This window comes from Colius striatus, chromosome 5 (genome assembly GCF_028858725.1).
Source record: "Colius striatus isolate bColStr4 chromosome 5, bColStr4.1.hap1, whole genome shotgun sequence".
NCBI lineage: Eukaryota > Metazoa > Chordata > Aves > Coliiformes > Coliidae > Colius > Colius striatus.
Window position 1 is genome coordinate 5496205 of NC_084763.1, and position 228208 is coordinate 5724412.

General features: G+C 40.9%; 2 protein-coding genes across 5 annotated transcripts; one reads left to right on the top strand and one right to left on the bottom strand.

The window, feature by feature from the left end:
* The first annotated feature begins 84218 nt into the window (after positions 1–84218).
* CCK (cholecystokinin) lies at positions 84219–90475 on the top strand. The gene is made up of 3 exons (XM_061997193.1): positions 84219–84271; positions 86021–86278; positions 90200–90475. The coding sequence occupies exons 2-3, from the start codon at positions 86023–86025 to the stop codon at positions 90334–90336; spliced, it is 393 nt and encodes a 130-aa protein (XP_061853177.1). The 5' UTR covers positions 84219–84271; positions 86021–86022; the 3' UTR covers positions 90337–90475.
* A 6828-nt stretch (positions 90476–97303) lies between these two features.
* Positions 97304–220493, bottom strand: TRAK1 (trafficking kinesin protein 1). 4 transcript variants are annotated; one of them, XM_061996293.1, is made up of 17 exons: positions 220293–220493; positions 173225–173517; positions 161995–162189; positions 134826–134902; positions 131974–132090; positions 126151–126251; positions 125234–125342; positions 124308–124386; positions 123879–124009; positions 123273–123347; positions 122170–122307; positions 120486–120562; positions 118386–118619; positions 117250–117566; positions 112695–112910; positions 104785–104887; positions 97304–100382 (listed from the first exon to the last, which is right to left on the bottom strand). In XM_061996293.1, the coding sequence occupies exons 4-17, from the start codon at positions 134874–134876 to the stop codon at positions 99584–99586; spliced, it is 2547 nt and encodes an 848-aa protein (XP_061852277.1). In that variant the 5' UTR covers positions 134877–134902; positions 161995–162189; positions 173225–173517; positions 220293–220493; the 3' UTR covers positions 97304–99583. The 4 variants fall into 4 exon arrangements, with proteins under 4 accessions (XP_061852277.1, XP_061852275.1, XP_061852279.1 ...); XM_061996291.1 differs by having other exon boundaries at positions 112581–112910; XM_061996295.1 differs by lacking the exon at positions 97304–100382 and adding an exon at positions 106933–106994 and having other exon boundaries at positions 104807–104887.
* Between the last annotated feature and the right edge of the window lie 7715 nt (positions 220494–228208).

Consider the following 228208-nt stretch of genomic DNA (forward strand, 5'->3'; position numbering starts at 1 on the left):
AGTAAGCTCAGTATAACAATGCCATCTTGTGCACAGTTGCACACCAACATGTGTACAGACACCTTCTAACAAGTCCAATGTTTAGATTCATAGCAAACCTCTTCACCACTATGACAACATACTTAGATACTTGTTCTGCAGAGGAGTCCTTCTCTTCTGGCTTGTCTCTAAACAGCTTGATCAAAGATAGTTAGGACCAAACAGAACACTAGAAAATCCATAGAAAATACAGTCTCCTTTTACACAAGTGGATCTGAAGATATGAAACCTAAAGGCTAATGCCAAACTGAAATTACTTAGTATGCAGACCTTAGCATCTGAAAAGGAAAGATATATATGCCAGTGTTTAAGGCTTAATGGCTTTGGTCAGTTTAGGTCAATCCTCTTCAACTCCCTCAAATGGCACTTTTTAATGAGGTGTTTAAAGCTGAGTTTTTATTTTGACATCAAGAGCCATGATGCTGTGTACTTCTGCATTGGTGTGCTCTTGGAAAATAGGAGGGCTGGCTCCTTTTTTAAAAGACGTCTTGATGAGATGTTTGTAAACACTGAGCACTGCTTCTTGGCCTAATATTCATTGACATTTCACCATTAGCTTTGTTGTCTTGCACAAGATGCCTGTTGACTTTAGGCTGCCATAAACAGTTGACGATAGCTTGTGAAATCAATGGGCCAGGAAGAGAAGGTCATGTAGTAAATTTCTTCCTCATTCTGGATTACAGGTTGATCAATGGAGCTGCATTGTAGCCATCCCTATTGATATGGGAAGTTCAAGATTCAATTACACACTCCTTTCAATATTGTCATTGGAACATTTATTTAAATAGGCTGGCATGGCTTTGTTTTCTCTATTCTCACTGATCAGTTCTATCCACTGCAGGATTAAGATATGACATTTGAAACAATTCAGTGACTGAACTGAAAGGTTTCTATAGAAAAACATGTTTTTCAAAAAGGATATGAAGAGATGATGCATCTTACAATAAACTGTGCTGTATGTAGCAATGCCTTAGAACCTTCCTACAGCCCTTTGTAGCATTACAAAGAACTAATGACCTTTCATTGATTCCATTTAGTTTTTCACTGGTAACAGAGCTCAAGTGACTATAGTATCTGATCCCTGAACCTAGAGGAAAACCTCTCGTAGCTGCTACAGACTAAAGCCCTATTCTCCATAAGGCAGAAGGTGCAGGTTTCAGTCTCTCAAACAATGGTCAATAATATCTGTCCTACACCCATCATGAGCTGTATTACATACTTCCATTTTCTTTGAAGACATTACTAAAAACCAGTGCTCCTAAGGTCTCCTCTGTAGAGCACCTATAGTTGTTTCCTGAGAAACAGATCAATATCAGGAGATTTTAACTGTCAGATATTCCGTGCCTGGGTACATTTTCAGGGGCACAGTAGGGGCGTGAGGGAAAGCACACCAGAGCACAGTAGGCAGAATCATCACTTCTTAGAGGTTTGGAAGCTTTTAGGTGTTTCTGGCAAAAGGCTGCCGGGGGAATAGTGATGTCCTGTATGCATCAGCCTTTAAACAATCTTCCTGGGAAACTACTATGTAGAATTCTCTGTTGATTTCTTTTTTTCAAAGCTTAAAAACAAAGCTATGTGTTTTCAAAAGTGATGTGTGACTTTCAAAGGTGCTGACCTGTTTTAGATAGTTTATTGTGTCTTGCCTTCCAGAAGCTGGCTGTTACATGAAATGCACTGATTGTTCAGGAAGGTACTATCTAAAGATGAAAGTGGCCCAGCCTGCAGTCTATTTTCACCTCAAGATTATAATTCACTGCACACCAGAAGAAAGTATTCTCCTCTATTTTCTCTGGCAGAAGGATTCTCTGGCGTGGTTTGTAATCTGCTTCCACGTTACTGTTGGTGGGAGGAAATGATTTAGCAGTACTGACTTGCAAATATTGATTGTATCCCATAGAAAACTAATCAGTTCTGATTGCATCACACTAGAAAGACAGTTCATTGCATGAAATAGGTGAACTGCTGTCGTGAAAGCTGAATTATTACAAGCATAAAATAGCATTAATGCATAGGGGAAAATGGTTTTTTTACACCTGTGCATGCTGACTTTAAAGCAACATAAAAACTTCAGGCTTAACAATAACAGCCACTTTTTCTTGTCAACATTTTATACAGATTATTTTCTCTCTATCAAGCTTTCTGTGTCAATGTCTGCCCCTTCTGTACTGGCTTTAGTGAAAGCTCTGCCAGCTCACACTGGTGCAAGTGAGTGCAGAGACGAGCCCTCAGCTTTGAACAGGGTGTGTTTGAGAGTGGAGCTGGACATCCCCTCCATCCAGCTACTTCCATTTGTACCTTTTTTAGGTGCTTAGCCACACTCAAGCATCCCCAGCTGAGAACAAAGCTTCATTCCTTCAGATATAAGGGAATCTGGGAAGAAAAGCAACGATTGCAAGATGCCAGCCATTTGAAAGATCACAGTTACACACTGCACCTTGCTTTCAACCTGCAAGTATAAACCTTAAACATGACAAACTCTACCTAACTTCCACATGTTTGTATTAGATTTAGATTGCAGCTGTGTGTTGGCCCAGTGACAGCCTGAATTTTTGCTTTGTGTTCATTTTAGTACTTGGATTTGAGTCTTTGAGACTGGTAATGACTCTCAAATATGTTCATTTTCAAGCTGTTCCTTGGTCTTAACAAGCAAGAGCAGAGAAGACAGCAAAGAGAATACTTACATTCTCAGATGCTACCTGCACTTTTCCATCTCTGGGAATACAGACACAAAAAAAGTATGATCCATTGAAACAGTGGAAGAAGTGAAGGATCAATAAGGAGGCAGGGAAAAAGAAAAGAGCACCAGAGACTTGCTCAAGTTTGCATGAAGGATTCCTAAACAGGCATCTGAGAATAGCGTGTTAAATCTGCCAAAATAATGAAAAACAGATTGCAAAGTAAATTAATAACAAAGGGCAGCATCTGGGCAAAAGTGGCTGAATGCATTTCTGATTTATTCCAAGGGGAAATATGACAAGACTACAGAAATGAACCAGAATGCATTATCATTTTAAATTCCTCCTCTAATGCTAATCAGTCTGCCAAGCTCTTGTTTCCCTACGCACTGCTCAATAGCAGACAAGACAAACTGAAGTGGGGCAATATTACCCACACTCTGTTAACTATGAACCAGTTTAATTAACTGAAAGGGAAGGAGCCATTCATAGATGGACACCTGTCTTGAAAAAGAGCTTGGTGTATGATGTGGGAAACCAATCCATCCAGGAAGTCTGACTTCCACATTAGGCAAGTGGATGGAAATTATAATAAAGACTCAGTTCAGTAGACACAAGGGTGATAAACTGGGGGAAAGTAAACTCTTTAATGGAATATAGCTTTGTATCAGAAATAACTAGAGTTCTGTGAAGGAGTCAGCATGCATCTAAATAAAGATGGTTTGGTTGGTGTGGTTTAGAAGCACTTCTATAATGCCTTGAGAAGATCCTCCACAGAATGCTCTTAAAGACATGTTCTCATGGAATAAGTAAGATAGTTCTCCCTAGTTTAGAAGATTATTAAACAATAATCATAATCTTTGAGAAAGGATAGAAATTTATGATTGATTTTAAAAAGCCTGGGTGGCACCCAGGCTTTGGTCTTTGTTGTACAACATAATATTAAGCAGCCCTGGAATAAATAGTGAGCCAGGGACATTTAGTACTGAGACAAAACTATCTAAGATGGTGAAACTGACTGCAGAAGAGTAGCTCGTGATACCAAGTGGTTGGTGACCCTATGGCAAATTAAAAGAATTTAAAAAGAAACCCCAGTGATCTGCACACCATGATGGACTCTAAATTGCCTGTATGGTCTCAGAAAAATGGTTTGAAGTCGCTGTGGCTCAGTCCACAATTTGAAGGAATAACAGTCACAATTTAGAAGTTGTCCAGAACCCTCTGGAGACCACAGATCACAGGTAGGATGTACTGAAAACTGGCATTAGCAGATTTAATGACCCTACCAAGTTATTTACAGGAAAATAAAATCCTTTGCAGTCAATAGAAGGGAAGCTTGTTCAGAATGAATTCAGACTCTCAAAACGATGGACCTAGACTTATAGCTGTTGAAAAACACCTTCCACTCCATACCCATCCAATAACATCCCTCATCTGCAGAAAAGAATAAATTCCCCACCATTGATAAGGTACTGGTTTAGAAATCAGCCACAGTTACTTATATATAGATAATAAACTTACATATAGAAGCTATTACACAACTCACAAAGCTACCAATGCAGTATGTGTAAGCAATTAGATATTCACTGAATATAGTAGAGAATGATACCAGAGCAGCTGGACGTTACATGGAATGTTTGATGCTCCCTGGATGTCATCCTAAAAAATGAGAGCTGAGTTTTGGAAAAGAAATATTCAATGGAGAAAGATAATGAGCACCTTCTCAACTGGACAGAATCCTTCCATTTACCTTTAAAGTAAAAAACCAAAGTTATTCTCAAGGGAAAGGTAACAAAACAAAATCTACTCGAAAACTGCTGCTGCCTCAAGTTCCTTCTTTACTTCTATTTTTCCCTGCAGAGGACAGAGTTTCTCCATTTCATTCTAGGAAAGTTCCATAGAAAGTTTGTTTTCCAAACAGCACAGTAAGATCATGCATGGCAAAGCACCTTCAGTTTGGAATTCTAATAAGGATCTGGGTTAGATCTCATACAATAGTGCTAAGGTTTGGGGGCAGAGACTCAGCAGGAATAAAGTGGCAGCAAGAGGTTGTGCTAATTTGAAGTGATTCAATCCTTTCTTCCTCATCAGAGGAAGTGGGTACTAACTCATAACAAACACAGCTAAATACAAACACAAATGTCAAAAACTGGAAATGAAGTAAAATTAACTTGCTTATGTTACACAGCTATTCCAGTGCTCACTCCCAAGAGGTGCTGCCAAAGATTAATGGCACAAAAAATAAACTGAACACTGGAGAGCTACTGATTCTAGGTTCACATGAAATAAAGCAGTCACCAAGGCTTGTAAAAAGCTTTCTCCTTTTCTCATCATTTGAAAAAAAATACTTTTAAGGGGGTTAGAATGTTGTAGAAATACCAGATTGGATAGTTAGACTCAAAACAATAACCCTCATTCACAGACACACAGACTGGCTAGTTGCAATGTGAGCACTGCTCACGTGTTTTCTCCTTTGCTTCAGACTCAGAGCTTTGAAGGATGAGATGGAATGTGCCTCTAGGAAGCAGATGCATCTGAATATTTTTCTCAAACTAACCTGTCAAGGTCTACTTTTGTGAAAAGATCTGGGTTGTTGTTTCCTTAAACTGATGTGATGGCACTCTTCATGCCTTGAATCATGTTTTTCCAGGTAATTCTACAGAATGGCCTGTTTATGCCATCACATTTAATGCAATAGCTTAACCCACCTTTGGACTCAAAGCCATGCCATAAAACACTTCATAACTGTTCCCAGCTGGAACACCAACTCATTATGGACACTGAGCTTTTGCATGGTCCACAATGCCCCGTGGCCATAAGAAGCTATCATGACACAAGGGCTGAGCAAAAGCATCTCTTAATCCTGCTGTCCTCATATAAAAGTCAGTCCTGAGTGCTAAACCTCTGCAAAATTCTTCCACTCAATTTCTCACACATACAGAGTCATAATACCTGACTTGACGATCTTACAAATGATCAAAACATCTCACTGGGCTCACAGAGGTTCCTTTTGATCTGCTGATCTCTAGCTTTACATTTATTCATAACTACTTTTTCCTTGCTTACCTATTGAAACTGGAACAAAACATGAAAAGCTTATCTGCTGTCAGAACTGTTTCTCCATGAAGATCCAAAATACCTCTGTCACTGAATAACAGCACACTATACCTTCTCATTATACTGGCATGTAAATTCCCTGAGGATAACCCATAAACCTTATAAAGGTTCTGGCATGCCAATCCTCTGTGAAGAACACACTGGAAAAATAACTGCTCTAACTGGTAAATAGGAAGAGAGTGTGTATTATAAGCTAAATTCATCAAAAAGTGTCTTAGAACTACATCCTTGAAGTGGCTGGGAACATTGATGAAATGTGTTTGCTTCCTCTTTGGAGAGATATGATTTTCAGTGCTTCACCTGACCCTGAGCTCCTCAGTTTCCTAGTGAGTTGTTAACAGTACTGGAAATTCACACTTTTGGTGGACAAGCTGTGTAATAAGGACACAGAGGCAGTGTGCTTAAACACAAAAATGTTTGGGGAAATGCTGTGGTGGTTGGTTGTTGATTCCTTTCTCTTGCCTAGTCTGGAAACACAAGTTTTCCACTTTAATTAGATTTAGGTCAAAATCATTTTCCTCTTGATCTTTCTCCCAGTGTCTGTTTTTCACAATCTGCCTCCCTTGGACATATTCAGGAAGGCTTTTTAGGTGCTCAGAAAAGGTTTGTCAAAAATCAACCTCCTGTCATGGTTCTAGAGATCAATGGATGCCTTCCAAAAGTTGAAAGGTAGAAATCAGCACTCGAGTTACAAATGCATCATGAGCTTGAAAAGAGGCAGTAACAGGATCAGGAGTGGGACAGTGCTTCTGTCAGTTAAAGTTACTCAAGTTTGGATGAAGAAAAGAATTTGCTCCTTTCCATTTACTCTCTGGAACCTGAAAATTACGAAGTAATGAAGAGTGAAACATCAGCAGCTCAACAGTCATCTGGTTTTCAGGACAAGAACTTGGAAATAGAAGCTGTTGAGTACACAGATAATCGCATTCATGAGGCTTGGTGAGGCTGTTATGTTGTTCCTTGCCCCTGAAGCCCCTAATGAAGTCACTGAAGGACAGATGCAAATTCTAGTCTTCATGTTTTCATGGTATGAACTGGTAAAACCTGTTTGGAAAAGCAGGGAGTCTGCAGGCTTAAAAGAGAAAACATCTGTTGATGTGCTGATTTACCTCACCCAACTTTACAGTGCCGAGGTCTAAAATGTATTAGACTGGCTCTGAAACAAGGAAAAGGACATCTGACAGCTTCCTTAACAAACTTTGTGAGCAGAGTGCTCTTTCACTGTGCAACTTTAGAAGCATTAGGGACAGAGCATGTGCACAGTCTTTGAATGCTCTTCAACTTGGTCATCCTTACCTATGTTCTCAGCTACCGACCTAAAATAACTTATAATCTATACAGTAAGGGGATTATAAACTACCATAGTCACACTGCCTCTGAAAAGCAAGGCTCTCCTGCCCCTCTGTCTTCCACAAGGATAACAACAGCACTCCAGCAAACAGAATAGTTTGAGAAAGAGAACACCATTTTAAAGAAATTCCTGCTGCAGTGTATTACTCTGCAACAGATGGATGAGAAATCATTTTACTGAACATAATTCATTTCACAGGCTCAAGGGTATAAGCAATTCTCTTGTGCCTCTTCAGCTATGAGGCTCATCTCTCTCTGGATAATGATATATAGATATATATATATATATTTTGTGGGAGACAGGCTGGATGAGAAATTAGAAACTGCATTCTTACCTGAATGAATGGAGTGAATGGAACAGAGATAGGATTCTGGCCTTTAAGGAGTGGATCAAAATCCAAAATAAAGCTTTTAAGGACTAGCAGCACAGACAAATTATAACAAATATAGGTAAGCATTTGAGGAAAAAAGAAAAGATTTTTGTTGTGGGCTAGAGGAGTATTTCTGTTCTAAACCAAGGCTGAACTTGATAGACTTGAAGCCCTATGTCTCCTTGTATGAACAAAAATAGAGACTTTCACATATTCAGTGTTAATGTTGCAACCTTTAAACTGACTGCCTGGCAAACAGGATAGTCCTGACAGAAAACAAGGATGACAATCACCTTATGTATGACTTCCTCTGTCTCTGTAGAGCTTAACACACCTTAACAAGAGGTCAAGAGGGGAGCTCTATGGTAAACTAAAGAAAAGAGGTCTCCTGGGACAGGAGAGGCGATGTCCTCGGACCTGGGGGAACTGAGTTGTATTATCTGTCTGGAAAGAAGATGAGAATCCTGGTTAAACAGCTATTGTCTCTTTTGAACTAAAATAGTGGTTTGTATAAAAAAACCCAACCAAACAAAGAAAAACCCCCCACAAATGGAAAATGGCTTCTCACTGTAAAAGTAAAAAGCTGTGTGGATAAAAAGTCCTCTTAGCTTGGGCTACTCTTTTAATGCAGAAAAACTCTCCAGTGGTTGGATTCACTAAGGTTTATTCATACTGTTCAAGATATCAAAGTTAGCTCTACATGAGTCCAGGTGATAAAAACAAATGTCTTCTGATTTATGTTCTCAATGAGAAACTCCATTCTGCCTTTCCCATTTCTAACAAACCCCACAGGAATGTGTGTTTCTGTCTTGAGTCATTCTCTGGGGAAAGTTGAATTAAACTATGTATTCCTCTTCTTCCTGAAGCTTTGGAAACAATCCCTGCTCCATTTTCCCATATTTGGTACAGGAATATCAATATTAAGCTAACTTAGAAAGAGGTACAGCAGGAAAATGTGTTAAAGTCTGTGAGGGGTCAGATAATATGCTATGGAGGTAAATACAGAATCAGTTTGGATTGAGTACAGTTCATCTTGGAAGCAATAGTGTTACTGAATTTTACAAGGGAGGCTTTGAAGTGAAACCACTATTTGTTTCCCTATTGCTCTTTTAAATGGATCCTTTTCCTGCTTTGCCCTAGAAGATGTCAGCAGTGACTTGTCTCTGCTGTTACTTCATCCCACACATGAATTAGTTTTCACTTGCAGCATCATTAGCAGTGCAATAGCAGCAGCACAGAGCTTACAGATTGCTAAAGTCATCAGAGAAGATGAGTAAACACTCATGTGGTTAGGCTGTGCAGAGCTTCAGGCTGTCACAACTCCACAGCTGTTTGTATCAAGCCAGCTACTTTTAAGCCATGCTGGGTGTATGCACACTAGCTATAGCCTGTGACAGAAGGTGCAGATTAGTAAAAGCCAAATTCCACATCGATTTGCATCCCATGCAGTGCCACCAACAAAAAGAAATTGCCTTGTATTGTTTAATTTGAGTTCGTGAACATAAGTAGAATGGACATGTTTGGGAATGAAAGGAAATGTGTTTTGTTCCCCCACACTCTTTTAATTGGCAATTTGCGATATAAGTCGCAAGAGTAATGATAGATGTGACTTCTTCCCAACATCCAATTTTCTTAGCCAATAACTAGGGAAATAATAAACCAAATTCTACTCCAAGTTACACTTGGTGCAATCTCATTAGGTTGAATTATATTAAAGAACAAGTCCCCGTAAAGCAGACACTGTGCAAGTTAAGAATTAGGAGCCAAGATTCTAAAGGCTCTATGATTTTAATACTTTTCCTCCAGGTGTTGTATTTTGGAAGTAATTACTGCAGCCCAGGAGTTTCTAGAAGAAATGAACTATTCAACTCTCTTCTTACTATTTCCCCCCTCTTGTCTATTTTCCTAAATATAGCACAAAATCACCTTCCTTTTCCATTTGGTTTTTCTCTCCCCACGCTCCCACTAGGGGTTTTCATTTCTTTTCCCCATTCTCCCTCTCCTTCATCATCCCTGCCTTCGATGTTTCTCCCTTCAGATTCTGCTCCCCAACCTGCTGTGCAATTGTAGATTGTGGCCTTTTGGACTCAGCTTCTAAGAGGTGAGAAGAGAGAAGTTCCCAAGTGTGGGATTCATTTCACCCAACTTCAGCTATTGAAGAGCTGAGCCTGTAGCTGCTGATTTCTCCTATCATTAAAAAGACATCTAATGAATTGCCTTCTGCACAACGAGGCTACTACTGCTACCTAATCTGTGGGTAAATATAGCTGAGATGAATACTCAAGCTGCCCAAGTTTGACACTGAAAAGCTCTTGTTGCTTTGCATAGCTCTAAGGGGGAAAAAAAAGAGAGAGAGAGAGACTGAAGCAGTTGTCTTGCTGACAGCTGATTGATAGCTGAGCACCACACAGTAATAGCAGTAAAGTGGAGGATGACAGATAGGTCAGTTTAAAAATCCCCAAATTAAATACAACTGCAAAATGTGTAAACTGCATTTCATTTCTATCTGAAATAAACAGGGGGGAAATGCCTAAAAGGAAGGAAATTGCAATTTAGGCACATTTTTAGCAACGGCTGCATCTGGGATATTCAATGAACTCACCTAGATAGTAATAACTATGAAAGATATTAGAAAGGTTCTGCATCTTAACCCCTCATACAGAACTGGCATTGGAGAAAAACTTGGGAAAACAAGTAGAGATGAAAGTCAGAGACACTGTATCCTTTAGAAGAGATAGGACTGAAAGGCTGAGGGAGCTGGGGCTCTTGGGCTTGGAGAAGAGGAGACTGAGGGGTGACCTCATTCATGTTTACAAATAGATAAAGTGTGGATGTCAGGAGGATGGAGCCAGGATGTTCTCAGTGACCTGCTCTAGATGTCCCTGCTCTGGCAGGGGGTTTGAACTGGGTGATCTTTTGAGGTCCCTTCCAGCCCTTGAGATTCTGTGATTCTATGATAACTGCAGCAAAGTGTTCTCTTGTAGACAACTGCACCTCAAAAGATCATTTGGCAAAGCAGTTTGAATTAGTGAAACAAAGGCATCAACCCCAGATTGACACTTGGGTAGGGTATAAATGCTATGCATAGCAGAACATTTTAACTGCTACAAGAGCTGAGAGGACATTAAATGCTTACCATCTGGTCCTGATACTGTTGGGTAGCTGGTATCAGGTAGACACTTAGTATGTGGTTGAGAGAAGAATTTTTGAGGGGCATTAAAAAATATTTACAGGAGCAAAGCCTTCAGGAGGTTATTTTTCTCCACCTTCCTTCCAAAACTAAACAGATGGAGAATGTTTCTTAGCTAAATATTCTGCCAAACACTCTGGCAAAGTAGCCTGGCATATCACAACTGATCTTCTCCTTCTCCCCATGCACTCTTCCACCAGATCCTGAAGCACAAAATGCCAAAAGCAGCCTCTCTAGCTAACAGCCAGTTTGAAGATGGAGCTTCCTGCACTACCCACAGTTGGATGTATGTTTTTTATATAGTGAATCAATTCTGTCTTGGGGCAAAGGAACAGATGTACATTAGAAGTTTATACTGCAAAGAGAACATAAACCAAGGATTAACAGTATGCTCTGCATTGAATTTTTTGGTTTTAGCATTCTGTTTTCTTGGCTGGGAGAGTGCACAAATTAGAGTAACCCAGAGCCCAAAGCTACAAACAGAACTACGTGTCACTTAGTCCTGTGAGAGCTTCAAGTCATGTCAGGGTGCCTTTTGCATCATGAACCTGCTGTCACAATGAGGCCTGAGAAGTATCTATTCAAGCACTGGAAGAAACCTCATGAGGTTCAGCAAGGGCAAAGGCTGAGTCCTGTAACCGGGGAGGAACAACCCCATGCACCAGGAGACACTGGGGGTGACCTGCTGGAGAGCAGCTCTGCAGAGAGAGACCTGGGAGTGCTGGTTGGTAATAAACTGACCATGACCCAGCAATGTGCCCTCGTTGGCAAGAAGGCCAATGGCATCCTGGGATGCATCAAGAAGAGCGTGGGCAGCAGGTCAAGGGAGGTTGTCCTTCCTGAGAAGAGACTTCTGTCAGAGAAGGATTTTCCCATCACAAATCATCACAAAATCCTCACCACATCTGTCTGTATGTCTGCAATGCTGATATCACACGCTGTCTCTCACCTCCACGAAGGCAGCAACAGCAGGAATGTGCAAAGAGGATTCTCAGGTAGTAACTTTCCCTGATAATTGGGGCAGAGGTCCCCAGGCAGTTGAATAGCACATTTTTTTGTCCACTTTCTACCCTAAACCTGTGTCCTGCATGGGGTGCTCACCTATGTGCTGAGAATGATCCTGCCTCTTTCTTTTTTAACACAAGACTACACAAACAACAGCAATTGTTTGAACCCAGGGATTCCCTGGTTGACAAGGAAACAAAAGTAGTGTTCCCTATGTTCCTTCTAGCCAGTTCACTAGATGCCACAGTCCTGTCTTTGCTACTTTAATTCATTCAAACAGGTTACAAAGAGGTGCAAGTGAGTGCAATTTTTCACAAAGCAGTTGAGCAAACGCACACTGACTCACCTGCTCTGCATTTTCTATACAATGGCATTGCAGAATACAAATCAATAGTGCTTGAAAGTGGCTTAAAATCTGCTTGCACTCCTATTGCCCACATCTTAGCATCAGTTTTATTACTATCACAATTGTTCTGATGATACTTTTTCCTGTGCGTCATAAGCCATACTACTAAATTCCCATCAATTAGATTTGGAAGTTATTGAGACAGAGAAGAACTTATCCTCCCTGGCAGCCATTGTAACTCTTTTTCCAGCATTCTGAATAAATGGCCAGCCTCTTGTTCTCTCTGAACTGCTACAAGAGTGAAAAAGGGACTTGTGGGCAAAAGCCTGGCAGGAATATGCTGAGCCCTGGGGTTTCAATTTCAGCAGTCTCCAGGTATAGTTTGATTCTCTGATAGTATGATTTTTATAGCACTTCTGACAACTGATACATACCTTGGAGCATTCACATATCAGCTACACCTGGGACAGAAGGACTGGTTGTCATTACTGAGACAGAGGCAGAGTTTCATTCTTCTGTCTTGTCCCTGCTGACTGTGCCACATGCTGAGAACACTCCTTGTGACACAAGGATGCAATTCCCTAGGAGTGTTCCAATTACTATGTAATTAATATATATATCCTGCACCTTAATTTCTTCTATTTCAGTTCCAAAGAGTGTGAGAGAATGTCTTGGAATAAATAGCATACTCACTACTTGCACAGAGCAGTCAAGAAGTACCACAGACTTTGAAGAACATACATACAGCAACCTAATTCCCAGTGAACTCAGGTGAGAGCTCTGTACCTAATCAGGTTACTTAGCTCCATACAGAAGACATCACCTACGGGCAATGCCAGCTGCAGGACAAGAGAATGGTAAACCATGTACGTGCAAGAGGCTGTGCATTAAATGTATCAGTTTTGCCCTTCCTTTAACATGCATCATCAAAGACACTATGTCTCAGGTGAACAGGAATACAACATTGTCTTTTCCACAACATCATATTTGACACACTGCTATAACCAGAAGCCTTCTGATAAGCTATAAAAAGCAGAGCATCCCTTCAGGCATTGTGCCTGAAGCTTGCTGTAAAATAGCCACATCCAGTATGACATTGCCTGTGCATCCCCCTGAACATTTTGCTATTGGCCAGACTCAGTTTCATGTGGGTTCTGCCTCTCTCCCTCATATGCATTGTTCTATACTTTAATTCTTTTTCTCTCGTTTACTGTGCCCCATGGTTTCTAGGACCAGATGATGGACATTTCTGTAAAGTTCTGGTCAAGACAAGCAGCCTCCTCATCTCAGAATGAGTAGATAGCTCCAAAACCTTTAGTTTTTTCAACTAATTTTCTATAGATCTTATAGAGTGATAAATCAGACATGTTAGCAGCCTGGGTGCTTATACTTAAGTATCTTGAGCCAGGCCTTCATGATGGGATAAACACACAGTTCCCATATGAAACTATGCTGGCTGACCAGCCAGCTTCCCTCATTGTCACAGCGTAATGCATTTCTAAATTGCTTACATCTATAAGCAGCTAATGCTAATCTTTGAACTGATATTTTCTAGTTATGATCAACTCCCTATTAATTTGACCCAATTTATCCCTGACTACATGGAAAAATCTATCACAAAGAGAGGAATGATATCCTTCACCCTTGAAAGCAGCTAGAGAAAAGGTAAGTGAAAAATCATGTGAATCGTAGGCATGCAGCTAATCTTCCAACCATCAATTTCTGCCATGTCAGACCACCATTTCTGCCTAGTTCCATACTGTTGCTGTTTTCATTCTTCCCCTCTACGTATCCTGCCCAACACATTCATGCAGTGCACTCCACACCTCCCTCATCTGGGACGGAGTCACCACTGACCTCCTGCAGCCACGAGCCCAACTGCTTTCTATCTTGCTGTGCTTGTGGCAGGTGTGTGATCAGCCTGGGAGAACACTCTAAGGTTCTTCATCTCTGAGCCTCCCATTTCTGCCTCATTCTGTGATCACTGCAGAGCATGCATGTGTGGTTCTGAAGAGTGCTGAACACTGTACACTTAAAACCATATGAAATAAAAGGTTTCTAACTCAGTGCGTTAACTGACTTGACTTGTACTGCAGTACAAATAAGGAGCAGGATATTTTGGATCTATATAGTGAAAGGCTTTGAATCATACCTAAAATTTAGAGGGGAAAAAAACAAGAGGGGTCAGATTACTAATTTATTCCTGGTTCAAATTTACCCTTCTTGTCATTTCCCTGGCTTGTGCAAAATTCACTGTCATCTCTGAAACCCTGAGACAAATAAATCAAATTCCCCTTTCACAGTGGTAAAACACAAGCATAAGGTCAAGGAAAGAAAAAGCAAGATACAAGCAGCAGAATTAGAAGCAGACCCCACAGCATGAAGCATATTTTGTGTAATTTTTAGTAAAGCACCTTCCCATTAATCTTGCTTTTTGTTGAAAGATTTGAGAACAGAACTAGATGTAGTAGTTATTCTTCTTTCTTAATCTTTTTGCAAGTTGCTACCTTAAAGAAAGTTGAAAAGCAGTTAGATAACTAATGTATAGTCTAGGTGGGCTTTATGCACTTGACTTTTCTAATTAAAAAACATGAAATATCATTAATGTTAATATTTCCAAAGGTTTAATATTAATATTAAACCTTTGTATTTGTGTTAATATTTCCAAAGCTGTGCAGGTGGTGGGAAATTAATTGGCAATCAAGAAGCACAGAAAATTAGAGAAAGTTTTAAAATCTCAAATGGAACTTAAAAAGACAACATTACCATGGTTTAATCTACCTACCCATAGAAGAGCCTTTTGAATGTAGATCAGTGTCAGGAAATAAAGATGTAACAAGATCTACTGGTCGCAAATTGATGTCACATCAGAGCAGAAGTGAATTGGTAATTATGAACTATGATGGCAATTATCCATTGGATTCATTTACTTAGGGATCTAGGGATTTCCTTAAGCTGTGCCCAGCTGCCTTTCTAACAGATGTGCTGCAGACTGAAGTGGAGCTGGTGGCTGTGTGCAGAATGTATTGCTGACGTTCTTCATCTCACACAGGTTTCAGATTTGAAGGTTGTTAGTCCTAATGTTTCATGCAACGCTTAAAGCTAGGAAAGGGTGCCAGAGGGTCACTTGCTCTCTGTGTATAGATGTTGATGAACAAAACTTTTAGTCCAACCAGCCAATTACACTCTGCACACTTCCCAAAGCTGCATTGTTTGTCTCTCAGGTGCATCAAGACCATATAAGGTTTTTGCTTACCTAAAAAGTCTTGTTATTACAGATTCAAGAAATCACAGAGAAAAGATACTGGTTTTCTTCACCACTATTAGCTCTCATGATATTCAAACCCATTTCCACCAGGTCCTCATCTCTACTTTCATAGCAGTTTTGGGGAGCTCCAAGAGACAAAACTAAGTACAGATAAGGGAAAAAAAAATTACAATAGAGCTAAAATCCTCCTCCAAACACTTCCCATGGATTGGAAGCCTGAAAGCTGCAATTGGACTGAAGGTCAGTAACAGATTTGATACTCCCTAGCAACTGATTGATACCAGGTAGATGACAGTACAGTTTTTAAGGTTTATCATGTTAAGTCTCTATTTTTAAAAACACATCTAAATATAGAAATTAGATGAGCTAAAAATACCACTAGAAACAAGGGTTCTGAATGAAAGCAAAAGGGCTGACAACAATTTAGTTAGCTCTGCAGCAATAGACCATGGAGGCCAGTTTTTTGTCTGTTGTGGAGGGAAAATTAAGGTTGGCTTAACAAAAATTGGCTTCCCCAGCTGTAGAGAGCCCTGAGAACATCTGCTGTGTGAAGCTGAGTTTTTGCTCTTTGTGTAAAATATGACAAACATTTCACAGAGCTTTTTTACTGCATATTGTTTAGGAAGAGCATATCACTTGACACAGGGTAAGAAACTGATGACTTGCAAGTTCTAAGTAAAAACTGCCCTTCTCTTAATGACTTATCCAAGCCCTGGTACAATAGATGCTTGCTCAGGATGTGTTTTTAGATGCTGCAGTAAGCCAAAGGAAAAATTAAGATAATGAAACCTTGTAACTTGCACTCTGTTCAGGTAATGATGCTTCATACCCATGACAAACCAGGCTGTGAAGTGCCATGTGAAGTGCCACGAAATATGGAATGGAGAACAGGAGTACGGACTGAGTTGATTTAATGGTACTTTTGTATGAGGTGAGCTCACTTCCCTTCCTTCCCCTTGCCCCTCCTTTTATTTTTTAGGTCTGATATATAGGAAAATCCTAAAACCACATCTGTGCATGAGGAGGCAGGGAATGAACAGTTGGGAAGGCTCCCCCACTATCTCTGCACTAACTACCAAAGAGACTTATGATGATTCATTTTACTGTGAAGCTTTTAAAATATTAAATGTACATCTTACTCCTGGCAAGTTGGGTGTAAATCTGTGAAACGAGAGCAAAAGAAAGATCAATTGAAAATAAACACACGCTGAGTGACTTCTCAGTTTAAAATTGAACAGTATTTGTATCAAGGCATCTGATCTTTTTATAGTCAATAAATCTCTTCAAGACAATGCAACTCCTTGGGAAAATGGCCTGTCATTTCATACAAAAGGGTCCTTGAGGCCACAAAAAGGAAAGCATAGCTGCACCTTGGCTGCACCTTCCCCCACGTCACCATCTCTCTGCTTCCATGAGGGAAACTAAACCCTGGTTACGGCATGCAAGCCAACATCCAGGGACAGACCCTGAGCTACAGCAAATGAGACTATATCCACTTCTTTCATGATGTTCTCTTAATTAGACATGCCAATATTTTGGACTTTGAGATTCTTTTAATCACTTTGGTAACCAGCAATGGCTTGGCCTGCACAGCAAACACGTCGCTTTCCTCTGAGGAGTGTGCCAAAAGTTAACAGTTAATGGCTGTTCTTTATTTTCCATGTACTCCTTACATTTTCTGCTACAAAGCTTGGCTTCCCTCTGAGCACATTTTCCTGAAGCACCGTGCTTTCATGTATCCCAGAAATACTAATGAAGTAGTTGGGATTGAATTTGGAACCATTTACAATTGTGCTTTCTCCTCATGTTTGTCCATGTGAGCAGCACTACCAGTACAAGTGGTAATATAGAGGCTATATATTTATTCATTTCTATTTATTTTGTCATCTTTAGTTTACATTATAGCTATTTCCATTATTATCTCATTTATACTACTTGGCTGCTGTCAATTGACACTGTCTAATCAAGCCTTTTGTGTAGGCCCAGCTTTCACTCATTCCTCCTACTACTGAGAAAGATCTTGAGAACTTCATTAACATTTTAGATCACTTGCATATATGTTGCTACTAAGATTGTTTCCAGGAACTTGCATCATTAATTTCCCAGCAATTTTATACAGAAGACAGTTGTCTGGAACAGAAGTTCTCCCTTGTAGGTCAGCTGATAATTATGTTTAACCAGTATGATAGGTGGCCCAAAGAGCAGATGGATAGATGGATTTTGTATTATCATCTGTAGAACTATCACTGGATTTTTCAAAGCAAAGTAAATGAAGTTGGAATTCCAATCTCATTTTTAAAAAAAATCAAATCAAAGCAGAGTGAAAGGTTAGCTTTCAAAGGGAGTTAAGCACAGGTAGGCAGCCAAGTTCACAGCATTGACACCACGAATATTACAAGCCTAATAAATGTTGCCATTCTACAGCTAATGAATTGCTCCAACCCAGCAGCTCTGGCTGAAGTCCCAGAAACCCTGAGGCAAGGTGAACCTTCAGAGCCCTCAAATCAAGATTTTTAACTAGTCAAGAGTGGGAGGGGCAAATGCTCACCTTGCTAAGGGGATCAAATCCCACCAGCCACCTTCTGAGGATACCTCAGGCCTAACACCAGTCAGATCTCACCACAGAAGTGTTGAGTCAGCAGCTGGGCACCACAGCATCCACACAAAAACCAACTGCATCAATGCTGGGGAAGATAGAGAGGTCTGACAGTTAGAAAACAGGGTTCTTCCATAGCTCACTAGCAAAAGTCTGATCATTGCAGAAGCCTAGGGAGAAGTATCATTGCTAAGCATGCAAAACGAGTCATTTAGCACCTCTGCAGCTCACTTTGCGTTGTCAGATAGCTCTAGTGACATCTTGCCTCCAAGTCACCCCTTCTCCACAGCTTACTTCCTACAGGCACTGGGAAGAAAAGACCTTGCCAGATCCAGGTCTGAAAATCCCTGGAGCTAGTAGACTACTTTCCAAAGTCTATGCTTGAGTTTCCAAATCTCATGTCCTCTATAAAATTATTTCATCCTACCACTAAAAGGCAATGACAAATTCCTTAGGCAGAAGCACAATAGAAGCAGGACTCAGAGACAGAGGGAAGAGTAGTGTTCCCTTGAGATGCTAACAGGCTGTCCTCTCATACTGCCACTTGACTTGAATCAGTGGCTAGAGGAGCCATGAAGCAGCCAGCTGACCAGCTGAATAGCTGGATGAAGTTCAAGTTGTTAAAGGAGGAGTCCAAATTCAGGAGAGAACATCTGTACCTTGGGTAGCAAGAAGACAAGAAACTCTCAGTTCTGCAAATGTTGTCACACAATTAAGTGTACTTTCCTAAGAGGTGCTTTCAGTTCAGTTCTGGCAAGCAGAGAGACAGAAAAAACTCTGACAGTCACCCATCTAAAAAGAAGTATCCCTGACTTATTGTCCTGTAATTGAACAGCACAGGAAGAGTCAGCACAGTGACCTTGCACCTTTCACTTGCCTGTATGGTACACAAACATGTACCTCATAACTGAACCTTGACTATCAGGTGTCAAAGACAACTGGGTACAAGAATCAATGCATTCTGCAATACAGCCATGCATCTCTCCTCCTTCACCATGAAAAACAGAATTCTTCTCCTCTTTAAGTAAAAAGTAAGGTAAAGTCTTAGAATGATTGTCCTGTGTCTGATTTTATTACTCCAAAGTCAAGTGCCTGCTACCTGCCTTTCCCCATGTGTTCTAGCCTACAGATGTATGATTCCCAATGAAATTAATTAAATATTAGTTTGGATAAAGTACTGAGACTGCATAGGCTGAACAGAATTTTCTCACTTGTCTTTCAGAGGGAGAGATACAATTCTGCTGCCCTTTTCTAAGCCACGTGCTTTCAGAGCTCACTAACACATAGACCTTTGTGAACAGGAGAATTACCAAGCCTTTTGGATACTTAGGCCAAATGTGGCAGCTATAAGGGGACACTCATGGTCTTTCATCTGTTGACACCAGCAGAGACTGTTGAATTCTGAACAATATAATAGTTTTACTAGATTCCATCTCACATCCATCAGTCCTCAGGACACTTTAATTATGTTTATCTTTAGTTTTTCATTTGGTGTTGTTAGCAACTTCTCCCCCATCCCAAACCAATTTGTGTGGTTACCTTGGTGAATGTGAAGAATGAACAAATCATAAGGTCATTGGTATGTTCTGCTTGAAAACAGACACATAGATCTTTACCTGTGTCTCCCCTTGGTATTTTTTTGCCTACAGTGTCTACTTCATCCCCACATTATGCTACTGTTCCATGCTAGGTAGCAGTTAATTAGGGAGTGGGTAGTTAATGAGCATGAAGACTCCACAGCTGAGCACTGTTCCCTGCTGCAAAAATAGAAACACAGGCTGCCTTTACCTGACCAGTAGTCCCATCAAGAGCTGATCAGCACGGGCAGATAGGTCTACAAGAGGTGAAACCATGGCAAAAGTCCTATTTGTTCTTAATACACTTTTAAAAGTGCATCCAGAGGAAGTTACACCACTTGATGACATTGAAAGTTGAAAATCTTCTTTTTGGGTCAAGTTATATTTAACACAACGATGATTAAGAGCATCAGCAAATCGGTAGGTCATTTTTTGCCGACTTAGAGGTGGTTTTGTAGCCCTTGAGGATGCTAACTGAAACATCCTGGCTGAATTCTTACCTGAAATAGCATTTCCTTTTTTTACTCTCTTCTATGCCTTTTTGCAAATTGAATATCAGCCTAATCATTTGTCAGGTCACACTGTCCTGCCACAAGTGCCACGGAATTTTGATTTGCATTCTGCATTGACAGCAGTGTGACAAAGAGCTCCCTGCCTTGTCTTTCTAAAAATGTCTGCAAAAAATCACAATTCAGTTTGTTGCTATTTTTATTAGGATGTTGTCTGGTTACAGCTAAGTTTTTTCTCCTCTTCTAGAAGCAGAGTGTTTTGCTAATGTCTCTTTACTCTCAGGTTTTGCTAAATTCAGTAGTCTTGCTGCAAGGCCTGATTTAGCCCTTGGTAAAATCAATGGACATGCTCCCACTTCTATTGACTCTCACAGAGACAGACTAAAGCCACCTTTAAAGGCGGTAAAGAGATGTATTTTACTCTTAAACCTTCATAAAACACCAACTTGAAGAATATTAAACCTGCTTGAGCCCCACTGCATTTCAATTAAGTGGTATCAAGAGTTATCAGCTGAAACTCCTCTAAACAATCATTGAGCTACTCTACAGTCAACTGATGTGATACCTGAAGTGGGATTTCAGAGCCCCAGGTACCTGCAGAAGGCAGGTTTTAAGTTCACATGTTCAAAAACTTCCAGAGGGTTTGCAACAATGTTAGTACAGTTATTTTGTTGTAATGCACATTGGTGTGAAATCTGCACAGGAGAAGCTCAGAAATAAACAGAATACAGAAACACTGTAACTATTTTCTTTTTCTATGGTATCTAGCAACAGGACAAGGGGTGATGGGGTGAAGCTGGAACACAAAAAGTTCCACTTAAATATAGGGAAAAACTATTTCAGTGTTTCAGTGAGGGAGCCCTGGCACAGGCTGCCCAGGGAGGGTGTGGAGGCTCCTTCCTTGCAGGGCTTCAAGACCCACCTGGACACGTTCCTGTGTGACCTGATCTAGATGAACCTGCTTCTGCAGGTGGATTGGACTGGATGATCTCTAAAGGTCCCTTCCAACCCCTACCATTCTAAGAATAATAAAATCAATTTGACTTGTTATTATCAAATATGTTCAATATTTTTAAAGCTTTAAAAATGTAGCCCTTTTATCTTATCACTTCAGTGTAACTTACTGTTAAGTATTCTTCCAATATAATGACCAAGTCTACTTGCACTCAAAATGCCTAGACTTTGCAATCCCACAAAACAAGCTGATTTTAGGGTTCTATTCTCTTGACTGAGCTGTAAAGCACCTGCCAATGTTAGGTAGTGCACAAAGCAAGAAGGAAGAAGATTTAAGCTGTGGTGGATTCTTGTTTTACAGGCTGAACAGCTATTTTTAAAATCAGATTATTGTCACTTCTTTGTATCATTTTCCTGCTGTGCTTTTTCTTTTACTTGCCACATGTGGCATCACTTCATGACATTTCATTTAGGAAAGTTTCTCAGCAACCCTTCTAACTGCTAGTTCCAAAGAAATCACAACTCCTTGCTTTCTAGCCTTTCTGTGCCAGTAGCATCAAAATACTGCTGTACTTTCTTATCTCCTTCTCCTCTCTCTTTGGGTTACCATCCAAATGGCTTCCAGTTGAATTACCATACTCTATTGAACTGCAAGGCAAGCTCTGAGTCATTGGTTATAATTGCTACTGGTTACAAAAACATCATGTTTTGAAATCAATTTAATTCAGGCACGAGAAATCCATCTGAATGTTGTGGATTTCTTTTAAGTTTTTCTTGCCACTTTCTTCTGCCTGTTTTGGCCCCTCTTGACTGCCTTAGGGAAAATAAAGGTGTTCCCTATGGTCGTGCAGATGTCTGCACTGCTAATCAAATGGAATAATCACTTACACTATCTATAATGCAATCTTAAAAGGGTCAATTAGATGGTTGCTATCTGAGGCTAACTTTTCCAGGTTGATAGCATCCTTCAGATAAGCAAGTCATAAGATCAAATGAATTATTCACGTTAATGAAACAAGTCAGCTAAGGAGGGAAACAAACTCTCTTCCTAAATGAACAACCTGAGCATCACAGAAGCCAAAATGATCCACTCCCATTCAAAGACATGAATTTAAAACAAATAAAAACAATCGAGGCCACTCTGAAAAATAAGCAGAAAAATGAAAAAGCAAGTCATTTTAAGCAGAAAAGAACCCAAGGCATTATTACTCTAGGTGATAGTGCTGTGATCTCCTAGGGAAGCTGACATTCTGATCAGAGAAAAAGCAGCAAGGGAGATCATGAAGGAAATTTATTATATGGCTGTGATGGTATCTCCTAAAGGGCTTCCCTAAATCAAAGTGTAATGTACTGTTACACAGCTGAGGCATCCTCCCAGCCTCAGGGCTTTTCTTGCTTGTGCTTCCCATCCTTAAAATCAAAGTGGCTCTTACAAAATGATAAAAGTTACTAAGTTTCACATCTGTTAAAAACCCTGTGTGTTTACCACTCATGATAAGATTTGACTCCAGGCAGGCCAAACAAAAGAATTTGTTTAGCTACTGGGCACAGTGGTTATACAAATCAGGAAAAAATTGGCAACAGTGAGTAAGAAAATGTCAGACTCCCAACCTACAGGTGTGTCCCAACTGCCAGACATGGGAACAAGGGATACAAGGATGAGCTAGCCTGACACTCAGGAATGCAGGAACCATACAAAGCACCTTCACTCTGTCATTAGTAGTACCACCACATGGCTGAATCACAGCACCAGTTGGACACCAAAGGGCTGGACTTTGCCAAAGTTTTCTGTTACCCTGATGGATGACTGACAGAGAATGGAAGCTTAGACAACTTTACTGACTTGAAAGTGGAGGGAGCAAAGCCATTGTCAGGCATTAATGTCAGAGTCTAGAAGTTTAAAAGAATCACCACCTTTTCTACCTGCAAATTCTAGGCCTCATTTCTTTCATTACTATTTTTCCACCTGTAAAGCTAACTTCTTCACTATATGACCCTTTGGATCACTTCTATACCTCTTCTTAAACTCTCCTGCATAAGTTTCTTCACAGACACAGAACACTATATTATGTTTTAAAAGAGACATTCATATGCTTTATAAGAGACACCCTCTTTTCTGCCTTTCGCAATTCACAGAACAATTTCGACTTCAAGCAGTTCAGCCTTCGTATGTTCATATTTCTTCATTGTCTCCACCCTGTGGCTGATATTCTACAGTAGGTTACCACCTTCTGCTGCCAAATTTGCAAACTTTACTTAAGTTGTTGGCATCTGCCTTCAGCCTCCTTCCTAAACTCTTCATGAGGTTAAAAACATCATTTACATCTGGTTTATTAATGGACATTTTTATCTGTCTCACAAACAATCTCTCTGCAAACTGCCATTTCTTGCTGATTGTCTCTCTGACGTCTTACTCAGCTACCTTTGGCTCTTGTTCACCTTCTCTATCTACAAGCTCTTATTCATAAACACCCAAACAGTAACATGACAGCTGATGGAACTGCTCTCTTCATTAGTGGTGACATGTGCGTCAGCACTGTAGGACTTAAAGGCCAAAGGGAACTTTATAAGTAACCTGAATGATTGACCACACAGAGAAATAATTGTCCATAAGAGAAGAATGCAGAACAGCCACTTCAGATCTGTTCAAAGCCTGAGCCTAATACACCACCTCCAACACTGGCCAACTTTCAACATCCAGGGAGAAATACAAGAACCAGGCAAGTATATAAGGTGACTCCCAGAAGTTTCTGCATTAGTCTGCCACTGTGATTTTGACTAGCTTGAGAACCTTGCATGGTGTCATGACATCACTTAGCAATTCTGGTTTTGTGATCTTGAATTTAATATCTTTTCTAGGTGCTCTCACAGAACAAGTACTTAATAATATTGTCATTTGTTGCTTTTTCTCTCAAGCTAACCCTCTGTCCATAAGAACGACTGAGACAACAAACACTTCAAGCTCCAGCACCCCAGCCCCAGAAGCTTATAAAAAACACAGTGTTTAAATCAGAAAACTAACTTAAATCAGAAAAGCAAAATACATATCATTAAAGATTTAGTGTCCTTGTAGTAGACTCCTCATTTTGATTCAGCTTCAAAGACTATTACTCCCCACTTAATTAAAACGTGCAGTCTGATGACAATGAAAGGACTCGTTTTTTCATACAGGTGGCAATTCTTCAAAAATCATTCTTACTCCACTGTATGGTCACATACAACAGGACACACAGATAACATAAAGAATGCAGAGGACACTAGTGGCAATGAGCAAAGCTCTGAGCTTCCATAGATCCTACGTTAGAGCTACTAGTTTTGCAAAGATGTAATCATTCAATTTGCCCATTTGATCATTCATGCACAGACCAGAGGACACTGTCAAAGATGAGTGAAAACTCGAATCTTTCTTTCCTGTACTGTGGAGAACAAAATTATTCATATTGTTCTCTAACATTTGCCAACGTAACAAACAAATAAACCCTGGACAACTTTGGGTAGAAGCCAAGATTCAAGCCAGGTACCCACCGTGTAACTGCCAAGGGGAAGATACATGCACTGTGAACAGAGCTGACTAGAAAAAGACAGTTTTTTTCAGTGGAGGTGGAAGGCCATGAAGAGGGAGGAAACTGTCATTCCTTTCAGTCAGTTTTGGCATTTAAAACTATCTTCTCTATAGGGAAATATAAACTACAGCTTGATTCCACAGCTGTCAAGATTAAGCACTGACAAGGTTTTTTGATATGTATTTTTCAAGGAGGTAACTATCAGGTGTCCGAGTTCCTTTATGCAAATCATGTCTAGACCACATCTGAGAATGGCACAGATGCTTTATCCTCCAGTGATTAGAGCTCTTGCACAAGAAATACCTCATTTGCTTGAGGCAAGTCAAAACCTCCTTTCACCCCACAACAAAGTGGCTAACAAAACTGGGCAAAGACACTTCTTATCCCTGCTTTAAAATCAAGCAACATTGTCCTGTTCTCTCTTAGGATGAGATTTTGTCAGTCTTTGAATAAAACATGAAACAATGCTGACAACATGGAAATAAAACAAGGAAACAGCTTTTTCTCCCCACTGTGTATAGTACATTAGACACCAATACTTTCTTTTTAGAAGTAGAGACTGGTTTTTTATAATGTTCTGTCTGCACAAGGGCTGCAGAGAATAAAGTAATACATTTCCCACCACTGCACAGCCTTTTAGCTCAACTGGCAGTAATGAGTGCTTTTAATTACCCCAGTCCAATACCAAGTCTGAGAACAAGTTGGAGCCCATCATTCTACACATTTTTTTAAGAGTTTTTGAATTATCTGTAAGAGATATTTAGAGATTTAAATATAGTTGTTGGCAGTTCTTGAGGCCATTAAAGTGTTTGCTTTGGAGAACACTTTTCTCTTTCCCCCTAGGCCATTCAAAGATTATCATCCGAGACAGAAACATTAGTTGCTGTGTGACCAAATAAACTGAGGGAGAACACTAACAAAAGACTATTCAGGTAATAATCTCTTCAGTAATGGAAATGTAAAAACTTCCTTTTAGTACTTCTGAATGTCCCTTAAGAACGAGCCAACAAGTGCAGCACCATATCATAAAGGTAATGGCTAACTGAGCTAGAGCTGATGCTGCAGATACATCACCTCACCTTATAGCTCTTAGGAATACTCTATTCCAGCAGTGTGGATAGAAAGAAATTGTGTAGTGATGCTTGAGTTGATTAGGGGGAAAGCTTTGGAGGTAATGGCACCCAGCAATCAACCAGATTCCTCATAGTTCCTTGGAATTTTGTGCGCCTCATAAATACTGAGTGAATGGGAGAAGCAAACTCTCAGCACCTGTGTGAGATGAGATTTCCTTTGTGTCAACCTAAGCACAGAAAACTCTTCATTGGGTGCTACAGCAAACTGTAAAAGGCACCTGGAAGAGACAGAAGTTCCCAGCTGGCAAGCTGCATCCTTCCTCTCCGGTAAGCAACATCTTGATACTCTACCAGCATCTGCACTTCTAGTACGGGAAAGGAAACTAGTATCTGAAATCTTTATGATTGGTGACCCTGAGCTAATCTATTTTGACAAAGGTGCAGCACTATTCTCTGCAGCATTTGCCTCCACAATGATTTCTCATGTTCTTATGACAAGCATTCTGTCCTTTTTAAGAGTAAACTGTTCCAGATCTCAGGATTCCACTGTCACTACTATCTCCCTTATTCTTTCCATCCTGAATCTCATCTCAAACCATTTGACACTCCCACAGCTTGGAAGGACAAAGGAAAGGTTAGAGTAAGCAGAAACTGCAAGCAGCAGAGGAGATGGCACAGCAGAGGCAATCCCAAAGGAAGAGACGAAGCCATTGCCAACGGGCAGCGCTGTTCTGGAAAGATGTAGGCATTAGTAATGATTACCCTGCAGCCATCAGCTTCTGGCTGAGATTAGGTTTGCACTGTCAAAACCCAAAAGAAAGGTAAATTTGCAGGCCTCTGTCTCTCATTTTCCCCTTAACATCTGTCACAACTGGTGTGTACTCCCAGTACGTTCCCAGCAGCTATGGCTATGTCTGCCTCATCTTTCACTGCTATGCCTTTGCTGTGCAGCTCTCCAATCCTCAAGTGTTATAACTACAGTTCCTTTGAGAAAACACAGGATCTACAGTATGGATACAAACATAAAGAATGTCTTTGGGAAGAACCCCAGCAGTCACCTCTCTTTTGTAATTTCAACAAAGGCTGCAGAACAGATCTCCCATCTGGACCAAAACCTACTGCCATAATCACTGCCTGGCTCCTCCTGAGCTTCATCAGTGATTCACCCTATAGGGACCTTCACATTCCACAGCAAAAGAGTTTTAGTTCAGACTGTTTACCAAATGCTAATAGTGCAGTAAACATACACAGATAGTATCTGAAATCAAACAAGTGAGTCCAGCATTGGTCCATCTTAAACCCTTCTTCTCCTTCTACTCCTTCTATCCTCACTATCCAGAGGTCTTTCTGTTCTAACATACAACTCTCCCTTTTCAGGTGATCTAAGAGAACGGGGAAGGAGGGGAATAGGGAAGGAACAGGTGAGAAGGCATGCCTGAAAATAGTCCTGTGGAAAGAGAACAGAAATTACAAGGAGAGAAAGATACAAGAAACAAAAGGAATATTAGTTAAAAGGACTCATATCAGGCTTCAGAAGAGGGAAGACTGAGTGCAAATGAGAGGTCAGTTAGAGAGAACAACTCTGGGAGTCCTTGCAAGAAACTATGAGATCAGAGAAGGTAAAAAAATGGGATGAGGAACAAAAGTGGAGAAGCAGACCAGAATGAGCTGGACAACAGGGTAATGGGAACTAACCTCAGAGGTTCTCCAACAGGAAAATGTTAAGCGATTGGACTACAAGAATTGATTTAGCATGTGAAGTTTAACAAACACAGTCTGAACTATGTAAGCAAAGAAGACAAGGCTACAAGGAGGAGACTGGTGTGTGGGACAGATCACACTAAGGAAGAGTAAAGGAGAAGAGAATCAAGGTATGGCCAATAAACAAAAAGGTTTAAGGCCGTGGGGTACACAGCCATCAGGTAGTTGGAAGTGGACACCAGGGTTCCTCAGTTTCAGTAGTCCTGTATACTCATCTCTTGATAGAGATTATGTACTGTTGTCAGGTATCACGTGTAGAGGGATTCACAGCAAAAGATTGCATGGCTATTTCTAATAATATACAGAGAAAATTCTTATTTAGTTCAGGGTGAGGGTATAATGGTTGAATGACAGAGCCAAGAGGGTGGTGATCAACAGTGCTGGATCCAGGTAGCCTGTAGCCAGTGGGCTCCACAAGGGTCAGTTCTGAGGCCAGTCTTATTCAACATCTTCATCAACAACCTGGATGAAGAGATAGAGTGTTCTCTCAGCAAGTTTACTCATGGCACCTAATTGAGAGGACTGGCTGATTAACCAGAAGGCTGTGCTGCTATTCAGTGGGATCTATAATTCTGTGATCTGGACAGGCTGGAGAGTTGGGCAGAGAGGAACTTCATGAGGTTCAACAAGGACAAGTGCAGAGTCCTGCATCTGGTGAGGAATGCCTCCATGCACCAGTACAGTCTGGGGACTGACCTTCTGGAGACCAGCTCTGGAGAGAGAGATCTGGGAGTCCTGGCTGATAGTAAACTGACCATGAGCCAGCAATGTGCCCTCGTGGCCAAGAAGGTCAATGGCAGCCTGGGGTGCATCAAGAAGAGTGTGGGCAGCAGGTCAAGGGAGGTTCTGCTCCCCCTCTACTCTGCCCTGGTGAGGCCTCATCTGCAGTCCTGTGTCCAGTTCTGGGCTCCCCAGCCCAAGACTGATAAAGAACTCCTTGAGAGAGTCCAGCACAGGGCTACCAAGGTGGTCCTGCTCTGGCAGAGGGGTTGGACTAGATGAACTTTCAAGGTCCTTTCCAACCCTTAAGATTCTGTGATTCTGTGACTGGAACATCTGTCTTATGAGGATAGGCTGTGAGACCTGGGGCAGGAGAATACTGAGGGGAGACCTCATCAATGCTCATAAATACCTAAAGGGTGAGCGTTGAGCAGATGAGGACAATCTTTTTTTCTGTAGAAAATTGTGCTTACAAGGTCATGATATGTGACATGAATTCTGTCACATTAAGATCCCTAGCATTAGGAAAGCAGAAGATTAAATTTCTTCATAGACATGAGACAGATGAACACAAACACAGGGCAAACTTTGCAGAATGTCTAAGTTTCTTGATCTGAAACCAACAAAAGTCTCTAATGAATGAGATAAACACATGGAAATTCAGATTTATGATCATTACCAAGTAGCTACTGTCTGTTCTTTCAGTTTTCAAAGATTTTAAGGTGCACAAGCACACTAATGGTGTCCCTGCCATTGAAAGAGACACGATATTAACTTCCTAGATGTGCTTAGTCTTGTGTTTAAATTTGATCTGCCGTGCAGTGTCTTTGCCTTTTAACTCACCACTTGCTCTCTAATCAATAATTTAAATACTGTTCCCTGAAAAAAAAAATGATATTGTAGTTACATTTGCTCATGCTGTTTATTGGCAAACATGTTGTGCAAGTCTTACAAAGTCAGCATGAAGGCTTTATGTAAAACACTTAAGGGAAAGTGGTTGTAATTTTAGCTTTCCATTAACAAACAGAGACATAACAAACAGATATCGTGCTGTGCAAACAGCAAGAGTCTTTATTTGTCTTTATGTTTGATATTACCATGCAATTCATGTGGAGGTTATCCCAATTTACAGTAAGTGGGAGCATTCACCTCAAATCAAACAAGTGACCTTCACTCAGCTGGTTCCTGGAGATCTGGTTTGAAGGCATGTTCATCTAAAGAGCATTACATAGGGACTGTTTTGAACAGCTTTTCTTGGTTACTTCCCTGTTCAGATTCCCAGTTAAAGGAATTATAACAGTACCAATACTTCTGGACAGTTGTGTTCCTTACCAGGAAAAAGGCTGGAAAGGAATTGTGGCTCTTTCTTCTCCTCGTTGTACTAAACACATCAGTGGCATATCTTAGCTTTTGAATGTGTTTCTACCAAAGCCTTTTCTAGACTGATGAAAATGTGTCAGTTCCCCTGCATCATCAACCAACAAATTGGGTCAAAACAGACAAATAGGCCAAAAGTACTCTCGCTTCATGTCAAAGCAAAGCCAAGTTACTCATGCTTTTTAAATTGCAAAGACAAATCTGTTTATGATGTGCCAATTATCCAGGAGTTCCTGCTTCATGCAGCTCACTTAGTATCTTCCAGTCAGTTACTATTGATCACCAGCCAAAAGTATCTACTGTTTCCTTCTTAAGCTCATCATTACATCATTACTAAACAGCCTTTAATCTTCATGTGAAACAAAGCCACTGATACTGTACTAGAAGCTGATAGCAGTCAGCTCTATTTCTTCACTGTTTTTTTTCTTTTCCCAGAAGAACAGAGACAGATCTTTATCAATAGACTGGTGACAGAACTTTGCCTCTGTCTTAGTCTTCAAACTGAATGAGACAAAGATGGCCAATAAGCAATTTTCTATGTATTTATGTTTATCCTAAGCAAATGAAAAATTGGCTGTATTACATTGAAACAAGCCAGACAATTATAGTTTGTACTGTGTTTGAATAAATCCATGTTACAGTCAGAGAGGATCTAGATTAATGAACCACACCACCTCCACCTCATACAGATTTAAGAAACCCTCAATGTTTCTTTGTTATATACGATGGAATGTTACTGGCAAAGTATCATATTAGGCCAGGGAAAGCCCTGCAGGTTGGGACTTTCCAGAAACAAATAGGCTATATAGGTAGGGGATGAGCCATTTGCTTGCTCCATTGATATTCACACCAAGAACAGTATTCAAAGGAGTTTTAGATCTAATGGCTAAAGTGAAATGGAAAGCAGATGAAATAAAACAAGACATACTGAAACTTCTCCTGATCAAAGTTTGAAACTCAGAGCAAATCAGAACTGAAAAGAGTCAGTGTGCTGCCTGTCCTCTGACTCTGTTAAAGTTAATTGCAAACTCCTGCTGATTTCAATAGGATCAAGTTTTCTGATGGCACCGGTAGTGCAAACCATAAAAGATAATAGCCTGGCTCACAGATACAAATTGGCTAAAACTTTAGATTAATGTCTGTTCTCAAATAGTTTAAGTTAAATTTGAAGTCCTGTAGACATTGTTAGCGCTAAGAACCCTTCACATCCATCACAGGCCATATCATAACTTTGCAGGTACCTCTTGTCATTACATCAGATTAGCACTTGTGCTGCTCATTCATAGGAAACAACATTAAAGGAAGGTTAAGTAGTACATACAAATATATGATAAGGTAAAACATCCTCTCTGAGAGAGTGCATAATTTCTGTGGAGAATGTTTCACAAGAAAGATTATTAAGATTAGCAGAGGAATAACCTTACTAAAAAGAAGTTTACACAGCTGGCAACTAAACACCACACAGTCACTTGCTTACTCAGCCTGGTGACACAGGGGAGAGAATCAGAAAAGTAGAAGTGATAGTGAATTGAGATAAAGACAGCTTAATAAGTTAAGCAAAAGCTGTGCACACGAGCAAAGCAAAACAAGGATTTAATTCCCCACTTCCCATGGGCAGGCAGATGTTCAACCATCCCCAGGACAGCAGAGCTCCATCACACATAACCATTACATGGCAAGACACCATCACTCTGAATATCACCCCCTTTCTTCCCCTTGCTTTATATGCTGATCATGGCATCATATGGCACAGAATATCCCTTTGGTCAGTTGGAGTCAGCTGTCTCAGCTGTGTCCCCTCCCAAATTCTTGTGCACCCCCAGCCTACTCACTGGTGGGGTGGGATGCGAAGCAGAAAAGGCCTTTACTCTGTGCAAGCACTGCTCAGCAATAACCAAAACAGCCCTGTGCTCTCACCTCTGTTTTCAATACCAATCTAAAATGTAGCTCCATAGTAGCTACTGTGAACAAAAGTTAATTTTGTTCAAGGTATCTATATCTATTAATTTTATTCCCAGTATCACAGTTTTCTATCCAGAACCAGCACAGAAATGAACATTCTGGTTTTATTTGTATGTGTGTTGTAGGTTTTTTTTAAAGAGATATGTTAGGAAAATGATTGCTCTAGTATTTAAGCTTAACAAAACAAAATATCAGGTCATTTGAAATCTCTAATGAAAATCAGCCAAAAGTTCTTACCCAGTATAAATTTCAATTACTCCGATTTGGCTGGCACAGACATCAATGATCTGTCAAATAACATTCACCTGTGTGAAATAATCACAAGATGGTACACAGGATAGAGATTCCACTCAGTACATTTCCAGATAACAACTCCTGAGGCTACAAGCTGAGCTGAATTCTCCTTTACTACACACAATATCTCTTGCTATGTGTGCTACAGACAAATAACTACACTGTGATGCAGTTGCCTGCTGCTGTAAGCAGTTCCTCAATGCATAAGAGCTTTAGCAAGCATTCTCATAAAGCAATGTGTGAGGTTTGGACAGACACCACCACCACTCATCACTCCCCACAAAAACCTTTAACTTTCTTTAAAGCTGTCCTATTCTGACTCTCATGCAATTTCATGTAAAGTCAATAATGCCACTCTGGTAATACACTGGGAGAGCATAACACTACTTCACATTCCATCAAGGTCTAGATACATATGCAGTGTGGCTTCCTTCCTGTTTCTAAAAGAAACTCATTTCAAATCATTCTAAAACTTATTTACCAAAGCTTAACCCACACATACATTTATCAGGACAGCCATGCATTTCGCTTCTGTTAGCTAAAAGAGTGTCCTTTCACAAGGTTCAACCTCCTGGTGCCATGGCCTCGTTTACTCTATCAGTCAGCTTCATGCTGCTCACTATTATCGTGTTACTCCACTCTCATGCCTTAAAGAGAACTCAAATGTAAATTCAACTTCTTACTTTCTTTGCAATAAATGAGAATCAGGTCCATTCTATCCATTGTTCTCTTTTCTCTCCACGTATACAGAGAGCCAGAGTTTGTTCCTACAATGTCTGGACTTTTTTTGAACAATAAATTAAATTACATAGAATTTAAATGGCAGAGAATTCCCAGAAAACAGTATCCCAGAGAACTTGCTGAAAAAGTAATTCCAGGAAGAAGCTAAAGATAATTTGATTTACTTCAGGGCTGTGAGTTAATGGGGTTTTTTTTCTCCTTTCTTTTCACTGTAACGACTCCAAAGTTCTTTAGGCAGATGCTGTTTAAAAATAAAATCAAATACTGAAGAGCAGATCTCACTTCAGTTTTGGATACATGAAATAAATGGGAGGGACTGTAAGTTCCTCTGTTCCAAAGTGGAGATCTGCAGGTTATTAGTGGATTATCCTCTGGCTCAGATACCATTTGTGAAAGAAGTAGTGCCACCTCTGCCTAAGGCCAACATGGATCTTCTCTCTGTCTAGCACTTGAAGGACTTACTATCTTGCACTGAACAGCAGAGGTATGTAAATCGAGAGACTCCTGATGTTAAATGACACGACATTTCACGTGATAAAATAATAGATGCAAATCTTTCCAGTGTTAAGTTTTCTTTACAACTGTATTCTTTGACTACTTCACCACAAGGCAAAGTCTTTGAATTGAGTTTCATTATTGCTCAGTCCCAAACATTTAGTTTCACTGCTGCTCAATCCCAACAAGTGGAAGGTTCAGCGCAGCACTTTTAAGGCCAAGTTCTTTTCATTTTGATTCATTCTTAAAGTCAAGGAAAAGATAAAGAATACTTTAACTCTTCAACATACAAGCTTTTCAGTATGGATACAACTATTTAAAGTCCAGTACTGAACAGAAAATTATGACTAAGAGGCGGCACTGGTTTAACTACTCTTCTCACCTTTTCAGTCTTAAACAATTGGCTATGTAAGTGGAAATTTTCCCTGGCTGACATGATGCTTTGGTTGTCCTCTGAGCCATAAACATTAATGTTTAATACTTTAACAATCATAACTGGAACACTTAGTAATACAGTTCTTCAGCATTTAAAACCCCTCACTTGCAAGGTATATCACTCCCGTGCAAATGAGTGACACATCTTTGAGGTCACCTGGACTTTGGAAGAATACAGTAGCCCCATAGCTAAAACAGGAAAGCTGCACAACTCACGTGGCCCAGAACAGCAGCATGTAGGTCAGGTAACACGGGATAGCCCTTGGTAGAAACTTGGTTGACACTTTGTAATCACTCCAGTGCATCTGCTTTGTCAGTCTCTCTATTAATGATGCAGAAGATAAATTAGACACTTGGAACCACGCTGGACACATTTGTAGTCTTGCAAAGAAGAGCAAAGGAGAAGTGGTTTGTTGGAATTGTGTTTCATTGAACATTGAAATTATGAAAAAATAAGCAAAGGGGATAGATTCTGACTGCATGCTCATATTAGAATAACTCTGCACTTGCTCTGATTTAATCCCAGATTGAATAGAACCTTGGCAACAAGCCACTATCTATTTACTGTGTTCACACCAGAAGTGACTATAACATTTTTAGTATGTCCTCTAGGACAATTATATTATTTCCACTTTCCTTTTTTTCTTTCTGTAGGTTTTAGGAAAGGACATTCTATGAAAGGACGTGACTCGGGTTATCTCTTTTATTCTATATCCAATCCTATATCCAATTAATTCCTTTAGGAATCATAAACTTTCCCCAGAAATGTCACACTGGAACAACTTTTAAGTATGATCTAGTTTAAGCACCTGCACTGAGGTAAAATTTAAGCAAACATGCTGTTTGATTCTGATGGGTGAAGACTCAATCTTGAGAACGGCTAAGGTCACGACAACTTTTATTGACCTTAATAGACCACAAACCTTGAGTCTGTAAATAATAGTGTCTTCATACTTCTCATTTAGCATTAAAACATCATCCAAGCAGCTGGTTCCATGGATGCTTCACTAGCAATTATCTTTGACACAAATAACCTCAGCAAGCTGGATTAAAATAGACCCTTTTACATGCAACACCACACAGGACAATGGCAGGTTATGAGCAACACTTCATCAGTTCATCTTCACTCAGAATTCAGCATTTTTTCTGTAATTGATCTCTCAATCCCCACTAAGAACATATCAACTTTCTTCATGTCAAGCTATTCTGAACTCTTCTGTTACTAAAAGTAACCCAGACTCAGACATTTCCTCAGCAGTCCATAATCATTGTTTACAACATTTTTCCATAAAGTTGAAAGACAGAAATTTGTCATTCCCCTCATCTTAATTCTTTCCTTCCTGTCTCAGATTGGAATCCACTTTCAAACCCAGGTGATTTCCTGAGCTACAATGCTTTTTTCCCCAGAGCCACCAAAGTAATAGGAGACAGAGATACCATTTTTTTCATCAACAGTAAAAGCATTACTAAGAAAAATCAAGTGAAGGCTGATGATATCAAATGGTATGGTAGCCAAGCTTCTGCTCAACATTTTGGTTTTGTTCTTTTTAAATACTTCCTTGGGCTAGCAAATAACATGAGGATTTCTCAACATTTATTCACATATCTTGCCCCTGTTGAAGCATTTCAAAATATAAGGTGGCTGCTCTAAAGAAGGGCATTTAGACTTACTTTTACTTCTTGTTTTATAGTGTTTTGTCTTTCATCATCCTGACCCAATAGGAATGTAAATGTTAACGATCCACATCCTATGACAGTCAAAAATCAAAATGGACAATTGCTCTTGTAGAGTTTACATATTTCATTTTTAGGCAGGTTATGAGGGTTTTTTATTCATAAGACAACCTGAACCATTTCTGAAACCAATTATGATAAAGTTTTTTTAGTTTAATTTCAATATCTTTAGTACGTTACCACAACATAAAATGCTGCTATTAACCTTGTTCCATGCCAGTTACTAAAGGAAAACCATTTGCTCCAGCAGGACTGTTGAGTATGCAAGTCAATGGCTGCAGAGAGACCTTTTTGCATTTAAGGTCACTGTTGAAAGAGAGACCAAAACTAAGGCCAGGTCTTTGTTTACTGCAAAAGAAGGTACTCTAATCACAGGATAACCAAAGAACACGAGGTAAACACAAAATATCCAAAGCACTTAAGTGCTTTTGAAGTTGGCAACAGCTATGACAGATGAGGGACGGGAGTATGTTACAGCACTAGAATAAACAAAGTGTTTAAAAGAGATGATTATCAGTAACACTCTGGTTTTCCTAACCAGCATTGACCTCATCCTTGCAAAGAAACTTTATAGGTGCATCTGCTCTTAGCCCAATTGGCATTCCAGAGCTGCACAGATCATCTTCTAAACTTTCTCTTTTTAAGCACAGGATGAGACGCAATTGTAACTTCTTCAGCATATGGAAGGGATAGGCAATACAGGCTGCTACTTCCAGTTCCCCTTTTTTTATAATTGAGGACTACTAAGACATATAAGTGAGAGGAAAAATTAAGCTACATAAAGAATACATAATTCTCCTTCAAGTCAAAACCCAAAAATGTCTGTGACGTTTTTCCGTTGAAACAGAACTTCTGAGAGATGTGCTAGTTCCACTGACAGCGTTCTTAGGATTGCTTATCTGGTTCATAGTAGCATTTCTGCTCAACAGCAGCCTTCATCCCACATGCAGGACCTCTGAGCACTGTCCCATATATGGCACACTGCAGGCTTGAGGAATTTGGCTGAGTGACAGCTAAGTAGCCTCAATTTTGACTCTGCCGTGCCAAGAAAGGAGGATAGCCTAGGTAGGCTTGTTTGCAGAGCATGCACTGAAACTGAGAGAACATGAACTGTCCACACATGCATATCTGCCCAAATCACTGCGGGTACTGCATATGTGGAGCCTCAGAAAAACACAGAAGGAGAGAGAAATGTTTTGGAAATTGCTCATTTCATCCAATAATAGGATGAAACCACATATATGGATTTTCTGTTTCCATGGAACTGAACTGCTTTTTCTAGCTATCTTCATTTTCCAAACATTGCAAGTCACATGACTGTAAATTTGGTGCATGAAACAGACAAATCAATTTCAATTAACATCTGAGAAGGCTGACGTTCAGCCAACACAGATTAATATTTTTGCATTTCATTAAAACAGAGACTCTTGGCTTGTGTGATCAATCAATTACTTCAAATTAAAACGGCTGCAATCAAAAGTCTGAAATTTCCCTGTTTATCTTCCCATGTCAGTACTCATGAGAATGATTCCTCTTTCTCTTGGGGTTTGCACTATATTGTATACAGAGAAGCACATTCATCCTTTTTAATTTACTGGGAAGTCCCAGACCTCTTGTAATGACATCTACTTGCTTTACAGGTGATAAATGACTCTGCCTTAGACCCTTTGGGATCTGTTACTTGCTTTTCCATAACGTGGCTAGATTGATGGTGCCAGAGTCTGTTCTTCTCACTAAGTCATTGTGTGGGAAGAGTGTTAGAATCAACAGCCAGCAATATGGTATTGTGTCGGTTTCCTTCTGTCATGTACACTCACATTTTGAATACAGATAGGTTTTATTATGAGTCAGTTACACTTTACACACATATTTACTTGTGTTACTAGTGATTACGTAAGACCAATACAAATTATGTCTTTGAGGATATATTTGTTGGGAAAAGCTAGAGCCAGGTTGTAGAGAGATCCACAAAATAAGAAGCAAGAACAGGTCTTCAACAGTTAGCTCAAGACTCTAAAAAGCATGACATTTTTATGCAATACTTGTTCCAAACTCAGGCATACACACGAGTGATTTTCAAAGCTATGAGCAAGCACCTGCTCCCATTTTCCTCCATGGAAGCTCCTGGATGAAAAAGTTTATTCAGCTACATACTTCTACTTTTGACAATCCTTGACTTAACTATTATAACAGAAATTCATCTGCACTAAACACTTTTCTAAAAGCTCTTAATTTGGAGAAGTTTTAGCTTCAGTATCTCAAAACAACAATGTGCAGAAATTTGTTTAGAGGCAGAAAAAGAAATATCCTCAATGACAGCTAAATATTCTTTCTCTCCTTAGCACCAGATGCCTCCAAATTTTCTCAAACAGCCTCTTTTTAATTTTATTTGTTTCTTTATTTTAAAGAGACTGTGTGGAATAAAGAGTCTCCTTCTCTTCTGAGTCTGTTTCCTACGTGATATTTTGCTCTTACCTGAACTACACTCAAGAAAGCAATTTTTCACCATTCTGGAGTATTTAAGACAAATAGACAGAGAATTCAAGCTGAATTTTCTTGCAGGATAAATATCTTTTCAGGATGGTTTGAAGGCTTAACTTTGTTATTTAGACTCAGAGCTCATTAAGAGGAGTTGTGATTGACACAATTCATCTTCAGCATCACCCAGTTTAGATGCAGGTCGATGCAAATGGTTTCAGCAACTTCAGCCATACAAGCATCGCTTCTTAGCTCAAATCATCTGCCTCAGCAGGTTAAATTAAGCTGGTGAAGCTTGCACTGAAGCAGGCCAGGAAGACTTGGAAACGCCCTTTTGCTCAAAAGAGGTTATAAATTCCAGTAAAGAGACAACTACAAACTAATTTTCATGAGGATCACATCTTTTGCCATCAAAATCATCTTCTGAGTGAATGTATCTATGCCTCAGTAAGATGGCAAGTGGTTTCTCTGGAATAGAGCATCACAGTACTGAGATCACACTTTCAGTGGGTGCTTTCCCATTGCTTCTGTCATATACTTTAACATTCATGCTGTTGAATGACCACAGGGACAGATGAATCTGATTAGAAGACAGTGTAAATGGAAGCCTCTGTAGCAGGGAATGGGAATGGCAGTGACAAATCCCAGGGAAAACTGGCCCTCGATATTTTGAGTGAGATGCTGGCCTTGATCAATAAGAAGCAAAGCCAATTGCAATTCAGTGCATCACAGTGAGACAGCCTGTCAGACACTCAAACTGTGCTTTCCTCAAACACCTACACACAGTTACAGATCTGCTCAGTTCTCTGGGTACTCAAAACAAAGACTCTTCTATGACAGGATTCTATCCAGAGGAACTTTTTCTATATTGATCAGCACAGACAAAGTAGAAAAGATTTATCTGATGTTTCATGATGGTCAACTAATAAGGTTGTCCTGCTCTATTCTCTTTTGGAACAAGTACTCCTTCAATATGCAATTTGTCAAAAGTATGGGGAGGATTAATTCTAGTTGAAAGATGGACTGGTGAGCTACACAGTCTTTCAAGGAGAGATTGGTTCTTAATTCTCTTCATCACGTGTCATGTACCAAAGCGTTGCCTTTGAAGCCAACAGATGCAGATAGATATGAACCCTCAGATCTTTGATGCATTTGAAATGAAATAGGCTGAAAGACAGTGAATACATTCTTATTTTTAGAACATTTCTTCAGAAAGTTGGAAAAATATCTCAATGTCCTTTTTAGTTATTGAACTCTCCAACAGAACCTGCTAATAGGATACTTTAGTTAAACTGGGGCAGGAACAGACTGCCAGCCAGCCTATCCTTTTGTTCAAACTTCAATTAAAGGAAAAAGGCATCACTATTGCATTCTGTAGTTTAAGTTGTAGTAGTTACAGTGCTAGTTATGAGACAGGTGCTCGCTCTTTTGAGAGCCCCAAACATGTTGTCTTCATACTAAAGAGCTGCTTATTGAAGCCTAATAAATCACATCTCATCCTGAATAGTCTGTAGTAAATTCAGATTCAAGGTGCTTTATGTTGTCTTGGGGTCCAGGCAGACTCCAAGTGAGATACAAGCCTGTTTGATTTGCTTAGCACTTCTTCATTTATTGTCTCCTTTTTTTTTTGGTGCAGAGTAAAGCCTCAGGTAAAACTCCATGATTATTGAGAACATCACTGTAACATGCAAGCCAATTATAAAGAAAGGACAGGCAGGTTTGTTTCCTGTAGCCTGATTTTCAGACAAGGTGCTAACCATTGGAACCATTAGCAGTCTGACCATAATGTACATAATAAAGCACTGAACTCTTAAACATGCTACTCAAGCAGATATTCTGATTCACAGTGTGTGGAATATAAATACAAATTAACAGAATACACTGAGTTTTTGGAATGTAATTTTACCATTTCAGTCATAGCTCAGTCTTTTAAGCATCTCTAGCGCTATTTAAGCTTTTAAGCATTTTAAGAATTGTTTTAAGCATTATTTTAAGCATATTTAAGCATTGTAGGCTGTTTTCTGTTATTTGTCAGTCAGGATTGCTGTGTGTCTGGCAGGAAAAGAAAAGAAAGAAGGAAAAGGATGAAGTCTTGGATGGGAGTCTAGAGCATAGATGAGAGAAAAAAAGGGGAGGACTCACAGGATGGTGCCATCTTATCAGGCCAGTATCTTCCTGAAAGAAAAAGAAGAAAGAAAAAAACCATAAACAAATAAACAAAAACTCAACCAAAAAAGGGGACATTTTTCCTTCTGTCTTTTGAAGTAGTGTCATTATTCAGTTGTGCTAGATGAAACAAAAGAGACGGGCTCATTCTCAAGCCAAGGTCTCACTGGGGAGTCTGGAGACTCCCATGAGACCAAGAAGTAAAATTAAAGATGTATTCACAGAACATTAACTATTCTTTTTATGGAATAGGGGAGCAGATATAAGGCAAAGTTTAACAAACCATTAGAAGTCAAAGACAGGGTGTGATAAAGGAAAATGTCCAAAAACTCTACAAATAATAGGTGCTAACACCTCCACTTATACCACTGATGCATGAAAGTTGCAACTGGTTGAAAGGAAGACATTGGCTTGCAAAGTGGGCAGCCCATATTGACAGTCACATCACCCTTCGTCTGAACAAGTTGTCTGTACTGCAATGGCTGCTGCTTAGTAGCTGCTCTAAGTTTAAATACTCAGTTAAGTCTGAAATTAGCTCTCAGGAGATAAAGAAACATCAGACACAACAGAAGCAAGCTCTGCAAGAGCAGTTTCTTGCATGGTTTGTGCCATACTGACATGCCTTTTAAATCACAATTGAAGTCAAGAAGGAGACCATAGAAACAAGTTTCAGTGCAGTTCTGGCAGTTTTGCATATGTATTAAATCTCAGACTGTTCTTGCTAACGCAGTTAAGTTGAAATACAGCTTGGAGAGAGCTATGTGAGGCGCATTTATTTCAGTGTTGCTAGGTGGCATGATCAGATATCCAAGAGGCAGAACAGCTTGCCTAACTGCCATCCATCTACTTCTGCCTGCAAAACACGTGTGCTTTTCTGAAGGGGATGAGACTGAATGGGACTGCCCACAGTTGGCAGACACAAGCAGGACAACACAGAAAAGCTTAGATAGCTGCGTGTTGCTCTGCTGCTAGTCTGGGCATATTTTCCTGAAATTGCATTCTGATTCATTTTTACCAACATCCAAGAAGGCCATTAGTCCTCACAGGGAGGTAAAAAGCCCCATTGAAAAGCTGTTTAAGGTGAAGGCCAGAACAGTGTATTGCTGGAAGAACAGGAGTAGCTTTACAGAAGTCAGTAACATCATAAGAAGCCAAAACAGACCCTATACTGTTATCAGTATAGAAATAAGCCCACATTAAAGTTAAATAAAATGATTTTAACCTATTCAGAAAGCAACTTACAGAATAAACACATTTCTGATGAGTGGCAATGGAAAATGACAGATCTTTTTTCTTGAGTTGTCAGCTAGAAACCCAACTCCAGAGCACTCATGTTATGCAGCTCCTGACTTACAATGATGAGGTAGACACAAAGTGGAAATCAAACACATCATAAGCAATGGCAATATCATCTCAGATATTCTAGAAAGAACATAGATAGGCAAATCCAGCAAAATTTCCCACACCAACACCTTTTTAGAACCTGCTGACAGCCATCACTGCTGACAGTGAAGCCAAGCAAAAAAAAATGGACTTCAGAACCCAGATCAAATCTGTATTTTGTAAAGAACTGTGAAAATAAATAGCACCTGACTTCTCAATGAAATAAATGCAAAAGTTCTTATTATCTTTGATTGCACTTCCACGCTTGTCTATTAACACCACCTGCAAAGAGTCACAAGATTCGAGCCACAGTTCATTTTCTCTTCACAGCTTTCCTAAAGGCATGTAACAAGCCTGGGCAGGCAGAGGACAGTTCATTCCACAAGCCTATGTTCCAGTACCTTTTGTATATATACAAGCTGATCCTTCAAGCGAGTTTCCTGATGTCCTCATGTAGGCACGTAGGATGCATCTTCATCTTTCCATCTTAAGAATTCATTACATAGCCTAAGAGACCACATGCTTTTTTCCCCCACTCATTAATGAAAAGGATCTTAAGATATGCTACTTCATTTTACACTAAACTGACATACATTATCTTATTAACTTTGAACAATGTAAACAATGGATTGTAAGTATTTTTACACTCAAATGATTGTCACTATGTGCTATTGAACTGAAGGGCTTTTGAATGTACTCTATGACTCTTTCCTATAATAAACCTTGAAGGGTAACACACCATTTGCAAGATGAGTTGTCTTCTGTGTCAAGGGTTGGTTTGAGAAAGAAAAATCACACAGAGTCACAGAATCTCGAGGGCTGGAAGGGACCCCAAAAGATCATCCCGTTCAAAACCCTGCCAGAGCAGGATCACCTAGAGTAGGTCACACAGGAACTCATCCAGCTGGGTTTGGAACGTCGCCAGAGAAAATGAATTTATTGATTACTCTTCTGATAGTCATCTTTTAAAACAAGCTGAACCCTATCAATGCTCTGACTGTTCCATCACACAGATCTCTGTTGGTATCATTACTGTGAGAAAAAGGTACGTAGTGTTGATAGAAAGACTGAGGAGGAAACTGTGTTTCAGGTCAGGGAAACGGTGACATAAGGTCACAAAAGAGATTCCTCTAGATATAAGAAGTTGTGAAGTAGATTCAAGACTTCCCGACCAAAATTCCATATTTTGTCATGCTCACATATGCCATAGAGTTGCTGTGTGTCACTCAGAGAAACAAAAGTGAGATCCCATGTGTCTGTTATCTGTCTGATATGCAATTGATGAAGGTTACTGCAATGTCTTTTACAGAAACTGAAGCCAGGCTCAAGCCAGAACTAGCTAAACAAGGATTTTGATGGTTATTTAATTCAAGAAACGTTAGGCATGGAGAAAAGAAAGACATCTAATTCTTGTGATGTTTTATACCTAATAACTGAGACGAAGGAAGCAAAATCCCACACAAACACATCCAATTTAAAACAAAAGTGGTTCTTTTCAGTATCAATGAAAAAGCACATGGTTACCAATGCTTCTCCGTTCCTCAGAAAAAGGTAAAGTTACATGAGGCATTTCAGGCAATAGCAACAGGAGGGGTAACTCCTAATATAAGAATTCCAGCTTCATTAAAGAACTGGTGTGCTCAGTGGCTTAATTTCTGAAAGACTGGAGCACTAAGCAGTGACTTGCATTCTCTCATGGCATTACAACTCTTTAGCCCAATGAGACAAACATTCTCTTAGATCTAAACTAATTTACAGGTAGCTAATGCACACATTGCTTATTTCTGTGAATACTTATCCCTCTGTGTTCATTTATCTCCCTGCCTAAATTTTGTAGACCAGTTCTGATCAAAACTGATAGGACAGTGCAAACCTCAATGTCCATTGCCTCACCAGGACGAGCATCAAAGGGGGAAAAAAATCATTAGAGTCGTCATTGTGAGAGGGAAAGTGGCATAGGTTTCCTTCTTATTACACAGCTGAAATTTTAACTCAGATACCTAGCCTGTACCTATGCACAGAGAACACATTCACAAGAAATTAGGTTTCCTTCATGCACCTGCTCACAAAACTGTTTGTCTGATTAGCTGACTGAATACAGACCGCTATATATATTGTCAATACTGTTACAGCATAAGTTCCAGTAAGAGGGCTATTTTGTTGACCATTTCCAGGTAAATTATAGAAGGACCTGGAGTTAAACAATCAACAGAGACTCAAGAGAGCATGGTCTTACCTCCTGAGTCTCTAGCAGTGAATAAATACACTTTCCAGACCCACAAGAAGGGCTCAGTGGGAAATCATGCAAACTGATGTGAACGCACATGGCAGTAAACAGATCCACATAAATAGATAAAGTGACTTATAACTAGGCTTGAATTGTTCACAGTGCCCTTGCCACCCATAGGTTAGCTGTCAAGCAGTTCTATTAAGTATGGCAGTATTCTCATTGGACTGTTACAAAGATATTAAAGAAATCTGCTTGGGGCCATAAGACAATCTGAACTGGATAGGCAATAATACTCTGTGGTGCTTTTACTAGGCTCAACAACTCAGCATCTTCAAACAAATAACACAAAAAATGAATATTTCTGTTCCCAACAAGGGTAAATTTGAAGGAGTAGCACAGACTTTCTTACTGAATATCAGTACTTGCTGCAGCATGTCACTACTGTGCTTCAGAGCTATACAGAGCAGGTCTGTCCTACCAGTGAAACAGCTTTGTTCTTAGCTCACAAAATACTGTTAATAATGAATGTTTATTACTGCAGCAGCAGCAAATGGCTTCCTGGAGGTTTTTTCTTACCCTTTAATAGGAGAGATTTTAGTCTCTTTTTGTTCAAATTCACACCAAAATAAAACAGGAGTATTAAACATATTCAACAATGTTCATTCGTGTGCAGCTTTATAAAAGCATTCTACAGAATCTCACACAGGGAAGTTGCCTCTTTTGACTAAGAAAAGGCTCTGCAGCATGTTCTGGGTTTCCCTTTAGGTAATGTCACTTGTCAACCTAGTTTACACACAGTAAGACCAATAAAAGAAGGCTGGCCCTGGTAACCTGGCAGGGCAAAGGTTCCTCCTCTCCCCTGCTTCTCTTTTCAGTGCGATGAAGGATGTTTCAATTTGTGAACTCTTACTTTCCTAGGATCAGGAGGGAGCAGTTTATAACACCTACAGCACAAAAATTCCTTAGTTGCATTCTTCTGCCAAGCTCCATTTGGACCAGCTCTTTCATAGGATAGTCTGCTCTACAAAAGCTCAGGACATCAGAACTTTATTGCTGCAGGGACCAAAAATGACAAAAGCATCTCTTAGACATCTCTGTTTTTCTGGTCAAGAAGCCTGCTTGCTGTAGCTGCTTCTTCCACTCTGCTAGGGACAACAATCTTGGAAACACATAACATCCTCTTTCCACTATCAAATTGGTTAGACGGGACAGGAGACCAGTTAAAACAGCAGGGAAGGACAGACTACCACAGTCTAATGATAACGCCTGTCTCTTCCCCATTACAGAGCAATTGCTCTGTGCAGTACAGTACAAAACATCTGCACTACCATTAAATCAACTACAGTCTATGGCTTTTGGCTTGAACTTTTTTCCTACTTTGGTAAATCTATTCAAACAGGGACTCCCTACACTTCAAAATATGGCAAGTCCTCTGCTTTTTAGGATTTGTCTCTGAGTTTGATCTCTTGTCAGTAGGCAGCACTCACACTTAAAATTTCCAATGAGGTGTTTAGGACTCAAATGATAACAGTTATTTGTATTTTAACAGTAGTGATTAAGTTCATTCAACACAAAATTGACCATAATGGGGATACACTGGAGCCTCATTGTCACCAAGCACTACTGATGTTGCATGTATGTCCCCTTTTCCACATATATTGAGATCATTGCCTGTGAATCAAGCAATTTTTCTTCTGGGACAAAAAAGGTCTCTATTAATGAGCCTGAAAACTCATATATAGCTCCAGGAAGATATATACAGAAGAATTGTCCATCCTCTCAACTTCACTGTGGGAAAGAATTGGGCTTGACAGCCAGCACTGCTGCCATGTCAGAACTCAGTTTAGTTCCACCTTTGCTTGCCAAAAGCTTATCTCTGTCTGACACCGGACTTGAACCAGATTTAAAACCAGTCCTGACATATAAAAGTATTTTAGACCAGTGCTTTGCATCAAGATCATTTCCCATTACTATGCTGTCACTTTAAAAACTTCATCAAATCAGGTTCACTGAATGTACTGAAAGAACAAATCATTCATGAAATCAATGTGGTTCTACCATGCCACACAACACTGCAGCATAATAGACAGGAAACTTGGCTTCATATTGATGTCCTAATTATGAATTCTTTAAAAGGATCAAGAAATGTTTAATACACAATTTAATGATTGATCAATTCTTAGACTTTTAAAGTCCAGAAAGTCTATAATTTTGTTATAGGGTTCTTTTTCTGTACCCACAACTGACACAATGTATAGTGCTCAGGTTTGTAACATCTGTTATTTGAGTATTCCTCACAGGTAAAGCATTTAGAAATGAAACATCAATAGAGTATTAAAACTGAGAACCTGTTTTACTCAACACAGGCTCCTTCATCATATCTTTATTATACTGGTACCAAAATTCTACCATTTCGTGCCTCATATTGCCACTTCATTCTCTCTCTCCTTAGGGAAGAGTGTTTGTCAGTGCAGTATTTTGGTTTTCAGTTAGAATTGATTCACTTTCTCTCCTACAAATCTTAAGGACTTTTAAGAGAGAGATTTGTATTGTTTCCTGCTCAGACTATTCCTTATCATTTTTCTGTCTGTGGAAGTCCATAACAAAGTAAAAGCCCTGTCCTTATAACACCATCATCTCTTCACCTACAATGCTACTCTTAAACACGAGATGAATTCTGACAGGACATGAATCCAGAGATTCAGACACAGCTCCCACTGGGAAACTAATGCTCAAGTTCAGCCTAAAACAGTTGGCAACTCTGAATTTTTTATGATAGCCTTAATAAGTTTACCCCAATTAACTTCCCCATCACAGAAAGAAGGTAATACTGACACTTTGGTCAAACTTCACCAGCTGAAATGGCTATTGGGAAGCATTTGTACTATTGTACAACAGTCTCATTAAAAAAAAACACAACAAAAAACCCCTTCAAACACCCCAAATCCAGCAATACAAAGCCCATGTTATATGAAGAGTGAACTGGTTAATGGAGAAACATTAAAAAGAAGAAATCAGTGGGGAGCCAGCCTTCAGTGGAGATATTCTCCAACAGGGTTTTGTGAGGATCAGACTGTCTTTACTGCAGATCTAAAAGGCACATCTGCTAAAACTGTGGAGATGATGAAGACTAACAAAGCTCTATAAAGTTGTAGGCTGTATTGTGAAGAGATTCAGACAAGCAACTGAGCAGAGCTCTTAGCACGGTTGGGGCAAAGAGGGCTCATGTGACCATTAAGGGTCATTCTGGGGTCCAAGCAACTATTCTACCCTTGTGTACAATATCAGTTAGATCATTAGCACCAAAGTGCTGTGTTCTTTTCCCATTTTAAAGACATAAAAGTTAATAAAATCATAGCATAATCCCAGAAATTCATTCATAAATTGAGGGAAACACCTTGCAGTGAAAGACCTAGAGTATACATTTTGTCCACCACACTGTGGCTGGCTCTGACACAAATTAATGACTACAAAATGAAGCCTAAGGTCTGAATTTGTATCTGTGAAGAGTGTTAATACTTGGAATAAATTAAAGAAGGAGCCTATTTGACAAAAACTATATGCTGTTTGAACGATGCACTACTGCTGTCTCTTCAGCTCAGTCCAATTGGTGATGATTTATGAACTCATAAACTCAAGATAATCTAATGGTCCTGTCTCACCTTGAATTCTGCACATTCTCCACATCAAGAAGAATGGTTTCAAAGATTAAATGGATGAGATTGCCATAGCCCTTATCTACTTGAACAGGGATATATAGCCCCATCCCTAACCTCTCATAGCTGCAGCAAGTTTTATTCTGGTAGGGGTACAAGCTGCCTCTCTCTATGAGCAAGAGAACAGAGAAGGAGATAAATGTTCCAGCTTTCTTCCTCTCTTGTGTGAGACTGGATGAGGACAATCATAGGAAGCTGTAAGCTTCTCTTCATTAATGGACATTTGGACTCAAGGCAGGAAAAATGGGCTTCAAAAAGGCAGCCATGCAAAAAGCAGCAGCAGCAGCCTGTGCTTTTTCCCTTCTGAGGATTGTGCCTTAAAAACTGAGTTCTATACAGTTACACAGTGTGCTCCTGCACTGCTAGAGCTCCATGCTCACAACTCAGAGATGCATTACTGAAACCTAAGTACTCAGCCTGGGTATCCAGATTTCAACAGTGGTCTGCAAAGCTTCCAACAGCCACATTTCTTAAATTCTTGAAACTGAGTTGAAGATAAGCCATGGATCCTATTAGAGCCTCTATGGATTGGCATGAGAATTCTTACCATTTAGAACACATTAATGACTGCAAACATCACATTAGATTAAATGTTTTCCTGGAAGTTATAATTACAGAAAACAAACAAATAGGCATTCCCTGTTGTCAAATAAACAAGCTAGTCTATCAAAGACATCTTTTTATACTAATACAAGGACTAAGCAAGCACTTAGCCCAGTCCTTGCCTATTAACCCACAGCTTCATTTGCAAAAAGGTGTCAGGTTTTCCTCTTTAGGCTGTTTTGACAAGTCAGAGGCACTGAAAGTTCAGTAGGTGTGTAATTGCCCACTTGCCCTTTTCAGCAAGGTGTTTAGAACATTAATTTTTACTTAACACGAGTATAATCGTTTTCCTTATAAAAGCAATTTTAAACCTCAACCATATATTAAATGAAAAAGTAACTTCTGGGCTAGTTTGAGGTTCCCTTTTCCCATTGCTAGAATGCTACCTGCGAGGTAAGATACTCAGTTAAAACATTGTAAAGAAATATATGACAGAGTAAAGAAGGCATTGCTTCCTAAGGCTGTGAATGTATACACACCCAAGTAAAACACACATAGATCACATGTGCACTGCCTGGAGGGGCAGAGAACAGCCAAATGGAGTCTATGTCTTATCCACCTGTTCACAGAGGGTTCAAAACACTTGTGACTAAACATAACTGGAGGTCCCAGATTTGCCATTTAAATATAGCATTCTGCACACAAGAACCCCAAAACCAAATTCTGATCTTGAGGTTCTTCTGAGACTCAAAGTTGATTTTTTCCTTTCCTGCTGTAATTTCCCTGAATTCCTCACCTCCTACTTAAAAAAGTTGAGAGGAATAAAGCACTAAACCAGTTCCTAAGACATTTTAATTACAGATTCTCTTCTTTTCCCTGATGTAAAAATAAAACAAAACAAAACAACAACCAAAAAAAGAGGGCAGGGAGGAAACAGCAATATCCAAACATATCAAAATGAAGGATTTCTATTGCAAATCAAATGAAAAATACATTTATGTTCCTGTTTGGTTGCTTTAAAAGTCTGAGGATTATTGTCTTTGACTGTTCTTATGGAACTCCTCTACAGTTTTGATTAAACAGCTGTTGATTTCCAACCCTCACAATCATTCCTTAATGCATGGCTTTGAAAGTATCTAGATCTTTGTGAGATGCTGAGCATTTGCAAGCTGAGATGCAGGTGGATGTCAGCTCCGTGCTCACATCAGTCCTTAAGTGGAACAAAAGTAATTGTTCCAATAGATCGACCACAGAAAGCAGATTAATCTAATTGAGTATCAGGATTTATTGTAAAAAAATAATACCTCAACTTGCACATTTTTTGCATCTCATTCACAAGGCAGCAGAATTAGATTGATACTCAAGTAACAAGATAATGCTTAAAGATTGAGGTTCTATAGGAGCCGATAGATTCGCTCTTACAAAACTCGTAGCTTAACTTAGCCCAAATGCTGTGACCAAAGTTTGCATTACAGTAACACTTTGAACCCCCTACAGGGATTTTGCCATGCTTGTAACTTTGTGTGAAGACATTACCCCTCAAGGTCAGGATGATCAGCTTTTTCTCCTTACCAAGTAGCCTAGGAGCGTTAGGAAAGCCAATGGCCGTTACTGAAGTGGCTTCATCCAGATGGATGTCTGGAAAAACATTGATTCCCCTTGTTCTAAAACTCTGCACTGCCTGCTGTGTTGTGTGCACCATTCCCTCTGCTAAATCTGTCCATCACATATGGTGGGGATCACAGAATCCTGAAAGATCCGCAACTCTCACACAAGCTGTCACTGATACACAAGCTAAACAGAGCTTTTATGGGAAGCTGCACAGCTGGAAAGCACGGAATCATGATTCATAAACTAGTACAACAAAGTAAGGTTGTTTTCAGTAGAGAAACACTAGAGCTTTAACAGAGATCCATCTCTGAAAATATTGGCTGTACTTCATGTCCATCATTCTTATCTTTGGATGATATTCGTATAAATTGGGGATCACAGTAGTAAGAACCCCTTCAGCCAAAACTAGTTCAGTATCTTGTTAGCATCCTAGCAGCATGCCTAAAGAATATAAGAACAGGGCAAGCACCTTGCTATACATCTCTTCAGAACAATTTGCCTAGCTCCCACAGCCTATGGCTTGAATACTTCCCGAGACAGAGGTGGGTTTTAAATACTCAGCTGCTATTAGTGCTGTTTTGCTTAATGAAGTTCTCCAGTCTCCCAGATCTACAGCTTAGCCTCACAATGCACAAAGAATCACCTCCTTTCACTTTGAACCTGGCAACTGCTAGTTTCATTTGATGTTCTTCTAGTTCTTCTACTGAACAACTGATTCCACTTCATCCTCTCCTTTCCATTAGCTATGGAAATCAAAATCACAACTTAGACCAGTAAAAGAGCCAGGAACCAAATAGGCATCATGATCTAAGTCTGCTCATATGATATGCAGGTTGGAGAACATGACATGCAGCTTTTACAGATTGCTTCTTGAACCTAATCTTTCTGAAGAATAGCTGCACTGGAGTCATATACCTGAGTATCTATTCCACCAACTTGTTGTCAGTAGCTACAACAGGATGCTTAGGGACAAGTACAAAAACATAGCAAGATTTCTCTCTTGCATGCTCTTAGCTTCTAGCAATTTTTACTTCCAACTTGATGTGGCAGTAATTGTGATGTCATTCATTACTCTAGATCCAGAATTGTATTTGTATTGTGAATTCAATACAAAGCTGTTTGCTTTTCCTGCACTGTATAGTTAGCTCTGCACAGCTTGACTGAAGCAGAGAGACAATAAACTTTGTTTAAAAGAAACCACTTTGTGCTTATAAATATGGGGTTTTTTTCTTTTATGAAGGGTGAATCGATTCTGAGGCATTTAGAAACATGCAGAATTGGTTGTTTCTAATCCAGTGTACATTTGCAGGAATCAACAATATTTCTCAATTACTGTGTCCAACTTACTCATGTAACCACTTTGTACAGAGTCATAAAAAATACTGGGTTTGAACTCTCATAGGCAGCTGCAAAAAAGGAGCAACTCACCCAAACTGACAGCACTGGAGAAGAGTTTGCTAGCACATTCACACTGAACAAGACACTGGTAAAAAAACTTGGTACAGAATTTATCCCCGAGAGCATCCTCCAACAGGAATGTTATTTACAGTGAACCTCATTAAAAGTTGTTCCCATTCAAAGGATAAATCTTACTTCTCAATTCCAAGCTGTCATATTTCCCATCTGGGGTGCATAGAGTCTCCTTCCTTGGAGGTCTTCAAGACCCGCCTGGCCATGTTCCTATGGGACCTGATCTAGGTTGATCTGCTTCTGCAGGAGGGTTGAACTACACGATCTCTAAAGGTCCCTTCCAACCCCTACCATTCTGTGATTCTATGATTCTACTGGGACTTGATTTGTTTTTTAAGTATCACTAAGCAATATTTTACATGCATTTTCATTCTCAGCATAGCTGCATCCATAGTCAAAGATGTGCTGTGCGCTCTTCTTCTGGAAAAATAAATAACCCAGCTTCAGTAATTCTTGCAGATCCATTTAGTCCAAAATATGTTATTTTAAACTGCAAGTCCTTTTTTATCACTGGACAGAGTAAAAGATAGAGCTGAGAAATTTGACTGCTTTTTCCAATTTTCTGCCTTGACTTTTCAGGAGTTTTAATAAATATTAAGAGGAAGCTTGCAAATGATATCCTGAAAAGAAGTCCCTGGAGTTAATCAGAAACAACTCAGCTGAAATATTTGTTTCTTGAAGAACTTTAATGTTAATATTTTCATATAAAGAAACAAACCTAAAGATCCCTGCTGGAGACAAATTTTAATTGCCACTAATTTTGCTAAAGAATTTCTCTGTCTTGTTAATTAGTTCTTTTTGGCTACAACTATCCAAAACTATGACCTAAAGCTAGCTTGCTACAGCTCATCAGGATTCTTAAGCAACAACAGACATAATGACTTCGTAAATCAGAATAACATCAGAATAACATTCTGCTCTCCACACAAGGACCCTTCCAAAAAAGGCAACAGAGATGGGCTCCATGTTAAATTTCTCCTGCTCCTTCTTTCACATCCTGAATTAACTGTTCCACCAAGGAAAGGGCATGCTAAAGCAGCATAAAGAAGGAAAGTCTTTGGAGTTCACTGCGTTACAGCCAGGGTGATGAAGGTGATAAAGTGCCAACTACACAGAGGAGACTGCTCAAGGGGCTCTGTCAGAAGAGGTGGTCTCCTGACACTTAATAACCTAATAGTGAAAATAGAAGAGGTCTCAGGGAGAGGCTGCCTGAGTTTGGTACCAGAAGAAGGACAACCTGGCCAGAGAGCAAGGTACTAAACGACTGGACAGTGCTCTGTGTCACTGGTTCAATATTGGGCTATGATTCAACATTCTGAGCACACCAGTAGCTTGCAAGGTATACACAGCAAAGTACACTCAACCTATGCTACATATTTCTCAGGGTTCTTGATGACCATTCTCTTTTATCACTTTCATTTCATCCACCTCTTACTGCTCTGGTCAACTCGAAAGAATATTCAGCTGTCTTAATGGCCTCAGAATACAAATATTCTCATGTTTTAATTGCCATTCTATTATTCAGAAGAGAGAAGAAGTGAAAAAGCTCTTCATGCTTCAGTGAAAACTATAATACTACTGGTATCTTAAGCTGGCAAATAAGATTTTTGTTGCATTCATTATTTGCTCAAAGGAGAGCATAGTTCAAGCATGCAATTTATTCAGAGCAGATAGTTTATTTAATCAGTTTACTCTTTCCAAAGAATGCAACACTAAGAAACACACTGACAAATTCAGCTGATCCTTGTCTGACTTCCATATTTAAAAAACATATCCCAGTGATGCAGTTGGGAAGCCACTCACCTGAGCATTGAGAGTATGAGATGCCTCAAGCACAAGGGTAGTGCTAAGGCTGTGTGCTTGGCACTCCGTATGGTCTCAACCTCAGATCATGTAATGCTGACTTTGGTATCAGCAATGTCTGTGATATAGGAACCTCCTTACAGCATTATCAGCCAGAGAAACAGATGCTTTAGTGTCATAAAATGATAGAACAGTTTGCTAGATGACCTTTAAAGGTCATCTAGCCCAACCATGTGCAATGAGTAGGGACATCTTCAACTACAGAAGATTCCTCAGAGCTCCATCTGACCAGATCTTGAATATTTCCCATCTTAGGGCATCTACTACTTCTCTGAGCAATCTGTTCCAGTGTTTCACCACCCTCACTGTAAAAGATTTCTTTCTTATACCTAGTCTGAATCTATAGTCTTTTAGTTCAAAACCATTACTCCTTGTTTTATTGCTATGGGGCTTACTAAAAAATATCTTCCCATCTTTCTTATAAGCCCCCTTCTTGTCCTTCTCAGCCTAAAAATGTAAGGAACTTAGTAACCTCTCCTCTTTTGTTAATTTAGGCAACTTTCTTTAAAAAAAAAACAAACAAAAAAGGGGTTTTTTTTTGGTTTCCTGAAATCACTAAAGGCCAAGCTTGCATTTCTAAGGCAGAGGTTCTATTTTGTGTGAAGTTTGGGCCAGGACGCAATAAACAGATTAATAACTATCTTCCTTTCAATTACACTTAAACTGGAGTATTGGTCAGAAAATCGTGACTGATATGTTACCTTTGCTAAGCCCAAGGCAGGCTTATGAAAGGCTGAGGGAGCTGGGGCTCTTGAGCTTGGAGAAGAGGAGACTGAGGGGTGACCTCATTCATGTTTACAAATCCATAAAGGGTGGGTGTCAGGAGGATGGAGCCAGGCTGTGCTCAGAGATGGCCAATGATAGGACAAGGGGCAACGGGCACAAGCTGGAACACAAGAGGTTCCAAAGAAACACAAGGGAAAAACTTCTTCCCTGTTGAGGTGAGGGAGCCCTGGAAGGGGCTGCCCAGATGGGCTGTGGAGTCTCCTTCTCTAGAGACATCAAACCCATCTGGACGAGTTCCTGTGTGACTTACTCTAGGTGGTCCTGCTCTGGCAGGGGGGTTGCACTGGATGAGCTTTTAAAGTCCCTTCCAGCTCTTGAGATTCTGTGATTTTGTCTACTAAGGTCCAGATTCTGTAGATACTGACTTAACTAAAATTTGCTCATAAGCAACTTACTATGATTAAATCTCACAAAGTCACCTAGTGAATAAAGAATATATAAGAACAAGGTAATATCCATTGCCTGAATCATTTTCCATTCCCAGGAAATGGAAATATCCAACTGATTTGTTTATCTATAACTTAAGTATGATTTTATTAATATAGGAGATGAATGTATTCAGCAGGAAAGCTCCCACTCGCATTAATAAACTCTGAGTTTATCTTCTTGTTCATTGTATTTTAACTAGATACTTCCCAAAAGGCTTTAAAATGTTGAGATGTAGAGAACAGATTTGGAGAACAGACTTGCAGAGTCAAGGGTATGGCTGAGGCTGAAAGATCATCAGGTCTAACCACACTACTCCAGCTACAGCAGCTTGCTCAGGTTTTGAGGATCTCTAAGGACAGAGACTCCACAACCTCTGAGCAACTTAGTCCAGTGTTTGACCATAATTTAAAAGCAAACCCAATTGTTTTTATGTTTAAATGGGATTTTCTGTATTTCAGCTTGCAGCCACTTCCTCTTGTCTTGTTCCCTTCTGGGAATCACTGGGAAGAGTCTGGCTCCATCTTTTCTTCTTTCATCAAATGTTTACATATCCTTATAAATTACCCTGAAGCCTTCCCTTCTGCAGGCTAAGCAGTCTCTACTCTAGGCCTAAATGCTTCTGTGTAATTTGTAGGTGATCCACTTTGTTGTATTTTAATACTCAAATTCCCACAGACGCCAAAGAACTGTCACAACATCATCAGCAGCTCTGCTGCCTATCAGGGTTTATTCCCACTTCATTGGGAACATCTGGAGCTAGGAACCAGTGCAAACAGAAATAAGGCAGCATGAACTTTTCTCCAACAGATGTTTAAATAGAGAACAGAATTAAAAATACGGATGTCTGACAATGAGAATATTTCATTTGGAAAACAAATATTGTGCCTGGGTGCTTGTGTTCCTCTATTTTTTGGCCATTAAATATTGCTGTATCCAGCCACAGCTCCCATTGCTGAATCCTGGGGCAAGTTTAGCTATGAATTCAGAGCCTTAGAAACACTCAGACTTGTGAGCTCTCCAGCCACAACCATTACTAGCAACTCCCTTCCCACAAATATTACAGCTGAGTTTTCAGTATCACAGAATATTTCAGAACCACATAACTTGGTTCCTCAGTGCTCTTGAAAATTCTGCTCACACATATTTCTGTGCCAACCTCACAGTGAATAAATGTGTTTCTAATGGCTCAAAAATACGAGTTTCTCCTATGCACATAAATAAGAAGAGATGGATTATTAGGCTCATAGTTCTGAAACAGCCACTAGGCATGTCTGAAATACAGGTTTATCATTACATTTAATACTAAGACAGAAAACAATGTGAAGACAACTGCTGACAGTTTAAAACAAAGTTTTCTTCCCCAAGTCTTCCTTTTACTTTAAGTGTACTACTGACTATTCTTTCTGCCTCAACAGATCCACGACATTATTTACAGTTGATTTCCACATTTCATACAATCATGGAATGGTAGGGGTTGGAAGGGACCTTTAGAGATCATCTAGTCCAACCCCCCTGCAAAAGCAGGTTCACCTAGATAAGGTCACATAGGAACATGTCCACAATTGCCAGCAACTTTTGCAAATCACATCCACTAAGAACTCCAACATAGCACAGTGGAGACAATCTGACATTGGAGCAATACACAGTTATGCAAATACCAGAATTGCCCTTCTGCTAACACAGTGTGACTGGGAGACTGGCAATCCCAGTCCAACACTGTCAAAACATTTATGTATCCCTGAACATGACCACCTCACAAAGAATAACCTCCTGCACCCCTTGCCTTGTGCTTGTATATGCATGGAGAGGCTATTTTTCCACACCTCTCTACCACACCTTCCTTTTCACTACCCTGTGTTTCAAATTCATTGCCATGTTTGCCCTTACACCAGTGCTCTATCAGTCTCACTTACCTACACTTCAGTTTCAAATTCCAGTTTCCAAAACTAAGAGATTCTGTGCTCACACATTCTGCATCACAGTCATTTTTAGTCCCCCATGCTAGAGAGGAATTTGTTTCCATTAACTGTCCCAGAAAGAGTCTTGTTTATGCTTTAAGAGCCTTGTTTATGCTTTGGGGCTTGCCTATAACAAGCCTCTCTTTTGCCTCTCCCCAGACTATTTCATACTAGGGTTTGCCTTGATCTATGTGCAGGAACTTGCACTTGGCCTTGTTAAACCTCATGAGGTTCACAAGAGCCCACTTCTCAAGCTCTCTCAGGATCAAAGTCCCTCTGGATGGCATCCTGTCATTCAGGTGTGTCCATCCCACCACTCACCTGCAAACTTGCTGACGGTGTGCTCAGTGTCCTTACTGAAGATATTCAACAGTACTGGTCCCAGCATGGACCTCTAAGGGACACCACTCATCACTGATCTCCACCCAGACATTGAGCTATTGATCACCACTCTTTGGATGCCATCATCCAGCCAATTCCTTATCCACCAAACAATCCTCCCATCAAGCCCATCTCTCTCCAATTTAGAGAGAAGGATGTTGTGGAGGACTATGTCAAAGGCCTTACAGAAGTCCAAATGGATGACATCCACAGCTCTTCCCTTGTCCACTGATGTAGTCACTCCATATGCACTGGACAAGAGAGAAAGGAGTGTAAGGAGTTTTCTCATGCTGCATAGAATGGTACTAATCTGGAAAGGGAATACACCTTTCTTGTTTCTCTGGAACATTTGCCTGAGAGAATAAGACAGGAAGCCAGTGGCTGGACTATATTCACATTTAACAAACTCAAACAGCTTCTACTATAAATGAGAGTGTGATGTAATACAAAAGGTCACTGAGCACTGAGTACAATCCCAACAAAGGGCACTACAGTTTCTTTCTTTTGCACTGATTCTCTTAGAAAAATAATGCATTTGTGACTTTCTATACTTGCTTTATTTGAAGCACCTTCATCTTTGTTATCATCTTTGTTATAAGTTTTAACTTTGTTAAACTTCATCAGTTTATTCTTGGGATTAAACACAGTCTTTCAAATTAATTAGGTAACAGAACAAATTCCTGTAGAATCTAAGTGCCTTGAAAGACTTGAAAGGAATGTCAAATAGGTTTGGACAGACTACTAAAATCAAGTCACTTAGGTGCCAACTGGAGAATTAAAAGTCTCCACCATGACTTCTGGAGCATATTAATGCTTTCACGCAACAAGTCTCACTTTATCTCTTTCTCGTTCCTTCCCTTGCCATCAAACTGTGCTCAGTTTCAAATGATTGAAGCTGCTATCTCAGACAGACATGACAAGTGGAAGTTCTCTGATTAGAGTCTTGGAATTTCAGGCCTCATTCTTGCTTGCAGTTGTGGAAGTAAATTAAGCAGAGCCCTGAAACAAACTGCTTCACCAACCCATATGCTCACTTCCACTCATCATCAACTTCCTGGCCAGAGCTGGAGATACTTGCTAGGAAACAAGGATAAGACAATTCCATTCCAAGAAAAAAGCCTCTGTTGTCAGCATTTGACAAAAGGCAATGGCCAGGTAGGGTGAATCATAGCACAGCGAATAGTGGTCCCAACTAAGGCACCTTATTCTACCATAGCAGTGTTTAAGGACCATGGACATATCAATGAGGGACTGGCTTGCACTGAGAGGATCTATAAGCCAGATACAGATCTGCTTTGCAGACTGATGGGAGCTTGATTTTACCTATTCCCACCTAAATCATTGTTTGGCACAGCTCTTACTAGGCACTTGAGAACTCACACTGAAAGAGGGACATACCCACCCAGATTTCTTTGCCAGTTCACTGGATGGGATCCTTTGCTCTGTAACTTGTATGGCAGATGGAGAGACTTCTAGCTTTACAGACTATCATTCTAGTTAGTGCTGATGGGAATAGCAGAAAGGCAGGGGGTATTCTCCCATTCTGCTCCATGACTTGCAATGGAAGAAGCAGACTTTACAGGTTTCATCTATAGTTACATATATTTGCAAAGCTTAATTTTCAGCCTGTGATCCAGATACTCAACCAATTTGTTTTCCTCAAATACTTCCTCTCCTTCAATCAATCAATACCAGAATATTTTTGTTTCAGACAATATTTTGGCATGCTACCTTTGCTGCAAGCAAACATAGCTAACTGGGAACAGAGACCCCTTTAAGAGACAGTTTTCATCTCATCTGTTAAATGATATGGCTGTCTCAGCTAAAGGTAGACATGTTCCTATGAGCAGTCATTGTGTCAGCAAGCACTGCCATACCACTGCTCATTGCCCTGTAGGAGAACGTCAAACAAAGTGAAAAGGAGAACATTCATCAAGTGCCTGAGATGGGACATTTAAGAGATGTCTCAAAATAGGTACAGGAGAAGAAAACAGATGAAAGCTAGGAGGGGATTTTCAGATTGTACATGAGCTCAAATCAGATGCCTGAGCCCATAAGTTTCTGTTATTTTTTCTGTCCATTCAAACACAGAGCACAAGCATAGGAGTGAGAAAGCATCCATTTTCCCTAGACAGATGATTCAATTTCTTGTTAAATACTCAGTTAAGTAAATCCTAAAAAATGATCTGCCCAAACGACCACGAGGGATAATTTTAGGTAAAAGTGGTGGGCTAGCATTGGTTGGCTGCCAGGTACCCACCAAGCCACTCTCTCAGTCTCCCTCCTCAGCATGACAAGAGTAGAAAACTAGATGAAAAAGCTTGTGGGTTGAGATAAGAACAAGGAGATTACTCAGCAGTTTGCATCACAAGCAAAACAGACTTGGCTTGGGAAAGAGTAATTTAATTCATTAGCAACTAGAACCAGTATAGGATAGTGAGAAACAACTCCTCATCCATAAAAAAAAAAGGAAAAAGAAAGGAAACCACCTTCCTCTCACCCCTATCTTCCCAGGCTCAACACTCCTCTCCTACCTCCTCCCCCTGCCCTGAACATCCCTGGGGTATGGGAAGTGGAGGTTGCGGTCAGTTCACAATGCTTCATATCTCCGATGTCCTTTCCACCTCACACAGTTCCCCTGCTCCAGCATGGATCCCTTCTACAGGATACAGGCCTTCACTTAACTGCTCCAGTGTGGTCCTTCTCATGGGCTGCAGTTCCTGAAGAACTGCTACATCATGGGTCCTTTCCATGAAGGAGCCACCCCACCATCAAAACCTTGACACATTAACTCAATACAGTAAGGCAGGTGACAATGGAGGTAAGAAGATATGGCTGAGATAGGGTACATAAGATCATGTGTATATGGTTTGTTATAGCAGAACAATACATGCAAATTGATTTCTTTAAAAATGCTAGAGCTGACTGAATATGAGAGTGGTAAAGTCAAAGAGAAAAGGATGTTGACTAACAAGAACATTGGCATCAACTTGCAGCAGCATGAAATATTCATATGAATTGACAGAGCCAAAGAAGAGAAAGTATTTATCAGTGTATAGGTAACAATTTTATATGCCTGAGGTAGCTGTGAAAGAAAACCTCATTAGCACAGTGGTGGGGCACTGCAAATCAAGCACTCCAAGCAGAGGCTGCAATCACTGTCTAAGCAAACCATTAGGAAAGCTTTTGGTTGCTTGGGAAGATGCCTCGGTAAAACATACATGAATTATTCAGTCATGTCCAAGAAACCAGAATATTCTTCCTACTTGCTTCCAGTCATTTTCAATATACTAACAGTATGAATTAATTCTGTTAAAAATAAACACAGAGTTTAAAAATCCATACTTCATCCTTAAAGAAAACACCTAAAAAACCCAACAGTACAGATGAGCTTTTTCATTTGAAAACCAGGTGATTCAGGTATTGCAAGCAGACTGTAAGTATCAAATTTACTCACTGATCTACAATACATTCTTGGCTGCTCAGATCAGCACATTTCTAATTGCCTTCAACCTTTGTCTAACACATCCATTTACTGCACATCTTCAGAAAACGTGCTATTTCTTTTACAGTGCTGATTTGTAAAGTAATACAGCCCAAGAACCAGGTAGATGCCTTATCACAACAGCTTATTCTGTGATGGACACAATTCATGGATAGTTTTTCATAGCAACAGACATACTTGATAGAAACAAAACCAAATATGTCCAAATATCAGGAGTGCTAGGCATCACAATCTGTTATGTGCCTATCAAAGGCTGGATATAATTCCCTCTGAGATAAATGGAAACAAACAAATATTTAAACACAGCAGGAAGAGACAATTCATCAGGTTTTGAGGAGGAGAGTTAAAAAATGCAGAAGAAAAAGGTCCAACTTTGACTCAAAGGGAGTGAGGTTAGAATGCTCATGTTCTTTTGCAAACCCAGCCAAATACATTCCACTGTGCAATTATTTATGTAATAAAACAAATAAATACCATTTTCTCCAAAGACAATTAAAGGCCAAACTCTCAAAAGTACTCTGTGGCATTTGGAACTCTCTGTCTACATCTAAGCCTCTCTTGCAGCAGGTCTGGAGCATGTTTTTGCATGCCAGGTGACTCTCACATTGCCCTTGGCTAGCGAGTAAAATGGGTCATGGTGTCTACAGCTATACATGTAAGACCAGAGGTGGCATGTTTAGCTCATTCCTTTCAAACTACTTGGACAAAAAGAACCATGCATCACAGGAATTTCACCCCTTTCATACTTTCAGGCCATGATAACATGAGCACCTTTGCAGCTCATGCTGGTGACACAGACTTCCTGCATTTCCACGCTGTTGTCAACATTTACCCAATTAACAAAACTAGGGTAGGGAAACAATTCTTGCCAGTAACTACACTAGAAGGAACCAAATTTCCAAGACAGTCACGAATCTTTTCAAACAAGTATGAACACAAAAAAATAATCCAATTAGGCAACTGAAAATCCTTCAGGAGGAATAATGTCAAAGTATAGGGAAGACATAGTTTAGCCATGCAAAAGCTCTGGTTTAACACTGTTAGCAATGGATTTTAGAGACAGATGGTTAATGAAATAGTCCTTTTCCCCCAACAAAAGCTAAAATACAATGAGTACCACACACTCATTCAGTGCTTTTAAGAGTTACATAAAGAATGGATGCTTTGGGAAGCAGGAAGCTTCAATTATTTTTTCGGCTGCAGCACCACTCAAATAAAGTTCAAATGAACAATAAAGGTAGTGAGAGTGAAGCATCTTATTAAAACACAGCTTCCTAAAGTCTTTGTACTAAAAGTGAGATATACAGTGAGGAAATGTTTGTTCAAAGGACAGAGAATCTCAGTCAGATTGCCTTTCCTACATCTCTCATGACCAAAGGTCACCACTTTGCAGCTCCTATGAGTTTTTTCACCACTGTAACGGTGTTTCAAATGATATGAGTAAGAGATTTTCTGAAGGCACTACTTCTCTATGGATCTTCTAGATTTGACCTATGTGGGCAAAAGGATTGAGCTGATTGTTCCTTGGCCATGTGAGCAGTGAACAAGAGAGAATGAAGAGGATACCACAAACCAGACTGAAAAGCCATCTCCAGATACAGCCTGGATCAGCACTGAGAAAAGAGCTTTTGGACAACACGAGGTGATTGAGAGGTTTGGAATTGTAAGCAAATACATTGCCTTCTTGTTTTCTGCTTTCTTCAGAGAAACAGAACCTTGCACCATCTCCAAAAATGAAGAAAAGAGTACACAGCCTGGGTAAAAACACTGCAGAATTTGTACACTCAGTAAACACAACTGTAATTTTCTCAGTGTCTAGTAAAACATGTTGCCTTGTGCAGAAGCTTCTATCCTATTTCCATGTAACACAAGGTGGAAAAAAAATGTACAGATAAGGCAAAGAAGAGGGAAGTAAAAATACACATCAGTGTGGATGAACTTTAAATATACAGTAAACTAGCAAAAGGTAAGCACTATGCCAATGCTCATTCTCACACAGTCTGGCTACTCAGGGAAAGGAAACAAAAATGAGAGAGAAAAGCAGTGGAATATGACCCAAAACTTTACAGAGAAGGGGCCTTTGCAAATGTGCAAAGCATATGGAGTTTACCAGGAATCGCTGCCAAAATGCATCTGCACCCAATCCAGTGGGTGAGAGGTACCAAACAACTTCTCTGCCCACAGAGCATCAGAGAAGTTGAGAGGGCACTGGGGGAAAAGAAATGCTACAGGCGCCTTCTGCTTCAGCTAGAATGCTGCTGAAAGCTACAAAATGTGTAGTAAGACTGCTGCAAAATACAAATGTGGGGATGTAGCTGTTTACACAGTGCTTAGAGCATGTGTTAGCAGGAAAAAGAATGTAAAGGAAGAATGTAAAGAGTATGTTTTCCTCTTTCTCTTTCTTTTCGGTTTTATTTGTTTATTCCACCACATTCTTCTGTTTTCTTTCTCTGCTCTGCTAGCCTCAGGCTTCGTTCTAGCACTATTTTCTTTCTAGAATATTTTCTTCCTTATGCTGGCATTTATCTTGGTTTTCAATGGTTTCTTTTCATTGCCTTTCTCCTCCTGAATTTCTCCCCTCTTCTCTCCCTGTAGTAGAGTCAGGAGCTAGGAAGCTGTGCCATTGTCCACCCAGGGAGCAGTAGGGACAAGAATGCACCAGGCTGGCCTTGTGCCCTAGTCAGTTCTCCAAGATTATCACTCTACCCAGCACCCTCAGCCTTCCTGTTACCTTGCAAAGCACATAAAACAGATCCTTGGCTTCATGCCTAGAAGCACCACTGAAGAAAACAAGGAACAGCAAGGCCACAAAAGCACCCCATCAAGCCCAGAGAGGACTGGACTCAAGTGCTTTCTGTCATGCATACAGCCACAAATGACTGACAGGAGAGTTAGAGGAAGCCAGAGGAAGCCAGCAGTCCTGTCCCTCACCAGGTAATAGCTGGTGATTGCTGAGCTGACTGTTACTCTGCACTGATGTGCAATTCTGGGCATGTGTATTTGGATTCCTCAGGCTCTTTAATCCATTTAATCTCAGAATGAAACTGATAGCTTTATGAACCATTGTTTTTCCCCAAGTAGAAACCAAGCATCAGGAAGTAAATCTGATTATTTTCCAGACCCCATAACCAAGTTATTTCGTGTGTTTCTTTGCTGGGAATAGAGCCAAGACCCAGCTGATAGAAGTCCAACTTGAAAATGCACTCAGCTGTTTGCTACTTTAAAAGCTTATTTAAGGCAGTTAGTGTAAGGAGCTGTTAATTAATGGAAAACTGCACTACTATGTAGTTCTCTGTCAAAGCAGACATTTTATTCACTGTTCTTTAGTGCTTTTATTATATGAACCTTTATAAACTGTTAGGGGTTATTGTCTTTCCCTGTCTATTCCTCACAGGATATTCATTAAGAATTTTTTCTCCTCCCAGAGCCTGTAGGGGAAAAAAAGGGAAGACAAGACAGTGATAGGGGAGGTTACTTGAGACAGCTTCACCTGTAGAAGACTATCAATGGCATCAAAGAAGAAAACTTCAAAATCCTTTTTCTTAACTCAAACAAAGGGTACAAAAGAAAAAATCTCTTTCAATGAGAGGTAAACCATCTTTGTAAGACTACAGGCCATTAATCAAACTCTTCAACTAGTCAAAGTTCAGAAAACTCATGAGAGGAGAACTCCAGGAGCAGCTTCTCATCAGTACACAACCCTGGTGTCCTTGGAAACCATTTTGCAGTCAGCTGGGCCAGTGGAGCTACGCAGCGAGGACCCAAAGCAACATGATGGCATTGGCTCCTGCAGCCACCTCAACCCATTACCTTCCTAACATGACACTCACACCAGCAGTCCTCACACCAACAACATGCTGATACCATTCAGCAGACACAGATGCACCCAGTTCTAGGATACGACACAGTACTGATATGCTAAGACTGGAAAATAAAGAAGTATATTTCCTAGGAAATTCCAGAATATCAGAGAGAAAAAAAAGAATCATTCAGAATGGGGATGAAAGCCAGAATCTCTGGGACAACAGCTAGGACAAAACATGCTGTTAAGACAACTCTGAAAGCAGATCATACCTATGAAGCACAATGTGTAGAGTACTGAAATACAAAATCCAAAGGGAAATTAATAGTTGAAGCTAAACATTTTGAAGTTTTTGACTCAGATGAAGAAGACAGTAAGTTTTGAGTGACAAAAGGTGAATGATGTCATCTTGCAGGCAGCATAACTAGGAGAACAGAGATCTGGTCTCATGCTCTGGTCTTGCATCTGCAGTCAGAAAGACAAAGCTAGTGACGTAACAATGAGGAAGCAGATCAAGTGCATACACTCCACTGTGGCCTCCAGGCTTTCTCCTTTAAGACCAATTGAATGCAGAACTCAGGCCAAGATTATAACAGAAAAGTCCCAAAATATAACCTTCTCCTCAATCCAATAGGTGTTGGATCAGGTTATAGATACAGAAATCAGCATCTGGTTAGAGTACAGAATTATGTACATCAAACATGCAGTGTAGCTGATGAAGAGAACGAGATAAATAACAGCTTTCTGTTCTCCATTTTATGTATATTTCAAAAGCACTTTTGTATCTTTCTTTGGTGCAGTATGGTAACACAGGAGATAAAGTATATTTAGCACACAAAAGAATTAATTATACTCTTAATGATTTCAAGAACAGAGCCGCTCCAGTGTTCCAGAAATAGTGATAGCAGGATTAGTACTGCAGTGAGCTACACTCTTACTTGGTAAACTGGATGACAGGAATGTCCTGATACAGAACTAAAGCCAGACAAAAGAAAGATTTGGGCTTTGGCTTACAATTAGTAGACAAGTTTCTTATATTCTACCTATTACTTATAGATAGCAGCTTGAGGTAGATGACGTGTCGAGTTTTGGGTACCAGAGAACTGATTGCATGTCACAGCTCTGATGTGTTTGAGAAACACAATTTTTATATTAGAGTTGCACAGCAAGAAAGACACTGACCTATGGGCCCTATTCTGGCAGAAAATCTTTCCAAAATAGACACAGTTTGTCAAATGGAAAAATAGAAAGGAACAGAAAGGAACAGGATACATCTAGAACACTGTATTGAGCAAAGATCCAGGATCAGCCAACATTAGAATCGCTGCATTTGTATATGTATTTGTATTACACCTTTGAACAAAGGTCCACCCAGTCTAATACTTCATATCTAATAACTGTGACACAAGAGAATGTGCTAAATGCTATGTTTCCCAGTCTTAAATAACTGGGGAAACAAGGATTTCCAGAGTCAGACTGAAGTCTATTAAACATTAAGACCTGCACAGATCTGAAAACTTGTCTACTTGCTCTTTATGCTGAGGTACACTCTTAACACCCAAAATATTCTGTGGAAAGAAGTTCCACAATGTAACTCCATGTCAGGATGCTAAAGGGACACTTTGGTTTTTCTGTTTCAAAAAAGCAGTGTGATACTTTCAGCCAGGCCTTGAATTTTTACTGTGGAGAAAACAGCTAATAGTTTGTTCTCTAGTCATTTTGTCCATACCACAAACTGCATCTCTAGCTACAGAATTCCTGGAATTCTGGAAAGAACTATGCTGTGAGACACCTGCTTAAAGAGCTGGCTAGGTATCCTTATAAAAAAACCTGCTGAGGATCAGACAAATTGGTTTCTGTCCCAGCTTACACTTACAATGATGGTAAACTAGCTTTATGTTACTGAACACTGTTTTCTCCCTTATCTCATCATAGTTGCTGACAATTCATCTTCCACTACTTTTGTATAGCTCAATAACATTTCAAAGTGTTGGCAGGCTGTGCTGGCTTAACTCAATGTCTCTGAGAAAAAGCACTCCTACAGAGCAGCCTGATGCAGATACGTGTAATGTAGATCCACATCTCCAAGAAAATATTTGGCTTTCAAAATCACTCACAAGCTGTACCATTGTGATCTGCTACCTACAGCACAGTAGAGTATTAATGTTGAAATGAGGCAAAATAACAATATACACCGAAGGGCATGTGAGGATAATCAGCACTTTAATACATACATTCCTCCCTTTCAATGGTAGCAAATTTGTCCTTTTTGCATTTCTCCAGTCTTTTCTCCAAGGTGAAGAAAAAAAACCAAACAGCAATGAGAACAGGAACTGCCCCAGTGGGAGTTTGGTCAGGAACTCTCTGTTTTTAGCTGGTGCCTTGTCTTAAGAGACTGAAACAATTCTCCATCTTTGTTGCCAAAACCTGGCTTTTAATGGAGGTCTTTAGACTAACATGGTAACCACTATCACAAAGGCATAGAAGTGGTCGTGAAAAGAGAAAGCTCATGTATTTGCAGTTATGGCTAAAGGGAGAGTTTGAGTTAACAAGGTTCTTTACACGGTCTTAAAATATTTGTTTTCACTGTCAATAGATTTGTTTTCACTTTCTGATCAATCTTTTATCTTTTGAAACAACTTTCCTTTGTCTGCTCATTGGTTGATTCTTTGTCGTTTAACCTCATACGAGGTCAGTCATTCAAAATGTGAACCCCACACATTATTCAGGTCTCTCTTCAATTCCTGACCTATGAAGTAACATAGACTGTCTTTGTAGTCTTGCTGTGAGCTGCCTAGACCATTCATTACCTGTCTTCCCTGTGTTTTCACACATCTTAACACAATAGCTTTCTAATCTCGGTAAGGAGTCTCTAAATCTCACTAAGGGGCCTCTAACTACCCCCATAATACCATCCACCATTATATTGGGCAAAGAAACGAAACCTGCAGGATTCAAATGAAAGAAAATTCATTCCCCTCATCAAAAAAGCCCAGCTATGATCCCTTTATCTACCTGACTCCCAACTTCTCCACCGTCATCATCACATTTTTTTATCAAATGAAGTCCCGTGTGTACACGTGTGTGTTTCGGTTCTTGCTAACATTAGTTCCACATTCAACCCTACAAGATGTATCAGCAACATAAGATTCGGAAGCATTTTATTATTAGCTAGGAAAGGGAGGTATCTTCTGCAAGACTTTTCTGCTAAATACCACGACTTCTAATGTCTTTATTAAAACAAAACCAACCAACCAACCAAAACAAAAACCCAACAGAGATGCCTTTCTTTAACTAGATAGGAACCAACTTATAACTTCTCTGGGAACAAAGGCTAAAGTGTGTGGCAATGGATCAGATTTAAAACAACCAGAAACCTATGAAAAGGGCAGGTCTGCATTTTGTCTAGTCCTGACTTTCATCTTGGTAATGAACCAAACAGCAAATGGGAAATGAATACACCAGGCAAAGCCTGATACTTTAGAACAGGAGTGATAAGCTAAGCAGTTTCCTTCTTTCAATAAGACACTGATAAGTAAGTTCCACTTACCTCTCATTAAGGTAAGGAGGAAGCATTCTCATTTCTGCATGGTAGCAGTCTCACGAAGCGCCCACAAATCTAAGCAGCCATTAGAGAACATCAGGTGCCTCCTTCCCATTGTCATTCACTTGTCTGGTACCCAAATGGCATCTTCTCACCTACCAATGAAACGCAACTTATAAATTTTCCACTTACCATTAATTTCACTAGCTAAAAAAAAGAGGGAAGAATATTACTGACTTGAGACAAAGCTACAAAGATTCCTTTTAGGGGAAGATCTACATTCCTATGACAGCAGGAAGGATACAAACCTTGCTTTACGTTTCAACCGCAGACGAAAAGTATTCGGTGCACAAAGATAATCAAACTCGTTAGAATTAATCTTGATATTTAGGTTAAGAGACTGGAATCTAACGAGAGGCTTTGGTGATTTGTGTAAATGACCCTCCCTTGCTTTGGAGAAAAAATATGCTACCACAAAGCAGATTTACATGAGTTTCATCTACTCTTTCACAGAATAATCTATCTAAAGAGTTCTATCTAAAAACGTTTTCCAAGGCATAAGCTGATTTGCCTATGTGCATATTCACACCATATCATTACTTGTTTCTCTGAATCTGTAGCAGAGTAAAGACAACTGATTATGTTTGTTGGAAGAAAGAATTACCTCATGTTCTTGTAAAAAGCACTGAGCTATTGGCAAATTATAGGATGGACAAAGCTCCTCACAGAGATAGAGAGACAAAGATTTTTTTGCCATTTTAATTGTCATAAATCTTTGTTTCACTCCAGTAAGGTTAACCCTGTGTTCTCAAACAACAATTTGTTCATGATCCAACAGCATGACCATTTGAGCAAACTGCTGAAACTTGGGGATACCTCTGATGTCTACAACAGTAGTATATTAATGTCATTATTATGAAACCATTATATAAATATCATTTCATATCAATATATATAAATAGGTTACACATATATGTACATAAAAGAAGCAGCTGAAGAAGACTCATACATTTCCAACCTCATCTTTCAGTTGAACTTAAAGGCAATAGAAACCATACCCCATCAGTCTTGAAAAGTCTGAAATTGCTAAACTACTCGAGCAACAACATCCTGCTAACACAGAGAACTCTGATACCTGACACAAAAGTTAAGAATGTCTTTTTTTAAGTGTATACATGTGCACATAATAACAATTATTTTAAATAGAATTAAACTTCTACTCGTGTTTTTCTTTATGTGCAAAGCCATCCCTTCCTCGCATAGCCTCGAATTCATACTTGGAGAGCACCTCCTCCCTCTCTCCACATCCTTTACATAAATCACACAGTACCAATTTCACATCAATTAATATAAAAAGAATACGGCCATATAGTGACATTGGTTCCGTTTTCAGTATCCCCATGCTCCTGTATTAACCCTGACAAATGTCTTCTCATATTGAGAAGACAGCAGCTCTCCAACTTGAAAGACTGCCACACATCCCCTGTGAGTATTGGAATCAGCAATATCATTGCAGTGCAGCGCAGTGCACTCGTTCCGACTCACAGCAGCAAGGAGCAGATTGCCTTAAATGCTGCTAGCACTTTGTATAGGCATCCATCTGAGTGCAAATCACAGCACTCAGCTTTGGCTGAAGTATCCAGCATGCTTAGAAATCCTAAGTGATGAAACTGCACAAATGATAAAGACAAAAGAGTGGGAAAATTAATGTGAGTGAAGGTAAGAGTCACACAGGAGAAAAATGGTAAAGGATGATCTTTCTTGGCCTCATTTCCACAATAATGTTATATCTTTAGTTTAAAGAAGACCATTCCCTGCTGCATTTCCATAGCATTATTCTGCCTTCAGTTTAAAGAAAATGTCTACAGACCCAAATAGCCATATAAACAATCTGCTGGTAACCGTTTAGTGCTTAGCAATAACAACTGTAATTCAACAGCACCTAGAAGTGGGATTCTACTCTGTACATTTTACCCTGGTTGTGTATTCAGGCTACATGTTAGGTTTATTCTTTTTCTTCCTTTTTCCATGGAATGTGAGTGTATTTTCATTCCATTCTGACAAGCACTTTGAACAATCACAATCAAGCCAGAATGCTCTTCGCAAGAAGACTTTCAAAACTGGTTTGAACAAGTGCTGCAATGCAGTGCAGATGAAATTGCACATGAATTATGTTTTATGAGGTGGTAATATTATTTAGAGACTTCTACGGATTCATCAAGAACTATATGAGCAAACCATAAATGAACTGTACAGGTAGAAAACCCCAGGAGGAGAACATCTCTTTCACGTGACCGTTGCACACTGCTTATACTGTGTTCCAGGGATTCATACTTGCTAAAAATCTTTTGCCTTTCTTCTTCTGAAGTGATACCAAGCTGGCTTGCTCTGAAAAACTGTGTGCAAAAGAAATCATTCTCACAAGAGCTGTGATTTGGATATAATTAGAGCTCACACAAAAAAACAATTACTATACTGTAGAGTTAATTACTTCCCTCTCACAAAGTTACTTTCCACTAAAAATGTTGTTCTGTTAAAAATGAATGGAGAAAAAAATGACATTTCCAGAAACAGTGATGTTAATCAGGAAATATTGGATCCAGGATGGAATAATGTAACTCCACAGGTAGGTAATTCAGTGAGTGCATGGGAAGTAGGTTCCTGTTCCCATTGCACTTGAAGTACAGGCTGAAAAACACAGGTCTCTCAAATCTCAGGTAGATGACCAAACCATGGCATTGTTCACTGTTCTTATCACTTGGAATCCTCACTCTCCTGGACTAATCAGCTTGTTCCCGTTTATATGTGTTGGCTTCATTTTGTGGTAAACATTTTCTTGCTTAGCATTTTCTATGAATGAGTTGCTGTGGTTTTCTGGTCTGTGATGGACACGTTTATTTTTTTAAATGGCTTCTAAATAGTTAATGTCATCATCGATTTGTGAAGGATAAGAGCAAATGTTCAGTCTTGCAAATCAACATTCCTGCATCAGTTTCACTGGAAGTCCGTTGATTCATAGCAGCTGATCTTCTGACAAATGGATTTCAGTCACAGAATGGACAAGACAATGTAGGACCTTAACACAGCAAGAAGCAATAAAGTCAGACCACGATGAAGCCTAGTGAATAAACAGATCTTGGGAAATGATTGGGCAAACACTACAAAGCTCCTCTGCTTATTAAATAGAACACATATGTACGACTGCAAAGTCATGCAATATTTCTTCCTTCCTTTAATAACCATTGATTATAGGCTTGGTGGCATAGCCTCTGTTCATCATCAGGCAATACATGGATGTAGATTTCTCCTTTATAAATGCTTCAGTATTCTTTGGACCCCCACCACCATGGAAAACTGAATGTGTGCTACTGATTGTGACTGGCTAAACTCTTTCCTCATTTACAACTTAGCTGGCAGTATTCAATATGCAATAGTCACAAAATCAAAGAAAGGAAGACATTTTCCAGTAAGAACCCAATACCTTGGTCCTACACAAGAAAGCTCATTTAAAATGCCAGCTGGCTATTCATGTTGGCTAATACAGCAGTAACTTCTGCATCTCTCACTACAGGAACTTCATCTGATCCATAGGGGGAGCAGTGCTAGAAAGCTGGGTTACATGGGTTGCTGCAGTGAGGTATTGACCTGTACAGAGCCAGATCCTGTCTTGTTATTTTAAATCACACTCAGTTTTCTTGCATTGGCAGAGAGACAAGGGGAAGGCAAGAGGAGAAAAAGGCTTTCTGCTCATCTCATTAGTCTAGGTCTTTACGAAATTTTATCAGAAGCAGTACTTGTTCTGGGTATTAAAACTGTGTTACAAATGTCCAACTCTTCTTGTCCTCCAACAGAAGCAGCTCCACACTTAGTTTTATTTCAGTCTTCTGATATGTCCTCTGTTATTCATGAATCGTCAAGACGACTCAAATAGCTTTAGTCAGTTGTTCAACAGGGACAGAAATTGCCATCAATCCTAGATGTACCTGATACTTTAAGTACTGCCTGGCCTGGTCTGTCTCCCTAAAGGCTGAGATTGTCTTCATTTGTCATTAGTATTAACTGTGAAAGACTGCCATTGAGCTTCAAGTGAAGAGTGGCACAAAAGAAACACCTTTTAACTTATTTATCCTCAGAGTCCATAGTGGACAAACTTTTCTTCATCTTTGTCTTACCACTAATGTACTTTTTGAGTGGTTTCCAGTTACTTTTGATGTCCCTCACTATCTGCATCCCATGTTGTATCTTGAGCTTTCTGTCTTTTTCCTTTGCCTACCCACGTTGCACTTTGAGACTTGCCCCAGGTATCTGATCTGCACCTCAACTGTGTTCTTCTTGCTTGTGTTAAAGGTCAATGAAGAACTTAGAATGTAGACAAGTTTCTATACTTGTCTTCCCACTGTACTCTTACTATTATTTCATCAGATTAGTGAGCTATCTTCATTCCTTTTTCCTTCAGATTCGACCCTCACTAAAGTTCTATGAATCCTCAAAGATGACTGAGGTCTACCTTCTCAACACTGTTTTCCTGTTTCTCCTTTGCCATTTCATAGAGGATGACAAATACTGTCAATGCATGATCAAATCCATACATTTAATATATGTGTTAATTTCCAGTTTCTCAAAAAGTAACTCCTGAAAAAAATACTCTTACCCATTTTGGTTTTGAAGCTTACTGAGCTAACTCCTTATGTCTCACTCTCAATGCATGCCTATGCTGAGAAATTCCTTGCCTGTTTCTTGCCAGTTAGCATTCATATTTAGCCTCTGAGAGCTCTTTGACACTTATATTGACAGTTGCAGCCAATCCTTGTGTCTATACTGTACAAGAGAAAAGTAGACTTCCAAAGAGGAAGACAAAACCAATTTAACTTGCTTCCTTCCACTCCCACTGTTGCAGACTTTGCAGTGAAAGAGTGGAGATTCACAGTCTGGTCTGTGGTTTTCCATGCACATCTGCACAGTGAACTTTTGCAAAATGATATGATCTTAGTTATAGACTTGTGTCATCAGTATGAGAGGGATGGGGCAAAAGGAAACAATTAAGCTCTGTTGGATACTTCAGAGCATTGTCTCACATGGGATAAATTCACAGCTCTAAGAATATCAAATATTCATGTTCACACAATTACAAGAGATTCCATTATGCATCACATCCAGTCATTCATAGCCTGAAAAAAAGGAAAAAAAAGAGATTACTCTCTAGTTCAGGGACTATCACAAATTAAGCAAAGGAAAATGCTTGTGTAGGTGGGAGGGCAACAAGTCTTATACTAGTCAAACTCCAAACTTGCCCTGTTGACTCCAGTCTAGCACAGCATGCTTGACTCTGTAACTAAGAATTATGCTTCAGAGTATTGTTTGACTAAAAGGTTAATGGTTCCTGAAGCAGAACCTAAATGCTCAGTGAAACAACTGTTGTCCATAAAGAGCCTGAAAAGAAAGCAGTTTCCAGCAACCAGAAAGGGAAAGAGCCATCTGAAGTCAGCCCTGTGTTGTTTTGAGCATATAAACAATGCAATAGAGAAGGACAAGGATGCCTTTTCAATGTTTTGCCTTCTCAGAGGTGTCTTCTGCAGCTTGGCATCTAGATTCTTTAACACACTCCTATGTATGGACTTTATGTCAAAGCCATGAGGCAAAGTTCACACTTTGAAGCACGTTAAGAGGGGAAAATGGCAATTGCAGAGGTGGTACAAATCTGTAGGTGCAGGGAACGTACCAGGGAATGTACCAGGGATGTGACAGTAGTACCTACTCTGAAGGTACTACTACTCTTACTAGCAAATAATTCCAGACACATTAAGTTACAGATGCAGAGTCAAATATTACATTTTATAGGCCGTCCCAGGGACAAAGCAAACTGCTATCGACAGAAAATATTATGTGAGACTAAAAGAAGACAATTTACTGCCTTTCTGGGACAAAAATAAGTGAGTCTTCAGTGTCTTCATTATCCTTGGGTTAGTAAGCAAAATCAAACCGGTCTGTGAAGATCTTCCATTTCTCTCCCACTTAGTACACATCACTGTTAGGTAACAGTAAACTGTTTGTCATTTTCCCCCCAGGTAGATTGCTTTTAATAGAATTAACTAGCAAGTCAAAGAACCAAGGAAAAGATGGAAATAACCCCATGACATTCCACTTTAGAAAAGGTTCAGGGGTAACACCAGCAGTGTTACAAAAGCAAGGGGAAAACAAGAGCCCTAATGCAAAGAGCTATGAGAAAGTGCACTAAAGCCATTGTGAGCATAGATAATTTAGAGACAGGGACATCTTCTCCTGGGGCTCCTGACCCCCATACTCAGAGGATACTGTAAGTTTGTTTCTAAATAGCATAATGAAGCACTCTGTCGATTTCTTACCTTGTTATTTAGCAGTATATTAGACAAAATGCATGATACTATTTACACCATATCTATCTTCCCAAAGGATTATTACTGTTAGGAGAATGTTTTTCAGTTTCTTGGGTCTATAGGCCTGTCTTTTGAATACTGAATGTTTGTTTTTCGTGTACAGTTTTGTACTTGGAAGAAAACATCCTAAATCCACCTTAACAGTAAGTGTCCTCAGGAGTGTGAAAGAACACACATAGCTAAAAGCCAAAACTTTTACAATAGCAAGCAATGATAAACTGCAATATTATCTCTAGCATCAGTATACAACAAGGTTTTTAATGCCCTACACTTCTTCTGGTATTGTTTTCTGGCTAAAGCAAAAAGCTAAGTCAAGAGTATTTTCAACACTAAACTATTCTTTCACTGAGTAAACCACTTCAGAGACAATGCAGACATGCAGCCAAAATCTTATTCCCTGCTGGCATATCTGTTATTCATACTCAAGGTTTCTGTGCAGTCCTTCATAAAGCATGCTGGAACCTTGTCAGTATTTAAAACACCTCCTAATTTAAGAATGCCTACAGAGGTAGGGTTTTAGATTAGATCTAGTTTAACAGTATAATAAACCAAAGTAAGCAAAAACGTTCAAGAACCTGAAGATTCTGAAGACTTGGATCCATCTTCACTCAACCATCAGCATCAAAGCTCCATCATGTCTACATCACTGCAGTAAACGGCTTCCAGGCCCCTAGTTCACTGGGGTGTTCTTCCAAATTACTCACTCAAGCCACATAGCATGTAGGCTTCAACATGGCAAAATATTAAGAGCCATAAAGTCTGGCTGAGGCTTTTTCCTTCCTTTTTGCTTGGAACAAAATATTTCATACCAAACACAACAAAGTCTATAAAGTTGCAACCTGCTTGCTAAGCTCTCCTTTCTCTAAACCTTTCCAGCACGTTTTCATGTCAAATGTCTTGTATTCTCTGTATAAATAAAAATTCTTTTGGGCATGGAAAAAAAACATATACAGATGTTCTGCTTAGGAATAAAAGAGAAAAGGTTGGGGAGAGAATCAGCCCCATGAGTACTTCTCATGGACTGGAAAGAAAACACGGTGCCAAGGAAATCTCAGTTCCCATTTTCCTTCACAGCCACACATCTGTGCACACCATTCCTCAGCCTTGATGAAAATTTCTATTTGCCAGTGTTCTAAAGGAGCAGGATTTGTCCTTTAATCAAAGTATGGTCAGAGCTTACATGCAAATTATGCTAGAAATATGAAAAATGAAGCCTAGCGTAAAATGGTACATCAAGTGGGCACTTCACAGAGCAGTTTGGAAGGATCTGTAATACTGTGCTTGCTGCTGTCCTGACAAGACAGGCAATACAGATGGCACCAGTCACCCTGCTCAGTCATTAACTCCACCGAGGAACACCACACAGATTATTACCAGTCTGGTTTTCCTCTCTCTCTGTGTAAAGCTGCTTCTGATGTTTCTAAATGCAGACTGCTTCTGTCCTCAGGTGCAAGTCTTGGCTCTCCACACTCAGGCATCGTTGAAGAGGGACTTGGACGTTCCCCACAATGACTGGCATGTTGTCCCACTACCACTAACTGACACAATACAGGGCTTAAAAAACCTACTGAACTGCTGAAACAGGTGAGTCTGGACAAACACACAAACATCTGAAAAACAATTTAGTTCAGTCCAAAGTGCAGAAATAATTGTATTTATGGAGTGTATGATGAGGAAATAATGCTGTCACTGTATGTGTAGTTCAGTCATTTCATACCTACACACTCCCTGTGAGATTCAGAGTCCAAAACACAGCTGGGATAGATGTGACAAACTGCTTTCTCTCTTCAAGGACAGAGGTCATTAAGGGAGTTGACAAAAATGACAGAAAGCAGAAGTATAACTTGCCCAAACTATCAGCTCACTGAAGCATTGTAATATGTTTGATCCATGCTTTGGGGGGCCTGGGCTGAAGCACTGCTCACTGCTGAATAACAGCAACAAATCAGGCGTGTCATAATCAAGAAAAGCAATAGAAAAGTGATGAAAATCAAGATAAAATATAAATAATTAATCTGTACAAAGAAAAAAACCTTAATTTTGTGTTTCTAGCACGACAACACGATTGTAATGAAACACAACCGTTTTCATTTCTGCTGCTCTTATGAAAGGTTCTTTGATTTTTGCTTTACTTAGTAATGAAAATACAGAGAGATGAATATTCACCAGATAAATGAATATTCAGGAGCTATTGTCTCTCACATATAAAAAAATAAACACGTGAAGATCTACATTACAAATTCACCGTGGACTTCAGGTAATTACCCTAATGGCATTATTTAAAAATGAAAGGATTGGCTTTGAATAAATTCAAGATGGGGATTTAGACTCATAAGAGGGAAGAGTTTTTCAGACAAAGCCAAGAAACTAACCTGAATTCATTTCTCTCTTATGATAAAATATGCCTGAAGTACTAGATATTGATTAATCTGAACCCTATGTTCGGCAGCATCCTAGGATTTGGTGACTGATTCCACTTCAAAAGGTTTTTATCAAATATGTTATCACCACATGTTTTTATGGCTGGAGATGATAGGATGCTTTCTGCTCTACTAGTAACAAACTCAAAATCTTTGCCCCTCACCAAGCCTGAAGGGATTTAACACGATTTTAATGGATGTACATAAGGATTTGAGAATATGTTGCTCATGATCTGAACTTTTCTATAAGGAAAATGTCACAGAATGCCAGCCCATCTTTAGCAATCAGTGGTATGTTCAACAAGAGCATCATCAGATCCAACACTACAGGGACACTGATGGATATTTCAGGTATAGATGATCCTGATCAAGTAGCTAACAATCACTCAGCAGAGTCTGTGTACATACAAACAGTGGATGCTCTGTTCTGTTGGCAGAAAAAGAGGACACACAATGTGTACAGCTCTTATTAAGTGGATGGTTATAATGCATCTGCTTTACTGTCCTCCCACGGGCATTATCTCACAAAGAACATGTTCATATAACCATGTCCCCACACAGGGAACCCCAGGATCCCCATGAACAGCTATGCACATCACCGAATCCCCAAAAACAAATGTACATCACCACACAAGCGATCACCACATTCAGTCAGATGGGGACAAAGATAATATGGCTAGGCTACAGAACACCCAATGTGCTTCTCTAAACACAAAGCACAGCAGGTTCCTTACACCCTTAGCTCAGTCCACCTCCAGTAGTCTGCTCACAAAGCACTTACTCTTTCCCTGGAGCCACCTCTCCCATCTCACCAGTCCTTCGCTCCCACGCTCGGCTTGATGTCTAAGCTGGAACTTCTCACTGCCTTGACAAGGCCATGGCAGCCCACAATTTCCTTAAGCCTCCTCCCTGAACCAGGTGATACCGAAAGCATAACCCACTGACTCAATGACAGAGGTATTTTACTGACTGCACACAAATGGCAGACACCCTCTTTCAGTGTGGATGCCCTGTTTCGGACTATGATGAAACAAAGGGAGGGAGGAAACTGTAAGAAAACAAAAAGCATGATACTTTCAGTGCAAATACACAGAGGAAAAGAAAAGGGAGACATTGGAGTTTCCTTCCATTTTACACACTTGCACACTTCATGGTACCTTTCCACTACTCTACCGTGGCCTCAGGTAGACTGCAAATGAACAAGCCACCATGCTACATCAGTGAAGTCATCAGTAATCTGGCTCCTCTGTTTCAAGTGAAAAATTGATCCAGAGAACTCAAAGCCATCTCATTCCAAGTTTCTTTCCTGTTTCCACAAGTAAATGCAGCCCTGTGAGGAGCAGGGAGTTGGACTTGATCTTTATGTGTCCCTTCCAACATGAGCTATTCCACCATCCTATGGAAGTACAGCCAGGACCTTGGGCCAGCTCTTACCCCAAGGAACCTTTGGATAGATCTCATTTATTTGGCCTGAGCATGCTCAAGAAAATACAACATTGGTAAGGTGTTAAATAACACACACAGTCAGACAGTGAGCCTAAGATATCATTGCCATACAGAACAACCCCCACTAATCAGTCTTTGTTAACTTTAGGGAGCTGATCTGCAAACATGCTTATTTCAAATGCTTCATTTGTGTCCTTCACGCCACTCAGTACTGTGTAGAACAGCTGATTCTAAGGAATCCCAGGCTCTACTCTGAATACAGTAAATCTTTTTTATTTAGAAAAACCTAATTTAGAGGCAGACAAACAATAAAAAGTGAGCAGTATAAATCAAAGTTTATCTGCTTCCAAAGAATTATTCCCCTTAGATTTAGTTATTCTGTCTGGGCGATAATTCTTTTTTTACCATGTGTGTTCTTAGTTCCCAGTGCTTTCAAAATGCATTTATACCTAATAATCCAGTAAAATATCTTAATTTAGAAGTCTTCCTTCTGCTTTTTAAGGGAAGGATCAGTCATCACGGAGTGGCTGAGAGGTATTTTAAGTAGAGCTCTCAGTTAACTCTTTTCCCTCAGCCTTTGAATAAGCAGAACAGGTTGCATCAATTTGAGTACCTGGAGGCTGTAAATCAGTCATGGTGGTCACTGAGGCAGGTGTTTCAGAGCATGGAAATACCAGGCCACAAAACCTGGTTTGACTACAGAGCCTCCTGGCTACTGGTTTCTCTCCTGCAGTATATCCAAGTGATATTGCTACACCATCAGTAAAGGTGCAGCCCTGTCAAAAGTGGGGAAAAATTACTTCACCCAGGGGGCAATCCCTAGGACCTCCAACTGTCTTCTTCACAACACTCACACCAAATTCCTTCTATTGGCCCACTGCAATGCAGTCAGAGTTGCTGTCCAAAGACCTCTATTATTTTTCATTCCATTCTAGCCATCCAAAACAGCAAGGCAGCATCTGCACCTTTCATGGACGTTTCTGATATTTCCATTTAAATAGGGATTGTCAGAACAACAATTCACATTTTGTACCTGGGTTAATTCAATTTCCTTCCATATTACACAGTATAATTTAACAGTAGAAATGAAATGACAAGATTCCAGCTGTCCTATCCACTTAGGTCTCAAACAGAAAGCCCCCATCTCTTCCAAAGGACACTAAAGAGCCCTCTTGGCTGTCCAATCTGTCCAGTGTCAAATTACTCTGCTATTCTTAAATTCCAATTCTAATTTTAGCACAAATGAAAACCTGCAAATGTTGGGAAGGCAAGAGGCTAATACATCGTTACTTGTCATTTATAGAACTTCCTTTTGGGGATTTTAAATAGTTTGACAAATGTTGATTAGTCACATACTTCCCTTTCATGGGACAGGACCTTGGAGCAAACCGTATCTCCTGCAGGATTCTGTTACTGCCACACAGTGGAGAAGACACTTTTCATCTGGGTCCGGGGAGGAGGTGGAATGCACATCTGAAAAGGACCAGGTATTTTGAAAGATACAATGTGTTTCCTTTCTGTACAAGGCTATTTTTATAACAAATGAACTAATATATACACTGAGGTGTGTTGGACTGCTTTCTCTCACCAAAAAAATAGGGGAAATACTAATTGTGGAATACAAGACAATTATTTCAAACAGTAAATAATCCCATCAGTGTGAGAGAGATTCCCCTTCACAGGCAAGAGTGCTATCACAGCTGCTTTCTTAAAAAAGCATCAGATGAAGCAGGTACTTCAAGTCTGAACGGCAGACAACACGAGGTCTGTTAAAAACCTCTCCTTGGAGGAAGGGCAGGGCCTCTCCTGAGCTGCATGACATACATCTGAGGTAACAACAGCAAGAGAGGCTGACTGACATTTTGAACTTTAGATATACAATGTGACAAGACCTGGGAGATAACAGCCCTAAAGTCTCAAAACAGCAAACAAGAAGTTCAAAGTTCAAGGGTCAGGACCAAACATCCCCATTTAGGGGATGTTTAAAGGTGTGTCACCCCTCTATGGCTAAGAAACCAGGGGCTTAAGCACATGCTTAAACATCTCACTGGAAGAGGGGTTAAAAGCAATGCTAAGAATAAATTCATAGGCTTTAGGCACAGCTAGCACAAGTTGTCATTTCCTCCTTCCAATCTGATATATAACACCTGTTCTTTATTTAGTGTTTTCATCCATTTTTAGTTGAAACGTACACGGCAAAGTAACGTACGTATGACACAGAGGAACGGGAAGATGAGTCCTAAATGCCAAACCATTCCACCAAGCAAGCATTAAACAGACTTCCCATTCTTCATGAGACATTAGTTACTGTACTTTTATTTTGTGCTTGTCAACAGGGGCCCTTATCTTCCTACCTTTTCAAATTCTATCACACCCCTCAGAGTGTTGCTGACATCACAATTTGCCAGGAACAAACGTTTTACACACCTTTGTCATTTTCTTCCAGTACTTTGACTCCCACTTCCAGTTTTCCACTTGAACAAAAGCCTCTATCCTGGAGGCAGTTTGGAAAATATATAGTTAAATTCCACAGCCTGAATTTCATGGGATACAGGCTGAAATGTGATTTTCTAAACAATCCAACCCTACTCCCAAGAAATGGGATTTCTTTCCTCTTCTTCTTCACATAGGATAACTGCAGGATAATGTGTAATTCTCAGACAAGGAGTGACTGTACATTGGTGCACATTGTTCATACCAGGAGCACACCTTTGAAACAGACCTCTTGATCTTTACCACTGCTGCTCTTCAGTTTCCACTGCAGAGCAGTCTGTGGGTATCCAATCATCCTCAGCAGCAGCTCTGCCAATCTGATTCTGGACCCTTCCTTAGCTCTGATATAGTCTGGTATCTCTTCAGTACTCACACACCAGTTTGAGGTGCTACTCTGTGAAGGGAGGTCAGCTCTTTTTTAGGCAGAAGACTAAGATTCCTTATAATTACAGGCAATACCCAAAATTTCTCCCTCAGTTTCTGAGTTGATTCCAAGTAGAGCTTATCTTCTTGTCAATTGGGATGCAAATCCAAAGAAAAAGAGACTAGAGTGAAAGGACTTAGGTCATTTGATAGGAATTACTGAATTAAAATATTTGAGAAAACCAAGTACCAAATATTTATGTCTAAGTCAACACCCACAGAAACAGCAGCAAAACAACATGCTGTCTGAAAATATATGCCAGGCTCTGTTTCACATCTGCAGTCCACAGTTGGTCCAAATAATACATTCACTAATATATTAGTGTTGGTTCAAATAATATATTCACTAATTTGTCTTCTAGTTCCAGAACACTAGAACTTCTCTTCCCTGTTATCCTCTGCCAGTAATTCTTACTTCATTGTAATCCTCCAGACTGACATTCCATTGGGTTCACAGTTACAAAAAACCTCAAGATTAATTTGCCCCAATACAGCAAATTATGTTACTCTGAAGTCTAAGGATCCAGAAGAAAGTAAAAAAAACCCTGCATAGTGATAATCATAAAAAGCTATAATACTTAGAAACAAAATAAGGTATTTCTTGTTGCTCTCCTGGCCATGAGACACCCTAGTCCCACAGGACAGCTACCCAGCTTTATCCTTTCTTGGTCTAAAATCCCCTTATACTTGGCAGAAATACTTCTCCATATTTAATATCCAGCCTAAAAGTTGTGGAATCCAAAGCCAATGAGTAACATCTTTTAACAGATGTGCCAGAAGAGCAATTTAAAAACAAACCTGCAGCCTCTAAACTATGGTATCATCCAGCTTCTACCTTAGGGATGCATCTGTAATCAGCATCTACTGCATTGCAGGGTTCACTTCAGGCTTAAGTTTGTTTTGCATCTATCCTTGGATCCTTACAACACTGCTCAAGCTCTTGTGCAGACAAAAGTCTTTCCTGCCTGCTGAACTAAGGCTGAGGTCATGCATTAGAGCAGCATCTGCCTCACCCCATCTCTGGGAGCAGCACAAGACTCTCCCGTTGCTTAACACTCTGCTGTCCATGGTGCACACCTAGGCCCAGCAACTGATGAGAACACTGCTCCTGGAACCTAACAGCTCTCTGCAAATCAAGCCCTGATCCTTTCCTCTTTGTGCCACATGGGTCAGTAAGATGCAGCCTGTGTTTCCGCAGGCATCTCGCCTCAGAGCCTTTGAGTCAAACACCTCAAGCTGAACAGGCTCTCTGGTCTTTTCTCTCTGCTCAGAACAATTCTAAAATGCCACTAATTAATGTATATTTACCAAGGACCAGAACTTGCACACAGCTTCAAACTTCCACCAAAGGAAGCATCAGTAAACTAGATAAAGATTTCCAAGGAGTGCACAGACTAGTATTAAAGAGTTCACAATGAGGAAAATCACTGCTTAGAAGCCTAAAACCAAAGAGAGGACAGAAGTCTTGGCTTTCCTAACAAGATCAGGCTGTAGGCTCACTAACTTTCTTCATGCTCTACAGCGTCTAAATGGGAAAAACAAATGGGCATTTCCAGTCAGTGTAGAGATTACACAGGTAGAATGAGGCAGAACAATTCATGCTGTGCTTACACTGTTGAGTTCCCGACCCTCCCACTGCAAGCACGGAGATCTGATCAATTCAGAGGTAGGCTGAAAGAGCTAGTGTGTGATCTTACCAAAGCACAGACAATCCCAGAGGAGTATATGCATGTAACTGTCCAGCAAACATCCCTGTCCTCAACTTTGCATGCAGTTGCCTTCTTGTATGTTCACGAATGCAAACAGTTAAGTTTGGCTGCCACATGTGTGCACACACACGTGCACACAGATGCACACTCATAGTCTCTCTCCATTTGTGTGGTCCTGGATATATTTACAAGTGACCTGACCTTCCAAATCAGCTCAATGTAAACAAACTCCTATAGCGTGCATTTCTTCAGCCAGGCAAATATGTCAGCCTTAAAGGCCTGCATTTATCTTTATACCTCTGTGATATGAATTATGCATACGTGTATATCAGCATGCTCTCTGTCTTTCTCTCCTATTAAGCTTTGGGCTGGTTCCCTTGGGGACTCATTACCTACAGTGAGTTTCACAAGGGCTTAATGTGACTCTACCAGAATTGTTGTTGTATCGTACCTTCCCAGAAAGGCTGTGATACTCTTCCCAGACACCTACAGTGCAATTCAGTGTTGACTGTTTAATGTCTAATAACAGTGAGTGATTTTTCTCACCAAGCCAAAACAGCAAAACTGAATTACAAGGAATATTTACTGGGGGTTTTTTTCAAGTGAGAGAGACATTAAACTAGCACTTGTATGGGTACTGCAGGAACTATTTCAGCGTTGTTCTTCGCCCTGGCAATCCTCTTCAACTTACTTTTCTGTTTCAAAGCAGGTTTTGATTTTGCTCCCTTTTATTAACTGCCTCAGGACAGCAACTTTGTCCGATGTTGGTGACAACGTTGGAGATGAAATGCAGCCCACAGTTCAGTTGGCATGTCCCGTTCTGCAACATCCCAGACAGCACCTGAGAGGGGATGAAAAGGCCCAGGGACTGCCCTCCCCATCAGCTCCGAGGCTCACCTCTCCCCAGCAGCGGGGCACAGCCGGCCTCGACACCCCTCTGATGCCACCAACGCTCCTTTCCCCGGGCGCTCAGCCTGGTGGCTGCCGGGCACCAGGCGCCCATGGGCACACTCGCCCCGCGCTGAAGAGTTGCCGGGAGGTTGCCTTCCCCGTCCCCCCACTCCCACGCCGCGTGGCATCCTCCTGCCGTGGGATTTGGTGGCTTTTCGGTGAATTCCTTCCCCGCTCTGGCTGCGCCAGGGGGAGCGGCGGCGGCGCGCGGGGATGCGCTGAGGCGGTGCGGGGCCCCGGCGCCCTCTGGCGGCCGCGAGGAGCGCTGCGGGAGCCCAACGAGACGCTCGCGGCGGGGCTCGCTTGCCTCCGAGCTGCAAACTTCAATAAAGATTAAGATACAGACTCGGCACGCTCCCGCCGGAGCCCAGCGCTGGGTCCCGACAAACGGCTGTTGCTCGGGGCTGCGCTGCGGGGAAGGGGCGGGCGGGTGTCTGACGGCTGCGGGCAGAGCTACCCCAGCCCAGCCCTCGTCCCGGCAGCTGCCCCGGGGAGACTGTTCCTGCTCTCCCCGACAAGGAAGAAGGGCGGGCGGCTGCGGGGTCCGGGCGGGCAGCGGCAGGGAGCGGCGGGGGAGGCTTGTGACTGGGGGTCACTGAGGGAGAAACTCAAGGAAGGCGCCCCCGTCCCCATCCCCGGCTTTCGGCGTGGGGATCGTCCCTTCTTTTTCAATAAAATGACCGCCCCGTCCTCCTGAGCAGAGGCGGAGGGGAGGCATCTGTGTCCCGAAGCCCCCGGACCCCACACCTCCCGCGGCCGAGCATCGCGGTGCGAGCAGCCCGCCCCGCCGGCCGGTGCAGCGGGCGGGAGCCGCCCCAGCAGCCCCTCGCTGCGGTGTTCGTCCCGCCCCGGCAGCCCCTCGCTGCGGTGTTCGTCCCGCCCCGGCAGCCCCTCGCTGCGGTGTTCGTCCCGCACCAGCAGCCCCTCGCTGCGGTGTTCGTCCCGCACCAGCAGCCCCTCGCTGCGGTGTTCGTCCCGCACCAGCAGCCCCTCGCTGCGGTATTCGTCCCGCTCAGGACCACTGGTTTGCTTAACCCTCAGCTGCAAGCCCAGCTCCCGGCAGCGCTCCCCTCCGCAGCGCGCCCGGCGGAGTCCGTGCGGGGCGAGCCCCGCGCCGCGCCCCCGCATCCCCCACGGCGCCGCGGCCGGAGGGTGGGAAGGACCCGCGCACCCCCCGCGCTCCCCCATCCCGGTCCCGGCGGCGGCGCGGAGGGGGGGCGGCGGGCGCGGGGGGCTGACGGGCGGCGGCCCCGGCTGCGTCAGCGCTGTGCAAACACCGCCGCGGCCCCGCCGCTATTTAAGGGGCCGGGGCTGAGGCGCCTCGAACTTCCCTCCCTGCCTGGGCACGCACGGCCGCGCTCCCGTCTCGGGTCCCGCCTCGGGAAACCGCAACGGAACGGTAGGAAGCAGCCGGCATCCTTCGGCGATGCTGTTGCTGCTGCCGGGAGGAACGGGGATAAGGGAGGGCGGGAGCGCCCGGCGCTTACCTGCGGGGCGGCTCGGACGGCGTCCGTCCCGCCGCTGCCAGGGTGTGCAAGGAGGCGAGCGGTCCTGCTCCCCGAAAGGGCACGTTCTGGAGGAAACAGCCACCGCGGGCGAGGTTTTGTGTTAGTATAGATAGATATATGTGTCTCTATATATGCACAAAAAGCACAGGTCGGTTAAAACGAACGTCTCCGTGAAAAGGATGCAACGCACCTTCGGTTTGAGCATGCCAAAACCCACGCGGGTCCACCACTAATGACTGTGCAGGAGGGACAGTGGGGACGTTTTTCATTCATCTCTTAACAAGGCTAAAAAGAATATATATATATATCAAAATAAACAATATTTTGTGTGAGGCAAGTTTTGATACAGTGTATGTGGTGAGCAAAGGAACTTCATTCTTCTCCTCTTTTAAAATGAAAAGGTTGCATTCGGTATACTGTCCAAAAACTCAAATGAGTCAAAAATCCTTATATAACTGGTAATTTATATATATGTATATGTATATTTATGTGGATATATATACATACAAGGGGAAACTTGCCCCTACAGCATGAAGTACTACATGGCTTGTTTCTCCTAATAACTGAGTGACTTCTATTTTCTGAAAAACACTATTTAGGCTTATGTGATCAAACCATCTAGGAAAAGCAACATCATTTTTTTTCTAGTACTTGTTTAAGGAAGCAGTAAAAATGTTGTTATATTTAAATTCTTTCTTTTATATGAAGATTATTGCCAAGCTGCACATCAATTCTTACCACTTTTAACTAGCCAGCTTTTACCACTTCAGCTATTAGATCAAATGCTTGGGAGAGATTTTGAGGTTTGTTTCCTTAGGACAAGTTTTTGGGTTATTTTTCTTTCTGTGTATAATGAGCTGAAGCCTCTTGAACACTAATTCAAACCAATGAAGGTTGGTAGAATAAAGGCTCTTCTTAGAACTTGTCAAAGCTGAGTGTTTGTACTAACAGTAGTTTTTAGTCTAACGGTAAAATACTGAAATGTTTGAATCCAGAGGTATTTTTTACAGAGCTGGATTCATCTCCCTTAACTTTTAAGGAAATATAGCTTCTGGAAAAGAAAAGGAAATAGGAATTGAGTTGATAAGGGAGACATAGTACATACTACAGTGAATGAATTTTGTTCCTTTATAGAGTCAAAGAATGGTAGGGGTTGGAAGAGACCTCCAAAGCAGGGTTTTGAAAACTTCCAGAGGAGCCTCCACACTCTCCCTGGGCAGCCTGTGCCAGGGCTCCCTCACTCTCACAGGAAAGTTTTTCCTTGTGTTTAAGTGGAACTTTTTGTGTTCCAGCTTTTAGCCATTACCCCTTGTCCTGTCACTAGACACTACAGAAAAAGTCCTCCTGACATCCACCTTTTACATACTTAAAAATGTAGATGAGGTCTCACCTCAGTTCTCTTTTCCATGCTAAACATCTTCAGGTCTCGCAGCCTTTCCTCCAGCATACGTTCCTCTTACCAAGGGATATGTAACTATTCACTTTCACATGTTCCAACTTAAGACAGATCCCACAGTCACCTGCATTAAAAACCACCCAACTCAGAAACCAACACCCCCAGTGGAGGATGGGGATAGGGGACAGTACACGAGGCAGCAAAGCTGGTCATTTTAACAGCCCATCATTCCTTTTCCCTCCAGCAATGTACAGCGGTATTTGCATCTGCCTGTTCCTTGCTGTGCTCTCCGCCAGCTCCTTCGGACAGCAAACGGTGGGCTCACCCCATGGGAATGCACTGGCTGCTGAGCTGGAGCAGAGCCTGACAGACCACCACCGGCACATCCGCACCCCGTCTTCGGCCGGCTCACTGAAGTCTGTGCCGCGGCTGGATGGAAGCACTGACCAAAGATCCAACATCGGTGCTTTGTTGGCCAAATACCTCCAGCAAGCTAGAAAAGGTACTGGTTACAGCCTCCTTACCCTGCTACTTCTGTCTCAGTGGGATTTCCTGCAGGGGTACCTAGCTGTCATCATCTAGTGTGAACTCCTAGAGAAGGTAGGATGGAGATTTTTGCCTGGTTACTCCTAAAGTAAGAGAGCGTTCTCTTATTTACTGCAGAACTCCTTCCCCCAGCAAAGATTTGTACATAGCAGGCACTGACTGAGAGCTGTGTGCCCCTAACTGAAGAAAATGCAACCTACCTGTCAGGTCCTAGTTCAGCTCTTTGATTTTTAACTTACCATTTTCAAAGCCTTATCATTATTTTGGTATCTTCGACTTAGATAAAATACAGTAACTGCATCTTCTACTTTTTTTGTTTAGTAAACCTCCTCCCTTTAGAAGGAAATTACTATAGAAGAGCAGGAAAACTTTTCTAAGGACAAATACAGACCAAATGGCTCACCTCAGCCGGAAATACCTCTTCCAGGGAAATCTGGGTACTGGATTTGCCATGTATTTGTTCCCAGAGAGAGTTATGAAAGTGTGAAAGCTTTTCACAGAATCACAGAATGGTAGGGGTTGGGAGGGATCTATAAAGATCATCTAGCCCAACCCCCCCTGCCAAAGCAGGTCCCCCCTAGATCAGGTCACAATATTTTGAAAGATTGGAGATCATATTTATGAACACAATAACTAAAAAGCAGTGATAAGTAAAAAGCACATTTGCTTCAAAACATGTCCATTTGTGTCAGGGTTTTTGGTCCTGGGCAGCCTGAGAATACAATCAGTTCATTAAAACCTCCATGGCTTTGTGTTCGTAACAAGGGCATGAGGCACTGGTAGAATAGTGGAATTAAAGGCTTTCATTCTTGTTATGTGATTTATTAGCCACTTGAGGAAATAATTGCTTTGCATACATGAGCCAGTAAGAGAAAGAGTAAAGCTGTCCCTGTTGACAACTCAGTACATGTTTTAGAGACAGAAATGTGTGCCATCTGTGCTACCAACAAAAATGATGGAGCAAAATCACTGACCACTAAAACTCTCCCCCTAAGAAAATGTTTTTGCTCTTGAACCGTCTCATCTCCGTGTTGCTTTGTAACACCACAGGCAGCCTAATTGCTGTGGTCTTCTGGCTGCCAACCTCAGTAAAACCCACTACATAAATCCTGTTTACTGGTGATAGCTTCCCTCTAGAGGGCTTGAGGGGAAGGCAGCAGTTAGGGTCACATCAACATACAGACATTGAGAAATTAATTGACTCCCAGCCCTAGACTGTGCTTAGGATAAAATTCACTTTATATAGATAGGTAAAAGCTTTCTCCTCTCTGCCCTCTCCTCACAGCCTTATGTAGATCACTGAACCTTCCCCTCTTGATAGCCTCACTGCTGACCTCTATGCTAGGCAAAACCCTGGTCTCATTTTTTTATGGCAGTCTGCAATTAAGAGACACCACATGCATTTTTGTGCATTAATTTGCAGCCATACACGTTCATCTGTGTACACAGAACAGAGCCAAACCCAAAACAACAGAAAAAGAACCACTTTTAACATAGCCTGAGAGGCTTCTGTCTCCTGTTATTAACTTGCACAATATCCATTAAGGAAGTTCTTTTAGCAGTTCACATAATCTAATGGAGAGAGAATCCAGACATGAGATTCCACAACCCAGTGGGTCTACAAAGCAGATCCCTCATCACCTTTCCTCATCACAGTCACTGTCACTCACAAACTCCTCACTCTAGTTTAAGTTGCCATTATAGTCTCTTAAATATCTGGCTGACATTCTCAAAGAGCTTAACCAGTGAAAAAAACCCCACTTTGGTTATAAGATGTCTTTTTGGTGGGTATTACTGTGACAGAGTACTTCCTGCCTGCATGTTAATTGATGTATATAATTAACTCTACAAAGTGGCTGTTTGCAGGTGGTGGCATTCTTGTGCCACGACTGGGTGAGCTGAACTCTGGCTTGTAGATGTAGTTGCTGCTTACAAGACGACTCACAGGGACAAAACTGTGTTCACTTCACTTATTACAACACACGCTGCGTTCCCATCAAAACATTATATCCTCACTTGCCATAAAGGTTCTGGGCAGCACTTGAGGAATCTCTACACAACACTCATCTACTGTATTAGTCACCTGCCTAAACCGTAATATTCACTAGAAAATTCCATCCAGAGGGAGAGAGAGCCTGGGCATTTGCTAGCATTAGCAGTCACCAGCGGTGCCATTTGTGCTTGTGACTGGCAGAAAGGCTGATTTGGGGCAATATTTGCAGTTTAAACAGTGAGAGAGTGAAGTTCTCTCGAGAGGTTGGGGCTGGATGTGGCCTCAGAGCCAAGCTACTGTGATTTTTAGCGTGTTTGCTGTGTGCTGGTTCTGCAGCATCCACAGGACATCTCTGGTGGTTTGAGGAAAGGCAACTAAGGTGCTGATAAGAAATGCATTTTACTGCTTGTGACCCCTAGCTTTCAATTAACTTCATCTGCAGGCTTTCAGCATGAATCTGGCACCGTGCAGCAGAGATGGTGTAGCTGCCAAGACACTGACACACACATTTACTATCCTCTAAGGAGCCCTTGCCAGGCCAGACCATAGTGGCACCAGGAGAGCTATTACAACCCACGGGTCACTGCAGGCTTAGAAGCTTCTTAAACACCAACACCTGAGTGATGGTGCTTAGCCCTGCCTGATTCCAGTGCCAAGAAGCCACCCTCATCAACTTCATGATGTATTTGACTCATGCATGTGAATTTCGTGGGGTTTGAGACTTTAACAGTAGACATTCTTTAGTTCTAAAGATAATGAAATCTGTTGTCATTTTGGTTAAGGTAAAAGTCTAACACATGGCTGAGGGTGTTCTTTGGTACATTTAACTCTCCCATCTCTGTATCTACTGACAAAACCATGCAGTTGGTCTTGGTTTTAATGGCTCATGTTCATTATGAATCATTACATGAGGAAAAACTTGAAATATTAAAGCACAGGGTCACTGAGGGTTCCCTCAAAACACAAGAAACCGTAAGCAAGGTGTTTGTGTAGATTTGGGTTGGTAGGGTCTGATTTGAGCTTTTGTTCCTTTTTGATCAGTTCAGATATTCCTCCAGTCTCAGTCTGCACTGAATACCAATACACTGAACCTGCTCCTTCCTTGCTCACAGCTTAAGCTCAATCTAATTGTTGGCATCTATCAATTTTAGCTGTTTTCAGGGAGTACACAGATAAGCAATTTGCCTTTCCCTGTGCCTTTTTAGTTACATAATGTGATGCTGTCCAAACAGAAGATTGCAGCCTTTCTTTTAAAGAATATAAATTCTCCTGGCAAACAGCCTGTGTCTCTGATGCCTTAAGCAAGGAAGACAGAAAGGATAAGGCAAATCATAGATCAGCATCCAAACCTGCTGTGAAAGGAATTAGGAAAGCTTTGGATAAGCAATGAAAATATCACTGGCATAGTAATAAGCCCTGTATAACATCAGCAATAGGCATCTCTAGCTATAGATTCCAGACACAACTTTCTCCACTTCAGGACTACTCCCATTTCCCCACAAAACCTGGGATTCATAACTCTACCCTGCTTGAAACTGAATTTGCACTGTAAGAGCTCCTATACTTAAATTATTGGCTCTCCAAGCAACGCTGGACTGTGGTGGAGTCCTGTCTCAGGCTTGAATGTGCCTTCAAGCAGAGTTATTTTGCATCTCCAGCACCTTTCCCAATGCCAGCAAGCAAGGCTGTGGTCTTAGAGGAAGAGTGAGAAATGGTTTGGACTTTCCAGTGAAATAGGAAGGAAAAAGGAGAAATGCCCCCATATTCCTACCCAGCAGCCAGGAGCAGAATGCTCTTGCAGCAGGAGGCAGAAAACAATCTGTTCATGAAAAATACGTCCCACTTACTCTCTGCTCACCCCAACATGTTTGTTTTATTCCATAGGTCCCACTGGAAGGCTCTCAGTTATGGGAAACAGGGTACAGAGCATCGATCCCATGCACAGGATAAATGACAGAGACTACATGGGCTGGATGGATTTTGGACGCCGCAGTGCTGAGGAATACGAGTACTCTTCCTAAAGAACACCAAACCAGAGCAAGAGAGAGAGAGAGAAAGAAAATCACACTCCCATGTCTGTACAGAAAAATTGATTTGTTGTCCTCTTCGAATCAGTGTTTTAAAATATCTCATGTATTTGATGTAAATTTGTCTGTAAGACTATACAATGCAATATATACATATGCAGAATTTTCCAGGAAAAAAAAATCCCTGTTTTCTTTCTCTTGTGGTTTCTCATACATTGATAGTATATTAAAATGATTTCACTTACCCCTTCTCGTCCTGTCACCACATGTTGCTGGGTGTCTTACTACACAGAGGCAGGAGAAGGCCTTGGTTCTGCAATGTAATTATATCCCCCGTGCTGGGCAACCAGACAAATGAGCTGCTTGTCAGAGCAATATTGCTTCAGTCCCAATAGCTGTGAACTCTAAAGGGAAACTTGTGCAAATAGAAACACACCACCACAGTCCTGCCAGAAAAGGCCAGCTACCTTCACAGTGACCCTGAGTAAAAGCCCTGAGTAAAGGGCTACCAAGCACCCCTGTTTGTAGCAGATAGTCAACGGTGCTACAATGAAAAGGGGAACAACACTGACATGTTTCACCTTTCCCAGCTCGTTTATGTTCTGAACTAAATGTGAAAGTTCTGCAGACAGCTGAGAATCACAGAAAACAGAGCATTCCCTGCCACGTGGTGACCCCAGCCTTCATTTGGGGAAGGGGTGAGGAGAGATCCCTGAGCAGAGTAGAAGATGGTCCTGAGGCAGGGGAGGGAGGTGGCAGAGCAGTCTGCTCACTGGGACCTAATCCTTAGTGTCACAGACACTGCCTCAGTTAACCATCACCTGTCAGTGTGGTGGGGAGAAGGAGGGAGATTGTGCCCAGTCCTTACGTGGCACAAAGCAAGGCAGAGAGCTCCACACTCACAGCTGGGGAGTGATCCCAGCACCCTGGGGACTGCTCCATGAGTCCCCTCACAGTCCTGCCTGCCTGCAAGACGTGTTTTACCCACACTCTCCTCCTTCACCACAGCTAACCCCTCCTGAGTCTGCTTTAGCAGCTGGCCTAAAGAACTCCCTCAAGTGAAAAAGGAGGTGATTTTGCTTTGCAAAACTCACAGAACTTCTCCCCAATGTGTGCATTAATAAGGAAAGCATCTGTCACACGCTGAACAGCAGGTTCCTGACAAAGGGAAGAGGCAGGTGAACAACTTGGCAGCAACTCCTACAGCAGCGAATAGGCAAAAACAGCACAAGGGAAACAATACACAGAAAGCATTTGTACTAAAACCCAAATTCCACCAACAGCAAGACGACTGGGAAACAAACCAAAGTGGTTATGCCAAGGGCTAAACACAAAATGAACACGTTGGGAGCAGCTGGGAGAGCAGACAGCACTGCAGAGACCCGCAGAGAAGCGCAGACTCCAGCAACTGCTAACGGGGCATTTTCTCTCTCTTCGTGGATCTCATCTTGAAAACGTGGAACTGCTTTTCTGCAGTGAATTTTTCTTCCTCTCAAGCTCCTTTCACTCAATCAGTTTCCAAGCCACCTAGTCTGGCTTTTCTTTGGTTCCTTTCCAAACATAATGAGCCTCTAAACACCTGGATTCTCCCCTTCCTTTGACTCCTGCCCACAGGGAGACAGTCCAAAGGGCTCTTTTAAAACTCATTATTAAAACTGATTGATCTATTGTTTTTTTCCCAAACTGAGGAAAAATACAGATTAATCTATAAAATGACATAGGTTAAAGCATTTCCCACCAAAGTGACATTTCTTTAAAAGTAACTTGGGGGTAAACTAAGCCTCTGCTTCGCTGCCTTTTAAATGAGTAACAGGAACCTTCAAATATCATTTCACACTGTTTCTATCCCTGGATTATTTAAAGAAGGATGTAACACTGTAGTGGTGATGTTACAAATCTCACTTTATTACTGTGCAACGCTGTCATCAGGAAAGAAAAAAACCAAACCAAACCTTTTCCTTCTCTTCTGTTCTCTCCCAGCAGAGGAAGGGAGGGACAAAGATGTTTCCTCCTATTCCTCCCTCGTCTGAAGGTCTCTGAAGATGTCTACGAACGTGTGTGGCTGGGGGATGGTATTGAGGGCATTTAAACATCTCTCCTGCAGGTCAGGGGCATCTTTTCATTGCCTGCCACACAACACCTGGTTTTGCTGCCTGGCTGCTCACAAGGCTCCTAGGATAAGAGCCCTGCAGCCCCATCCTTTGTGGTGTGAAACTGAGTGAGAGCATGGTCCCTGGGGCGGCTTGTGGGGCTTCACCACCCTTGCAGTCATCAGAGTTGTGCTTTCCTGTATCCCCAACAAGTGAATAACTTCCAAGGCACCATTCCTAGGCACAGAATCACAAGGGCTGGAAGGCACCTCGAAAGCTCATCCAGTCCAATCCCCCTGCCAGAGCAGGGCCACCTAGAGTAGGTCACACATAGGAACTCGTCCAGCTTTGTTTGGAACGTCTCCAGAGAAGGAGCCTCCACAGCCCATCTGGGCAGCCTGTTAGCCCAGAAGCAGCCCTTTGACTGTGGAATCTGCCTTCTCCTTGTGACACGACTGAAAGCAAACTTTGTCTGGTTTGGAAAGTGAGCCACAGAAAGTGCTACTTTTCTTCCCCAGCCCACCACCAGCGTGACATTTGTAAGTAATGGCACCTGCCACCTCTCCTGGATGCCAGAGAGCTTCAGACAAAACTTGGTCTCATTCTTTTTTACAGCCACTGCACAAGTCGGTTTTAATACTCAAGCTGTAGCAGAGCTTTATAATACATTAGAGGAATAAAGGCACTTGCAGTGACTCACCTGGCATTCAAATGAGGACCAAAACCCATAGAATTTCATCTCTTCTTTTTTTCCCTTCCTATCTCCAGACTGATCTTCATCACACACAGCAGCACATCGGCACAACCTCCTGGTGCTTGTCTGGGAGGTGACTTCCCCAGCACTGCCAGCTCTCTGACATTTAATTCAGCTTCACTCAAACACATCTTTATGGAAGTGGGTGTGAGGGGCTAAATTAACACTGCCAAAATAGCAAATCAATACCTCTTTGCATTTAGAGACAGTTTGTTTTCTCCATCTGAGTCAATGAGCTTTAACTTCATTTCAAAACAGGTGCTGGGCAAATCTCTGCGAGCAGAGCAGCTCACTGCAGACTCCACATGAATGAGCTGGGAAGGTTGGCTGCACTACAGGCCCCTCTGTCCTCCCTTCATGTGTGGCAGCACCTGGGGACACAGCCAGTTGTTCCCAGTTGCAAGCCCACCCCGAGCATTTCAGGGAGCTCCAGCACAATCCAGGCAGTGCCTCCTCCACAGTCTGAGCAGAGGAATTTGCAAGTCAAAACACAAACTTTAGGATGTCCTGGCATTGGATTTTTGTATCCCCTGAGTTCATTAAAATTCTCTTAAAGAATGGGGAAAAAATAATGCTGCTTGTGGGCTTGTTAAAGCTTTAATCATTCCTAAGGGCTTGTGTCAATTGAACAGCAATTGGATCCAGCGCAGCTTGAAGCCTGTTTCAGCAGGGCAAAAAAACCCGTCTACAATCTTTTAAATACAAACATTATTGGCTTCTTGAGTGATGCCATTCTCACATGAAAGCCCATTGCCCATGTTGCTGTGAAGGGCCTTGCTACACACCAATAACTTTCAGGCCTTTCATCGTTTTTCTTGCTATTTCTGTGGCCTCAATTGGCTTCTCAACCGAATTAAAGCAGGGCTGAACGGCACCCAGCCACGTGCCATAGCACAGCTGAACAACCCTTGCTCTTCAACAAAAACGTGAGTTACAGGCAGCAGGTCCTGTCTGTACCAAAGGAAGGCAGGGAACATCTCACCAACACCGCTAAACTGTTCAATTCAGCGTGGAGAGCTGCCAACAAACGTGTTCAGGAAGCCGGGAGCTACCTGTTAAACCTCTGTGCACTGCACCGGCATGTTGTGGGGCCATCCAGCGCTTTGGAGACGTGCAGAAGGATGGTGGGAAGAGTCTGACAAGGCTGAAATACCAGTCTTGGCCCTCTACAGAACATTCTGTGAGTCCACAGTCCAATCTTAGACACACAGTTCTCAGCACTTCGCCTTCTTCTCATCCCCAGCCCAGTTTTCAGAGGTGGGTGACCTCATTCCTTGCTGCGGTACGGTGAAGATGGACACAGCAAAGTTTCTGAGATACTCAGATGTTGTAAGGATAGAGGACCAGAGCAGAGGCACCAATTCATCAGCTATTTGGACTCTGAGGTTTAGTTTATGCTTTGAAATCGCCCACTTGCAGACAGCTCCCACAGTCTTTGTTACCCCGTGGGGTAATTCACTGCCCTGGAGGAGAGATTAAGACACTCTCTAAATACCAACGTTGGTTCCAGGAGCAGAAACTGAGCATTTCCTCCAAAATCCACTGAAATCTCTAGAGTGATGCCTCTCCCTGGCAGACCTCCTACCCTTGCACAACCCCCAGCTGCATCTTTTGCACCTTGAGGAGACCAGCCTGACTCAGCTTTGATTTCCCTTGATCTCAGTGGGCTGCACTTATTTCCTCTTTGGTTTCTCTGTGGTCTTGTCAATGTGGGTATATTGTAACAGCTTTCCTTTCCCAAGAAAACAACCTTAAAGCCCAGTTCTTCCACAGGGCCTCGTGTGAAGACTAAATCTCTGGATTTTTGTGATTAAATCCCAGTTTGTCTAGACTTCCAGGCCTTGAAGAAAGCTGGGTTTGTAAGTCACCATCAGAAACACCATGGCCTGGAAATGAGTCTATCCACTTGAACTCAGTGCAAACCACTGCTGTTAACTTAGCTGGCACAGAGATGCATCTCTCCAAACATAGAAGTGGACAAACCCAGCATTCCATGCATCCTTCTGGATGCTTCTTTAAAAAGCTAGAAAACAACAACAGAGCATAAACAATAAACCCCATCTATTCACTCTTTTCAGAGCCAAATATTTGGATCACTGCAGGAGCACCCATGCACACCAGCAACGATAAAGGGGAAAACAAGCTATTCATTTTGGAAGGAGAAGAGATGTAGAAAGATGATACCCAAAAGAAGATACTGCTTGTGTTACAAAAAGTTCCCCCAGGTTTGTGATGGTCAGCACAGTGCCACAGCACCCAGCATGGCTCAGCAAGAGACAGCAGCTTAGAGAGCTGTGCAAAGGCCAGCAAGTGCCCTTAGGTCCTGAGGAGCAGGCAGGAAGGCAGATCCAGGTCTGGGTGGTAAGCAGACAGGGCTACAGCTGCAGAGCAAGAAGGGAACAGAGCTCACAGCATTGAAGATGAGGCCTGATCTTTGGCTACCCAGGCTGGGGGCTTCACTCCAGCACATACCTTTCTTTCTCAGTGAGGAACACAAAACAGCTCCCACTCTGCATGGGCAGCAATTTCTGAGAGCTCTCTGTGAGCCATGGAATGTGCTGGGGAGCACTGGGGTACTTCTCTCCAAGGAGCAGCAAGAAACCAACAGCTATTACAGGTATAGAAAGAACAGCCAGCAGAGAAGAAATCCCACCACATGCAGAGCTTATAAAATCAAGGACCGTAGGCTACCTGGGGCAAGGCAACAGTTTAAACAGGGCCAAGAGTTTACACAGGACCAGCTCACATTGTGGGAGCCTGCAGTTAATTTACTCAAGCTCTGAAAGATCATTTGAAAGCATTCATAGAACCAACAGCTCCCTCCAGAAGCTGGTGCAGGAGATGGGTGTCTGGGGCTCCTCAGCACAGCAGCAGCCAGCAGATGCAGAACCACACCAGGAATACCTTTATGCTTGGCTTAATTTTTGTCACTCATATACCTGCCTTACAAACCTTCCTGGCTGCAATCATGTCATTTCACTTTCTCATTTCCTGCTGTACATTCATTTCTTCTGCTTTTCCTGGCTCACATGCCACTGTCATTTGTCCCTTGATCCCGCTGCCAATGAGCAGCTGAAGCTTCTGATCAAGATGACAACCAAAAGGACTCTGGAACTGCACTTGCAGGGCTGTGTCCTCACTCCCAAAGGCCCAGGAAGGTGAGGCCACAAGCACCTGACCTTGTCCACCTCCAGATATCCAGATAAAACACATAAGCCTGTTAAAACAAAACACTATCTAGTCTGCATTACAATTTAACACGTTAATCTGTAGCTGTAATAGGAGAAAATCCCCTCCTCAAAATGCTCAAGTCTTAACACTATACTCTTGCAACAAAATACATGCAGGTAAACTCTGTGATAGCAAAACTCTCCAATTTAAGTGAGAGTCCTTTGAGGCTCATGGCTCTGAGAATATTTGCTGTTTACAAAGGGTGGGAGAGATGGACCAAACCATACCCTGACATAGCATTAAGGCAGTCTTCTCCAAGCAGGATTTGTCTCTTTTGGCATTACTGCTCTCCAGTTTTCTCTCTGTAGCAAGTGCATGATATAAATGCCATTGTTTCCACCCAACCTCACACACATTCCTCTCTCCTCAACACATGAGGCTGTCTAATCCATGAATTATTGCCTGACTATCCTCCTCCTCCCGGGAGTTCTTTTATCATAACTGGCCTCTCGCCCTCTGTGTGGGACTTTTGGAGTTTCTCATTACCTGTTGTTTAATCAGCAGGTTGTTTCCTCCCTCAGTAACAAAGACTGACAGCAGAGCTCACCTCTGTCTGTTGGAAAACACAAGATGTTTCCTCCTTACCCTGTACTTCCACATCTTGTCGCGGGGGATTTTGCATTGTATTAGGCAGCAGAATTCACACCCTGCTCCCGCTGAAAAGACACAAAAGCCACACAACATCCAGTTCTGCTTTCTTGGAACTCAAAAACCCAGCGATCTTACAAGTCTCAAAGCTTGTCATCCACTTCTGAGTGTAGGAACTAAACGTGGTGATGGCCTCACTTTGCTTTGACTGAGATCTGAAAGCAAAGGATCAAGATGGAAGACTTGTCACCTTTAAAAGAACAGGGGGGGAAAAAAAGAGTTGAATAATACACAACAATGCAACTTTTTATGTTATTTTATTGATATTAGTGAAGAAAAAAATTAACTTTCACCTTTCCAACGTGTTACAATTGCTTTCTCTGGTGGGTGGACAGCCCCTGCTGCTTATTTAAAGGCTAAGTAACACCTCCTGATTGCATGATTAACTTCTCCACTTTAAGTTCTCATATGGTATTGCTTTCTTCCTCTGGGTATAGAAAATGGTCCATTAAGTCCATGATGGTTTTTTTCCTCAGAATCAACTGGTATTCTATCTACTGGTTTAAGATACATTCAAATAAAAAGATACTTTGATTTTACTTGCAAGAAGTGCACACATACAACAGCAAAGAGAGCTGATGACATTTTACTAAAACATTCTAAGTTCAGAGAATAAATAGAAGCCTTCAAAACACATGCAGCAACTGACCCATGTGTTTGGTTTGGTTTTTTCTCCCCTCTCAAAAAAAATATCCTTAAGTGTCCATAGCACTACTGCAATAACTACTTCATTCAGGGGAAAAAAGAAAAAACAACCCCACCCACCTACCTCTCTCTCATCACACAGACTAAAAGACAAGTTTAATTTATACAAGAAATTATCAGTGCTAAAGATTTAGTAACAGTCTGGTACAAACAGCAATGCACGGCAATGACGTGTAGTGTGGTAATGGTGACAAACAGGGAGCTTCATTGAGACGTCACAAGTGCTAGGAAAAGAAAGTGGATGTTAAACCCTCCCTTCTTTGCTCCTCTCCCATCCCCAGCACCCTTCAAAAGGCATTTGTATCTCAGCTCAGGTCTAGAAACAAGCCTCCTTCCAGTCTGTTCCAGTTCCAGGACTTCTCCATTCTTTTCACGAGCACCCAGCAGAAGCTTGTGAGAAACGAGAGAAAAAAAACAACTGCAATATAAATTTGGGTTGCCTGGCTGTAACTGAACGTTGTGCAAGGTCTTTTGTTTCCTTTCTGAAGGAGCAGAGGGTTGTATGTTTGGCATTGGGAGGTACTTTGTCAGTTTAAAACCCCTGTGAAATAAGGCGTTTTCCGTCTTTGTCCCTATGCTAAGGTCCAATTTCGGACAACAAAGGTTTCTCTGGAAAAAAAACAAACCAGAAAGTGGGTGGTGAATATTCTCACCCTGCTTCCAAGGCCACGGTCCTCAACGTGCATGAAACCTGGAAGATCAGCACGAGGACTGCAAAGTTGCCCTTTCCAGCTTGTACCATTTCGTTACTAAACGTTTTTAGTGGTTCTCTAAGGTTTCAAGGACTCACCTTTTCCTAATACTGCTTCTGCTACATGTTCTTTTATAACATTCTTATCTGTCAATCTGTTCCACAGCTTTTGACTTCTGGGAAGTCACTGCCACGTGTCTAGGAAGTTGTGAAACCTCTTCCTCTTTGGGGGCACTGACCAAAAGCGTGTTTCAGCGGCAGCGACACACAGTAAAGCATTTCTTCCCTTCCACAATCCAGTGCAGCATCGAAAAACGAAGAAAACAACGCAAAAACCCCCAGAGAGTCATTGCACGGAGTGTTAAGTGTGCCAAATGAAACAGTGGTGCCAGGGACACAGCAATCTTTCAGGTACCCAGTAAGCCTGCTGAACTCAACACGGTATTAGTTCAAGTTTGTAACCTCGGGGAGGAGGAGAATACAGAATAGGTAGGAAAGAAAAAGAAGTCTCATCCATTCAGGCATAACAGCCAGGCACTCCCAACAACTCAGCTCAACTCATCTACAGAAGCAAAACTGAAAGTACCACATGTTAAACCGAGTGCTCTGTTTTTCATCATTTAACGAAGCACAAACGCTCCCATGCTTCAAGTGATGCGATGCGAGGCCTCACGTAACACATTCAATAGCTTCCCATGCACCTTGGACTCAAAAGCCGGCCTACTTACACAAGTCACTGTTTCCTAGTCAAGTGCTCTATTGTTTATTTTTTGTTGTTGGTTTTGTTCTTTTATTTTTTCAGTGCATCTTTAAAAAGAAAAACCCCCAAAATAACCCAACAACCTTTTCAAAAGGTTTGCAAGTTCACCTCAATACAGCAACCGTCACGTAGAGCCTTTTGCACTCCCACGAACAGTGAAATCATCCCGTTAGTTACAATAGATCTGGGCACATATTTACACATTTTGTACAAAGTTTACACATTTCTCCCGTTTAGGCACGAAGTTGATTTGTCAAACTCAAAGAGGCAATGGAAGGGGCGGCGGGGGAAAGGAAAAGGAGATCGGAGGAAAGAATCTGAGTGTTCATATTTAAAAAGGTCAGCTGTAAAAAGAGGGTCCTTCATCGTAAGCTGCTTTGCTTGGGGAGCTTGGTTCCCATGAGGATCCCCGACGTGAGTGACGTCGGGCCTTTCATCTGCATGCTGGAGCCCACCATGGTGGGGAAGCTCCGGTTCCTGCGGATGCCGCTGTTGAGCGGGATGCCTCCGATGGCGCTGGTCACGGCAGGGCAGCCCAAGGGCAGAGTGTCTGGTGCCAGGCCTCCGGGAACAAGGGCCCTCACTGGGCCTTGTGCCCCACAGAGAAGAGGTCCCTGGTCGTCAGTTAAAGGAGGAGCCGACGCCTGCCCTGAACTCACAACTTTGGCGATACCGAACCTCTTGACTTTGTCCACGAGATTAAGGTTGGAAACAGACACGTCGGTCTGACTCTCACTGTTCCTGATGTTCTTTTTGTTCCTCACCTCCTTCAGGATGGAGCTAGCAGGCTTCGAAGCCAGGAAGTTGTCGTAAGGTGGGCTCGTGCACTTGAACTCAAAAGACGGAGGGGATGAAGAAGGCGTCTGCATAGGTGAGTTTGGTGGAGTGGAAGGAATGATGGCCATTTTGGGGGGGTAGGCGTTAAGGAGGGTGCCTTTGCTGGCTCTGTCCCAGCTCTGCGGGTTGTACACTGCTGCCGAGATGCCCCTTTCCTTCAGCAGCCACACCAGCCCCAGGGACGTGCTCATGGTTGTCGTGGATTCCCGGAGGTTGGTGAAGGATTCGGCCAAGCTCAGACGCCGAGGAGTGCAGGGAGTAGCCACCGGCGTGCCCTTCAAATTGCTAATGCTGCCACAAGCTGGAGTAGGTGCTGCGTTAAGGCTGAAAGCAAAGGAGCAGGCAAATTATTCTCTGCACTAAGGAATTAAAACTTACTGCAAAGCAAGACTTTTAACCCCAAAACAGGGCCTTTTATCCACCTTGAGTGTGCACGGGAAACTGACAGCTCCGAAGCTCCTCGCAAACGTGATGACAAGGGCAAAAACATCACCTCAGCACCCAGTTTCATGGGGTTAATGCATTCCCCAACACCACATTTCTTCTGACAAACTACTAAATTGACAGGTTTGTGATCAAGCAGGTTTTTCTTCCTGATCTACCGGTTGTCACAAGCCCCAGTTGCTTCCATGAGACAAGAGAACAGGGGGACTTGACCGATGGTGTAAGGAACACTGATTTGCTCTCCAGTGTTACTTCTGAGCACACAGAGCTGCTACTACTCCTTCTAGTACTGCTGGGTCATAGCAGAGAGAGCAGCAAGGGAGGAAGGGAACGTCTTTGCTAAGAAGCACTTGTAACAAAGCTGCTGGAAGTTGGCCATTGCAACCAACGTGCACTTCTGTAAGGGCAAACCATTCTTCTGTTGAATTTTGCCTTCGTTTATGGGGAAGGGGGATCTGACTTTTGATGGAGATGCATGGTGGTATGAATAGTCATCAAAAGGGATGAGAAAACACACTCAAAGCTCTTGGGCTGTCAACTGGTCAACAGGTAACTGATATCACAGCAGCAAACCAAGCATGACAACCAGCCATTCCACTGTTAATTGGTCAAGACATCAATTTCTATAGTTTGAAACATGCCTAAATTGCTCCCCAATTCCAATTCTTTCTTAAAACAAACTATGTACAGGCATTTGACAAAACAAAGTTAAATGGGCCATCATTTGCACATTCCACACTTGGGTTTAGTGCTATCTCACTGCATTTTGTTTTCTTAAGCACACTACTGCTAGTTATTAGGAGCTGAGATTTCTTGAGGCGCATCAAATCACACTCATTTTAGTAGACTGTCCTCTCCTCATAAGCTGACCACCTGAATGAACACAGACTCAATGCAGCACCTATTCCCAAGGAATTACCAACACAAAGGAGGTATTCCAGATGCTCTGTATTCCTAAATCCTTGTATGAGGCCTCATGGACACTGGAACAGTGTTTCTGGCACTTATCTTCCTTACAGACTAGGTTAGCCACAGCATGTTTGCTTATGGATAAGCCACACTCAAAATCTATGCTAGTCCAAGGTAACCATTGGTTGGCTAAGTCATGGTATAACTCAGTTATTCCAGAAACAAGGCACGTGGCATATCCACCACCCTCCAAATTCATGTCTGTCTGGGAGAACTGCAAGGCTTCCATGCACCTTTAAGAAAAACTCCCAGTTTTTTCTAACCATGCTGAAGTGATGGGTTTTTGCCACACAAAAAGCTCAACTCCACGGTAAGATTTTCTAGGTATGGATGTATCTCCTCCAATGGCACTGAGTCTCAAACAATGGCACACTTGATGTTAACAGAGAATCCATTGAGCTGAGAGCTCATCACTGGTCAAAAGAAGGAAATCTTTCCCTTCATCATCACCATCATCATGCCAGGTTAGCAAGTAGAAGACACACGGCCAAGAAACAGACAAAAACCAAAGCCAACGCAAGAAAGCAGGAAAACTAATCGGCTGGGAGAGGAAGGAACAAGGGAAGGAGGGAGACATTCCCTTTTCACACTGTTGGATTGTCTCAGCCATAACATGCCACTTGAACTTAAGTTGGGTTCTCTGTATAAAGAAATGCATCAAACAGCCACATTGAGACAATCTGGTTGGATTTCCAGTTGTAGAGAATTCAGGCCAATTAATGAATCACATCCTTTATGCCTGAATGAAAGAAAGGGCCTAGATGACATCTTGACCAGGATTTGCAGTCTCATATCAGCTTATATTCATGTACTCTGTGTAGCCAACACTGCTGTGCACGTCAGATTAGACATCCTGCAGTGTTTTGTTCTGAGCCACACTTTCTCATAAGCTTAAAACACGACTCCTTGTAATCTGTAGTGAAACACACACTTGAGAAAACTAGTATTAAAGAGTGGTGGTATTTGAAAAGCAGCCTTGCTAAGTGGCTCTGGAGTTGGTGTCCTTGCACCCTGCTGCGTGCTGTGGCTGTCAGTGCACGTGGCAGATGTGCTAAGGCAAGTTCTCCTTGGGTCCTCTTCCTGCTGCCACGACTGAATCAGTGGTCACAGCAGTGCTAAGGAGGCCACATGTGCTCACTGCAGCAGTGCAAGGGCTCTGAAGGCAAGGCTGAGGGGAAATTCGACCACAATTCTTCTGTTAAGCACTGATTAAAGCTGGACCTTCGGAACTCTGATTCCAGTTCACGGTGGAAATAAAGAGCGGCGACAGCCCCTGTGGTGCATCTCCCACAGTGGCTAAACATAGACTTACAGAAGTCTTGGAAAGCACGAGGGAGGGAAAAGGAAGAGAAAGAGAACTTTCTGCATGAATTGACTTTCTACAGTGCATTTTGGAACCCCAGGCATAGGTTATTAATGATAAGGCATCTAAGACATCCTAATCACGAGATAAAAACTACAGCAGCCCAATGGCTCATTAGCTCCGATAGCTTCATTCTTTCCAGCTCCACATTTAGGATGCAGAGATAATCAGATTAGTATTTCTATCAATTTGTCAGCACAGTGCAATTAAAAAACAAAGACATCTCCAGAAGAAAGCAGTTGTTATGTAAGTGTTGCTTTATTTGTTTCATCACTTTGGTGTTGCTTTAACTGGGAAACATTTTCCCCGTCCAACTGACCAATACTGCAGAGCAGCCTGGATACGACCACAGGCACAGACTCAAACTGGCCTCAGCAACTCAGCCTGGTGATAGTTTCACAGTTTAGATTAATCTGAGGAAATAAAAACAAATAACTGAGCGCCTCGTTTAGTGAGATGAAATGTAGTCAGGTTAGAGCATCACCTGGGGCAGGGGCTAGGTTAAAACACGACCAGGCAGGCAAATTGTCACAGCTCTTTGGGTTAGCTGGTGCCACACACACTAGCATTCCTGGTACAAGACCCTGCCAGTGCAGAGCCTGCTGGCAGTGTTGCTCACCCCCTGCCACGCTGGGTCACAGTGTCTGCCCTATACCTTCTCTCAGCACAAGGAGACATAATGCAGTTTCCTCGTCCTCCTCACATGACCTGTGAAGAATCGTTTGCAGTTGGTAAGGAGGAGCTCCTTAAACATGCCTGCTGAAAACATCATAGGGTTCATTTTGCTCTTTATTCCTCCTGAATGAAATATGACCTTTGGATTAGCCAAGGCAGCTGAAGATGTACTGAATTCAGCTGTTGGTTATAGTGGATCTGTTAGACATAATCAAGGAGTCTGTTACACACACAATTAACAGCAATTCCACAATAATAAGGAAACTAAAATAGAACTGCAGCCATATAAAAGGATCTCTTCAGCAGCAGCATTGAGGGAAGACAGAAAAGAGTAAAGAAAACAAAGCCAGCCCAAAGATTAACTAAGTTCAGAAGGAGAAGTAGAAAAGTTACATTTAATCATCACCCATTTCCTTCCCTACTTTGCAGGCTTTCACATTTAATCCCCTTCTCATACATTCCTTAGGCAATCAATGCCCATCTCATGTCTGAACACACCATCTCTGACTGGGGACCTACACAATGGTACACTCACACAGGGGCTGGAAGAGGCAGAGAAAACAATGAGGCACTCCCCTCTAACTAGAAAAAACAGTCTTTAAATACTGGTTTGCTAAGGAAGGAAAGTTCCCTTCTTCAATACTAAATTCACTCATCCTCTCTGGTTCTCAGATCTCACCTACATTGCTGCAGGAGTGCCTTCTATCGCCGTGTACATGACGACTATTATTAAGCCAGCTCATTAGTTTCAATCTGGCTACTGTGAAGTCATTTCCAACAATTACACCAAGGAACAAAGTAGACAGTTCCCTGTTTTTTGTTAAGGCTTATTTCCTCCTCCATTCATCATGTAGTTCCTCTAGTTTTTTAACCTGTGCATCTTTTTTCTTCTGTGCCAAAGACTGAGATCTTTCCTCCCCAGAAAAACCTCGTATTTTTTGAGGCACTACATTCTGTGCATTTACAGATGAGGACTACAACTAGCTTGGGACTGAAAGTAGTCAGGTTTGGCTATAGGATGCCAACTGGGTTATGCCTGATCCTGCAATATTTTAACTAGAGATAGCAACACTTAAGATATTTTGGTTGGCTAAAACATTACATGTACCTCAAATAACATCAGGTTGAGGTAACTCAAAACAGGAGGAGTAATTTTGGGGTGTGTTTTAATTCCCCAGGGCAGCTAAAGCTTTTGGTTATGCCAAGACTTTCCATTTCCTTACAGGGAAAACTCAGAGAGCCTCCTCACGCTTTGCCATCACGGGAAACCCTTACCTTGGTGTGACTCGTGTGAGCTCATCGGAAGGGTGCAGAATGCGGCAGGTGGTGAAGGTGAAGGTGGAGTTGGTTTGTGACATGCACTTCCCAGGATGAGGTACTAAATTAAAAAAAAGCAAATTCTTTGCATTTTACACAGAAAAAAGGGGAAAATAAACTTCTGTGTGCTTGATAAGACAGATGCCAGAAGTGCTGAGGGACCTCGGATGGGATCAATGCAAGCAGAGCGAAACGCACAAGCGCTGCAGTGTTCCAACAGACACTTGTCCTTCGAAACAAAACACATTTAGGATTCCAAGGCCAGTGCTAAAATGTTCTGCTGAAAGTTCCCTGCCATCACTAACACTGCGGGTAAGTCTTGCTCAAACCAAATTGAAACAAGGCAGTGTTTGAAATGCCAGGTCTCATCCAAACCAGCAACTCGCATCGGTGGGAAATGACAAAGCAGCATTTTCTAGCACCAGCTCAGGAGCACCAAGATTTTCTGAGTGCGTTTCAGCTCTTGGATTGATCCACAAAAAGGTATCCCCACTACTTCTCAGTAATGGATCCAGCTTGCTAAGGCTACAGGAACATAAACTGTTGGGGTGGGGAGGGAATGGACACATTATAGTTTCTCCGTCTCTGACTTCTTGTGTCCACAGCAAAAAAAGTGATAGTTTTATGGATCCATTACTGTACATCTGTGACATTTCTCCTCTGTGTGTGTTTAAGTTCTTTAGGAATGTATGTCCTCAGCTGCACAATATAGCAGTTTCTGAAGATTTGTAAACAGCACAGTAAAGAATCCTCTTGACACATGTGGCTGTGAAAATGCCACTCTGCCTATCAGTAATTTGGGAAAGAAGCAACACAGCTCAATTTTTAACATGAAGGACTTAAGCCCTTTCCTTTGTTCTTAGTGTACACTTCTGAGGCTATCCTAACCTGCTATGTAATGCAGCTGTGGCCATTGCAAAGTAACTACAAAATTTAAGAGCCATGCATCTGAAAAGCTGCTTGAAAATCACCCATAGTTAAATATCACATCAAAGATATCATGATTGCATAGGTTCTCTTACTCAGTGGTCAAAAGACATGCACAATAAAACCTTGTGTGCAGCTCCCTCCCTCTCAGTCCCACCCAGTCCCATGAGCCATTCCCCGATTAAGCCACATTTTAATACCACGGTACACAACTATTCAACACATTGCAAAGGACAGACAGACCAACCAGACCAGACACCATTCTGAACTTCCAGAGATGCTTAGCAGAAGCAAAGTAAGTCTTAACTATGGCTGTGTTCCCTTTTGCACATGTAAAGTATCACAGCTCCAAACCAGCGTGTGCAGTTTGGTGGTTCTTCAAGTGCACAGATAAGCAGTGTGTGAAGGCTACAGCGTGGGGAGTGTGAGCAGTGGAAGCAGAAGTGGCTAAGCATACAGTGTGAGGTAACTTCTGGGCAGCCCTGGAATGTACTGCTGCACATTGAAGGAGGACACTTCTCAAAACCCAGGGGAGTGTCATGTTAACACAGTCAAATGTCAGCACGGCGTAACGGAACAACAAGCTCTACTTCACCTCCAGAGACGGTAATTATGATGCTTCAGGAATCCAGTTGCTTTAGAGATTAGTGTGAGCGCTATAAAAGCTATTACAAGGGAGCACAGCCTAGCAATCATGATTCTCTCCATATTGTAGAGAGTTAAAAGACAATCTGGAGAAAGAGCTCAAATAACTGGACATGAAAAGATTGGTTATTTAGAGAAAACAAAGAGGACTTGAAGAGAAAACAAAACATGAATCAGCAACAATTATCCCTGGATGATGAATAGAGAACAGAATAAAGCAATGCCAGTTTAAGATTGCAAGCTCAACCCAAAGCACATAGCTGCAATACAGTAAGTGCAATTTTCCCCACTGGTAATATCCATCAGGCATCCCCTCAGATTGGAAACAGGCACACTGAAGATACAGAGCTGCATTAGCAAAAGCAAGACTCATTAATTTAATGAGTCAGAGATAGGAGAAGGCTGCTAAAAGTAGAGAATTCACCAACTCTAATGAGAGGAAACATATCAAAATTACATCTATTTTTTTTGTTTCCAAATCACAATTTCCATGGATGTATTCCACCCCTAAATACCACTAAGAAAGTCCTGTACCAGCTTCATCCTCCATCAGTCAACAATGGGGTGTGTATCATACTGCTGTGGCTTTTTCCATCCTTTGGACACAACACAAAGAGAGTGAGAACCTGTTGCTGTAAATGAACAAAGTTTATGAAACAGAAACAAAATGATTAATTCCTAACCTAGTGATTTTACATAAGAATGGCCATATCTTGAGTTGGCATAACTTGGTGAGGAAGTAATACTGAAGTTTATAATAAGAGAGACTACTGTTGCATCTACATACAGCAAAGCATTATTTTCAACACAAACATCTGCTCCATGTGACTGTGTCTGCAACAAAATGTTTTATTCAAACCCACATTTTCAAAGTAGTAGGTGATTAATAATGAGGCTCCATATCTAGATGGAAAAGAAACTATACATAATTCAGTGTTTAACAAAACTTACAGAAACATCAGGTAATTTACCCATCAGGAAAATGAACTAAACCGTAGGTACATTCTTCCCCTGAATTAAATTCAAACTGAACCTTAGATTGTTGCTGGGTTGTGTTTTGTCTCTCAGTCATTCACGATTCTTTACCATATTAAGCTCTCCTAAAAAATTAAGGCATTTTGAAAAACTGTACAAAACATTATAACAGAAAGAGATTTCCCTGTAAGCACAAACACTGTTGTAAAAACACCTTTTCAAACACTGAAGAAGAAAAGGCAGCACTAGTCAATCTGATGGCAGCAAGCTCCATCTTCTGGTAGAACAGAGCTTTTGCTGCTCACAACACAAGGCCAATTTCACACAGCTCAGAGCTGTTTCAGATCAGCTTCAGTACTCAGAGCTTATGGGCCATTCTGCTAGGTGCAAACAGCAAACCAGATGTGTTGAGTACATGATCTTCTGGCTTGGGAAATCCTCAAAAGGCTATTTAATCTTTATTTTCAACCTGCTCACGCAGAGAAAGGTACAAAGTTACAGCAGATAAACTAGTGGCCTGCCCCACAAGATCAATGCAGCTGGAGAGAGATGTGCAAGGGGTAGCTATACTAAAACATCGTCTGGCAAATACAAGGTTATGCAAAAGTGAACTTTAAGCAAAAAAATCAGAAATCTTCAGTGTGACTTGATCCAGACTGGCACAAAGGTAATGTTTGAGTCCAACTCTGCAGCAAGCTCACCATTTTTGGGGGATGTTTTAACCACAGTGGGAATCCTGGTTCCTGACTCTTTCCAAAGTGCAGTGGAATTTGGGCATCTCTTTAGTATAAGCTAGTGAGACAGTGGTGGAATTACAGTCAGGTTGTGGAGTCCTTAGAGCAACAGACGGTGTTTTAAAGCACTAGAAGTTTATGTATTGCTTAACAAGAATTAAAAAACCCCACAACTCTGCCTGCTTTGGAAGAAGATAATGAATGACAATTAAGAGGCACTTTTCCACCAGTGTGATGATTCTCACTTTTGCCAGTTTATGTCACCAACTCCACTCTTGGGAAAGGTGAAATTCTTGGAAACTAGGCCATAAAAGCCCGTTAGGATCCACAGGACAAGATAACTGCTTCATGTACTCTCTGAATTTAGCAGAGCTCACCCCCTCTGGGTGACTAAAGGGGAGAGCTCTGTACTGAAAACTCCTTGCTCCCAGAACAGGAAGAATACAGGGTATGCTGGAGCTGATGCCTGAGTTAACTACTACAACAACAGCTGTAAAATATAAGCACAATGCTCTCCTACATGTGTCCCAATGCCTTCAGAAAACACTGTTGAGACATCCTTTGGAAAACACTGATTCCAGGGATAACTGTGAATGGCCAAACCTCCAAGAATCGATACATCTATGCCAGGAGCATCACTTCTGTTATGTTTCTTAAACAATGGTCAATAAAATTATGTTCTTAATATCTGTATTTCCAAACTTTCCCCGTGTTTTGCCTTTGGGCAGGATTCTCTTAGCTTTCTTCTGGCTGAAGTTTCCTTCTCAGATGTGTATAATCATGCAGCACAGATGTAAAAAGACTTACAAGTATTTAATGTGGCTTGACCATGAGTTTATGCAGGCAAGGTTCCCCACACTTTACCAGCACACATAGCAACTGTTGACAGGCTTTTCTTAAAGAAATAATTACTGTGAAATATTCATGTCATTTGAAAATAAGCTATATTTAAATATGCATCAATACCTTAACTCTAAGAATAACAACAACATTTATTGCTTTTCTCTACAATGTACTTTCACTCAGAAGCACATACAGTAACCCTGCTAAAACAACTCAAACATAAAGACAGTCATGTGTTCATAACTTCAGGCATCAATTTGGAATGATTCCCATGTCATGGTTAAGGTCTAAACATCAAGTACAAGAGGGCTGGTGCTGCAATGCTATGCACACACCATGAAGCACAAGCTGAAGTTAAGTGTAGCCCTTCCAACTTCAAAACGAGACTATTCACAACATTTTGAAGTGCTTTGAGTAGCTTGTTTTTTTTGTTTAAGGTAAATCTGAAAGGCAATGAACTAAAACAAAACCAAAAACCCCCACAAATCCCACCCCAAAACCCCCTCTCCTCCCAAAACAGATTCTGCAGTTTTACAATATGCTACAGGATCGTTAACCTTTTCTTTAGTGAGAATGATTTCTGACTCTATGACTCAACAAGAAACAACTGATAGTCTGTTCTGAATTTCTGGCTCCAAGACACCTTTGGCACTACCAGGAACACTTGCTCTCCTGGGTCTGAATGTTGAAATGACTTCTCCTGGGCTCATCTCAAGCAGCACTCTGCACACCCACTAAATGGCTGTAAGAATAGGACCTCAAAGTACTCTACCAGAGAGTAGGGGTGGATGTCAGGAGGATGTCAGAACAGTGACAGGAGAAGGGGTAATGGACATAGGATGGAACACAAAAAGTTCCACTTAAAACCTAAGTTATTACTCCTTTGGTGCTGAGGTGAGGGAGCCCTGGCCCAGGCTGCCCAGGGAGGGTGTGGAGGCTTCTCGGCAGGTTTCCAAATCTGCCTCCACATGTTCCTGTGCCCCTTGATTGAGGGGAGCCTGCTTTAGCATCATCTCTAGAAGTCTCCTTCAACCCCCATCATTCTATGATTCTATCTCCAGTGCAAAAATGGTGAGATACAAGCCCCAAAGCATAGGTGTCAAGGCAGACACCTACCCAAAAGACTAAGATCATAGAATCATAGAATAGTAGGGTTGGAAGGGACCTTTAGAGATCATCCAGTCCAACCCCCCTGCAGAAGCAGATGACTTACACCTGCTGAAAAAATGCTGAGGAGGTTTTTTCAAGAGGAGCAATGGCTCCACAATGCTTAAATACAAAAATTCACAAGCTAAGCACACATCTCTGCTCTCAAAAGGCTTCAGTGGGCAGGCTATGGATCCCGAGAAGCACTGTCACCATTACCAAATGCCTACTCTGAAAACATCCACAACTCTCTTCTCCTTGTACTCCATCTGACAAATTGCTTCAACAAAAAGCAGAGAAAGCAGCTGCTTTTCAATAATGACGTGGTGGCTCATGGATATTCCCAAACCCTCAGCAGCTGGGCAATTAAAAGCTCCCAGTGCATCTGTTCATTCTATACAAAGCTGTTCATTTTGACCAATTTCTCTATTTCTTTAATGTACTAAAATTACACAGGAAAGATGAAAAAAGATTTTAGGGCAAATTCATAGATTTTAGCTACTTTACCAATTTAAAAACTAGGGAATATGCTTAAAACCCTTGCCTGAGATAACCAGAGCTTTGGCAGGCAATGGAGGGAAATGCTAGCCTTTCTTGCCAGTTTGTAATCACAGCACAGGTCTACAGCTACTTTTCTATTCCAAAGAAAGAACTCTTCCAAACCATTACCCACAGAAGTTTTACTAATCTTCTTTAAAGAAATGCAAAGAACTAAGTTGTATCTATATCTTGTCTACATAAAATCCCTGACAAGAGTTTCCAAATTTAGCACTTGTTCCTGTGTTGAATGTTCTTACAATTAGTGTAAACCAAACAGCTTTTTTGCACAACTGAGTACATTAAGAACTGTCTGTTCCCTTCCTCACATATTTTCTTGCTTTTTTTTACACTGCAGACCCTAAAAAGTGCCAGTCTGTCTTTGATTATTTCACTCTATGCTTTTCTTGATGCTGTTATTCAGACTCTTCAAGATGACAGAAACTTGGACAACACATAAGAATGTACAAAACGCTCACAGAGGCATTACTTATTTCTAATTTACATTAAAAAACATAATCATTATTCCTGAGTAATAGATCTCATAGAATAAAGGTCTTTTTTGCCAATAAAAGAGAAGCTGAATGGCTTCACTGTTTAAGCACTGGAAGAGGCTGCCCAGGAAATAGTGGAGTCACCATCCCTGTATTTAAAAGCTGTGTGGACGTGGTGCTTGGGGACCTGGGTTTAGTGACAAGCTTGGCACTGAGAGGTTTGTGGTTGGACTTGATGATCTTAAGGGTCTTCTCCAGCCTTAATCATTCTATGATTCTAAGTTTAATCTTAACACAACTGACTGTAAAAAGCAGCCTGTATTCAACAGCTGAAAGCACTGAATTGCTGCTTCGGTGAGAGCTGAGGATACTCTGCACTTCACGAATGTAACATAAATATTGTTGTCTAGCCCTGAGACAATCTAATCTTCCATAGACCAGCCAAATAATAAATTATGATTTACTCCAGAAAAAAGAGGAAATGTCTTAGTTTAAAGTAGCTATTTTAAACCAAGAAGGCTGAAAAAACAGTTCTGGTACTTCTGATTTTCGACTACATAGAATTCTTCACCAGTGACAAATCTTAATGAAGACTAGTGCTCCTAGACAGCTTATTAAGACAAAACCAAAAAGTCACCACACAAACTCTAAACACATGTGTAGCCTGAGAATTTGTAACCTCATGCAGTAATAGACTGTAAATGTCAGCTCAGAGTACCCAATGACTCCTGCAGCACTGCGTCACATAGAAACGTTTAAGCCTTAATATGCTATAAATAAGATAGAATTTAATAGTGTGGTGAAGAGGGAATGAGGGAAACGTCATCATTCTCTGCATAAAAACATCCTCTTAATGCTTTTCTCAAAAGGAGTTTTAAAATAGGTAACTATCTGAGGTAACTGAATTAAACTTGAATTTCTTTGCTTGATTTTTCAAGGCACTTCTGTTTGTTTCAGCAAAGGCCACTTTTCAAAGGCCACACAAACCTTCTGTCATCATTTTGTCTTTTGGTTTCTTCCCAAAGCACAAAAATCTAAAGCATGGCATCACCTTTTATGAACAGTCAGAAGAATATCTGCTCAACAGGCATACAAAATATATATCATCTACACATTATATACACTAAAAAGCGTGCACTAAATACACACACAGGTTGCATATGTGCCACATGAAGGTTTCCTTTTAGCAGCCTTCTCTTATCAAAACAGAGTAAAATATTGACCACAGAAGCTGTTACTGGGAAAAACAAAAAGTCAAATTAAAAGACTATTAAAGGAAGGACTTTTGAGACAATGTTAGAATGGTTATGTTCTAACTGCTGCACCCGTTAACGTGCAGATGCTACACACAAAGCAATACTATGGATGCTGTTCTGGAGAGATGTGAGAATGGCCCAGTAATCAAAATCCTGTAAAGATGTCAGTTTTACTGGACTTAATGAGTTTCCCTCACCAGACCCCTCATCATCGTCAGTCGCGGCCTCCTGCATCTCCTCTGTGAAAGCCTGAGATTGGCGGGGGTTATTCTTGTTGTCTGAAACAGTCACTTGTGCTTGTGACCTCTCACCTGAGGTCTCTGTGTGCTGAACTGGCGTCGAGGTAGTTAGGCCCTTGTAAGAAATGTCACCTGTCTCATCTTCCTCATAGTCATTAAGGCAGTACACTTCATCCAGGTCCAGGTCCAGGGTCCTGAAGCCCTTGGTGACAACCCCGGGCCTCGGGTCCAGGATGCCACCCAGGTGAGGCTGAGCCAGCTGCTGCCAGTGGTGCAAGGTGGCAGAACCTTGAAAAGGAACAGAAAGACAACCAAAATAAATCTATAATCAACCCAGAACATAAAAGGCAGAAAATCTCACTCTGTTTATCCAGAAGACCAAAGGTTTAGAGGCTCCAAACCTTTAACATTTCTGGATTGAATATTGCCAGGCTTTAATATTTCTAGAAAGGCACAACACAAAGCAAAACTGCCTCGTCTTCACTTCCACATTAATGTGAAATAAACTGATCCCATCAGCCCTTACATAGGCAAAGTCTGGTGGTAAGTTGTGGCATCCCCTCCCCACTGATACTGTCATCCCTCTAAATTCATAGGATTAAGCAGCAACAGCAAGAATTCATGTTTACCAGTTGATCTGAGCACCATCGCAGAAAGCTCTAAGAGGAGCACACACCATGTATCCACACATTAAGCTACCACTAAGAACAGTCCTGAACACATGCCAGAATTTACTACTGGTGGCTAAGGGAAGCACATTGGTCACATAGATTGCACATCAATTTCAGCTTTCTACCATAGAAAGCCAGGTTTATTTCAGGCACATATAAGCAGATAATACCTCTGGTGTATACATCAAGTCTAAATACTTATATGGCTCCTATCTGAGCCCCTATGCTACAGGAACTCATCTACTAGGTAACTAAATGCTACTGTACCTGTAGCTTTGTCATTGGCAGAAAAACGTTTTGAGTGGGGAAAGAGGTACATTTTACAGAGGAAAAGCATTCAATAGGAGTCAGAAACAGCAACGTATCAGGTTAAAGTGATAATGTATATTGACACAGGCCCACTGAAATCAGGGGAGTATTTATCTCAATCTTCAAAGTGGTTAAACGAGGGCCTGTATTTTCCTATCTGCCCACCAATCATTACTGTGTTGTAATGTGACTTAAACCTATACTTTCCAGGTCCTATGACACAAACAAAACATCTTTATTTTCCTCTCTGCCAGCTCAAATCAGAAGGGTTTTTGTTGTGTTCTTCTTTGGGGAAAAGCAACACAAACAATATTGACTCATTTAACAAGCTGGTATACAAATGACTCATCAGTAAGCAAAGACCAATAATGCACAATTCATTGCATGGTATTTGTACAAATCTAAACCACTGTGACAACTAGGGAAAGGATGCCTCATAGATATTATTTTTCACCTGAGAAAAATCCCATGAAACAAGAAAAACTCTCATTTCACAATGAGGATATTGCATTACAGGAAGCTTCTTGGAAACAGGAAGCAAACAGGGAAAAAGTCTTCAGATGACTGGGATTGCTGAGTAGCATTTCAATTAAGTCTCACTTCCTAAAATCTGTAATTTTTAGCTCAGCATAACTGCATCTGCTAGATCACTTTGCATAATGATCCTTTCTTTTTTTCTTTTACTTGAAACTAAGCTTTGAGGGACTAAAGAGTAAGATTGGCATCCTTGAGGCTCAAGAAGTAGAAACCATTACAATCTCAAAACAAGCAACTGTAGGCAAGAGACATCCCTATAACTTGTATTTGTTTCTGAACTGTCACAAAGGTCAAGTTTTTGCTTCTATATAAAAAAACCCAAATTCCAGAATGTGGAGAAGTGCATCAAGTAAGGAGCAGAGCTTTGCTGCACGATACTATTCTCAAAGATTAAAGAGCAACAAAAATCAGCCTTTCTGTGCTGTGTGCAATTATAAAATCCTGTTGCTAATTCACCTCTACACATCATCTTCTGAAGCTGTAATCTTTTTTACCTTAGAGTTCACCAAAGCATGCTCAGTAAAAACTCTGTAGAGTACAAGCATTTAATTGATAATTTATTGTATCTTCCCTATGGAAATATATTTAATATATTAATACTTGCATTTTGAGCTTTAACATTCCTATTGACAACACATGTTATGAGTTTCTTTTGGAAAATGGAAATCAAAGTGGTCTAAACTTCATCACAGAAAGGAGGATATCCCAGTTTAATCTTGATCTCATAAAATCTGTGTAAGGCAGCTTGTAAGTTTGCCATACAGAAACATGACACAAATGCAGAAAGTAATGCAACAGTTGTAAACTCCCTTATGATTACTAAAAAATCAAAAGCCAAATGAGGAGGGAAATACAACACCTCGGTCTACACTCAGTCCCAGGCTCCTAGTTTTGTAAATTATGTTATCAGAAGAAGCTGGGATTTAGTGTGCAGCAGTGGACTGCTAAGCTGAAGCAAGAAGAAATCTAAGAGCAAAATTAAGGATATGAAGAGAGTAAAAGAGATTTGGTTTTCTATGCCTGACATCTGCATGATTGCATGTATGCTACAGGGGATCAGAGAAGGCTTAGAAAATCATGATGTGTTGCTGCAACAATTGCATCAAAGTGCGTGAAGACATGGCATGAGCCTCAGATGCACAGTTCAAAACCAAATCAAACAAAAGAACCCATTAGAATGTAACTACATACAGCAAGTCACAGCAAGCAAGTCTCTTTGACTAAAGAAAGCAGTGTGGGGGGTTAAAGGTACAAAAGAAGAAAACCCATTTTTAGTGCTTCTGTCACCCTATTTATTTTACTGTGGGTTTTAAACACTTGCTTTAAAAGGAGTGTGAAGCCATTAATCTGAAATTCATTAGAGAACTGACTTCTATTCCTTCCATTTTACATCATGAGCACCCTTAGGAAAACAGTGATAAAAAACCAAAGGCACAAGCACCAACCACTGTGCAGGTACAGCAGACTGTTTTGTCCTAGTAGTCTGAAAGTGTTCATAAAGTTGACAGAAAACTTTTAAACCTCATGAAAAATACTTGAGAAAGAAACTAAGCTGAAGTGAAGAACAGAATCATCAACACAGATGTAATAAAAGATAACAACCACTAAACTTCCAAAACAGGCTGACACAAACACACCACAAGAGAGACCTAAAACCAAACATGCAAAGTACTTTAAAAGGTGCAATGATTGAGGGAAAAAAACTAATGATCTAGTGAGGATAATGAACAAAACCAGGAAAAAAAACCCGAGACAGACAGAAAGATAAGGACTTTAAGAGTTTATTGGAAGAAAAAAAGCAGATATCATGGGATGGTGACATTAATCTATTACAGTGGTAGCAAACAGTAACTGAAACAAAGCTGGAACATCCCCTTCCTCATGTGGTACAAGGATTTGCATGGCTATTTAAAAGCAGTCATGAAAACAAAGCTACTGAAGTTGCTGAACAGTATGGGCTTGTGTGCTATGGCTGTAGGCTCATATGAATAGGCAGATACAACACGTCGTTTCAGCACACAAGAAGGGTTATGTTTGCTTCTGAATATGTTATGCTAAATGCTCCTTATGGACGAAAGAAATTTGTTCTGAAAGGTGAAAATAATCAACTTCTGCAATTAAAACAGACATAGACAATATAGTGTAACACATGAGTTCTGATAAAGGAAAAAGATAGAGAGAAACCAAAGCTGAATTGTGCAAGCAGTATACCTACAAAGTACTACAGAAAACAGCTTCATTTTGTTTCAAATCTGAAGCAATCTACCCAAAATCAAGGCAGACTATACTATATGTACTCTGTCAGCTTTGTTAGAGACTACAGAAATGCACTTTGAAATAAAGCTCTAGCCCTGACTACCATTTACCTTGTATCTTGCCTCTTTCTGAGACACGATATGGGGAAAATTTGACTTAAAAAGCCAAACCCAACATATTTCAGACACGAAATCCAAAGCCATAGAGATTCACGTGTGGCCATTCAACCAATTCCAAGTCCAGATGCCATTTTTAATCACAAAAATAGTCTCATTACAACAATTGGATGATTTGAAGTATGGAAAGGTCTTTCACAGAATGGCAGGGGTTGGAAGGGACCTTTAGAGATCATCCAGTCCAACCCCCCTGCAGAAGCAGGGTCACCTAGATCAGGTCACATAGGAACGTGTCCAGGTGGGTCTTGAAGACCTCCAAGGAAGGAGCCTCCACAACCCCCCTGGGCAGCCTGTGTCACTGCTCTGTTTCCAAACAATTATTTCCAGAATGGAGTTTTGATGAACTAATACTCCTGCTGCTTAGATTACAGATACTCAGCTACCTCCCTCTAAGTAAGAAACAGCAACACTGAGCTACGGGTCAGATGTAAAGCTGCACTTCTGACACATGTGCCCTGTAGCATTTATTGTACTGTCCTGCCTGGAATTGCTTCCTAACACTTTTAAGGCTTGTGGGAAAATGTAGCAGTTAGAATATTTCAAACCAACAACGTGGATTACTGTCTCTAAAGTAAAAAGAATACGTATTGCAAAGATTTCCTGCTTTCTGGTGATGGATAAGAGACCACAAAGAGTCACTAAGAAGAACAGATAAAGGCCGAGGCCCCTTGTTATCACCTTCTAGTGGTTTCACAATCTGAAGCTTTTCTGGCAGGTAGGAGCGACTGCTGATAGACATTCCTGAATATCCAGTGAATTCTGAAAACCTGGAGTGAGTTCCCAGTGACATGATGCTCTCTGTGGGGGTAACAGAACCACTGTGGAGTTCACCCTTCTCAGCGAGTTCCCGCAGCTTCCTCTCTTGCTCTTCTTCAAAGAACCTCCGCTCTGAAAGGTAATTCTCCCGCCTGAGGGACAGCCGACGAAGGGCAGTCTCTAGGTCACTGGAGCCTGGAGTCCCTGGAGTTCCAGGCTTCTTCATCCTGTCTTCATTTCTAAAATATGACAGAGGATGCACACAAACACACATGGGGGGAAAAAACAGAGGAGGAGAGGAAGAAGAAAAATCCTTAGAGATGCTTAAAACTTCCACACGACAGTTTTGAGACATTCACCAATAACTTTAAACTACTATGTCTGGGAGCAAAGGCAAACACCAACATTTTCTCTTCCATACTAAAACAGGTTTGAATTCTAGCCCCTGCCTGGAAACTCCTGGTTGCAAAACCTACACTTTCCTTCAGAGCTTCCCCCTACAATGAGATGAGAGATGTCTCGTCACTTGCTGCGCGTCTCCTACAGTTACACAAACTCATGTAAGCAGGACACATCTTATAGGGCCAATGCTACAAGAACACCAAGAGATGAGAGCCTATTATGCTAGAAAAGCAAAGTACTGATTGGTTTAATTTACAAGTTTTCACATTAGGTACCCTAAACACACACCATTTGTTTATTTACTTAGGATCAGAAGAGTTAGCTGTAGCTGCAACACAGATCAGAACTCTCTTGCATTAATGTAAAATGGTAGAAATATAGTTACTTTTAAGTGTTGAGCCACAACTGCAATGACAAAGGGTGGTTTTACATCATCTGGTGCTGCAGAATAGGTGTGAGATGCAGACACTGACACACAGTCCTTTCAAAAAGCATTTGTTTTTAAATAAACCTTAATGTTGAAGAACTAAAAGCACAAAACAGCAACTTTTGAAGATGTACAGCACTGACTTAACTGCAAAATGCAAGACAAAAAGAGCAAAACAGGAGTGCTTTGCCTTTATGTCAGAAACAAAGCCCAGTGCTACAGTACTGACCCATTGTCAGAGGATTCCTCTAAGATGATGCTATTGGTCTTGTTGTCTATCGTAATGTTAGAGATGTCTCCCCCATAGAAACTGGAACGTGGAGTGCTGACGCAGCTGGAAATGACTGAGTTCATAGCAGAGGACTGGTTAGAGCCTGGGATATTCATTGGTGACGGAGTCATGGACCTCTGCTTCACAACTTGGTTCACGTTTCTCACCGTCTCGAAGACCCGCTTCTGATGACTGGTAAGACATGCACACACAGGGTTAATAACCACACACTGCCCTTCTTACCTTTAGAAAGTACAGAGAAACAGGTAATAGCTTGTTAAGGGCCCTTCCTATTCACAGCTCCACCAACCACCATGTCTTTATAGTTTCTGCGAAGTGGAATGCACAGGGTCCCATGCTTGCTACACTCTGGACATTACATTCCATTCATCAACGTAATATTTCCATCATCCCACAATATTTTAGACAGAACATTGGAGAATTATGTGCATCTATGAATCTTAATTTACTCTGCTTAGCATCTTTATGCAAGCAAGCCTTGTATCTTTTCTTTTTGAAACTAATTTCCAATCCCTTAAACAGATTTTAAAATACACAACTCAAAAAGATAATAATAATGGACCAAGAATCTAGTGGCAGGCTGTCAAGGCTGGAAACCTAATTTTTTTACCTACTTCTACAGTTGATTCATCACCATTGCCCTGATACCATGACCAGCATTGCTCATCTGCTTCAGATCAGATGACACTTGAGCAGAAATTTCTTGACAAAATAAGCTTGCAGTTCCTTGTGCTACAGAACTGTCATTGGTGCCTTGGTTTACAGTTCACCAATTGCTGAACACAGGAACAGCACATCCCTTTCAGTTTAAAGGTAACACTGCCAGGGTATAACAACAGCAGCATGCTTGCTGCTATTTAATGTCATTCAGATTTCTTTCCTTCTGTCCCTGAGTGATCAACAGTTACAATCTTTGAGTATAGGCACTGAGTCTATAGTTGTATACCTTTAAGAAGCTGAATCTAAGAGCATCTATCAATACATAGTCCCACAGAGGTCACAGTTACAACTGCTGAACAAACAAATAAAACCAAGGCAAGCCATGAAACCCTAAGAGTTATCCCTCTTTGGTATGTCCACAGCAAAAATACTTTAAAGAAGTTAAACTATCCTTAAGCTAGACTACTCTGGAAGGGCAAAAGGATCCTATGAGGTTTGAGCATGCTCACATCTTTCTGATCTTACAGTTTTCTTTCACTCTGTCAAAGCTTAATTTACTATTCTTGGCTCATGCTCAGAGAAGGCTGAAGTATATGTCAAGCTTTTTGTAAGTATACTTAGAAAGTTTCTGGAAAGTAGCTGCTGCACCTTCCCTCCTGACTGTCCCTTCTTTGTAATTCCTGCTTCTCTAACAGACTGACTAAATGGGATGAACTTGTTTCAAATTAACCAGTCCACGTGTTGCACAAGTAAGTGAGATAAACCTATTTAGGAGTACATGTGCACTACTAATTTGGATTACACATGCAACTGGTGTCAGTAGGGCCATTTCTGCCAAGCTTATCTATCTATAGCCTTTGGGCTGTCACAAGTACTTAACTTGTTTCAAACCACTCTCTTGTCTAATCCAGGAGAACTTTATCACAGGCATAATAGGCATCATATTGTAAGTACTCAATCACTCTGAATCCCATTATGCACTGTGCTCCCTGTAAAAAGTGGATTAGATCAGTAATTTCCTGCTAACTTCTGTTACAAAACCTAAAGAGAGAACCTGAGGACCTGAATTAATTTCCTAATCATGAACTGAAGAAACCTGGCATGGTAACACACAATAAAACACACCGTTTCTCATTCCCAGCACTCAAGAATGAGGAAAAAAAGCTTGTAAGGCAAGGCAAAACCAACACATAGGCATCATCTTCTGGTGGCTTTAGCAGAAAATACTACTCAACATTTCATTTTCCTTTCTCTCTACTGTTCACACTCTACCAGAAGAGTATAGCTCAACTATTTCCTGTCTTTTCCTCTCTCATCAAATAACAATTAGCTTCAGAAACAATCAGTCAATTAGGAACCAATTCTTTTCAGTCATACGCAAAGTCAGGAGAGTCGGGTTCATCTAAATGCAGCTCTTTCCTCATTGACCCTTCTATCTCTGCTGCCAAAGAGTCCTGTTAAAAACAATCACAAAAGAAAAACAGGGGTTACAGTATTATAGAGGTTGCCATTGCATAAAGTAACTAATTACTTACTGAAAATAGCTAATAAGGTGTTTTTCCAGAAATAAAGAGAAAGATTTAAACATTACAAAGCTGGAAGATTAAGGAATATATCTAAATCATTGGACAATTACTACTTAGCTTCATAGTGCTACAGTATTTAGAATCTGAGGACACATCATAGCTATCAAAGATTCTTAAAAACCAATCAGCAGCAGAATTCAGGTGACCAATTCCCCAGCCTACACTCCCTACTCAGTAACATCCACTTTTCATGCATCAACTTCTGCTTCATTTCATTTAAAATAAACAGAAAATACTCCTTGCATTCACATTCCCCACCCACCCACATAAAAGATGTGGTTCATGGCATAAAACATTTCAAACTTCTCCCCTAGGGTTAAAGGTGACAGGTTATTGATTTTCCACTGCTGGTCACTAAGTTTTTCCACCTAAATTAATTAGGTGCAGGGTTTAAGTGTCAAACATTCACAAACCTAAATGATCTTTGGTGCTATGATTCAAGGTCTGAAAAGAATTTTTCTAGAACACACATAAGCCCTTCCCAGCACAAACACACTTTTCACAGCCTTCAACTGCATGTGTGCAAGTGCAACTTGTATTATTAAACACCTGCATTTTGAATTGGCCTGTGTTCAGCCTCAGAAGGGAACACAAAAAGGCAAGCTAAGTCTTTCTTGGCAATTTATTTCTTGGGAGCACAACTATAATCTGTGTTCTTCCTGAGCTGTTAAGACCAGAAATGGCTTGAAGACATGAAGGATTCTGCTGCTTGATTACATTAATGGAACTCAAAAGAAAAGTCACTGGTATTACTGCCCTCAGAGGTAATAGAATTAATCCAGAGATACACAGGCAAACTGAGCCACATACTGAACTTATTACATAGACATTGTTAACCACTCTTTTTTCTCCTCACTTGAAGGTACTGCATACTCCCCATACTTTAAATGTACAATCAGATAATAAAATGAAACTAGGTAAACAAAGTCACCAACACCAGTGACACTGCCATAACTGATGTTGCCATAGTAACATTAGCAACAGATATTCTTTTAATGAACCACTGAATTTTCAGTGACCCTAAAGCAAGAATATATGTGTGACCTTTTCAATTATCAAAGAACTAGAATATATAGCATAACTAGAGGGATGTCACATCTGGGAACCATTGCTTATGTTATCAGGAAGTTATACCTCCAAGGATATTGAGGAAAACAGGAAGCTCCTACTGAAAATCAGCCACCACGGTACAGAGGATGCATAGCAAAGATGTATAGAACTGTAGAACAACCTACTAATGCAACCCACGATTCACAGCATAAGCACAGCCAGTTGCAGCTTGGACATAACACTGCAGCAAAACCAAGTGTGCGAAAGACTGATAACTCAGGTACCGTTTAACATCGTATAAATGCACATTTCACCTATGTTCACAGTTGGCCTGGCATCCTGAGGCTGTAAGCCAGATGCATATTGCCTTTGGTTGGTTGTTTTCTGCTATGTGCAGGGTTTGGGGTATTTTTAAATCTACTTACCATAGGGAAGAGTCCGAGAGAGTGGTACCGACGTGAGATGGCATTTGGCATTGTCTTGTTCCTAAGGTTTTTCAGCTCTTCTTGAGCTTCATGAAGCATCTCCATGCACTCTGCATACTTGTCTTCCAGCTCTCGCAACTGTAACACACAGAAAACAAGACAAGACCTTATGGGCTGCACTATCATCACAAAAAGCCTGCCAATTCTTTTACGATAGTTAAAGGATAATGATGTAGGGAAGAATATTCTATTTTAAAGTAAGAGGATTCCAATAAGTGAAGTGGGGAGGTGGACACATGCATGTCAATGCAGGAAGGAATTGCCTGCTCCATCTCCTACCACACATGTCCACATGAAGCCACTGTCAAGGAGAAGATACAGAGCTAAAGGTACCTTTAGTCTAATCAGGTATAGTACCTACTTACTGCCATGACCCCCACAGTGGCAAACGGCATGGGAAGAGGGTAAGACATTTCCCAGTGTTCCAAAGCTCTTAGCAATTTTAAAACCAAGACTTACACACATACAAGTATGTATGTAAGACATATAACTTCCAATATGCCTTATTTTTAGCTTGACTTTCTCAGGAAACACAGCTTGTGTAATCACTGTCTGCAGGTGTCTGTGTCAGTTCCTGAGCTCATTGGTCACTTCAAGTTTGGAAAGGGGCAGAAGTCTCAAACACCACATTCCTATACATTTCATAAAAATAAGCTACTTGGCTTTGAAACAGAAACCCCATTCATGTCCTTTTACTAAGACAAGGATGGAGAAGAACTATTTCAGTTTCTGTGGAGCATCACAGACACAAAAGGTTCATCAGCAGGAAAGGCTTAAACTACCAGCCTAGAGAAGTCAACCTCTAAAGGGGTTCCTAAATAGCCCCCTGAGGCTGAGTTTTTCAAAATGTGGGCCATTTGAAGCAGGACAGAATAGGAAGGAAAAAGTTAACTCTACCAGGAACATAAATACTCCTTCATTCCTTACACATAAGCATTATTATTTAACACTTTTGATCCATCTTAGACTAAAAGACTCTCATGGTAAAGTGAACAGCCATTGCCCTACTATTAAATCACTGTAATACTAATTAATGTACTTGCCTCTGCTGTAAGCTGTCTCTGGGCATCTTTAGCAGCTCCCAAATGCTGGACAAGTTCCTCATTTTCAACTGCACACTAAAATATGACAAAATAATGTTATAAATACTGTGATGTTTTGTCCTGTGGTTATGTTCGTATCCTACACAAGTTAAGAAGGAGAACTCTAACTTGCCTCAAGACCCTCTCTGCAGCAATATTAGTCCATACAGGTTGGTTTGAAAACATTTAAAATGTTAACATAAGAATACCCAGCATCAGTCTGTGCCCTGCTAAATCAACCTCCAAGACCCTGAAAAGGAACAAGTATGTGCCCACTGAAATGTGTGCATTGATATTCTTGTCTTACCCAAGTCACTAAATTCAGTGCACAACTTCACATCTAATATTCAAATAAGATTAACTACTGTAGTTGATCTCTCATATATACATCTTCTAATAAATTGATGCTTTCTAGCCAAGTATGCCAGATATTCAACACCAAAAAAGTCACTCAGATATGGAGGGTGGAAAAATTCCTTTAGGCTTTAGTATACAGATCATTGGAACTTGTCTTTCAGCTACAATAGTAGTGATTCACAGCAGTAGTCTTGCAACTGGATTCCTTACAGCTTTTGCCTTTTTCTGCAGATCAACTATCTGAGAGAGAAGATGGGTGATTTCTTCTTGCTGCCGGGCAGCATCTTCGTTTTTCTTGGCTAACTCTTCGGAGATGTTGGCAATCTGGATGTTTGCGTCCCCTTTAAGAAAAGCAATCACAATGAACAATCACAAACCCAAAGCCAGGAAAGCAAGCAGAAAGATGTTCTTTTGAAACATCACTTGATTCAGCAGAATGCTGCCCCAATACACAGCAAAGTGTTTCTGACAAACAACAAGACACAAAAATCAGAACGATATCAAATTCCTATATGACCTGATCTAGGTGAACCTCCTTCTGCAGGGGGGTTGACTAGATGATCTCTAAAGGTCCCTTCCAACCCCTACCATTCCTCTATGATTCTATGAAATGAGAAGTGAAAAGAAATAAGGACATACTTAGCTCTTTTACACAGTCATTGACAAGCTGTTGTTCTTTCTCTTCATAAGTAATGGTTTCAGTCTTCAGCTGACAGGCCTATTCAAGAAATCCACATCAAATATGCTACATTAGCACATTTATTCTTTGCCAGGCTGTTGCTGCATTTCCATCTGCTTCAGAAAGATAAGCTATTCTAACTAATCCTTCAGGAAGGCAGTAAGAAACTACAGTTTTTGCCTGCCCTCCCTCATGTTCTGGAAAAAGGAGGCAGGTGAACATTCAGCAGAGACATTAGTGTGTGGAGGATCTTGCAGCATTTTCCCCACACCCCCACTAGGTGTCACTTGGGTATTTTGCACTACAAATTTTAAACGACTAACAAAAAGCCCTGAACGTGTAAAAGACCAGCATGTAGAGCTTGTTTATCTAGTCCCAATAGACAGACTATTATCAGAACTAAAAGGCAAGAAAAACACACTTGACCTAAAACAGCAACAGTTCAACTTGAAACAAAAATTGAAAACACTTAATGTCAATTTAGGCGACTCATTTATACTTTGACAAACACTGAACTGGTATCAGAGAGACCATTCCAGTCTACAAACTTCAGAACTGCAGCTAAAGTCACCCATCATCTACCAAATCAGCCCTTTAAGAGCTTTTCCCAAGTGCAGCACTGGGCTCCAAAACCTGCCCATGCTCTTGCCTATTCTTTCAGCAAGGAAGCCACTTAGAATGTAGCTTCAAGTAGCTTCAATGTTTCAGTCTTGCCTTCATTTGGATAATGGATGGTGATGAAACAACCACAAAGAGATCCATGTCACATGTGGAATTGTATACTCTTAATTAGACTCTCAACTTTTAATACTCACTTCTCAGTACCCGTGTTCTGGCATTTAAATGAACAACTTTATAAAGCAAAACACAAAGGAAGCAATTTCACCTCAGATCTAAGCACAACATTCTCCTCTTCAAGGTCCTTGAGTTTCTTCTGAAGAGAATCCAAATGAAAGTAGTTCTGAACGGAGGAAGAAGATTCGTTCCTCTTCAGCCTTGTAATGAAAACAACAGTTCAAACTCATTTTTATCTGTATTGTGGCCAATATCACAGAAGAATAGACTGAACAGAGGTCTCCAAACCAAACAGAGCTATGTGAAATACAGCTTGCTCATGACACTATGTGTGGGCAGCAATATATTTGCAGTCATTTTTTAAAGAGAACATTTTGTAAACTTCTTGATTATTCCACGCATTTCCTAAGGAAAAGTTTTCAGCCAAGCCTAGGAGAAAGGAAACTACCTTACCACAGGGAGCAATCCAAGAGCTTCCTGATGAATGCTGCATATGCTTCACCAGAATGCAGCAATAACTCTGCAAACAAGGGCAGACATCCCCTCAGAGCCTGTGATGATGTTCAGCCAGCTAATTGCTTGGAACCCATGCCATAAGCCATGCTTATTTCCTTCCAGTCACTTGGAATTCTTGCACAGTGCCTTCAGGTCCTTCAAGCACAAAGGTCACACAGGTGGGACGTTCCAGCACAGAGTGCAAAGGTACACAGTGTAGTGAGGTGCTATAAGTGCGACCTATGTCTGTCTCAGCACCACAATGACCTCGTTTCTGTAAAGCTGCAGCGCTGCATCAGCAGCCTCCCTAGGAACACTTCCCTCCCGACTCTTGTTGGCACCCAAACAGCCAGATGGGCCGGTGCAAACCCTTCCAGCTGGTGCCATGAGTCCCATTTATAGTTACAGACAAGACACAGATTGTTCTACTATTTTTCAAAGCTATTGCACTGTCCAAAGTACTCATGCTTGGTACCAGATGAAGGTTCAACGTTGTAGATGGATTAAACTTACGGTGTGGAACAGATGGACTCTGGCTCACTTTCTTCAGCAGCACTGGTATAAAACTGGAGCAGCTCATCTTTCATGGAGAGCTCATGCCGCAACTGAGAAACCTGTGCAAAGAAAGAGCTTGCAGATCAGCAAGTTGATTTTCTAGGTGCATTCTTTAGTAAAATCCTTAAAAACTAGCTAGTTATTCATCCTCCAAGCATCATCTTCAGACTAAATCAAGAGGTCAAGACTGGAACAGACCAGAATCAGTTCCCTTATTCCTTAGGGAGAAGGAAAAGTGTACATTTAAAATTAGTCAGTAAATGTTGTTTTTAAGACATTAAAGAAATGCAGCTATCCACTGCTAAAACATGTTTCTCTTTCACCTTCTTTAAGATGAGCAATCTCTAATGCAGTAAGTATAGATTCATATCCACTGAAATGGGTACATTGCAATGGTATTACCAGAAACTAATGCAGCACAATCAAGTCACACTGCTTTAACCCCTTTTAAATGATGTCACCTTCTGGCTTGGATATAGACCTTGCAGATCTCAGATACAGATGTTCCTTCCTCTCCATCAGGCTTGAGACAAAATTACTAAACTGTCTGTTGAGCTGCACAACACTAAGACAAGGGCTCCCATTCTGAAGTTGCTGCAACGAGGAGGCTGCAGTCAGTCTCTAGGTGTAGTTTGGGATTTTGATGACTGAAACTTGAGTCTAGTAAAGGGGTATCAAAAAGGAACAAAACATCAAAACTGGGTGGTTAAGATACCCTGCAATTGTGAGCTCCACAAACTTCACCTTGGTTAACTTATATTGTGATTCTCCACGAAAAGGGTTAAAAACCCAATTACACAGCAGCACTTGCACCACTTCACAGATGCAATTTAAGACCCAAGTGGCAAGAGATTAATTTTTATGGCCTTGCACAGCTATAAATAGCATAACTGATTAGACAGATCTGCTCCATTCCACTTTTACTGCTAGACTTGGCCCTCAGTCTTCACTTTCCAATGCACAAATTGCAGACCGTACTTGTTTTTATTAGATCTCTGTTTTTTTGTACAGTAGGCATATTTATGTTTGTAGTTAGTTCTGGCAAAAAAAATCCCTAAAGAACATCAATAAAATAGATTTACCCTGAATTTTTACCTCACAAAAAGCAGACTCAAAGCAGTAAAGCACTTAAACTTCACAGATTTTTAAGCAAACAAGGTCATTTACTTTACTGAGGCTCTTCTGTGTAATGAGATGTGCTAAGGCACCCAGTCCTGAGACATGGGTTCTAAAATGCAAGGGGCAAAATCTCACCATAAGCTACATTTTAGAACACTATGAAAAGGAAGTTAAAAATCAGTGCATTAATTTTGGGAGGTTTGCTTTCCCCACTTCAAGAAGAGCTAAAAAGTCGAGCCAAAAAAACCCCAATTTACTTCCCTACAGCACATTAATATCTTGAAGTAGCAAGGATTCAGAGACTGTCAGTGGGTGAGCACTAGATCATCTCCAATTTTTGCTACACTTTTTTCTCTATGAATTAAAGAGACTGGGGTTACTATTTTTATTGCCAGTTCTGAGCATTCCAGTTCTCCAAAGGAGGGTGAACAGACAGAAAGGGTGACCTTTTAATGGACAAGGCCCAGAGGCAATGGGCACAAACTGAAACACAGGAGTTTCCCTCTGAATACCAGGTACAACTGTGTTATTGTGAGGGTGATCAAGCACTGGCAGAGGTTGCCTGAAGAGGTTATGGAGTTTCCATCCCTAGAGATATTCAAACATTGTCTGGATGTGATTCTGGGCAAGCAGATGTATGTAGTACTACTTAAGAAGAGGGTTTGGACAAGGTGACCTCCTGAGGTCATTTCCAATCTTAATCATACCATGAAATGTGAGAAAATTCACTGCAGTAACTTGACCCCAGCCAGCAACTAAGCACCCACCAGCAAAACACATACTCTGCCTCCACAACTCCCATAGCATGGAGAAGACAGTTGGAAGCACAAAAGCAAGAAAAACTCCTGGGCTAAAATAAAGACAATTAAATCACAGAATGGTGGGGGGCTGGAAGGCATCTCTACAGATCATCCAGCCCAATCCCCTGCTAAAGCAAATTCCCCTTGATCCATGGGCACAGGAATGTGTCCAGGTGGGTTTGGAAACCTCCCAAGGAGGCTCTACATCCCTCCTGGGCAGCCTGGGCCGGGGCTCCCTCACCTCAGCACCAAAGCAGTTTTTCCTTGGGTTTAAGTGGAACTTTTTGTATTACAGCTTATGTCCATTACCCCTAGTCCTATTTCTGGACACTACAAAAATGTGTCACCCCATCCTCCTGACATCTACCCTTTAGGTATTTATAAGTATTGATGAAGTCTCCCCTCAGACTCTCTTCTCCAAACTAAACAGCCTCAGGCCCTGCAGCTTTTCCTCATAAGAAAGATGTTTCCATCCCCTGATCATTCTTGTAGCCCTAAGCCCTTAATAAGTGAAGCAACAATGCAAAATAAGGAATTTATTCATTATATCCTACCAGCAGGAAGATGTCCAGCCACTTCCAGGAAAGCAAGGCCTTGGCACACATAATTGTTATTCGTGAAGACTAATGCCATAATCATCCATGTCCCAGTTTCACATAAGGTATAGAGTACCCCCTGGTCAGTTCAGGTCAGCTATCCCAGTTATGCCTCACCCCAATACCTCTTGCACAGATGGGTGGCAGAGGAGAAAACCAGAGAGGCTGGATGCTGTGAAAGCACTGCTCACCAATAACCCAGACACTAGTTGTTATCAACAGTTTCACTCCCAAACCCAAAGTGACCCTGCTTCTGCAGGGGGGTTGGACTAGATGATCTCTAAAAGTCCCTTCCAATCCTACCATTCTACGATTCTATGTAGCATGCCATGAAGAATATTAGCTCCATCCCAGCCAGACCCAGTACACATTTTTACATTGCAAAGCACAGGATTTGTTTTATGAACAGAAAGGACCTTTTCTGCTCTTGCACAAGCCACTGCAAACACTACCGTGCTAGCCCTGAACAACATATTGTTAGCAAGCAAGCCAGACATGTTGCTAGGACACAGGAAAAACTTAAGCTACTTAATGGCATGGCCAGAAGGTTTTTGTCAGGACAAGTCTGGTAGGTCAAAAAGATGTAAGGCTAAATTATTCATGCCGTGATACGTTGACCAATAAAACCAATAAAGCCAGACAGAACTTGCTATATATTACAGAAACCACAGATTCCCAAGACAAACCACTTTTAGGCTGCTTTTACAGAATTTTAAAAGCACTAAATTCATTCTCTTCTCTTATCTCTTTCCCTTGGAGGCAGTTATCTTAGTTACCATTCTGTTCAAATACTCAAAATTCAGCACTAATGGAAAACGTGAAAACTACTCAAGATAGATTTTCAACATACAAAAATGCCATGACTTCAAAGCCTGAGGAGCTCTGCCTGAAAAGCATCAATTTCTGAAGGAGTCAAAATGACAGCGTGAAAAATGAGTGTTGATAGAACATATGGCCCAACATATCAAGCCACCTGGTAAGAGGCTTATTTTTGGTGTTGCCTTTCCTAATGGTGCTCCTGAGTCCCTCTAAACAAAAATAGACCTGGACAGAGGCAACTCATCCCTGTCCACCACTTTCTGGGGATATGGTATGAATGCACTGCCCAGGCAGTGTGCACATGCCTAGTAAATGCCACATCCATCTGTGCACACATTAATTGATTTGCTACATTATGGGATTGGGCAGCAAGCAATGGCACTCCAATGGTACAGAAGAGAATTAGACCACATCAAAGGATATTATTTCTACGTGTGTGCTCCATCATCATTTCTTGCACATCTGGGATCCCTTCATCTCCATTTAATTCATCAGCCCATCTTGGTTATAATTCAAAGACCTCCCACATCCCTGAGTAGTTTTACTGAAGCCATTCTTTAAGTTCTTAATCCACCATGGTTCATTGTTCTGCTTTCCCTACAACTGAGCCCAAAACTACATATGGACAGATTCACAAAGCAAGATCACTATCCCAGAACAGGAGAAACAACATTTGGCCCTAGTTCCATTTAGGAAGTCAGAATTCAGCAACACTTTATTAGTTGGAGGTAAAGATGTCCTTCAAAGCATTCTGCATAGTTCCCCCCAAAAATACAGCTAGTAAGAATCTGCCAGTGCCTATAGCATCCAGCTCCCCATTCACAGGAACACAGTGAGAAACAGTGACTGCATAAATATTTGATTCAAAATTCAGTGGGATCTGGAAGACAATGGGTGCTACTTGAAACAATGTAAGTTTCCTGCTGTGCTTTATAGATCCCCACACTGTGTGTTTGCAGCCCAGAAAGTCTATCCTATCCTGAGTTGCATCAAAAGAAGTGTGGCCAACAGGTCACAGGAGGTGATCCCTCTGTTCTGGTGAGCATTCAGCACTTAAAAATGAACCTCAGACATGAACCTGATGGAGCAGGTCCAGAGGAGGGCCACAAAAATGATCAGAGGAGAGAGAGTTGGGCTTGTTCAGCCTGGGGAAGAGAAGGCTCCAAGGAGACCTTATTGTAGTCTTTCAGTACATAAAGGAGATTTGTAAGCAAGACGGTGACAGGAGTGTTACAAAGGCATGTAGTGCCAGGAGAAGGGGTAGTGATGTTAAAAGAGGATGGAATCAGGCTAAATATAAAGAAGAAATTGTTTTTACAGCGAGGATGGTGAAACATTGGCACAGGCTACACAGAGAGGTGGTAGATGCCCTGAGCAACCTGATCTAGTGGAAGATGACCTTGCTCATTGCAAGGGGGCTTAGACTAGATGGCTTTTAAAAGGTCCCTTCCAACCAAAACCATTCTGAAACTTACATGCATCATCATATTACATTTCATAGGTGTCCATCAAATATCCAAACCATTACTACTGCAGTTAAACAGACAAATGCATGTACTGCAGCAGGCTACAGACCCATGCTTCAACAGTCTATCACAAGTAACTAAGATTCCATCAATCTATATAGAAGGTAGATACTCTCTGCCTGTAAGTCTTTGCTTTCCAACATAACCCAAAGCTTCCTAACATTGTCATGTTCACCTATAGAGAGCATGTTGAATAAAAATATCAAACTATTAAAAATATCCTGACCCATCTAGGCAAGTGAAGCTTAACACAAGTCTATGAAGTTGACCCAGCTTTAAAAAGGCAGAATGCACATGATTTCAGTGAGCACACATACTATGGAAACCACCATAAAAATCTATTTACCTTGTATGTGATACTCACATCACTTTCAGTTTGAGATGTTCTCCCAGCACTCAAATACTCTAAGAGCCAGAAGTTATGAATAGAAAACCATTTGGGAAAAAGCAATTAAGTATCAGTTGGCAAGGAAGAAACAAGTGAAGACTGAGAAAGAATGAGGGGAAAAACAAGAAGGAAGAGCTGCACACACAAAGGGAGAGGTAGGAGTAGGGCAAGTGTCATTAGTGACATAATCAAAACAGAGGGGAATTATGCATAAAGTAGGGGAAATAAGGACAAAACAGAAGAAAATAGTAGTGACACAAAATTAAAAGATCATCTGGTTTCAGAAGAATATTAAATACAAGACAGGGCAAAACTGGGTGGCTTAAGGTCTGGGTTTTTTCCTCAAATTCCCTTACTTGAGGCAATGGGTCAAATTACTTATTTAATCCCATTTCTAGAAGTGTACATGCTGTAAAAACGGATGACCCAACTCCTGCAACACAGATTGACCTGCTATGGACAGGATCAGGTGAAGTTAGAAGGAAAATTCTCCCCATCACAGCAGACAGTGCACTCAGGCATAACAATCTTACCTCTTCCCTGATGTGTTCTACTTGCTCCTCCAGGAACTCGTTTCTTTCTGTCAGTGATTTGTTTTTCTTTAGCAGCGACTGGCCAATCCGAGCAGCTAATTCCAAGTCCCGTTCTTTCTGTGAAGCATTTAAAAAAGAAAGCCAATTTCAATCTTTTTTACTTGTCAAAGGATCAGAGGGAGGGTTAAATTGTCACGAAAAGGGAAGGAACAAGTGCTTATACAATAAAAAAAAGAGACTCATTCTGTAAGGGCTTGGTTGGTTGATTTTGCTGATTTTCTTTTTCCACTCCTGCTTGTTACACCCACATTACTCTGAAGTCTGACCCATACAGAGTTATTGAACCACACACACAAAAACATAGCTTCGAGGTGTACATTAAAACAACATAAATGAAACCAGATCTGTTTCTCTAAGAAAGAACTTTAAAGAACTACTGAGGGAAACTATTCCATCACCTGCTTATACCATTTGGACAACACAATCACAGAGCATTAGAGGTTACATTTTAAAGAATTCAGAAGCCCAGTAAAAACACCAAATAACTGAGGTATCTCAAAGAATTCTTCAGTTTCCACTTGTATACATTAATGACAAAGCCTACAAAAACATGCAGCTACTGATCACATGGATTTCAAGTCAATGAATTTGAATTTCCTTTTGTAGTGGAAAAGAGCTAGTTACATATCAATCAGTAAATAAAAAGAGAGGTTATTGATCACTGCTCTATCTACAAATAGCATTTTCCAAATGGTTTCTGAAGGTCAGGCTTGTATTTGCATTGAAAGCTACCTGCATTATCTAGCCATAGAATCTTTGTATAATCTTACCTATAATCTTTCAGAACAATAGGTCCCAGAAAGTTATTTAGTTTATGTATCAAGCCAACTTATCGTTCAGCAATTTGGCTCACTTCATGACTAAAAAGTGGTAAAAGAGAGATACGTTGCTGCAGCTTTGACTCTACAGAGGAAGAGCTATCTAGCAACAAAGCTTCTAACCTCAAATTTGAGGGACCTAAGCGTATTTCCAGGTTCTTTAAATAACCTCCCTAGACTTCCTACACAACGTTTAGCAATTCAGCTCTGAATCTCAGTTTGAAAGAACTGATTTGTTATAGCAATGTGTAGGGAAAATGGCGAAGACAGACATATTTGTAGCTATTATTAGAAAGGGATGAGAAAGCAGATTCAGTGAGGAATCTGCTCCTGTTCTTACCACATACCCAGGCAGCCCTGATTTGCTCAGTTTCAGGGCAACAGGCATGGATTTTCAAAATATCTGCACACATCTTGTTTAGAGATCTTCTTTTTCCTATCTCCCTTCCAAAATGCTGCACCTTTCACTGCCAACTTGTTAATACCATCCATCATTTGAAGCTTGCCAACAAGGGCAAGGGGTAGCTTTGTAGTTTTTTTCCCTGGCTTGTGTGTGTGCAGGTAGCAGAACGAATTACACCTTAAATTCTGCAAATGGATGTAATCTCTTGAGATAACCACCTGGAGAACAGAGAAAGAGCTCTAAGAGCACATCTGCCTAGAAAAAGAGTGATCCAACCAGAAACGATGGCCAGATAAGACAGAAAAAACTCTTTGAAAGCATTAGCTTTATTAAAGGTTCACCTATTGCACACTCCTATTTCCCCTTTGTTATCATCCTGATAGGAAAGTACAAGAGAAGCTTTAAAACATGAACTTAAGAGAGTTCTTCGTCCCGTGAGTGTGATTTCTGAATCCGTAAACATTCGGCTACACGGACTCAGGGGAGGAAACAGTTTGGCAGAATGCTGCACCATTACTAGAAGGAGCCATAGAAACAAATGCAAGTAAATCTCATCCAAACAAGACAGAAGAGGACACAAACATGTAATAGATTGTAACTACTAGTTAATGGATTATGCCAGAACAAGTAAAGCATCAGTTTAAATGATGTTATGTAGAGAGTCGTTTAAACAAGTTCATCTCAAAGCACAGGACTTGGCTCACATCTCCCACTTAAGCTTGATTCACCTGATCACAGTACATTCTCATGCTTGTTTCCTTGTAGAATTAGAGAAAGAACAGCTCACTCAATTTATCTCAGCTAGACAGATCCCATTTTTTGACATTGCTGTTGCAAAGCCAGCAAATAAATATGTGCAACTAAATTACACTCAGTCATGAACTCATACAAGTTCTCACCTAAAGAATTCTTTGTAAACATTATTTGGAAAGTCATTGTTCAAGTTTACTGTAGAAAAGCAAGTAATTTCAGTCTAACAACCTGACATGACATCTGCTGAATGTAATCATAGCTTGACAGTTGCTTTTTGCCATTCCTTGAGTGTCATGGTTTGCAGTAATAACAATTTACATAATAATGGTATCAAAAACTGTAACCAAAACACCAACCAAACACAAGACAAAGAAGAAAAGGCTTGGAGATAAATGAAGTTTTAGGGGTCTTTTTTCTTTTTTCCAATTTTGTGTCTCTGCACTTCTCTGGAAAGACATTATTTGAGATATGAACACAAGACTGATTTTTTAAAATTCATTTTAGAAGAGACTAAATCCATCAGTAATGCCACTATTTGCTTTACATGTGCTGTAAAAGTATGTGCTATTTTAAGATTATTTGCTCCTCCTCCTTTATTGTGGCAAATATTTGGACAAGAGCAAGTTAAATGGTCTGAACTGAAAAATAAGCACAAAGAATATTTACCTTACCAATAAGAGCAAGTGTACATACACTCAGAGTACTTATTCCTCCTCATTAAAGGACAGTCTAACAACAGCCTTTAGTAGTGGTACCATGAAATTTCTGTGCTACTTTCTCCTACTGTGTATGGGTCCTCAAAGAAATACAATACTTGCCTCTTCAAGAAGACGTGTAACAGCATCTATGTCATTGTATGTTTTAGTCATCTGGCCCACTCTTTCAGCACATAAAACTGTGAAGAAATAGAAACAAAACATTAATCATCTTGGCAATACTATTACAAGGAAAAGATCCTTTTAACAGTTTAGGTTTTCCTATGTTTTTAGCTAAAAACTACTTATGTCCATTTTGGGATAAATGTGTCAGAAGCTAAAAACCCAAAACTCAAAACATTATCAAAGCTTCAAGTTAAACTGAGAATATAAGTGCTTTGCTTTTGCAATGAGTGTTTTCTTTTGCCAGTAGTGGAACAAACCATTACAATGTTAAAAGCTTCCTTCTCTGAAGAGGAATATCTTGAGTTTATTAAAGAATAACCAAGGAAGAAGTGAAAACAAATGTTCTCAGCTACATAATTAGGATTCCATCGTGTCACCTTAGTCATTATATTATGTGAGGTGGAGTTACTCCATGAAGAAGCGACTCCAATGCTGTTAGTAACGCCGTTTAACATCAAGATACTATGTCATAGTAACATGAAAAGAATCAGGTTCTATGGTATGAGACTGCAAAGTAAACACAAAATGCAGGCAAAATTTTAAGTGATTCTTGTCATACCCAGACCACAGCACAGTATCACTCATAAAAAATATTACTAAGGCTGTATAAGATGATTAATCCCTAAGGTAGAACCAGGAGTTTTGTTAGATTTAGTATGCAGAAGTTTAGGCTTCCACACAGGTGACCCTGTAAGAAGCTACACTGACTTAACTAGAAGCCTGCAAGTTTCCTAAATATCCACCAATAACTAGAGAAAACAGCAGCACTTGCTGTTCCATCCTTATATTCTTTTTATTTTCAGCTACACATATTCCTCAAACGCTGTAACTCTGGAAAAAGAAAAGGGTTATCAGGCTGCTGTAGCACAAACTGTTCTTCAGGAGATTTACCTTCAACAATGTCACTTAAAGCTCAGTCTGACAGATTAGTTAATGTTGCTGGAGTGTGCATTAAGGTTGGGGGAGGGGAGGCAGATAAAGCTTAAAAAGATTTAAATGGTGAAGGGGAAAAAAGTCTCTATTGAGTATAGTAGCATTACCAGAGGCGGTCTGTCACAGTGAGGAAACACCACTACCCAGTTTATACACACACAGTCTGCACAGAAACAAATATACCATTGACCACCCCTAAGGCACATCAATAATAGATCAAATGTGACAGTATTTACGTTTCTATTGAAATACTGGAGAATTTTTTTTCATACTTAAACATCAGAGAGTTGCTTGAACTACAGAAGTAGTACAGAAGTACAATTTATGTTTATTTCCCTGTTTCTTGAAATCTACTTTTGAGGATCCAATCTTGAAGACATGTACAATACTTAGTGACACCAGCAGTGGCAGTGAACTCCAAAGAAGACCACTCAGAAATATTCAATTCTATTTATTTAAGTCTGAAAGTGGCAACAGTAAGAGGTTTATGCTTCAAAGCAATAATTTGGCAAACATTCCACAGCAATATAAAGAATAATTACAGCACTGAATGAGCAAAAATAGAGTGAAACTGTAAACTACAAGTTACGTTAGTGAAAAGCAGATTAAAACGATTCCACAGGAAAAACTGAAGTGACTTGCAGAGAGCATCAGCTGTAACAAACACAGGGGCTAAAGACAAGTTTTCCATAAAAACTTCACACACTGACACATGTCACACCCAGAAGACTATTCACCATTTTTAAAAAGCCATAAACAACTTTTATTTTCAACACTGTAAGTTCCTGAGTCATGCCATAAAACATCTGTCAGAAACCCTGATGCCAGCAGGTTATTTCCCGATACAAATGTACCCTAAATAGTGTGAGAGACTGAGGATGGGGCTAATGACATTGTCTCCAACACTGTGCAGATCTGGCAGGAAAAAAAAACAATGAGGAACCTCGTTCTGTTTGTATAACTGCAACCTTTGTGTCAGCCCCAGCTCTGAACCTTGCCTAGGCGAGTGGCAACCGCGTCCTGTTACCTGGGCAAGGCAGTTACAACAGATGGCCCCAGAAACACAATGTGCATGTGTGAGACCTGGGGTGAAGAACGGGACAGTGCTTGTGGGGTCTGTCTCCACTAGGGAGCAAGAGACTGCCTGCAGCTCCATGCTCTCTGCCTCTCATGCAAACAAGGAGACACTGAGTAGTTTCTCACCCAAATGGGACAGGAACAAAGAACTGACTCACAAATTTAAGAGCATCCCTTGCCTGGACACGTGGAGACTCTCACCACCAAGAATCAACACCTGGGGCAACAAAGCAACAAGGGGAGGCCACCCAGTGGTGAAACTTTTGCTTCTATTCTCCCTCTCTTCCAGTCTTTCTGTCTCTCTTCCCTTCAGGCTATCTCTTTTCACAAGCCTTATCCAAGAACAAAACCTGAGCCATTTGGCTTTACCTGTCTTAAACCAGCACTCAGAAAAAGCACCATTAACTCCTTCCCATAGATCTGGTCACAACAAACCGTTCCCTTGGTTACAACATTCCCTCACTAGTACAAAATAATGACTGAGACTGCCCTTAACATTTTAACTCCACAGCTAGTATAAATAATCACTGCTGATTATGACTATGGCAACCGCACATCATCCTAATTCAAGTGAATGTATAACCTTCCTAAGGACAGTGCTCCCACAGACAGAAGGAAGTCACTCAGCTGAGACAACAGTAAAGGTCAATTTGTGTGGCTGCTTGCTTCGGGCCTCCTTCAGAACTTGCCATTTAATCTTTAACATAGCACAGTAACACCACAGCCTTATCACAACAGACTTCTTAATAGCAAAGCAGTTCCAACCTGGCCACCCACCAACAGCTTTTCTATCTCAAAATTTCCATCAAACTTGCCAATGTGGAAGGCTTTCAAAGCAGAAATATCTTATACCTCCTCTTTGTTGTCCAAGTAGAGACAAACTTCAACAGACAACATAATATAAATAGTTCTAATATATAAATTTATATAAAACATCTCATCCAGTCAATCACCTCCTATCAGCACTCAACATACAATAGAGCAGAAGCACACAACTACTAACTAGAAGTAAGGTTTTCCTTTAGGAAGGGGGGCAAGCTTGCAAGGAGGTGTTGCTCTCCATCCCTCAGAAATCAAGGCTGGTGGAGAAGGTGAAAAGCGAGGGGAGAGAAAGCGATGCAGAACAGCATTAAGAAAAACACATCTCTCAAAATAGGGCCTAAGTATTGTAGTTATTCAGTCTCCACAGATTACCACATAAAAATCACTGCACTACCAATTGACCAAATGTTATTTCCTTATTGTCCTATGGTGAAAAAGAGACATGCTATAATGAATCATCATTTTGAGCTCTGATCGGTGAGATAGGGAGGTGAAATATCCCCACAAACTCTCTAATGGATTCTGCATAGATTTCTAGCCTGATCAGGTTTCTGATGAGAGCATGGTAACCCTACTGTAAAGATAAAACAAGAGCAAATGAAGGACAATGCTCTGTAATACAAAACCTACAGTGCCAATTTAGTGACCTCTTTGTGCTTGCTTGGAAATCAGCTGTATTATTGCTTGAGGGCGATAGGAAGCGCAGCGTCTATATATGTATGGATGCATACAAACATTTAAATCAAACACACTTTGCACCCTTCAGTTAATGGGGAAGGTTGTTACATAATAAAGAAAGAAAAAAAGAATAACTCTTGTATTAAAGAGGAAGTCTACAGCAAGCAGGGGAACCATGGAATTCCAGAAACACAGAAAACGTGTTCTGGAAACTGCTTTGAAACTAGCGACGCAGATCCAAAACGGGAAACAAACAACACAGAGGAAGCTTCTGTCACATTATTTTCATGACAACATTAAATACATCTACTGGGGATGTATTTGTGGTTCAAAATATTGGGGTTTTTTAAATAATCAAACACACAAATGGTCAAATGCTACACAGATCAAATATTTCCTTTGCTTAAAGTACCTAGCATCATCTTCGTTACCTCTTAACACTTGTAAATTGATGGGTACCCACATTCCCCTGTTTTCCAATGTGTGTACAGCTGAAAGGATGTACTCTGCATTTATCTCTCATCATCTATTTAATGCAGCATCTGACTGGAAGCTTCTTTCAGGCTCTGAGCTCAGACTAAAGCACTGATTTCCGAGATGAAGACACTCAAGGAACAGAACCAGATTGCTCCCTGCAAGTCACACAGCCACGAAGTGTGCTGCTTAGAGGGAAATCCCGTGTTTCCAGGAATCAGATATGGAAAAGAAGGGATCATGAATACCACTATTGGAAGTTGCTGCAATGAGCCACCACCCACCAAACATGAGATTCAGGAGAAAGAAAATAAAGACAAATATCACAGGAGCCAGTAATCACAGGTGTCCTCAGCCCCTGCTCACTACATCCCTCCTTGAGGAATATCTCCTCTTCATTTTTGAGGCCTTTCATTTAGAGACAAACTGAAGAACTAAACGAGGGCAGCCATGGCTGAAGAGAAAAGCTCAGCTCCCACTGCTTCTCTTCTCACCTATTTCCAAATCAAAAGAGGAAAGATGTTATGGTAAAGCTTCACTTCCTGGGCAGACAATACTGATGTGTAGAACTATGGAGTCTAACAGGAAAGGTCCTGGCACATGGCAATTCCCCTTCTATCAAAATTTACTACCTCAGAAGGGTGTTCTCTAACCAAAGCCTTGAACTAGGGCAAGGCCTATCCTACCTACTGTATCCTTGATCAGGTGTGAGTAGCCCTGTCTCACAAATTCCTTCTGTCTGTCTCCTCTCTGCTTCTCAGAGCTCTGTCCAACCACTGAAGAGACAATGGCAAGTTCACTGCATCCTAAACGTTGCCCATGGAGACATACAGAACACACCCGGTAACACCAACTGACCTGCCACGCTTCCATTGCCAGGTACCCCTTGGCAAACAACAGCACAGGTTCTGTCAGACTCAGACTCACCAGTTCATGTTGTTTTCATTTCTGAAAGGCTATTCTTGCACTCAAAGGTTGAAGCACCTGCTAAACATCACAGCTTCGGTTCTAGAGCCACCAATAATTATGCTCTGGCACTGGTTACTGTGAGCACTACATCAATTTGAGCCAACTGAACCGGGAATCCTGAAACTGTGCCACATTATGTATATCCCCTTGCAAATAAACTCAGGAAAATTGTACCTAAAATGTGCTGTCAGCTCTGATACTGACCCAGACTAAGAAGATTTTTTACACCTTTAAAGATAAATATGGTAGTTTCTCCTCCACTACAGAGGAGGTTTTGGCAGCCTTGGCTAAACTGGGGCAGAAGCTTCAGATCTGATGTTGCCTGTCAAATTTGGGGTGTCCCTAAGGCAATATGTTCATCTAAAGAGCTTAAAAATGTGAAGCAACTCCTGTCATCAGAGCTTGAAGAATGTGCTTCTGAGGTGTGACCTGCTAGAAGCCCAAATTTCAACACAACACACCAGCAGTTCCTCCAGCCTCTCCCATCACCCCAAAGAACAGGAGCAGGCCAATCCCTCCAGAAGGCTGACAGGGAGCTCAGCAGGTGGCTGTGACCCTGGTTACAGAGAAAAAGCGTGGTGACAGTATGCCAACTGCTTCACAACTGTCAAGTCATCCTGTGGGTGAGCTCTACTGGACCATTCTGGAAGAACATAATGTAATGATAGATAGTCAGTAAGAACATACTAGCACACCAAAAAATAACTGCTTAAATTCAACAGACAATGTCAATGTGTTTTTTTAACATTATAGCCTAGCTTACTGTGATTTCAGTGGTATAGTTCACAAACTGATCTCTTAATATTAAGGTGCAGTTATTGATTCTTCTAGAAGAATCATAGAATGGTAGGGGTTGGAAGGGACCTTTAGAGATCATCCAGTCCAACCCCCCTGCAGAAGCAGGTTCACCTACATCAGGTCACATAGAAACATGTCCAGGAGGGTCTTGAAGACCTCCAAGGAAGGAGAGATTTTTATCTTGTCATTTAAGCTATGAAGGGGATTTGGTTTTTGCTATTTCTCTCATACAGTATTTAAATTCCAATATTACAGCCTCACATACAAACCCCTGTTATTATTTCATCTCAGGTTTGTGACAAAATTCTGCAGTTAATTCTTTCCTAAAGCTTATCCCAAACAGTCAGACAGGTGGCCATTTCAAAGGTATTCATCTGAACAGGGCTTGAACTGCATCAAACTTTGTGGTGACAAATGAAGAACCAAGTTAAAGGAACTTGTTCCTTCTATTGGCATAAACGTAGATCAAATATGGTCACTTGGAAAACACAGTCACAAAGTGCAACTACGGAGATAAGGAGAAGGGGCTGGGCAGAGCTCACCATCACCTTAACATAAACACCATTTACTGATAAAGCTCAGCATAGTTCTTCTGTTAAAACTTTTCTTGCAGGACTTTTGATTTCCAGCCATTGAATTGCTGTCTTGACATTCTCCTCCATCCATTTCTAATCAAAAAAATCTAGACTTCAGTCTAGACCTTGCAACTGACAAGGCTTAAACCAGGATTTGGACTATAAATCCTTCACAGAAATCTTAAAATGAAGTTACAGGCCTATATTAAAAGCCATGCATTGTCAGCTGCCTCCCTTTCTTAAATATACAATCTTCTCCTATACCAAGTCTTTGGAAGGGATTGTTTCTGCCAAAGTGTTCAAGAATTGCTCATCTCCATTTTCTTTGCTTCTGTGTTTAAATATTCCAGAGCCCTGTATGGTTTCCATTCTAGTCTTTGTGAGATAAAATAGGTAGTCTACATTTTGTGAAATAAAGATCCCTGGAGTGCTTGAACTTGAGATTTTGACAGTGACCACAAGAAATTTGGGGTTTTTTTTATTCAACTTGAGCTCGAGTCTTAGTCTGCATTTACCCAGTGCTTTAGGTAAGGAGAACTTGTAATCTGTTACACTAATAAATTGAAATAGTAATGACTGGCTGCCATCTGAGATGCTCAACAGTCTTTTCCTGTCTCACCTGCAAAAGCAAGAATCAAAACAGTCCAGTTTCAGAATCAGCTGACCCAACAAATCACTAAGCAGAGAAAATTGATAGGCTGTCCTCTCACAGCTCAGATTCTTTTATCAACAAAACCGAGTAGACACTATCAACAAGATATCCTTGAACAAAGTTGCCCTGCAGTCAGCTCAAAGACCAGCTCATCAAAGGAGGAAAACAAATTTACAGCTCCAAGTCAATGCACTTGATCCTAGGACTGTTCCGCCTAGACCTCTACAAAGGTGCTTCCTCTACTCAAAGCATCAAGGGCTCTAGAAACTGGACTGAGTGTCTAAATGTTGGGACATAGAAAAAGCTCACTGCATCAAAAGACCATGGAAATGATAGACAAGTAGTGAGTACATATTCTGCATATAGATAGGTCAAATGGTTAAGCAGTCTTCATCAAGCAAATTCTATCCCCTTCCTTTCAATAACTATAAATGTTTGAAGTGAAGCATATTCTCAGACATTCTATTTGTGATAGCAGATTTATAGCCAGATATGGTTGAAATATTTCTGTTGTTCAGCACGAAAAGGCTACATGCTGGCATTTCCATCTGCTTTACGTGTAGAATGGATTGACTTCTCCCCAAGAGAAATACTATCAATAGTAATTGTGCCCACGTGCAAAGACACAGAAATACCATATATCGTTTTTGGTGTATCTATATCACAACCACTCTATCTGTGCAGGTGACCTGAATGTACAGAGAACAGAAGGCCTTTTTCAAAGGCATTTCAAACAAACTTTTGAGAGGAAGGAAAAATAAAGGGCTAAACTTATCCCACATGAAAGGCCACTTTTTTTCCCCTCTCTCTCAAAATCAACAAGAACGGCTTCAGATTGTACTTAGAGCTGTATGAAAGGAAAGCCAGCAGGACGAATACAAACAGCATGATGTATCTTTCAACCGTTTAATCACTTAAAGAAAAAAGAAACCAACAAAACAACATTGGTTGGCCTCTCGATAATTTTCCTCCCTGCTCTAATCCCCAGTTTAAAAGTCTCCTATTACCAATACTCTCTCCAGCACCTTTCTACTTCGCACAGGCATACACAGTTATCTCAGTTTCCTTCAGAGATGCACAACAGGAGATATGGACAGTTCACTGACTGAATCATAGAATCATTTAGGTTAGAAAAGACCTTTAAGATCATCCAGTCCAACCTTTGACCCAGCACTGCCACATCAACTGCTAAACCATGTCCTCCAGCACCACATCTACACATCTTTTAAATATCTCCAGGGATGGGAACCCAAACACTTCCCTGAGCAGCCTGTTCCAACACTTGACAACCCCTTTGGTGAAGAAATTTTTCCTAATATCCAATCTAAACCTCTCCTTGTGCAACTTGAGGCAATTTCTTCTTGTCCTGTCACTGAGTATGACCAAAATTCAGGTGCAGTTTTTGATTCTGAGGAAGCTTTTACAGCAAAGTCCTGTAAAATTCAAATCCTGTAGGATTCAAAGAGCTCATTTCATCCACTGAGGCTTTGGACACAGGAACTCTTTCCCATGAGGTGAATAAGGTTCTACACTCACAGCAGGTCAAATTTTCCATGTTAATCTTTCAAAGCACCTTTACACCAGCTCTATGATAGTGTATTTGGAAGTAGCAGTTCTCTATCACCAAACTGCTATTTTAGAGTAAAATATACAGCATATGAAATAAATCCTGCATTTGGCTTTTGGCACCTCAGTGAAAAAAAGAGCCCTTGAAAGTGTTCACACTCCATACAGCAGGTGCACAGGAAGATTTTCAAAGGACATACATTCACATTCCCACCTTAACATGCCAGTTGCCTGCAACACAGCAGATGCCCATTATTTCCACAGAGTATGGTAAGATTTTTCACTTATTTTGTTGAAAGGTTAAGTCACAACACCTAAAACTCGGACTCTTTCTGTCTGTGTGCTTTCATGTTTACAGACAGGCATAACATTGTTGCCTTGTTCTCCTCGTTTTGAGAAGTACCTGTTGCGAATGACAACCTAAGAGACACAGTCTCATAGCACACACACAAGATGTAGGTATAAAGAAATGCATTATAATTCCCAAAGAAAGAAAGTTTCCCAAATCCAGTTTCATTATTAAAAAAAGGTATTGCATAGACTACAACTGTTGATCATGTATTTTTCTTTAAAGAAGTATACACAAATTGAGGGTTGAACCAGATGATGTCTAAAGGTCCCTGCTAACCCCTAACATTCAATGAAGTGAAGAGTCATCCTATTCACAAGTGGTTGTTTAGTATTTCATCAGAATGTACTGGCTACACATTTAAAAAAATCATACAATTTAACAGATTTAAATCCATAAGCATCACTCAAATCACTTACATTGTCACGTGCTACTACCACAATGTTTAAGACCAAAAGGTAAAACATACCTTCTTCCACGATATCAAGGTTCTGCCTGTTAAATGTGCATTCTCTCTCATTTTCCTTTTCATAATCATACTCAAAGCTTTCTTCTTCGTTTACTGACATTGCTGAAGTTATCCCCGTTAGATCCGATACGACGCCTTAGTCTCACAGGAGACGGGAACTCATTCTCTCGGAGGCTGGATCTTTGGGGAGAGCAAAGCGAGGTCTCCACAAAGCAGGATACCATCTTTCCTCACTCACATGCTCAGACAAGGAGCTCCTGAGCACAACAGCTTTGTGTTGTACAGATGGGGTGGAGGAGGGAAGAGACCATCTGTCTAATAATTACAAGATGTTGTTCCTCATACCAGCTCTGAGGGCAGCCAGTTTTTGCTCAAGAGCTCCACTGGCATACTTCAGACAAAGTACGCAGGCTGAAAGCCCCCTCCTCAGCACACCTCACGTCAACAAGGTTGTCTGTCTCTCCTCTGCCCCTGCTCTTCAGTCAGTGGTAGCCTCCCACAAGTGCGTCGGCAACACGGAAGTCTGACCCAGCCTCTGCCTGTCACAGCAGATGAAGGGTGTGCACCTTCACGGAGGTAAATCACCTCCTGTTGCCCAATGCTGCGAGTGGCAGATCTCACCGGAGCAGCACACAGCCTAACATACACCCAGCAGAGAGACCTTGAGAGCTGTGACTGGTGTAGAGCATGGTCTGCCTGCAGCATCCACCACACACTAAAACATCGGTGTGAAGGGGTTTTTATTGCCTTTACAAAAAAGGTTACAGCTGCATTTCAATGACACAGCACATCAGCTGTCCAATACCACACTCACAGTTACTCTTCTACCTTCTGCAGGAAACATACCCCGAGTCCACATCTAGCACCCTGAAAGCATTTACAAGGGCGTAAGTACCTCTTCCCTGTTCAGCAACAAACAAAGCACATTGTGCTCGGACCTCTTGGTTTCCAACAGGTTTGTTTGTTCAACTTGACTACACACATAGGGCAGGTTATTTTTCTTGTTTAACTTTTTGCAGCTCTGGGTATTTAACGTTTGCCAAGTCTCCTCTCACACTTTCAATGGCACATTGGTGCCCTTTGCTGCTTGCAGGAAGCATTCATATGAGTCTAACATCGCAAAGCCATCACATGCAAAGTAGGAGCACTGCAAGGCAAAGGCAGCTCATCGCCCTCAGAGGGGACAGATCTGTTAGGGAGGGAGGCAAACACAAGCCAGCTGAACCTAGGAGCCATGCAGGAGCAATTTCTCTTATTACTGTTTCTCTAGTGATGTGGAAGTATAAGGTAATATGAGACAGAAAGGAACTAATTTTATACAACCACAATGATTTACTCTGTTTTAATTTTTAGGCTCTTGATGTTTATACACAAACAATTTAACAGTGTTTACATAAAAAACAGCCAAAGGACGCGAAATACACCTAAGTGCTTGCTGAGGAAAAGAACACTCCTTTCTGAATAAAGATCTTTCTACTCCAGCTTAATAACCTAACCTTTGACTACCAAAATGTACTGCAATGTTCATCAGCAGCAATAGCCTTAAGAACTCAGGGGAAAAGTAGGATTGTCCCTTTTTCCCCATATAATGACATTAAAAGATAATTTTAATAATGTAATGAGGATTATGTCTAGTTTCTGAATCCTTAAGAGCTTTTCTTTCTGTGTCTTCTTCCTTACACACATTTTGGTAATGGCTAGAGAACAGAAATTCAGGAGGCAACCAAAACAACATCTCATTTTAAAAGAATGTAAGAAGCACCTTTAAAGCTTAGGAGCAGAAAAAAAAATCTACACAACAATTCAGACATTCTATGGTTTTAACACTGCTGACAAGTGTTCAGCTAACCAAATAGCTTGCAAAGGAGAGTTGGACAATGGCTGACATACTGAAAACATGCACATTGCTGTCCAATATATATCCCAACTAAGGAGAATAAATGAATATCCCCACAAGCTGACTTCTGAATTGTGACTCATGTCAACCCACACTGCACAGGACTGTGACATTCAACAGGTAAGAGAAACTTAATTGTTGCCATGCCTACTTTGATATCAGCGCATGATAAATGCTGATGCAAATTCACAACGGGTGGAGAAGGCACATACACCTCACCCTCATACTATCAACCCATTTTTGGTGCTATTCTGCATTAAGCCCTTTTAGTAGTGAAGGAGTATTTACTTGCTAAAGCTTAAGAGTCAGCTTTCCAATAGATACCAAACAATGAGCTGCTAAGGAGAAAAAAAACCCACTACATTGTATACAGTTCTAAAAATATACATTCTAATCAGGAAAGATTCAAAAGAGACTTTTAATATTGCCTGTAAACACACACTCATACCAGAATGAGCACTCACTTTTATGGGTTGCCACTGCAAATAAATTTGGCATATTTACTGCAATCACCTCTCTGAACTAGCTGCTACAGACATTTAACTCCCTTCAGGAAACTTCCCAAGTGAGTTAAAATGCTTAAAGCACAGACATAGATATTGCTCCTGCCAGGCTTGCACTAAGGTATAGACTGCCTCCAGCATCTTTGCAATCAAACAGGAAACACATAAACCAGGAGTTAGTTTCAAGAAGGGTGAGGCTGGACACAATACAAACAAACCCTTATAAACTGACTCATCATTTCCAAGGAACTCTTATCACAGAATCTCAAGGGCTGGAAGAGACTTTGAAAGATGCATTCAAATAATTTCAACCTTTCCCTGTCAGTAAAAATATCTACACTTTCACACCATTAACCACATTAACATTGACCACAGTTTAATAATAACAATGTGACATTTAGAACAAAGACATTCTTTGTAAGAAAACAAGTCCCCAAAGAGTGGCTGGAAGAGCAGCACTCAGATTTAAAATACATTGATGAAGAAATGTGGGTGTTTTCGGGTGGGCTTTTCAGGGAGAGGTGATAATCTGGTCAATGAACACGTGCTTTCTACTAAGATGCTACTAAGTTAAGCAAGTTACCTTGTTCAAATTTTTACAGGTTTTGTATGTTTCCCAATCTCAAGGTCCCACCCAGCTGAGCATAATTAAGAGGAAAAAAAAGTACCTCTGTATGGAAATATAAGTCACATGAAGACAACATACAAGTAGAAATTCATTGGAGGAATAAAGAAAAGGAAGTGACACAGCAAAAAGCAGAAAAACTAGAAAAACAGTATCAATGATTTTACAGATATAAGCAAGACCGGGGTCGGACTAGATCTCTAAAGGTCCCTTCCAACCCCTATCATTCTGTGACTCCAAGATTCAACTGTACTTATCAAGTACAGAGATAAAGGACCTAAGAGCAAAAGAAGAACACCCAGAATAAGAATGCTGATTATAATCCTGTGAAGCAGATAACAGAACAGAGGAGGGAAGCTCCAAACAGTAATTGCAAACAGAACAGGCAATAAAAACATTCCAGTGTGGGTGAGAAGAAAATACAGGTAGGGGTTGAAAATAATAAAGAGCAAAAGCAGAATAAGGGGTGTCAGAGCAAAGAAGAGAGTGAGATGAAGCTGCAAACATAAAAGGGGTTAGAAGCTCTGGCATATGTGGCAAACAGGGCACATGGTGTGACTGGTGAGGGGAAAAAAGGAAAAGAAACTAATTTCTCCACAAGACACTGACAAAACTAATGTCAACAAAAGGAGGAGGAAAAAGTCAACTGCATCTACACAAAGTCGTCTGGAATTGTAGGCAACCAACTCAGAAGCATTAGCACAGAGTTCTTCAGATAGAAATAAACAAATAATGGTAAAAACCCAGAAAAACATTAATTTGATCCAAAGTCAACTTGGATTTCTCTAGAAAGCATTTTTCATTGAGAGGATGAAAAACACTGGCCTAAGAAAGGAGCAGTGAGACAAGGCTATTCATAGAGTTTACTATGCATAACTACCACATCTACTCAGTTGTTTGGTAGTTTGTGGGGTTTTTTTGCACTACTTCTTTCCCCACAAGTTGCACTGTGTGCATTTATTTTTTAACAATCTATTTGGTTTTCTCTTTAAAAAGCAACCTAGACTTTTATATTGCTGTCTTTCACGACTAGAGTGTACACAGGTTTCACCTTTCCTTCTTTTATCATTGCTTCTGTCAGTATCAGTCTGCTATGAAAATAGCTGCTCAAGTACACACCCAGCTCCTTCTCCCTCCCATTCCACCTACACAATAGATTTCGTAAGTGTCAATTAAGGTGACAACTGTCATGTATTATGAAACATTATACTTGAAAATGCATCTAAAAAGTACAGTGTAATAGTTATAGAAGTCTGAACGGATTGTAATGTTATTTAACACCTGTGATTCAATTAGTGTGACACTTTTTTGTCTAACTCCATCTACTCCTACCAAAAATAAGCTCTGTACGGGACATTACATAAAGAGATTAACTCATTATTCCAACCTTAGAAAGTCTTTGTAAAGATTTTTAAATGGTAAATTTGGAGCATTTGTTCATTTGCTTTTGCAAGGTACAAAAAAAAAAGATTACTGCTACCAAATGCAAGTTGGAGACACCTTTTACTATGTCCATCCATACAGTATTTCATTAAATCTGAGGTAAGAGTAAATTCTTTCCCTATTAAGGTAAGTAAGAGCATTGTAACTTTCTATCCTGGGTTAATTTTAGAGTGAGGGATTTTTTCTTTGAAGAAGAAACCATAAACTGTCAAAATAATTGCTAAAAGAGCGAAACAAATGAAGTCATATCTTTTAAAGGAAATCTGAGTCCAGTGGCTCTAATAAAGAATATATGAACAACTTAATCTGGACAATAATTTTGTAGGATAACATCTTGGGAGGTTTTCTGTTGGTTTCAAGGAACACCTGATTCTCCTCTAACGTGAATTGGATGGGACTGAATGCACAAACACAGAGCTCCAGAGAGCCCATGTATAGCTGAGAAATGGGTTCTCTAACTATGCTTTTCCTTGTCTGAAAATAGATATTCAAAACAGGTCAGCTGAGCTGCAACTGCCTATAGCTCTCTAGTGCATATAAAAAGAGACTCAGGCAAATGACTCTGCTACAGACAAAAATACACAGGAGAAAAATCAAACATATCAGGAGGCAAACATCTCTTATAACATGCCACCTGCTCCAGCTTTTTGCTCCATTTTCTACTGTTAAGATAGCTTTTTGTCTCCCACTACAATTAGAACACCTTTCTCTGTCAACAGCAGATGCCAATATGATTTTAAACACAAATTAACACACCAGTTTCAAAGGCTAACAACCATATTTTCAGCTTCTCTCTTTCTGGCAACTGGGAGAACCAAAAGAAAGCTAAACCACATAAAACCATTCACCTGAGAGGCTGAGACAGAGCTAACAACACCATTATTTGATGATGTAAAAAGAACTTTATTTTTTCCTTTTAAATAAATTCAAGCAGCATTATGCCTCACCTACCAGAGAGATTTTTTTTCCCCCATCAGACATCAAACCCAGATTTATCTTAGGAAAGGACTTCCCAAACACTTGTTCAAGCAGGCAATCAGCGCATATTCTGTCTGTAGATCTAAGTTCACGGAAGAGGTTGCTGGGAGGGGGTGTGTAGTTGGTGGGAGTCAGCACACACAAGAAAACTTGTAAGCCCAGAATCAGACCAACTGCTACAGTGCTCCTGAGGCCCTAATAATAGAATCATAGAATAGTAGGGGTTGGAAGGGACCTTTAGAAATCATCTAGTTCAACCCCCCTGCAGAAGCAGGTTCACCTAGATCAGGTCACATAGGAACATGTCCAGGCGGGTCTTGAAGACCTCCAAGGAAGGAGACTCCACACTCTCTCTGGGCAGCCTGGGCCAGGGCTCCTTCACCTCAACAGTGAAATAGTTTTTTCTTATGTTTAAGTGGAACTTTTTGTGTTCCAGTTTCATCCCATTACCCCTTGTCCTGTTACTAGCTACTATAGAAAAAAGGGATGTCCCAGCCTCCTGGCACAATCCCACAAGGTATTTGAATGCTTGTCCAACACTGGTTGTTTATTCCATTACTGTAGGATTCACATATTTTCTTCAGGGCAGCACATACCTTAAGACAAAACTGATGAGAAGATTAGCTCTTATCTCAGGCAATCAGGCATATCACACTTCTGCATAATAACACTTGGACCCGACAGACAAAGGACCAGAAGAAAGAATAATATTGCAATAACATAAGTATTGCACCTGGTGAGAGAAATCAGCTACAGCTTTTAGTGACAGTACTATTTCTTCATTTTCTAAAACCAGGCCAACTCAGCCTGTTACATCATGTGGATTAATCAGATGTTACAGTATTTACTAGGGTTAAACCTAGAGGATAAAGGTTACATAATGGGCTCCATCCAACTTAAAGTGGTAAGATCTTTCAAATAAATACGCACCTTTCCTCTTTTAACACCTGGACAGGAAGAATCAACTAAACGGGAGAGAAGTTCAAGTTTAACAAGCTTCTGAAACGGCATTCAGTGCAAAATCCAGCACAAAGAAACAAATGGAGGCCCATACCACTTAAAAGACTATAAAAATCCATTCAAATTCTGTCACACAAGTGTTAACTCTTCACATCCCCTCTGACACTGTTATAAAGCACTATGAAATACCTTTATGTACTACCTACATATAACATCCCCTGGGCTTATACTCCTTACTCCCTTCTGTTCTTTGCTTCACTGTGATCTTGGACTTGTCTCGTTTACACCAAGCTCTCCAACCAGAATAAAATCCACATATACACCTACTACTTTCCCAAAGGCAGCATTTTGTTTTAGAGGTAATCACTGAATGCCATTGATGAGAAATCTTTATTGTTTTAGCCACTTCTTATCCTTCCTCACATGCCTTCTAACAGAAACCTACAGAAAATATTCAGTGCTCTGATCAAGAAATAATTTTCCAAGCAAACATTAGAAAAAAAATCACAAGAGGCCCAGCAGATAGTGCTCACTAGAGTCTGCAATTTTTCCATTCATAAAGTTAACCTGCTCATTTTGGTTTTAAATGCCTTTCAGACAAATAACTGCATACTATTAACACGTTCAAATGATACATATTACAATATATTGGTAACGCAGAAAAAACATAGACTTTAAACTCAAACCAAGACAGACTCTTACAGTAATCTTATTCTGTATTTAAATTCATCTTCATTATTATACATAGTATTTCAAATATTTCTTGCCCTGACCAAAGATTGCTCATACACTCATCTGCCACTCCCTTCAAAAAAGAGAGAGTTATACAGCAGAGTCTCTTGCAGCAGGCTCACGAGAGATGTTGAGGTGCAGGCGTCTCAGCTACACCAGGGTGCTGCCTTTTCCAAGGTATTTCATTTTTAAAGCCATCAAATATCACTCCAGACTTACAAGCTCCAAATTCTGCAACAGGAGACTAGAAATAAATATTTACCATCTGTGCATTCTTCATAATACCAGTCCAGTTCATAATAATCTGCTTCAATAAATTTCTGCATAGTCAGTATCCTTCAGCAACATAGACGAGATTTCACTTCGCTGCTAAGGTCAAGTGAAATGCAGCCATGCCTTCCTGTCTCTGCAAAATGCCACAGCGCAAGGAAGCTCACAGGAACCTGGAAATGAGCTGCACATCTTCCACGAGGCAGCAATTCAAAGAAAACGGAGGTATGGAGGGTGTATTTGGGGAAAAAGAATTAATGTAGAATAAGAAATAGAAAAAAAAAGGTGCAGGAGGGAGAAGCAGATGCCCTGGCAGCTCTTGTAATAAAGCAGCTCTGCACAGGAGCCTTGGATGGGTGTTAACAAAATCATCCTATCAAAAGGCTGATGCGCTGACGTGGGGGACACACACCACTGCTTGGCTGTTCCTAACTCATTCCTTTCCTCCCTAGTCCTCTCCTCTCTTTCAGGCTAACACGTTGCCACGGAGACGAGCTGGCTCCAAAAGCGATGCAGAGATGAAGAAAATGCATTTTGCTGTTTCTGGCTTTACAGACTAGAAGTAGCCCTCCATGCTGGAAACAAAAATCCTCGCTCAGAAAGACGACAGGACTATGCTGACTGCTCGCACAACAACGGCATCGTGCCTCTGCAATTCACTGGGTACATGTAGCACATTAATAATGAAAATCTAGTCCATTACAACTCTCCTCCACACAGTTTGATGAAAGCCTGCCTTCCTCATGGAAAATTAAACTACATTACTGCTTTGCTACGCTAGTCTAGGCTGATACAATAGAATCCTTTATGCATCTTCCTATTGCTCAAGTGGCAAACTAAAAATGAAGGAATTGGAAAAATCAAGACAGTAATACATTTCTCCTTGCAATAAAGCTGATCTGCCTCTACCTTTTGTCCTCTCCATGAACCACTGACACATTCCCCCCAGTCCACCCTGGACATTTAAGCTTCATGGTTGAGGACAAGAGGCTAAGACAAACTTTCACCACTCTAATTCTAAAAATGCTGAAGGTCATCACACAGAATAGCTTAATTTGTTCAGTGTTTTGAAAACTAAAGACTTTTACTTTTGCAGCATCCAATAAAATTGTGTTTAAGCTATTAGAAGAGGCACAGATGGCATTAAATCATCATCATCAAACAGCAAACAAAAAAGCATGTCTGAATCTGTGCAGGTACCACTTACCTAAGGGACTGACATCCATTTTGTGTGTAACTGCAACATACTCTTCACCCTTGTCTTCCTTCCTTTTAGGAAACTATTTCTTTGCAAACATTGGGATAGAGTTACAAAGTTTGTTAATAACACAAGGTAGGAGGCCAATTTGAAACTGACCAAGGAGGTGTCTAACTAAAGACTCTTTGGGAATAGCCATGAACAGTTTTAATGGAGCATTAGCCTTCCCTCAACTGCCTTACCAACCTCCAATTTTTTACAGCTTCAGAGACAGTCTGAGACATACAGTTTCTACTTTAAGCAACTACTGAAGGATTTGTTCTGTCTATTCTTGACCCCATGGACATTTTTAGCACCTTCAACATCCTCTTGCAAGGAGTTCCACGTATCTATGGTCCATGACCAAAAAAATCCTCACCTTTTGCTTAGATGCTTCCAGCTCTGGAAATCTGAATATTGCTTTCATCTCTCCTTTCCAATCAGCCATGTTTTTGTAGGTTTCTATTAAGCTCACCCTCACCCATGTCTTTTCTAGGTTGTTTCCACTTACTTTAGTCCCTGACTGGAATAGCCAAGCTATTCCAGTTTCATGACCAAACTGTTTCATGACCACATGAGTATTTCAGCTTCACTGGTATAAAAAAAATCATCACTGCAGTAACTTTGAGGTTGTCAATTACCACATCTCTTTTATACATTGATGGCTGAAGCACAGATCTTTCCACACAACTGCCACACATTTGTCAGTGGAAATTGCCTGTTATTCACTCAACTACAAAGCTCCAGAGCAGGGCCAAACTCAAATGCACCTTTGTCCACAAGTACATTATTTCACTAGAAAAGAATGTGTTTCCAAGTCTGCAAATTAAAATGGCAACATGCACAAGATTCCCCTCTCTCTGCAGCACTGATGAGGCCAAATCTGCAGTACTATGTCCAGTTCTAGGTTCCTCACCTTAAGAGAGATGTGGACACACTGCAGAGAGTCCAGTAAAGGGTTATAAAGATGAAGGGACCACCGTGTCTCTCCTACGAGAGAAGGCTGAGAGCTGGGACTGTTCAGTCTGGAGAAGGCTGAGGAGGGGAATCTTATCAACCTGAAGGGAAGGTGCAAGGAGGACAGAGTCAGGCTCTTTCCAGTGGTGCCCAGCGACAGGCCCAGACGTGATGGGCACAAACTGAAACCCTGGAAGTGCACCTTGAACATAAGAGATTTTTTTGTTAGAAAACAATACCATGGGGGTGACTGAGCACTGACATTGACTGATTTGCAAGACCCTGCTTGAGCAGGAGGGCTGGACCAGATGACTGGCAGAGGTTCCTTCCGACCTTGGCCATTTTGCTATTCTGTGATTTCATAGCTCAAGGGCCTCCTCCCATTTACTTAATTCTTTTAATTGACACAGACTGAGATTCTCTGAAATGCTTCATTATACAAAATACTTATTTTTAAATTGCTAGATGGTAGAAAAGAGGACACATGCTTGCAGACCACTGTGAACTTTACAGAATCACAGACTGAAGTGCTCGAGTTCTTGCACAAAAACGGGTCCTTCTTGTCCTTATGAGATAATCTTGCCTGGGGAGCAAACTGCAGCCCATGTGTCTAAACTACAGGTTTGGTTCAATTTTACTCGATGTCCCTCTCCTCCTTCCCAAGCCAGCATTAGCCACCTATGGTTAAGGCTTGCAGCTCTCCTGCAGTCAGGCCACAGATGAGGAGAGAATCACTGTTTGTACTTCGCTTGTTACTACTTGACAACTGACTTGGTCTAATACCCAAGTCAAGTCAATCTGCTCTAGGCTGGAAGCGCTGCCATTCTAGGGAGCTAACTCAAAGCAAAGACACATAGCCTGAATCAAAGGCCTGTCACACTTCCCAGCACTTCCTCTCACCATTTATAGGACACCAAAAGGCAAAGTCAACAAGAACTGAACAGTCTGCACCAGAGCTTCAGCTGCCATCTTCAGCTTCTACCCCTCCATACCCTAATAACACAGGCCAAGGAAATCTTAATACCCTATTAGCTTCTAGCCTTATACATGAAAAAGCACAAAGATCATTCTTATTTCCCCACAGAGGAGATTGAGGCATTGCTGTTGTATCAAGTCAACCTTAGACCTTGGCCATCTTGAAATCCAGAGGCAGGCTGAGATAACAAGAGTTTGATAAACAAACACTAACTTTGACAGAGATATTATTTTTGGTTTCCTTTTGCTGATTAGATTTTTGTTATGCCCAATACTGATGTGAAAGCAAAACAATGAGTGCACACGAAATTCAGGTAAGTCACAAAGGGTTACATAAAAACCTCTAAAAGCCTTTAGACATTAAAGGGTCATACAATTATCTTCTTGAAAAAAATGATCTATTTTGAGTACTGCAAGCCTTTTTCCCAGGTGTGATCATTCTGTCCTCGCACTGTGCCATCTTGAAGGAGAGGAATGTGACAAAGCACTCCAGCCCTAGCTTAGTCTTGCAGAATTTCAGTAATGCAGACTCACAAGGTAAGAACTGCACATGCTATTAAATGCAATTAAGGCTCCACTGATAAAATACTGTCAGAGAGAAATAAAGGTTCCTATGGCAACATTACTCAATTGCTCTGCATATAAACTATTTGTTCCACTTGTTTTATTTTTGTCCAAACGGTAATTTCAGTCTGGTAATGACATTAAACAAACATTTAAAATATAAAGAATGAACATTAGCTACCAGCTTAAATTGCTGCAGGGACTCTCTCCTTTTTATTCCCTGACATTTAAACAAAAGAAATCCTCAACATGTTACAGTTTTCTTCTCGTAGAACCCCTGCATACACACTCCCTTTCAGTAAGACAGGATAAAAATAGTTCAAGGTGGTGAGTTTGGTCTTTTTGTTTGTTTTAGCTGATATTTTTCTACAGATCTGTTTGGAAACACACTGGTGTAATCTAGAAAAGCTTTATTTTTCTGTGGAGAAAATCATTTGTGTGGTCAAATGATTTCAGGAGCCCTCAAGAGACTTGGAAATAGGGCGTAAAGGTATGATCTTCCCAGCATGAAGACTGACACCCCCGACAGATAGAATGCTATATATCCAGGTATCCACATGGAAGCATCCCTTCAATTACATGAGAAATTATAGCTCTATAAAGCAGGAGCTGGAAAGGCTGTCAAGTTGACACTAAAGTCTGACCAGGACAACAAAGCAGCTGCACGCTTGTAGAACCTGCTTTCAACCTTTACAACCCTACTTTTCCTTCCCACAGCTGTGTATTGGATTCATTATATGTAAAACTTGCCAGAATGGCACATTTTCATGGTGGACTGCTTCTACAAACATTAAACATTTGTGTATTCAAATCTCTAGATAGGGAGGGTATGAAGTCTCCTTTTCTGGACGTCTTCAAAACCCACTTGGATGTGTTCCTGTGTGACCTGATCTAGATGGACCTACTTTGACAGGGGAGTTTGGACTAGATGATCTCTAAAGGTCCCTTCCAACCCCTATCATTCTGTGACTCTATCTTTTGTCTGGGTTATCATTGTTATTACCTGCCTACAAGTTCATCTAAAACTCCAGATTAAGAAAGATTTAGAAGATCGGTGACTCCAAAGGGACCTGCTTTTTCCTATTCAAAGCTAAATTCACATTCATTCAGCATCCCCTTCCAGTTGCTACATTTTGTTGTATTTTTTCTATGTCTAGTTTAAAAGCAAACAGAACAAGAATTTGGTTTTGTTCTCCACAGAGCAAAAGATACATACTGATAAAGGATTTCGATAGCCAACTGTGATCAGCTAGACTAAGTAGTCCTTAAGTTTGCCGTTAAAAAAGAGGTTTTATTAGGCAGAAAAGTTGTCTTGAAAAGCTCTCGAGCCCTCTCTTCCTCCTTTTTTGCTGGAAGAAGTCCTCGCTGTAGGTCAACATTAAACTGAGCTGCCTAAATTAGCCAGGTTATAAAAATCACACAAATTCTTTTCCTCATTTCAAGAGAATTGTTTACAAAGATAATTTCAACTACCTCATTTATAAACATGGCCTCTCAAGAAAGCTGTAGCAGCACTCTCAAGGATGCAGTGAACTATGCCAGCAGAGATGACTTGTTGCCGCTTTGCACCCCAGCAGCAAAGTATTCAAAGAATGTTATTACATAGTAGGATACTAAAAATCATGTGTTCCCATACTTAGCCATTCTCAGCTTTCTTCTCCAAATCTTTTCCAGTTCTTGGAGAAAATGAACACCAGAACTGGACGGATGATTTCCATGGCAGCAGCAACAGTGTATTACCTCCCATTTGATTAATGCAGGGTCACATTTATTGTCCTGGCTATAGCATCACATCAGATTGTTCAGATAATTAACCACCACATCCTTTCTTTATTTTCTACAGTTGCCACCGCTCAGGATAAAGTTGTCAACCCCATTAACATTGTCTGGAGTCCTTTTAACAGCCAAGCCTCTGTACAGTCCAGCACTACACAATGCATATTGTTAATAGTGAGGTGTTGCCATAATACTTACCTTGCAAATTGATGTTTTTAAACTGAGTTTTAAAAACCAGAAAAGTTAAAGAGCATTAAGAAGAATCAAGCAAATTTAAAAGCCCAACTGATTTCCAAGGACAGGCTGACATACTGTTATTTCTAAACTGGGATCTCATTTACTGAAGTGAAGAAAAGGTGGTTTACCTTCTAAAGGAACACTGAAAAGGAGTCATCCTGTGACTGCACATTTACTAAGAGCAAACAGCTCTGCAACTTATGGCAGAGATCAATTCCAGCACAGTATCTTACTTCTCAAGAAGTCACTGTGGCCTGCTTAACCTGAAAAGAGTAGAACCAGAGCAGTGAAAGCACTGTAATCTGCAGCTTTTGGAATTGGTAGTTAGAAAAATGGGTGCTTCAGATCTGATTGACTCTCTTTTGTCAAAATGGGATTCAAAATGGTACAGGTAACTCCTACATATGGGACAGAGCTGGTCTCCTCTGAACACCATACGGGCACAATGACCTCACTTGATATAGAAATAAAGACTCCTATGAAGCGGACTGTTCTCCCATTGAAAAAATGATTTACAATGAGACTGGGGTAGACAGATGAAATTTAATTGCTCTAGGACAAATACCCATTTTCCACATGAAAGAATTATTTTTCCCCTCCCCCAAAATTATCACTGGAAAGTACTGTATTTACATTTATATAAAATCAAAGTCCATGTGGTCTTCAACAACCTACCTGCAAAACCAGCAGCTGAGTTCAATTAAAGTAGCACTGGGCACACTCAAATACTGTAAATGGCATTATGAGAGTAAGAGACAGACATTTAAAAGAATAGACCCCTATCCAGCATAAAGAAAGGAAGACTACAGCTTTAAAGAATCAGATTTTGTAAACTGTTCACCACCTGGAAATAATGCCAGTTATAATTGCTGGGGTTTTGTGGTCACGTTTTCCCTGGAGATAATAAAAACATTTGCAAAATGAAGTTAAGCTCAACATCATGCTTGATTGGATAAGCAAAATCATCACAGTAGCATGGTTCTGACCTATTTTTTGAACAAGGAAGGAAAAAAAGTCCCTGACAGTCACAATGATTGCAGCTTCCTGGGAGAGGAAATGAACGTAAGTTGCATTACACTGAGGGTATAGAGAACCAGGATGCTCAGAGACCCAGCACTCCAGGTGTGGCCTGACCAGTGCCAAATAGAGAGGAAGGATTACCTCCTTCAACCTGCTGGCAACACTTTGTCTAATACAGCCCAGGATATCATTAGCCTTCTTGGCAGCAAGAGCACATCACTGGCTCATGCTCAGCTTGATGTCTACCAGAGACTCTTTGGGCCCTTTTGGGCATGGCTGCCTTCCAGTCAGTCGAACTCAAGCTTGTACTAGTGCACTGGGCTGCTCCTTCTCAGAGAGCAGCTGCTCCTGGATCTTATCTGTGTGTCTCACCCTCCCAGATGCTGCACAGTCTGCTGACTTCCTCTCAAACTCTCCACTTGGTGACAGGAACCAGAATGGAGATGTCCATGAAGACAGCAGGCCTATCCAAAGCATTTGCACTGTTTTCCTTTTGCAATCCAGAAATATAATTCTTCTTTTTGCTCAAAATTGTTTATTTTTCTAAATCCAAGTGTCCTCTTGTCATGAGCTTCCTATGGTAAAAAGGAAACCCAGCTTTCTCTGTCCTCTGAAACAGCACCTGTTCAGTCACATTAAAACAAGTACAAGTGAGCATGAGTAGCTACTTAGCTACTAATCTACTTTTTAACAGAATGAAAAAGCATTTGTATACTTTAAAAGCTTAGTAATATACTACTCCATACATCCATAAGCTCTTCAAAAAAACTCAGTCATTTCAGTGCCTCTAGTTTGAAGCACAGCGATGCAGCTGCAGTTCCCCTATGTGCTGAATCATTCCTGGAAGTAATATTTCTCATGGATCCCCCTCCTGGGAGCAAAACACAAACACCAATGAACTCAAGCTCAAGAATACTGTCACTACAAGAATCTAAATCACTTTTACAGAAAATGGGCTTTTAAGACATATGAATCTATCCAAACAGCACAGAGCCTATCTGATTAAAAAGAGATGTACTCTTCAGAAACTAAAAATCACCATTAGGTATGCTGTATCCCTACTAACAAGTCCTTTTCTATAGGAGAGAAGAATATTAGATGGATGAGAATCAATTTTTAAATGTGTAACAGGTATACATGAACATGTAAACACATGTTCAATACAGAAATCATGTACTGCAAGTCGGGTACAAACGATGCTTTAGCAATTACAGTTCTTTGGCAGGATAGCTCTCAGGGATAGTTTGCAAAGAATTAGAGCACTGCTTTGTGAGTGCTGCTTAGAATTTTGGCTTGGGGTTGTAAATCAGAGCTATTTACAGAACCTTTTTGCCAAACAAGTTTTCTCCCATTCGTGTTGCCATCCTGAGGCAGGGACAAACAAAGGCTATAGTACAGTTTAAAAGCCAGATATTTTCAGAATCCTTTTACTTGCTAGGCTTAAGATGGCCACATTTTATTTAAATCAACTTCAGGGCACTTTACAAGACCTAACCAAAAACTGGAGGGGTTATTTTCATTTTGAATCAATTTAAAGTTTGGTCACTATGTTTTACAGTTCTTTCAAAAGGATATCTACAAATACAACTGTACAACTAATACACATATAGCATATATATATATTATATATGAATATAGAGACACACTTTTGAAAGATATATTTATAACACCCCATTTTCATACTTCTGTGAGCCTCAAAATATTTAATTACTCCACTATTGAGGTTCAAAGGTTTTCGAAGTTTCAGGTATGTATCTTATTCAAACCCTACAAAATGAGTAGTGACAGAGCTGCAGATATGAAGATATATGAAGATAGAGGTTAAAGAGTCACCGAGTTTGGTAACTGGATAGAAGTGTGTTCAAAACCTAGAGCAGAGGAAGGAAAAAAGCTGCTCTCAACTACCACCCTCCAAAATCAACCTCCACTGACTCTGGATGGGAGGGGTGGGAATACAACTATAAGCAGTGGAAAACCAGAAGTGTTTCACTTCCCTAATACCAGTTGCTCACTGTAGTTACCCAAATATCATTAAAACACTGAGTTACAGTGCAAGATTGTCACTATTTAACACTGAGTGGTTAATACTGAGACTATCTCTAACCTGAGTAGTTACGCTTAGGCTGGTGTGGTGAGTGGTTATAACTCCCTCAACAACAGGAAGCCTTACAGAAGACACCATACTTGCATGTATCAACGATGCACAAGATTTACATCTTTTAAAACATGCACAAACATCCCTCTTGCTGTTCAGTCTCTCAGTTTGTGAGCATTTCCTGAATAAAACCACAACAGAGCCCTCTCCCTCCCCGAATTAACTCTTCATGTTACATCCTGGTTTCAAAGCTGATCGACATTACAACATTAGGAACCGTAAGCAGTCAAAAGACTTAATATCACACCTAAATATAGTCTGTATGAGATCAAGTTTCAATATCAATTTTATTTGAATCATCTTTGAGGGTCTCCAAGAAGCCTGAAGAAGGCATAGCAACACTCTGTATGCCTACTGCATTTTCATTCTGATAAAAGTACTCATTTCTCAGCAAACCCTTTGTGTTGCAGCAAAATGAAGGAATTCTTCCTTCAGCTGAGGAAAAAAACTTGGACAGATTCTGAAATTTCATTTTTGTTACTTAGAAAAATTAACTACACCCATAGAATACTTAGACCATAAGGTTACTGTTCTGAAAACAGTGTAAACTTCTAAGATTACAGTATTTGTTCACCTCCTCATCAAGGTTTTTAAAACAAACTGAACAGGTACAGAAGGAGTGCCTTAATTGAAGCACTGAAAGTGAATCACTGTGCAAGCAGCCACACCCTGGTGAACACTCTCCAAAGGCATGATACAATTCACAGGACTTCTCTGCCACTTTACTTCAAGGAACATTTTTGCCCTGATAGGTTTTTTTTTTCCATAAACCTATGTTTACAATCAGTGCCATAATTTCCAAACATGCCAAAGGTTTATGATCTTGCACTCCCAGGTAAAGATCCATTATATGACTTGTTCACAGTAAGTGAACAAGGGTTCAAGTTGGAGATTATGCAACACATTCAGAAGAGTGACAAAATTGCATCTTAAGTGAAACCACAAAGAAGAAGGAAAAAAAAAGAGGACTCATTTAATCATAAACTACTTGATAAATCAGCAACTAGAGAGTGAATCACAGAAATCTTCTCTAATAGCACAGCTAAATCAATAACCATAGTTGAAAAGCCCAGAGAGACGTGAATCCATTCACGATGGTAAAAGCATCCACAGGTTCAAACAACATAATGAAGAACCAAAATCATAACTCTACACACTCTTGCCAGCAAGAGATCACAAGCAGAAAGTACTTTAGTTTCACCAATATCTGATAACAGGGTCTATGCACAAACTACAAATGCAACTGCTGTTCTTGATCAAATGTTTCCTTTGTTTCCTACCACAAACTCTAAGACCAAAGCAATAAATCACAAACAGTTCTCTTGCTTTCCACAGAAATGCACAGCTACTTCAGAAAAGATAGTAAAAATAGGACTGATTCATTCCTAGGTACAACATCTGAATTTTTGACTTACGGAAGTATTTCAAGGTCTCTTCTATTTGCTCAGTTGTTAAGTCAATATTGGCATCAGGGGAAATGAGTGGTGTGTGAAGCCAGTCGTCGTGGTCATAACCATAGATTGTATCTGCTCTTAGCTTATAATGAGGCAGCTGCTCTTCCAGTAGACTGATGATTTCAACTTCAGGAAGATTGGTACTATTGCACACATCTGAAAACAGAAAGAAGACAATCTGTTAGTTACTTCAAGTACTATATGCACAAACTAGCAGAGATGTCATTTTGCTTTGATATCAGCAAGGTTTTTCTGCAGGTAAAGAACAGCTAGATACGAATTGGTTTAGAAGGTGACTGGCACAAATTTATCCCAAAATAGCATATGTCCTAGCAGAAAATACAAGGACATGCTCTAAGAGGCAAAAGGCCTCATCTCTAGTAGCAGCGATTCATCTATTGAAGAATAAAGTGTGACTGGGCAGGAATATAGAGCAAGTAAGCATTGAACAAGACAAAGTAGTTACAACCTGAGTATGGAGAAAGGATTAATGCATATAGACATTCACATTTTTACTTCACAGACTGTTCTTAGCTTGCAAACTTTTATACATCTCCTTAACTTGATCTTTGACCACAGTTTAGTACCACTCTACTTTTCAGTACCACTGTATTTTTTGCCTTTGCTGCTGGCACATTTTTCTCAAGAAAAAGAAATCCAGGATTGCAATAGCAGTGTCACAGTTCACACCTGTGATGCACTGGTAAAATTGCCTGCAAGAAGTTTTAGGGCACTGTTTGACACTGTCATGACCTGCATTCTGTCAGTCCCTCACATTCACAAGTATATCCAGCTGGCACACAGAGTTTAAAAATGGATGCTGACAGCTATCAACAACTGCAAAACTGGAGATTTAAATTCAGGCCAAGAGGTTGCTGAGAAGATTTAACATAGAAAATTCCAGTTCAACATATAATTTGTCACCATGAGGATAGTCAAACATGGGAACAGGGGTGCAGAGAAGCTATAGAATCTGCCAACTTTGGAAAGACTGACAACTCAGCTAAACAAGGCCACAAGTATTCAACTTTAAAAGACCTGCTTTCAGTACAAGCCAGAACAGATGACCTCCAGAAGTATGTTCCAACACATATGTTATTCTATAATGAAGACATCTTTGTATGTAGGTCAATACCTAAAAAACAGATATGGTAATACTAAATATACACATTTTAATTACCATATAAAATTAACTACAATGTCTTGCTAAATAATTCATTGCATTTCTTTAGAACCTCTTGTGTTCCAGCTTATACCCTTTGGCCCTTGTCCTATCATTGGACATCACTGAGACTCACATAGTTTTATTGTAGAAAAGAAATCCACTGGAACGTGAAGGACAGACAGTAAAGAAATAAGAATTATTGTGGAAGACAAGTCAACCAAGACAATTTTTCTGCTCTACAATACAATAAATACTGGGTGTTTCTGAGCAATTCAAAAGCCCTATCAACTGAAAAAGATATTAATGACTAACTGGAAAGGCAACTTATTATGATGCTATTGTCACAGACTTCCATTGCAATTTTTATATCTCTAAACCAGCAGGAAACAGGAGCAGGCTCTGATGTAATTGCCTATTTAAAGAAGCAGGACATGGTAATTACACTTTTGGATGACTAAACATTAATTCATCATTTAAATCACAGCAGCAGTCTCAGTGCTACAATTATGCAGTTCTTCCCCTTCACTTTTCCTCCCCACCCTTTTCTGAGATGCAGGTATTTGTTGTGAGAAGGTAACTAGGACTAACACTGTCTCCCATCCTGAAACACCAGTCACATTTTATAGAAGACTCTGCTAGTGTCTCTAGATAGTTTTTATTAATAATTCTCATTAAAATTGCAAAGATATACAATCAAGTTAAATAACTTCTCTACTAAGAACAGCTAAGACATCGTTTGTGGCTTATGATTAAGTTAACTGATGTCCAACTTCCTTGCACTCCCTCTTGTCCCAAGTGGTACCTTCATTTTATTGAGTTAAATATTACACCATAAGCTGAAGATAATTAATTGATCATCAATAAATGATACAACAATATAAAGTTGAAACATTTCCTTGTATGTTGTTCTGTTAGTTTAAATGATTTTGAACTTGTAGTGTTCTGGACATATTGGGCAAACAAACTTCTAAAGCAAATTACAATCAATTTAACAGCTAAATGAATTATGAACTCGTGATTCTTACTAAAGCGTGGGTCATTCCAGGTTCTGCTTTTGAAAGAAAGAGTTGAGAGGAAAGGCTTGCTAAGGCTCTCATACTGCAGAACTCTGCTGCTTTCAGCACTTCATGGAAATAATTCTATATAAACAAAGAAACGTTGTTAATTCTCTTCTGTATTTGTTTTGTAAGTAACACACTTCGCTGCTTTGCTATCATCTTAGCTTAAGCGTGGCATATAAACAAACACTTCACCTCACCTATTTTGGTGCAGAAACATGTTTCTCTATGCCCTGTTCCTCAGAAAATAAAGTTGCTCAGTCTGCTTTAGGGGAGTTTTTGACACTATTCCTCCTCATTCTCTCTGTGTTTTTTAAATGAGATTAAACCAAGTTCTTTCAAAGACTCATGCTGATGATTTTGTTGCTTCAGTTGCTAATCTTCTCTTTCAATAAAGAAAGGGCAAAAGTGGGCAAAACATTCTGGTTGAGCTCTCCTGCATTTTTAATTCCTACTTCAGTATGTCTTGGGTAGTTATTAACAAATTATTTATTAGCTTGTTTCATAGCTTTTCCTACACAGCCATTTAACTGGTCTATTTGTGCTTCTCTTAAACACCTTAAACCTTTCTGCCACCTCCCTCTCAGCTTAAAACACAGAGAGAGAAAGGCATAATTTTTAGGACAATCATGTGAAGATAAGAGTACACTTGGTTATTTTCAGTTGTACACTCATATCTCTGTTTAGAAGAGAGCACGAAGTTAATCAAGGGGAAAACTGAGATGTCTAAAACAAGAGAAGATGACTTTATCTAAGAGGCACAGCACCTCAATTTCTGCCACTCTCCCTTGGTGCACATAACATCACACAGATCATAAGGCATTGTGTAGGGTGCTGTCACCCACTGCCATTTTCATCCTGCACTCAGACAGCCATTAGGTCACTTCCCATAAAGCATTAAATATAAGTGTAGCTGTCAGTGTTATTTGGATGGGTGGAACTATGCCATAATCTCATGAACAAGCAGTTCAGGTAGGCAGATTTGAAGATCTCGTTCCAAACAACCTGGTCACGTAAAGCAGCTCACCTGTCAAAGTCCATTCCTTACTGGGCTTTTGGGCTTGACCTGTTTACAGCTATAACTACACAGCCATATCATAGAAATGAAACCTTGCTTGACTGATAAAGAAGGAGTATCTATTGAATTTCAGCATCAGCTTCACACAAAATAAGTGATAAATTCAGACAAAAGAGCTAAACTCCAAAACATACACAAAATACACACACAGAGAAAACAAACTACAAACTACAGATCTCAAAGCCTGGTAGCTGCAGGAGGTTTTAAAAACACAACACAACGCTGCTTCTGAGTACAGTCATTGCCTGGAACATGAAATATGTGATTTCTGTCTTTCTGAATTCTAGTCCAAACCATCCTCAATCTTTACTGTTTGACTGGTTTGCTCGCAAGCAGAGGCTCCCCTTTGCAGAGGCTTCTCTTCCAAGCTCAGAAGGGCTTCCAGCTCCCCAGAGAAGCTGCTGGCAGTAGATGCTGCCACCTGGTGAAATAACTGTCCTGTTACCAAACCCCTATGCCACAAATGGCATTCTGTCACACAGTTTCTTGTTTACAGCCCATAACTGTAAATGCACTAAAACAATTAGTCATAAACCCAACCCTGCCATGACCCAGGGTCAGTGTTGTGCTCAAGAAAGGAAAGGCCAGAACATGCAAGACAAGGAAGGCTAGAAGAAAACTACTCAGATACAATATCATTTCCACAGCACCATGCTCCAGAGCAGTGGCCCCGAGTTCATCAACTGGAGGCTATTTCATGTTCAATACTTGTGAATCTTGACTGCTGATTTTGTTTCATGCAATGCATATACACCCAGAGAGCACATACTGCACTCACTCTGAATCCCTTCTCAGAAACAAGGATCAGTAAGGCCTTGGCCTCACATAAAATTCCATAGTTTGTATTCTCACACAAGAGAGCATTACATTTTGTACTACTTGAGCAGGAATTACTCTGTTCAAAATTCTCAGTGTACTCATCTCCTCATTTCTTGAAACAGTGAAGAAATCTGCAGCTCCATCATGTGAAAAGTTATCCAGTAGCACTGGGTTGAGACAATTCTGGAAACTCCTTCTGAGAAAAGTCACCTAATCTAGCTCAACAACCAGCCAAGACACCAAGACTGCATTAGGATTCTCCTGTCTTAAGCAGAACACAAGCCTAAACCTGAATCACATTCCAGGCATGGAAGCAAGAAAGATGGGTCTTTCTCTAAATGCTTTTCCAGCAGATATCTGCTGTCTGCTTGAAGCAGCCTGATGGCGTTGTAAAAAGATCTACACAAAAATGCAGTAAAAGTGTGTAGATAAAGAACTTCAATCCCACTGCTGCGCTGCTAGCCAGTCTACTGAAGTGGGAAATATAGCCTGTAGTTATATTTAAGCCTTATGGATCCACAAAAAAACAGACATTAGGTACTAGCTGAGGTCCAGAATGACAGTATTTCTGGAACATTATTTAACAACTACTCTGCAGATGCACCTGTAATAGTCACAACCCCAGAACTCATCACATTCCTGTTTAATTGCAGTTCACTGCTCTACATTATGCCATAAATTTCTATGAACTTTGCTTCAGTATGGAAATGCTTCTCCCTCCAGATACATGCAATCACACTCATGCTTTTATTTTTATATTAAACAGAAAATAAAAGGAAACTCCACCACCATGGCTGCTCTTTCAGACCAAGAACAAAAGCTATTCAATGATCAAATGCATGCTGGCAACGCACTGTTCAGCAGCAATAAGAATAAACACATTCATTAACCATTAGGATGTTCCAGCTGCCAAGACAGACTGAGAATGTCTCAAAAACCCACTGAAATAAAACCACCAAGTACGGGAAAACCCTGAAAAGCAATTGTCCTGCTTTTGCTTGTTGTTCAGCCCAACTACAAAATGTGCCAGGCCCCTAAACAATAGCTATCAACCAAGCTTTGGTATCACAAGTAAAACATTAGAATTAATTCCTGTGTAGCTTGCTCAACATCACAGATGTTGACTTTAAAAGGAAAAGTTGTTGCTTCATTGTGGACACATCTAGGCACGTTGAAGGACAAGGTTTAAGCTGCACTCAGTATGTTACAGAGGTAAATTAAGGAACAGAAGTTATTTGCACTTAACTTAAATATACCAGTAATCAAATGTGGCTTTTTAATCTTCCAGTACTGTTCAAGTGCAGCAGAACAGGGAAACATAAACCAAACCAAATACCCTCAAAACCTCCACCAGGCACCTGCCTTCAGGAGTTCTTTCTCCAAAAAACAAACCTGGAACACCAATGAACACTTACTGCTCTCATGCATCCTGACCCCAAGTAAAGTATCCATTTAGGAATGACAAGTGCTTCTCAAAACAAGGGACAACTAGAAACACATTTTCATAATATCACACTGGACTTCAGTAATTCCCACCATTTCTTTTACAGGGACTCTAAAACTGATAGTTTATACTAAAAACCATATACCATGCTAGGAAAAGGAGCATAAGAAAGGGAACTGGGTGAGAAGTATAGCAGTAGAATTCTGCTCCAGGGAAAAACAAACAAGCCACACTAGAAGATAATCCTTGAAAGAAAAACAGTATACCTGGGGGATACAGACTAAGAGGTAGCTTAATAATCTATCATATGAGAGGAAACAGGGAAAACACTCAAGGGGAGACCTGAAAAAAGACTGATGGAAAGCAGAAGAGGAGGAAAAAGAAAAGCAGGGTAGGGGGGAAAGCTATGTGAAGTTGACTGAAAACCCACTGAATGCCAGTCAGAAAATTCAGAGGCAATGATGCAGCACAGAGAATAAGATCATTTTGTTATGAGTATACCAGACAGAACTAAAGTCTGACTTGTAGAATATTTCCAGTCATGCTGAGGGAATTATCTCATGTAAATAGGATGAGCGTTTCTGGCATGCTTTACAGAGAGCTCAGAATTCAGCAATAGCTGCTTATAGGAAGTGGCAGGACAGAAGAGAGACACCAAAACTAGATCAAATTTATAGGATGACACTAGTGACTGCAACAGCAAAGTAAATGGACTCAGGTAAGAACCCATATTCTCAAAGTTTTATTTAAAGGAGAACAAGAAATTGGGAGAGGAGGAAGCTGAGGTGTGAAAATGATTGAAGTCTTTCAAAATCATACAGATGAATTCATATGGGGGATGAAGAACTGCCACTCACCAAATCCTGCATAACTAGGACAAATACTGACAAAAACCAGTGGGAGATTGGCATAAGCTCACTGGCTGCATGCAGTGGTAAACCATGAACTTCCAAAAGGTTTTAAACAAAGCCACAGGCAGCACTCACAATTAAACAGACACTAAACAAACTAGGCAGGGACATAGTCTCTATATCTCTAGTACAACATTTCTGCATGGTGGAGGTACTTATGCTAAGAATACATTACTGAGAGTGTCTGAGCACACGCTCTTCATACCTAGCATCTGCTGTCGCTGGGGTCAGAAACACAGTCCTGAGCCAGCTGCTCCAAACCAGGAGACCATTTCTTACTTTCTTTGAGTTCCAGCTCATACATAACACCTCTTGTATTGGAAAAAAAAAAAATAAAGGGAAAAACATTGAAGAGATGTCCCAAAACAGGAACTGAAAAAGAAGAAAGCACTCAAGCAAGTTGATGCTGTGGAGGGAACAGCCACTAAAGGGAAAGTTAACCTCAGAGAGGTTCAGAGCGAAGCAACTCAAAATTGTTATTATTTCACTAATATTTTTATATCAGACACATTGAAATGGAAATTCTGGAGGCCCTAGATGTGCCTTTTCAAATGAAATGACCACAGATTTGTAATGTAATTTGTAATGACCAATTACATTGGGTATCTGTAGGATCAGTCAGTCACCAAAATCCCGATGTGGCCGTTACGACTGGTAACATCTGGTGTAAGAGAACAGAAGCTCTGTTACATAGAAGTATATAATTAAAGTCAGAGTAAGGATTGAGCCAGGATGAAAATCCAGAGAAGACATTCTGCACCCAAATGTCTTTGTTGCTAAGAGACTGTACAAGGTCTGAGAGCAGAGAAAGTCCATCTTTGCGCTCAGTTACACTACCTGGACGGTCAAACAATACCAACTGTCCTCAAAGGTACTTCCCTGCTGAGAGAAACAGGTTTTAATGATTTGAACCATCCAGTGATGGAACTTTATTTTTTTTAATTAAAAATCAACTTGTATTTATTACAAAGTAAGACACAGATGAGGTTATCACCACAAAGAATCCCGAAAACCCTCAGCAAACTGCCCAGAAAACAATAGCCAGAAAACACACACTTACATGCATCCGGAAAGACTAATTAGTATAATGAACAAATGAATCACGCAAACTAATGAAGGAGCTAGGCAATTTAAGTCACAGTCCATTCATCTTCTCCTTTTTCAGACAATGATGGAGGAAATCTGCCTGGCATACTAAGCATTTAGCCCTTGAATTGCAAAGTATAGCGTGCCAAAAATCACTGCAAAGAGCGAGTCTTCAGACAAGAGAAAGCAGACTGGAAGTTTACCTACTGAGGATGGCCAAGGATACTGTGTTGTGCATATTTTAAGAGAAATAAACAAATCAACCAACTCAAAACAAAACAGCAAAAAAATCCACAAAAATACTCTGACAGCCAGGCATCTGTCACACTGGTAAATCTTTACTCCAGTGGTATTTCAAGCTCCCATTGCCACTCTACTCCCTATTTCCAGGAGGACAGGATTTGTCTGGTAGCAGCTGATAGACAAGGAATCACAGAATCTTAAGGGCTGGAAGGGACCTGGAAAGATCATCTAGTCCACTCCTCCTGTCAGAGCAGGACCAATCAGACTGGGAGGCTTTTATATATCACAAAATTGGGAATATTGAGCAATGTGCTTTATTACATCAAGATTAGAGATCTTCATGCTTTACAAACAAAGGGATGAGGGTGTGTTAGAGAAGAAAGCCTCCAACCCAGGTGCTGCTTCCATCAACACCGGCCTGGAAGTATCCAGGTCCGCAGTGCAGCTACAGGAAGGAAAGACACCTTTGAAAGCACTTGGATGTCCTTTGTAGCAAAAGGAACACTAGATGGTGCTGCATCCGTATTTCTGCTTTATATGCCCAAATTAACACTGATTAAGAAGCCCCTACCTGCATAACATTCTAATTACAGTAACTAGGAGGTTTGGATCATTTCATTATCTAATTCAGTGGGAAATAACTCATCTTTTAGGGTGCTGTCCTCCAATATCTCAAGGAAAGTTTTCACCTTACTGGTTTTTAGACACCTAAACCCATCCCAGCAGTGCTCACTCTCTCAGTTAGGCCACCATAACTGCTTGTAGGCCATTCAAAGGAATAGGTAAGAGGTGTGATCTAGCTAAAAAGTAACTATTACCTCCCCTATGCCACACAAGAGCAGCAGGGATTCCATCCAGACCAGGTGCTTAAAATACCTCCAGTTGCACTCCCACAGAGATCTGTACAAACACAATTCTCAGGTGATTCGGGGACAGAAAATGTTTAAGCCAATCCTGAATCCAAGAAAACACACTTAGCACAAACATAATGTGCAATTACATCTACTCTAGGTCCCAAGAAGGAAAGATTATGTTGCTTTCAGAGAGTGCCAAAGTGCCTCTCTGCTGCCAGCAAACAGGACAGGGCCAGGGGGGAAACAAGCAGAAAGACTTTCACATTCTCTGAGCACCCATGGTCTTCTGGAAAAAGCTAAATAGCAAAATGGGCACATCACATAATTTCTTCTTATGCTTAAGTTACAAAATCAACTCCAATTATATTACCCTTGTCTGGTTATTCGTTTTGAAAGCATCATCACAGAGCACTGTGACTTAGTTTCCCAGTTTTTACTGTATTCAAGGATCAGTTAAGTCTTGCTATCAGAAAAAACAAACAATGGTATATGTAGACTTGATGTAATTTCGTTCCCAATGAAGTTTAAAAGTGGAAACAATCCTGACCTGTCAGTCAGAAGTACAAAAGTCTCCATGTTAAAGTCTCTAAGAAGCCTTACTCCTCTGCAAGTAGTTCTCTTCCTGTTTGTTTCAAGACTACATGCTGCATACCAGCACATACTAGAGATTTTACAGAGTATGAGACCATTCCTAACTTCCAGTCTTTGCCTTCTGATAGCTTTACAAACCACAGCAAAGAGCTGACACTCAGAAAACCCATTTAAAAAGAAGAAGAGAAAAAAAACCCACCAAACACAAAACCACCAAAGCTGAGCAACCAACCAACCAAACCACCACTATTTCCAATGCAAGCCTTATCAAGCTGGGTCCAGGACAGTCTTAAGTCTGCTACTGCAGAGCATCTTATCCATTTAAGTGTTACAGCATCGTTCAGTAAATCACACTTGGCTGACAACTAAGCAATACAGAAACTACATCAGGCTTGAAAGAGTCTGAGCAGGAAGACATTTAAAAAAGGAAGAGTTAGTCTCGCTTTTCAAGGACCAATAACCAAGACATCTCAATTCATGAAAGTAGTTGGTTGTCTGGGCTTCAGTCAGAAAAACAAAGTTGCTGCCCTGCTGTTACCAGAGGAGGGAGGGGAGACAGGACACAGCCAAGAGAAGGACTTGCAAGAAACATCCATCCATGAGGGGCCTGGAAAACATTGATCCTACCAGGAATGCATCTATATAGAGCTTTAACCTACACAGCAATTTTGCTTCAACAAGCAAATACCTATGGAGCCATCAAAAGAGTGACTTGTTTATAAACTAACCAGTTAAAGAGTTCAAAACCCAGGAATACAAGGGAGGGTTTGTTAACATTTCTGTTAACAAAGCTCTTATGTGCAAGTACCTGACAGAAAGCAACTTCAGTGTTAACCCTTCTGCTTGTCTTCTCAGGAGGATCAGGATGGACTTGCAGAGTAACTCTCTCCTCCTTTCCATTTTATTTTTTCAGAATATCAACTCTTAGTAACTGCATAACAGCTGGGCTGAGCTAAGTTAAGGCATACTGAAAGAGTGTCTGTTGATAGTCACCATTAACTAGTTCTCTGACCTATAGACAACTCTAGAAATGGCTCGAAGTAACTCATAAATGTATCTGGCAGCCAACATGAATGGCTCCAGTCTTGTTTCTGTTTTACTCAGCCCTCTTGTTTCTCCCTCCTGAAAACTCAGCTGACTCCTCAAACATTCCCAAAAGACTGACAAGGTCACTTTAAGCTAAAAGAAGCCTCACAGCTCAGCCAACAAGGCATGCATTTGGAATGGAAACTGCCTGTCACTGCATGGCCATATCCATGACTAAACTGACTTACAGTTACTGTTCAAACAAAAAAATGGGTCATCTGACCACATCACTAAGAATCTAATTCTATTTCAAATACCACACCTAAATATGTATTCCATTTATTTGTAGGAATCTATGATTACATAACATTTAACCTTTATTATGGGCATACAGAAAAATCTGCTCCTTACATATTTACTTTTAGAGTTCCAGAACTAATGTGACAAAAACAGTTTGAAAGGCAAAGTATTTACAGTCAAATTAAGTTGTCAGACGTTTCTCCCATCCCCTTCTCCCACAAAGCAATTCCCCTATCAAGACCACAACCTAAATCATGTTGAACATTACAGAAAACATTCCATAGTTTTAAGCTGCAGTATTTCCTTCCCCTCATCCCTGACTTTCAGGTGGTTTGTTCTCCAAACAAACTTCAAATGCTTCAACTTCCCAAGCACGTAAGTATAATATCCTAGTGTCACAGCTGTCATTGGTCTAAAGCTCATTGCAAGAGCCTTAAACCTTACAAAGTGCTTTCATTGAAAATTCAGGTGCTTGTGAAATCACTTCTTGAAGAAGAAAAGAAAATGAGCAGAACAGCAGCAGTGTTGTCCATGAACCAGATCCCTCACCATCACCTTAAGAACAACAGCTTGACTATACATCTCCACATCCTTCTCAAAAGATTTGGCTGCTTACCAGTAATGGTGCAGGCATCTCTGTACTCTCTGCAGTCTGGCACATCATCTTCTACTGCTTCACTTACATAGTGCTCTTCATGAATGCCTGTGTCACAGGCTAGGACTGCATGATTCGACAGCTCGGAAGGAGGCACAGTGGTGGCCAAAGTGCAGTCGTGCAAAGCTGTGGCGTCCAGCTTGGCAGGTTTCACAGGGTTGTACAAAGTGCCATCAGGGGGACCAGCACTGGAGACTGGGTCTGGCTGGCACAAACACAACTCTTTCTCTTTGCTGGAGCTGGCTTCAAGTAGTCTGAAAAATACAAAAGAAACCAATGTTCGATTTGAGCCACTCCAAACAGCATAAATCCGAACAGGTGGGTTTTCTTTTCCTTATATTCCAGTGTAACCCGACAAATTCCACAAATACTAAAACCCAAACACTGTTTGCAGGGCAGCTACCTATCTTTGCATCTTGCACGGTCATGTCAAGTAAAGTGCTTTTTCTTGTACAGAGCTATTTACCAAAGGCTGCTTAAACATCCATAGTTTTGCCTACCCAAACCTGGGTAAGTACAGTCCATCCCCCTTGACTCATTCACCAACCTTCCCTGATGTCAGCCAAGCAAAAGCTCTGTGTGACCCAGCATGCTGCAGGAGCCACGTTGTGAACACAGACTGTACATCAGCGGTTAATTAACTGGGACTTTTAATTGAAACATCATCATTTGAACTTGACTGATACAATACAGAAATGACTAGGAGCTTATACAATAACACTGCTAGACTTTCCCATTCACTGGGCCAGCCTGCACCACCCAGCACCGCAATGCCAGCTGACACCTTTGCTCCCTTTACAGAGGACACATGAAACAGAACTCAGGGTGCACTGGGTTAAGGGGATAGCCACTTGTTTATGCTCCTCAGTGCTTCAGCCTCAAACAGGGAACAAAGTCCCGCAAAGACAGTCACTGATGCCCCTAGCAAGATTGAACTGGACAGAGAAGGACTGCAGAAGAGTATTTTTATCCAAAAACTTGACTAAACCTCTTAGATAAGGAGCTAAAGGCACTGCAATAACTGATGATACAATTTTGCTTTTAGTTACCAAGAATGTAATGAAAGATGCAAATGCTCATTACTGCTGGGAACAGAAAACAATATCATGGGATTGCAGAAAAACAGACTTGGGAAAGGACTTGAAGGACAGGAAAAAAAGACCTTATCTATGTGCATTAGTTACAAGGCACAAGCAACAGCTGAGGAACATGCCACACAAAAACACTCAATGGGCAAAGCAGAAATACAGACAGCAAGACAAAAATGCACTGGTATGGAAGCAGAAGGTATGGATGCAATTCAATGTGCACATGTAGCATGAGAACATGCTGTGTTCAGTGCTTCACTGAAAATCACAAAAAACCCAAAACAGTCTTCTGAAGAATCCATGAAAAAAAGTTCTCTTTAATCCTAGGAACATGTCCAGATAACCTTATTTTGCTATTAAAGTTACACTCAGGATTTTAGCATCTTACTTTCTGGCATTTCTAGCAAATAACATTATTGCTTCACTAAAGCATGGCAGTATTTCCAGAAACTCATGCCAGAACTCAAGCATTTGTCTCTCAACTGTCAAGACACAGATTATGCATCCTAGACCTCTGGGAGCAAGCCTCAGAGAAACCTTGCAACAAAGTTATAACACTGTACCAACAGCATCTTCTCTCAACCTGTTTGTCCCTTTCACCATAAGGCTAAGATGAAAAAGGCAAAGTTTTCTTCCCCTTCTCTAAGGGTCTAGACAAGGATGCGTTTACACTGGGATCAAAACTGGAAAACAGATGGGAAATATTAACCCTGTGGGGAAAAAAACCACCCTCAGACACAAGATGATATTTCATTTAGTTTTCATCTATTACACACATTTGTATTTCTGCACAGTATCAACCTACAAACAATTCTCACATTGAGGCTCAACAACTGTATTTTGTAATGATCTTAATAGCTAAAGGAACAGATTAAATCAAATGATAAACCTGTGATACCACTCTCTTTATACAAGTGATACACTTCTGTGGTAGCTGCAGAAGTGAAAGTTTCACTCCAGGGCTCTAACAGACAACCTCCTGGTTCCCCCAAAGAGCATCCATTATTCTTGCCCTATCACAGTAGTGCTGAAAAGAACAATGGGGGCATCTTGGAGTGATTGTTTTTTAAATGGTCCCCTCTCGAGTGGCTCTTTAGGAATAACAAGAGGGAGATGATCAATATTAGAAATTAGTTGTTCACATTAAGTTGGTACGAAAATGCAAATCTTCATTTTCCCCTCTGAACTGAAGATGGAAACAGCTTAAATAAGAAAGAAAATACATTGGATATGCACATCCCGACTGACTGAAAGGGCTACATTTTGTCCTAGTTGCTATCACACATCTATGAATCACATTTGTTTTGGGAAACTGTTAGATATGTCTGTTGTTATGAACAAGGGCATATCTGAGACCAAGTAATTTAAGGCATGAATGGCACTCTTCAGGCTTTTTTTGCCCTCCTCTCTGCTCCTCCCCACGCCCTGCCTTAGCAATTACAGAAAGCAAGCAACATCACAACACTATCACATGAAATGACACTGATACCCAAAGAGATTTGTGTGTGAAGATCTTCAAAAGTGAGTTATAGTGAATCTGAGATTCTGTAACTTGTCTCAACACACTGATACTCAGCATCTGACATACCTGATCACCTTTATTCATTCACGACTTTCTCCCCCACACAGACCTCACCAAAACTACTTTAAGCCAGCGAGTTTTGTCAGATGTTTGTGTTGAATGAGTTTCACCTCTCCATCATTGCCCATCTTAACATCACCCCACTGGTAATGTGGAAGCAACTCTCCCCCTCCTGTAAGCTGTTGCCGTTAAGAACAAGTAAATAGACATATTCAGAAATAAAAAGTCATCATTGCTGTTCCTTCCCACAGGTTGTTTCACTTATCGAAATTATAAACAAATAGAACTTAAAAAAACCCAAACAAACACCACAAATCACCTCCAAAAAAAGTCAGTCTGTCTGGCCTGCTGTAGAAACACATGGAACATCCACATGAGAAAGTCAAGTTCTGGACTGAGGAAAACTATTTGCTTTTATCTTAAAACCTTTCATCACAGAGGGAAGAACACTGACATAAATGTTTATGCCTACTTACTTGCAAACTTACTTAATATCCTTCATTTCCACACAGAGTGGAACACCGTTCAGGTTCTACCTATCAAATCTATAGAGGCACTGTTTGCAAGGCAAATATTGCTGCCTAACCCAGGGGTGCACACTTTCCCTTTACACTTTCATCTAAATCTTCCTGTTGTAAAAGAAAGAAAAACTACAGCTGAGCAATATTTACCAGATTGCCAAAACAGCCATAAAGAAAAATGGACATGATATCTACTACACCCATGAAATACAAACCATTAGTATTATTCTTTCATCACTCTCGCTTGCATATACAGAATTTGTGAGAAGAAGATGTTATAAATTACTATAGTGTTTCACATTGCTCCTACTGGCATCCAAAAGATAACACAAATTGTTACTGCACTGTTTTGTGTTTACTCCTTCTGACATTCCAACGAACACAATTTCACTCAAATTATTACTTCTCAATGAAAACTCAATGCATTTCATTCTTCCTACTGTGTATGTCAACGTCAGCCTGCACACAGGATTTAGGCAACTCTTCTATGTAATATGACATAATTCAGCTTTTTCCTTGGTAGCTTCTACCAGTCTGATTTCAATGTCAGTTTGAGGCCACTAACAGACCTGGGACTAAAGAAATACTTCATTTGGAAGGTTTGAACTTAGTTCTTCGCTTTAAAAAAAGAGCACAATTCCCTTAACAGCACTCATTCAAACCTTGCACTTTGTAAGAGCAATGACATAAGCACAAAGACTTCCTCCTGCACACCACCTCTGTACAATACCAGAAGCTGGTCTAACCCAAAGAATGTTTAAAATGAGTGTTTGTATGATTACTATATGAAGACTTTCAAATCTATATATATCAAACACCATTGTCATCTCCTAGTACAGCAACACAACACTTGGGACTACAACTGCACCATAACTAGAAGTACATTGGGTACTTATTGCAGTCTAGTTGTGGCACCCCAGACTACAAAAGCAAAGTCAAAACTTGAGTTGTGGTTGGCCAGTACTGCATTCCAGCTCTAAAAAGGCAAAGGTATCCAGCTGTAAGCACCTAGGCAAAGCAGTTCAAAGCTAGCAGAAATATTTACATCAAACAGGCAAGATTTCATAGAATCATGGAATTGTTACAGTTGGAAAAGACCTTGAGTCCAATCACTAACCACTGAGGGCTTTGCAGTAAAGATAACAAAAGTCTCCACATTAGTTAGCAATTTTTAGGGTTCTGGTCATTAAAAAAAGTGGGGGTTTTGTTTGCACTGTGTTTTGGGCCAAAAGTGTTCTGTTTCTTTCACCACAAAACTTATACAAACGCATATAAACTACACTGTCATATGAGATAAAGCTTTTCTGCATTCAGGATTAAAAACAATATGAATCTGAAACACAAAAATGAGTTAAAATTATCCTTCTTGTTTCCCCAAAAGCAGTAAAAGGTCCAGAGCTCAGCAATGCCAACAAATACATTATTTGTGACCTGGCAACATTATTCTTGCCTTGGACCGCAGCAACAGCAATTTATCATAGCCACAAAACATCAGGAACTCCCACAAATAACATGCTACCTAAATGCCACAGGCTGCATGCATCTATGCTGATTAAAAAATTTGGAATAACTTCTAGCTACCTACCTAGCTCAGATTTTATGCTTCAAATACTCTTATTCATTAGTCTAAAATGGCAGCTTGACCACTGCAAATAGAATTGTAAAAATCACAGAATCATTCAGGCTGGAAAAGATCTTTAAGATCATTGAGTCCACCCATTAACCTAACACTCCAAGTCCACCACTAAATGATGTCCCTCGGCACCACATCTACAGTCTTTTAAATATCTCCAGGGATGGAGACTCCATCACCTCCCTGGGTCGCCTGTGCCAGTGCTTGACAACCTTTTCAGTGAACAAGTTTTTCCTAATCTCCCTTGGTGTACTCCCTTGGGTAAAGGTTGTACCCTCTTGTCCTAGCATTTGTTACTTAGGAGAACAGACCAACCTCCATCTTGCTACAACCTCCTTTCAGGTAGTTGTACAGAGCCATAAGGTCTCCCCTCAGCCTCCTCCAGGCTGAACGCTCCCAGCTCCCTCAGCTGCTCCTCCAAAGACTTGTTCTCTAAAATATCAAGAAATACTTCCTTAAAAGAGGGGGGAAAACATCTTTCTAGTGCTTCTGACTGAAATCTTGCCCTTTCAACTCATCCTTTTGCTGTGCATACTCCTAAACTATGCTATTTGGTTTAGAGCAGGAGCAGTTTTGAAGCAAAACCATTTACTGTGAGCTGGCTGGTTTTTCAGAACAACTTTGGTGTACATGAACAATCAATTCCCTTTTTTGTACTCTAACTCCAGAACTCTGCTCCAAGACACACTTCAGATGCAAGCTGCTGCCAAACAGAGATGTAAGATTTCAAATAACATCATGGGCTACATCATTGCAAGGTCATCTGCCATGTACCTACTCATTTTTTCCCCCTTCAAGAAGCTTCAAACAGCACAGGGAAGTGAAGACAGTCAGCCTGAGGTGCCAAACTAAATCTAGTCTACAGTAACCCACTCAAATCAGTACTGAAGACTTAAGAAGCTTCAGTGCCAACAGCTTTAATCTAGTTATCCATCCCTACTGACCTAATTTAGACAGAACCTGAAGGTGTCAAGAGATTCAGAGGGCTTTCTACTCAGCATCTGCCTGGAGCTACAGAGCTCTGATCCTGTATTCTCATTTACTAATTCTCATTTAGTAACTACTAACTGATGGTTAAGCTCTTCAGAGAGTTTTAGACTGTGCAAATTCCTCCCTAGAGTGTGCAAATTCCTCTCTTTTATGTACTTGCAAGAGTTCCACCAGAAATGTTCTTTCCTGGTTTGTACATCCACTTTGCAAATTCACTGAACACCTGTTATACTTACTAAGTTCTTCAAGGAGAACCCTCAAGCTTCTTACTAACACAAAAAAACCCCACTTTCTTCAGATGCATCATGTCCCATGCAGACACTGGAGTAAATCAAAGCCAGTTTTAATGTCTCTTCAATCTGTGAAATAGATTAAACACACTGGTCTGCCCTTGGTCAGTGTTTTGGAAAATAATTGCTGAATTGACCAAAATTACTTAAGACTTGCTTCAAGCATTCGACTTGCTTATTCCTTTACTAATTCACATCTTGCATCTACAAAAAATAGCACTTTAAATCCAAAAAAATCTTCACTGAGTGGGTGGGCTCAAAAGCCAGTCAAAATGCCTGCACAGGCCTTTGAACACAGACCATGAAGAAACAGCCATTTGCAACTGATCTAGCTTTTACATACACAAACATATAATCACTACTTGACTTTCAGATAAAGGCTGGATTTCATCCCAAATAATTTACTGAGTTGTTTTAAGCTTGTACTGTATTACATACCTTGTTACAAATCACAGGGTTTCTTTTTGACTAGCTTTTAAATATGCAGAATGTTGACTGCTTGGTTAAACCTCTACCTAGAAGGACATAAAGAGTCAAAGTGTCACAGATGAGTGACAGAATGTGATAAGTAGTTTATTTAGAATCATAGAATGGTAGGGTTGGAAGGGACTTTTAGAGATCATCTAGTCCAACATCCCTGCAGAAGAAGGTTCCACCTAGATCAGGTCACACAGGAACATGTCCAGGCAGGTCTTGAAGACCTCCAAGGAAGGAGCCTCCACAACCCCTCTGGGCAGCCTGTGCCAGGGCTCCCTCACCTGACAGTGAAAGAGTTTTTTCTTATGTTTAAGTGGAACTTTTTGTGTTCCAGCTTCATCCCATCACCCCTTGTCCTGTTGCTGGCTACTATAGAAAAAAGCGATGTCCCAACCTCCTGACACCCACCCTTTAGATACTTATAAATGTTAATGAGATCTCCCCTCAGTCTCCTCTTCTCCAGACTAAACAGCCCCAGTTCCCGCAGCCTTTCCTCATATGAAAGATGTTCCAATCCCCTGATCATCTTGGTGTCCCTGTGCTGGCCTCTCTCCAGCACTTCCCTGTCCCTCTTGAGCTGAGGAGCCCAGAACTGGACACAGGACTCAGATGAAGCCTCACCAGGGCAGAGTAGAGAGAGAGAAGAACCTCCCTTGACCTGCTGCCCACACTCTTCTTGATGCATCCTTTCAAAACACTTCACATAAAAACAAGAAATGCATTTCTCATGTTAGAAGAGATCCCTTATTTTTATAGCAAATTAAAGGGGCAAGTATCTTAACTGTACACTACAGTCTTATCAAAGTTTAAAAGCTATTCAAGAACCTTTTAATCAAACATCTTTCCTAGATCACCCTGGAGGAAACACTGCCTCCCTTTCTTAACAGTTCCTTTGTGTCCAGTGACAGGCAGTTACACCAAAGCTTTCTGCTACCCCAACATCACACAGACCTTACTTAAACATAGTCTTACATTTAAAGTATCTTCCATGGGGGGTTTTCCCCCCTTCATAGTGGGGATAGGAATTCTTTGGCCTAGCCAAATGCACTCTTTGTCAGACAACTATCAGCACCCAGCAACTACACCACGTGCCAGGAAGCATCGTCTCAGATACATGTCTTCCAAAACACAGGCTCTGCCACCTATTAAACCATTAAAGAATGTTTTTGAGTTAAAATTTGGATGGTTTCTGTAATCACTTTTTATAAGGCCTCATAAGCAGTAAGTATTAAAGAGACAAAGGCATCCAGAACAATATCTGGCTCATTACCAGAGGCATGGCAATGTAATTTAGAATAAATAAGTCACCACTAAAGAACAAAAGCCAAAATAGCAGCAGCAATAACCAAAATGATGCTTAAATGATAACACAAACATATAAAGCCTAAAACTTCACTCAAGGCCCCCAAAGCTACTTGCTGTGACCTTGTTTGACCACTAAGTCATCAATCAGGACAGAGAAACATCTTTTCTCAAAAAGTAACGTAAGTCAAAATATCACACATAAAAAGTCTCACAAAGAAAAACACTTCACTTTAGCCCACAAACCAAAGTTCTCACCACTAGGATCTGGCCATCAAAACGAGCCCATAAGCCCCTTCTACCCCCAGGCCAAGGGAGAATAGAAGCATACAGTAAGCCAAGCCCTGGCTTTGACCTTCACAGCTGTGAGCGCACAAGTGTGCTCTTGCTCAGATTTATGTAACATTGCCCCTCGCTGCTCTGAAGTTCCTGGAGGCAAATATTGCAAGAGTCTATAAATAGTTCTTCCTTGTCTAAGGCTCATGTTACAACGGGAGCTTTTTACAGCTCTCTCCTTTTATTTAATGTAGGCCACTAGACTTGCCCTCATTGCCCCTACCCCATGAACAAATAAAACTGAACACTGTTACAAATGACTGCATTCCCCCTCCTGCAATGCATCAGGCTACTGGTTGGGAGACCTTAGTTAGACATGTCATGTACCTGTGTTGGAAAGGGAAAGCTGTCCAGTCACCACCACTAGCACTGAATATATGAGAACTGCGTGTTCAATGAAAGCAGGATTTCACAGGGAACAAAACAAAGCTCACAGGTACAGCAATGCAAGCTATGAACACCTTGAACACGTACTTCCTATTCATGCACATACACGGTGCTCACTGAGGCAGATCAACACGAGGTGATTCAAGAGTCATGGTCCAAGAGAAGGATATAATGACTTTAAAAAGTCGCTGAAGCTTTTGGGATGAAGTTGCTGTTGTATTTAGCATGTATGAACTTATGCCTCATACACAGCCAACACACATGCAGGACTCTGTGAACATCAGCTTCAGTACATGAACACACATGCTGCCTACCAGCACATCTCCTCACACCTTAAAAAAAGAAAGGAGGTATCAAAGATTTGTCAAACAGTTTAGGTATGGGAGAAATTACTACCACAGCAGCAAGCCAGGTCCTCAAATAGCAAGGATGGCAACAGCAATAACAGAAACCTGAAGTGTGTTGTTGGTTTATGTATCACAAAAGCATGAAACTCCCCACATCCTTCCTTCTCCAGAAGCCTCAAAGACTTTCAAAAGACAGGTAAGTATCTGGTTCTGCTTTTCAACTAGTTGGAAAAGCTGCAGGATGACCACAATCCCTCAGTGGAGGTATCACCACTGTGCACGTCCCTGAGCCCTGAGCTCATTTCCCATCCACAGGAGGAACCTGTGAGAGTACTTGAGCAGAAGCAGAACGGAGATGAAAGGCACAAAAGCACTGGACAGGTGAACTAGCTTCCAGAAAGGGGAAAACAAAGAATACAAACAAACAAAACCAACAACCCTATTGAATAGTGCCAGGCCCTGAAACAGCATGAAGTAGATTAAAAACCCGAAATACGTTACCATTCCATGCCAAGGCCCTAATTAGCCAGCCAAGCCATACCTTCTTCATCAGGAAAATGGAAAGACCGAGAGAAAGAAATGAAAACAGCTAAAAGACCACGCTGAATGGTGTCTCCCCCCACCACTACTGCTGCTACTTAAACAAAGATACAATTGAGCTAACCATCAACAAATTAGGGCCAATAGTTTTAGTCAAGTAACCCTAAACAAAGAACAGACTGACTCAAACCAGATACTTATCATGATTTAGAGCCCGAGGGGGAGTTTTAATCTTGTTTTGCATTGCTATTGTTTTTCTCCTGTTACAAAAAGGATTTTTTTCATTTTTCCCCCTCCACAGTGACTTTTAAGAGTCTATATAGAGTTGGCATAATCCACGTTTTCTAAAATGCTGGTTTATGTGATTGAAGAAATGACACTATTTCAAATTTTAACAGTTGCCCTTCTGAAGACATTTACACAAAATATCAGCTAACAGAACTAAACCTGCTGCTTTTCTTTCCTATTTCTTATTGTATAGAGACAGTGAGAACATGTATAAGAGGGACCAGCTGATAGGGAAAAAAGGAACAAAATTCACACAGAATCACAGAATGGTAGGGGTTGGAAGGGACCTTTTGAGATCACCCTGTCCTATCCCTGTGAAGAAACAGGTCCACCTAGATTAGGTCACACAGGAACATGTCCAGGCAGGTCTTGAAGACCTCCAAGCAAGGAGACTCCACACCCTCCTTGGGCAGCCTGGGCCAGTGCTCCATCACCCTCAGATAAAACACCCCATACAGACCTGCTCCACTGTGTCCTGCTCCACTTACAGACTGAGTTTATTGCTTTGGTCTAAGTTGAGTAATTACATAAAAAGATATTAAAGAAAAAAACCCAAACCACAAGACCAAAACAAATTAAAACCCAATCTGTTAAGCAAGAACATCCTTTTTCTTTCTCAAAGTAACAATTTAAAGTTTTCTGTTGCTGCTAGAAGCCATTTTAAAGATGACTATTAGGAAACCCACCTCCAAGGACAGTCAGCCCACCAATTCCTGCTCTGAGTAAGATGCTAAGACCTGCCTTGGCTCACTAACACCATTGGCCCTTACTCCCTGGCAGCAAGCCTCCCTACATGCTCCAGTAACTAGCATGATCCAGTGAGAACCTCCCTCACTTCTCAAGGTTGTCTTACAACCCTAAAGGTGAACAGAGTTCTTCAAAACCTATTCTACAACTTCTTAACTGGATATTAATACCCCTGGACCTCAGACCTATTTTCTTTTATCATCTTTAAGTAATTTATGTATGAGAGCAATATTTTCAGCGTTACGTTTGAGAGGACACAAGTGAACTGAATCAAGCTCTACCCCAAACTTTGTAGCTATAGCCCCTCTCTACAGCCTTGGACTAGGGGGAATGCAGATCATGACCCTTTTCAGCAAAGATAAAGACAGTCTTTGGACATTTGTGGACAGCAGGGTCCCACAAGTCACATAAGGTACCAGTGTTGGGGGGTGACATAATAAGACTACAGAATCCTGGGCCTCATACCAAATTCTTGGTCACATGGACTTCTCAGCAACTGAGACACGAGCTGCTGACTAATGAGGGTGCATCTCAACACACGCCATTCCAATGCAGGACCGCTTCCATAGAAGTTAATGGCTACAACAAAATAAAAGGCATTTCAAAGCCCTTAAAATGCTACAAAGTCATTTAAAAATTGCCACAACTATTCTGTCAAGTCATCCTTCTGGCTTAGGAAGTTTGTGTGCAAACTTCAAGAATAAAATAGGAAGATAAGAATTTGCTGTTTAAAGGTTGCTCTGTATGCCCAGTGCATTACCATATACATGTGTCTGTGTTCTTGGGAACCTAGAAATGTTTATCTTAACAACAGGCTGTGGAATTTTAGGAAACTGAGCCAATTAACTGTGGCTTAGTGCCATTAAAGTCAAAGTCACTCTAGTAAAGATTTTGGAATAAAGTCCTCTAGAAAATTCCAGGGACATTAAGATGAATGTGGCAAGAGCAACACTGCGATACAGTCTTTATGCAAAAAAACAATGTCTCCTTACAAGAGAGACCTGCATAAGAGTACAAGTTCAGGGGTAAAAATGCAAATGAAGATGCAATAAATTATTTGGTTGTGCTTTGTTTGCAGAGTAAACTATCTTACTTAATTACACAATGAAGTTTAAATCCAGCATTGTGGCTCTCCCCAAAAGACTGCAAAAACAAAAATGTCACGTCACTCAATACAGAGGGATGAAATGGTTGCAAACAATTGGAAACTTCTTTTTAAAAAGAATTGCAATAGCCCTTAAATACAGTGCTCCTTGAAGTTGGCCTCAAACTCCTGCATACACATACATAGTCTCTAAAATGCAGATAGCAGCAGACATTGAACCTGTCATGGCACAGATGCATTAAGCAAGCACTTGACCCCTGACAGCTCCTGCTCTATTGTAAATCTCTGCTGATGGAGGCCTACAGCTACTGTAAGTCAACTAGGTAAGCCAACTGATTACCAATCAGTCAATTCAGTTTCTCACTTACCAGCATGCCTTATGACTTATTCATATCTTAGCACCCAGTCGGAAAGCATGCTGAGTATACCAACAGCCTCAGGCTAGCAACCAAGCCAGCTTTCAGTCAGGGAAAGCAGTCCTTGTATTCCAAGGATTTTTTTTTTCAGTGTACATCTACAACTTAATTGGTAGACTGGTATTACCCTGAAAACTTTCACTACACTATCAAGAGCAGCCATTGCTCATGCAATAAGTGGAACTGGACTAATTCAGTAAAATATTAGACACATGGTAAAGGTGAAAGTGCACAGAACAACATGTAGGCTTGAAAGGTTGGAAAACACGGCATTTGAAGGTCTTTGTTCAATTGAAAAAAATATTGAAGTATGACTAATGTTCCCTACTCCCAGTTTAAAAGAAAGACTCTCTTAATAGAAATTATTTCCCTCAAAATGGTTTTTCATTATCTAAATTTGAGAGAGCAAAGGTCCCAGGAGGCTCAGAACCACACTGGGATTCTATTTCCTTGACTCTTGTACATACTCTATAACAAGGAAAGTTATCATTTCCAAGACTCCTCAGAATAATACTATTTACTCAAGATTTAAGACCATAACATCTTCCAGATTTTCAGTACCCACAGATACCTTTGAAGACGATGATACATTTGGACACCATAGGAAAGCATCACTAAAGCCAAAGTAATTGTCTGACTACTTTAAAGACTTTCACGCTTTTTGCTTGTGCACAAAGAAACTAATTTCTGTCAAAGAAGTCACGGAAGATTCAGATTTCTAGATTAAGAAGAAAAAATGGAAAGCAAGGCCTACAGTTGTATGCAACCCTGCATACAAACACAGGATTTCCTGAAAGGAACAGATCTCTTACCTACTCTGTAAATTCCATTTGTAGATTGCTCATCTGAACTCTTATTCAAGCCAAGAAAGGTAAAAAGAAGCCAAGATTGGGCAGCTGAAACCAGCAACATGAAGTTCTTTGAAACATCCTCAATTTCATTACTTAGCCTTGATTTTGCGTTCTCTGTCCAATATGTTCTCAAAGTTTTATTACATCTCTTTTACTTTCAAGAAAGAATATTAAACTCTTCTTGCTATTAAAGGCTGTCTGGAGAGCACTTCCTTGCAGCTTAGCGTGCCACAGGGAAAAAAGAACTTGCTTGGAAAGGGCTGCACATCACAGCATTAAAACAGGGTGCGGGGGTAAAGAAAAACATTTCTATGTTCTACACAGGCACTGTCTTCTCTGAAAAGAAGCCATGCTACTTAATTCCTTCTACAGTTCGTGTAGAAAGGCTTTTGTTATAAATTTAGTCATGCTTTAATGTCACAAGTAAGGTGACATAGTGTATCTGCCTAGGGGTTTGAGGTCCAACAGAGTTTTCAGTACAAAAAGTTAAAATAACATTAAAAAGCACATCCAGTAGCAGCAGAGATCACACAGCCATCATCTGCCCATAAATTAACAGTTCTGGCTTCAACAAATTCATCCTTTGAGTCAGAAGCAGTCCAAACAGTTCATAGAGAAATTCATGCAGAAGTTATGAGTGTATCCCAAAGAGCAAACTGCAGTATTTCCCCTAGCAGGATGCATGGAGTTAAACATTGTAGTTACTCCTACTGCAGAGGAGAGACACTGGTACACTACACCACCCTAATTTCCTTGCTGTTCTGAATCATAGAATCATAGAATGGTAGGGTTGGAAGGGACCTTTAGAGATCATCCAGTCCAACCCCCCTGCAGAAGCAGGGTCACCTAGATCAGGTCGCAAAGGGACATGTCCAGGAGGGTCTTTAAGCCCTCCAAGGAAGGAGACTCCACAACCCCTCTGGGCAGCCTGTTCCAGTGCTCCCTCACCCTCACCTCCAGACACAGTTTTCAGAAACACACTCTTAATTCACATGTACGGACTGCAGGGTTCAGAGACAAGACCTCCAGTTTCTACTAAGAACCATTATCAGTTCTCCCCTATAACATACTCTTTGAAACCATCACTTTATAACATTCCACTCTTCTTCAGTGTGCTGTCTCTGTATGGACCCATGGCCCACAGCAGTGAAGCTCAGTTTTTACACACCTGTCCCTCACCATGGAAACAGAAATAGAAGAAGTAATAGTGTGTGCATATCATTTACATGAAATTAAAATTCATCATCAAAATACCCTACCAACATTCACCATTGTGCTGGAATCTCCACAGAGAAAAGAGGAAGCACAGTAACTTTCCCATGACTCAGGCCTTACTCCTTTGTAAATTTCCATCATCAGCACCAGCAACTGACACATCGAGGTGTGCTGGTTTTGTCCCAGATGGAGTTAACTAGCACGGGGCTATGTTTGGGATTTGTGCTGAAAGCAGTGCTGATAATACAGGGATGTTTTGGTTATTGCTGAGCAGTACTTTCACTGTGTCAAGGCCTTTTCTGCTTATCACCCTGCTCCGAAAGCACAGAGGCTGGGAGGGCACCAGGAGCTGTGAGGGGACACAGCTAGGACAGCTGGCCCAAACTGATCCCATGGATATCCCAGACCCTATGACACCATGCTCAGTATATAAAAGCAGAGGGAAGGCAGCAGAAACCAGGGATGTTCAGATTTATCCTGTTTTGTCTTACCAAGTCACCACTATGTGTGCTGGAGCCGTGCTGTCCTGGAAATCACTGAACACTTGCCTAACAATGGGAAGTACTGAATGAATGCCTTGTTTTGCTTTGTTTGTGTGCACAGCTTCTGCTTTATCTATTCAGCTGTCTTTATCACAACCCATGAGTTTTCTCATTTCTACTCTTCCAATTCTCTCCTCCATTCCAGCTGGAGAGAGTAGGCAAGAGGCTGTGCGGTGCTTAGTTGCCAGCTGTGGTTCAATCACAACACAAAATCAAACTAAGCCACTGTCACAGAATCATAGAATGGTAAGGGTTGGCAGGGACCTTTAGATATCATCTAGTCCAATCCCCCTGCAGAAGCAGGTTCACCTAGATCAGGTTGCACAGGAACATGTAGTTTAAAGGAGCAGGCAGCTTCTAAGCAGTAGTAAGTCTAGCATAGACCCTCTGGGGTCAAAGCAATGTCTTGGGAGTGTCAAGCTGCACCAAAATCATCCTACAGCTCTCTTCAGATCCACTGGTTTTCATTGTATGTGTGCAGTTCCACCACTCACACCTTTGCCCCAGAGCTCCAGTTCAGTTCAGTCCAGACTCCACAGCCACCAATATCCACACCAGCTGCCTGCACAGCCCATGCCCACAGCCCAGATGATCTCTGTGCAGTTTCAGTAAGGCATGCTGCCACTTTCTTAGCAGGATGAGGCAGTGCTGAAATGTTCTCTTCCTCCGTCTCACTCTACCTACACTGACTGCAGGAGAAACATGAAGTTTATTAATAAGCAAGAGGAAAAGGTCAACAACTTGGACCCACAACTTTCTAGGCTAATATCAGTCACACAGTACACCAGAAGGGCCAGACAGAAGACCAGTTTTCCCAGAACATCCCATGAAACTGCATATAGTACCAACACAGCATATATCTACATGGTCCCCCACAGAAGCCTACTGCCAAATGAATACTCATATACAGCCAAGTCATTACAGAACAGAAAGGTGTTTTACAATTCCCACTGATTTAAGATAACTCTGCTAAATCTACAAGTTGGAGAAAAAGTAATATAAAGCAAGTCTAGCAAGAGACAACAGATCACTTGACAACTGGCACTACATCTGGGGAGGATTTTTACAAGTTTTCTCCTTTGAACTTTTGCATAACTGACATTCCATAGATTTCCATTCTTTCTGAATCTTTACATTGTTATTCAGACTCAAAGGCAGTGAACAAGGAACAGAGCTGCTCATTAGCTTTCAAAGTCCCATAGAGACACCAGTTTACAGTGAAATTAAGAAACCATTATAAAACCCTAAGATGCAGCTCAAATAAAGAAGGGTATTTTCTTGCTACTAGAGAGCATTTATGATTTACTGGCATGCTGTTTAGCTGCTGGTTTATGAATTCGGACAGATCTTTTCCCCTTTCCACTTGCACAAGGGTATCCTTACTACATAGGAAACTTGCTTTTGCAGTCATGCCTCACAACTATGACACTGAAGAGAGATGAATCTGTTCTGCTCAGTTCTTGAATTTTTCTTTTTAAAATTCTGGTCACAATAATGTAGCTGCACATCAGTGCACTGTAGTATACTCCTACAGATCACAGCAGGAAGAAAATTTGGGCATACTCTAGCCTCGGACCAAACGTAGCTGGAGACAATACAGCTGTAGAGTGCTGCTCAGTCATCCACAGTGCAAAATAAAAGGCAAATAGAGAGGACACTGCCCATGTCATTCTGATGTTTGTGAGCACAGCCACCAGGCTCAGCAGCAGAGACAGGTATGCCACCAAGTCTTTAAAACCAAATATTTAAAGGTTAGTTCCCATATTACATTTTGCATCCATTGCCAGTTCTCATTGCAAGACAAGGGGCACCACTGTAGCCTCCAGGTTTTAACCAATATGATGTGTGCTCTTGATTCAAACTATCAACAGCTATAAAAATGAAACAACTTTAGCTTAGCAAGTTTACAAACTATCCAGAGTATGTCACATGTTCTACATGACAGCGGGCAGAAAATACCTGAAACAATTAAACTGAAGTGCCAAATGGAGAATTTCCCTACAAACATCCTACACAGGCAAAGCTGCACCACCATATCAATCCCCTAAAAAGACTGCACACATAGCACAAAAGTCAGTCACCACACAATAGGTTCAGTGGGACCAATGCCCACCCGTCACAATGAAGAAAGATTAAATTCCTCTGGCCAGACAGAACAGGTTCATGCTGAAAGTTTGACAAACATTTTTAAACTTACTTTCAACTGAGAGAAAGGAAAAAAAAAGAAAGCTTTTCCATGTAAGATAGGTGATATTACTCTGATAACAAATAGTATGGTGGAAGATATAAAGCTTAATAATAAAGAGTAAGAAAATAGATAATCATTTCAGCATGCCTGCAAACCTTCAACTGCATGGAACGTTACTTTATGAAATACTACCTAAGTAGTGACTGACACAGCCTAGCTTACCTTATCTTTGTTGTCCCCACAGCACTGAAATGTTACTGCTATGTGGCAGCATTCCCAGGTATGTCATTTAGACATCTCGAACAGCTCAGAAGTTTATTTAGAATTCTCTACCTGTAGATTTTATTTGCAAAAATAAACATGAAAGTGAAGGAAAACACATCCAACTCAGCCACGCACATGGAGCCTGAAACACTGGGAACTTCAGCACTGAAACAAAATATCCATTAAAAACAAGAAGTTGGAATGGAGAAAGGGAAATGGTAATGCATTTAGGGGAGTCTCACTAGCTATTCTGCCACTAGGATAAAAACCCAGCTTTCTTCCCAGAGTTCATAATGCAGCATAGACATGTAAACTGGTGGGCCCTCTTGTTGTTGTGCTATTATTCGACCTCACTTGTCATCTTGTACAATAGTTCTGTGAATAAAATTGATTCCATTCAAGTTGACAAACAGGCTTTTTTTAAAATATCAAATTGTAAGTATTAGAAGAATGTTTGCAGATGAGTATCATGGCCAACTTAAAGGTGCCACAATTTATAACAATCTCCTTTTCCAGGGGCACTGTTGTCTGTATCACCTTTCCCCAGTTACTGTGCTATCAGGAGAAGTCTGGCATATAAGCAAATGCCGTGTTCAAATTAATGTAATTCCCACTTCATCCAAACTGTCTCAGATCAGAGTCTTTCTACACAGTGAAAAAGCAACACTCAAGTTAAAAGGTATGAGTTTTTGAGATCCAGGCAGCCTTTGAAGATCATGACAATGGAAAAGGAAGTCTCCCCCCATGCAATTCTGTCCATTTTCCCTCAATAACACGCAGATTGTTCCTAGCCAAACACAAAATAAACAAACATAAGAAATGTGCCTTTTCTTTGCAACTTACCAGGAAATAACAACATAGACAAAAATAGACAAAACACTTGGGAATGAAAAGGTATCTTCTTCCCCCTTCCCCTTCCAAACCATAGGCAGCTCCCTTTTACAGCTCTCCACTAGGACTCTGTCTCTCGGTGACTCTGGGAGTCTCAGTAGACTGCTAAAAATAGCCTCTCAACTACAAGACATGTACATTATCAGCCAAAAACATTTCTGTAGACTTAGTAACAGCCCCACAAGCTCAGTCTGATGACCAGAGAGGCTGAAGAGGCAGACTAAAGGATGGTTTGTTGAGGAAGCTTTTTACTGCATGCCAATCCATGCCCAAAGTCAAAACATACAGGGTTTTTTCCTCAGGTGATACATACTTTATATTCTCCAAAAGTATATTGAAAATGTCCCCTTTTTTTGCATTATAAGCAACACTAACTGTAAAACCTGAACACTTAAACACACTGATGCTCTGAAGCACACTTAAATATGTATTAGTTTGCAATTCAGCAATCTTCCACAATTTAGTTAGTCTCTGGAGGTCTTTATAACCAACGTATTATAACGTTGTATGTGACATTTTGTAGGCAAGTGCAAAACATTCACCACTGGAAGTTATTTTCCTCCCTGTAAAAACATAATAAACCAGATAGAGGGATTAAAACATTTTGATTTTGTCACTTTTGTATGGGTATCTGTGTTGTGGGTTCTGCTGCTTCACTGCATGCCATGATCAGCACAGGAAAAATGCACATCAGATCCTCCCTTACCCAGAGTTGGTAACTACAGAATCAAAGGTCAGTGAAGAGTCTCAAAAAGGTATGTGAGATGTCTTTCTATCAAACCTTAAGAGGGGAGAATGACTTTGATAGCACTTCATGAAATGAAAGAGTGCTTTAACACCAAAAACATCCAGTTGCTTGTTCTCCTTTCTATCTTTAGAACTGAGTTCTCTAGCTGAACAAGAAAAATTTAATGGAATAAAGGATTGGTCTGGTGTTCAAAACAGTCCTACACACAAACTCTTGGTTTGCATTTTGGGAAGTAGCTGTAACACAACTGACTTCTAATACGAAAGGATCAGAGATTGAATTTGTCATTCACATACACGTTCATTCAAAAACTTGAGACGGTAATTTCTTGTCAGTATCAATACACTATTGTGCAATGAAGACAAAACATAAACATTTCCCTTTCCCCATTCAAAAAGTTAGTTTTATGCTAACCAACAGTCTCTAATTACTTTTAAGTTATGGTAAACAGAAATATAACAGAGACATCAGAAGAAGTAGGTCATTTGCACACACTGCATAAAATGGCATTCTGCGCCCTATCACTGAAGTGTTAAGCACCATTCAAAGTTTTCAAGATATCTTTAAAAAAATCACCTTGACTCACAGTATCTGTATTTAATATTTAACTCAAAAGGAATTTGCCATCTCTCAGAAAGTCAAAGTTAGCAAAGCTTTGAAACTTCATACACAACATTGTCCTCCCTCTATAGACCACAAGCTTCTGCAGCTTCCGCCACTGGCTGCTACCAGAGGACAGCATCATGACTCACTCAATAGGGATGGAACTACAGAGTTTGTGTGTCCAGCACAAACTTCACAACCCACCACAAAGAGCCTTGGTCTAATTCTTATTCCCAGTGTTATCCTATATGGTTCATAAAACTTAGCTTTGTTCATAGAGAATTTAAGTAGTGAAGCATTCATCATCAACTTAAAAGGTTTTTCAACATGAAGATGTCTCATTTACTCCATCTGTTTTTGTAAGGATGCTGAGGTATTTGGATTCTTCACAGAAGACAACAGTAGCTTTCATAATGCTATTTCCCAAATTGAGTCTCTGGTTATGAAATTATAGATCCATCAGTACAGTAACATGTCAAACTGATTGCATTAAGGGCTGGAATTTTAAGAAGTCTGGGAGTGATATCAACAACACCTACTCCAGACTTCAAACACATGCTTCAGATGTCTTTTTTCTTGTACAGTAAAAATCCCTAGTTGGTTCCAGACAAACAGTGTGATTATATCACAAATAAATTCCTGTGCAGAGTTGAAATGACACTTTTTTAAGCAAAGATTTAGAGTGTAGGTGGGGTTTTTTTTTCCCCCTAAGCTCAATGTAGATTTTAGCAAGGCAGAATTTTCCATGGCTGCTGTAAACACACAGGGAATCCATTTGTGCATTTGTTTTTCCCATGACACTTCCATCAGAGGGCAAGTCACATTAGTTACCCTATGACCTATCCACTGATGTTAACACCAGAAACAAGAAGTTTTCTAAACAGAGTTTAAAATTACCATACTGAAGTTGCAGTGTTGGGAAACATACAAGCAAACTACTGCTTTGGCATAACTCTAAGAAAAAGGAAGAGAAGTAGAAATCCCAGTGAACTTCCATCGTCCCTTAAAAGGCAGAGTGAAGAATTTGCCTTATCTACAGATGCTGCCATTCCAAACTCAAGTTTGTTTTCTTGTGGTTGGTTTTACACTGGAAGGAGGGCACTCAGAGGGCAATGCACCAGAAGTTACTTACTCATTTTCCTCTAAACTTGGAGATACAAGAACTGTCCCTACTACATTCATTGTCTCTCTCACTACTTCTGGAACTCCACTTTCAGGAAGAAAAGGAAAAGCCACATTCAAAAGCCACTAACACATCTCACCAAGTGAAAGGATATCCTGACCACAGCCACTACTTGTTTCACCTTCCCAGTCAAAGTTACCTAAAGCAGTAACAAACAAGTGTACCCAAGATTCCACTGAAAACGGGCTAAAGCAGAACAAGTGCCAGTATTGGAGGCTGATTTTCCTTCACTTTCCCTGGTAGGGTTAGGTGTGGTTGTGTACTAACAGTTGCCAGATGTACTGCATTTCCTGAGACTAAAGAGTGGGGTTAAGGGAGGGAAGCAAACAGTCTGGCCAGGAGCAAATATAAATAAGCTCAAGGTCTCTTATATCAATACATGTCTAAATTTGAGTTTCCACATGATATCTGAGCTATCTATATTAAGCCTCTCAGGCCAGTCTTCCACTAAATTAAGCTCTTGAGTGGCTTAAAGTTCACATGATTTTTAGAGCCTAACCAGGCAGCTATTATATTCCTTCTGCATATCCTATATTAAAAGTTTCTTTGTCAGCTACATTTTTCAACTTCAGTTCCAGCTCTCTGATGAAACCCTGGATGTGTGAAGTCAAAAGACATCAGGAAGCACATTTCATCTCTTTTAGAGAAAAGGGATTTCAGAATAAGGTGAGATCAAAGGGAAAAGAGTCATTGCAGATGAGGAAATAATTTGGGTATTTTAAAATCTAACAAAATGGAAATCACAAGGTGAAATACATTCCTATCACTTCTAATCCTCAGGTTTTCCCAGTAGTTCCTGTAGAGCCCCATAATGATTTGAAGGCAAGCTCTGCTGCTCTAAAAGGCCACATATCCACCTCAGTTTTTTGTTTCCCATTTGAAATGAGTTGCCTCAGAATAATTCCAACCAAAATTGAAGGCTAGATAATGTATTCTAAATTTGTCCCAATATTTTCAGTTTTGTTTAAAGACTTAATTAAGTTATTCTGTCTTCCTGCTACTCTGCAAAGACTGCAAAGTTTAGCACAGACCCACCTATCCTTTTATCCAAACTTCCTTCACACATTTAGAACCAGACTGCCCACTGAACCAGATCTCCTGACTGCAGTGCAGCTCCTAACAGCACCTTTCACCTAACTTTCTTCTGCCACCAACTTTTCTTCTTGGTATCTGTGTTAATGTCATGTTTTGAGACACAGTTGACTAGAAAGAAACAATACTGATTTCCACTGCAGTCTATGCCACAGCAGCAGATACATTAAACGACAGCCCCTGGGATACACAAAAAGGTGTGTGGGTGTGTGTTGGGAAGAAATAAAACTGTTGAAAACATTTCTGATTTTAACATCTTCCAAAAGACTTTCTCCACAAGAATGGAAAACTATACAAAGCCTGTGCAAGGCGGGTATTCCTCTGTATTACAGAGATTGAAGCATGTTTTCCCCTGTCCCACCAGAAATAAACCTGCATCTGATGACACAACAGCAGCTCATCTTAGGACTGAGAAAGAGGCCAGGCAGTGTTATGCAGTGCAATAGCTGAAAAACAGCATTCAACTAAATTGCCGAGTAAGGGAAGCAAAAAAGCACCAATGCAGCATTTGCCATGTTCTCTTCCTTTGTCTGAGTTGATTTAAAACATGGCTAGCAATGCCCCTGCAGACACTCTACATATATACTACATTCAAAGCTAAGCTCTAAGATTAGAGACAAACAGCACTGAGGGATTACAGCTCCGCAGCAGCCATAGCTGTACCTGGTTTTCAACTCTTTTTGCTCTTGATCATCTCTATAGCATTCTTCCTTTCTTGAGCCTCCTTTTCCCCTCCAGAATTTCACCATTTGGCTAGCAGGCTCACTTTTGGGTGTCGCTTCTATTTGTATTTCCCCCACATGAACAGTTCTTGATGCTGCAAGGTCATCTGAATGCAATTGCAATTTTGGCTAATGTACAAGTTTCCTCGCCCTCTTGGCACAGCAGTCACACAAGCTACCCAAGCGAGTCAAAAAGAAAGGCTTAGACTACTCCTCTCTTCAGTCTGCTGCATTAAAACTTTGATCTTTCAAGCACATTTTGCAACATCTACATTCTCACCCATGTCCAAAGCTTTTAGTTTGAGCACAGAGCACTACAGACAACTGGAAGCAAACATCCTCTGGGCTGAAGAGAAGTTAGCAAATCTTCTCCCCCTAAACATTACACAGAAAGTCTAAACAGCAAAGCATGTATCATCATGAAAACACTACAAAATGTATCCAGAGTCTCCACAACAGTAGTACGATTTATCTACAGAGCAAAATAAAGCAGTACTTTAAAAGTACATGTATTTGAAAAGATGACGGTTTTCTGCTCCAAGTCTTGAAACATTGATGAGAGAACTGAGCTGCAAGCTCATCTGGCAATCACACAGGCACTCCAACAAATTAAACCCCATTTTGCTGAAATTATCCTCCAAAGCAAAGCCAATTATAAGCACTACTCTCCTCAAAATGGCATTTTTATCTAGTGCATGAGCTGTCACCTCAAACTTCTTAGTTTTGGGAATTTGGAAATAATTTCTCATTCCGAAAGAAAGCTAATTGATCAATTTCATTTCCCAATTTCTCCTCTGAAACAGATCACAGCAGCTCTTCTCCAAAAGCCTCCTGTCCCCTTACATTCAGGACAAGTTTGCAATTGCAGCCACTTCTCCCAGCAAAAATTCTCTTTATGGACTAACCCAACTCTTAGAGTCAAAACAAAGGATATGTAAATATTGTCTTCCAAGGGTAGTCCACACCAATGACAAACTTTTGAACGTCTGTAGATGTGAAATGCAACTCTCTCCCTGCAAAACCGCTTCAAAAACAGGTGGGTCTTCAGATAAAATCAAGGATAATGCTCTTTTCAGCATATCTCATCTGATCTTGCTTATTAGAAGCTACCTTCCCACTCAAGTCTAACTAGTTACAAGTTCAACTGTAATTATTCAAATGGTTCATATCTATATTGATGGTTATTTACACTGCTTCCTATTGCATCAAGCTTTTGGATGCTGACAACCCAACTCTAGTCAAAAAAAGGATTTCTCATTCTGGACTTTCATCTTACTATAAGCATCCTTTACACTCCTGCATGTTTTCAGATTGATTTACATTCATTCATCCCATTATTCTTCCATTCAAGACCGAGCATGACTGTATGTCTGGATAATGCCCAGCCTTTACATAAACCATCGTTTACTTCAGCAGTGGAGTTGAAGATATTCCCAGTGCCTTTTCACACTCCTGTTCACAACAATCCTGACTCATGCAGTTTTAACATATTGAAGTACAAGAACTGTGATGAATATCTGGTTGTGATTACAGAAGACCAGAACTCACCATTCGGTGAATGCTGGATTTGATGAAATGATTTACATTTGCAAATGCATTTCTGTTCCCATGTGTCCTTGTGTATTTAATCTTAAACTTGAACACAAACAACTGCAATAGGAGAAACTAAATTTGAGCTTGATACTGAAGTAACAAGATTCAAAGTAATAACTTTAAGCAATAATTTAATATATATAAGTAGTAATATATAAATATATATATATATATAATATATAAGAATATATAAAAATATTCCACATAAAGATCCCATTGAGAAAAATACTGTACCTGTCCTGTTTCAAAGAAGACATCTTCCCATCCCCAAGCTATTTATACCACTTGGTTCCACTGTTAGGAAGATAATTTTCTTTCCAGTGTCACAAAACTTTAAAAGGCAGATATACAGAATAATAATTTTACACAGAAAAAAAAAGCTTCCCCTCCTTCCCCAAGAATGCAAAAAAGAAGGAAAAGAAATAGAGCAGCAGGCCTTCAACAAGGAGTTAAAGGCAATCCAGAACTAATGTTCAAAGAAAAGCACAAATACAGGACTTCAGTGGTCTAGGAATAAAAAAGAAACACTCTTAATGGCTGAAGCTGCAGAGAAAACCATTTCTTTTCACCAACATGCAGAACTAAGATTTGCTGTTCATACCCTTTGTGTATAAGTTGGGATTTTCCTCAAATGCTTTCCTGAAGTCACAGCAGATAAATTACCTTGTGAATTATCTTGTTTTCATAGAAACACAGAATAGCAGGGGTTGGAAGGCACCTCTAGAGATCATGTAGTCCAGCCTATCTGCTAAAGCAGGTCCACCTAGATCAGGTCACACAGGAATGCATTTAGGCAGGTTTTCAAGACCTCCAGAGGAGACTCCAATTAAATTCACTTTTTCTGACAAGTAATATTTTTTCAACCCACATTTTTCTTTTAGGTTTTCCAATAAGTACATGTCATTGCCATCTTCCATCTCTCCTGTCCACATATCTTCAGCAGCAGGAAGATCTGCTCACGCTAGAATCAAGAAGGAGCTGACAGTAAGATTATTTATCCTTTGCCAGACTGTGTCATTGGCAAATATCCCTTGAGATAAATTAGGACTCAATTCTACAGCTGTCTGGATGCTAAATATGGTATAGATTTGCTTGGGTTTATTATTTGGCAAAGTTTATTCTGAAACACAAGTTTCAGAATAAGTAAGCAGTTGTATTGATCTGACAGTTCACATCACATCTCAGACCTTCTACTCCATTCCAATTTAATTTGTTATTAAATAAAGGAATCGGCAACTAATCATCTGACTTTCACAGGGGAAAACTAGCATCTCTCAAGACATTGTAGAGTGGTACCTGGCTAAACTGTTACTGAATGATCACACCACACCCATCCCTTTTTTTAAAGTTACAAAAACAGGGGCACATATGAATCACAGAATCACATTTGACAAGATGTTTGTAGTACATTCTGTGAGATTAAACTCTCACAGAAGCGCCATCAGCTCTTATCCTGAAAGAAGGGAAGACAGACATCAGGGAGAACAGCAAATGACACATTTGGGCACCTGGGCATTATCCCTGATTTTCCAAAATACAAGCACAGGACTTGTATAAGCAAGAAGCATACAGTTATATGGTGCTATTTTACACATAGCTTTTTATGAAGCATCACCTTGCTGATACTATAGGATCTGCAAAGCCTCAAGGCATTAACAGAAGTCTCCTGCCAAGCATAAAACATTATGCCACCACAGCAGGAACAATCTAGTGCTACATGTCCTAGATCATCTACCTACTCACAATGCATAGTCTCAGGACTGACTGCTTCATGGTGGTACTGCAGAGGTATTTGAAGCAATTCCAGTCTACTGTCTGGCACATCTATTCTTTGACAGTGCATTAGTTATGGGGAAAAATATGCAATCAACCAATCAAAAAAAAGTCAACCTTCATAACTAGCCTACATGCAAAGCACAAAATTCCTCCATTTTCTTTACCTTTAATGTAATTTTAACTCACCATTTCTAAACTCTTTTATTTGCTAAGTTTGTAATCTAACTTTCATTAGCATCTTTGCTTGATGGTAAGGAAGGAAAAGGTCATCATCTTAATCTAAAGAGAGGTCAGAGGAAAGGAGTACTTTGTCTGTGCTAATAACTAGTGTTTATTACCTTGCATCAATAAAACAATGTTTATCCTTTGTAGTAACTACTACTAGGCACAGTGGGTGTAAAGATCCCAGCTGAAGTGATGGGACAAGAAAGTTTACAGAGAAAATCATGGATCATTTTTCCAGTGCAGAATATCCCCTACACCGCCCTTTCACACCCACACAAGCAAATATGTGTTCACTCCAAAATCCTTCCATTGCAACTTCTCAGAAAACACTGTATGTAGGCAGGATAAATTATTATTCAGAAGTAGAACATTTGGAACGTGTCTCAAGCTTTCCAGATACCCAGGCACAGTCAGTAAACAGCAGGTTATTCTCTGAGCATATGGGCAGAGTAATAGACTGTCTTAATATTGTTAAGAAGGCTATAAGCTACAATACAGATAAAGATTAGAATTCATTTAGAAATATTTAAGATCTTGCAAAAATAGGATTGAGCATTATAACACGGGAAGTGTTTCCATTTTCTTCCCTGTCTACTGCACGGTTGTCATCTACCATTAAAAGAAAATGAAAAGCAGTTCAACCTCACAAATAAGAATGAAACAAATGCAGCTTGTTCCCCAAATAATCTTTTTCAATCCTGGCAATCTTACACATAAAACACCAAAGCAACCACCATTCCCACACACTCTCTTCCCCCAGAAACACACACACACACTGAAGAAAAACATCTAGGTCTTTTACTCATCTGCATCATATAGACAAAAGAAACCCCGAGTGGGGTAGAAAGTAGCAGATAACAAAACATCACTCCATGCCTCAGTTTTGCATGGTATCCCTATGGCAGTAGCCATCGCAGCTCCTTCAGCAAGTTACACAGGAAGGTCAGACAGCTGAATTCATCCATTTCAGACACCAGGAGGGAAAGTTTTACTGAGGATTAAAACCAATCGAAGAAAGAAAATCTGCAGTCTCCTCTCCATCTCTGTCCACTTCTCTACACAGTGTGCTCACTTAACACCTCAACACACAAAGCACTAGCAGCTGTCTCTCTCCACATGATACCTCAAATAAACAAGAGGTTTCCAGTTTAAGTACAAATTATTACATCAATTAATTACATGAAACAATTCATGCTTAGCTTTTATAACATACATCATTGTGAACAAAACAGTAAGTTTACATTTAAAAGGAACCTTACCATTCAGTATTTATGTGGAAGAACAAATGGAGAAGACAAGCAATGATGTTTACTCAATGTATCTGAATGAAAATGGCTCTTAAGGAGGAAAGAAGGAAACTAATGATTTGTATTAGAGGACTGAGCATGCATTTGCTAGATTTACACAAGCACCCGTGCCAGGGACCTGCAGGGACTGGCTGAGGAGCAGAGATTAGAGCCAGGTATGGCCAGCCTGGGGTAACAGGCAGCAGCTGCAGAAGTCTGCATCAGACATTTGGTGCATCTGCCTCCATCCATGCGGGAGCCTGCTGTGCCAGATGGCAAACAGGTATCAAAGACTGTACGGCTTTTTTCTAAAACCAATTTAAAGGAAGACAGACAGCACAAACTCAATAGATTGTCATTTGGCTTTAAAGAAGAATCGACTTGGTGTCATCTTGATTATGCTAAAAAGCCCCCAAAATACTGTCAGGAAACTGCCAGAGAGCATACACATGCTATCCCTCCCTCGGGCTCAGATTCCCCTGGCCTCCGTATCTGTTATTAAATACAGCTTGTAACTATTAAAAACAAAACTTTTCAGAATAGACATCACATTGAAAGCAAAGGTAACTCTTCAATATTGATCCTTTTATCCATAATTGCAAGAAAAATTATGAGAAGTGTGGTTTAGGGAGCAGACAGCTTACACGAGCAGTCAGTTACTACCTATATTTTAACATCACTGTAGAAAATTCTAAGTTCCTGTACATCTCTAGGGAGCATAATCCTTGGTTCAGCTTGCATCTGCCAACCCAAAACACTGACCTCTTCATTTCTCAAAGGTTACTACCTAACCATCAGGACGGTAAGACTGGGTTTATGTAGCTATTAAGTTAATCAAGGGTACAATTCTGCCCTCAGCTACAGCATAGTAATTCCAGTTACTCTGGATTTACACAACAGTAACATTACAGTATAAAACCGAGAACTGTCAAGTAAAACATACTATTTAAATTAACATTTTGTCCAACTGCTTAAGTTTAAACTTTCTGGTTAGCTGGGACTCATAAACAGAAAGCCCCCACCAAGAAAAGTAGCCCTGTCAGTGAGGCACACTAAGCTAAATTACTTACACTCCAACAATCCTATCTAACCGTGCATATCCACAGAACATCTAACCTCTCCATCTGACAGTCTAGTGTTGTATTCAGATATGGCACCATTTAATTATGAACTGGATTCCTAGAAGAGAATAGGGCAGTTAACTTACTGCTGTTTAATGAGCACACTCTTGTTAGTTGTGAATACATTCACTGTACTCATTAAATCGGGAGGCACTGGAGTTGTGAATACATCATTAAAGAGATCCAGGAATGGTGCTGCTTTGTTCAGCATGACTACATGCTCAGCTTGACAGTGGGAAAGTGAACAAGAAATGTAAACTCATTCCCGTTGGGCCAACACATCTAATTTCAAACTGGAAGGAAGGGGAGAGAGAGAGTGGAAGATTTGCTTCTTTAGAGCTTCACTCATTTAGAACACAAGAAAGTTTCTCCTTTTACTGCTGACTGGAAGCAACAGCATGCTCAATACTTGAAGACAGCAGCAAACAAGTGTCAAGTTTAGTGGGGTATGGTATCTTTTTAAAACACTACAGCCCATCCTCAATACATGCAAGGAGAAGGGGCATGCATTTATCTAGCAGCCTGTCAGTTAGCAAAATAAATCTTCATAAAACAAATACACACCTAACACTAACATGACCATTCCTACACCATTTACAATACACTGATTCTGGCTGAGGAGGGAGTGAAATTGGCGAGTCGGCTCCTACACATTCTCACAAGTGAGATTTACAACATGTATTCCCAGTGAGATTACTTTATCTGTCCAGGGTTGATCCACCTACCCACAAAGACATACACTCACGTGGGAATTTGCATGTCTGATGAGAAATTAAAAAGTAACTGGCAACTTGAATCCACTGCATGAAAGTGTTGTCGGCCAGTTTCTGTGAACCAGTACCACTGATGGCATCACTGGAGTTGCAGAGAATCCTGGTAGATTTTAACAGGCACAACTGCTTCCTCTATCATATCCTCAGGAGAGGAAAATATATTTCTGAAACATGTTTATGACTCATCATCTTCTCCTGCCCTCCCATCAGATGCACAGAAAATTGGACAAGTTGCTGAAGTTCAGAACTGGGAGGGAAAGTGACGGGACCTTAAGCTCTCAGTGCAAGTCTCAATCACTTTAATCCAATCAATTAATTTCCAGTTAGAAAGTTGTTGATGCTGTAAGCAGCTATGTAAATACTGGACTCTAATCAAATAGGGGCTGCAGAATATGACAAGCACATTTACCACAAGGACATTTACCTCCCATCACGCAGACAAAACAGATAATCTCTCCCCTAGGAAAAACATGTTCGAACCAGCCATGTCAGCACATTAGGACTTTGCTTGGTGCAAGCCCCTAGAGCTCATGAAGATCACAATTTTCTCAGTTTTGCCAGCAAAATAATCTTTAGGGGAAAAAAGAAAATCTGCAGTCAGACTTAATGCAATACACCCTGACTAATCCTCTTCAATTTTCTCAGAGTCCTGGGCTTTAATCTCGGTAACACAGGACACACTGTTCTTTTCATAGGAGCTATGTGACTGTGTGAACTGTCACAAACTTATTCAAATAGCAACCCTTTCCTCATTGCTGTCAAGCTGAGCGACAAACACCCAAGTTTCAGAGCACAAAGCAGCTTACTTTGGGTGCAGTCACCCAGCAGTACTCTCTAATAACTAGGTGTAAGCTGGAAAACACCACTGATCCACATGGACCATTGAAGACTTCTGGGGCCACATCCCATAGCTCCCTGCAATGCAGTAAACAGAGACACTTAGTTGTTTTGCACTGTATCGTGGAAACAGTCTGAAGAGCTAGCTGGGTCTCCAATATTTTTAAAACACATTACTGGCAATTAGAAACTTTAACAGTTTGAGAAGGGGGAGATCAAGTGAGGAAATCACATTCATGATTTATCTATATATGTGTCTATTGCCAGAAACATGCACCTACAAGTGGATCCTAGCACTTGATTAAAATTCCTGTTCACTGACCTAAAAAAAACCAAACAACAAAAAAGCTCACACAACTCCATCAGCAACACTGTTTTTTTGGTGTCAGATAAAACACCACAGAAAATAAGCACACAGATTTTCTGAAACATCCAGAAACAACCATAAACAGAAAAAAAGCATGGGGAAAGATTGAGAGCCCCAACAAGACTTGGATGTTAGATGGATTGTTTTGGGTATTGTTCTCTTGAATCATATAAAAAAAGATCTGAATGAGAGATCTGCCTGATGAGGGTTATGAAGCTGAGAGATGGACATTCAAAATAAAAATCAAGTGTTGCATTTTCTTCTTTTTGTGCTTAACACTGGGTGACTCGTGCAGCATCTCAGCTGGTTTAGCTCAAAAACCACCACACACTTTAATGACAGAGAGGAAAAGATGAAGCACAGGCAATTGTTTTAACATTTGTTGTTCTGCTTAGCAACAACACACTTACATGGTTAAAAAACCCATAACACAAGAAATACAGAGACATGCTTATGTTAACTACTTCACTTTCTTCAGCTCTCACATACTTTTGGTTTGCCATTTAGTCAGTCTTCTGTCTTCCCGGTAGAGAACTCCCTGCTGCAGTTTGTACAATGCTGACCATATCAGAAGTCCACATAATATTAGGCAGCTTGTGATTCATGTTTTGAGAACATTTAAACTGATTAACTGACTTCAACAGGGAACAAAAATTACACGTTCAAAACAACACACACATACTACGCGACCTGATCTAGGTGACCCTGCTTCTGCAGGGGGATTGGACTAGATGATCTCTAAAGGTCCCTTCCAAACCCTACCATTCTATGATACTATTTGGCTACTGTGACAAAAAAAAACCCATGCTTTTCTCCTTGATACTTGCTCTATCATCATAGCATAACAAGTAGTAGAACTGATCAGATTTTTATCACCATGTTATCAATACCTCATTGCTCCATGTCCATTACATCTCATGTCCCATGACATCTACTAAAAAATCTTTGCAGGGACAAAAGATTACATTATATACATACACAAGAAAAAGTAATACAGAGACTTTGTCTAAACAACAATGTCAATGAACATAGGAAAAATACATGAACTGCAGAACATGTGCACTTAATGATTTAAGTCCTGGTTAACCCCTCAAGTCCTTCGTTCCAAGCAAAGCACTTGTATTTATTCTCATATGATCACCTATTCTCATTCTTCTGTTTTAAACACTTAAATCTGGTTTTTGATACACATAAGTTCACATTGCCTAGTTGCATGGGAGAAAAAAAATGTTTGTTCAATTTGTCAGATGTTGCTGCACCATATGTGGGGGCTGGAAGGGAGCCTAAGAACATCTGCCACAGACTTTAAAACCCCTAATAATAGCACAGCTGGTGTCCCCAGTCTAATGATCTCAGCACAGCCTCATGTGACCACTCCTGATTCTGGCCCCCAACCCAGGCAAAGCCCAGAAACTCTCAAAGGTTAGGCCATTCATTCATTCTCAACTAGATTTGCATTTCACCAGACAGCTAAGGCAGAAAGCACTTGAAATGCTTACATTTCAAGCAGTTCAACAGTCACTGTTTCCATAGGATTTCCCCATGCTTCTTTCACTGAATTCCAGTTTAGCACAGCACTCCCTATTCTAAAAAATGAAGCTAATCAAGAAAACAGCTTTCAGTCTCAGTGGTTCAGGGTTAGGAACCTAAAATGCCTTCTCTGCACTTCACTATCACAGAGGTGTTGGTGATATTTCCTCACCTCTGCTAAACTCCTGGACTTCTATTCCTGTCCATTTAGTTAACTTGACAATAAACATTTCTACACCCTTTCTTTGAAAGATGTTCGAAAGCTGGTTTATAGAGAAAATCTTTATTTCAGAGAGAAAAAGGCACATGAGTAAGGAACTCAGGAAATTGAACTTGGTTTAGCTCACAGTCAGCACTGGGCATTAACAAGTATTTAACACACAGATGTTTTAGGGAAATACCTGTCATTTCCCCTGCCCTAAGGATGTGGTAGCAAAACTGTATGAAGGACTCCAAAACAAAGAAAACCATGTTCAGATGGGGGCGAGTGCATAAAGTGTTCATTACACTTCAGTCCATCCTCTGTCCTCTTTACCCTTCCATATGCACAAAAACATAGATACCTTCCAGCAGCCAACAGGCATGAGTTCAGTTTATTAATGACCATAATGTATGCAGGTGCACCCATGAAAGGCTAGACCTGACCCAGCAACTGTCTGTAGCACAGACAGGAGAGGCAAGCATTCCACAGCCAAGTTTAGTCACTGGCAAAGTATGAAGGGGTGGCTACTTCAGCAAATCACTGTAGCCACAGTAACAACAGACTGAATAGTAAGCTCCAAATTCCAAGAACAATCCATTTAATCAGTCTGCTATAAAACACCAATATGTGACACCAGCATTCTCAAAGAATGTTTTCTTTCTCATTTCCCATGAGGAAGAGAAGGGAGGAAAAAGAAAAATCTCAAAAGCAGATAAAGGCAACACTTTGTAAATTCCCACACTGTCCAACAATGTTGTCTCACTTAAAAATAAAAGCCATCTAGCAGATAATCTTTCTTAATTTGCACCACATCACTGAACAACAAAGGGAAAAAGAAGAGAAAATACAGAGCAAGTTACTTTTTAGTTTCATATGAAAGCACTGAGGCCTGCGACAGGCTGCCACATGAGCTCAGCCCAGTTACAGTAACTTATTTGGCTGTGATGAACATACTTAGTCATGCACATTCTATCCTTACTCCTCTGCTAGTTCTCTATCCAATTCATAACTTCTCTCAGAGCTGTAAAATCAAGATGCATTTTAGGTAGCATTTTTTCCCTTGAGTGTCTCAACTAGGCTATTCAACTACTCACAGGCCCTTATTTCTAACTTCACTATCAAAAAAAGAGTCTGTTTTACTAAACTAAGCAAACTGTCTCACCTTTTCAACAGAAATCTGAACATAATCAAGAACTAGTTCACAAAGGAAACACAAAGACCTGCAGCATCTATAGAAAACAAAAGACACAGCCTCAAACAACATCAGTTTCATGAATTCTTCATACTGAAAACCGTACAACACAACTGCCTACGGAAGGCTGTATTTCAGCACTCATGCAGCAGGTTTCTGAATGCAAGTGAGGCAAATCTGCTTCATTCCCACCTTAAAATGCAACTGGGGAGCTAAGCATGCAATGGCAGCAACAGCTGTGTGTCACAAGTGCTGACTGTAGCTGTGGCAAAGATCTGGGCTGGCACCAATAATGAATTACACTGCTTCTTAAAAATAAATTTGACATCAGACACATTAAAGAAATCTTCTGTTGCTGTGCTCTTGCTTGTGTAACAGATACAGTAACTACAAATAAGACACATGATGCCCTTCAACCTGGCAGAAGAGACTGCTATTCTCAAAACAAGTGTTATCTCTCCAAAACACAAACCATTTGCAGAACCAATAAAGTTCTGCGTGTATCAGCTCAGAGCTGCTGGCTCGGAGCAGGCACAGAAATACTTCTTGTCTCCAGATTTCATCTCCTCACTTGCTACAGACCCAAACTCCCTTTCCCCTTCTCTCTGGTGTCACATGTTGTAGCTGTGAGTCTCATCTGACAGCAAGCAGGTAGAGGCAATGATTCTAAGTGGGATAGCACTTCCAAACTGGAAAGAGGCAGACCCTGGTTACCTACACCGCAGTCACCCTGCCCTACAGTTGCACTATTTCATTCAGTACAACAATATCTGCATGCAATTTAGAAGTGCCAGGAACCTTAATCTGCACATTTTCCAGCCCATCTGCATGCTATGTTCTATCTTCTCAGAGATTTCTGACAGATTTCCCTTCCTGAATGTTTCAGCATGTGCCTTATTAAGCAGCTGTCCTAATAGAACTTGTATTTTGCTATTCAGGAAACTACAGGCTGGAGTGCAAGACAAATGAGTATGTCAGACAAAGGCAGACACAATGCAAACACTGTGTAACTGCAAAGTACAGTCATTGATAGACACAGTTACCACAGCCTGTAATAATTCCTGCTTGGCCCAACTCCCATCTTTCTGTAAATATGTCTCTGCTGTAACACAGTCTGCAGAAGCTTGGGGGTGGATGGGAGAGCTGTTTTGACATTATAAACCGATCACAAAGCTCATAAATAACATCAGATCGCTGACATATGCAGCTACAGAGTGGTCTAGAGGCCTTCCAAACCACAATTGGGCTCAGTTGAGGCTGTATAAGGCAGTGGACTGCCTCATTAACATTCAGAATCACACCAGCTGATATACCAGCATTTGATATACAGAGGTGATAGGCTTCACTGACAGTCACTTGGCTAAACTTAGCTCCAAGAGTAACAAACCCTAGAACAAATCCACATCATGGAATAATCAGCTATTTCATTATATATGAAACTTATGACAGTTAATATCCCCATCTTGAATAAGTATCAAAGCAAGAGCTAATAGAAATGGATTCATATCATTGCAATTTCAAACTGGTTTGTGAGTTGGGCATGCTTTGCAGACAAGAGACAAAACACCCAAGATAGCATCACTGTGCTCAGCCAGGTTAACAGACTAACTTTGTCTTCCTATTTACACCATCTCCCAAGCAAATTCCCCTCTGTGCAAACCCACCCTTCTCAGTGTTAATGAGAACTTCTCCAAAGACAGTGTCGAGGCTGCCAAGAAAGACATTTGCTCTTTCTCTTTCGTGCCTTCTCATTTAAACTGCACATGTACTTTACCACAAAGTATTATACCCCAGGGCACAGTGAAAAAGTGGAAGCTTCAGTGTGTAAGTATTAGAAGAGCTATTTGCAAGTGCAGAGTTGCTTCATGCTCTCATTTGCTTTGTGGTCATTTAGAAGTACACAATTACAAAAGCTCCATACAGAGTAAAACAAACATACACTAGGCAGAACTCACGTCAGTGGAGCTTCTTAACCTGAAGGTCATACTGTCAGCACTGCAAATATGGAAGCAGCTGCTGACATTTTGACATGGTCCATATATTCCAGCACACAAGATCCAAGAGACTAAATCAGAGACATATTTGAGGTACTGGGATTCCAGAATCTTCTACCTTCACAGCTGATGTATTGTATATACTAACTACATCCAGTCAGGTGCATTACTGCAGCTCAAATTACTATCATTGCTTCTGGAGCTTTTAATTGCAAACCAGAGAAGCCCAGATGTCAACAGAGGCTGCCAAGGCAAAATACTAGCCATTTGGGACCAAATATCACATTTTGTAATGCAACAGATCCTCAAGAATTCTACTTCTCCTCCTAAACACACCCACAGCCACTCTATCACTACATTTTTTCTCCTTCTCCACCTTTTTTCACTTCAGGTATGCTAAAGGTGATCTTCACACAAAAAGCAACAAGTAACAACCTGTTCAGAGACTGTGATTTAAGTCTAGATTTGCTGTGTGAGACTGTAAATGGTAAATTATGTTGAATAGACAAACATTTTGTTGGCTCCTGCAATTATTTCCCAAAAGAGCAAAGACAATACTGAAGACAAATGAAATCCAAACAACCAACTAATTAACCCTTTAATATTAGCAATCCACAGCCTCATGACTTGGACTTTACTCAAGGAACCATTCCTGAGTTACAGGGCAATATTCTGCTTCTCATAATCGACAGACAAACATCCACAGAGAACACTTTGCAACTCCTATTAAAACCTATGCTCAAAGAGGTTAGTGTACAGAAAAGCCTTTTTTTTCTGATCAGTTTCAACAGGCACTTCAAGAAGCTTTTGAGAGACATAGGATATAGATAGGTGGTATAAATTCTTTTGGCCACCACAGACATCTCTGGGGTTTATTATAAAGTCTGGCATAGTGCTTAAGTTCTCCTAGACAACAATAACTCAGTATCTTCTGTAAAAATACATTTAGAAAATATATTTACAAAAGGATTCTTTCAATTGGAGGGGGGTTCAAGAGCTAAATCTTAAGTAACACTTAGACTTGCATTTTAGCAGCTCCATTTAACCTTGTTTGTTAATTTCTCTTTGAAATGCTACTGTATAACCAGTTCCTACCAAAAACTTTACAAATATTTAAATGGCTTTTTGTAAAGAAAACAGGATTGTCAATTTCTCTTTGAGCTCTTAACTGACAAGACAGAGGAAAACCTGTAACACTTGACAAAAAAAAGCCAGAGAAACAGTGTGGTTAAAAAGCAAACAAACAAAAAAAAAACAGAGAGAAAAAGCAGAAAAGATAATGCAAAGTGTCAGAACCCAGAAAAGATTGTCTTGAGTGACCTTTAAGAACATCCAACACCTTCGTATTCTGAGATATCCCAAGAGTTTAAAACCCCTTCACTACCCCAGTGATAACTGACAATACCACTGAACAATGCAGTGTCCAAAACAATCCCTCCCAAAGCCCATTCTTCAGTTCCACCTATACTCAATTCCAAGTTGCCACACGGTGTTACTTTAAGTTTTCCACCACAAAACAAACAGTTTGCAGTCAAAAATCACAACAACCAGGAATCACCAATTCCAATATGAAATAAATTACCTGTTGTAGAATTCACATCAGTTAAATCAGACTGAAGCCCTGTGATTTCACACCTTCCCAACTTCTGGAGTTTGCAATAAGTATTCTATAGCTGTTCAGTCTATAAGTTAGCTAAATAAAAAAAGACTAAAACCAAAAATCAATCTTTCATTGCCCACATTATAACAGTTGCTTATCTTCTCCAGAGAAAGGTCTCTGGAACAAAGAGATCTGCTATAACAAGTCATGTTATAAGCTGATCATTTTCCTGACTACGCAGCCCCTCCTATTTCCTCTTACTCATTTCTCCTGCTACAATATTACATCACATCTTTATCTACTAGTTATCCCTGCTGGTCATAGAATCAAAACAATAGGCTCACTGCTAGGTGCATTTAGGAATTTCCTCCCAGCCTTCTTGACAAGGTAATTAGTGCTAATTTACCATCTCAGAGAAATAGGAGAGGGTATTCAACCTTCTCAAAACAATTTTTCTAGCCAAGATGACCAAAATGGTATTTGCTGCTTCTTGTCATTAAAAGAAAACCCCAAAAAACTCTCAGAGCACCAGTAAACTATTAAAAATGAGAGTTATCAAAATTGAAAGACAGCTATATAACATAACACATACATTAAGTACAAAGTCTATACCTAAAGCACACTATACTCTAAACTGCCCTCCCACCTTGCGTTTGTGCCATCTCCAGGATTCATTTAACTCCTCAAGAAACATAAAACTAGGAAAAAAACTAAACTCAAAGAAATAAAACCATATTTTTTTCTGAAATATGTTCTTCCCAGTCACCTCCCTGATTTATTTCCCCATTGGGTAAGAGTCGGCATGAAAATCTGTGGACAAAGTAGTCAAACACACAGCTGGTGACAAGGAAATTTGTTTCAAGAAATCATTAACTTCAGTAAATAAGTGGGATTTAAGCCAGTTCCTAATTCTTAATGCAAACATTCATATAGTTCAACATAGTTCATTCATAACTACTTTAGGATCAACCCCCCCATATTTATGACCACATAGCTTAGAATCATGGTTTGGATTAGAAGGAACCATTATAAATCAACTAGTCCAACCCTCCACCATAAGCATGGATATCTTCAATTAAATCAAGTTGCTCAAAGCCCTGTCCAACCTGACTTGGAACATTTCCAATGATGGGGAATCCACAACTCTCTGTGTATATCATTTATGGTCACATCATTAAGACATTTCCTGCCATGACATATCATCAACAATAACTTGGGAGCCAGTATAAGATACTAAATAACCCTAAACAAATTAAATAAGGTGTGTTTTTTTGTCCAGTTCTGGGCTCTCCAGCTCAAGAGAGACTGGGAACTTCTGGAGAGAATCCAATCCAGAACCACTAACATGATCAGGGGACTGGAGCACCTTCCTTTTGAGGAAAGGCTGTGGGACCTGGGGCTGTTTAGTCTGGAAAAGAGGAGACTGAGGGGAGATCCTATAACAATTACAAATATCTAAATGGTGGGTGTCACGAGGTTGGGACATCAATGTTTTCTGTTTTATCTAGTGACAGGCCAAGGGGTAATGGAAACAAGCTGGAAGATAAAAAGTTCCATTTAAACATAAGGAAAAATTATTTCACTGCTGAGATGAGTGAGGCACAGGCTGCCCAGGGACAGTGTGGAGTCTGTTCTTGGATGTGCTGGGTTTCCAGCCTATGAAATCCCAGCCTCTCATTTTGAACACTGACCTTTTTCATGGCAATACTCCATCGTTAGCTTAACAGTCCATCAGCTTTAGTGAAGGCAAAAAGAACATATACATTTTCACTACAATGATCATTGCAATGCACCATCTTATCTCAATAACTCACGTCAGACACATATCTAAAACTTCTGTAAAATGCACTTAAATTCCTTGAGCAAACCATACACTCTTCAGAGAAAGAAGCATCTTCTAGCCCACCTGAAGGTTTTCCTTTGTAAGGGTATTAGTGATGTACACTATCAACCCTAGTCCTATAAATAAAAAGTGCAGGTGTAGCACTCATGTCCACACAAGAGGTTGCCTGTTTCAGACCCCTGTCAGGTCCTAAATAGCTAATACTACAGTGTGCCAAGCCACCGATCCCAAGAGACTCATAGGCTTATAACAGAGACTCACAAGAACTGGATTTAATTCTAGCACTGGCACAAATCCCTGAATTACCTCAGTCAGATGTTTTGATCTTACTGATATCCTTCATCCTTTGCAAACTAAGAGAAGACTGTTTTTTGCAACTTGTGAATGCTTAAACAAACTCGGTTCATTAGTTTACATGCAATGTTCTTTAGTTTTTTTGCAATGTAAAAACGCAGAGCATTTGAGAAAGTTGCATTTCCCTGAGTACAACAGTGAGATATAATTTAGGAATTTAGTAGATAAATGCAGTACAACTGAATGTTATGGAGAACTTCATGTTCTTGATAGAAAAATGACAGCATAACTTACATCCAATAGCAGGATGGCAGCTGTCACTTTGGAATTTGGGACAAGGTTGTGTTCTTGCCAGGTAAATATGGTATCTAACAGCTTTGAACATCTTGCAAACTATGTTTTTTGAGAAAGCCATTAGAGAGTAGAACTCTAGGGAATACAAAAAATAATCAAAGGTTAAAAACATTTCAGACTATCACAAGAAGTATTTTCAGTTCAGACTACTTCATATTGAAAATTTGTGGCTCTCAGGCCAGCTGCAAGCCACTGGGTCAAACCATAACATGCTTATCTGCCACCTGACAAGATTACACAACCCTCAGGAAATACAGCTGTAAATGTCTGATCCTAGTATGACCTTCACACACGCAGGCTTGCAGAACTCATTACAGCACCAAAACCTCTAAGAAGGTAACGCTTTTGGTAAACACTCATCTCCGTCCCCTCCGTAAATCCCTGGAAGTGATCACTACTGAAGCCTAACATTCCTTTCTTGAAGGCAGAAGATCTATAGTAAGAAACTGTATTGCTAGAAAAGATTGATTTCCTCCTCACCACTTCTCATAACTCCTCAGGAATACAGCTTGTATTATCAGTCACAGCTGCAGAGAAAGAAACGCCATTCAAGAAGAGCTTAAAGGACAGCCTAAGGACTCTGACGTTGCTCCAGTGTCTTCCAGTTCTACTCATTTTACAGGTACCACTAGGTCAATAGGTTTGAATGGATTTGAACTGCAAGGTTTCTGCTTACTGCAAGGGAGTGGACGGTGCCCTCTTGTGAGGAATGACAACGTGCAGCACCTTGACAGTGAAACTAGGCTTGCTGAGACAGGCAATGCTGTTAGTAATGCAAGCTCCACTTACACAAACGTTAAAGAATACGGTAAGTGTAAAAGTCTCCATTTCCCACAAGCAGCAGATATTGATGTAATTTTTAGACAATAACCTTCTCTTCAAACAAAACTGCACTTCAGGATTCCCTAGGACATCGAATTATGGCTGCAATCTGACCCTAATTGATGCAGAGTCCTGACCTGCATGAAATTAAAGTCCAGTGTGACAGTACCAGCACCAGTCTTGAAAAGGGAGACTTCTTGTGAAGATACAATACAGAAGCACACTATTGGTTCCAATTTACAGTAATCAACTAATATCCTCAAAGGATATTACATGTAACTATTTCAATGTATCCAGAGTTTTCATCCTTTCCCTTTAGGCTACAAACGTTTCTGCTGTATGAACACTTTCCTAAGCCCTGGTTTCTATTAAAAGATGGGACAAGTCAACTCAGCATTGTTTTAAACTCTGCTGAAAACTAAGGGTAAGCAGGTTTTCCCCATTTTGTTTGAAGCCCTGGAATTATTACATAGTGAAGCAGGGTGGGGAGAGATTCTTGTGTTTTTCCTTTTAAGAGCTCTAAGTGGTAAACTAGCTGAGAGCTGTGAGGCCACAACCTGGGGTACTGTGTCCAGTTCTGGGCTCTCCAGTGCAGGTGGGACATGCTGCAGAGCATACTAACACAAAGAAAGGAAACCAGCACATCCCTTCTATGAGGGAAGGCTGAGGGAGCTGGGACTGTTCAGCCTGAAGAAGATGGGGCTCAGGAGGATCTCATCAATGTATACCAATACCTGAAGGGAGGTCACACAGAGGATGGAGCCAGGTTCTTTCCAGGGGTGCCCCGTGACAGGGCCGGTGGTGATGGGCCCAAGCTGAAACATGGGTGGTTATTCCCTCTGAACATCAGGAAACACTTTTTCACTGTGAGCGTGTCTGAGCATTGAGCATGGGTTGTTCAGGGCAGTGGTGAAGTCTCCATTGTTGGAGACATTCTGAATATGGCGCTACTTGAGCAACCAGTTTGCACCAGATGACCTCCAGAAATGCCTTCCAACCTCAACCATGCTGCGATCCACCACAGAGTGGCAAACTTTCCAAAGAGCTCCTATCTTCACATAGGACCATAAAGCCACCTTTGTTCTTTTACAACACATTGCCTGCAAAATCCCAGAAACACAAACTCACTTAGTTTTTCTCTTCACACTTCATCTATACATTGGTCACTTTTACCCTGTTGAACAAGACTGGCCCCAGCACCCACCCCTGTGGAACTCCACTGGCCACAGGCCTCCAACTCAACTCTGTGCCATTGATCACCACCCCTCTGAGCTCTGTCATTCAGCCAGCTCTCCATCCACCTCACTGTCCACTCATCCAAGCCACACTGCTTGAGCTTTCTGATGAGGATGTTGTGGGAGATAGTGCCCAAAGCCTTGCTGAAGTCAAGGTAGATGACATCTGCTGCTCTCCCCTCATCTAGCCAGCCGGTTACACACTCATAGAAGGCATCAGGTTGGTCAAACAGGATTTCCCCTTGGTGAAGCCATGTTGACTCCTCTGATAATCATCTTATCCTTCATATGTTCAGTGATAAAATTCAGGATGAGTTGTTCCATCACTTTTCCAGGGATGGAGGTGAGGCTGATCAGTCTGTAGTTTCCTGGGTCGTCCTTCTTGCCCTTTCCGAAGACTGGTGTGACATTGGCCTTTCTCCAGTCCTCAGGCACCTCATCTGTCCTCCATGATTGTTCAAAAATGATGGAGAGAGGCTTAGCAAAACCTTAGCAAAATGTTTATTTATTTAAACACAAATAAATAAATAAATAAATGAAAGCATGAGGGATTTTCACTTGTATGTTTCACTAGGAAAGCAACATTTATTGACAAACACCTGAACAATTTTCTCCCTGAATGATTACAAACACATACAGAAGTCTTAACTTGGATCAAAACACTTCAGGATTGAGCCATAAGTTTATGACTTCCATAATCAAACAAGATCACACCCAGTTCTTTCTGGTCTTAGGGTCTACAAAGAAAAATATTTAGTTGCTGATATTAGAACATCTAATGGGAAAAAAAAAAGGTCTAATGGTTTTGTATAAGTTTTAAAAAGGCAAATCCTTTCCAAAGAACAAATTGGTGAAAAGGGCAGTAGGAAGGGAGTCTTCTTTTAATGTTTCTTCCTATGGTTACTTCATATTACTTTATACACCCAAAAATCATTCTGGTTTACAAAGAAAGTTCTGAGTACTGTGTTATTCACAACAGAATCTATAATTCGTATCCATTGTGCTCAGGAAAGAACACTCAGAAATACAGACTGAACAGAAAGTTAGCAAAATGAAAATACTCAAATTTATTCTTCAGTACATTCTCATCTGTATCATAAAGGATAATGTCTGTGTACAGCCTATGAACATAAACTACTCATTATTTCTCTTCTGTTCATGCAGGTGCTGGGAGTCAGGAAGAAGCTGTTAACAACACATATGTGTAGCAGGTTATTGTCAGACTCAGCATTAGCAACTTGGCTACCGAGACTCAACTGGTATTGGTTGTATCAGAGCTTAAAGTGCACCAGCTTCAAAATCAGCTTATGCTCGCAGAAGACTTTCCCTCCTGACGCCAAAGCCTCAGCCACTTACTCCTGTCGGTTCCCTTGCCTCACTTTTAAACAGCTTCTCAGACAATGGATGATCTAATGGAGAATTAGCCTAAGATTCAGGTCTTTCATAGAATCATAGAATGGTAGGGTTGGAAGGGACCTTGAGAGATCACCTAGTCCAATCCCCCTGCAGAAGCAGGTTCACCTAGATCAGGTCGCATAGGAATATGTCCAGGCGGGTCTTGAAGACCTCCAAGGAATGTCTTTGCTAAGTCACAGAGTTAATTCCCAGTACCATAATATTGAAGGGGATAGAAAAGGGACTCGGGGAAGATTTGTGCTGCTGGGCAGCAACATAATCTTGTGTCAAAACAAGACAACAATGAAACTTTGCAAGAGCTTTTCAACCAAGCCCTTCTTATATTTCCTTTCTTCTTCATATTACTGTGCTGCTGTGTTCTGAGTTTCTGCTATAAATGTAAGCAAATCCAAACAGGCCTCTAATATATATGAATCCATTCAAACACTTAAAAAACAGAACCAAACAACCTACATGTACATGGAAATATGATGGTTGAAGAGCAGCAGAGTCACTTGGGTTTACAGCATCTAATGGACTGCAAGTTAGACAATGTAGTCCAGAGAATCGACTCTGGTACAGTCACTAACTGATTTAACTAAAGCAAATCTGCCAACATAATTGTATCTAAGAATTAACTCTGAGCTAATCTGTTTGTGCTATCAATAAGCCTCTTAGCTGGACAGCCATAAGAGCACGACTATACAGCATGACTTTTTGCTCTGTAATCAATAGGCTCCAATAGAAAGAGAAATATTGATGAATCAAAGTTCAAATAAAGGACAGCTTTAGACAAAGAACGTTAGTGGACTCCTGGATTTTATTTAGGAGACACCAAGTTACTCAAGCAGAAAGTTAAAAATAGAGTGCTGGTAAACTCAAACAGCTATCTCAGTCAAACCACAGAGTAAGGAGGAAGGCTTTGAGTCAGACACCAACTGGTATCTTGGAAAGCCTACTTTAAAAGGAAGTTAATTCTCAAGAAATTTATCTCTCCCTGTAGCACTGAGCCTGCAAAACTGAGCTCTCCATGCAAGTGCAGCATTCCAAGGAGGCAAAGGCATTGCTCGTGGAGTTCTAAGGACACAAACAAGACTCAGAAACAGAACTTCACAGCAAAGGCACTGTAGATCATAAACCAGTTTTACAGTTCCAGCGTTACAAAGCTTCATAAATGAAGTGAGCTGCCTACAACAGACATGCAGTAGCTGCCATTTAGTGAGTAGAAAGCTTTCCTCCTACTTACTGTGTTTTTGTGGTAACTTGCTGTGATAACTTTGTGCTAACTGCTACTTGAGGTGCAGTTGCTACTGGAATCAATTGCTCTTAATAGTCCTTAAGAGCACTGCACTCAAGTGACAATGTCACTCTCAGCAGAAACAAGGAACTATATGACCACCACAGAGAAAGGTGCCAGTATGCCTTTGATCATTTCCCACACTATGTATTTTTTCTTTAATCCTGACCTTGGTGCCATCACTACAGAGGCAGAATTGCCACGAGCATCTGGAGAAACGAAAAAGTTTAAAAGGAAAACAGAACCACTTAGAACAGCCTACCTATCAGCAACATTTCTCTAACGGGCTAAATTACAGCCCTCATGCCATATTGTAGCTACCAGAACTTTTCACTCTGGTCTGTCTGTTCTTCTGTTAACATGGAAGTATGGTGAAAGAAGCAGTGCATGAAATCAAATGACATTTTACTGAGAGTAGAACTACATTGATGAAGTACCCACCCTGATAGTGGAAATGCATTAGAGGAGACACCCATTTTTGCAAGCAGAAGAGCCATTACCAGGGCAGGGGGAAAGATTTCAGTTTCAAAACTTGAACTAAAAAGCACATAATGTTCTGCAAACTAACAAGAAATACTCCACTAAGCTTGGCCTGAGTACCACTCACAATGTATGACATGCAGACAACACAAATCATATCCTACAAATACTACTTCTGATCCTACCAGAAGGAACGCTAAACCACACCAATTCTGGGAAGCAAAGCCTATAGCTTCTAGAAAAGGTGAAAGGCTTGTTTTCAACTTCTTGCCTTTTGACATTGCAGATGCTGTCTCAATAGCACTCGTTCTGACAATTCTTTCTACTGAGCTATTAGAAAAAAAAGTACAAGTCTCTTCCATCTGGCTCACTGTCCATCACTGCAGATTCAGTGGGAAGTTTCAGCACTTTTTCATTTCAGCATTATACAGTGGCAACAGTAAGAAAGAGTGGCATTGATCAAGTGCAAATGTAGAAGGAAAACAACCTGCGCTAATTTCTATGATACTAACGCAGCTGGTAATCTATTAGAGGAGACAAGAAGGTGTGAGGCAGCAAGGAGTTCAGGTGAGAGCTGCAGCAGAGAGGAACAAAAGGAGTTTCAAACAGTTCCAGGCAAACCTTTTCAGTCTAATCCTTCTCTCTGTTACATGCAAGTTCACTTATTCCCACCAACTCTCACCTGCATTCCACAAACTGACAGCGTTCCAAGTGAACATCCATTACTGTACAGAGCAGGTCACATGCTGGTACTGCTTCATTAGTCAGGACTCTGGATTGAACCAGTCAGATCAGCTGCTCAGAGACTGCAGCAACAACTTCATATTCCACTGAGATATTATGCATGCACATATCAAATATAGAACACCACATATATAAATACATGTACCTAACCACACTGATGCTTCCCCAGTATACTATCCAGTGCTCTAGAGCAGTCACCAAGCTCAGTTATGAACAAGACTTTTGTAACAGATCCAGAGAGACTCTGATTTATTTCCACTGCTGTCATCCACCAGACAGTTAAAACCACTGGCAAGTGGCAGCTCATTCATGCAACTGACAGAAACTTTTGTTTTACTTCAGCAGAAATTTAAATTCTATCCACACACACCACAGTCTGGTCTTCACTTAACTCACTAGCTCACATTAAAAGGTGAAAACTCCTGCCTTCCACTAGGACTTTTACCCTGCTGTTCTTCCTCTCTTATAATGATGCTCATTGAAAAACAGAGACGTACTAGCTATCATTATAGCTTAACATCATTTTCTCCTTTGCTTGTAAAATGATTTCCTTATCTGATGTGCTCACAGGTTACTCTGGCTGTAAAAACAGGTTACAGTGCCTCAGAGAAGACACAGCTTTGGTAGAGCTTCTTCCCCCATGCTTCTTTACAGAAACTCCAGAAAAGCCCTACTAGGAGCAATCACACTTAAATACAGTTCAGTCCCAGTATGGTCAGAAGAAAAAGTATTACTTACAATACTCAACACTGTATAACACACAGCAGTAAAACATGCACATATGGTAAAATGGTCATCATAACTGTTGTTTGGTTTTGTTTTAGCTTGGTTTTTTTTTCCCGTTGTTGATTGCAAAAACCATTACATCCCACAATTTAATCTCTACGGACTGAAAGGTTCAAATAAGGTCATAGATTGCAAGAAAGAGAAAGTGTCCTCACAGGAGACTTCTCCCAAAGGCTGAGCAAGGGAGGAAAAGCATTGGGCTCCTACCCTTTAACAGATGTTCTATGTCTTAGACATTTTGTACTTGATATTACCTGAAAATAACCTCATCTAAACATGAAACTCAAAATCACCAGCTGCAAACCGAAGCAGACGTGCAGATCTCAAACTTGCTAAAGGCCATAATGGAGAATTTATTCACTGAAGATAAAAAAAGAGAGCACCAAAAGCTATCCATGATCCCTGACATTGAAGAAACCAACTTAGCATCTACATGACCGCCCCAGTGGTTATGAAAGCATTCTCTATAAGTGGGGGTCCTTCCAACTGAAAACAGTTTACCTGTAAATAATTCACAGGCCAAATTTTGCAAGCGATTCTTGACCTTCGGTAAACACACCCCACAGCCTCTTTCCTTTAAGGGGACGGAAGGGACAAAAGAGCACAGGCAGCAACCGCACGGCGCTCCGCCCGCCCCCCTCCGCTCCCGCGAGCGAGCCGGCTGTGAAGGTCGCTCCGCTGCCAGCGGGCTGCGGGGCCCCGGGAGGAGGAGCCGCCGCACCTTGCCCAGCCACCCGTTCCGCTCCCCGGCCGACGAAAGAGGCCTCGTCCGCCGAACGCCCCGGCGCAGCTTCCAGACCCCGATCTCCCGCGCCCCTCGCCCACCTGAGAGCGAGCGGTCCGGCCGCGCCGCTCGCCGAACCGTTACCCGCCCCGCGCGGGCACCCCGGCCCCCCGCCGGCACCCCCGCCCCCCGCCCCGCGCCGCGCACTCACCCCGCGCCGGGCCCCCCGGGCGGCGAGGCGCGGGCGGCGGCGCCCCCGCGGGCCGGGGGAGCCTCGCTGCCGGCGGCGGCCACCTCCGGGCTGCTTCTCCCCTTACGGCTCGTCCTCCGCCCGCGCCGCTGAGAGGCCGCGGCGTGCGGCGCGGGCAGAGCGCAGGGGCTGCTGTGGCCGGCTGGCTGCTGCGTCTTCCTCCTCCTGCCAGCGCTTCATATGTCCTTCTCCCCGGACTCTCCGGCCGGGCCGCCGCTTCAGCTCCCGTGTCTCCAACGCCGCCCGGGGACCGCTGACAAACCCCTCCCGCCGGCCGCGGGGCAGCGCACGTGCGGCGGCTGCCGGCCGCTCTCCTCGGCCGCTGCAGTGCGCGGGGCTCCTCCGCTCGCCGTTACGCGCCGAGCCGGGCCGCGCGGCCTCGTCGGGAGGCGGGGCGGACACCTAGGGGGCTGCGGCGCCGCCCGCCACCGGGGGGGCAGCTCGGAGGCTGCCGGTCCGACCGCCGCAGCGCTCCCCGGCGGCCATTACCTCATGGCCCAGCCCCGCCGCGGGGAGGAGCCGCGCGTCGCCCGGCAACCACCCCCTGCCGCGGCCCGGGGCGGCGGGACGGGCTGCCCTGCGCTGGGGCAGCGGCGTGAGCGAGCGGGTCTTCCCGGCGGGAGGCGTTGGTTGCCGCGCGGACTAGCCCGGGGGCGGCCGCGGACAGCACTGCCCGCCGTCCCTCGCCACGGTCCCGGCCGGTGGCGGACCACTCGACTCAGGAATAACTTACCGCTGCTTCGACCAGAGCTGGGCGAGCCGCCCGCGGCCAAACGCTCCTCGGCCCTGGGCGCTGTGGCTGCGCGAGTCATCTCCGCAAAGCAGCCGAGCCGAGGGCTGCCGCGCCCGCGGCGCTCCGGGACTCCCGCCGCCCCGCCGCGGCCGTCTCCCGCGGGACGCGAGCGGGCGGCTCTCGGCTTAGGGAAGATGTAGCTGGGTCTGCAGCGGCCACGCGAAGCGACCCGGGCTAGTTTAGGAAGCGCCAAGGGACTCGCCGCGGTGCGGGAGCCGATCTGCTCGGCCCTTTCTCCCCGCCACGGCCCACCGCGGCTCCCCGGTGGCTGGGAGGGCTGGCGCGGCCGAGAACTGCTCAGCCGTCCGCCGTGTGCCCTCCAAGGGGGCTGCGGTTATGCCGAGTGTTCAGCTTTCTTACGGCTGCCTTGGCTGCCTGGCTTTTGAGTGACCGGGGCTGTTCAGCCGGATGACTGCCGCGGCGACCTGCTCTTCCTGAATGTGTCGGGGTGCATGTGGGAGCACTGCCTGCCCGAGCTGGGCAAACGGTTCAACCAAAACCCAGACAAGCTGCAGGGACATTGGTGGACAGATCAACCCACATGGAGTGAGAAGAGTGGGTTATGTAAGTTACTCAATCAAAGTACATGTTTCTTCAGGTTTGGAACAAAGGAGAGGAATGTTGCCCATGGAGAGGCAAGTTGCAGTATGACTACAAAATAAGACACATGAAAGTCCCCAAAGGAAAAGATTTGTTATTAGTGTCCCATCTACAGAGAAAAGCTTCAGTCCAGGTTCTTAATAAGTCTAATAATTAAAAAAAAAGCAAACCAAACAAAAAAAGCAGAGGAAATCCAAACTTTGTGTTTCTGCAGCTCACAGAACTGTTTCTTGGAGGAGGGTTTAATTGTTTTTGTTTACTGGCAAGGGAAGAACAGAATTGTGTCCAAGGTTACAGCTGGTAAGACAAAAATGTTGCAGTCATGCTGGTGACGGGATTCCAGAAGCATGGTATGTGTGTTAACCTCAAGCGACTGTAAATGGATTCAGGGTTTGACCCTGAATAACCATAAAAAGAAATGATCCAACCTTCCTTAGGTGCCAACAAAGAGAATCCCAGATGGGAATGCACAGGGATGACAGAAAATTCTGAGAGGCAAAATGTTACAAGGACAAGAGAGGATTTGCAGGTGCCTGCCAAACAGGCGTGTGGTTGGAGCAGATCCCCTGGAAGTGACTAAGGGTGCAGTTAGACCGGGTGCATGAGTCAAAGGAAAAGCTTGCTGCTGCCCAAAGGAGCAGGCTGCTCTTTCCTATGAGCAGCCAGACACTCTTGGGTTCCCCAGGGGCTTCCTCTACAGCTTAATATTCCCGAGTGACTCGGAAATCTTTTCTCTTACACTTTTTTCTTGTCAGTTTTCTGTCAGATAATAGATTGACCTAATGGTTATGAAAGTATTAGGAGTGAGCCCAAAGGAAGAGTTGAAACTATTCCTCTAGAGGAACAGGACCACCCCTTTGATAACTCTGCACTCTTAAATCATCTCAGTAGATTCATCCAATTCCTTCCTAAAACAGAAACTTCATGTTACTGCTAGGAAGTCTAACACCTAGGTATCATTCAAAAGGCTGGTCCCTTCCACTTCTCACCCTCAGCTCATTCCTCCCTTTGGTCTCTTTCTGCCTGGTCTGCTGTACTTGTTACTCTGGAGTTACACAGTGAGCAAGCTAAATCAGGAGGCTTTAAAAAAGGGTAACTTTATGATTAATTCCTGAAATGGCTAACAATGGAGTCAGATGAGTGACAGACGTTGCATAAGAGAGGGAACAAGGCTGTGTGATTGCAAACAAGGGACAAAGCCTTTGAGCAGCAACACAAAAGAGAGCTGCAAGGAGGAACAGCCAGTACAGTGAAGGAGAAGTAATTTTGAGGAAGAGAGTTTGCTCTGTGCTTTGCAGAAGGTCAGTGAGAAGCAAAGATAGACTGGCAAGGGTTAAAAAAAGTGCTTTCAGTTCCACAAAGACAGAGGAAGACACACAACAGAGAGAGACATCTTGGAATCAGAGCCCAGGAAGAAAATCCAGTGCTAACAAACCAGAAGGCAGACACGAACTGTACAAACATGGAGTGTGGGAGTACACTGCGGGAGGGAATTTGAGACTACAGGAGTGCCAGGCCCTCGCCTGCAAGGTGCGCCTGTGTATGCTGGTCATGGCACACGGTAGCAGTTGTGTGGTGGTGTCTGCACCAAATCCTCCTGGTGATTTTTTGTTGCATGTTATAGTGCAATGTTATAGTGCACATGAGCACACTCTGTGGCATTCTTACTATCTCAATTCATCCCCCTAGTAATTCTGAAACTGGCAATTAACACAGTAACCAAATACTTTAAGAAACTTTCCTAGATTTTTCTGCCCTCTTTCTGTTTTTATAGTCCTTTCCATTTCCTCTCTCTTCTTGATTATCACATGGTATTTGTCACTATTATTATCAATTTTGCTTCCTTGATTACATCTCTAGATTTTTAATTTCTGTCCTGCTAAAATAGAAGACTTTTCAAGTATACATTTCAGTGTGCAGGCTGTTGTTTCTCTTGTGTGTTCCTCCCATGCTGTCTCTGGAACTTCTTTTATAGTCCCTATAAAACAATCAAACAATAGGATATTGCTTTTAAAGCATTTGAAACCAGTTTCAGAAGTCTCTGGTTAGTTCGCCAGCTGAAGATCCCAGTTGCAGCCAGTGATTGTAGAGTAGATGGTTTTAATCTCAGAGAACAAAATCATTCCAATAGGCCTGAAGAAAAAAAAGTCACTAAACCTTACCCAACAAACAGATTTCTGAATAGCTGTGTCATGAATTTAAGAAGGAGTTGCAATGCTTCCTGGTTTTGTTCTTCCTGGTACCTGGTGTTACTGGCTGCATTTCTCATACTTGAATGGCAGCATGGACTAAGTAATGCTGTGAGTTCTTTAAAAGGATTGATGAAGTGTCTTCCTATTTCTGACCGTATCTGTTCTTGTTTAAATGGTGTTTTTTCTAAAGCTGACATTGCCTTTACTTGACTGTCAAAACACACAGATTCTTGCAAGTTGTCTGACTGAGCGTGTGACAGTTAAAAATGTGAGTCCTTTCAATGGCTTCTTTCCACTTTTGTAGGATTTTTGTTTGTTTTGTTTCTGTTTTACAACAAGGCATGCAATGCTGCCTTTGCTGGAAGAATCAAATGAGCAGAAAAGCTTTTCTTGTTCAGAGCTCTATCCTTGAGCTAGCATCTGCCAGCAACGATGCTTTCTCCTTCTTCAACTGCTTTTCTGCTAGAAACTTCTTTCCTGAAAAGGGGCTGCATCTTCCAGCAGCAATACCAGCTCGTGGCATTGGTCCGAAGCTCTATTGTGACTGTGACCTAAAGAGAGCAGACACATGCAATTTGAGAAAGAACAGAAGGAAAATGAGAGGCTAAATAAAAAAAGTGGAAGTTTATGGACAACTAAAGCATAAGCACAAGGAGACAAATAAAATGAAGATAAAAAGATCTTAAGGAGAAAACTCATTAAAAATGTTCAGCATGGAGGATCATATATAATAATTGTGTCAAAAGAAAGCATTATTCCAGAGCTCACAGTCTGAAAAAAGATGAAGAAAGCAAACAGTGACTCAGAGGACGGGGTTTTGCACATATTTTACATTAATGACAGGCAAGTTGTAAGAAATACTTTGTAAAGCTCAGATTAGCAGCAGAAGTGAAGACAAGTACACAAACAAACAGGAAATTAAATGCAAGATAGTGGGATGATAAATATGCCAGGCATGTATTTTGTAAGAGAAGGAAAAAAAAGTGCAATCAAGCAAAGCCACATGAAAATCACACTGTAGAATGATGATAACACTTCCAAGACGTGAATTCTAATCAGGATGTAAAGGATATCCTGTGTATACAGGCTGAATCTTCAGAATATGCAACATAGAAGCCGTTGCTTCTGCTGAGACAGTGAATCTGTATACTTGATAATGATGTTTGACTCTAGTGTGAGTCCAAACTGTTGAATGTATTTGAATAAAATGGGATGTCCTCCCAGCCTGTTATACCTAGAATATATGAAGGTATTTCAATCATTGGCTTTACATGCTCTCTGTTGCATTAGAATTAAGACTAGTTTGAACACTGAAATACACAGAAAAAGAAAGCATCACTACATAAAAAAAAAAAAGCATCTTTACCTGATGTCAAGATTACATAAGCAGCAGGATAGCCACTGAAAAAAGCAAAATTTTGACAAGGTATATTCAGCCTTCCTGCACAAGCAAGGTGGTCATCAGATTTTGGAAGCCAGCAGGTAGGCTTGGATGTTAAGAATGCCATTAGTAGTGAACTTTGCAGCAGAAGAATATCAGCTCTGCCAGCCAGGCTCACAAGTCAGCATCAGAGCTGATGACACTGAGGAATGTGCTAGGAGGAATGCCTGGCAGAAACAGTGGCAGTCCATAACAATTAACATAATCTCATGAGTAGATGAAACTCAATTTAAAAAACAAAAATCAAACCAAAAAAGAGGAAGTTAGTTTTTATTTCAGTATCATATACAGAGCAGCTGTGGTCTTCCCAAGGAAACCTGATGGTTTTTGGGAAGGTAAAAGTAGCTTATAATATGCTAATCTTCAAAGGTAATACTCAGTATTACTGTTAATACTCAGTACTGTTAATACTCAGTATTAACATTTGCAGAGTATCTTACCATATCTATTTCAAACCTTAGACATATGCAAAGTGTTGAGACCATAATGGAGGAAGAGGTAGCACAAGCATACTCTATATGTGGTATCTGTGACCTTACTACAGGTTGATCCAGTGAGACGAGATTGGGAGCCTGGATCTTGTAAAAGAAACCACTAATATTTACCTCACTGATGAAACAAACACATCCGCAAGAAGCGTTTTGCAACAATGTTTCTGCAGTGAAAAGGTCAGTTCTGTGGCTGAGAAAACAAATTTCCAAACAGAAGGATCCCAGAAGCTACCAAAGGAGTTAAAAAAATCACTGCTACTTCCAAATATCAACAGCATGCATTACTGAAACTAATATTTGCATTTATTTGAGAACTTTGAGAAGGGCTGGTGAATACAGCAGCCCTGTACCAGAAAAACAAGGTGCTAAATCATGAGGACCTCAATGTTACCACAGAAATGCACTCTGGCTATGAAAGTACCTGCTAGTTTCCAAAGAATGTTGGTAAAAGATCAGAGAATAAAAAACACAAGATAGACATAAAAAAAATAAAAAACACAAGATAGATGTGCTTATGTTCATTGTTCTGTCCAAATGGTCAAAGACCAGCAAAGTGGCCCAGTGTACTCCCCAGGAATGACAGAACTCTCAAGGCAAATGCAACATCAAAATATTATACATAAGCAACTGAATCATCATATCCAGGAAGCTGAGAATAGAAACTCTCTTGAGAATGGGGTCAGTCTGGAATAGAAAGAAACACCCTGTACTAGCAAGATGGGACAGAGGATGAGTAATCACGGTAGCTGGGAGAAAACCTAGTGCATGTGGCAAAATAAATCAGAAGTGTATAGCATCTTCAACAAGCATCAGAGCAAACTAAAGAACAGACCTTCTTACCAAGAATAAAAACCTCAAACCCTTAAAATTGCAGGCCATTGGTCTGACTTTCGGCAACCAGGCAAAAGTCAGAGGCTTCTGTAGTACCCATTGAGAGTAGTGAAGTGTTTAAGCATTCCTGAACTATGTCATTTCAATCACAAGGTCTCAGTTTACCTTAAATTAGATCATATATTTATTTGAGAACAAGAATTTGATTACATCTGACTGTCCCATATAATAGCCAGACAAATAGCAAGGCTGAGTTTGCTGTACAGATTGCTAAGAGTATTGAAATGGTGCAAACAGCAGAGAGAATACTTTGCATTCCGTTCTTGGATGTTGAAAATATTCCCACAGAAAAGTTCACTGCAGCTGAATACAATGCTTAGAGTCGTGTTTGGTAACAGATGAAAGGAGTAACAGACTAAAACAGTAAGAAAAAAAACAAAGATAAGAGTCTTATATTACAGCCCTGATCTATATTTATATTTGTATTTAGATTATTTCTTCAAGGTAATTCTCATACTGGAAGCAAGTGTCATACCTGAAGAGAGAACTCCTGACCTTGTACCAAATCAAAGGGAAAATTCTCCATCTGGAGTATATTGAAATTGTACATTCAGGTGGTAAGAAAGATACAGACATGTAATGAAGTATCTATCAACAATAAACATCGTGCCATAGTTCTTAAGAGATATTGGAATTAGAGAGGTATAAGCCAACATGTCCCCCTGTGTCTGCCTTTAATTACACTGAAAATTCTTCATCATGGAGACATTTAATTTGAAAAGCTGTAAATCAGTTTTGTTTGTTTGTTGTTAAAGCTTTTTTCCCCTGATGTTTCTTTCTCTGTATTTTGGAATGACATTGCTACTATTACTTGATTTTATCACACTTTGTTAAAGTTGATACTATCTCATGCCCCCAGAATGTGTTATTTACCTCCTTTATATAAAACCAATCCCTAACCTGGACCAGTTTGCAGTAGGACAAACTGCTAGAAAATTTGAAGTAAAGGCAGCATCTTGATAGTTATTGTGGCTGTGTTTTGTCCTCTTGGAATGGGACATAGAAAGTAAGTGACTTTTCTAAAATCTGCCATCAAAGTGCTGTCAGGACTCATCTGCAACTGAGCTAATATTCTATTCCTTCCTCTTTATATCAGTCATCTTCATCAGAGCCAAAGATAAAATAGACAGTTTTCTAAAACCTAAATAAATCCCTCTTCAAAGCATATTTTTCTTGTGCTTACTAAAAGAAACTAGGTGACGTCTATATCAAGTCAACTACTCATTTACATGAAGAAAAAGAAAAGGAAAACTTATTTTGCTTGTGCAGCTTCAAAGCTGTAAGTCCATTGGTAATTACAGCTTGCCTCCACAATTGCTGAAAACGTCAAATCAGGACAGGATCTGGAATCATTAAGAAGTGGTTCATTTTTACAGAATTACAGTACATGCAGAATGTGAGACCTCCTGCAGTCAGGAGTGAGAATTTTGCCAAGGATATGCACATATTTTCCAGTGTTTTTGAGTCCA

Excerpts from the sequence above, each read along its gene's own strand:
- TRAK1 (XM_061996291.1), bottom strand. The coding sequence starts at position 134,876 with ATGACTAAAACATACAATGACATAGATGCTGTTACACGTCTTCTTGAA. Across the intron at positions 126,252-131,973 it reads TAGAACACATCAGGGAAGAG|GTTTCTCAGTTGCGGCATGA; the intron begins GTAAGATTGTTA and ends TTCTTTGCACAG. Across the intron at positions 124,010-124,307 it reads TGACTGTGTAAAAGAGCTAA|GGGACGCAAACATCCAGATT; the intron begins GTATGTCCTTAT and ends CTTTTCTTAAAG.
- CCK (XM_061997193.1), top strand. The coding sequence starts at position 86,023 with ATGTACAGCGGTATTTGCATCTGCCTGTTCCTTGCTGTGCTCTCCGCC. Across the intron at positions 86,279-90,199 it reads CCTCCAGCAAGCTAGAAAAG|GTCCCACTGGAAGGCTCTCA; the intron begins GTACTGGTTACA and ends TTTATTCCATAG.